The sequence below is a fragment of the Dromaius novaehollandiae genome, chromosome 14 (genome assembly GCF_036370855.1).
Source record: "Dromaius novaehollandiae isolate bDroNov1 chromosome 14, bDroNov1.hap1, whole genome shotgun sequence".
NCBI classification, from domain to species: domain Eukaryota; kingdom Metazoa; phylum Chordata; class Aves; order Casuariiformes; family Dromaiidae; genus Dromaius; species Dromaius novaehollandiae.
The window spans coordinates 12,561,730-12,821,961 of NC_088111.1; the positions used below are offsets into that span (position 1 = coordinate 12,561,730).

At 36.6% G+C, this 260,232-nt stretch overlaps 2 protein-coding genes, 6 long non-coding RNA genes and 1 other non-coding gene across 22 annotated transcripts; 6 read left to right on the plus strand and 3 right to left on the minus strand.

Moving 5' to 3' along the window:
• Window positions 1–2,975: 2,975 nt before the first annotated feature.
• LOC135329949 (uncharacterized) lies at window positions 2,976–24,416 on the minus strand. The gene is made up of 3 exons (XR_010391626.1): window positions 24,236–24,416; window positions 10,591–10,663; window positions 2,976–3,494 (listed from the first exon to the last, which is right to left on the minus strand). It is a non-coding gene; the product is annotated as an uncharacterized LOC135329949 (long non-coding RNA).
• Window positions 23,854–40,304, plus strand: ERCC4 (ERCC excision repair 4, endonuclease catalytic subunit). Its single transcript, XM_064520364.1, has 11 exons — window positions 23,854–24,093; window positions 24,866–25,046; window positions 27,141–27,336; window positions 28,712–28,919; window positions 30,119–30,299; window positions 30,642–30,770; window positions 31,360–31,470; window positions 33,622–34,213; window positions 35,512–35,604; window positions 36,311–36,423; window positions 37,561–40,304. Exons 1-11 carry the CDS (start codon window positions 23,920–23,922, stop codon window positions 38,292–38,294), a joined length of 2,712 nt encoding a protein of 903 aa, XP_064376434.1. The 5' UTR covers window positions 23,854–23,919; the 3' UTR covers window positions 38,295–40,304.
• A 1,423-nt stretch (window positions 40,305–41,727) lies between these two features.
• LOC135329948 (uncharacterized) lies at window positions 41,728–63,445 on the minus strand. Its single transcript, XR_010391625.1, has 3 exons — window positions 63,240–63,445; window positions 53,843–53,970; window positions 41,728–45,003 (listed from the first exon to the last, which is right to left on the minus strand). It is a non-coding gene; the product is annotated as an uncharacterized LOC135329948 (long non-coding RNA).
• LOC112981062 (uncharacterized) lies at window positions 47,015–57,404 on the plus strand. Of its 3 annotated transcripts, XR_010391623.1 has the most exons (6): window positions 47,015–47,455; window positions 47,581–47,628; window positions 47,891–48,068; window positions 51,363–51,439; window positions 54,045–54,238; window positions 57,161–57,404. It is a non-coding gene; the product is annotated as an uncharacterized LOC112981062 (long non-coding RNA). The 3 variants fall into 3 exon arrangements; XR_003258593.2 differs by lacking the exon at window positions 51,363–51,439; XR_010391624.1 differs by lacking the exon at window positions 47,581–47,628.
• MRTFB (myocardin related transcription factor B) lies at window positions 62,355–168,326 on the plus strand. 6 transcript variants are annotated; one of them, XM_064520362.1, is made up of 18 exons: window positions 63,434–63,689; window positions 65,048–65,100; window positions 65,347–65,390; window positions 91,504–91,721; window positions 129,524–129,589; window positions 135,368–135,423; window positions 135,958–136,033; window positions 137,081–137,242; window positions 137,820–138,004; window positions 146,778–146,918; window positions 148,278–148,525; window positions 150,121–150,274; window positions 152,679–153,704; window positions 155,140–155,295; window positions 158,567–158,725; window positions 159,020–159,157; window positions 160,889–160,949; window positions 162,825–168,326. In XM_064520362.1, the coding sequence occupies exons 4-18, from the start codon at window positions 91,568–91,570 to the stop codon at window positions 163,358–163,360; spliced, it is 3,318 nt and encodes a 1,105-aa protein (XP_064376432.1). In that variant the 5' UTR covers window positions 63,434–63,689; window positions 65,048–65,100; window positions 65,347–65,390; window positions 91,504–91,567; the 3' UTR covers window positions 163,361–168,326. The 6 variants fall into 6 exon arrangements, with proteins under 6 accessions (XP_064376433.1, XP_064376431.1, XP_025952165.2 ...); XM_064520361.1 differs by lacking the exons at window positions 63,434–63,689; window positions 65,048–65,100 and adding an exon at window positions 62,356–62,507; XM_026096380.2 differs by lacking the exons at window positions 63,434–63,689; window positions 65,048–65,100 and adding an exon at window positions 62,958–63,126.
• An 11,148-nt stretch (window positions 168,327–179,474) lies between these two features.
• On the plus strand, window positions 179,475–179,546 carry TRNAT-CGU (transfer RNA threonine (anticodon CGU)). Its single transcript has one exon. It is a non-coding gene; the product is annotated as a tRNA-Thr (tRNA).
• Window positions 179,547–184,280: 4,734 nt separating this feature from the next.
• Window positions 184,281–200,770, minus strand: LOC112981063 (uncharacterized). Of its 2 annotated transcripts, XR_010391622.1 has the most exons (8): window positions 200,664–200,770; window positions 200,414–200,574; window positions 197,712–197,759; window positions 193,747–193,804; window positions 191,163–191,308; window positions 188,899–189,048; window positions 186,164–186,273; window positions 184,281–184,412 (listed from the first exon to the last, which is right to left on the minus strand). It is a non-coding gene; the product is annotated as an uncharacterized LOC112981063 (long non-coding RNA). The 2 variants fall into 2 exon arrangements; XR_003258594.2 differs by lacking the exon at window positions 184,281–184,412 and having other exon boundaries at window positions 185,572–186,273.
• On the plus strand, window positions 184,408–243,566 carry LOC112981090 (uncharacterized). Of its 6 annotated transcripts, XR_010391618.1 has the most exons (7): window positions 184,408–184,699; window positions 223,410–223,513; window positions 229,376–229,478; window positions 231,316–231,510; window positions 234,391–234,514; window positions 234,659–242,264; window positions 242,422–243,566. It is a non-coding gene; the product is annotated as an uncharacterized LOC112981090 (long non-coding RNA). The 6 variants fall into 6 exon arrangements; XR_010391616.1 differs by lacking the exon at window positions 223,410–223,513 and adding an exon at window positions 220,412–220,504 and having other exon boundaries at window positions 234,659–243,566; XR_010391615.1 differs by having other exon boundaries at window positions 234,659–243,566.
• LOC135329946 (uncharacterized) lies at window positions 200,741–207,114 on the plus strand. Its single transcript, XR_010391621.1, has 2 exons — window positions 200,741–200,882; window positions 203,407–207,114. It is a non-coding gene; the product is annotated as an uncharacterized LOC135329946 (long non-coding RNA).
• Window positions 243,567–260,232: the final 16,666 nt, after the last annotated feature.

The window sequence follows — 260,232 nt, forward strand, 5'->3', positions numbered from 1 at the left end:
AATTCAACCTATTGAACGAGAGAAAACTCAAGGGCTGTAGCTTACATGTAACAAATTATGTTGTTTTATTCTTTCTCTATTCTTTCCTCTCTCTTTCTCTAGTATTCAATGCAATACAGAAATTCTCTTTGCAATGAGCTTTAAAAATAGTTATCAGGCCTCAATGCTCACTGGGCAGGATGCCCAGGTATATTGCTTCTCCAAGTAAAAAATATTGAATAAAATAATTGGATACATACTTCATGCAAAAGCTCCCTGGAAGTTCTGGAAGAAATGCTTTACAAAATCACTAGGTCTCCTTGTGTCACAGGATTTATTCTAAACTAATGCTACTTGTGGAGTAAAAGTATTTGGGCCTTCTCTTTCTTCTTACAAAGACTTACAAGCATCCATGGGCAGCCTACAAAGAGCTCAGTAGGCATTACTCAACTACCTTCTTATTGCAAGCAGGGCCTGTTTGTACAAAAACAGTTGCTCCACAACTTGATTAGGTTTGTCTTATATTGATTATGACTACATTTCATCTTGGCTTGTCTTTACACAGAGTTACTACAGATTAAGCACATTCCAAAATAAGAGTTCTTTGGCCCTGTTCATTTCTGCAGTTATTCAGAAACAAGCGATATGTGAAGAAGCTGACATAGGCCAGGGAAACTGAAGTATATGCCCACATAAGCACATATAGTCAGCTTACTGATTAGTCAGCTACTAAGAGTAGATTGAAGTTTGGTTGTTGCTGAAACAAGTGGAGGAGAAAAGCTGCTTTTTTTAAAATTATGCAATTTATCAACTATAAAATCCTTTGTTTTATGTACTTAAAAGTACTCCATTTTCCAGATAATAAACCCCCAAAGTATGGAAATTCTACATTCGAGTCCCCACATAAAATGGACTGGATATTTTATTTATAAGTGAATAGGATACCTACTTCATTCTCGTTAAACAAACCGTTATGTTCCCATACACTGTTTTCAACCACCTTATCTTCCCTCAATTCTACAGCCTGATAACTGCCAGAAAACAGGCAAAGCAGTTGCGTGTATATTTTTCTTTGCCAGATTGTAATACTGGACATTTCCTGCCCCAGGAACTTTGAGCTCACTGTATCAAAGATGCAAGTACAGCTTCAGTTAAGCCCATGGATACTAATGTGTTTGGGTGCCATAATACAAGGCAACATAGTGTGTCTATTTTGGTGTCTGTTTACTGGATACATAATTACAAGCAATATGTACATGCATCTTTCCATCCTTCTCAGAAAGCCACCTTTCACACTTTATTATCACTTATCAAAGCTTACTGCTGGCTTGATTGAAGTGTGTAGGCTGCACTATACTTACCTGCAAATAAAGCACCTTCATTTAGTTCTTAAGTTACTTTAGAAGCTTCCCCTATTATTATATGCCTTCTTTTCATATTATGAATTTCACACTTTTAACTGCTTTTGTGTTTCACTTAAAATCTTGTTTATTGGTGGCACAAAATAAAGCTTGACTAGTAATGCCTGCCTTTTGCTTTTTATGCTTTCCTTCATGGGGTGCAATTCAACTCACATTATTGATGTGAATTATTCATTTCTGAAAATCTTTCAAGTATGTCTCAACCAGCAGGTTCTTTCATTTTCTATCCTTGGAAGGGGGGGGAAGAGTCATATTCTAGAATTTCCATCCTTTGATATATATGGTACACGTACATATAATGACAGAATATACATAATCAAATATTTACTGCCAGATACTGTGAAGTTAAAATTTGTATCTAGATGGAGTATTGTATCTAGAATGGAGCAAAATCTGTTTCTCACCACAGCATCATTTCCTAAGACTTCAAAGATTGTTCTTATAGAACAAAAACTCTTACAGCTCAAAGGCCTTATGAGAAACACATAAAAAAGTTAAGCAGGGAAAGCAAAATATCTAAGTGCTTAAGTTTTAGTTAATATAAATAAAAAATGCATGGATTTTTGGATATACCGTTTTATTATTACTTACATATTGCCTGCATTATTTTAATTTCTTTGAAAAGTGTCACTTTCAAATAAGTCTACTTTCACTGCTTTCAGAAATGTATAATCAAAGAAGAGACAACTCTAGTAAGTCATGATATCTAACTCTGTAAAAGTTCCATAGACTGCAAAGCTCAGTAACTATATGAACTCCTTTGTCCACCTAGTGTTCATAAAAACAGTATTTTTCTTTAGTTATATTTTAAAAACATGAGAGACCAGTTCACTATAACAAAAAGCATTTTAAAGCTTCAGATTTGGGGAAAACATAGTTGTCATCTGTTATCAGCTATTTCCTTCAGAAGGTGAAGGTTAACTCCCAAACTGCAAACTACTCTTTTCCTGAAACGTTTGCTACTGGAAAAAAAGTTGGTGGACTATCAACACTCCACTGTTGCCATTGCTGGAATTAGCTTTTTCCAGATTTGGATTGTGCTAGTAAACAATCTGAAAGAAAGACTGCTAGACAATCTAGTTTTTATCCTCAGGGAGGTCCGCCAGTAGTGAATGTGATTTATATATCAGATTATATATATCCATAAACTTGCATATACACAGAAACCCACAATGAGGAGGATTTTCAACATTGTGACTTTATTCCTTGTATAACTTTCTTTAAGCTTCTGTAAGTTTCAATTAAATGCAGGTTGCCATTGCTTATTCCTGCAAGGTTCTGATTGCTTATTTTGAAAGTTGGAAAACTTTGCTTTTCAGTCTAGTTTTGTAAGGAAATAAATTACACAAATGTACTGCCAGTCTGTCACTTCTCATCCCCTCCCTGACAACTTTTGAATGAATTGGCTAATTTCAATCAAATTTGACAAGAGGACACGGTCTCAAAAATATTAAGTTCCAACAAGTTTCCATGAGAACTGACAGTTGAGTAGGAGATAAAGACTGACATTAGTCTTCCCAGTGAGGAAAATATTGCAGTGTAAGCTCAACAATTATCTATTATGCTTAACATACCAGCAAGTCAATCATTATGTATGTATCAGCCACACAATCCACTGGCAGGTAATTCAGAACGAATCACAGGTCTTCTGCTTCTTGCTCAGCCACCAGTACCAGCTGGTGAATATAGGAGTAGATTGGAGGTATATTGTGGAATCAGTGGAGGAGCTAGGTCATAGCAAAGGAAAGCAAATGAAGAAGCGAACTGCAGCATGATAGGACATAAACTAATTGGAAACCAGGCTTCAGTGTATCAACTGCATTCAGAGCAATCTGTTTAAAGTTTGCAAAATGTCTGTAATGATTAACCCACTATAATCCAAAACAATAAAAAACAAGAAAAGATCAGAAAACGTCAGTCATATTTACTGGGATTTAACTATGTTGCAATCCAAGTTACTATTTATCTTCTCCAGTGCTCCTTGAAGTAGATCTTCATCCCAGAGTGCTCTTGAATCTTGCCTCACAATTTCCACTTGATCTGGGAGGCCACATGTAATCATTCCCTTTTTAGCTGGGTCCACACTAGCTCTGTCTGCAATTACACAGTTAGTGCTCAGGTTGTTAAGGACATATCCCAGGTCATTAACATCTCACTAACAATCCTTTTAAGAAGAGATTCTTGGTAAGTTGTGGAAGAACTCTCTTATTTTTCCCCAGGCCTCTGCCCACCCATCCATTTAACTGAGAGACTCCCAATGCTGCCTACTCTTTGCTTTGCTTTAGTTCAGCTGATGCCAGCCTCTGGCTCTGAAAGTTTTGAATACACTGTGTTTCTTTCTAGTATCCTCAGACAGTCTCACCAATGCCAGATAAGGAGGAAAAACAAAATCAAAACTAAAAAAAAAACCCTCCTTACTCTGTTCACTTTCCCTGCTTATTCAGGAAAAGTATTATGTTGACTTTCTATGCAAAGGCATCACACCAGGACATCATGTTCTGTAGTTTTAGTACTATGACTTCTTGATCTTTTCCAGCGTTACAGCTTTTAAAGATAGTCTTCCATTCAGTTGATGAAGTGCTATACTTTGATCTGCTTATACCCAATAAACACTCCAGAACTGGCAGTCCATCAATGTTACTGAAAATATTGGTTTGAACTATCATTTAAGCAATCATATCCTTCCCTCATCCAGATGTTACAGAGCATAAAGGATAAGAAATCATTTCAAAGAAATCTGCATTGCAGTCATCATCGAAGTATATAAAAAAAGGATAGCTGATAGAACACCACACACTAGACAAATCACTGTGGTTTTCATACAGAAAGGTAATGGATTTCTTTTTCTTCCTTCTTTTAAATATAGTTTGTCTTCTAGATTCAGAGGCCTTCATGTTAAATTCAGTATTTTTAGCTCCCACATGACCATCTAGAATTAAACAGAAGCAGTATCTTAGGATCAGAATAAAAGAGCAATGATAGATCACTGTGATTCCTCTGTCCTTGTACAGTAAGCAAAGGATCGTTTACCGATAGACTGAACTGCTTGCAAAAGCAGAAATCACACAGCTCCATCTTGTGGAAGGTAAGACTCCTTGTGCAATTTTATATATCTCAGTTCAGGTCCTATACTTGACTTTTGCCTTGGTTACCGATTTACTTTTAGATGTTTTTACCCACAAGGTTTTTCCCTAATGCAGGTATTTTTCTTTAGTATGTAGGTTATACAGCTTCAGAAAGAGCAGAAACTATCTGCCTCGTGTTTTTATTTATATTGCTCCTTTTAACAAGATTCTCCCAAACATGTTCATACTAACAGTTCATATTTGTACCCAGTGATGCAGGGTCAGCTCCTCAATTTTCTTTGCTGTCCCTCTTTGTCCTGTAAAAGGTTGAACTCCTCACAGATGTGGCCTCCATGAACATGCCATAGATTAGCATTAAAAATACTTGATCTTTAGCCTGGTTGTACTTCTCAGCAGGAAGCATCCGCAATCCATTTTAGGTGGCACACAAATGCAGGCAGCAGTTTGTCTCATTCTATGTAAATCAACACAGGACTTCCATCTGTAATGTTTGCATAATCTATTGCCACTAAAGTGAGCAAGTCAGAACAACTTTTACCTCATATGAACTACGTAAATTTTCACAAGATCACAAAATATATCATCCTGGACACGATTACAGATTTTGGAGACAACCGTGGCATTAAACCCCTTTCCTTTGTTGCAGTGTCGTCCCAGCAAGAGCTTTGGAAGGTACATGAGAAGTAAACACTGCTGCCATACGCACTCCACAGATGCTGATGCTATTACTGTTGTGTTCCTAAGTGTTCCTACTTCCTCCACCCTTCTGTGATGAGATTAATGTTGCAGGGAGAGAGAGCTTTAAAGTCTTCAGCAGACACACATTTATAATTATTCTTTGTGCTTCTCTCCAGCATTTTTTTTAAATAATTACGGCACCATTAACAATAAAAGGTAGATTCCTGATTTAAGATGATGTCAGGAATGCAAATTAAGATTTTGAGTGGCATAAGAAAATACGTATTTGTAATTTTCAAGTATTAAATATTAAAATGTTAAGAACTTGAAAGTGTCTGAACAATAACTGCATCTCCTTGCAATGATAATTATTCATCCTCATCTGTTATACTATTTATCAATCTAGTCTTTGGTCATTGAGGGTGTATTTTGAGAAAACTAACAATAAAGAAAGCTTCAAATTAAAAATCTTATGCTCAAATATTTATTCTGTCCTCATATATTCATTATTTCCTCCATAAACTACATTAGGATCATTATTCACCAGGTTTTGCTTTTTTCTTCTTTTTCGTTAACTGTTCAATGTGTACAAAAGCCAGGTCACCACCACCACTTTCTCAAGGAATGCCCAAAAAGGAGTATTACCAAAAGACATAATCCAAACCTTGTGAAATGCTGTACTTAGTATTAACAGGTCTGAAAGATCAGACTCAAAGATGGACCAAAAATTTATTATTAAGAAAAATTACTAAATTACTAAAGATATAATATAATCAAAATCAATCAAAATTGGAATCAAATCAAAACGTAAATGAAAAATCATGAATAATTCTACTATATAGTATTTATACATAAACTTCTGTTATTCATTGCCATGTTATCAAAAAATTTTGATTTTTATATTCTTAACTGTATAGTTTACTTAGGGAAAGTATGTTAAAAGGTATTTATCTATAGAGGTCTACAAACTGAGACCCATTGAGAAAAAAGTTCACTGGTTTTTCATATGTAACTCACTGTAAAGCCTTCACAATATATTTTGATGCCTGGAACAATACTTTGTACTTGGGGAAGAACGTATTTTTCCTAAGTTGCAGTCTAATGTAATACTGCCATATCAGATTATCCCAACCCACTTTCACTGAAGTTTTCTGAAAAAGCAGTGAGTAATATGACTCATGGGACTATTGGCAGGTTACTGTGTGAGCATATTTCCCATTAATTTACAATTGAAATGCATGAGTGGTCACAAATGACCACAAATATTCCCTCAAGTCTTCTAATTTAATTAAAAGGAGAGAGGATCACAAGTATTTTCATCTTTTTTAATTAGTTTTAAATTAATTTTCAGTGTGAGAGACAGAAGTCCTATGAGAAAAAGTAAGGAAGTATGCACAGGAGCTTCTGCTGATGTTCAGATACACCAGATCTGCATGATGAATGTCAATGATCAGATTCAGAAGGGTCTAACATACCCCATTTCATTTGAACAAAATTGATTATATTTTTTATTCACATTCTCTATGTTTATCCTCAAAACAAAGCAAATAATGCATCACACTTAAACAAAACAACAACACAACTTTTTAATACAAAACCAGTTGCTTATTAAAATACTGCTTTGAACTCACAGCAGTCAGAACAATCTGAACTTAAACAGAGGAAGAAACACAGTAGATAAAAATTTCCTAAAAAACATCAAAAAATCTGTATTTTTAGTTAATATGACAAGACTTACTGGTTTAAAAAAAAAAAGAAAGAAAGAAAGAAAACAGAACAGCATCTTGATTCTTTCCCTTCAAAGAATGTTCCACATCCTTATCGAGACATTTCATCAACATTTCACTCCATTGAATTCACCTTCCACACTGAGAGACATTTTGGCAGTCCTCTCTTCTGGTAGAAGTCAAAATAGTAACTTTCTGGCTATGACCGACAAGAAAAAAACCTCATCTCCTCCACTAACACTTTTTATTGCATGAAATGTGAGGAACACCATCAACTTGATTTTCCTTTTATTAAATCTTGAAGATGTTTTTGTTTCTCTGAAAAGTACTAATCTGTAAATATGAGAACCAAAACCTACAGAAAAGGTGGGGAAAAAAGAACTGAAGAAAAAGATTCTCCAAGGTTCTTCTCACCACCTCGCCACACCACTAGCTGTCAAACCTGAAAAGAAAGAGTTACCTCTGAAAGTATAGGGATGCAAGAGTTCAACCTCTTTATCCAAATAGTGCTTGGACCATATTCCAGAATCTGCCAAAAAGGGTGGCAATTAGTGGCAATCATGACAGGCTTTTCTGTGATGTGGACACCACTTCAGGAGAAATTGGACTGATACTATCAATTTATTTTGCATCTGTCTCTAAAGAGCCTTTGTATAACTTTGTAACCTTTAGTGACTACCAGCACCCACCAGGTTGAAACATTAACCTATAAATATAGAAAATACATGACTCCATCAAAAAACAATACATACGGTGCAATTTATAGCTGGAAACACTGTTATGATTTCTAAGAAAGCGCCAAGAAGCTACTGATAGGAAAATAATTTGTTCCATAGGGCTACAATTATTACACTTGTCAATGGCAGGGGATTAAAACTATGTTAATTAGGATAAATATTAAGAAAGTATTAAAGCATTATTACCAGACAAACCAAACAGCAAAAGAGTTGCTAAATATTAGAACTGCTACAACTAATACTTTACAGTGATACTCTGTACGCTGTTTAGTAGGTACTTAATTATGCACTGGCTGCCAGTAGTAGTCTCATACATATAATCATCCTTAACCTCTGTGTTTTCATTACTTCAGTGTGTACCATTAAAATTCAAATGATATCAAAACATGGCCTCAGAAATAATTTAGTATTTCATATTTTACATTTAGAAAAAAATATGACTAAATGTTAATTATGAGGCAGGTCAACCTGGTTAAAAAACAGGACAAAGTACAGTACAAATATACCATACCTGAATCTGCTGTGTTTCCCAGACACCTCCTTTTCCAATACATGTGTATTTTGAATAAGGTATTGAAAGAGTAAACCTGAATTCCCTGTTAATCTACATGGGAGATTTTGTTGCCAGAGGAATCAAACATCAGACTTAAGACAGAGAGAATTAAAAAGGAAAATGCTCAGAAGACTTTGCAGGTAACTAGTTTTAATACAAAGGCTCTTGTTTTATTATGCATGAATATGAGTATGATTCTTTGGATTCTGAAGTACTTTAATCAATGTTGAAGGGTTTTTAAGAACTTCATTATATATCTCTTTTATAGGATTATGAACATTTGCAAATGGGGTCATGAAGTAATGCCTCAAAGGCTAAAAATTTAGATCAAGACATATTTTCCAAATGTCTTTCAAAACATTTACAGATCAGAAGTCCTGCCCAATGTACATCATCACATTCTAAGTGAATTTTAGCCATACTTTTTCCTTGTTACATGTTACTGTTCTCCCTCCCCCACTGTTTTCCCACTGTTTTGTGAGGATGATGACTACATCTGCACAACTTTACCCCAAAACAAGTAATAAAACTTTCACTTAAAAACATTAAAATAAAGCTACATAAACATTAAAGACTGAATTGGTTAATTTAATTTAATTTACTAAGCCACAGTGGCACAAGGGTGAACAAACTTAAGACTGTGGTTGAGGCTGTCTACGGCAGTCTTGTAACCGCCCCTTCTGAGATTTCCTTTCATTAGAGGAAGAAAAGAAAATCAAAGCTGAATCAACAGGGATTTTGTAGATTTGAAAAAGTATCTTGCAGTTATAACTTCAGTCCTTAAATGTTGTGAGTGTGTATACTAAGGTACTCATTTTATTAATCAGGTAAGTTTATTTACTGTTGCAGTATATATACTTCAAATCTAAATGACAATCTGAGCTCTCAAATGAAGAAGCAGGCTAGTATTGTGGAGTTTAATGAAGACAGTGCTAGTGATACTGAGTTTTATATAAGATAAATAATAAAACCAGAAACTCATAATACATGAACGAAACTCAAAAGTCTAAGAAATACATGTTTAGTGTGCTTGGTTTAAACTGAAAGCTTGATGTTGAACTTAGAAAATTTGTCCACCCTATTAAATACTGAAAAAACAAAAGTTAAAAAAAAAATCAGAATTGATTATCAAGACTGGACTGTCACTCCTACATTCTAGGACTCATTATCTGTGGGAAAGCAAAGCAAAGACTGAAGACAGTTTGGTGTTTTTAGCGTAAGTCCAGATCTTCTACAAAATAATCTTTATTTCAGACAGCTTGTGATTGTTCAGCAAACATTAGAAATGATTAAAAAATAAAGATTTAAAGGTTAACAAATGGGACTGAGGCTAATATATTACCCTGTAATGTGCTTTGTTTGAAGGTGACCAGGTTGAGCTGTAAGTCAAACAAAAGTTTTCTTGAAAGAATGTTTATCATTAATGTGGAAAGTAATTAAAATTGAGCATTAATTCAAGTATCTTATAAAATATATATACTTAAGAAGAGAATGAACTTGTGTAATGTGTTTTAGTATCATAAATTACTTTGATCTTATGATTCTCTAAAAAGATGATAGTAAAGAATTAGCACTTCAAGATACTATGGAAGATGAAAAAATTATATGTGAAGGTTTTTTTACTGTAAACTGTGCTTTGAAAGTATTTATACATGTTCTTAGCTTCATATATCCCCAGGTGACTATTAAAGCTGTAGTAATCCACATTTTCTTGTATTATGTATTGCAAAAAAAAACCCTCTATGATACAATACATAGTACATGTTTTCATAGAATATTTTTATTTATATCAAGTAAATCCTGGTCACCTAATAAAAAAAAAAAAGGAAAAGGAAAACCACTAAACCTATAAAATAATCAGTTGAAACAATGTAAAGCAATTGCAATAATTTTAAAAATATATAATATGGTTTTCAGTATTCTGTAACAGAAGGGCTAAGAGTAGCAGTTAATACAAAATCCCAAGAATGATCCAGATCTGATTCTCTAGATATGGATATGAATATCTTATTAAGAGAGTCCCATATGAGGAAAACAGTTTCCAGTTTTAATTTGTTCACTTCTTTAACTGCACCCATTATGATCAAAAACCCCTCTCAATAATGTTCATCACTTTGCAGCAAGAAAATACACAAAAATTTAGGTACAACTGGGGAGTTATATCTTCTTTAAGTTCTGTGACTTGACCTGCAGCCCTGTAAAGGACAAACTGCTCATTGTTGATGGGAGAAAATGATGCTCCAGAGCTGCATGGTGATAGTAACCTATCACAGCCTGAGAAAGCATTCAGGAAGTGATACAATGACATCCAGAAAGAAATTAAGTTCAAACTTCACTAGACATATTTTCTAACTGTATGCATCTGTATGGGATGTCAAACCACCCACAAGTGAATGTATCACTTCTTACCTCTCTGAGCCATGTAGCTCTGCATATGTACTGTCCTCTGCCTCTGTTTTTCCATAAAGCCTCTTTTTCAGACCTGGGGAGTTGGATAAAACAAAACAGCTACTGATGATTAATTTCATACAATATTACTACAGAGCATCAGTTCTGTTACAGTTGAGTTTAACAAGCCCTTTCATTTTAAAGGTTGACTATTTCAAGTGTTCAAAATCCGCATGCTCATTCAGATTACATTACAATTTGCTCTCCTAATTGGATTGTGGAATATGACTCATAAACAAAATTGATGTCATTTCAGAAAGGGGTTGATAAACTAGTCCTATCAAAAAAAAGTATTTCATCAAGTACAGTGTTTTTAACATCTTTCTGCATATATCTGAGGCTCAAACTAGAGTTTTATAGTGCCCCCAACAACTGATTTCAATCCCATAGCATTTATTTCAGATACCAAGTAGCACCCATTTTCATTTGGGCAAACAATGAAAAATATGATTACAAAAAGCTAGCCTGTATGAATTGAGGTATACAGAAAAATTGTATACATAAATTTTCAGCCAAAAGCAAATACATTACTTAATTGGAACAGGGACATTCCTCCACCCAAGAAGTATACATCTGAAAATTACCTTTGAGAATAACTATCACCATATTGATGTTTATAAGGAACGAGGAGAAATTCAGAATTCAGGAGAAAACTGACCTGAACATGGAATGCAATGAAAAAGCTTTCAAAATTTTTTCAGAGGAAAAAATAAATGTGCATAAATGTTTGATAAATTAAATTAAAAAATTAAGAGAGAGTAGATACAGGGAAAGAAATGTTTGGAACTGTAGCAATAGACTTAGAGGGTGGGGGTTCAATGGAATTTATAGAGCCAGGTAAAGAAAGAGAGTTAGAAGAATGCTGGGGCAAAAAGAGGGGTATTAATTTAAGCCCCAAATTCCCTCACCTGATATGCATCACATTCTGAGAGGGGCCCCTTCCTTCCTTCTCTAATCCTGCTTTTCAGAAGTAAAATGGGCTTTTGTAGGATAGAGGGGATTGAGGAGAAGTTCTGTTAAAACCCAGACTCTAGAGGGGAGGCAGTGATTGATAATGGCATAGAGAAAGAGAGGAGGGCAGATGTGTATCAAAGAAGGCATAGCAGAAGAAATAAGACCTACCCATAAGTATGGCTTAAGTTCATTTTTAATAAACACCCTACTCACTCAGTCACCATTTTTGTATGAGATCAGCATAAATTCAATACAAACTATAAACATTTCAATGAGAATCTTTGCTAACAGATAAAATTTTTTTTATGCTGTTCTTTTTTAGTTTTAGCGGCACATCCACTGTACACATCCACTGTGAGACTGGCACTGTTCCCCCTGTGAAACTACAGAGTCAGACATTTTGCCTCATAACAAATTTGCCTAGCTAACAACTTCCTGGCTATATGAGTACAAAAGAACTACACACAAAACAAACTGCAAATAATCAAATATAAGCAATAATACTCTCTAGAGGAAAGCTACACACCTACTTGTTAGGATTAGCTACAAATCAAGTATCAGTGGAGGCTTGGCAAGGGAAGAGAGGACAAAATCTAAGAACAAGTGGAACTGAGAGAGATTCCACAGTAGAAGATGTGCCAAAAGAAAGCAAGAAATAATGCACTGATTTAAACTTAACAAAGTGTGAGAAAGTAAGAGTTAAGATAGACATTTATCTGATAAAGAATACAGCAAAAGTTGACATGTAGGATACATGCTCTTTGTCCTTATTTTCATAGCTTCCCAAAGAATTACAGTGTTGAATTAATTTAACTGACAAATTAAATGTGTTCTTCTTTCTAAAACGTACTGTGCAGAACAATTCATTTTTACTATATTACTACAGTATCATTTAGAAAATGGTCCATATGTAGCAGACATAATGGAGATTTTTTGTCATATCTCGGAAATCCTGTCAATAAAGCATTTGAGCACAAAAGGCAGCACACAATTGGACTAAATCTACTTATCAACATTCTCTTTTTATATCGCAGTAAAGACTGAAGAACCCAAACAGCATTTCATCCTTGTATGTTAGTCAGTACACACAATTAAAAAAAAAAAAAGGATTTCACAGATGTCACCTGACTGGTTAAGACATTACTCACTCCGTTTAACTCCACTCTGAAGAACAGCCAGCAAAATGAAACATGTCCACACATCTCAACCACTCTCAGTTTAAACTGTGACAGATTTGTACTGAGACAATGGCTTGTGAACTGAAATGGCTGTGACAGACAGGAGAGGAAGGAAGGGAGATAAGGGTATGGAAACAAAATGCCAAATTATACCCTATGATTCTGGCAAACAGCAAAATCATGATTAAAACAGCCATTCCCTTTCCAAAAAAACCAAAGAACTCCCTCTTCAATCTCCTTAATAAAGTTAGAACTTGTACCATCCAGCTGGTAAACAAGAAAATCTCTTGAAAAATGGAAAGGATGAGAAGGGAGTTGCATGAATATTCAAATAGTTGTAATTGCTATGGAAACCACCTCTAGCAATTCAGTCTTTGTCTTAAAGTATCAGAAGCAAATCATGATATGATGACAGAAAAAAAAAAGTAATACTGCTTAAGACTTCAAAGTTCAAAAACCATGAGAAAATTAAAAGAAGATGTAGGAAAAGTCTTCTTTCTCTCCCATCTACCAGATTCTTTTTGGAGCATATTTATCTGGATGAACTCTTAGGTATCATTTTCTGCCTGGGCTTCCCAAACAGCTGCTTAAGTAGCACGGAGGGCAGATGGATCTCTATCATTATTACAAAAAAGGACAGCTTCCTCGTTTTCAAGTAATCATAATCTTAAACCTCCTTTACTGCTGGAAATTTCAGAAAACCTGAAAACCTGTAACTGTATTCAAGCAGTGACATTATTTTCAGGCTCCAAGCAGACTGATAATCAGGTCAAAGCCATTAGCAGGTCAAGGATTCAGAGATTATCAGTGATGGCAATTAGCTTTAATGTTGCAAGGTGGGAAAAATAATAGCATACTATTGTAGACTGAAAAAAGATTATTATTTAAGAGTATTATATGCCTTGCTTTAGTTTCTTTTATATGAAATATTTTCAAAGTATTTTACTGTATTTGAACTACATGAATGTATTAATGAGTAGTTAAGAGTATTTGTAAAATTTCATCTCATTTCCTTGCAGTAGTCTGCCTGCTGACAAACCAGAGATGATCTCACAATTTCTCCCAACTAACCTCAACAACTATTTCAAAGTTTCAGTCTAACTCGTTTAAAATTCATAAGATATATCTTTGCTGAATAAAATTAGCAAACACAATATGTGCACACATACTACTATGAACGACGTCAAAGAAATATTACTTTTAATAAACTAGCAAGTATTCTTCTTCAGTAACACTCTTCAAATACACTAAAGGTATGCAATTTTCAGAAAGAATATAAACTCAAATATTATTTCAGAAGTACACTGCGTTTCAAATACTACCTACCCACCTTTCTTTAGGTACATGCTTACTTATACTCCCAGAAAGCAAAAGTCCACAAACACTTTGATTTATAAAAGGTTCACATTGAGTAAGTTGTTAAAGTTGTTGTTTATAAGCACCTGAGTTGTGAACCGACATTTACATAATTAGAATTTTTTTAATCATCATGTGAACCATACTGTATATCCTAATTTATTGTCATTTCATAGCTTTCTTTTAGACCCAAGGCAGTACAGATTAAATTGCTTGCTAAATGTTCTACTTTGGGAAATAAGATCCTCTTAAAACAGCAAAGCTACATCTTAGGTTAGCTTGTATCTGATGCTGCAGAACATTTACTTTTTCAGCAAATTATTTAGTATTCCTTTTTCTACATTTTTTCTACATTTCCAGTCTTCTAAGCCATAGAAACCAACACTTTCCACAGTGAACCTTAGGAAACACCTGTTTTCCATTTTTACAGTCCACCAGAAGTCCAGTCAGATGTGAGCAGATAGCCAACTTCTGTCAAGCAAAGTGCATGATGCAAATTTTATGCCAGCATTATTTCGATCATCAGAAGACAAAAAATAACTATTCTCACATAATGTTAGCAGGTTTAATATTAATCCACCAACACTTTTTTCCTAAATTTGAACTGGCAGAATGACCTTACAGATAATTGTGTTGTCACATGATCATGACATTTTGATAGGTATCAAACCTAAAGCTAGATTTATCATACTATCAAACCACATCCTGGGTTTTCAGAATAGGAAATGACAAAATATAATGAAAGTTACAATTAAAACAGTTGTGTACAAACCAAAATAATGTTTCATTCTTAAAATTATTTTGGAAAAAAAAATGTTTGCCTATAAAACAAAAACTCTAACAGCAATATAGCATGGCTGTTGATTTTTCTTCTCTTAACAAATTAAATCCTTCACTGGGACAACATCAACAAATTTTGACAATTAGTATATAAAGAAATGAGTATCGGTCAAAATGTCTAAAAGAAAAGAAATGTAGTGTTTATTTACTGTTTGACTAATAAAATAAAAAGAAAAATAAACTTTTAGCTCTGGCACGGACTGATTACTGGCATTAATGAAAAAAAGATTTTTTTGTCCAAACAAATTCATAAATTCAAGGAAAGACTCCCACATAAGAAGGAAAAAGAATCAGGCAAGAACAGGCTAGTACAATCATTGAAAATGTAGAGGAAAAACATACTGGGATTACAATATGAAGCTGCGGGATGCCAGAGGGTAATATCGAAGAACCTGTGAGTTGAAGGGGGAAAGGCAGCAATGGAGAATCTGAAAGAAGGAACATCATGAGATGTCTAGAAGCACATATCTTTTTGCACAGAAAATATTTTTTCTCAAATCAAGAACACAAGAAATCACCACTAGGGCTTTCTGAAATGCAGGAAAAAAAAGAAAAAAAATTAAATGAAAAAATTACAAGTAAGAAATGGGTACTTTCATCAAAGAAAAAAAATGCAGTTCTTAACCTGATCTTACACCAGCATTATGGCTAGTTTTCTACTCTTTCTGATATTTTGTCCCTCTATGGTGGATCTGAATATTTTAAATTCTTTTCTTCAGAGGCCTTTCCCAGCTCTCCACAGCCTGCTTTAATTAAACCGTCCATAGCTCTAGTTCTCTCTTACATTATGTGCTGTAGGCTTAAACTACATTTTTATATAGAATCCTCTATTCTATACCTCTTTAATATCTATATTATCTTTACTTACATGAACTTAAATGTCTGGAACTATGTTCGCTTTGCTGGCTGGAGTATAGCTTAAGTCCTTTGTTAAACTTTTGCATAAAAGTATCATGAGGCTTTTTATTTGCGTAATTCCTCACTAACATACAAAGATTGTATCTCTTGTTTTCTTAGCAAGAAAAGAATTAAATGATTGGGGCATGAAACATGTTCAAAAGTCAAATGAGATTCCTTTTATCTGGGAATGTATACTTTCCAGTTGAGTGTTTCTGACTAGCCTACGAACTCCATGGAAAGTATACATTCCCAGATAAAAGGCAGCATGTGAAATTTCAGAATGATTCACAGAACTCTTCTGGAGCTCAGGAAAGACAATTTACTATTCAGGTCTAAAATAAGAAGCCAGCTTCGGTCTTAACTATGAAATGATTACTGCTGCTTCATAATTAGAGGTTTCCTACAGGCTCCGAAGAACGCAAGCCAACAGTTTCCTCTCTACTTTAAATTAAATTTAAAACATCATTAAAAATAGAACAGATCATACATCTATAATACTGTCTTCCTAAGACAGAAAACTGAGAGGTGTGATAATTTGGTACATATCGCACTTTTCAGAGAGAGGTACTGAAATGAAGAGTGGGAAAGACCTATTAACTTGAAAGGCAAAGAAAAATGTAGATTTCAAGTCTGACTTTTGTATTGCATGATGAATCCCAGGAAATTCATTCAAGCCTACAAATGCTCTAGATATGTTCCGGATACTGTTTACTGAAGAGCTTAATTTTCCTGAAGTGTTTCTGGAAAGTCTGGTTTATTCAAACTAGGGTGTAATTGACAACAATTACTGTGATAAATTATTAGAACCCCGGAACCATTTCCTTTGAAATATAACATCGACAGAAGGTAGCATTATTTCTCACTTCATACTGCCCCAAATCAAAACATTCTAATAAAATACTGACATTGTACTGTAGAGCACTATACCTCATACTTTCAGTTGGACAGTTAGTTTTGCTTTCTTAGAAGCAGTTAACCATCCTCTTCACCTCACTGGAAAAGGTCAGATAGGCAGACGACCATTTAATTTATTCACAAGTCCTGTTCTACCTGGCATAGCAGAAACAAGGATGAGCCTTTTTCTTTGGCAGAAAACTAAATCTCTCATCCTAGAAAACAGTTATCTAAAGTAAGCTGTCATTCTCCTGGCTTCCTTGCATGGTCGCACTTATACAGAGCATTATAGGAGAGTTAATACCACTTCACAAGGCATGAATTGATGATGCAGCTCTCAGAAAAGCTCACAGAATAGATTTTCCTTAGATGTGAAAACTGAGATAGAAAATACCTATAACTGGAATAAAGGAAAAGAACCTGGACACTTAAAGTATAACTTAAACAAAGTTTAAATTCTCAAGCCTAAAATTTGAATCCTGGTTTCTTCTGCTTGGTTGCGGCCCACTTCTGGAGAGCACTAAATGCCAGGAATTGTAGATTTAGTTAACTCAGTTTCTAACCCTCAAATTCGTCAGAATACATCTAGTAATTCAGTAAGTACATAAACAGAATCAGCATGGGAGAACCACTATCCCTCAAAAGCACCGACCATTCTATTATCAACTGGTTCTGCAGAACTGCTGTTTGTGAGGAAAGCATCCTAGTAGAAAAGGAGACTGGGAAAGGTCTGTTATCTGCCCTCTCCAAATATTGAAGAATTTCCACTTTAATGTGCTTAGGTAGACAAGCCTTTATTTATAGTAAACAAACATCCTGGACCTTTTGAGGGAATGTAGTAGCACAGGTACTTCCGCTGTACTGAAGAACTCTGGAAGAAGGTATGTTCTCTTGGGTACTAAATTCAGTTTCTCTACTGTTGATACCAACAGAACAGCGACAGCTACTAGATTTCATTTGCATTTTAAAATGGAAGATCTTTTATTTTTTTAACCTCTATGGCAACATGCTAGAAACTCCTAATTTCTCATCTTAACACCAATATTTCTTTCATCTTTGGAAAGATCCATAAAAGAACTGACAGCTTCATAGTGTGAGTTCTAAACAAACAAAAACATTTTGAATATGAACTGCTCCACAATACAACCATCACCGCCTCTTTAAAATACATTTCTCACATTAGATTCTGATACAGTTAAAGAACCCACTTCAGATAGAAAGGCTTGCAAAAAGTTTCCACACGAAACAGCTCAGTGGCAAAGTAATAAGAAGACTTCCTTGAAATGGTAAAATTTAATATCTTTGATTTTATGAGACATCGAAAAAGGCTTTTGTTACTTCTAATCTCTCATTTTGTTTAGTGCTTGATACAGCTCTTAAAAAAGGAGGAGAAAAAAAAGTCCTCCTCTACCTGCTTAGACGAGTCTGTAATTTAAGAAGGCTTAATACAATTAATAAATATTTTAGTTCCTAATTTCACATAGAAAAATAAAAGCTACCATCACACTGTCCCATCTTCCTAGAATAACCCCAGCAATACCCCCACAAAAGAATTCATATTGGGACATTTACTAGGCTACGTATATTTGTACAACAATGTAAAAGAGCTGATTGCTGTCTTCACTGTATGTATTTTATATGCTTAGAAGAATCAAAAATTACGTTTTTTATGCAAATTTGCTTAATGTTATCTTTAGTTTTTCTTTAAAAGACAAGGAGAAATTGTGGAGGTATGAATCCTCCTAGTACAGAAAATCAGAAAGTTCCTTCAATTAAGAAACTGCAATTGCCTTCAGCTATTAAAGTGTTAAGTAACTTGTTACAAATACAATCCTACATTAGCAGCAATATTCCATTTCAATAATAGGATGCAACAAGCATGCTAATTAGAAAAGTCTATCATGTAAAACAACATTAATTCCACATTTACAACTTTCAAATTAATATGAAAGGTTTTTAATTGTCACATTAGCATATTTCTTCACTAAACTACTTTTGTATTGGAGAAACAATAAATCTGATAATACGCCACAGGAAAAATGCCTGTAGCAAACTGGGACTTCATACCAACTAGTAAGATAACAATATTTTTAAGGATGAAGTTTAGGTATAGTTACAATTTTGTTCCTTCTTGGTTGTTTTACCCAGAAGACACTACTACTGCCACTACAATGCTGTTAGCCCATACTTTATATAAAGTTATCTCGTTCACTCACAGAGCAAACATTTAGTCTTTGGAATACAGCTTTAAAAACAGTAAGTCGTCAGGTTTACCACACAAGCAAATACGCTTTGGAAAGAAAAGTACATCAATTCTTTCTCAACATGGACTGTTGATAAAAACAGGCTGAGGTACAAATTAGCTCCTTACCATCTATTTAGTTTCCTCCTGCCTAAAAAGCATGCCCTTAAGAATTCTGCATCAGTTTTATCTCACCCATTTTTCCTCTGTGAGATGTTTTGAAAGCTCTTTAGCAAAGTAACGATAGAACATTTGGTTTGTGAGTGAGAGTATTTGTATGTTCACAAAGCTCCAATTCTAATCCCTAAATTTTATAACTATCCTGTTGCTCAGGAAAATACAGAAGCATAAACAAATACTCATTTAACTACGTGTTCCAACAACTTGACCTGCATATCTGCAATTCAGATGAAATTTTTTAAAGTAATAACATTGCAAGAAGATTTGCATTTCCGATACTATGCAACAAACCTAGGTTCGTCATCACAACCGTACACTTGCGCATCTATTATACTGTCTACATGCATCCACACTGAAATGTTCCCTATTGCAACTGTCTTTTGTTAATGTTGTTAATTTGCAAAAGTACTTCTATTAAATGAACAGCTAAACAGTTCTGAGCGAATATAGTCATGTCTCTTACAAACATATGATAGATGTGACCGTAACATAATATAATTAACAGATTAAAACATTTGATCTGTCATTGTTATATATTGCTGCAATAAAGAAACATTGTATTTCATGAGACTTTTACATCTAGAATCTAACTATTAAAATGGAATATTCTACATGGTCACCAAATGCGGTATGTATCTAAGATGCACAAGCGAAGAAGAAAATCAAAATTAAGGTTGTTCAGGGTATGGAACTATGAACTGTCTGTATTTTTAAAAGGCAGCTTTTAATCTAGCTTTGTAATTGTGGAGAAAAATATGATAGAAATCATTAACAACTGCTTAAGTTTAATTCTGAGTTTACTTTGTCTTAAGTAAATCAAACACAGTTGCTGTTATTTGTATGGCAATTATACCTAAGGGGGAAATTGAGGTAAAGGAGTTAGTAAATCCAGGATCTCATGATCTGTGTATAGCCAATACAGGAGGAGAACTTAACTCTCCCTTAGTAATGCTCCCTACCAATCAGACCATAGCCCAAATCAATTCTTTACTTGCAGTTCATTTTTTAACCCAGCAAAAGCATGCCATGTTTCATTTTTGCAGCAGATTCTTCTAAAAAGAATATCTAGATTTTCCTTTATGGGATAAGTATTTTTTAACCTGTAAAGAATGTTCTTTACATAGACTGCCAGAGAAAAATACATTTCAGCCAACTACAAATTACAGAAAGTGCCCACCTCAAAATTAAATGTTAGCAGAACATGAAAGGAGGTGGCTATGAGAAATCTCCAAAATATGGAACATATTTTTATTTCCAGCATCTTCTTAAACCTACAGATAAAGATCACTACCTCTATTTTTGTTGTTTTTCTTAAAAAGTAAATTTGCTCTTATTTAATAAAATGAAAAACATTTCCTGAGGAAACTGGATAACAAAACCACGTATTAAATTAGACAAATTTGCTTCAGTCTTCTTATCTTTTAATTATCAGTGATTTTTAGTCTTTTTTATATCCACCTACCACTTAGATAACTTAATGATTCCATAAGCTCCAATAGGTCATTGTTTTTACATTGTTTTTACTACTGTATGAAAAACAGTGAAGATTTAGTTTACGATAAAACGATGCAAGGAGGACCATAGATATTAATTTCGTACAATTCTACAGATAATGAGTATGGGGATTCGTATGTTGACACATCTACTCAGAGATAATCCATCAAAATGCATATAGGATTTCAGGTAAATGAATGCAGTAATTTTTTTTTTATTATAAAAATGACTCTGAGAAATTGTAAAAAGTGAGAAATTTTAGCCCATTTCAGAGAAGCTGGCCCTAACCTTCTTAGTTGGCTAACACAACTGCAGCCTAAAACAGCCTCTAGACCTGTTAGAGATTTTTGTTTATAGAGAATGGGAATAATGAAGCTAAAGCCCAAACAACAAACCTGGTCAAGCATTCTCTGAAAACTCCACAGACTAGAAGATCTCACCACTTTTTCATAGGTAAAAATATTGAGCTTTTAAGTACAAAGACAGAATGGAAAACAAAAGAAAATGTTGATGATGCTTTCAAAAAAAAAGTAAAATAAATTTTACAGAGCTTATCTAAATATTGGTTTTCTTTGGCTGTTTACATTATCAGTAACAAAAGGTTAATAATATAATGCACAAGAACTGTTGCCAGTTTTCAGAAAAGACTGTTGTCATTATGCGGATGAGTAGATAAATGACTTAGTCACAGCTTCTTGCATCTTTCTCTTCTCTCATAATGATTAATAACGTGTCAAAATTTTTAAAACAATTAGTTTTCAGAGACATATCTTCAAGAGACTATTCATATTAATAATGTTGATTCCATTAATAACTAGCAATCCAAATAATAAGTCTAAGTCCAACGATTCGTTCTATCTCACTAGTATACAACTAACGTTCCTTTCACATAGCTGTGAAGCAAATAGGTCTATTAATGCATTTTTAAAACATGCAAGTAAATATCTTTCTTGGAAGGTTCATAACAGACTGTCCTGACCATCTCACACAATTTATCAGCTTGAAACTAGCCTATAATTAGTGTTTACTTATAATTTTATATGGAACGAACATCCTAAAGTTATTCAAAATGTTTACTACATATATAGAAAAAACAGCTTTAGTTCATAAGCTAATTAGCCTTCATTGCTGAATACGGATGTATATCAGCATGTATACCCCATCATTCTGCTAGCCTATTATTCCCAACTTATATTTTACACATCACATCTAATTCTTACCATGTTATTTATCCTGTTCCTACACACCTTCCCTCTTGTGTGTTTATGAATACTTTTTAAATATTAATCTAATGTTTTACCAAGAAAAAATATACATAAATTAAGTGTGAGAATTTAGGCCTAAGTTCTGCTCCCCTAGGATAACTCTGACAAATGACAGCCCTCTACTGGTTAATAAGTGTATGAGCACAAGAAGTACAACTCACAACTATTTTATATCAATACTACATTTAGCCAGAGTTAAAAAAATACACAAACATACGTATTGTACAAAAAAAAACCAGATTACAGAAATGCCTTAATTATTCTACTTTATTTGTACCACTTAGAAAATGTATTATTTCTAATTCAGGTGGCAAATAGCTAGCTCAGGAAATGGCTAAAGACAAGCCTTTCCTAAATCAGATGGACATCTCTACAGAATATTGCAGTTCTTGAAAGAAGGAGCCTTAGTGGACTACAGGTTTTCATACAGTATTCAAAAAACAGCAACAAAAGTTAATGGTAATCATCACGTTATTGAGTAAGACTTTGTTTCAGCCAGCAAAATGACCTGCAGGCTACAAAAATGAAAGGTTGTGCAGGTAAAAATACTGCTTTTCTGACATTTTTTTCTGTCTAAAATGAGTTTTCAATGCGAACATCAAAGAGCTTAGTAACAGCCAGCTAAAAATGAGGAGGGCATGGTATCTGGTACCAAGTACTTGGTACAACAGTTGGTAATGTGATCCAAAAAAACGAATTGTTCAGGTATCAGCAGAAAATTTCAGAAATAACATAATTATATGAGGAAGTCAAGAACAGTCCCTATATTTTATTAATTTTTGCCATTTTTAAAGATTCTTTTTGTACTGCACTTTAAAATGCATGTGTGATTTTATAAAATAACTTGAAAACCCCCTAAATTAAATTAAAACTTCCAGCAACATAACCCTAACAATGTGGTAAATTATACAAATAATATATAATAAAGCGCATCCTTATGAACAGCATCAACTTGAATAGGCACGGAGGAAAAGAACATGTTAGCAGCTGTACACTTTATTTTCCCTTTTTTAACATTAAAAAAATCCACCAATACTGCAACTGTCGATGTAAAACAGCGCAAAACAAAGAACAGAGGGAATTTATCTGAACGTATCAGATGGCCGACTCAACAAACCCGATGAACACGCTCTCCCAAAAGAAGAAAGTATTGGGGAAAACGATGGGAATTAATGCCCAGGGCAAAGAAGGGAGATTTGGAAGATCTTCCAGGCGTTTATGTAGCCGAAGGAGCCGGCTACGCGCTGCCCCTCTGCCCAGCGACCCGCAGGACGGCCATCGGCCCCCTCGCCTTCCTCGAGGCGGTTTCGGCGCGGCTGGGGGGGCCGCCAGCTCGTCTGGGGCAGGCCCAGAAAAGCCACTTACTTTAAGAAGGGCTGGGGACGAGCCGGCAGCGTTTGCCAGCCCCTCACCACGTCGGGTTCGGGGGCAGCTCTGAGGAGCTTCCAGCTCCTTCCGCAAGCCGCTCTGAGGAGTCTGGCGGGGCAGAGACTGAGGCAGAGACACTAAAAACTGAGGTGCCGGGAAAAATCTGAGGAAAAACGATGCCTGATGCTTGGAACGCAGGCAGAAGTTCAGTCAGTTCGCTTTGATTTTTTAAGAAATACAGACAACTTGAGATAAAAAAATAATACGTGCCCTGCTGCCTATCTGCAGCCAGCCTGCACCCGGGGGGAGGGCAGGAGGGGTCTCGGCTGCCCCGGGGAGGCTGCGGGGAGCTCGGCGGGCGGCCCCTTCCCACCTCTTTCCGCGCCGACGGTCCGCAGCGCATCCGCACAGAAGAGCCGCCGCCCGCGGCGCCCGCGCTCTGGGCGGGAAAACAGCGCCGCCCTCGACGCTGCCGCGCGGGGCCGCCCGGGCGCGGCAGGGGGCGCTGCCTCGCCTTCGCCTTCGCCTTCGCCTCGCCGCGGCGGCGGCTCGCGCGCATGCGCCCCTCCGGCGGCCCGTGGCGGGGCGGGGCCGTGGGCGGGCGGCGGAGCCGGCGGCTATGGCGGTGCTGCTGGAGCACGAGCGCCAGATCTTCCTGGACCTCTTCCACTGCGACGGGCTGGTGGTGTGCGCCCGCGGGCTGGGCATCGACCGCCTGCTGCTGCGCTTCCTGCGCCTCTACAGCGAGCCCGCCAGCCTGGTGCTGGTGCTCAACACGAGCCCCGCCGAGGAGGTGAGCGGAGCCGCGGGCGCCGGGCCGGGCTGGGCTTGGCGGCGGCGCCCTGGTAGCGCCCGCGCGGGCGGCGCCTCCCGCGTCGGCGCCTCCGCGTCGTCGCCTCCCTCGTCCCTGTCCCCCCCCCCCGCCGTCCCCTCACCGTTGTCGCCTCCCGCGCCGTCCCCTCGCGCCGCCGCCATCTCGGGCGGGCTCCCCCGGCCGGCTGCCGGGCCGCGCTGCGGGCCCGCGGCCACTTTCGGCCTCCGCGCTGGCACTCGGGCTGGAAACAGGAGGTTTCCCACCACCAGGGAGGCGATAAGCTGGAGGCAGCTCCCGTGGTGACCGTGGGTGGGTAGCTGCCCTAACTGCCGTTTTTAAGGTGAAGCTTGGCGTACGCAACCTACCTGATGCGGTTGTCTCTGCCAGCAGGTGGCTGGATCTAAAGAGGGTCCCCTCCAACTCGCTGTTCCTAAGTTAGCGTTAAAATTCCCTGTTCTCTGAGCAGAGTCTGTTAAAGTGTAATAGAAAAATGTAAGATAAAGTTTCCAGAGTACCGAAGTTACTTTGAGTATCAGTGGCTCGTATTTTCTTAACTATTCCCTCACTAATACTGAAAATATATCAGTTTTTAAATCACCTAAATAACTTTGAAACTTAGCGAAGAATACTAAATAAGAAAAAAAATGATAATTCTGACTTGCCTAGGTAATGATGATACTGTTTCTCATAGTATAATGTTTTTAATTTGTTACCCCAATGAAGTCTTGTGTTTTTACTATGTTTGGTTTAGGAATTTTTTATTGATCAGCTGAGGTCAGATGGAGTTGTTCATCTTCCTCGACGTGTTACCAATGAAATTACAAATAATATTCGATATGAATTTTACACACAAGGAGGTATCCTCTTTGCAACAAGTCGAATCCTTGTGGTCGATTTCCTCACTGACAGAATTCCTGCAGACCTCATTACTGGTAAGAGTTTAACAACATATGGGCTGGACAGATAGTAAAATTTAAGAGGCAGGAATATAAGAATTTTTGACTGTTATCTAGATGTTAACATCTTGTTAATGCCTAAATATAACTGAATATTGAATACATGTAAGAAAGTAAGTTTTTGCTTCAAAAGGTCTATCCCCTTCCTTTTAGTCAACATATGAGAAGTCCTAATCTGTAAAACATTTTGAAAAGTTTTATGTTAGAACCATAGGACACAGGATTTAATAATCCTAGTATTTCTAGGTTAAAAAAGCAAGCAAATACTTGAGCATCTTGCTTCTCTTCTTCCCTTCAGCTCCTTTCCCCTCCACCTCTAAAACAAACAAAACAGAAGAAAACACACCTTTGTGTGTATGGAAAGAAGGAATACACTGAAGGTTTAAAAAAATACATCTGTCCCAAAATGACGCAATGGTTTTACACTTTTCATATTGCCACTAGAGGTCAGTGTGCCACTAGAGGTCTGTGATAGAAAGCTCTGCTTCTTCGTTTAAAGCTATGGTAATACCGTGTTCTGTAGGAGACCTATGTATTGCTAGTGTGTTACTATATGGAAGAAAAAACAACAATAAAAACTTGTAATAGTGTTTCTTGAAGAGTTAGCACAGTAAAAAAACGTGATTTTATGTATTAGAAATGTTAGGTTTTTAATCACTGTAGAATCACACATGAATTAACAGTTGAGCTCATAAATTGAGCTAACTAAATAATAAAAAAAATGATCGTCACTGTAATACAGAAGAATCATTCCTGGTAGTTTTGGCCAAATACAAATGATGGAGTAAATACATATACCATAGTAAAACTGAGGTGGTGTAGTAGACAATGGCAAGTTGTTTCTACCAAGGTTTGCATGGTCATATGAGCTCAGTTAACAAGCAGAGAAATATTGACTAAAAGTAGGAAGGTATTGTGAACAGTCTCACTGGTGTGTTCAGCATTTCTGTGTCTGCTCTAATGTCTATACTCGGAGTCAAATCTTGACAAACTGGAAAGTACTCAGAAATTAGTACAGTCATTATTATGTACTGAAAAATGTGTTTCATAGAAAGATGTAACAATATCTAGTTCATCCTGTAGTAGATTATTCCATGACCTGATCATGAATGACTAGCAGTTACATGGAAATCAATTTCTTACAGATGCTTTTTAATATATAAAGCAAAGGCATATTAAGATCAATGGTTGGGTGTTGAATTGAAAAAAATTGTGATAGAGGTGCGCTTTTTAACTGAGTTGACTTATCTAGGTATGTGATGAAACCTTTGACATTGCTTCCCTTTTAGGAAGGTATTTATCATTCCACTGCAAGTTGTGGACAGACAGAAGTATCACACAGGCCTCATCTTCACTAGGGAGAGTGAAAAAATGTAATGTGTTATTTAACACAATTAAGTGTGAGGGGAAAAATAAACCTTAACACATCTTGGCTGAGTGAAGTGTAAACCCTGAAGACGTTTACCTCCAACACTTAATGTAGTTAGACTGTTGTTTCACTTGTGTGTGCTAAAATTTGCACACTTCACCTTTTTTCCGAGTATGCACGTAGCTGTGAAGAAAATTGGTGGTGTACCCATACAGTTGAAGGTCTCTTCTGTCCTAAAGTGTGCATATGAATATTGGGGGGGGGAAGCAAAAAAAATGTTTTCAGAAGTTCATTCATTGTAAAAAAAACTTCGAGTGCTACCAAAGTAACAAACTTGATGAATGTGTAATTCCAGATCTTCTGTAGATAAAACATTTCAAATATCATGGTCTTGAACATATCAGACATGTTTTGTGGTAATGCTGTGTTGCATCTTGTATTCGATTTTACTTCTAGATGCACAATTTCAAGTTTTGAATTTTGACTTAAGAGTAAAGAATAAGAGTAAAGAATTTTCTAATGTAACATTGTGAATCAAAGTCTGTTTTCATTTCCACTTGAGTACAAGTATTTCTGCTAAAGGTATATCATTAACACAGTTGTGTTATTTGGGGATTCCATGGTCCTGAAACTGAGGAACTACTTGGCTTGAACCCTTAAGAGTTAATATTTTATAACTTGAAAACCTCTTATTTTGCCAGGCATTTTGGTATACAAAGCACACAGAATCATTGAGTCCTGTCAGGAAGCATTTATCTTGCGACTTTATCGCCAGAAGAACAAGCAAGGCTTCATTAAAGCTTTTACAGATAATGCAGTTGCGTTTAACACTGGTTTTTGCCATGTGGAAAGAGTGATGAGAAATCTTTTTGTCAGGAAACTCTATCTGTGGCCAAGGTAAGGCACCGTTTTACTTCACAAAATAGTTAAACCTAGCAAAATTCATTAAGATTATTACCATGGCTTCCTAATAAAATGAGGTTTATGCAGTCACACTGCTAATTTGTGTCCCCCTCCTTCGTATTCCCAAACAAATTTCATTAAACAAATTTTTAACAGAAGAAGTGGTCTCAAAGATACTGGATTTCTGTAAATATCTTTGAAAATAGCCCCCAAATTAAATCTCTAAGAGGCTGCACCTATAGTATACCTGTCCTATTAGCCAATGGAAATCACACAGAAAGTGATGTTCTTAATATCTTAAGGAAAGCACCGCTTATTGAACAGATAATTTAAGTCATGAAGTAACAAGAATACAGACTGAAGTCCACCATTCATGGAAATATTTTTTTCCAGCTGTGGTGAAATTCTGTGGATATCTCTTTCTACATGGAAGATAAATTTTTTAAGTCTTTCTTTAATTTTATGTTGTGTAGGAAGAAAACTTGATAACTGATGAAAACCAATTTGCCAAGTTTGTGACGTGGATTAAGGCTTTCAGGGGTAGAGCCACAAATGGAACTGGGCACTTTAACTTATTACTCCTTCAATGCTCCTGCACTGGGCAGGTGGTCTGCCTGGTTTTTCCTTTAGTCCAGTCTAGAATGTGTTTTACTCCATTTTATGTACTGTTGTACTGCACTGTCAAAAGTTTAACAAGTTTCCTTTCAGCGTTACGAAGAAGCAGAAACAGATATAACTAGAGTAAGGAAGGATGAAAAGAAGTTCCGTAAAGTTTCCTCCTTGGCTTCTGAGCCATAAAAAGACCTGGGAGTGTAGCGTAGAGCGAGGTAACTGCCCATTGAGTTTCAGAGGTCAATCTCTTCTCAGTGCCTTGCTCAGTAACATCAGCTAACATCCACATACTTGTATAGACAAATTGGCTGTAGGGGCTATGTTGTAACAAGGACCTGCTAATAATAATCAGAAGCTGGGGACGCCACAGGATCTGCTAGTGGATCCATGGGATTCTAAAGGATTTATAAACCCATTACAGTTGTCTCCCATAGGAGATATTTTTGTTTTTATGTTGAGATTTGTTATCTCTAATTACGGTGTAGAATCCAGTGCAGTAGTTCTCCATGGATCATTTACCAGCACTGTAGGCTTGCATGACTAGAATAAGTACAATCATGATCTCAGAATAGATGTTTTCTCAGGTGCTTCATAAGCACTGTTGCAATCTTTGCATCTGTAGAAGTGGATTGACTTTGCATTTAGCTTACTTGTTTACATCTAAAACAATTGTAATTTTATTTTATATGAACTTTTGAATAATTATGTCATCAAGCAAACCATTCAGGTAAAACTTAATAAGCTGTTTTCCTCTTAGATTTCATATAGCTGTGAACTCATTTTTAGAGAAGCATAAACCTGAAGTGGTAGAAATACATGTGTCGATGACTCCTGGTATGCTTGCTATCCAGACTTCAATACTGGATATTTTGAATGCATGTTTGAGAGAACTCAAACGTTATAATCCAGCTCTTGAAGTAGAAGATCTATCTTTAGAAAATGCTATTGGTAAACCTTTTGACAAGGTAACTGTTTTGTTTATTTTGCTGTGTCTAATTGTAAATGTAAATTGTCTAATTAATTTGTAAAATGAATAAATAACCAGAAGCAACCGAATGTTCTCTGGTGACATGTATTACTGATACAAGGACAGAAACTATGTTAATCTGTAATGGTGATGTTATAGCTGCCAGTAGGATTTTTGGCTCATTAATGCTTTTCCTTCGTTTGCAAAATCGCTGCAGTTAGGATATCTGATTTGTGGTTGGTGCTTCTCAGTGCTATGATAATACAAATAATTATTGATGCTGGTGTAATTTTAAAAACTTTAACAATAGCCCAGCTACACAGTGTATTGTATTTAATTTCTAATTACAAACCACAAATTAAAGTTTGTGGTCACCATGCTTTACTTTGTTGTATTATTATTTTAATGATAAAGATGGCTGTGATTTCAGCTCAGAATACTTTTAGAGATAGGTGTACAGTGTTTTTCCTTTTTTCCTCTTAATTTTTCTACTTGTATCTTTATTAGGAGAAGAACTGCATATAATCTGTAATATACACTTGCATGCTATAGCCTTGTAACCGTTACGCATGTCATTAATTGTGTGCATGTTATTGGCAGGTCTGCAACATTTTGCATACATGTACTTTTTGTAGGGTAAAATCATAAACATCAACCATCATTGTGAAACACAATTACTTTTTACCTCTGATTTAATCTTCATGTGAGGAATTCTATACTTCACATGTTTGCAGGGTTTTTTTCCAGGCTCTGTAGGTTGCATGTCTGCAGGGTAGTCATCATATTTTGAGAATGAGGTGACATTATAATGTTTTCTTTCTTCCATAAATAAAGGATACTAAATACTAAAGGTGCAGACCAGTATCAGTAAAATAAGATTTTGTACTTTACTGATATTTATTTTACCAGTATTTTATTATTAAAGAGAAAGGAAAATATGTAGTGAAACCATAAAAGATGCAGATATCTGCTAACTGTTGAGTTGTTTTACACAAAAGCATCTATGTTATATTAACTTTGCAAAAATTGATTACTTATCAAAATAAGTATCTCACCATCACATCTTTACTTAGGTATTTTTGATACTGGTTGGGAAACCAGTGTGGTATCTCCTGTAAAGAAAAAAAAAAATGCATTCCTTTCTTGATTACTGTAGTACGTATTTGTCATCCTGAACTTTACAACTTATATTTCTAGACAATACGTCACTATTTAGATCCTCTTTGGCATCAGCTTGGAGCTAAGACCAAATCTTTAGTCCAGGATTTGAAGGTACTACGTACTTTGCTGCAATATCTAACTCAGTATGATTGTGTCACCTTCCTTAATCTTTTGGAGTCACTGAAAGCAAGCGAAAAAGCCTTTGGTGAGAATTCAGGTAAACATTGAATAACTGTACCAGTTAGTGCATGAAAAAGTGAAATGTTGATATTTTTAATTAACACTCCCAAGCATATGAAGGTATCTAATTAGGTTTTATATAACCAGCCATAAGGACGTGGGTTTTTATTGACAGATAATGCTCTCATCTTCCCACTTAACTGCTGTTACTTAACAGTGTGAGATTCGCATCACATTTCTGTCTTTTATTAAACTAGTAATTACATAGCAAGCAGGTAGCACAGATATTTCAAATGAGAGATTTGGGGCTTTTATTGGAAGGGGTTGAAACATGTATATTGCAAATGTCAAACTACTAATATTTTCTTTGCCTCTTTAGGTTGGCTGTTTCTTGATTCTAGTACTTCAATGTTTGTAAATGCTCGAGCCAGAGTTTATCGCATTGCAGATGACAGACTGAATAAAAAAAGCAAAGTTTCTGAAAACAATGATGTAAAGAAGGAAAATGGTACTGATCATTCCTAATTTTAAGTTTGAAAGAGTCGCATGATTTTGAATACTCTGCGTATGATTACCTGTGTCGTGGTTCCCTACACGATCTCATACAGATCAAGACCCCAGTCTGCTAGCTGGGATATTTTGAGACGTAATCTTAGTTCAAAAGCCTATAATAAAAAAGTTAAGATAGTCACAAAGTAGTTAAAGGTTTTTGTCAGCTTGCACAGTGGATCTTTGGGAGAGCTTTTTTGGGGTTGTTCTTGAATTACATAGATGTTTAGTTTGATCTTTTTCGTTTCTTGTGAAAACGAAGGAGACTGTCACTTTTATAAACAAAATATTTTATTTAAGAGTTTCAGAATTGAAGAATGAGAATGAGTAACTATTTTAACTTTTTGCTTCACTAAAGCGTTCATCCCCCTTTATAAGTATTTCTAAAAAAGGGTTCTCCCACTCCATCAGCACAAGTTGCAAATGTAGGCTCTTGAGCATCGTATTTGCCAACAATCATGATGTTATTAACATCTAACCACTGATTTAAAGTTATGAAGAGTGTTTTGGCTATAAATGCTGCTATATTCAATCTTGCTTTATTTCAGAACTGAAAAGGGAATTGGTTCTAGAAAGTAACCCAAAATGGGAAGCTTTACGGGAAGTATTGAAAGAAATTGAAAATGCGAATAAGAACAGTGAAGATCTTGGTGGTCCAGGTGAGAGAATACCAAATGATGCAAGTTTTCACAGTATAGCTAGTTTCATACCTGACTTTTGAGAAAAGGAGCCTCTTTACTACAGTCGTATTAAAGAGCTAGTTTTAAATATAGTAATTGGTGGATTTAAGACAAGAACTTTATGCAAAATTAACTGCTTTTAAAACCATAACAAATTTTTACACTTTAAAATGTAGCTTTCCTTAAAAGAATACTGCAATTCAGAACTGAAGATTGTCACCAATGGTTTGTGCTAGTGTGTCCATTTGATGGAACCTGGTTGATTTCTTCTCTGCCACCCTGTTCCACGTTGCTTTGGCCTTGCAGTCTTGTCTCCATTTTCTCCTTTTATTTCTCCCAACCGAATAGTCTGATAACTGCCTCTTCTGCTAAAGTGCTTATGTGAATATCTCTAAACAGTGTCATGGATGGGACAGAGAGAGAAATGTACTGTAAGTTGGGTATATAGTTACTATCTCTGAGTGACTTAATTGTATGAGACTCAAGAACAAAAGTTCCAGTACCAAGCTCATCTATAGACTTTTTAAGTTAAGATGTACATTTCATATGATTCCCAAAATTTATTGAAATCTCTTGAGTACAGGTGTACCTACACAATTTTTTTTATACCTATAGCCAAGAAAGTTTCCCCCAGGCAGGCTAATGAGGTGAGAATGTTTCCCCCCCTTCTCATTCTGAAAGAGAAATGTTGAAAGTTATTATGTATTACTGTGTTTAGGAATGAGCCTGTATTATTATAGAAAATTATTTTAACTTACAATTCAATATTGTACTGATGCTGCAGTCCCCAAAGCGATGAAACTAACATGAAAATTTAGTTGATGTTCTACAAAAACAGAAAAATCCAAACCCCAAACAATCTACACCTTCACAGAACATTAGTCAGTCTTCTTCTTTTATCCATTATGCAAGATGATTTTATTAGGTATCATAATTTACTTTTTAAGAATTTGACACATGGGCTCTGTTGGATTTAGTAGTAGCTGTTTCTGTTCAAGTTACTATGCGAAACTGTGAACTGCACCCACTTCCAGGTTGATACATTTACTTCTGCCATTCCCCTGATAGATGAAGCAGGATAGACGGAGACAATTATCTGTTCAGTTTATCCCAGTAGGAATCAAGAGATCTCTTCTGCTGTGGTCTTTGTTCTAACAGTGTAGCAATTTGTACACCTTCCAGCCTTCTAGAGCAAGTGATGTAGAAATAGAAGTGCTTCATGGCTTTAGGAGCTGTTTAGCTCTGTAAGTCACTCAGTCATTCCTCAACTGTTCAGGCAAGCATTGCTGCTTTCCATTGACTAGGGAAGATTGCCGGGGGCCAAAACAACAGTAATCATTCACTTACTTCTCAAAGTCAGGATGTTAAAAAGTGGATGTTCTATCTTATACCCCTTCCGTTTCATACATTGCTCACATACACCTGAAAAATTGCACTACTTCTTCAGGAAGTGCAGTTTCTTGGATACAGAGTAAAAGGCAAGTGCGTTTCTAAGTGCTCCGCTACCTTTCTTATTTTAGGACTTTTCATCCGCTTACATTTCACCAATTTTTATTTTGGGAAATAGTAAGGGTAAAAAAGTGTTCTTTTCTCCCACCCACAGTGTTCTGACTGTGGATAAGAACTGGCTCTCTCACCTAGTGTTGTAGGAGTTTATCTGAGTCAGCTTGTGGAGAATTGTTATTCAAGGCCCACAAATGTCAATAATGTTGTGAAACACACATTCTCTTGAAGTACTTTTAGACTCCTTAACGCAGCTGACAGGCTGAAAATTAGAACAGGCTCTAACTTTTGTCTTATTCCATGATTTAAAAAAACATCCAAATGTTTGTTTCAATACATGCTATGTCTGCCTTGTTTCAAATGGTCAAAAAGAAAACATTATTGATTTAGATGGTGTAAAGTTAAGGAATGAAGAACTTGCATCAACCTTCTCTAAACTTGTGTGGTACAAAACATCATACAATTTGACTGTCCCCAAAAGTCCAGAGCAACTGCAACTACCAAGCGTAAAGGCATTTGGTCAGCACACTTCTAGGATCGAATTTGTTCAAGAGACTTCTTGTATCTGGATAAGAAAGAAAGTACACTGTAACAGATTATAAACATAATATTGTTTCTTGACTGCAGGACAAGTACTTATTTGTGCCAGTGATGACCGAGCTTGCGCGCAACTCAAGGAATATATTACTGTTGGAGCAGAAGCTTTTTTAATGAGACTGTATAACAAAACCTTTGGAAAGGACGAGAAGGCCGGAGAAGTGTGGATTAAGGATAGAAAAGATGTCAAGTCCAAAGAAAGTGCCAGACCAGACACAGGAACTCAAGCCAAAAAAGCCAAGCTCAAGGCTTCTTCAAAAGAAAATAAACACAAGAATCAGCAAGACCGGACTTTAACCCAAATGATAGGGAAAACTGAGGGGGAAAACAGAAAGGAGTTGAAGGTGGAAGAGTGCAAAGAATTAAGCAGTAGCCAAGAAAACAGTATTGAAGAGACCATTTCTGAAGATTTCCATATTAACTTACCCTCAGATTCTTACTATGGTATCTTCAAAACACCTCTCACGATTATTCATCCCTTACAGGGTTGCAGTGATCCCTATGCACTCACTCGGGTATTGCATGAAGTAGAACCGAGATATGTTGTATTATATGATGCAGAACTAACTTTTGTTCGGCAGCTGGAAATCTACAAGGCAAGCAGGCCTGGAAAGCCTTTGAGGCAAGTTGAGTTGGTGATAATTGAGAATGTCGTTGGTCTAATTTTAGTCTTAAAAGCAAAAAAAAATCTTGTGCACTTTTGGTAATTGACCTAGAACATGAATCTAATGATTTTCTTTAGATGCTTTTTAATTCCTGTTTAGTCCTCTTCTTAATTTTGAACAAAAGCATATTGCATAATTTATACTAAAAGATAATTTTTATTTTCTAGCAGGTATTTAGTCCCTTAATAATAGAAACATACCAGCACTGACGTGTTTGTTCCATCTTCTACGAGACCTCTATTTAGATAATTTTAGTGGCAATCCATTTTTGAGGTTGTTATACTCTCATTTGAAACAGTATCTGCAGGTATGAATTTTACACAGTAAGACTAGCGCAAACATGGCAGACCTCACAAAGTATATTGTAGAAGGATAATTACTGTGCTATTTGTACAGTTTACTTTTAATTAGCTAATCAGCATGTATTGTAACTATCTCCAGCATCACATTCAGTTAAACAATATGGCAACTCCCCACTTCAGAACAGGAAAGTCAGATAGGGGCTAGGAGATTTTCATGTTCCCCAAGAAAAAAGTAATTGGAGTAAAATCCTATCAGTAAGTCAAAATATAGCTCGGTTAAAACAAAAAAGAAGTGTCTTTGCTTAAAAGCTGTAGGCAATTAATACTTGAAGGTAATTATTAATTCTCATATGTTCCATATGAGTCCATATTTGTGGCATAAAACTTAATTCATCTATGTGTGTACATCTGTGCATCAGATGACAGCTTGTTCTGTGTAGGACCTAAGATTCCTTTGTGTAAATAAATTGTTCTAAATCTCAGGTGATGTTTTTTCCTAACCCAGGATGATTAGAGATTTTAGTTTGTTATGTATCATAGATACATTCTACTGGAAGATTTTAATGATAATAAGAAAGCAGTCTTTCTCCATGATGCTTACTTCTTGTTTTTTCTGAATGGACTGACTTAAACCTGAGTAAAAGAATGTGTCTTCCACTCTGGTAGAATCCCGGAATTTCAGAAAGCATATCTGCTTTTGAGAAAAATCCCGGAATTTCAGAAAGCATATCTGCTTTTGAGAAAGAGAGGGAACTGGATAGAAGAATATGAGTTGCTGAATTTGAAATAGCTTTAGAGAAAAAGATACAGTGAAATGCCTGGTTTTTGCTCTCCTTTTTGACTTTGTGGACACTTACTGCTACTACTCTTAAATACTGATTTTTTATTTATTTATTTTTTTTTGAAATAAATGTTAAGTTTTGCGGGGGTTTTTTCTTCCTCCCAACTTACAGGGTTTATTTCCTCATATATGGGGGCTCAACAGAAGAACAGCGCTATCTTACAGCTCTGAGAAAGGAAAAGGAGGCCTTTGAGAAACTCATTCGGTAAACAAAAAATGTTTACTATCTTTACTACTCATCTGTTTCATCTATGTCCTGCATGCTTGCATTTTAAACAGTGAAGTTCTTAATGTGTGAAAAGTTCATATAAACTTCCAATTCAATTGCTTTTCAGATGTTAAGAGTTGTCCAATCAAGAATCAATAAGAAATCAAAACCATACATTTCAAAGCACCTGTTGGTTGTTTGTTTGTTTGTTTGTTTGTTTGTTTTTACTGAAATTTCAACGGCTACCGAGCACCACTGGTATTTTTTCTAACTGTCTACCAATTTCATATGAGAAACTTTACTAAAAGATATTTTTGTTTGCAGATAGCATTGCTCGTAAGCTATTTATAAGACTTTCATGATTTAATTACTTTTAGGGGACAAAACAATGAATTTTAATGTCTCTTTTCTTGGACTGCCTCAGTCAGTATTTTTGTTGACCATGTCTTCTCACCAAATTATGCTTCTATTACTAGTCATTAGTTCCTTAGTTTCATAGGTCCTGAGAAGGTCTTAAAAAGTATGAAAAATAGAAAATAAGAATATAGAATCTAGCCCTAACAACCTGAAAAATCTAGTAAATTGCATTTCTTATCAGGTTTGCAATCAGTATTAAACTGTGTAATTTTACATATGACTGAATGGTTTTAAAGTATTTGTCAGAATTCCTGTTGTTAGTGTTTCTTTGTTTGTTGTTCCTTAGAGAGAAGGCCAGCATGGTGATTCCTGAAGAGAGAGAAGGAAGAGATGAAACGAACTTGGACCTAGTACGAGATGCTACACCTGCATCTGTTTCTGTTGACACACGCAAAGCAGGTGAGCAGTTCCTGAAGTTAGGGCTGCAGCTCTGAGCTGTGAAAAAGGCCTATAGCCTTTTATGTTTAAATACTATCCAAAGTGTCTGGGAGATAAAGGCATATCAATTCTGCAGTCCTAATGGAAAGAAACACAATGTCCCTTAGTCCATCTCTGTTGTCTCTCTGTGCAATAACAATGAACTATGACTTTCTTTGAAAAGAAAGTATAGGTTAATGAGGTATTTTACCATTAAGACACGTACCACTTGAATTGTTTCTAGGCAGCCAACTGGCAATGAGACTGTCTAGTATGGCTTGCAGTGAGGTGGGGAGAACGTAAAATGTTAAAACTTAGGTCTCCAGATAGAGTCAAATGCAGTGTTGTCCTCAAGCCAGTAGATGTTGCAGACTTTTGATTTTTGCGACATAGACTGTTTGGATAAACAACTATGGATTGTGGTTTTTGTCTACTTTCTTTGCAATAAACATCATTTTTCTTTTGCTACAATTCCAACCTTTTTTTTTTTTTTTTTTTTTTAATTCCTTTCCTCTGACAAGTATACTCTGTCTTCATCTTTACAGCTCTGCCCCTGTTTTTCTTGGCTGGCATTTCTGTCATCTTGCTCTCCTTCACCATGTACTTGCTAATGTTTGCTATTATGTCTTTTGTCACTTCCATGCTGCAGGCTCTTCCTATGTCCTTTCACAGATCTATAGAGGCTAAAATACATCTCCTACAATAAAAAGCCATATTGCTGTGGGAAACAGCTGAAAGTTACAAGGAACAGTTTCATTATCTTGTTTTGTAAAGGAAAACCTTTGAACACATTTTCTTGATGCTTTTAAATACTTTTCAATTACAGTTTGATGGTGTCAGCTCATTGTCAGCCATGCAAGGCTGATAGTGGGTATATGTGATAGTTCTGTTAAACTGCAGAGTGTACTCCATGAACTATGATGTGTATTTTGACAACTGACTTTATTTAGTTTCTTACTGTTCTAGACAAAGTCTGGGTTTATGGTACTGCTGAATTTGAGGTATAATTTGAGATATGAAATCTGCCCATTATGGAAGCATTGGCAGCACAGAAGAAAATTATATGACCAGAGTCAGAGGTCGTAAGTATTAGGTTGACCGTGTTTATTTTGCATTTAGGTGGACAAGAACAGAAGAGTACTCAGCAAACTGTAATAGTGGACATGCGGGAATTTCGTAGTGAGCTTCCATCACTTATTCATCGTCGTGGCATTGACATTGAGCCTGTTACTTTGGAAGTTGGAGATTACATTTTAACTCCCGATATCTGTGTAGAGCGGAAAAGTATCAGCGATCTTATTGGTTCGCTAAATAATGGAAGACTGTACACACAGTGCATTTCTATGTCCCGTTACTATAAGCGACCAATTCTCCTGATTGAATTTGATCCTAACAAATCTTTCTCCTTGATTCCACGAGGCTCTCTACATCAAGAGATTTCCAGTAATGATGTTACTTCTAAACTAACCCTTCTTACGCTCCATTTCCCTAAGTTACGTATCCTGTGGTGTCCCTCTCCTCATGCTACCGCTGAACTGTTTGAAGAATTGAAACAAAACCATCCACAACCTGATGCAGAAACAGCAATGGCTGTCACAGCAGATTCTGAAGTTCTTCCTGAGTCAGACAAGTATAACCCTGGTCCTCAGGACTTTCTATTAAAAATGCCGGGTGTTAACACAAAAAACTGCCATGTCTTAATGAACCATGTTAAAAGCATTGCAGAGCTAGTAACGCTGTCAAAGGACAAACTTTCCCAAATTTTGGGTAATGCCATCAATGGCACGCAACTCTTTGACTTTATTCACCTGACCTACAGCGAGGCAATATCTCAAGGGAAAAACAAAAGATGACTAATGGGATTGTCCAGCATAAGCCATAGTAAAGCATTTTTTCACAATACTTTGGCAGAGTACATAGAATATTTTAATAAATGCCTTCTGAGGTAACCAGCTATTTCTTACTACAATGCTGTTCCATCAGTTTTAACATTTGAGTTAACAGTTACTGAAGGCAAGTTTCATGGGGAAAAGTTAAATTGCTTTTAATGGAGAAATGCATATGATTTTTATTCTTTCTACAGCACTTTAACCAATTCTATAGTAACACTGAATAAACTAAATGAAGTTCATCATCAAGCCCATTAGGATTAAGTGCTAAGACTAATTGATTGAAGTGTTTTCTTTAGAGACATATGATGTCTTGTTAAAGCTAAAAATGTTCAACATTTGATTAATGCGTGACCTTCTGCGTGATACATCACTCTGCTTTTGCCATATTTTACTTGTTTTTATTAACATGTTATTTTCTGGAAACTGCCAATTTTCCATTGACAGTGATGGATCTGTTTGAAATGCATGTTTACTTTACTCGCAGAAGTTGTTGGGTTTTTTTGTTTTTTTTGTTTTTTTTTTTTTTTTTTTTTTTTGATGCTCCAGAGTCAGTACATCTCTGTCTTGGTAGATTTTGCAAAGTGCATTCCTTTGGTCTAAACTAGATAGAGAATCTGCATTAGCGCAATACATCTTAATCTCACAGTGCCTTATTTATATTTCTAAGATATTTTCATACCGGTTTTGATACCTCTTTCACTGCACTTACTTGAAAGTCAAAATCTAGATATACCATTGGGACTATTCTTTTTATATCAGAGCATATTTTCTCTCATATAAGACAGTTGTTTTCTATAAAGTAAGGTTTTTCCAAAAGTATGAAAAGTTCTTACAATCTTGCCGCCTTTCTGTGTCCTATTGCACTTGCATTTTACTATCTTTATAGATAGACCATCTGTCAATGAATTCAGTAAAACTGTTGTCACCTAGAAGATAACTTCTGGCATTCTATTGGTCATAGAACGAGAAAAAAGAATCTTTCTTTGATAGTTTGTGAATGTGTGTGTTGTTAAAAATGTTTGTATTCTACACTGAACTTTGATATGACAACTACATAACAAGCTGCCTTTGCCAAAAGGATTGATCCTGTCTCTAGTCATTATATGCTAATGTATTTATGTTATATATTTACAAAATCTTTATTATAAGTGTGTGTGTATAAATATATATATGTGCAAGTGAATGCAGGTAAGATTCTAATGCTAACAACAGATCTTTGTGTACACCATTACAGAAGAAAGTATTTATTTTCTGCACTTGAGTTCAGGAAAACTACTGTGCACTCAGGTTTAATGTTTTCTGCACATTTTAAGTGTGAATAAATGGATTACAAATTTGTTAATTTAGAGTCTAAGACTCTGCTATGACAGACTTCCAAAATGAACATTCTTCTGCAGATATCAGCATTAAATACATCTATAACAAAATCTTTAACATTATTGTCATTAGGCATATATCTTGTTCCTCATTTGCCTGTATTGATATCAGAACATTTTTATGTCTAGTGTGTGATTTATAATCCAGAGCTTAGGGTTTTTGTTGCTTTATATTACAATTTATTTCCTTCAACATAAGAGGAAGTCTTTCCCTGAGGCTTTCACTTACGTAAAGCAGTAAGGTCAGAAATGCTTTGTGTCGATAATGCCTGTAAAGTGGTGAGAGAGTGAAGAATCGTATGTTTTTCTTTAGGCAAAGAACATAGCTGTCCTGAATGAATGTTCCATAGAGTGTTTCAGAAAAGGAGAGCTGAACAGCCTTCCAAAACATGTGGTGTTCATGTATTTGCATCATTAAAATGTTACGTGAACTGTTTCTCAGGTGTGCTGCATGTCAGTTATGTCAGTTTGTTTTTGTCTTAAATTTGTGTAAGGTGAAAATGAAAGGTATATAAAGAAATTATAAGGTTGTAGCTTCATGTTGTATACTAGATAAAAGTCATACAATGCAATTAAATAAGTAATATGTGCTAAATATTTGGACTAAGTTGCTTTTTGTTTATATATGTGGAATTTTATAAGGGTAATTTTCATGCAGAATTTGTGTATTTTAAGGGAAAAGAACAGCTGTTAACATTGTATGACATTATGCTTATTTGTAATTTGGCATCTTACTGTATTAGGTAAAGTTTCAGTGACCTATGAGAGCAAGCGGCAGTGTGTCCTGAGGCAGTAGGTGCAAAGTCTGAAACACTGGGAGATGTCTTATATTCTGGAACCGCTCAAGGCTGAAATGACCAAGCCAATGAGCCAGACTTTAACCTGTATGCAGACACAACAAAATATTTTGGTAAATGCTGATGACACTTAGGTCACATTCCCTGGCCTTATGGCATTCTTTAGCTTGCTTTCCTCAAAAGTAATGAGATTTTGCATATATTCTTGTCGTTGTTACATTCTTGTCATTGTCACAGTGTCTTGTCACTCTTAAGGTCCTGCTTTAAAAAAAAGGAGGGGGAGGTGGCACTGCCTTCAGTTTGGGTATCTGTCAGATACCTCTTACATCCAAACTGAGACTACACTTTTCAAGCTCTCTGAATTCGTGAAACCGATGGGTTTTATACACTATTTGAAAATAAGCTAGTTAAGTTGCTCTTTCCTAGTTGGTCCAAGGCTTTGCCTGCACTGAGTTTCTTCCAGAATAACAGTAAAAACAAAATATTTTAGGTACCAATGCAGCTTATATTAGCAAACATACTTTGCATTGGATAGATTATGTTGCAGTTCCTATGCTTAAGCTTTCTGTATACTATTCCCAGTAGTGGTGACGTGTGCAGTGTCTAGCTGTACAAGTGCCCAGGAGACATTTTGCTTGTTGTACCGTCTATGAACAGTTCCCTAACCCAAAGAAACTTTAACTTCGAAGTTACTTTTTTCTGCATGAACATATATAGTAGGGCTTTTCTAGTACAATTGTAGTAATCACCCATGAGACATTCAGATTTATGCCTGCCAAGCTTAAATGCAAACCAGCTGAGAAATCCACATGGCTTATAAAATATGCAGCCACACTCTAAAAGGACAGTGACTTTTTTGATACAGTACAAAAGTCTGAAAGTGAGGATTTTTGACTGTGCGGCTTTCTCCTTTGCAGAGTAATAGTACAAACCCAGATAACTTGAATTTCAAAAATATTTGTCTCTAGATCTTTCCTTAGTCATCCAGAATTTCAGTTCTATGACTAGAATAGAATCAAAAAGCAAATATCTGCCAGAGAATAGTTATTAAACTAATACATTATTTATGTGCCAAACAACATACAGAAATGTAACTGAGAATTGTTAAAGACACTTGTTATGTGTTGGCTTGCAAATTAACAATTTTTATTTCCAGCTCCATAAGCTGGATGTTAGCAATGTTGCCACCCTTTTATAAGTTGCATTAAGTGCTATTTTAGGAAGAAGTTCTCCTTAGGTCTTACTCAGAGATGGTCTAAATTAAAGTAATATTCCGTTGATCTCTTTTCTATAATATACAATTATAAGAAATACAAGTAGGGTCATAAACAGAAGTTCAGGAATTATTGCTCCAAGATTTTGTAATACTTTGTAATTATAACTTATTTTACCTGTTCAATCTTTCTGGATATAATAGCACATATTTTTGATATTTGCAAAATCAAATTAAACTAGGCAAATTCTTTTTCTGTTTTTTCAGATGAAGTCCCTAATGTCTATTTAACTGTGATCTTACATTGAAAATGTAATTATTGGCAATATACCCACTAGTTTTCCATAATCTGCAATTTTCTCCTAGTTTTCAATTTTTTTCCATAGTCAGTCTTTCCAAAATTTCCAGTTTCTTCTAATTTCAGCTTCGAACCATGAGAAATATTATTTGTCATCTTCAAGATGAGGAGGAAGACAAACCTTTTTGCAGTTTATCAGTTAAAAATGGTGCTAACAGTAAGTTTTGTAAGGCTATTAATGTGTAGTTGTTAGATATACCTTTTGTAACCTGTAGTTTTGTCTTTGTTTTTAAACCAAGATTCAAGTTATAAAATGCATAAAGTTGAAAGGTTGTATGATCCAGATAATACAAAATAATGGCAAAAACTCTAAATATTTGGCAATGGAAAGAGTACCTTTAAACATTTTTCTTTTCTTTTTTTTTTTTTTTTTTTTTTTTTTTTTTTTTCTGGCCACTAAAAATGGGATGAGACAGAGTCTTGGTGAAATTTGAGCTAGAATCTAGTTGAGTGATAATTCAGACCTAATGTCCTCTCTTTGGCTTCAACTGATGAAACATTGACATTTGAATTTTTCATTTCTTAGCTTTAGCTTCTGTTAAGACCCTAACAAAGGAAACAGGTATTTTAATGACTGAATAAAAACTTACTTTTTCCTTTCTCACATTAAGTTAATGCAACCAATTTTATGTGTACACAGGAAAGCTCAGAAAACCTAATACTAAATAAAAAGGGACTAAGAGGGATTTTCTAGAAAATACACTCTTTAGCACTATTACCTTCCCTTCTATTTTATTTGCTTTCTTGGAATCAGCTAGTAGAGTCTGCAAAAAAAAATTATTCCGTGTTAAAAGAAAAGGGGGGAGAGAGAGACTGTACACATGACTAAATTTTTCGATAAGGTACAAGGAAGTATGCAAGTGTGTTTTAAAGCTCCAGTGCCATTTTTTTATTTTGAATATAAAAGTTAAAGTTCATCTCCTAGATGTTTCAACATAAGCAGAATAGCTGTTTTGACTCCAGTTTTGATCTGTATTTTACAAGCTTCTCTGCAATAAATTTAAAAGGTAAAAATGTTCTCAGCAAGACAGACTTGAAAACATGGAAGAAATGTTCAATAGCTTGGCTAGCTGATACTTAGCTAAGAGAGGAGTCCTTCAGTTTTACTGGACTTAGTAAGGGTAACCAGGGCTACTGCACTGCTGTGGTGACTTCTTGTTGTCTAAACAGAAAATGTTGCTGCAATATATCAAAATGAACTTGCATATGTACTAATTTTAGTGTGATTTTAGGGCACAACAAAATTATCTTAATTCACTAGTGCCATAAAGCAGTATTTCTAGGAATCTAATTGTGGTTAAATGGATATTGGTCTTTTAGCTTGCATTTGACCACAGTTCTGTTTTTAAGAACTTCCATCCATAAATAAAAGATTAGATTTGTTTTCTAGGATCTGCTGCCACTCAATGTTACTTCTTTTTTTTTCTTCAACTTTATCATCTACTATCAAGGAAAAATAGACAGTGGTAACTAAACAACCAATATTGTTTCTTTCTTTGCAAACTAGGATTATAATTCATCTATGTAACCACCTTTCTCAACTCCCAACTTCTGGAATTACGCTTCTAGCATTCTCATTTTTATTCTTTGCTTTTGTGAATGTAGACATATTAGCCAGGTGGCAAAAGAGATTTGCAGCTTTTTTAATGGATTCCTTTCTCAACTGCATTTGTTCAGCAGGTCACAATAAAGGATGCATTTCCTCTTATGGAGATTCAAAGCAAAATCATGTATAAGCTTCTTTCTGCTTATCAAATGGTAAGATTTACCAGGAATTAGGCCCAAAGAAAACTAAACAAAAATTTTGGAAACTGCTAAGTTAGTAGTTAATGGGAATACTAATAAAAGGATTTTATACAGAGGTCTTCATAGGAAGACTTTAAAGGATGACAGCAAGGAAAAATGGTTTTTGAGGGTAGAATTTCAAAACCAGTAGTAAGTCTTTTACAAATATATTACAAGAGAATTTTACTTTTAAATCATCATTCCCAACTGCTCCAGCTTCCTTTTGATAGCAAAAAGTTCAACTGAATTCTAATTCTATAAACTTAAAAAGCATGCAAGTACATGTGGAATCTTACAGAATTTGATCAGTAATAACAGAAATAAATTTCTGACTGTACATTCAGTGAAATTGTTCTGGCTAGTCTCTTAAGTGACAGAAACAGTGAGTTAAAATTTCAGTTACATACAAAAAGATCTCCAAATTGATTTAAAGCCCCAGAGTTTGCTCAGAGAAATTGGCACATCATAACTAAACTTGGTGCATTGGTGCATTTCTGCCCCACTAAAAAAGGCAACGTAGTTCTAATTTGAATTACTTGCTTACAGTAACTTGCTCACTCCTCAGTAGCATCTGTGTTTTTCCCCAGTGGGACATGCATGTTCTATCAGCTATCTTCCCCCAAGTCCTCTCTGGGATGAACGAAATGTTACAAGGCTGTGCATTATCAGGAATGTGCATCTGCACTAGAGGTCCATGTGTCACATACCCAGGGCATCACTTGACACTGAATTAAGTAAAATTTTACCGCTTCTTTGACACTTTTTTTCCTCATGACTCTTCTTTGCGTTATTCTCCAATTCTCCATTCAGCTTTCATCTTTCTTTTTATTTTTCTTCTGGCATTGTCCAGTTCTTTTTGTTGACTCATCCTAGCCTGATGTCTGTATTCTTGTTCATTTGTTTGCCTTCAGGAATGCTGCTGCAATACTGGTATAATTAATAAGTCTCTATTGAGCTCAACACTGAGTTCTTTGCAAGACTAGCTCCACTGGAGCTTTGTCCAGTACTTAATATCCAGGTGCTTGTATCAAAAATGTACTGCATTTTCATTTTGGTCTTAGACCCGAGGTGTTATCACACTAGATGTGGAGAGAAAAAACAGAGCAGCAGCTGGCTGGCAGTTCTTGCAAGTTGTAATTGTCTTTTGTTTTGTGTATGTATATATATAGAGAGAGAGAAGAGAGAAACAGATTAAAATGAGATTAAATTTAGGTACAATAAAATTATAATCAGTAGTTTGTATATAATATTAGCCCTGGAAATAAGGGAGTTTTCAAAGCATTTCGTACATATAACAATTCTTGGAATCTTAAGCACAGGAACAGACATTGCAAGAAAACTTTCTCGTGGAATTTATATGTCATGGCTTTTATTTTACATTTAATGCATTGGAGTAATACATTTGTACGAAACAAGTTTTCAGAGACTAGAGGAATTGTTATTCCATACATAATCATTTATATCAAGATTCTGTAACAGTTGCAGCAGTATAGAATAGTAACAGTGATTACTTGTGTCTCCTACTTTCCCCTAAATTTCCTTGAACAACCAAAGCCTGCTACCTAGCTCTTCTATTTGCCAAGATGCACTTTGTTCCTGCTTCATGCCTTCTTATTTAGATGATATGGTAAGATCTGGCAGTCTTGTCATAGTGAATCTAGGTTGAGTGATTTAAATTACTGTCTTCTCTAGCTCTCCATGAGCTGTGAGTGGGGTTGGTGATTGCAGTTCTTATCAATGATTTGGGCTTACTAGGAACATTTTTGACTTAAGTGAATAGTGAGAACACTTAGTTTAAACCACGAATGAAGATGTGCTTAAATGAACTTGGATAGGAGCACTTGGACAATCTATTACAGCCCAAGCAGTACATATTTTTTCAATTTGACTGTTTATTTCTCAAGTCTTATTGTAGGGCATTTGTTTGCTTACTCAGGAATGAAGTCAGATGCTTAAATAAGAGAGTCTTTATAGAGCAGAATACAAAATGGAGACATAATCAGTTATTTTGAAAAAATACAATTTTTAAAAATCTGTGAATATTAAGAGTTGGAAAAAGCTATGACCTTTAAAAATAAATGTTTATTTATGTCAAGCTATTATCCAATTCTAACTCTTAAAGTGTATGCAATCCATTTGTTTCATTTATCACAGATGTGTTCCATACATTCTGAAGTGTATCAGTCCACCTTTCTTGTAACTTAAAGAATATCATACTGTATTTATAATGCTTGCAGTCTAAAAGTGCATTCCGGGATTCCAGTGTCCAAATTATGTTTAACTGACTCTTCTAAACTTTCATTATGACCATTACTTGGAGATGAAACACTCCTAACATAGAGATGGCAGGTATGGAAATGTTCAGATCACCTTCAGCTCTACTACAATAGCAAAAATCTAGAAACCCTTCAAGAAAAGTGTCCTGCCCATGCCAAAAATGAAAAAAACAGCAATTTTGAGGCATGTTTCATTGCAAATCTTGGTGCACGAGGCACTGTCTGTAAAAGTAGTCTTCAGGATAGTGGAGATGTTGCAAACCATGCCCTGAATTGTAGCAATAAATTTGCTATATTTTACCTCATATAACTACTACAGTAAAGTATTTATTTTTTAATACTGGAAAATGTATTATATTGCACATTACTGGCTGACAGAATTCATAATCAAGATTTTCATATTCTCTGTAATATTTGCCTGACAGGAAGGTTTGAATGACCTAATACTAAGTGCTTTCAAATTTTTCCACAAAATGTTACTGATATTAAAATGTTAGTGATTTTTTTTTTTATTTCAGCCCCCTCACTTTCCTGTGGATCCCTGCCATATTTCAAGTAGCTTGAAATCACATGCATTGTTACTCCAAACAGAGAAATTTCGGCTCCTGTGCAACAGGAATCTCTGACTTCCCTCATTATCAGCTTCGCTGATAACTTATAACACATATGCATTTGCACATGCATACACACACGCATGTGCACACGCGTACAGAGCATCTGCTGTGCTGCGTAATATGAGCCTGCACATTTTCAGTGTCTGTCTCTATGAAAACGACCCTGCAAAAGTAAGCTAAGCCCATCCCTATTTCTATATATAAAACTGTTTGTTTAATTGGTGGACTGCACCAAGAATAAATAATGAGGTAATTCTGAAGATCATCCCAGAACAGTCAGCTAGGATTGTTTCTGCAAGTCAGAGGCATCTCCTCTCCTTTGTTTTTAGAAATGGTTTCATTGCCTGAAGGTGAACAGCCTTTTGTCTAAATGCAATTTTAGCAACAGTACAGTGTTTCAAGAGTGAAACATTCTGCACGTAAATGGGTTTTTTGAGTGTTTGTTTACTGAGTTAACATTCTTAAAAGCTTAAATCCTAAACCTGGATTAAGGATTCTAACCAGATTGGAGATGAAGTTTCTTCCATGCAGAAAAGAAAAGAAAAAAAAAATCTTTCAGGTATTCTCAGGGAAGACTACCATCAGATTTTTCCCAAGGTATTGTACAGATCTTGTTTACCTTGAGTAATGACAGTTTAAATTAGGAACTTAACTAGAAATCTTATCTCGGAATTATTTAAGACAAAGAAAAAGATTTATGCAGGTACAGTAACTCCTTTTCAACATTCTTTTATTTCTTTATTCTTTGGCTGTAATAGATTTTTAAAGGCTTGATAAAATGTCTTTCCTTTCTGTTTTTGCTCCTATTATATTTTGTTACTATATCAGAAGTATACCTGACTCTTCTATGTCTTGGCCTGTGCACTAACAAAACAGGTGAGGTTAAGATTTGTTATTTGTTATATGAATACTAATTCTCTAATATACTGATACCTTTAAGAGGCAAATAATTTTTTTTTTTTAAATGACTATGGACATAAGTGGAACTCATGTAACTTGACCCATCTGTGGCTGAAAGAATTCAACTTCTAGTCAAATACCAAAAAAAAACTCTGAAGAGAGTGCCCGTTTGATAGATGATAAAATTAGGATCTTAATTCTGTCATGCACTTGGTGATGTATTCATTCTATCTCACAGATGGGGAACCAGAAGAACTAAAGGCAAAGGCATATGTCCAAGTTGACAAAGCAAGTCTGTGATGAAGCCTGGAGCTGAAACTAGACACTGACTCGTATGCTGGCTTATACCTTAGAAGTCTATCTTTTGTATCCATCCATATGCTTCTGAGATGCTGGTTTTTTACTCCTAATGTAAGGTAGATGTCTTAATTTTGTTAAGTGTCCAGTGATACTTTTTGGACCAGTGTACGCTGAAGAGTTTCACTTGATTGCTGGGGCTGACGTGTCCGTTCACCCAGCCTTAGCCACATGGAGAAGCATCCTGCCACCTCCAGTGTAGCTTTGGGAGCCAGTGTGATACCTGTCCTATTGGACTGCTAATCCACTGATTAAAAACTTTCTAGAAGTTAATCTCATTTTTCCTTCTGGGTAAAAGAGAGGAAAGAAAGATGGGGGTTAAGTGGTGGAACGGAGTCAAGAACCAGGAAGTTACAATTTTGCTGCTAGACTTCCTCAGTTGAAGTCCTAGTTCAAAAAGTGAGTTTCGAACACTACAGAGAAATTCAAACTGGCAGGCAGCATCCAGCTCAGACCTAGAAAATCTGGATTTCTGAGCAATCATAGTTAGCTTGACCCTAACCATAAGCATACAGACAGCTTAAACTGGCAGATTCCAAAAGTATCAGGACCAAATTTTTCAGTTGTGACCTGTTTTTATTCATCTAAAATACTGATGTGAACTTCATTTGCTATTGTGTGTTAAGAGATAGTGAGTAAATAGAAAGGAGTATGAGCATGTACGTTTGGCCTAGGGAGGAAGTGAGAATGCAGCCATTGCTTCGATTTTGAAATACCCTCTTCCATGACAGGCTAAACTTTCAGTGCTGACACAGGGATTTTGGTACATAATACCTAATGTCCCTCATGCCTCAGTCTCCCATGATTGCTCACCTCTCTTCTGTTCTTACTTTAACACTTTGTTTTAGCTCTTTGTATTTGAGAATACACAAAACTGATGCTTTCTGCACTAGTTATCTGTGCGGGTGTCTCATTTCATCTCACAAACTAGGATGTTTACTGGCAGCCACTCCAGAGGTCAATATCATTCCAGTTGTTCCCACTCTGGAGGATCAATGGCTGTGTGTTTTCAGTGGGCCATATTCGATAGCAAGTCCGCTTTTGTTGGAACATGACCCGTGTTTACCAGTGTCCAGGTCACGTTCAAGAGCCATATTTTCTTCAGGGATTGATATTTTATATGAGTGACTGTCAAATGATCATTCAGGAAGGTCGTCTAAGGCTGGCTGGGCATGCTGGAACTATAAACTGAGGCTGTTGTGTTGAAGTAGCCAGGTATAATCAGTATATTTATTTTTAAGAAAATGTTGAGAAACCAACATGTAGATGCATAAACAAATTCATTAAAAAAACTAACAAAATCTTAGTGGAAGGAAATAAATAATATTTCAAAGGAGGACAGGAGAAAATTGCAGAAGAGAGGAAAATTCACCACCATTATGTGCTAGTATTCTGAAACTCTGTATGGGAGTGAAACAGTGCAGCTGACATCACATTTTAAATATTCAGATGTTAACTGAGAAAAGACTGATAATACATACACATAAACCAAAACCTGACATCCTCACAAATTGTATTTTTCATTTAAGCACGCATGCACGTACACACACACACACACACACACACACACACACACACACACACACACACACACACACCCCCTGCTGAGGCAATTGCTCATTTTGAATTGAGCACACTTGTGAAAAATGCACAGCCATGAGGAAAAACTATACAGCAAAGCATTTGAGATGTTTTTACACACAGAACATTTTATTTTTGTATTTTTAGAAAATCTCCTCATCCACCTAGATTAACAATTTCTGGTAACAATGAAAACCTGATTTTTGCAAAGCATAAATAGTAACTTCAGGTGTAGTCAACCTTTACTTTTAATAACTAACTAGGACATGGGAGAATTAATATATAAGCAATCACAAAGATTTCATTATTTAGCAGTCATTATAATGTGCCTTTTAAGAGTCAGAAATGTTCCTCCAAATTCAGGTAAGCAATCTGTAAATGAGACTAGTTTATTCTAACTGTACCAAAAAAAAAAAAAAATGCCAATAAGCAAGATTATTAGCAAATTAAATAAACACAAAATTAGATATTCAAGTATTTATAAATTGGATCAGCTTAGACTGTGGTTCTATTTCATTTTATGAGAGTGTAATCCACCTAAGAATGGGTATCCCTTAGCATGCCTTTTGCATAGCTTGTAAAGGTTTAAAATTACTTCTGTAAGTGTGCTTATTAACATCCACTCTGCCTTTCAAAATACCTGTTAACATGAGGAGAGCACAAAGATTGTTACTAACACTGAAGAATTTCCCACAGATAATAAAGTTAGTTTTATATAAAAGTTGCATTCAAATATTTAAGAATTTTTTTCTGAACACATCATAGTATACATAGTATACTCACTGTACTCGCTGTGTTTAATATCACTCTGCATTATACTCATATATCAGATTACTTGCCTGTCAAGACTACCTCAAATTTTATCATTACAGATGCAGGTTAGTTCCCAATAAGTACTATGCCGGAGATGTCTAGAATTCTTAATAAAGGCCTGATATTCATGAGAAGAACATGGGTTTCTTTTCCTCACTGAAAGCAGTACTTGATCATCAATAGCCAACTGGATTATATACTACCTCTCCATGTCTCCACACTACTTTAAGGCTCAGAAAGTCTGTAAAGTTCAAATTAATAGAGCCTGCGAATATATCATCTAGTCTTCCCTAGGCATCGACTTTTTTAGCCACTGTCAGGGCAACAGTATCAGGCAAGTCAGATCTCTTGACCCTGTGCAGCATAGCTGTTCATATGCACACTGATTTTAATAGTCATAATCAGTATTTTCATAACCTCACTTTCATGCTCAATCTAACAAAAAAAAAGCAAAATACCTGTGCAGATTGAGCTTCTTTGTAACTGCACTTCTTTGTAACTGATTCTCTGTAAAGCATACAAATGCTCCTGATTTTCTGCCTCTGTAACATGATTATTATGCTAGCTAGCAAAAAATATGAAAAATTGAGGACACTTGTAGTATTTGAAATAATTATGGATGGGCATTGGCACACACTGAGGGAGGTAATAACTTGTAGGGTTTGAAAAATGAAGCCTTTAAAAATTTTTTTTATTAAGTCATAAGAATAACCAATGTATGACAACAGTCTTTTTAAATCTTTAAAAAAAATTTTTAGGATATGTTGTCTTAGCCCTAATTAAATTCTTGAATAATTCATCCCAAAGTTTCCCCAGCTCTATATGTGAAGAAAAACAGTATCCTTACGTTAGGGTGCCTAGCTTTAGATCTAAATAGGAACTAAGAAACATGTAACTTTTCTAATAACTCCCACACTACTTTGTGTCAAAACTACACTCTTCAATGTGGTGAATTTCAGGTTCAGAGTGGAAACATCCCATCAAAGAGTTCTTGCAATCTGTCTGACAGGATTTCATCTGTGGTGGCACATACCGGGTAAATATGAATGCAAATCACATCTTTCTTAACTATTTATACAAATGGATTTTCCAGTTGGCTAAGAGGTGCTTATATTGTAAGCCTGGCAAATTGATTAATGATGCAGTTGACATGAGTCTTGGTTCACACAGAAAGCATCTACGGATAAATAAATCAAACACCGCTTGCCAACTTAAAATAATGTATTTATGCCTTCCATCCTGTGCATGCTGAATGATGCCAGTAGCAGTGAATCAACTGGGAACTCTATAGCTTCCCAAGTGCCATGTTCTGAGAACAATTTGTTAGCAATATTTCTAAAAGAAGTTTTTCAACCTAGGATCCTAATAATTTCCTAGGAAAGATCAATTTTAGAAACAAAAGTAACTTTGTGCTTTTTGAAGACATGAAAAAAAGGCATATGGAAACAAACAGTTTGTTGGTGAACTAAATGTGGGAAGAAGTTATGTAGGAGGAGTTAGGGCAAGAGTTGGTGAATGGTGCTGGCTGGGACAGAAGTATGCGCTTAAAGAAACATCCCTCTATAAGAACAGCATAGGTTTGTGGTCTCCTTTCTTCCTAGAATTCATACGTGTCTTGGTCCATAAGAGTGAGTATGCATTATGTACAGCATGATGAACAGAGAACTGAAGAAGCCTTAGCTAGAGCTTTCCAGCTGCATCAACAGTACTGGTGATAGTAAGGCTTAAGTAGTGGTAGATAGGAGATAGTAAGTGGGTTATAGGACTGAACGAGTTGCATAGTTTTAATCCCAAGGAACAAGCAGAACAGGTGCATGAAAAGGACTATGCTTAAAAGGTAGGATGAATATGAATAATTAATTTTCAGGGAATGCAAAATGATGTGATCATCTTCAGATTTTCCCCATTTGTTGCTAAGCAGCATTCCTTAGTCACAAGTTTTGACTTCTAAAATGAACAGCAGCCTCCGCACATTTTGCTATTTTTACATTTTAAACCGTTCTTTTGCCAAGCTTTCATTATAACTATATTTCAAAATGCTCTATGACAAAGTTAGATGAGCACCAAGATATTTGCATCCCCTGGGAAAAGGTCTCAGTTATCACCTGGTAGAAGCAGACCATGGACTGAAGATAATAAATTAGAAGAGCCTTCATCTCCTATGTACCCAAGTAAGCGATTTCTGCCTCGCGGGCCTGAGCTTTACATGAGCAATTGAAGTTGCATCATGGAAAAGGCAAGAATAGCATAAATTTGGCTTTGTGTATTGATCATCAGTTTGAATTTACATAAACAAAATCTCAGAATTTTTCGCATGGTAGTGGTGAATTAGTTGTATTAATTCTTCTGATTTGTATTAAGGATGTTGTTCTAATGACCAGACACCCATCTCTGGGCATACTGACAAAAATTAAAATTAACCAACTACCTCTCTCTGTGACAAATTATTCATTAGAAGTAAAGGGCTGGCTGCCAATGCTCAAAAACTAAATACCAGATATCCCCACTGAAAATAAAATGCTTTGAGGCATGACCAGAAATTTCACAAATCTTGGTTCTTATAAGAACAAGAGACACAACCAACAGTTCAGAATAGTTGCCTGCTAGTAACCCATGCTTAGCTCTCGAGTTTCTGCAGTGTAAACACGCTACACTGGTAACTCGGTTAAATAAAATAAGTAATCATTTTAAAGCAAGAGTTAATCACCAGTTCCAGATCTTTGATATTCACAAAATGAACCAATTGTGAAGTAGACTAACACTGATAACCCTGTGGAGTATGTGGTCTAAAGCAAAAGATACCTTCCAAGTCAGAAGACGTGACTTGGAAAGACAGACACAGTCGCAGAGGATCTGTTGCTCCATTTCTACATTTGCATGGTAAAAAGGCAGAAGGCTTTTGCAAGGTCTGCTGAACAGACACCAAGGTGGTAAGTGATACTTCTTGCTAGTGCCTCTACTGGATGCCAATAAATAAGAGTATCGTAGGTGTTACCACAAGGGCTTTTTATTTATCACTAGTGAGAAGACAGATTCTGTGGTTTGGCAGAGGACTCCAGCATTCAATCTTCTGCTCTCTGCAAAAACATATTCCAAAGAGATATACAGAAAGCTTCCCGAGTTGCGTCTGCTAACTGCAGCAGCCTTTCCAGCCACACAGCGAACATCTACTTACTTCTCAAACAATTTGATCCAGTGGCCCAAATCCACACGTTAGTCTGTATCTTTTCACGTCCTTTCAGATGCACCAGTAATCGCGGAAGCAGCAGTTCTATCTAAAACAATTTAGCTACAGTTCCTAAATTTTGAGCAAGTGCGTTGTTCCACCACTGTTAAGGGCACTGCTGTTTAGGGCAAAGAGTATTGCTTGTTAAGTAAGATTTTCACTTCATAGAAATTAACATCGTGTGTAAAACCTCACAGAAAGAGCTTTACCAACCTGGGCATTTATATTTGCCTACTTCCTGGGAATGGGTGTGGAGAGCTATGCAGGGAGGTTGTGTTGCAAGCCAATTTTTTTGCTGCAGGGAGAGCCAATAGTGCCTTTCTCCCTCTCTCTTGGTATACCTGGAGGAAAGAGAAACAGAGGAGAGAGTATGAGACTGTTCTGTTTACCTTTGTTCATCTCTCTTTCCCTCCAGCTGCTAAGTAAAAGGACAGGAAGCAGGCAACCAAAACTGCAGCCTGTGGGTAGGCAGATGCCGTTGCCAGTTCGATCTCATCCCTGCAAGCCTCAAATTTCTGCAAAACTGCAGGACTGTTGCTGAGACGTGAAAGAACAGCAGTTTCTGGCATGTTTCCTATTGCTGAAAGGAAGAAGCAAACAAGAACAGAGGTATGAGGCAGCAGGTATGGGATACAGGCACGTTCAGGGGTGGGACTGCATCTGTGTAAGAGGGAAAACAGGCAGAAAGGCCTAATGTAGGCAAAAGCGGACTGATAGTGGGGATACTGGTACCCATAGGAAGAAATAACCAAAAAAGGGAAGCTATGAATAGGATTTAAGGAACGAAAAAAAATGGAAAGATTTGGATAAACTGTATGTTCAGACTATAAGTACAGCTGGCAGATTGTAGCTAATCATTTTTGTTGAGCTGTACTTGACTCCTGGTTTATTTCACTGCTTTTTAGGAGATAACATGGAACACCTCATTTACACTATAAATCAAAAAGTCAGTTTAAAAAAATAGAAGAAATAATTGTGTGGGGGAATACTTCACAGAATATGTGTACACCTTCCACTTCCATACTACTAAAAAGCTAGCTGCAGAAAAGAGTTACAAGGCAACTTAGTTATAATTGATGGCAATGACTGCTTTTTATTTAAAACATTATTATAATGACATGTGGGTCACTATCACTATTGAAGACGTATCAAGTGCAGACCTCAGCAATTTTTTTAGGATAAGAAAATGCTTAAGAACAGTGTTCTAGTTGTATTTATTTCTACTCTTAACGTTGAATTTCAAAAGTTCGTGAATACTTTTAGTTTTTCAGAAACAAAAATATTTAATGAAGTTTCTTCTTTACATTCGTTGGTTGGTTTGTCTTCTCTTTACTCTGGGAAAAGTAAAAACAACTAGAAAGTTCTGAAGCTTTTAACGTTTAATATCATTAACATTCAACCATCAAACACAAATGAAAATATAAGATTTAAATTTCATTAACAAAGTATCTATTTCTTATGACAGACTAGGCAAACTTCAGTGCAAGACCTTCTATTTAGAAGTAATATAAATAACTTTGCTTTGTTAGTGCTACCACCTAACGTAGTAATAGCCAATGTTTCATTATGAGTCATAATTTTTGTCTCAAATGTAACCATGTGTAACATTGTCTTCTTCTATGAAAACCCATATAAGAAATCATTATGAGAATAATTGGCTTTTATTTTTTAATTGAACCTGGGGCACAGCATAAGTCACAGGTTCCTCTCACTAACAAGTCACTGTTGAACGGTTCTTACGCATCTGTTGGCCGTTTCTATTTTCTTCCCTCAGCAAACAGCACTTAAGATCATTCACAAAGTCATTGATGACACCCAGCATGCGACATTCAATAAGGTCAGCATGACTGAACTTGGCAATGGAGACTAAAACTGCACCATCACTGCTTCCGCACATCAAGACCCCTTTGTATAATCACTGGGCTAAAATCACTGTCAGTTTCTCTAGAGAATACAGTAAAACTATAGCAGAGATAAGATCAGCCTACTGCTTCTATAGCACGGCTGTTTTAAATTAAAAAACTGTTTGCCAAAATGGTTTATCTAGTTTATCTTCTATTTTAACCAGTTATCTGGTGGAAGATTTTTGGTTTTGTTCTTAACTATTATGCTTTGATCTAAAGCTAAATTTCTCTTTCAGCTTCCTTAGCATACAAAGATAAGAATGGCTACTGTGGTTTCAACTAGAAGTCCATCTAGACCAGCGTCCTGCCCCCCAAAGTAGCCAAAATGGGAAATCTTATAATATACATATTAAAATGTTACTATCCTTTGTTTCCCTATTCAGTTTTACCAGTTGTTCATCTGTGAGACAACCATCCCTTTTTAACTATGCTTTTATTGTATAAGAGCCTTTATCACAAGACTTTGTTAAAAGTTTTCTCAAATCCAAATACACTGTATCAACAAGTCACCTTATCCACTAATTGTTCGAAATAACTAAAAAAGACTTGTGAGGCATGACTTCTCTTTATGAAAGCTCGGCTGATTCTTCTAAACTATATTATGTATATTTATTATATTTCTATCTTCTTCCTGGGACAGTAGTCACTGTTACTGGTTTGTTTTCTCTGGATTTCGCTTGCTACATACATCAACTTTATGCCTCAGGCCTGATTTAACTGACTCCAAGGCCAATTTAAGCAACAGTTCACACACCACAGTTAATGATTTGGCAATGTCGTATTTGACTTCCTTTTGCCATTTTATTCTCTAGTCTTGCTCATTTTACCAATTTGTTCTAAAATCTTTTCTACTGATGATTCAAATTGAGACAGTGCTTTAAGTTCATTTTCCATAAAGGAAAGTTCTAGGACTTCTTTCAGTTCCTCTGTAATGAACGGAAATCTTAAGTGGACTTTTTTTTTTCCTATGGCCTTATTTTCCTTAAGCTCTTTTTGTCCACCTTGATCATCAATCAGCTCTTCAAATTCTATAGCAAATTTCATGCTTTTTACATTTGTACTAATTTTTATGCCTTTAGCCTTTGCTCATGTACCTAGTGATTATTCATCTCTGAACCCATTTCCCTGGAATTCAAATATTACCAGTTATGTGGCATAAAGAATTTTCATTATGCACATAGTTAGACATCTTTCCAAGAAACATGCTTTAGTATTCATTGATTAGAGGTTACCGATGTGAAAATGTAAATTTCTTTGAAATTTTCTTTGTAATCTTTGCAGAAAGAACTCTATCTCCCTGTTTTTACAGAGCATAGCATGTTTTGTTATTCTTACCTTGATCTAAGGTAAAGACCTTAGTAAAGTAAAAGTACTACTGGACTACAATGATTACCATTTATATATACTAACAGTAGCTAAAGTAAACCAATTCTCACTATATTTTTGAAATAACTTGCTCAGTTGTAAGCCAACTGCACTACCATTCTGTATCCCCAAAAGTTACAGGGCAAAACTTGGTATTTATTCAATAAATTCTGCCAAGAAATGAAATATCCCACATAAAGTCTGTAGTTGACATGATTTGATTTGGAAGCCAAGGCTAATGACTGCATTTATTTTTCTGCAGGTAGTGCAAATCATGGAGGACATAACCTGCCTAGAGTGATGAAAGAGTACAGATGATATATATTTTCAAAAGCTAAGATAATTCTGCTTGAAAACCTACCCAAAGAAATGGGCACTTACCTCTTTGGAAAGCAAAAATAAGGTAACCATGTCGGCAATTTTACTAGAGAGTTTTCGCTGTATCTTCTTTTTCTCTACGTCGGACATGAGCAAAATTTGCTAAAAATAAACAATGTCTGCAATCATTGCCTGTATTTGAATTTCTCTTAGGCTTTAATGTTAATTGTTCTTTTGTGGACTGTGGATTCTCCATGGATATATTCGAAAAACTTTGACAAAAGTATGTTGAACAGCGGAGAAGTATTACTACATGCTTTTCTGATTTGATGAATTTTAATAATGTTTAATGAAACCCCTTAATAGGGTTAATCATTCAATAAACAAACGCTCATGTTCAGCCAAAATCCCAAACCCTATGTACTAACTGGAACCTGAACAGAGAAGAAACAAAGCAAATGACTCACTGGTATTCTTGGATAATGGCAGATTTACAGAAATGCTCTGAAATGCTTTATTTCTGCAGGAATTGATTTGATGGATATGAATATATGATTTTCAGTGCTTCAATTAAGGTATGTTTTCCAAATGTTCTAGAGAAGTATTTAGAGAATCCTTAAAAGCTTCTTTAAGATATTCTTTATATCTTTAAATACAAACAGTAAGAAAATTGTATCTTTATGTTAATGATACAACATTTCTGTTTGTACAGAGGAGTAACTATGATACAGTTCATCTGAGTAAGCGCTAATTGTGGTTGGCAAGGTAACCCACGAATAAAAGCTCGTCTCTGAAGCTGCACAAATTGGGCTGTTTTAAACAAAGTACTTCAGTTATTTGTGTTAGAACATACAGACTTCAAGTGCTTTCTTGAGAAGGATATTACAAATTAACCTCACAATGCCTGAAGATTAGGATAATAAAAAAACCTTACTTGAATATGTACACTTTTTAAAAATTCTTTGTTAGAGTTTACATGGAATGTGGCACTATTAAGTGTTGTACATGAATCTCCTCCCCAGAAATGCCAGAGTAGTTCTTCTGTGTAGTTACCAAATATTTATATATCCATAGCAGGAAAACAGATAGGAACAGCTGCAGAACACAGGAACTGTAAGACACTGCCTTTTTACAAGCAACAGAAGCAAGTTATTATTGATAACTTGTCAGTCTCTTACACTGGTCATTACATTAACAGCAGTGAAACTCTGTGCTCATATGCAGCTATATATATGGGCAGGAGTAACAGCAAGACATTCTTAATTAATATTTCTTAACAATCGAAAATGAATCTTCTCTTGATCAACCCATGTACGGACATGTTGGTCTAGCAGACCTGTTGTAAAACCTCTCTTTTCTGTTATGCTTGGGGGAAGAACTGTTTGAAAGCTTTTGGAAAAAATTCAAATGACTGAGGTGTCAGATGATATGTAAGATTTTTACAGATATTACATCTCAGACAAGTATGCTGTTCATTTTACTATACTCTGAAATGTGTAAAGATACCCAAAACTATATGGGTAATTTGATAATTTTTGTGCCAATTTAAAATTATTTACCGAATATTTTTAATGTATGCTTAAAGTAATGAATTGTGTCTTTAATGCATAATAAATCTGAACACTGTGTTAAATTTCTAGAATAAATTCTTTATATAATGCTAGTACTAGACCTGAAGAGCATCTATAGTATCTGAATACTTTCAAAATAATTTTTTGTACTTTTCATTAAATAATCAATCCTCTCCTAACATATAGAGCTTACAACTGCATGACAAAATACTTGTTATAAATCACAACAAATATTTAGATGTGTACATTAACATGGATTTTAAAATACTTATACTGTACCACTGGTGGTCTTTTCACTTTTAGCAGTTTATAACAATGGGAGATTAGTTTGGAAGCAGCAGAGGGACAGCTAGGTCCATATTTTCAGGCAACAGCATTACTCTATCAGTTAAAATCATTTTACCTGCTTGGTATACTTACTTCTATTGTAAGTAATGGAATATAAAGTTTATTGTTATTCTTGGAGGCAAGTAGTGAGTTCTGAGGCTGAACTTCTCTGTAACGAGAAGGAAGTGTTGTATATGTTCACGCCCAAGACAGGAAAGGTGGTGCTCAAAAGACAAGACCTATTGTGTTGAGTTGGACAACTTCCATATAGTGAATTTATTGGAGAAATTGTTTCAAAGTAGTTATTTGCTTCTTTAAATGCATCTTCCTTTTCATGCACTGGCTAGTATCACTGTGTTTTGTTTAAAAAAGCTCAAATACCTTCAGAAGATGAATATTAACTGTGTTTAATGCCAACCTTTAAACTCATCTTTTTCTCTGAAACTTTCTTTTTCAGGCTGTTAGTATTCAGATGTTCCATAATATGAACCATGTCCATATCATTCTGATCAATTAATTGACGATGCTTTAGTACATGTGGCAGTTGAATTAATTTCAGTCTTTTAGAATAATCTACAATGCGTTGTGACATTAAAAAGATTTCACAGCTCATGCGTAAGTACAACACATCTGTTGTAGGCTACTGAGGCTAACCTATAACATTCACTTTTACGTAATGCTTTCCTAACGCTTGTTTCCTCGTATTCTGTAAAACACTTAGGAAAGATGTAATCTGCATTTCTGCAATAATTATGTAGACATTTGTATTTTCCTTCATATTTACAAGGTAGAATTCTGAACAAAATGTTACTGGCTATGTGGGATCATAGCTAATCCTTTTTTTTCCTCAGTTTGAAATGTATTGAGTCATTTGGCTAACTCAAAGGAAAAGAAGGTGAAGAGGCAGTCTGAACTTTGTGTAACCTCTCCCTAGCAAAGGGATTTCTTGTGTTTTCAGGAAAACAGAAAATAAAGCATTCTTCATAGTGGAAGCCATTCCAGTAAGACTAATAAAGCAAATACTCCTGCCATTCAGTGTACTTGAAGAAGACAAAAGTCCTAACCTAATTTCTTTGGCTAATTAACTCTCTCCTCATCTTCATTGCCTTACATACCCCAAATTCTTAGGACCAGAATTTAAATTATAGATCTTTTTTTGTTTTGCCCTGTTCCTTTAGGGTTTGTGCACACTGTTGAACTTGTAGATGGGGATTTTTTGTTTAGTTATTAGTTTTCTTGGAATTCCCAAGACCAAGTTTTTACTCAAAAAATATTAAAAATTAAGATTCTATACAGGAGGGCAGCACCAAAGATTCAGTAATTTTGAAGGGCAATATACAGACAAAGGATACAAATCTTAAAGTCCAAATACCATTACTTATTAGAACGGTGAATTAGAAAGGAAGGGATGAAACAAGAACAATCATATTTTCAAGCAGGAGCCAAACAGAGTGTAGCTCTCAGTAATGCCAAGTTCTAAGTGTGGTCATCTGGATGATTTGATGAATCCTCCTTGATTTGTCCTCAGAAACTGAATGTAAAAACAGAGGTGTTGAATCCCTGGTTTATGTTAAAACACAGAGAACTAACTGATATTGCTGAATAAGGATCAGTTCATTAAGGACATTAACAAATCCTAACAAATTTCTGACTATGGTAAAGGCATTTTTCAATGGAAAAAGGCCTTGAACTAAAGATATTCCAATAGCTGTCTACTGCAAAGGGTTTTTTTAATTGCATCAGTCTTACCTACTTCCCTGGTATGGATATCTCTGCTGCTTTTGTCAATAGCAATAGCTTTTCTGTCTTATGTAATAATTTGTCCTGAATGTGGTGTATCGTTTATACCATTTTTCTCAGTTTGAGTACATAATATTTGGACATCTATTGAATTAATACGTTTATCATTTTTCCTGCGCTTCAAAAGCTTTAAGACCTTCTTCAAATAATGCAAAACACCAACTGATTTAAACTGGTGCAGAATTAAGATCTTAATCTCTGCACCATTATACAGCTTTGTTGCATTTTCTTAGAAATCTGAAATTTCAGATATAAAATCATTTTATTCAATTTCACCTTAACTGTTTTGTAATTCTAATTTAATTTATTGAATGCTACACACTAAACTGAGTACTTATTCGTAGCTGTTTGCATCACTGGTTTTAACAGCAGGCTCACAGCTGAGCTATTTTATTCAACGGGTGACAGAAGTAAATCACAGGTTTTAATGAGATCTTTACACAGTTCATTGCTAAGTTTCCAGGTCATTGCTATTTCTAGCTTGTTTCTGAAATTGGATAAAATCCACTTAGCTATTTGTAATTTAGAGGAATGTGAAAAATATGCAGCCTCTTTGAAGAGCCAAACCAAATAATAGTCCCTTTCAACGCTCCAAAACAATTCCAGCGCGTAGTTCTTTAAACGACAGAGCATTAGTCCACAATGAAGTACATCCCCGTGTTGCTTAACATTTTAGAGTTATAAGAAATTAAAGACTGGCTTTTTTTTATTCACGTGCATGTTCTCGTCGCCTGTGGCATCGCTGCTGAGTGGATGCAGCGCGAGGCGCTCCGCAGGACAGGAGCTATCTTCTGTTTTGTTGCCAAGCGGCACAAGCAGGCTGCGGTCTCCTAGCAAGCTCCCTGATAACCAGCACGTTGCAAGCAACAAACAAAGCTGTATCGGTGCGTCCCGCCCAGCGGCAGCTCGGTTCCTAAACTGTGCATCAAAAAAAACCCCACACGGAGCAAGAACAACGTTGCACAACGCGGGGCCTGAGCAGGCTGCTGATGGAAGGGGACCAGCTCGGCACGGCACAGCTCCGCTCGCCGCCGCGGGCGCGTTGCACAACCCGCGGCCCCGCCAACGCCGCTCCGTGCACGTCCGCAGCGGCAGCGTGCCGGTGCTCCCCCGCGCAGCGCCAGGTGTGCGCACCAGCCCCCCGACACCTCAGCCCTCCTCGGGGTCTGACCTGCCACCCAGCCCAGCCGCCTCGCACGGCCCGGCCCGAGGGGCGGCACGCGCGCGCCCAGGCACGCTCCGCTCCGGCCGCGCAGCCTTCCCGGCCGCCACACCGCAGCGCCCGCCCCGACCCGGCCCGGCCCGGCCCGGCCCAGCCCACCCCGGCCCAGCCCGCGGCGCTGCGGGGCGCCCTGAGGCGGGACGGGGCGAGCTGCCCGCGCGGGGGGGAGGGGGCGAGTGCCCGGATGCAGGAGCCCCGCCCCCGCCCCTCGCCGCCCCCTCGCCGCCCGCCTCCCACATGTGCGGCCGCCGCGCGCGCTCGCCGCCTCCCCGCCCCCGCCCGCGGGCCAACCGCCGGGGCGCGCGCCCGAGGGCGGGCCCGGCCGCAGAGCTCGCGAGAGGACATGTCCGCGGCGGCGGCGGCGGGCGAGGGTGAGTGAGGCAGCGAGGGGCGGACGGTGCGGCCGCTCGGCCGCCGCGCGGGGTCCGCGGCGGAGCGCGCGTCACGTGACCGGCGCGGCGGCGGGACGGCGGCGGGGCCGCGCCCGCGGGGCCGGCGGGCAGCGAGCGGCCGCGGGGCGCCGGCTGCTGCCGCCCGACCCCTGGGCAGGCTGCGGCACGGCCTCGCCCGCGCGCGAGGCGGCGCCGCCACAGCCATCTTAGAGCAGCCGCGCGCCAGCGGTGGGGCCGTGCCCGGCTGCGGCTCCGGCCGCCTCCCGGGCGAGGCCGCGGGGCTCCCGCCCGCCAGGCCTGGCCGCGGCGCCGCCCCGGCTGCGCGGGTGCTTCCGCGCCGCGGCGGGGCCTCCCCGGCAGAGCGGGCGCGCGTGGGGGCGCCGGGCGCGGGGCTGGCCCCGGACACGCGCGGCGGGCAGCGCCGGGGCCGCGGTGCCGTGCGCGCTCGCGTCCCTGCCCGCGGCGGTGCCGCAGGGTCCGGCCGTTCGGGCAGCGCGTGCGCTCTGAGGTAGTTGGCACTTGGTTGAAACAGCATAAAACACGCAGTGTGTCCCCAAACCTGGGAGCGCAGAGGGGCGTCTTACCGCGCAGAAATCAGGTAACCCGTGTGCAGGAGGGACGCTCTCCGCAGCGGGAGGAGCAGCGTGAAGCGCTGCGCTGCCGTGTGCTTCCTGCGTGCCAGTAAACTACCTTAGCTGTTGTGCGGCTTACCTGCTTTTTGTGCCGGCGTCTGTGGGTCCCCGGAGTGCCTGCACGGGCGGGGGCGGTGCCGGTGCCGGCGCGACTGCCTGCCGCTGTGCCTCCAGCGACCAGCGCGGCGGGGGACACCGCTGGCGCAGAACAAGGCAGCTCAAAATCAGTAACTTCTTCAATGAAGTAAAATCAAATTAATCTTTTCATTTATATTCTACAGGCGGTACACTGGAATCTCATAACTTTACTGTCAATATGTGTAAGAGATTTAAGTATGTCTGAAAGACTTAGGCTAACACCAGTCATCCTTTAAAAAAAATAATTAAACGCTACTGCGAGTACAGAGTGTTCTTAAGTCCATGTTTACGTGAAGGTGATTACGGTTCTTCCTGACGCTGCATCTTTGCCTTTACGATGGAAAAATGCCCAGGTTTTGAATTAATTGGTGTTTGAGAGATCTCAACCAAGGTACAGCTGGCATTTCATGGAGTTACTTCTATGATGTTTGACATTTAATCCGGCTCCTTTCTGAAGTTTTCTCCCCTATGTGATTAGTTAGGGCTGACTGTGTTGTGGTATGACTTGGGTTTAAAATTTGACCCTGGCAGTGCTAATGACAGTAGTTATTAATGAAATAAAAACATACGGAAGTTGAAAATCCTTAATATCTTATTGGAAGTGTACAACACCTTTCTACAATTGAGCCATATTTGGAGAAGTGTAGGAAGTTAGTCTTGATACATGTGAACTTTTAGGAGCAGTCATACAGTAATAAGAAAATCCCATTAATATTTAACAATTTTAATTTGTGGGATTCTGTTGAATGAGTTAATTGAAAAACCTTTAGAATTCTATTGAATGAGTTAATAAAAAGAGTATTCAGCCAAATTCAGTGTTGCTGTGCTGAAAATAGTTGATAAATTAGAGCCCTTGCTTGTCAGCCTGGAAATCAACATAGATAATTGATGAAATTATTATGGATTAATATGATGTTGGATAGGGACTATACTTTGTGTTTTTTAAGCCAGTAATTAGATTACTGAATAAATAATTAGTGGGAGGTAGAGAGGAAATGACTTTATTGTACACCATTTCTTTCTGTAGTTCTTTTTGGTGTTTCCCTCTTGTAGCATCTTTCTTTTGTATGTATTTTTTCTTGAATATTCTAACTTTTAGCCTCTTTCATTGATACATATAGAACCCATAGCATCCATTTCAGTCTTTGGGCTTGCAAACATTTAAAAGAAGAACAACCCTAGCTATTAAGACTTTTCCTCAGAACAAGAATACCTTTGTGTCCTTGGCTTGTATCTTGGACCTTTTAGACAGATGCTTATGGGATTAAAGCCAAAACTAGATAGCCTTAATAATATTGTATGAAATGCTATTTATTAAATGTTAACTTTAAAGATTTTAAATTTTTTCTAAATTTAATACACAGTATGTTTCCAGTGACGTAATTGTATGTGTGTACACGCACACGCGCACACACACACACACACACACACACACACACACACACACACACAGGCATGCAGTCTTTGCAATATACTTACAGATGAAATATTGATGATTGAACAATACATTTGAATTGTTGTCATAACAGAAAGCCAAAATGCGTTCATGAACAGTCTCTTTTTTTAATTTGTAAAGGTTCCTTCATATTAAAATCTGTTGATACCTAAAATATATTTTTGATACTAAATGAAGTGATAGTCAGTAGACATAATTAGCACTTACACTTCGAGCTGTGAAGACATTCCAGCTCTAAGGGATTATGCATCTTTGATTTGAAGGAGCTCTAACTCAAGTGTTTTGTATTGTAGTTGAGTTAAAAGGAGTGGGAGATGCACCACCAGCACTATTATCCTTCCCAGAGGTAACTGGAAAGACCTAACATGAAAAGTGCTAATAAATTGGATTGACGTGTATTGAAATTAGTTTACCTTAGGAATTTTTAATTCAGTAAGCTACTTTGACATCACAAAACTTTAGAAGTTGAGAAAGAGCAACTCATATGGTTGAGATTGTAGTTTATTAGGTGTACTAGACTATGCAACTCTATCATAAGTAATTTTTGTGACATTTCTTTTGATTTTGTTTTTTCTGTCTTTACTTTCACCAGAAATGTGCTGAAACAGACACTGTCAAAGGAGGATAAAATATAAGGTAAGTGCTGTATCTTTAAAACTATCAAAACTTTTTAATATAGTCTTTTAATGAATAAAATTCTACTGTGAAGCCTCTGTTTTTTTAATAAGCAGTGCTGGTTTTATGAAGTTGTTAAAATGGAAGGTTTTCCAAAAGATGCGTTCTAATGCAGGCAGGAATGTGGGGATATGTATTGCCCATGTTATATAAGCTAAGAGCAGGTTACTGTGCTGTTTCTGCTTGTTATTTGATACGAATCTTTTTTTGATCATCTTTCAGAATTTTGACACAAATGTTCTTATGTTGATTAAATCTTACTTTCTGTTTTTTAAAGGAGTGTCGTACTTGCTAGCCTTCACAGATTTTGCTAGACTTTTAAAAAATCTTAATAGTTTTGATAGCAGTAGGTAAAACTTTGGCCTGTATAGCTTTTATTATTATTATTAGCAGTTATTTTGCAATGAGTCAGGCTAGTACCAGCGTAGCCCCAGAGCACTTTACAGCATACTGATGAATTTTGATTAAATAAATCCAGTTATATGTGAGGAGAGGTAACTTCTTTCTCAAAGGGATTGACTAAGAATGGGTAATGGCTGTTCACTGATGGAATTTAATTCAACAAATCTTAGGAAGACTAGATACTTGAGTAGCTTAGTAAAATAAGGAACTGGGCTTATGTCGGCTAAAATGTTCTCAGCTTTAGAACTGCGCGACTCTGATGTTGAACTGGTACCGAAATGGTGAAAATTCTGAATACTCTTCCTTCCCCCCTCCCCTCCTAGTCTTGGGGTGTAAAGGGGGTTGTTGACAGTGTCGTTTTTTTGTTTTGCTTTTGGAATAACCAAAAGAGAGCAGTGAATTCAAAGCCTGATTATTTCTACTGAGACCCCTGTAGCATGAAAGAGAGCACAGGTTCCACCTCTGCTGGTAAAAGCCAGATACAACTTATGTGGCTAAAAGCTGCTCAAGAAAGTGGAAGAACAGCAAGAAGTACAAAACCTTCTGGATGCACATAGAAGGTGCTATTAATCTGAAATGTTGGTGTGTTCCAGTAAATCTACTTAAAGCCTAAACCAGACCAGAATCTACCACTAGAATAGCCCAAGTCCTAGAGGTGAGGTACAGTGAAGAGAAACATAAGGACAGGAAAAACTTGGGAAGCAAAGACAATTTCAATTTTTTATGAAGATTTTTTAAGCATGGCTCTTGGAGTGTGGTGTTCAGCCTTCATACAAACTTACTCCTCCTATGTATGACCAAGTATGATATTCACTGATTGCTAACTTTGACTTTTCTGACTTCTGTTATCAAAGCCTTCATAGACTCAGATTTCTTCTGCTGTCATAAAATGCAGTGAATGCTCCCAGTAATCCTGAACTTAGAGATGTTCATCATATCATTTCTTTATGCTACGTTTAATCACTTGTGAAAGTCTATTGAAAGCCTGTTCCTTTGATTGAAGAACATGTAAGATGTGACTTGGTTAGCTTCTAGCTGGTTTTCTAAAGAATTGGATTGCCCTGTCTATCTGCCTTCTTGTCTGTAAGTTCCCTTCTCTAGTAATTTTTAAGCTATTTGACTAGCTTCAGTCAAATTTCGGAGAGAAGTATCTCAAACATAATTAACTTCCTAACAGTTTTCGCAGGGTTGAAGTTTAGTAGAGAAAATTCCTATCAAGGTCTTGTCAGGGAAAGGCAGACAGAAGTCAGCTGTCCTTGCTCTGTTTACCGGCAGCTGGCTGGCTGGCCAAAATGTATTTCCTCTGGACTAGCCATAGCACATGTTTTTTCTTGTGTGATGAAGATGGCAAGTGAGACATAGCTGAGAAACTGAAGTTACAGTGGGAACGGATAAACATTTAGAGGACAAAGAACGTGAACTTATAGGAAGCCAAGCTTTATTATTTCCACTGTCCTTGGAACAAATTTGTCAGTGTTCAGCTTTGCAAACCTGTAAATCATCCATCTTAGAGTTCAAAAAAAGCCCCGACAAAATTATTTATTACTTTTCAAACAGTAATAAGATTTTGCCAGTAAGACTTCTGTGTCCTGGGTAGGTAAATGTCAGTGAAAAGAGAATCTATTAAATAGTTACCAGAGATGGATGAGATTAGAATCCGCATAAACTGGAGGAGGAAACAGGAGATGAAATCATCCAACTGTATGTACGTGGAAGAAAAAAAAATGTGGAAGATTGAACTGTTATCATATCATTAATTCTCAGAGAAAGAGCAATCCTATTTGATGCTAAGGACTTATCTTTGACTAAAATCATTAGGAAATGAGGAAGCAGCAACCAATAAAATTTTATTGCAAATAGTATTTCAGTTGCTATCATATCAGTATTCCAAAACACTTTAAAACACTTAAATTTAAGAGTGTATTATAAAAGGCAAATGTAGCATTAAAATGAATAAATGATATTCTTAAGAAACAGGAAGGTACCAAAATGAAAATGTAATCATACTTCTAGAATATTTAGGTAGAATACACTGGCTAAATTGGTAACTTACTATCTCTTTGTATTCACAATATAGTAATTTGCTTGCTGTAGATAAGTATGAAAAATCTACCCAGTTCTGTACTCATGCCAATTCTTGTTCTGTGTTCGTTAATAGTAATACATAACTCTCATGTGATGACCAAAGCATGGTTTTAGGTGATACGTAGGCACAGTCTGTTCCACCATTCTTCTGAAAGAAACGGGAATTGTGCTGATGTATAATTGAACTGTTGTCTACAACCGTAGTCTTTTGGACTCTTCTCCATGCAGTGAGACCAGCGTAATGGTTAAGGGAGCTGATCTGGCAGAAAATTAAACCCTGTTTCTAAAAAATTAAACGGTTTTTGCAAGTCTAGATGTCTGAACTGGTTGTGCGATATGAGTGCCAGTGCCATCCGTAAAGGGCAGAGGCAGAATGGTAGCTTAGGAGTATTAAGGAAGGTGAGAAAGTAGCAGCTTCAGTTGCATTCAGTTCAGATTGTTGTAAAACAGCCCCCTGAACTGTAGTGTTAGGCAAAAAATTAGTAACTGCAAACACTTAAAGATGGGGGGGGCGGAGGGGGGGCTTGTTTTAACCTGAAGATAAGGTGTGGTTTTGGGTTGCTTTCAGGCTACTTGGCAAATAGCAGGTTTGATTAGATTTGGCAAAGCTGGTTCTGTTCCTATCTTGGTTTAATAAATCTGCAGCCTTTGTTTCTTGCTGTGAATATATCTGCTGCTGCTTTAGCAGCACATCTAAAAAACAGATCAACAACTGAAATTAAGCCTGTTTGCACTTGGCAACTATGAACATTTCATGTTTGCATCTTTAAATGAAACTATTCCATGCTCTATTGAGCACAGTGAACTAGTCTTCCTGGCATTGTTTCTTAAGCTTTTTTCATCATCTGAAGTCCAAGAGCCTAAAGAAAAACAGAAAATTATTTCATTTTCATTATGGAATAAAACTTCTAAAAACATTTTTTCTGTGGTAAAGATTGACAGCTGCTGTAAAACTACTCTTCAGTGCTGCTGAGGTTCCGTCTAAACCACCACCACAAAAATCTTCCATATCCTGAATCTCCAAAGCAAATGCACATTACAGAATTTATTAAATAGTGTTCAGATTACTCTTATTAAAGCCAGATGTTAATGTAACAGTTATGCACTTGTGCAATAAACCGAATCTCTGTGATCGTTGACTCACTAGACAGCATTTTAAGATTTCACATTTGGGTACTTGGCTAAAGCCATTAATTAAATGTTTGGAAATTGGCTTAAAACTGCGTGTGATGCCAAAAGCAACAAAGTGAGAGAAAAGTCATAGTTAAGTTCCTTTTTGATCTTCACACCGAATTGTGAAAAACAAATGAACCAAACATTTTTTAAAAATGACAAAAACTATTTTTTTACCCCGTCAGACTGTGAATTTACAAGATAATTAGCCCTCATTAATATTCCTGAAAAGGTGGGATTTTTATTTCTAGATTTTGTTTCCAGTGTTAGAAGCCTGCTGGAAGGCCAGGAAACAGATGCTGAAGAATTGGTCAAAAATTATACTGACATTAAAATTAGGTTGCCAGGCATTCTTTAGTATAAATGTAGCTCATAAAAATTCAGAAATAGAAAAATTTGTTGAAACAGAGTTCAAGTTGCTAGTGTATTCCAGTGAAGTCTAGTTAATAGCTATAAATGGTTGTAATAGGTTATGAAGTGGCAAGTTTCTCAATATTTTCAATGCATAAAAAATTATAGAGACATAGAAACCTAGCTACTTAGATTCCATCTAATTATATTGCCAGCACAATCCTTAATTTTGTTTCTTTTTTTAAAAATCAAAATGTATTGTTTGTTAAAGTCACAGGTCAGCAAAGCTTTAAATGTGTGCTTATGACACTAAATTCGTTATGCAAAGTTGAATGCATGCTTAAAGCTTTTCAGGATTTAGGAGCAAATGTTAGTAAAGCTTTAGGAAACACAAGCAAAGAAATTTAGGTATAAAAGTCATTGTGGTGGTTGTTTTCCTTCTTGCATCACAGTATCACACATGCAGTCAATTTTATGTATAGATACTCTTTATGTTAGATTTGGTATTTGGTGTTACTTGTCTACTTTCTCGTGTTCAGATATCTTTAGAATGTAAATAGTGAATTAAGATTTTAGGAAATGTTTATATGTAAATGTTATCTACAAAAATATGTGATGTCACTGTTAAACATGTTTTCCTTTTAGAACATCTGTGTGAGTTGTATGCATTATCAGTATTTTTGTATGTTGTTAGTTAGCCATCTTTCTCAGCAGATTTGATTTTGGATCATTAGGTGTGAAAACAAAGTAGTCTGCGCTTTGGTGGTGATGAAGTGGAAGAGGGATTCAGAGTGTGTACATTTTGAAGATGGAGTTTGCTAAATATGCTAAGATTACCATACAGAAAGAGATGCAATCTTTATGTTCATTACGGTTGTCTTGAATTGTACCATTTGCATATTATTTTAGAAGATTTTTGAATGGACTAATAAATCTCTTTTTAACTTTTTGCAGCATTTGGTTATTCATTATGATATCATGATACTTGGTGAGAGATACTTTCAATGGTAATTTTTTAGAGTTTCTTCTTTGATACCTTTTTAGATAACCAAAAGAAATGCACTGATGTTTTACTACTACTTTTTAATGTGTAAGCTGTACTTGTTGATAGATACAGGATTTTGTTAAAGATTTGTGTGCTGTGTGAATTATGAAGCAATTTTTAAAATCTTTTTGATAGCTCTTGACTCTAGTAGTGCAGCGTCAGTTTTTCTATTAATTCAAAGCAGTAAAATAATCTTTTTGGAGAGGAATATGCTCGTTCACACGCTCTCTCTCTCTCTTTCTCTCTGAGGTTATATTTGTGCTATGTTTCATAGCTTCCAATCTAACTACAGAAGGAAATATATTTATGTACTTTAACTGCTAATAAGACAATTCTGAAAACAATTAGCTCGGGCTTTCATTGGCTTGATATCACAGTGCAGCAGCATGATCATGAAAACTAATGCAAAATTTACACTAAAGCACTGTCTTTGAAGTTTATCTTCACTATTACAATTTTTTTTTAGTAAAATTGCATAATTTAACGCTTGCACTCTACTTTTAGGGCATAGGCGAACTCATACTCATGAATGTATTGTTGAGAACCCTGAAGTAAGTGAGCATACAGCCTACCTCATCAATTAAGAATTCCAAAACTTAAAGAACTATTTGCAAGTAGTTGAAGTGCTAATAATACTTGCTATCACTGAATACTAAGGAATTGCTCCAAAAGCAAAGTTGATCAGGTAACAGGTAATTTATTTGGAGCTGCTGTTATTCCTTTAAAAGTTCCAGCTTTTCTATAGTTTAGCTTATATAGTTTAAGTAAATATTGAACAGGATCATGGCAGACCTATCACACAACCACGTGAAGCTACAGGAATGATTGAAAACCTCACCATTTTCTGATTAATATGCTATACACTGTAATTTCATCTGGTGTTTCTGTACGGAAGGGTTTCAATATCCTGTTTATGGGGGTGTTCTCACTTTTTTATTTCTAGTAAATAATTAATACAAGAGAATTTACCACTCTTTATGCAGTCTTTGTTATTTCTGAATTTGTATGGGTTATTTACATTAATGTTTCTTTACATTTATGTCGAATAATTTAGCAGCACAAATTCTTTCTCTTCATGTAAGCTAGAAGCATTCTTGAGCAAATGCTATCCATTTCTGAAAAATGTAAACCATCTTTATGGCCATAAGAAATATAAATCTTCCAATGTAAATCAAGCTTTAAATAATTCACTCTAAATCTGTAGACCATTTCAACCAGCTTTCTCTGCTTCTATGAATAACATCAGCGTAATTGGTGATTTCTCCTGGAATCAGATCAGCATGGTCAGGCAAACTATTCTGGCTGCTGTAGATCCAGATTGAGTTAATAACTCCCTACTTCCTCTGCCAGAAGTTCGGCCCTTCCCCTGTTCTGCCAGCTTAACCATTTGACTGCTCTCTTAACAAATTCTGTAAATAAGCCTAGTTTTAAAAATTCATTGCACAGAACTGGAAAAAACAAAAGGTGGAATCTCTGGGAAAGGGAGAAATGCAGACAATAAACTACTTCAGCCAGTAGTTCACCTTTCTCTGTCCTGAGAAGGTTTTGAGTGGGAGTGAAGGTGGGCAATGAGCAGAGAAATTAAAAAGCTGAGACAGAGGGTAGATAAAGCACTAGAAAATGCTCAAGTGCCATTCCCTTTCTGCAGACTAGAACAGATTGATCAGTTGTCAGGAGGCTCTTGAACTTAGATGTAGTTCTAAAATAACCATCTCTGGGGCAGTATTGGGGCCGGAAGGTAGTCTGAACAACGGAATTCCATAGCAGTGAATAGTAGTACGTAGAAGCAGTCAGGAGACTCATCCAGCTTCCTCATGAGAGAGCATCCATCTTCCTCAACATCCAGATGATGTCCCAGAACATTAGGAACATCTCTTTGATCTCTCTGTGGGTATTTAGCATCTGGTAGACTTTGAAAAGCTTAAGCCCAACCTTATGCTGGGTGGCTCTGAAACACGGTCAAGAGAAGAGCAAGTATACTGAGAAAGGATGGTATACACAATGCTTTGGAAGGGTAAAGTGGAAGCTGAGATGGCTATGATACGAGAAATGGTTTGGTTATATATGGAAGATAGGAAAATAGAGGATGCAGGTAGAGGAATTAAGAAAGAAGACAGTGTACAGAAATGTTGTGGGGTAGTGATGAGCTATGATCGGTTGTAGGAAGGGAAATAATGAAGTAGAGCCAAGAGAAAGAGAAACCTGGACTATAGTACTTACATCTGGTCAGATAATAATTAATGAATATCTTGTTTTGATTACATTACCAGTAATTTTCCAACAGTCTCTAACAAAACTTTGTAGTATGTTTTTTTGTAAAATTTTTTTAATGTAGTTCAAAAAATATGGCTTTGAGGAAAGAGTGGCATTACAGATTTTTTTTCAGGCTTTTTTGACTGATTTATTCCTTATCTAATGCCATGTGTTTCAACATTAGTAAATGGACTTATCCAAAGTATTTTGAAACACTTAAGCTGATAAATTGCATTTGATGACTGTAAAATGATGGAAATGTCTTATGTATCACAGGGAATACTAAACCAAGTATGTTTTAATGTTATGCTGTTGAACACTAGAACTATCTAGTATACAAATAAAATTAAAATTACCATGTAGCAGAGACGTTATAGCTTAGAATTTTTTCAGGCTCATGAGTTTGTAAATTGACTATTACTCTAGTTTTGATGTGCTTGTGAAAAGAAATGTGCAGTAAGAGCTTTTACATTAGCATTATGCAGGAGGATATTGGGGTAATATATTAACTTATTTCAGTGCATGTTTTAAGGTTTTTTGACTTACTGATGATCATAGAGTTTGCTTCAAGTTCAAAGTAATTTTGGAGAGAGAGAATTATTCAGCCACAAAGCTTTCTCCAAGGTGATGAAAAAATGTTGTGATACACGTTCTGTTCTGCTGCAGCTTCTCAGTTCTCCCAGTCAGACTTTTCTGCCTCCTTAGATTTGTTCTCCTAAACGATTTCAGTTCCGGTCAGCCAAGTTAGCAAGGATACTCTGAGCTGATTTAGCTCTCCATGGTTTAGGAGCACTCATACAAACAGCTGAGCCAGCAGGTTGGACAGGGTCGTAATAACCAGAAATTGGATGGTGAAAATCATCTGAGAGACTGGTAATTTTGTCAGCCAGCACATTTTGCAGATGGACATGGTGGTTCTAACAAATGTTCTATGTTCACTCACTGTCATCAGACTGTTGGTCAATAATTATAGTTTAAATTTTTTAAGCATTTGAAGTGGATAGTTTAGCGGTAGCAGGTGTTTCGTGGTTGAATTAGGAAGTAACTTTTAGTATTAGCTGTATGAGGTTTGTAATAGTAAGGCAGTGTTGTACAGAAGATTTCTGTATTAGTCTGACTTCTCTAATGGTGTCTCTTCCTTTTTAATTCAGAAATATCCTGTTCTTTAAATTTGAGGGGGTTTTTATAGGCAGTCTGGTTTTGCACTCATTATATCAGTGCTAAACTGATTACTTGTGTTATTACTTTCATTGTATATTTCTAAGTAATGTTTTTCCTTAAAGAAGGTCTTATAATTGAGTGAAGGAAATAATTTGTAATCAGGTTTTCTTAGTCTACACATGTGAAGTAAGTATCTTTAAACACAAATGGCATTTTTCTGTGTTTATTAACTTTCTGTTGAGTGGTTCAGAGATTTTAAAATATTTTTAAAAGCCGTTATGTTCCTTTCAGTATCAGCTTGTTCTTGGATACTGCCATTTCTGAACAAATGGAGGAGAGTTTTTTGATTTTTAAAATGGAGGGAGATGAGAATGATTGTTTTACAAGGAGTTTTATTTTTAATTTGAAGTTGGGTTTTCTTAAGAAAAAAATCCAAAGAAATACAGAATATGGATGTGCTAAAGCTGTTAAGTGTAGCAGTTTGTGCAAAGATCTACCCCAAAACTGTTTATAGCTTTATGGTTACCACCTCTACTCTCTTTTTTTGTTTTCTTTCTCCAGACAGCAGCTTTGTAGAGAATGAAATCTTGGAACAAACAATAGTTTAATAGATAAGACTTCTTTGGAAATGATCTTAGACAACATAAACTCTCCTGACCCAGAGTTTCTGCCCTATTAGTCTTTAGCTGATTTCAGTATGGAAAATGGGATTCCAGTTCATTTTAGCCTTGGAGATCGTGAGAAGTTGGTTCTTAAAGCAGCAAGGGCATGGACAGTGGATTATGGAATTAAATTGTTTAGAACATCAGAGTTTTCAGGCACCATACTAACAACATACTTTTTCTGGTTATTTTAGAATATGGGTGTTGATCTGGGGATTCAGCTTGATCCGCTTCTAGTCTTTGTTCTGTACTCATAAAGAAAGAATGAGTGATAGTCCTTCCTGTAGTCTTTTAGCAGGCAGTATTGTTAGACATGTTCTTGATTTGCAAAGTGAAATGGTTAGCTTTTATTTAGTGAAGGGTATTATTTTATCTTTAACAGAAAAAGGAACAACCTTTGCAGAAGTCGAAATATTCTCATAGTGATGTATCTTCATGCTGAAGTTTCAGTGTTTAGGAAGCTGTGGTTTGCTTTTTGGGTTTTTTTGTTTTGTCTTGTTTTTCTGATTTTACCTGAATGTCTGTGCTTAAATGCACAGATTTAAGCATTCTGTTAGGATCCATCACGATTGGATGCGCTTTGGTTCTTGGGAAGATACTGTGAGGTGTAAATCTATTACAACTAATGTAACTGCATTCTCACTCTGACTTTTTGTCACTGTTGTATTAAAAGTTAGGTCACAATCCTATGTAGGATATGTGCAGTTGAACAGTGGTTCACTGTCATCAAACATAATATGATACCTGGTTTTGTTTGCTTCTAGGTAAGGTGCAGTACTTTCTCTTAAACTGTTGTACATCAGTAGATACAACTTGGAGAAAATACGAGTTGAAGACTGAAGAGGGAAGGGGTTGTGCTCTTCAAAGCCATGAATCTAACTGATAGATGGTATATAAGGGAAGAAGCCACTGTGTTCTTTCCCCGCTAAGTGTTTTTTAAAGCTTGTGATAGAATTGGTAAGCCTGAAATAAAACTTTAAGCCAAGCATACTTTTATTTGTTCAGCTCCATTACTAGTTTTGGCTAACTGGAACAGGAAACACAAAAATTGTATCTAGCTCTGTACCTCATCCTGACTTGAGGTTAATGACAGGTGTGATGGAAGAAATGCAGGTGTATTTGTAGAAGAGTTTGCAATAGCATGAAGTGAGATTGATTATAGGAATGTCCACATTTTGCGTCACTGCCTGTGTTTAGCTGAGAAAGGTGGGCATTCATGCCCACACTGCATGCATTGATGAGCGTATGTGTATAGTGTGTGCAGTTGACTGTTATCTTTGGGTAACAAACCCTTTGGTAGTAGTAGGGGAGTCCTTAAAATCTTCCGGTTGTAGCTCATCAAATGATTTGCTCTCAGCAGGGTAGTAGCATTGTAAGAAGTCGTCTTAAAACTTCCACCTTCTGTAATTAGTCTGAAATTGTATTTTTGTTACTATTCAAAATGGGTCACATCATCCAATATAAACTAAATTGCTGAAAGGAAGATAGGGTCCCTTGAACTTCTAAATCAGGCAGGATCGTATTACTGTTTTGGTAGTAGGCCTCTGTTTTCTTTCCAGATAAAAGAAACAGGATAGAGGAGAAGGTTAAATACTTCTAATAGTTTGAGAAGTAAAACCACTCTTTTGAGACAATTACATACACATTCCAATGCTCTACCATGTTTTTTACATATGATCCTAAGTAAGAGAACAGAGAAGAGAAGCTTTGTTTTAGATGAACCCCATAGTTAACTCAGAGTAAATCAAATAAAACATGGTAGATAGTTGCTGCTTTAAATTGAATTAAATATTAGTCTGTCACCTTCTGTTTTTTTTTCCTTTGGTCCCTCAGTGGGTTAAATTTTAAAAGTTTTAGTTTCCAAAATGATGAGCAAGTTGACTGGTTTCCATGGGAGCTAATTCAAGTTGTTGTTTGCATTGTTAATATCTGAAAGTAGCTGTGTTGGTACAAGTCAATATGCAGCAAAATGTTGATAAAAGAGAGATTTGCTAAGTTGTTCTAAGGTTATAAATAAGTAACTGAGTTTCATCTATTTTCGTTCTGCCTATGTACATTCATTGAGTTGTAGTTCAGCCATACTCATTTTGATATTAGCAAGATCGTTTCAATTGAAGTTGCTCATCAGCCCTAATTGTGCCATGTTACTTTGAATTAATTGTACTACTCAATTTATTACTGAACATGAATAACAACTGAAATTCTGTCCTATAGAAGTTGATTACTTTTTTAAGCTTAGATATCAGTCTTTGGTACTCCAAATAAAATAATTAATATGTATATAAAAAAATAGCTTGCTAGTCTTTGTAACAATATACAGAAATAAAATAATTCTAAAAGAAGCAAAGCATCTTTTTCAAGAAATTTCATTTTATAGAAATTCTTGTGTAATGTTTGGTCACACTCATGAAGGAAGGTAGAAAGTAGTATGTTCAACAGGAAACAGTCCTGCAGTTCCTTCCTCTTTAGCTTCAATCCTAATGCTTTCCTTCCTTTGTTCAATTCAAGGGCTTAGTTTACAGGCGCTAAAATAAACAGAATAGCACCTGCAGCTTAGTCATAAATGGGAACATCTTGAAGTAGCTAAGCAAACAAATGAAATCATGGAGTAATTTAACCTTTTCTGAAATGCCTTAGACATTTTACCGACATTCATTTTGAAAACAGAACAGCTTTTTGGCTAGCAAAGGGCTATGAACATGTTTGCAAAGGCATTGCTAAAGATTACAATCCGATCTTTCAATAAAAAGTTGCTGATTGATTATTTTCTAAACTTCCAGAACTCCTCTTTTAAAAAACTATAAATGTTTAGTATTCCTCCCTCCCCCCTTTTTTAAATAAATACTCACTTTTAGGACATGAGACTAATATGTTTAGCAATCATATGATATGTTCGTTTAAATATTTGACCCATGCTCAGGACTTCAGCTATTAAGTGTATTTTTGCAATATCAAAATCAAGATTTGTGTTTTGATTTGTACATGCCGTCAACTTTAATTACATAAAAAGATTCTGCTTTCTACAACAGTTAGGTCTGCTGGCCATAGAAAATGATAGGGCACCTGTTATCTTATTAATTCCTTCCACAAACTTATGTCATAGTCCAGAAGAGTTGAACTTGCTTGTGGATCAATGTGAGTTGATCTTATAATTATTCAAATGCTATTGCTAAGCACCTCATGTGAAAACTGATTTTAAGAACTCTTGATGTTTTATTTGTGTTGGAATTGAAATAAATTGATTCTGAAATGTGACCAGTCAGTTATGTTTTACAGGGAAAAAAAAAATCTCTCTCTGATTTAAATGTGTAAAGATCCATGGGAATGTGGGGAAAAAAGCATAATTTGTTTGTGTATCAATAATGCACATGGTGTAATTTTTTTGTTAGTTTGTCTTGCTATATTTACATGGTATAAATATTGGGTTTGTCTTGTTTTCTAATCTGAGTCTGAATTTGTTTGCTACCAACATTAATACAGGCATTTTAAATTTTAATAGAGTATTAAAATAAATGTGAATAACTAATTAACATCTTCACAGTTTGACAAATAGGAGTGGTGCATTTATATTTCTGTGAGCATTTGCAAATGACACTTTTTCACACGCACGGTATATATATGTTACATCTAAGCAAGATATTATTTCATGTTTTATCTTTCTTGTTCGAACTATTTTTATGAGGATTGTTACTGAGGATATGTGCTTGCAACTTCATGCTCATTTAATTAAGTTGATTCAGCTAAGTGACTTTGTATTGCCTCAATATGAGCATTGCTGGCTAAGATCCGCAAATACGGTAAGATGGAAGGATATCTGTCCATAGGGTGATTAAAAGTTGCTGACAACTCTGTCTGGATGCCCCTCACTTGCAACAAGTCTTAGGGCAATGTTTATCTATTGTACTTTCAAGTGTTATTTCTATCTTTCTTGTTGCTACGAAGTGCTCAGGTAGCAGCTGTTGTGAAGGATGGATGTATTATAGGTGTAATTACATGTCTTCATCTCCTGACAGGGAATGTTCAGCATGAGTTGAGTCTCCAGGAACTTACTGGATTTCTGCTGTAACTAATACTGTATTAAAAGTTAGGCATAGCGTAGCTTCTACTTACGAAGCATTGTGTCAGTAGAAAGTATATTAAAAGGTGTTCTAGATTACCTGGATAGATTAATAGATGTTAGCTTAGATCCTGAAAGTTTTACATAGCTTGCAAAGCTACTTATATGAAAATTTCTCCCTTTCACATGATAAAGTAGCAATGCAGTTAATACTCTTCTTTAAAGAAAAATGTTGACAATGTATCCTCTCTAAGAGGCAGCTCATCCTAGACTGTACTTTTTTGTTTGGTGTCTCAGGCCATTTATTCATTGATTTCAGTGGATGCTCCAAAGTTATTTTCATAAGCTTTTCTTAAGAAAGATGGTAGATTTGAAGAGTTTTATGATTTAAACATTACTTCTATCTTGAGGGATTGGTTTGGTTTTAGGGACTTGAATATTATGCATATTGAGCCTTGGCTTGTTTCCCTTTACCTAAAATATTTGTAAGAAGTTCAGTATTTTGGATCAATTATAGTATTAGTTACCATTAAGTAAGTGTGTAAGCCCACTAAGTGTGAACATAAAAGATAATTGTAATGCATCTAATTACTGAAGAAAAGGTTTTCCTAAGAGGTCTTAAAGTATGTAAACATTGTTTCACAACATTCCTGTAAGTTGTATCTTTTTCACTGAAGGATTAGGGGAGGCCCAGAAGATTTTGCCAAATATTATTCCAATAGTTTAGTTTTGAGAAGGCAAGAATGTGAAAAAGGAATAAGTAAATCATCTCTAGCAAACTTTCTACCAATTGTATGTGTATACTAGCTCTGTTCTTTTAAAAGAAAAATATCTGGTTAACCATATCTTCACTGTTTTTTTGAGGGGGGAAGAAAGCCAACAATCATGCAAGATTTTTTGGTATATGTATTATTTAGCTATATGTATTTCTGTATTTATTTTACTTGTCTTTAAAATCAATTTTTTAAAAAAAAAAAAAAAAAAAAAGGTGAAAGTTTAGACGAGCCTTGCTGTCTGATGTTAAATTACTTGAACTGAATGCAGGCCTTCATGTGGGTGAACGTGGATGTGGGTACAGCAGCAGAGCAAGAGACCGTCTTTGGGCTTTAGAGGGGCTGTGGGAGGCTGCCTTTGTTCAGCACAACCTCGCCCTCTCTGCCTGATAATTAATTTGCACTTAGCAGTCGACACTGCCTGTTATGTATGAGGTGCCTCTTTTTTTTCTGTAGATGCGGTGGTGAAGAATGTATATCTAGTACTCTGTTAACTCATTCCCTGCCTCTCTCTAGCTATAAGTAATTTTATATACTTTGCATATTTGCTGGTGTGCAAATGGTTATGCTGTTTTTTCTCCCAGACTTTTATCATTCGTAACACTTAATGACCTCCTTCCAAGGATTAGTAAACAGAATCTCGATGCAGCATTATCACTGAAATATAGAGAAGTGGTAAACATGTTTCTGGAGGTCTTTCAAGTCTCTGCTCAGCTGTATTAATTTAGCTAGAGTAGACAGTTACAACAATTAAGTCTCAATGATTTATTTCTTTAAAAAAAAAAGTGGAAAATTTTCTGAAAAATTTATCAGTGTAGTCTTGACTCCATGTTCCTTTAAGAAGCATGTTATTCCTTATATTGGTACGGTGAGAAGCATGACAGGATCCCAGTTCTGCCTTATACCTCTGCATGTTGGTTTTAAAGGAAATAATAATAATGAGTGATAGTGCATAATATGCAATGATTACTCATAGTTAGTCAGCCATTGACACTCCTCATCATCTTCTGTTTTTGTCTAGTTACCTTTGTGAAAATAGATTTAAGCTGGTGTAGCTGTGTGTTTTAGCACAAACTTTTATCTTCATTAATTAATTTATCAACACTATTTTTTTTTAACTGGAGGGTTGCTATTTCTCTACCTCTATCATAATTTTAGTGTCGGTTTTAATTTCAGAGGTCACATGCTGTATCCAAAATACTTTCAGTGAGAGAGAGTGTGTGAGAAAGTAACTGGTGAAGTTGCAAGCAACACTGAGGTGGCAGTGATTCTCTTCGGAGAAAGGACGTTTGACAGCATCCTACTGTGTGAAGTAGACTAGTAAAGCGGTTGGGTATTTTCAAAATCTTTTTCATGAAGAGTATCTTTTAGTCTTTCCAATCTACTATGGAATACATGAAATGAAATAAAGGGCCTAAATCTTAACAAAATCAGCATTGTTTTTGCAACACAGGCAAATTTAATTTGAGACGTTTTCTTCATTCAGGAAGAAAGAAAAAATTAATTAGGCAAACTTGCATTGACTTACTAATAATCTGATTTTTTATTAATAGCAAGTACTTTATATGTTTATGTTCATGTTGTACTCAGTCATGTATATTTATCTTTACTGTTTTCAAATGCTATTTCAATAAGTGGATTTGAAACATATTGGGAAAACTTAGTTTATTTTTCTGTAACAGTTTATTGCAAAAATTCCAGTGGTAAATGAAAAAGCTTATTTTGTTGTTTTCCACATATCTTTACTATTTTAAAAACAGCCATGTATGAGAATTTTTGTGAGACACAGATCAGTGATTTGGGGGAGTTGCTTCAAGTCGCTTTTAGATACAAGTATTTGCAAATCTTTTTTATATTTATTTCTCAGTTTTGTAATGAAGTATCTGTAGGCTTTAGAATTTGGGGGAAAAATTGTATAGAAACATGCAGTAAAAGGTATTCAGAACACTTATAAAAGTAACCCCAGTAGCTTTTCATGTAGGAATTTAATAGGATCTCAGAAGTATAACAGGATGTAAGCATGGTTGAAATAAAATTGTGTGTGTGTAATATGTGCTAACGTCCACCAAATAGACTACACGCTACATTTTAGTGGTCACAGTGAAATCATTGTACGCTAGACTCAAGAGCAGCACTGTGTAAATGCGGTGTTGTCTTTGGTATTGCTCCAGGAAGTGACTTGCGATGGATTTCATGCAGCCTAACTGTGCTGCTTGTTTCTTAACTTTCTTTTCACTCCTTGCTGATAGGCAGTGTGCCAAGAGGAGCTGCCCTTTGTAAACTTTGCATCTTCCCCTCTGCTTTAAGGAAGCTGTTCATTCCCAGTTCTCTTATCTCTGGGAACTGACTCTTTTAGCTTGTATCTGCCGTAGTCTGTAAGGAGTTAAGTATACTGTGTATTTTCAATATTTAATGTCCAAGTCCTACTCATATTGATTTTGTGGGAGGAAAAAAGGTGATAATGAGGATTCAAAAAATCCGACTACTAGAACTCAGTTAACTCAGGAAGTTTGTTGTAGGCATATCTATGTGCTCGATAGGGTCAGCTACATTCAGGAAGCATGATTTTTGCTCTTTGTTTATGAGAATGGAAAGAGGAATTACTATCATATTGTGACTTAGCCCATAACCTCAGATACAAATCACTGATCTTCACTGCTCAAATTGAAGTGATATTTGAAACTGTAACTTGTCTCCTGAATGTTTATTACCGCTCTACTGTTAGATGTCACCGTCCCCTCTGTGTAGATTTTGGAGCCTTCCTGGGCATTGGCAAGAAATTCCAAGAGCTGCATGCGAATGCCCTTCATCAGCACTTGTCACACTGCAGTGTGTGTGCTGCTTGAGCATATGTAGAGTGTCTCTTTTAGTGTTTCCTGATGCACTGCAAAAAAAAAAAAACAACCCTTTTTGCAGTTTAGTATTCTTCCCATTAAAGGTCTTCGGTGTGTTGAATGATATAGCTGGCAGTTTCTGAAATGTTACTGAGTTTTGTAAATGGTGAAACTGAAACCTAGGTGACATGGCTGCTGGTGATCACACCATGATTCCATAGTAAATTCTGTACTGGGGCCTCCAAGTCTTAACAGCTAATCTAGTACTGCTATTAATAATTTTATACTGCACTGTGTATAGTGACCTAGGTTTCTGGCAGTTGTGAACAAGTGAAATTATGTTAAATAAGCCATTTGAATTGGCCAAAGTTTGAATGCATTGTGATTTTTCTTGAAATGGCTTTTTCAGCAGATTTTCTAAAATAAAAGCTGTGTTATTACCTAAGCATCATTCAGATTTCACAGTCTGTGCCGAAAAAAAATTCAATTCTAGTGTCTAAAATGGCAGGGAAGTATATATTTTTCACCCTTCTGCGGTGTTTCTAAGCAAAAATACTTTTGAAGATAAAATCTTTAAAAATAAAAGAAGCGTTTGTCTTCAGCAGTTAAGAAAGATAGCAACCACCTACAATCTGTGAGAACACTTACATAAGGCTGATACACTGTACAGCAGGTCTCCTTTGCCAATACTAGAACTCAATTTCTGCGTAGTTGTTAGATAAATTTGCACTGAAACCTTGCTTGTGGTATTGGTGTATATTCTATTTGGATAATCTATTCTGAACATTAGCTAGGGAAACAATTTCATTCTTACAGTTTTCACTGTACTACTCTTGTCTATTTTGCTTCTTTCTGTGTCAAAATCTCCAAACGTGAAATCCTTACAACACAATTGGAAAAGCTGACTAGTTTATTATTGTAGTTGCTACAAATATGATGGTTTTATATTTTTTCAAAAATTTATAAACAGAAATGTTTTTCATATCAAGTACAGTGATGTTTCATACAACGTATTAAATTTTCAGATGTCCTAATTTGAAGGAAGGGGGAGGAAAGATGACATAATTGACTACTGTCTGTCAGATTAACTTTGTATGAACCCATGCCTTGTTTGGGTTATGCAGAAAAGAATATTGAGACTTTCATTTAATAGTATAGAGATTTTTTTTTCTCGTACATATATATATATTTACTATTAAGCATGAGAGAGTTATTAATATACTTTTGTGTCTAAGTGCTTAAGGTCAGCGGTTACATAGATAATGGTTACCATCTGTAAATGCAGATGGCAAAAGTCAAATAACTCTTCAAGATTGAGGAGGCTTCAAGTAAAGGAAAAAGGGGAGGCAAATGTGCTATCCTTAATATAAAATATAGTACCATGGTACATTCAGTTCTAAACTGGGTCAGAATTTCTGACTTTTGCATGTGCTGATTGGATAACATGTTCATTGTGCAGGGATTGATTTTCATCATGGTAAACTAACATTTTCTCCTGCTTTTTTTTTTTTTTTTTTTTTTTTTTGTGGTTGAATTGATCATGTCCAAACAGTCAGCTATACCAGCAGTATCAGAATAAAATATAGCTTAAGAAAGCTGAAGATAGATGGAAGATGTCCTGCATATCTTAAGTCTGGTCTCATAGTGAAATAACTGCTTCTGGTTGTAACCTTTAACTGATGATAAAACAATTGTATACATCTTCTCTGGCAGTTAAAATGAGTATGCCGAAAAATGGTAGTTTATCATCTTATACATACAACAATGTACATAAGAAGTTGGTTACAATAGAGATATCTTTCTATTTATTTTTTTCTTTTGGAAAGCTGCATGTCAAAAGTTTTATTTAACTTTTGGGTTTACTTTGCCAATCAATATGGAAAACCTTATGCTTAAGAAAAACTAATAATTTCATGTATGCTAAGTTTAGAAGTTGGTCTTTTTAGAAAGTTGAACAGCTGCGTTCTGTAGATTGTAATAGACAAGAACAAATAGTCAAATGAATTGCTTATTACTGCAATCTTCAATCGTCTTTATGCTATAGACTGGATGTTCTGTTCATTGACTCAGTAACGAGCAGGCATTAATTGGTGTATCTGAGCCAAGTCTTGATCAAGTGGGTCACAGACTTTTTTCTCTTATTCCTTTGTGTAAAATAGAGTCAGTAACCCATGTTTTACAAAGAATCAAAAGGTAGGTTAGACTTGTAAGATGATTGTGCAATGGAAGATCGTATGTAAAGCTGCTTTGGTGAATGTACAAATGTCTTTCAGCTGACATCTAGCAGAATTCTCACACTAGTAAGAGGGCAGAAATGCAGAAAAGCTACAGAGATTCTTTTGCTGCCTAAGAAAGGGGATGAGGAATAGACAAGCGCTCTTCAGTGTTGCCTCTTTCTTGTGGTTTGTTTTGTGTGTGGCTTTTTTAAGCATCCACCCCATCCTTTTACATCATTCTAGAATGGCTAAAATTCTCACCTTCTCAATTAAATATGAGACTAGAGACCAGCCTCTGCCAACTGCTGAGGATAAGATATAAAGAGAGGTAAATGTTTGATTTTAAGACTTTCCCTTCTTTCAGGAACATTGTTATATATGTAAGCATATCCATCAGAAGGTACAGCAGTGTTAAAAAAAACCCTATTCTGTAGTGAGAATTTGCAGTTGCTTTTTCTATAGATGCATCAAAACTACTTTTAAGCTAGAAAGCTCTAGTACTGATAGCAGTGTGATGATAGTATTGAAGTTTTTAGCATAGACTGAAAAACTCACACATGGCTTTAATAAAGCAAGTGTGGCTAGTCCACACAGAGTGCTGTATTGCTATACCTACAGTGGTATCAGGACTTCAAGTATTCAGTTAATTACACTTGACTTCTTCTGACTGCAGTATGGACGCTTTGAGAATGATCATCTACGCACGTCCCGCCTGTGATGTGCGCTATCTGTTAGGGCCAGCTCTTAGACATTCCCCTGCTCTCTCCATTCCGAGGAGTCCGTGAGTTATTTACCAGCTGCGGCAGCAGGATGAAATGCTTATGTTATGTCTGTTAGTTTCACTGCAACTGATTCAACGAGTTACTGCAATTTCTGTGACTGCTCCCTGAAGCTTTTACCAACTAGCTTTATGCCCAGTTTGTAGTAGAGGGAGGTAGGTTCTGAACTTCGATACGCTGAACTGTCCTCTAGAGGAACCACGCGCTCTCTTCTGATGAAACAGCTCTAGACTCTTAAGTTAGACGTGTACGTTCAGTGTCTACTGCATAACTCTGTATAGTATTTTGCTTAGTAGCTAAAAAACCCCAGCCCCCTCAGAAACTTCTGCTAGTTTGTGTTGACGTGTACCTGATAGTAGTTTTGGAGATTTTAATCTTTTATTCCATGTACAAATTAAAATGGTGGTCTTTCTAGCCATTATATAAGCTGGAAAGGTAAAGGAGACTTCAGTCCCAACAGTAGACTATTCCAGTGCAAGAGGTTAAAGTTCTTGCTAGTAATAGGGTCAACTCTTGGGCACCAACCAAAACTCTTAGCCGGAGTTATTTTCTTGAGTTCCATATTGACGTTTTCATCCTTTCTTTCCCAGGCTTCTATGAATTCTGAAGAAAGCCTGAAATCACAAAACAAAAACTTAGTTTCTCAAGTCCCTAATTTTGGTACTAAATCTGTCATAAGTTTATAGTTACTCTTTCCAACTTCATACTGCAGATCTTCAGCTCTTTCTCAGGTAGACTGTTATACCTATTTTGGGGCCCATTTGTCACTGAATTACTCAAATGATTTGAATCAAAAAAACCTCCTTTAAGAAATGTTGGGTGGAGGTGTTTGTCATCTTTGAGGGGGCGCCTGAATACTTGCAGTTATAAAGATAATTGTTTTCTAGTCACGAGACTGGAATTAGTATAGACAACTTGAGGAATAACTTCCTGGCATCAGCTGTGGTATTTCAATATGTTTATCATTGAATAGTACAACTTGTTCTTATTTCTTGCTCTGTAGAGTCCTATTCCTGTGAAATTCTGTAATGGATGGTAAAGGATAGTAAACTGTGGCCTCTTTTTTTGATGGGCATTTTTATTTTCAGTCGTTAAAATGATGTACAATTTTTACAAAGGTTTATCCAAAATTTTTAAGAGAAGGAATTTGCAATTTATGACACTTCAATATGAACTGGGAACTTTCAAGTTAGAGTTAGAGCTCTGCATGGGAGAATGTGGCCTTTTTGAAGTTTTCTTAGTAACCAGGTTTGCATTTTGTATGAAATCATAGTAATTACTGGGATTTGAGATTTGCAGTCAGCGATATCTTGTGTTACAGCAAAACAAAGAGGCAGTAGCTGCAGGTTGCAGTGAGAGAAGTTCTGTTTAAAGAGAAGGGATTCCCGAGGGGGCTGCGCGGAGGCGGTGGCATCTCCACCTCGGGAGGTTTTCAGAACTCGGCAAGACAAGGTCCTGAGCAGCCAGCAGCCCGCCTCTGAGTTGGGCATTGGGCTAGACGACCTCCAAAAGTCCCTTCTAACCTGAATTATTCTATGATAATCAGATTGAAGCAACAGATCAAGCTGCTTTTTGGGTGAAAAGTCTTGCAAAGTTAAACAAGACTTGTTTTAAGTTGCATTGCAGTGCTACATCCGTATCATTTAATATATTGTATGTAATTTTTGCTTGCATTGTTCTCAGTTGAATCTAGATACTTAAGCCACGTTTACTCACGCTCCCGAAACTACAGTTAGCAAACAGACAAGCAGACTGATTTATTGGAGTGTTTTAGAAGTGATAAGAAGAATTAAATAGGCTTAATTAAAGATACTCTCTTTAGTTATCCATTATGAGGAAAAGAGTTAGTCAAAAGCTAACATGCAGCGTAATAGATGTTAAACCTGTCATACAAGAAGGTGTTCCTATTAATCTCTTATGGATTTAATTGCATGAATACAGATAATGTGGTTTAATTTATTTGAAAAGTGACTTCAAGGCATAACTCGTAGCCAGTAAATTGTGGATAAAATGCTGTGAAAGTGAGCACATAAGCAGCAAAATTTTCACTTGAATTCTGCTCTGGAGAGACTTGCTTGGTTAATAATGTACTTAATTTGTATGCGTGTGTGGGAGTTTGAGGAGAGTGTAATGTCAGGAAATCGTATGAGAGCTGAGTAAATTATGCTTCTAAAAGCTAAGAACAAAGAAGAAAAATCTTGCATAACATGAAGTTAATGTTTCTTCATTTAATGTGAAAGTACCAGTTGGTAACTACGGAAAATAATGAAAAGTGTGCCCCTTCCCATCATAACTGTTCTACTGAAGTTATTACTTAACAGGCATTACTTTGGCTTAAATGTTATAGTTGTTCACAATGCATTTGTTACATTAACAAATATTTGCAGTTACAAGGCTAAAGAGTATTAAAAAAAAAAACCCAAAATGGTGAAAATAGATATAATACTCTTCTCTAATAGCAATCTTACTAATACAGCCTGGAAGGACTGATAGAATAGGCAGTTGTTTAAAAAAGATTAAAGCAGTGTTTTGGTGGTGGTTGTTGTTTTTGTTTTTTGTAATCTTTCATTTTCTGTAGTAGGGCAGGATTCTGAATAGTCAGTAATACCCTTAGATTTCAGTTGAAAAATAGTTACTTTTACCGGTAGAGAGTAAGTTATTTCACAAATCAGTATGTCTTGAGTTTTCTTGTTATAGCCAAAATGTCTAATTATAACCATTTTAATTTGTTGCCAGTGATACCTCTATGAAGAGTATTTGAACATAAATTATAAGAAATGTGTGCCAGCATCAGAGTACTGATATCAAGTATTGATCCACATATTATCTTGGAAGATTTTAAGTATGTGCATTCAGTGTTTCAGTAGTGCCTGTTTTTTCACTCGAAGCACTACATTTTTTCAGGAAAAAAAGTAAACTTTTCAATGTGTTAACTTACAATGCCAAAAATAGGCAAGAGAATTCTTGTTTTTGAGAATGTTTGACGTGTATAAAATTGATATTCTAAAATGACATCTGTTGGCGTTTTTTTGGGGGGGGGAGTTAAGTGTTTACATATGCTGTTGTACTCTTGGTTTTTTTAACCTTATTAAATATGTCACTTAGGGTTTTGGAAGAAGGATTAAAAATGTTAAAAATATTTAAAAATATTAGCTGTATTCCAGAGTTTTAAAAATTAGCATTGTTTTGATTGGGACTCCAGGCTTATATCACGTAATGTAAAAAAAGAAAAAAAAAAACCCTTTAAATATTTTAAAGGTGAAATTAGAATTTTGGTGTGTGTTTGACAAGGTTTTCATTGTACTATTCATTCCAGGCACGTTTTCTTATGAAGCATAGTTTTTGTCACCTATTTCTGGTGTGGTAAGCTGGAATGATCCATTGGAAAACCTATTCTATTCAACCCGCTATTTATTTCTCTTTGAAAAGAGATACTTTTTTGCCTCCGCTCTGGGAGGGAGAATTTTTTGATGTTGCAAGATGAATCGTGGTAGTCACGGGTGAATTTAGCCAGGGTTGCACGTACATGCACAGAGCAGGTGAGTAACAGATTCAGCTTCAGAGATGCTGGTAGTAGAAAGTTTTGCAAATGATATATTGACAGAATTTAATAATTGCTTTGTTGTTGCCCTCCTCCAGATACTGATTCAGTTATTTAGCAAGTGTGAAACCTTTTAATTTATTCAGGAAATATGCTGCTAATTTGATGAGAAAAGATGAAGTTATTTGAAAAGGAATTGCTAAATAGTTCTAGTGGACATGTTTCGCTCTAGTCATGACTGCATTTTTCCTGCTGAACACTGTGCTAGAAGACTGATCATGATTTTAAGCAGTAGTGTATAAGTGTTTCTCTTAAGGCCTGCCTTTGTTAATTGATAAGGGATTTGAAGTAACTAAGAGCAGTCTATAGAGGTACCTTTCAATAATAGGAATTTTTTAATGCTTTCAGAAACTGGAAAGAGTTGTAGATTTTCTACAACTTCATGATCACCTTGCATCTTGTGTTAAGATACGTTTGAAAATTGTTAATCTTTCTTGTTTCACTTCATCTGTGAACTTTGTTTTCTCTCGCAAGCCTATGCTTGCATTGGTATATTGGTTCTTACTTTCTATCCATATCTTGTCTTGACATTTTTCATGTTTTACAGTACCATGCTAACTAGTACTTCCGAGGGCATGTTCAGTTAGGTGAGAGGGGAGAGAAAGATTGTTTTTGTTGGTCTAATTATGTAAAGTCTGTATCATTTTTAAACCATTGTTGCGGACCTAACACCATGAAGTTTTGAGTGGAGTACAACCTTGGGACCTCACTGAGTCATTAATTCAATGAAGTTGGTCAGAATCTTTAATAGCATGCCTTTTTTTTGTTGCTTTTTTGCTACTTTAAGATCCCAAAGGAATTGCATTTCCAAAAACTGAAGACTTCCAATAGTGTTGAAGATGAGTAGTTGCATTCCTGCTAGTTCCTGCTAGAACTGTAAAGCTGTTAAAATCACTGTTTTGTAGTACTACAAGAAACTGTTTTGGACCTGATACGTGGAAAGGGGGGGGGAAGTAAAACACCCCGTACTTCCCGTTGGCTGACGACAGGAGGCTATGAAGATACCATAGTAACGGAAAGCCAACAGGACAGAAGAAAAGCTGAAAGGGGCAAGTAGGGAACTGAGGCTCTAGGTCTACAGCCACTTCAAGCAAGTGTTGCTGTTAAAAGCAGCAGTTGTGACTATCCTGCCCTATCCTTTGTACCATCCTCTCCCTCATGTCTACAAAAGTGCTTGTGAGGCCTCATGCTGAATCAGATTAGGGGGCTGCACTGGGTTAAGAGCAATTTGGCAAAAGGCAAGGATAGTTTTAGTCCAGATCAGGCCTCTGATTGTGTTTAACATGGCCATAGAAAGTCATGCTGGTGTGAGAGGCACTCCAGTGAGAAGAACAAGTGGTTGGAGAGGTGGTCTTCCTCAGGTGGCACGATCATTTTGTGTGTAGTGGTAGTGAAATTGCGGTGGGAGGGTCTAACAGCATATCCAGGAGTTTTACGGATAGCAAAGCTTAATAGAGGTGACAGACTGAGGACGGGAACAGGGTTTGCCTGCTGGAAAGCAGATTGCTTAGTCGGAGCAGAGTCATGACAGTCTCTCGCCAGGCCTGTATTTTGCCATAGGGAGCTTGTAGGTTCAGCACGAGTCCTCGTTCTCGTCCGTTCACTGCCACAATTGAAGACCAAACAGAGAGGTCAGGAATTGTATGGGGCATGGTCAATAGGTTGCTCTATAAGGAAAACATACGCTCCTTGATGCCCTCTCTCCTTTCAAATGGTAGATTTATAAAAAGTGAGCGTGAGAGTTTGTTCTGTGCTAAGTGGGATTTATTCACTAAGGCTACATATTAAGATATTAGTTTACTGGCTTATTTTTCAAAGCTTCATGTTATGATGAAATGCAAATATATTTCAAATAATGGGAATTATTGTATTGGGTAGCTGTATAAAATACACATCCTTGTGACAGTGGGCAAAGTATTTCCAAGAGTCTAGGGATGGACCATTAAACTTTATTGAAATTTCAGTAACGTGATGGAGTTCTGTGTAGCTATAAAAAGCCTGACCCACTAACTCATACTTCTCTCTCTCCCCGCTGGAAATTTAGTACCACATTAATGATAGAAAGGAAATTAATAATGAATTAGGACTTTTACACTAATCTATAGAGTATTGTACTATGAGTGGCTAGCATGCAATAAAATGAGTTAGTAAATTTTTATGTTAACAGGCTTTCCTTGTTAGAGAGATTAAAGTTTACCTAATTCTTATATAGTACTTTGCAGGTATGAACTCCTGTATTAATACCAAGCTGATTTTTGATCCTAAGGAAAGTTTTGCAGTGCTTCAAAAAATTAAAAGCAGTCTCTATATTATGGCATATAAGTTAATTATTTCAGTGTTCTCTAACATATGCTACTGAAAAAAGAGAATTAGTTTCACTGATAAACTGTGTACTTGCTAGAAGGTAGGACACAGGAACTTCTGGACATCCATGCTGGCAGTTAATACTGTGTAATTTTTCTGTCAAAACAAGCAGAGAAACAGTTCTGCTTCTCAGAACCAGGTAACCGTTTTGAATGACTTGTGACAACATTGCTTAGCTGTAGTTCTGTAAACCTGTACTATTTGTGGAAAATCAGTAGACAGTGTATATGTCATTTCAAAGTTGAATTTTATGGGCGAGGGAGCTAAACAAAAAAACAGCAGTAATGTGTTTACATGATACTTTTTTTTCTTTATTAGTTTTATCAGCTGCGGTGTGATTAAGAGACGGCTTGCTCTCCCTGTCTCCAGACAACTTAACGCAATGGACCACTTAGGGACAGCAGATGCTGAGGACGATTCTGGATCACTAACACGTCTCGCTCCCAGTCCGCATAGCGAAGCAGTTGCGCATGAGTTTCAGGAGCTCTCGTTGCAGCCCAGTCAGTATTTACCTCCCCTCAATGAACGGAAGAATGGTGAGTGCAAAAGTGATTGTTCTCCTTTTCTCTACATTGCTTAAATGTTTTCCATGGGAATAATGATGATTGTTTGCTTTATTCAAATAACATAACTCACTTTCTTCATTTGTTCTTCCCCCATGTTAATAAAGTAGAGTTAAAGTGCTACCGTGTTAGGAAATCTGTCCTGCTCAGCTTCGCCTTTCGTGGCAGGTTGTAAGCCTGACTTTGAAACCCCAACCGGAACATTTTGTTGAAGCATATAGAATGGAGATATTTATATTTTAAAAGTTTTTAAACTATAGCCAGCGATTAATAGAAGTATTAATCAGATATTTTTGAAAGGAATTACAGTATTGTCAGACTAAAAGGGATAATTATCAAGAACAGGTTTTTTATTTTTGCTTTTTTTGAAAAAATAATACAGAATTGAACTTTCACATTGCATCCTAGATAGTTTATTTCACCACATAGTTTAAGGATGAACAATGAAAGAAAAATGAGATTTACGTTTAGGGAATCTTTCCAGTATCTTTCCTCATTGTTGATGTTGGCGTGGCAACTTAGGAGAAAAGTGTTTCCACTGTTACAGTAAGCATCAGGAAGAATTAGGTCTGAATCTAAATGTAGGCACATTTTTATTGGGAAGAAGTTAGTGATTTAAGCCTTTTTCTTCTTCTTTTTCCCCTTCCTCCCCCTCTTTTTTACATCAGTTTGGCTGCAGTAAGATATTATTGAATTCGCGTGTAATGGTGTAAGCATTATTAAAAAAGACTAAAGTTATCCGAGTATCTGTTATAGAGCAGGACACATTGGGGTGTATAAGTATGCTGTATGTATATAAAACACCTGGAGACAGATCCAAGTTGTGCTATTTCAGAAAGACAAGGAATGTTAATGGTAATTAAAAGGCCCCTGTTTACACAGTGAGGGACTAACTGTATGGTGCTTTGCACGCATGCCTTCAGTGTTATGTAGTTGTTGAAGAAAGATTTGAGAAAAGTGATAAAGGAAAAATAGGATAGCAGAGAGACTTAAGTTTAGCTTATGTAAACCTGAAATGACTACCACTTTGAATATATTAGCTTGTGTTTTACAATTGCTTTCTTATTTTTTCTCCACGTGTGAAGATTTTGAATGCTGTGTTAACTGACATAATTTGTTAAAAGAAAAACAAAATTAAGGGACCTGCATATAATTTCTTAACATTTGGCTCTATATCCTTAAGAGTGATTTTCTGTGAAGCAGAAAAAAATAATCTGTAACTTGGGAGATGTTAGTTTTCTTGGTTGACTCTCTGATGTCAAATTCATAACAGGTACATTTATACCAGAATCTATTTTAAGATTAATTCACAGCCTTTTACCTTTTATCAAGGAAGCAACAGAAATATGTATTTAAAGAAAAGTATTTAAAGCATCTTTTTCTTAGCACTGATTGTCATAAAGAGGCAAAAAATGCCAAGACTTAACCCACAAAGCTCATCAAAAAGAGAATGTGGTGGGCTTTTTGCATCCTGTGTGTAATTGTACCTCTGGAAATTTTTTTTCCCCCATTGCTTGTAAGAACTGAAATGACTGACTCGTGTGTGTGTGTTGCATCTAAGTCAGCCAGGTTTTCATTTCTGAAACTCACTAAATTAAACAGCAAAAATCCCTTCCAGGATTGTACACTTGTAACTTTCTTGCCTGACCAACATTGCTATGACTTCATCACGTATATATTTATCCTGTTCACTTAATTTCATTGTTTTGGTTTTTCTGCTTTTAGTAAGACAGGTAAATTGTCAAACAAGCAGTAAAACTAGGTATGCAGCTCAGATGCCAAACTTCTTGTCCAAGTTTGTTGTTTAGTCTTTCACTTTTAGTTCTTCTGTATCAGGCAGTTTTTCCTCTTCGTGGGCGTTCTTCCCATAACTTGAAAGTACTGTTGTACTTTCATGAATTAGTGAAGTAATTTATAGGCAGGTTTTAAATTGGCTTTAAATATAAACAGTTACTTGTTTATTCCAAAGACATGGCAGCTGCAGAAGACTTTGATGCTTACAGCCTTTGGCTGATTGAAAGAACACAGCAGATTTTTACAAATAAAGGGGAGCGGGGAGGAAGGAAAAATGAGTAAATTGAGACACTGCCTTTCTGTCCTCTGTGCCAGGTGACTTAAGATCTGTTACCCCGTTACTCTTCTCTTCATTATTTATATAATTCCTCCTATGACTTAGGGTCCTCTTGAGCATTTGTCTGGACAAAGGAACAGGCCTTCCACAGAGATTTAAATGCCCTGTCCAAAGAGGTTGAATTGTATGAAGTTCACATGATAGGGCTATGGGCTGCGTTTCGTCTGTGTCTGTCTAAAAGGCTAAGTCATCTGGCTGGGCTTGGCCAAAAGGCTGAGCAATGTTTGGGCATCGTTTTCAAGGCAGTTACTAGTTCAACCCTATTCATATCAGTAGAAAAAGGAAAAGGCTCAAGAGAGAGAACTGTGAAGCAGATTAAGAAATCATATCTTCCTTTTTTTAATGTGGAGAAGTACAGTCTAGACATGCTAAAGAAATTTTTTTCTATTGTATAGATCTTTCTCATGTTGCTTAAGCATCTTGCCACTGAGAGAACGTTAGACTGAACAATTCTAGATTTGTTTTACCCAGCTAGTGGCTTAATTGTTGCAGTTTGCAAGTCTCCTTTTTGTGAGACATCTTGTTCTATAAAACCTGTCCAGCAGTTAACTGGTCTTAGTGTATGTTTTATTTCAAGACAGAAATAGGCAGTTCACTGAGATCCTGCCTGCTTTTTTATTTTAGGCGTTGTTGCAAATGCTATTTTACTAGTATTTAAAATGTGCTCAGGGAAGCAACCTAGTTCTTTTCCTGCCTTTATGTGAAACAGCTGACGATATCTGATGTCATAAACTGACTTTATGCTGACTGTCTGTTTTTGTTTCTTGAAAAAGAATGGACATTTGTGTTCAAATCACTTTCTTAGTACAACAAGAAGAGGTTTGGGCACTGTGATCATCCAGAGCACCCAAACTATATTGCTCACCTGTGTTTCCAGAGTTAGTTATTTTGGGTAATGGGAAAATTCGCGGTAAATTTTTTGGAAATGGTGAGTATCAAAGGAGAAGATTTGTAAAAGTAAAATTTGGATTCGATGTATTTGTATTAAAAATAGTTTAAATACTTAGTCATTATTTTGACTTTTTTGGAAATTGGAGTTCATGAGCAGTATTTTAAAGTGTCAATATTTTATAAAACCTATAAGTATAAGTACTTCAGGACACAAAAATGCAATGGCGTTCAGTACAAAAATTTAGGAAGTGTTTAAGGGTTTTTTTTGTTGAAGCTTTTTATGCAGGAAGCATTATGCTTACTATGAACTTCAACGGTGATCCTTTAAACCTTTTATTTACTTGAATGATCTCTAGTGGCAGTAGTCCAGTAGGTGGCTGAATTATTCGAGCGTTGTTAAGCTGGCTTCTGCGAGTTAGTGTAGAAACTGCTTTTCCTGCTTTTTTTCAATCACACTGAAAGTGTAGGAGGCTTATGGTTTGGTTTGGTTCGACATGGAGGTAACCACAGCAGGGCAATGGAAACATGCAGTGAAATTGCAGGCACGTGCCAGATGAGCCAGCAGTAGTTTGAGATGTTACTACTTCATCCTTTCTTTTGCAGTTTACTTCTCTTCCCCTGTCCAGTCTGTCCCCAGAGATCACAGTCATAGAGCAGAACCAGCAAAACAGTTCACGTGAGCATATCTCGTATCTCTTGGTGCAAAATCTCATGGTTTAGATTAAACTCTGCTGGAACTGCTGTCCCTTGAATGGACAAAGGAACATTTATGTGCTCTGCCAACTCTTCCGAAGGGGTGGTAACTTCCAGTAGGGAATTAACAAACAGTTGGAGGGTAATTGCATCTTAAGCCTCTCCAGCTATTTACTGAATGCAGGTGCCTACTCCCTGAATAAAGACAAAAGGATAATTTCTTTCAGGAGCGGGAGAGAGAAGGGCAGCAAAATATTCCTAACCTCTCAAATGTCATTTTTCAGATGGATGTCTCCCCTCATAACGAGTCTGTGAAATATAAATTTTAACCAGTTCATATTTCATATTTTAATTATGGGCCAAGTAATGGGAATTTTCAAGTTGAATTTTCTAGATGAAGGTTATATCACAGGACTGAAATACTCTAACTAAATCATCTCTAAAGCAAGCAGTCATTTTTAATTATTTGCGATTAAAACAAAAAACTGTTTACAGGAGGTAACCTCAGTGTTGTATTTGTGTGTAATAACAAAGAATCCCGTTTCCGAGGTGGTGTTTGTTGGTCTTCTGGACTGTCAAAATTTTAAGGCTTACTTTTTGTTTTGACCAGCTGTTTTGAAGTTAGCAGCTGTGAGCAATACTTGATTACTAATGAAATTAATTTGAATGTCTCATTAGCCAGCTATCTATTTCTGGGTAATTCGGCAATACATTTGAGACAATTTGTCAACCTGTGCCCAGCTTACCAAAGCATAACATCTTGTGTGTTCTGTGGAGGCCGACTCTTGTCCAGCTTGGCAAAGAGCAGCAAAAGTCGCCTTTTCATGGGTTCAGGGGGAGCTCTAGATACTTCTGTTCTCTGCTCATCACCTGCTAAGGTACTAGAAAGGGGATAATAGCAAAGACAAACCTGTGATTCTGGGCGGTCTTAGGACAACACTAGTACAGTGTATATTCCACGTCTGTCATGCGAGCAGCTGGACTGATCACATAAACGGAGGCGGGGGAATAGGGCCCCGTGGCCTGCGGAGGCTCCTGGTTTGCGTCTCTGCCTGAGGGATGCTTGATTGTGCTCTCTGAATCAGAGCCGCTGCATTTGTGTTTGCTTTCTTAGTTAAACTGCTGTGTCCTTAGGAAGGATGGTGGGCTGGTCTCTGGAGGAGAAAATCGGCACAGTGAGGCTCTTCTTTGGGGGCAGGAGGGAGAAACTGGTGATTAGGTATCGTTTACCTGGACTGCAGTGGAGGAAGAATGACAAAAGTAGCCGGCGGCACGGCGCAGCGGAGGTGCTAGTCGGAACAGCCTGCTACCCACACGCGGTCCCAGCTCCGCGGGCCTCTGACTGAGAGGCAGCAGGGAAGGGAAGGGTGGAGGCTGCCTGGTGCTGACAGCAGGAGGGTGGATGGGAATGATCCTGCTTGCAGCCTTCCAACCTGTTTCAGAGCCAGTGGGTGGAGGGGGATCGCACATGCAGTTGCCATTAAAAAAGGGAGCACTGCATGAGCCAAGCTTGCATACTGGATTAGTGCTTTCCCAGTATTGATGAGCAGGCTGCCTTGGCTGGGAGGGACCGGAGTGAAGGCCTTGCTGTCATGATCAATGTAATCATGGAGGTACTTTTAAAGTGAAAAGGTCTCGCCTTCTAGGTTTTATAGCAACCTCTCTTGGCTTTCCAGTGGCTTCCTTGCCTATCCCAGTGTGCCAGAATCCCTTTCTTGTGGCAGCGGCTATTAGTTTCTGAATAAATAAATGTGCAAGTTCTCCCCAAGTTACTGCTGTGCAGTCGTCTGCAAATGAGAGCTTGGTTTTGTTCTTATAAAATGGGGGCACAATTTGTTGGATCCTGTAGGAGCTATTAACTGTCCTTTACCACTCTGCGGGCCTGCTTCAGCTCTTTGCCTTGGTTGTAAATCTCTTCGGATCCTGAGTGTGTCCATGCTGTATCCTTCGCATTGTATGAAGAAACAGTATTGCTCCATGTGGTAATGAGTGTCCTCTTCTGCATCTCAGCATCTGAGAAGATTCGGGACTGCATCCCTGTTCTGTGCAGGATTTGTTTTGTACCGGAGGAGGGTAGAAGATAGTGGTGTCTGCTAGATCTTGCGCTTTGATGGCTAACAGCTAATATTCAACAACAGAGTTGAGTTAGCTGAGAAAAGAGCTAGGAGTCCTGGATGTTTTGTCAGAAAAAAGCCTCAGGACAGTGAGCATCTTGGAGTAAAAGGCAAGACTGGTAGGATCCCTGTTAGAAGAAGTTTTCCCAGAGATAGTAAGTCTGCAGTCTATTCCAGCAACCCGCTCGAGAGAACAGACTCAGTGTCTTGGGCTGCTTAAGAGCAGTGATATTCAGGAACCAGGACCTTGAGGCATTCAAGGTCAGATGAAGATGACAGATTCCTAGGGGGTCACTGGGGCTTGTGGGGAAACTGAGTGAATTATGATGAAGATAGAAAAAAACTTTTCCAGATTGTCTGTTGAGTTCCTCCAAAGGACCAGTCAAGCCAGCTGCCAGACAGACAGTTCTCAAAATAACTGAATGAAATCTGTTCCACACTTAATCTAATGATAGTACTAAGATAAACTTGATGCACCAGGGGAATTTTTCTGGCATCTGGCAGAGTTGTGGGTATATTAGTTTATCTTTTATCTCTTATGTTCAGCCCCCTTACAGTGTAGCACTGCTAACACATGCATTCTCGGCATAGCTTTATGGCTTCTGAGCAAATTCTCAGTCCCATGTGCAGTTAATAGATTTGAAGCTGCAATTTCGATGCTGGGGCATCAGGTGAAATTTGGTATGGTCTTTGGTGTCCCACAGTTCATTTGTTCATTTTCTCTCTCTCTCTCTCTCTCTCTCTCTCTTTTTTTTCCCCTAAATCTCTGTTTAGGTGTTTTTCCTCTCCTTGTGGAACATATTAGGTTACAGTGCTTAGATGTTATTTTCTTGGGAGAGTTTGGAGAGATAAAATGGAGAGAAGATGCATAGTGGGAAGGCTAGAGAACGAAAAGCTTTATTCTGGTTTCATAGATTGACACAGAAAATAATTGGAAATATCAACTTAAATTAAGCAGTTTCGCAGTCACTAACCTGAAAGCAATGTGATCCAGAAAAGAGCACACAGATGGGCTGAATTCTGATTAATAGCAACAACAAACCCAAACCCTTCTTAGATCTAGAAGTACAATTTATAAATGAGAAATGTTTTTCATCCAAGTGTTATATTTTTAATGGTCCCTGGAACATCCAATACATGTATTCTATTAAATACTCCTTTGTAAAAACATAGAGCATGTTGTAATTAATATACATATTTGTCTCTGTATTTATTTTTGATTTTTTTAAAGAAATGATGTCAGAAAAAAACAGATGTCTTCTAATGCGTGTTTTCTTTCGGCTCCCCTGTAAATATTCGAATGTCGCCTTATCTATTACGAGAGGAGAGAGCAAATTGAGTAGGTACTCGTTTCCCAGTAAGTCTGTCTTTGTCATTGGTACTGCCAGTTCCCACAATCCTAGCATTCCCAGGGCATCAGTCAGTGTCTACAAGGAACAATTTTCAAATATTAAAGCATGTGAAAAGACACACAGGCCAAAACTCAGAGCTCTCTGGGGACTGTGACCTCTTAAATGGAATATATTCTGACATTTTCACAGGCTACATGAAAGAATTCCAGCAGGGTCATTCCATTTGGTAAACTTCTAAACAAACATTCTGTCATTTTAGTTTGATTTATAGATTTTTTTTTTTAATTATCTGCTTATTGTGACGAGATTAAGATGGGAGACATGACCTGTGACTGACTCAATTTAAGGCATCTGGTATATATGAAAAATCCTGTGTTAGAGGATTTGGCGTCTGAGTGATTGCAGAAGATATGGAAAGTATGTTTTCCTTTAAAGAAATCTCTTGATCAAAGTGTCTTATGCTGACTTCTTTTCCTGAAGTTCTTTGTGGACAACTAAATGAAGAGCTGGAAATGAATGTTGAGTTAATTTTTAATTCCACTCAGTTGTATTAATTTTACTTTTGTAATTGTTAGAACTAAATCATAACTGCATATATGCTACCATTGAAATGTTAGCTTGTGATATGGACACTACAATAAGAAGGTAGTGCAGTACAAACAAAACTAGTAATTGATGTGTAATACTTATTATATGAGCCTTTTGGAAACCACAGGTGGCATGGTGGATGACATTTCCTTCAAAAATATGTACAGGTAGATGGGAAAGGGGGAAATGTTAGGGAATCTGTCATTTAAACTGCAAACTGTGTCACTCCCAACATATGTTGTCCCTTTAAAGAAACTTGAATGCATTTTACTGGGAGATATTCACGTGTATGAAGCAAAGAGAATTAGAACATTACAAATACAGAGTTAGTATTACCATAAGTGTGGTGTTTTTTTTTTAAAGGAAGGGCAACTGTATTAGATGGTGACCGTAATTTGAATCATTTGTTTGTTAACTACAGTGATGAAGAATATAGGCTGAAGTCTGCAGCTTTCCTGAAGGAATTCTTTAGTCATAGTTTAGTACACAGTGCTATTTCAAAAATTTCTCTAATTTTTCATTTGACTTACTGGAAAAACAAATAAGAAAAAGTATTTGATTTTGTACAACTGAAAGAATATGAAGATGAGACTCAAATTTTTTTGTTCTGTATTTATTTTAAATACAAGCACAAGATTTTATGGGCTGAGATTTACTCTCAGTTGTTTCACAGATGTCTTACATGTTTGAAGCAAAGAACTTATGTACTGTTATATGTACAACTATGTGCTAAGAAAACGTACATATAGTACAAAAAAGAAGGCAGGGTAAAAATTAATTATATTAAAAAATTAGATAATAACAAATGGGAATTTTGAAAAAAAATCTTTATTAACAGTTTAAGTAATATGCTTACTATTCAGAGAGATAATAGAATAAAATGTAACTGGGATTATTTAGATTAATGCTTTAGTTTGTGTACACAGAGCACTCCTTTCCTATACGTGTGAAGGAGTCATTACTCAGTGATGAAGAACTGGTTTAATGCAACAGTATGAAGGACCAAGGCATTCATCAAGGTGTGGGTAAAGCCAAGATGAAATAAATGTTTGAGTGGTTAAGTTTTCTTTTTACTCCAAATTTGGTGGTAGTGATATAGATTAAATACCTTGGACTGTTCTAATACATATATTTTTTTCTTTAGAGATTAAATTCATCTTCAGGGTTTTTTTAATCTGATTGCAGAGGAATGAGCTCCATATGATATGACGGCTCAGAATATACTGTTAAAGCGATTTTTGTTTAGTTATTTCATGTTTAATGAGATTGTAAAGTTGTTCAGTTGTTAGCTATTTCATTCCCCAGATCACTGATACTTGCAAAGATACGGGTATATTCTGAGTTGCAGACACGAACGCACTGTTGAGAATACAATATTGCTGCATCGTTTCCCGTACATTATGATTCTGGAAAATCTCTGCTGGGCACTTCCCCTTTCTAAGTAATGGTTTTTTTTCTGTAGGCTGAAAGTTGGCAGAACATTGGAAAGCCTGTGTTGCAGGAGTATAAGAAAAAACATTGATTTCCTTAGATTGAAAGCAAACCAGTGTTCATGAAAAACTTCTGCAATATGTTGTTATTAAAAGAGATGTTACTGAATTTTGGTTTATGTAACAGATATGTTCCATTCAGAAACCTTTTTTCTCCATTTCATCCATTTGTATATACAATATAAATAAATGGAAATTAAAATGAGGGGTACTTCTGCCCTCTGAAGATGCGTTCCACAACTGATTTATTTTATAGCAAAACCAAAAGGTTGTCATGTATCTTTTACTTCAATTGGCAATGTTGTTATTAAAAAAACTCTGGTTTTGAAACACTGATGGTATATTTGTACTCTGGTTTAAACCTCTAATTTTTTTAGCTGAAAGAGATGGTTATTTTATGCTGTTGGATAGAAACTGGTGTTTCAGCCACACTTTTGTTTCTAGTTCATTATAGGTTTCTGTGTGATTCTCAGTGTGATCTAGCTATAAAAATAGCTCTTTGGGAACAGGTACATGTTCAATTCAGAGAGTTTATACACCCAATATTTACCCTGGAAATGAGTAGTTCTCTTTCCTTTATTACAAAACGTTCTGTATTTAAAGACATGGTCAGCAGAGGAAAGCCAAGATGAAAATTTAACTACTTGGAAAAAACGTTTTGGCTATTGAAATATCAGCATAGGAGAAAATGTGCGTACTCACTTAGCTTGAAGCTATCTTACAGCTATTTCTGAAATATTGGGGTGTAACTTCAAATTATGGTTTAAGCAGTTGGCAGTTTGCTTTCCCCCAGAAGTGGAGGTCCTCAGTCTTTCCTTCTTTTCCACTCCTTATTCTTTCTGTGCATCTCTTGTATTGGCCTGTGCACATGTCCAATTACACGATTAGCCAGTGCAACTGCTTAATAGCATAAAAATAGCCTGGCAAAAAAATGAATACCTTTTTGGTTTTGTTTTTTGGCAGGCCAGCAATTTGAAATGGGTTACTGTGAGATTAGACCAGAGCCAGGACAGAGGAGGAGGGAGAACTGTGTGGTGTGGGCTGGGGGTAGGAGGAGGGAGGAACATGTGTGGAGAGGAAGGAAAAGGAGCAATGGAGAGAAGTTGAAAATACATACTTTGGCAGTGGCAAAGGTATAAATTTGGCCATAATATGAAACTGTACTTTTACATTATTCTCAAGAGCTGGGTTACTGATTGGGAATACAAGTGCTGCTCTCATAAAGTTTATACTACTGGCACAGGTAGAACACAGTATATATTCCTACTAGTAGTTACTTTAGATGACACTAATGAAGACATGTAAAAATTTCATATAAAACAATAATTGTCCATTTGTCATCATTTAAAAATCGAAAAGGGAAATGAAAGCAATATTATAGAGCACTAGCAGTTTCTGGTACAGCCCTCCTGTAGACGCTTGGTAGGTTGTTGTCGGGACACGAACCACGGATCCTGTATGAGCCTTTAGCTTTTACGTACCCAACAAGTTGGATACTGGCCTAGGTAGTAATAATTCAGGTTGAAAGGGACCTTTGGAAGTCATCTAATCCAACATCCCAACTCTGAGCTGGGCTAGCTTCAAAATTAGTTGAGGTTAGATTGAGCTAGCCTGATCCTTCAGAGAACATCTTGAAAACTGACCTTTGCCTTGAAACCCTTTGTTAGAGCTGGAACCCTGCAGTCTAAATTGAGAGTTTCTGGAATGGATACCTCCAATCTTCGTAGTACTCGGACCATGTGGTTGCTGTCACAGTTTAACTCTGCAGCATTACATTCACATGTACTCTAATGAACGCAAATCAGCTTTACATAAGCTTACAACAAAGTACTCTTTAACTGTACTCAAACCTTAGAGAAAGTAGTAATCTCTCTCAAAGGGAAATTCCCTGAGATATGGAGGTTTCTTTGTCTGCAGATCTTGAAGTATCTACTTACCTTGCTTTCCTTCCAATCATTTTCCCTCCTTCTGTCTTTTCTATTTCTGCTGTTAACAGATTTTCTTTTTCCTGCCACTAAAGCATGCTCCCTCTGTTCTGTTCAGGCTTTCACAGCTTACACAGGACCTGTCTTCGGAGGTAATCTGGTTGTGTCTACAGTGTACTGTACTATGAAGACCTAGCTGTGAATCTTACCTACCCAGATCTTTCTTAGCCTCAAGGTTTCTCTCTCCCTCTACATTCAGGAATTGTCTGCTCCAAACCTTAGCCACTTGCAAACAGATCGGAAAAAAATGGTCTAGCTTTCATGTGGATTGTTACCTTAAGACCCAGCTGTACCAGTGTAAAAATGATTTATGCCTCGTACCTGCTCTGGCATTGTGTTATAGCCATAGGAGTAGATTTTGTTTACTGATAGTCCATGAATCGGTAACCTGCTAACATGCCCTCCAGTATTCTCACAGAGGCTAAATAACCTTCAAGTTATTTATATTTGTTTAAACTCTTTTATATATATATATATGTGTGTGTGTGTGTGTGTGTGTGTATGAAATATGTTTATATCACCTGAAGACCCAGTCCAGTCTTTCTCTGCAGTTGTGCCATTTGAGCCTTTCTGCTAGAATTAATGGGAAATCTGTATAATCTTAATCAGTTTTTTTAAATGTTCTTTGGCATATAATAGAACCACATGACATGGCACTTTTAAACAAAAATGTACCATTTCTTTTGACAGTTATGCTATTCAGCAAGTACCTAACTAAACAATGTAATTATGCCCCTTTTTAAATTTTACTTTGTCATTAAAATAAGGAATCAGAAGCATAACTTACTGGAGAACTTTTTTTTTTTTGATGTGGTATTTGCAGAGTAACATCAAATTATCAAAGCCTGATCATCAGTAAATGGAAGCGCTTATATTACCAATTACATTTTTAATAATGACTTTCAAAGCTTTTGGTGACTGCATTGTGACTTCAGCCTTTTTTAGGATTTACAGTACTCCAAATACTTTCTTAAAATGTCAGTCATTTCAGACCACTAGCGTGAAGCAGTAGAAATCTTTACAGCAAACAAGTTTCTATTGTTTTAGCTTTAACAGAGGTGCTTGAAAAAATTCAAGCTTTCACCATAGTTTTTTGCTGGAGTAAAGCGTTAATTTTGTGACACAGCGTGTGTGCGTTTACCCTTGTCGTAATTTACATCTCTGGTTGTGGCAAACCTAACTACTCAAAATTTATCTGCTGTTTTTAAAGAAACAACAAAAAACCCCCAGCACAACAGTTTTTCAGCAATTGAATCTTCATGTTTGTATTCTACGCTAAAAGTTCTATGAATAATTACTGTATAAAAGCTTTCAAGCAGTACATTGCAGTAACAGTTACACTGCATGCAGAACAAAAGCTCCTGCATGCTAAAATCTACTCTTTGATAGAAACAGGTGGAATTAGAAGACGTACAAGTACATGCGTTACAAAGAGATGGTGGGTGAAATCCTGAATTCAGGAACTCAAGAGTGTTTTGCTAGGATTTCAACAAAGGAGTGTCAGTATTACATTCAGTTACTACAATATGCAGTACTACTACTTTTTTTCCCCCCCTCCCTCTGCTGTTTTAGCATCTTTCCTATAAGAGATGACTGTTCAGAAATGTGACGGTATTGATACCTCTTGTCTGGTACGTTCTACCACTTACTGTGTTGAGGTGAGGAGTACGTACCTCTTAATAACGGCTTTTTGCAATTTTAATTCTGAAGATGCTACTCAACTGCGAAAATTCAGTAAAGAAAATGATGTTATGTTTATTTATGTCTAATTGTATAAATTTGTTTTCAAGAAAGCTCTATGACTCACTCATGTTATGTAGTATTACTGAAAATAACAAAATATACTTGTGCTAAAACAGAGGAGCAGAAAGTCTCCGCTTCTGCTTTTAAGGTCCATGTTTTGTCACTGAGTAGCATTCTTAAATAGATTGCACTGGAGTAAAGCGCAATTCAGTGCGAGTAAAAATGGCAGGAAATGGCTGTGAATGAGGCTGTCTGGGTGTCAGCACAGCTGCTTGCACGTTCGATGCCAGGACTCCACGTCAGGGTTTACTGGCAGTAGGGTCTTTTCTTTATCAACTTAATACCAGAGAGAGATTTTTCAAGTACTGGGCTTGCGTGATAGCACTGTAGAACCCCAAATATCTTCTCTCTAAGAAATTTTTCGATGTTGCATTGAATTAAAATCAACGGTCCCTTAATATATTTTGAAATTCAGTTTGTACTTGTCTGTTACTGAATTATACTAAAAACATGGGTATATTTTTTCAAGGCAAAACTTCAGGTATTTGTTTGCTTTCCAGAAATAAACCTTTAATCAGCTTGACTGGACCCCGTATATTTATAGCTGCAAAATAGCAGCAGTTTTAATCTAAATATTAAAAATTACTTCCGTGTTTATAGAGATTTTAATGAAAGTGCTGTCAACAATCTTAAAAATATATGTAGGAATTTAATTCCTAAAATTAGAATTCAGTGAAAGTTATTGTCTACTTACATTTTTAAAGTTTTACACTTTAAAAAAAATTGACTTTAAGATACTTCCAATTTTTCTCAGTTTGTAACTTAATTATTGGAGCTTTTTGTTAAAACAAGAATAGGAAGTGAAGCTGACTGCCAGTCTAGTTTAGTAGTATATAGTGTATGAAATGTGGAAAAAAAAGTAATTAAAAGAAATTGCAATACTTCTGTTACTGTTGAGAGAAAGGAAAAATATAAATAAGGCTGTTAGAGCACTTTTCCTCAGAATCTGTGTTATCTGTGTCTTATTTGCTTTTGCCTCATAATCATTGTACTTCCCATGCCTGTACCAGCCATTTATCTGCTTTTTGCATGAAATGTTTCATATGGAGAATACACACTAAGGATATAAAAAGAAAAAAGTGGACAAAATCTGAACCATGTTTTCTTACAAGATTAATATATTTATAGGCCTGTCCAGTTACAGGGAGATCGTATATTTTATCTCTTTCTCTTCTGTTGCTATCCAGGTTTATAGTTTGAGTTCCATAGCTGGAGCACTGTCCATTTTCCCTGTTTTTAATTCTTTCTTTTGATTCCTTTTGATAGCATTATCAAAATACGTTTAGCTGAGGACTAGAATTTTTGAAAGAACATTTTTTCTTATTTTGGGCACCCAGTAAACAGCTACATTCAGAGGAGCCAAGCACATTAGGTGCTGAGCTCTGTGGAAGGTCGGGCCTGAAGGAGCACTGGGAGAGCAGTTGGTTTATTGAGCTTTTAGGAAAACATGGCTTTTATTTTTGTTCCGAGGTGAAAGTTGGTTTCTTCACTTCTGTTTATGGAAACTCTGGCCTGAATTGCAGGTGTTATATACTTAAGAAGAACTGCCCTCCACACTCAGAATTCTTTAATTCTAATAAACTGCAGGTTTGCTTTAGAGATCAAGGTGAAAAAACCTGAAATCCTTAACGTGGTTTGTCGGCCATTCCAGGACTCCCATTGCCTTCTGAGATGGTGCTTTCCTGGTGCTCCTGTGCTTCGGTGCGTATTTTCTTCACAGGAATGGCCGTGTTCACTTCGGTGAGTGAAGAAGCCGAAGTGCTGTTTGTTTGTGTAGTTTGAAATTCTAGAAACGCACACTTGCTTGCAAGCCTTTTGCTTAAATCCTTTCACCTTCCTAGGTTCTGTCAGACGCCTCCACAGAATAGTGATAAAGCTGCTTCCATCAGAGCCTGAGCAAACGAGGTGCTCTGGCCTGACGTCCAAGTCCTCCCTTGCAGACCCTGCTGTACGTGTAGGTCGGCGGTGAGGACCCCGACCTGAGGAGGTGCCCAGCGTCTCGGCAGCCTTCCACACCGGGGTTGTTTGAGTTTTACATGAGGTGTGCATTAAAGTTAGATCTGATGTTAGTGAAAGAGTTTTTAAAAGGATAACTTGGCTCATACACAAACAGGATACACTTTTTCTCCCTTTTTAAGTAAGTTTACAATGTTCTTTTTATTTAGCCAGCACTTATAGTCACTTCAAGGTATCTGTCACTTGTGCAGGTAGATGAGAAACACAACTTCAGTTTTCCATGTATTGTACTGTTGACATTAATATTAAACATTTTTATTTAAAACACTAGTAAGCTTTTTAAATGAAGAAAGTAAAAGGAGACAGAATAGTTTTCCTTTTTTTTTTTTTTTTTTTTTTTTTTTTTTTTTTTTTTTTACATTTGGTAACATTGGGTGTTACATTTTATAGATTTGTAGTAGGCTGGAAGAAGACTATTTTGAAAACATTTTTGGAAGAAGGATGAGATCTTTGCTTAAAGGGATGTGTGTGAAATGGATGAAATAGTTTATGAAGGTAACGCTGTCTGGTATAGCTTCAGTTAAAGTTAAAAATCTAGTGCTTCATAAAGATGCAGTCTCTCTCTCGCTTGCTCTTTCTTTCGTGGATGAGTGAGTTTATAGGATTTGTGCAACTCTGCTGTCCTTTACAGTCCACTTCTCCCAGCTTTCTTGCACTTTCTTGCACAGCCCAGCTAAAGTCATTAGACCCACATCATGACGTTTATTCAAGGTTTAGGGCTGCTCACTTGTAGCCAGTCATTTATTTGTCGAAATTAATTGACAAATTCAGTATTAAAATTACATAGCCGAAGAAGAAAGGGGTTCTTTTGCTAGGGTTCATAGAGACTGAGAAGGAAGAATGTTTTATTTTTGATTATGAGTTCTTAAATTCCGAAAGAAAATAAGCAATCTTTATTTCTCATTTGATACGCGACAGGAAAAACAATTGCTGCAGAGAAAATAGCATATGTGAATGTGTTAGAGGTAATACAGGGTATTTAATTCATAAATGTGCTGCTTTTCCCACATTTCATTACAAAAGTGAGTCTTCCGTGACAAGACAATTAAGTCTTACACAGGACAATTAATTTCTGATTTTTGAAACTTTATATAGTAGGTATTACAAAATTAAACTTGTTAATTTATTAAAAAGTAACACTGGCACTCCCAAACTCTGAGTGGTTCTGTGAAAGTTTAAATTAATCTGCGTCAGAGTTGCTGTGCTCCTGCTCTCCGCCGGCTCCCACCTTTTTGCTGATACTTACTCGATCCCACCACGGATCAGCTCAGAGAGCTCAGCCAGCAGGGAGCTGGTGACCAGAGATCAGCGCTGGCTGTTGCTGTGGCTGGAGCACAGAGCTGGCACGGAGGAGGGAGCTGAAAGACCCGTTTGGAGAATCTGCGATTGGTGCAGTCCAGAGCTGGAGGAAACTGTTGTGGAGCTACACCTTAAAAAACCCTAACGTTTCTTTTTGATAATGTCATCATAATTCAAATGAATGTCCAAATTCCAGATGCCTTTTAGAAACTGAAAACGAAGGATTTCAGGCTCTGAGTGGGAGCTGAAAGGCCACAGGCTTTTTTTTGTATGCATTTTACTTCATGGATTGTGTTTTATTATATAATAAACTGCTAAAATAAAGAAAGGGCTTTAAAAAGTAGTCCAAGAACAAACAAGTTGATAGTGTTTCACTAATACTTATTCTGAAATATTTTTCTGTCTTATAGGACAAAACGGGTAATTTTAGCGGGACAGTATTACTTAGTCCCTGATGTTGAAATCTTACACCAGTTTTTTCAAGGTAAATGTGGAATTAGCATCCTTTACGGAACAGCTAAAAACAACAAGAAAAATAACTGTTGTATACGACAGTGTTTAATCTATCAATGCTATGACCTTCAAGACAGGTACTGTTCGAAATGGGAGGTATTTTTGAGGTATCAGCATGGCGTTTGTGCCTGATGACAAGCATTCTGCTATTTTGCAAGAGGTTAAAAAAATTCCTATGAGATTTGAAAGCACATAAGCAAATCTGAAAAGCAGGTCTGCTGCGTTAGCAGTCAAAGGTAGGAAAATACCTAGAATGGTGGACCATTCTAGGGGAGTTCCTAATTTCCTTTACTTCTCTAGGCAGGAAAAAAAGGAGCTGTCAGATGGCAGGTGGATTGGCTCTCTGGGGATCTCAGGGAGACACTTTGCGTTGATTCACCTGAGACTTGCTCCCTCATGATTGGAAAACATCTTTCCAGCAACTGAGTGTTGTTGAGTTAGCAGAAGAATTCAGTTCCTGAATATACTAGATAGCTAAAAATGTTTCTGGCCCTTTTAGTGCACTTTTATGAATGCATACAAGTAACTCATAAAAACGTGCTCTTTTCTTGTGTTACAGTGCTGCAACTACAGTTCACTGAACTGGTAGTTATGAGATGTTCCCAGGTGCCTGTGAAACTGCCTCAGTATTTTAGACTTTTCTACTAGACATGGCAAGACAAATATTTTGGTGATTTTTTTTTTTTTTTGAGGTCTTCTCTCTAAAACAGAATGGTATTGTTGATTATTCCAGTAACGAATATATCCAGATTATCAGTTGGGCTTGGATTTGTGCATGTTGAAGACTTCTGAGTAAACAAGATGATACTTCGGGATCTAGGAATGAGTCGTCTTCGTGACGTGGGGCATAAGCGTCATTCTTGGTGTAGGAATTTAAGAGAAACTGTTCCTGGGCGGAATGCCCAGGCTTTCTCGCTGTTCATGCTATAACTGAATCTGAAAAAACTATTTCCTTCTTCAAAGGTATCTTTTCTTCCTCTTCACGTGTTAAGCTCTCTATCTTCTCCCTCCCTCCCCTGCTGACTCCCCTGCCAGCTATGTGATACTGTATAACACTTACCTGGCAGTTACAGCATTCGGTTACATGGAGAACACCACAGCATCATCTTGAGCATGCATCTCTCCCAGTCTGCAGAAGAATTTTGTCAAGCGTGTTTTCAGTTCTGTGAATGTTGCCTTTTTCATATAGTTGTTGTTTAACGTTACTGTTAGAGTTTGATCAGACTGCTTTAACAGTGTTTTAAAATATTAATCTGTATGCTAGCTTATATTGCAACGGGAGGCGAGTCCGAACTACAGTGATAGGCTTGACTCTAAGTAGCTGAAGCATACGCATGTTCTCTTTTCTGTAATTCTGCTGCACAGTGGGCAGCCAGGTCTTCATGCTGCTGAAGCTCATCTTTCTCAACAGATGAGCAACGTGTATGAAAGGCTGAACTGCTGTGACCTGATTTGTGCTGTGATTTGGCATTCACTTAAGCACTGGGCACTCTCACTAAATAGGTGAGAGACTTCCTTACTAATATGTTGATTTTTTTTTTTTTAATTTCAAGTATTCTGCATTCTGAATCATTTTGAAATTACTTCAGACCAAAGTTACAGTTTTCAGAAGACGGCTCCAGCACAGTACTCTTCCCATAAAACTATTTCTGTTTTTACCTACTGTTACCCTCTTAGACTATTATTAACTGATTCAAACTGTTAGCTTCTCTGCTGGAACAAGAAAAATGTAGAGTAATGATCTGGTATATCCACAACTGTGTAAGAATATATTTACCACCTGTGTCAAATTTTCATACAGGTTTCTTAAACAGCGTGTGCTTGAATTCTGTCTGTCTGGCAGTTCATTTCTGGATGCGCACTGTTTCTCACCCGCAGTTGTGTTTCTTGTGCTCGATGTTTAGACTGGAGGCCGCGAGGAGGTTCATTTGACTTATGAAGGAGTTCTTCCACCGTATTTTTTTGTGTGTGTCCAATGAAAATGACTGCAAAAGTAGAAGTATTGGGACATAAATTATGTGATATTCTATAATTTGTATATAAGCTGATAATTTTTGTAGAAGTGATGTGCAAAAACCAAATATTTAGAGAGCTGCTTTGAATCATTTATGCTGTAAGAGTTTTATTTTGCCTTATTTTCAGTTGCATAAATGTCCAGGTGCCCATATGGCCCAGTAAGCTCACGTCTCCTCTGTAGCTGCGGTTTTGACTAGAACTAGGTTTGCCTCCTGCGAGTCGTCTCAGGAAGACGGTGGAACAGGACCTGTCAAGTGAGGCTGGCTTTGGGGTGCCGCCCTGCCGCCAGGCGCCCTGGGCAGCGTCCCGGGAGCGCGCCTTGGAGGGGACGAGGCATAGCCCCCCGCTGCAGCCAGGGACTGTCTTGCAGAGAGACTGGGAGAGGCGAGGTGACTTTCCTCTGGTTTCTGCTTTGAAGATTCTGCACCAGGGGTTCGTTGATTGCATATAGATCTTCTCAGATATGATCCCATAAAGGAAAAGTGAACCAGTTTTTCTGCATGTAGACAGATATCCTTTATAATTTCAGGCTGAAGGAATTTAAATAAAAAGTAGGAGTGTGGAAGCTATGTACAATGATAGTATTTTCAGGCCAATAAGTAGTCTTAAAAATCATATCTCCTTTGCAACATTGGGTATAAAACTATTTCTGAATGTAATGATTTGATCCTTAAATTATTTGGGCATAGTGCCTTCTTACAGAAGATGGCTGTTTAATCATCTGGTAGCATGGGGTATATTACTGCATGGAGCTTAACTTTACTTCCACATTAAATAGTAATTAAAATGTCTTTTTCACCTTAGGTATAAAATCTTACTCTTACATCTGGCAGTTAGAAAGTAAAACATGAAAGGCTTCACCTATTAGCATTAGTAAGAAATGGCATATTTTTTTTCTAAAACACATTTTCCTCTGACAGTTGAAGTAAATTTCAAAACTTAAGGTTTGTTTTGGTCTTGGTCTTGAAATATTCACTTGCATAATGGTACAGTCAATAGGACTTTTTCTGTGAGAAAGAATTGTGGGATTAAATTCTAAAAGAATTAGGGTGAGAAACTGCAATGCCTTGCCTTCCATGTCGTTTTTATTCTTTCTAGAATAAAACATTTAAAAGCCTCTTGAATATTTTTAAACCTTTTGTAAGGTTTTGTTTATTTTTTAAAAAATTAAATATGATAAACTGTTACCTTTTTAAATTGAAATAGGCCAGTTAGCTCTTGTGGAGTACATGGAGTCATTTCTTTGTGATATTTGCTATTTGTGTTGTGTGGCTCACAAGCTGTTCAAATGTGATTTCTTACCAGCAGCCTGGATTATTTGCAGATCGGATGGATTTGGTATGGTTGTCCACCACGTACAGAATGCCTTCTTTCACTTCGCCTCCGTATGTTAGCTGCCTCAATAGACATCTATTACAAGAGGATGAGGAGGGTAGGAGCCATAGGAATATGCAGACAAAAACAAGTTAAGGGATTGAAGTTCTGGCTGGGAGAGATGTAGGTAGACTGTAGGATCCAAGAAGAGTGAGGCTTTTAGATACACAAAGATTTTTTAGATGTGCAGCATCTAGAAGTCTAGCACTGGTATAAAGACAGAAGAAAATAAATGAAAATATTAAGGCATAAAAAACCTCAGAGGGTGTTATTTTGCAAAACAATGATTCTGAGTTTCCTTTTCTGATGAAGGCAGGTGAACCTGTTTTGTATAGGTGGTGGGGGGAGGGAAAACGTACTTGCTGGAATTGTTAATGTGTAAGTTACTTAAAATGAGGTGCGGTTTGTTTCATCTAATAGATGAAATACAAACAAGTCTGCTGTTACCACATGGCTAATGCCAGAGAATTTGAAGGGACCCCTTTCCCCAAAACCTTGGTGGGTGACAGTGAAGCGGTGACTCATGCAAGGTAGAGGGAACATACTGGAGAGGACAGAAGATCAGGAGCTGTAGGAGGAAGTAATCCTAAAACTTCAGCAATATTGAGAAGTGTTACTGCCTGATAACTATAATGCAAAAAGGAAAGCAATAAAATTCTTCATTTTAGAAATGTACACGAATGAGCAGACTCTCTCATATACTTGCAAGGAGAGACATGGGAATCATCAGTGGCTTCCCCAGCGTCCTTTCTTTGGCTTGAAGCTCTGCTAGATAGAACAGGGGCTGGGGATAGGGGTGGGAAGGTTTCTCAACATAATTTGTTTCAAATGCCAATAGAGAGTTTTCTTTACTGATGAAACTTAATGAGTAATGCATGTGCCTGTCGGGCTGGGAATAAGTATTTCTACTGCCTGCAGCAGGGTTTAGAGTAGTGGGGGAAGGGAGAAAGAAGGGAAAAGAGGGGGAGAGAGTTCTCAGCAGTAATTTATCTTAGGTATCAGCAAATGCTGCTCCTTCAGCAACTGCTGGATTTATTTTTAACTGCTTGACTCATTCTTTGTCAGATGATTGACCATCAAGCTGCATATTGAAACACGAATGTACAGAGGAAGCAAGCATAACTAAAGGAAAAGGGGGAGTGGTTGTCTGGAAAAGAGGTGGGATGTGGGATTTCTGCTTCACATGCTCCCTGTCTGTTGTCTGAGCGAGTCACTGGCTCAAAGCAGACAGTGTGTATTGCAGGTCGACGTAGAAAGTAAAGGATGGTGGCTGCATTCGGCTGCATAAAGACGCAGCTGCTCATTTATTAGGAGAAGGAAACTGGAATTGGCGTTTGGGACAGCAGTATACTGCTTGGTGACAAATTGGTATTTTTTTTTCCTGTGCTGGATGTTGCCTTTCTAAAGGATTCTCACCATGATTGATAGCTCCAAGAAGCAGCAACAGGGCTTTTCAGAGATTTTACCTGCAGATGTTAAGCTGCTGAAAGAAAAGGAATGCCTCGATGTGAACAGCCAGAAAAGTCTCAAGGAAGGTCAGTGATTTGCTAGTTGGGGGGACAGAAAATGCAGAAGTACTGTATATATTCAGTTCGCAAACATTTGCTGTATGATGCTGTATATCAAGAAGTATTTTGTACATCAAATAAGTGTTGATTTCAGTCTTTAAAACTTATTAAAAGCTAAACTTAGAATTAATCTGTGACTATTAAAATAAGAATAGCTTGACTGAAATTGCAGTACGAAAGAACATGAGTGATTAAGTACTCATTTTAGTGCTCAGTCCATGAAGTACTCTGAAATTGTCCTGTAAATAATGCGCAAAATGCTTCAAAATGACAGTGTTAAACACCCACAGACCTGTAGTTTTAGACATGGACTGCTACCTCATTTGCAACACTGCTGTTCTCTTCTTAGCTACGGTCTTTTTCCAGAATTCCCTTCTCCCTCCCTACTTAAATTTAGGTTTGATTCTGCTTTCTAGGTATATGCATTTCAAATTACATTATGTCTCCTTAAATGATTATTCATATAAATAGTATTCCAAGGCTTTTTGGAACATTAGTTAAAGCTGACAAATGGTGCTGGCTGATGCTAACGATACCAGCTTCATTTAAGGTAGTGTTTATTAGGCTGTGGCAGTAATACTGCTGAGACGTGGAAGTTGTCTTGTTCCTTCTCCTAGCTGGGGATAACTGGACTGTATTAAGGAGGGGCAAGAAGAGACCTCTTGAGGTCAGCTGCCCGCCCTGCAGACAGCACTGTTCATGTTAACAGCATGCTGTTTGCAGTTCAGGATTCAAACTCTTACTTTTTAAGCAGTCGAAAACAAACTGTATTTTGTAGTAGACAATTCCTTCTCTCCATATACAGCTCTCTGCCTTGGCTTGTACTCCAGATATCTCTGGATTATCTGGTGATCCAAAGATCTCCTCCTGGTTTTTGTGACAAGACTGCTGATTTTTCCCTCTCTTCATGAGATCATGCCTTTCTCAGAATCGAAATGGTGGTTTTTTTAAAAAAAGAAAAAGTGTATTAATAACATTTAAAATGCAAAAAAGATACCCCATATTAATTATTTAATTCAGTACTGACAGTTTAGTTAATAAAAAGCTTTAAGTTAGAGAAAAAAAATCATTTTTATGTAACGTATTGATAGCAAAGGATTTTAATGTCTGGGCAGATGGGCAGTGATGTGTTCAGTGCTAATGTGCATACCAGTCGGTGGCTGGCAGCACAACAGGCCTGCCTCCTGCACCACAGGAAGGTGCTGGTTGAAAGACATGCTGATTTAGAGAAAGGGCTGATGGTGGCTCCTTTCTCGTGGCGTATGGCTCGCAGCCCCCGACAGCTCCACCTAACCTGCTGCTGCTGCCTCTGAGGCAGCAGGAACAAGGAGAGGCGGCGAGAAGTTTGGAGAGGGCCAGAGGAATAAGCATCGTCATGGAAAAATTGTGGGAAAAAGAGAGCTAAACTACCAAGAAATAAAGGGGAGAAAGACATGAAAAAATGAACAAGTTGGATAGTGTAGGTGGGCTAATAAGCAACCACGGAAATCATGATCCTTGGTCTTTTTTGAATATGTCAGTTATGTAGAAAGTGGATTAAAGAACGTGCATTACAATAATGGTGGTCTGTCAGAGCAGTGGAAAACCTGCAATTATGGGACACTCTTAGAGTCTAAATTCATGGATATTTTAGAGTTTAAGTTATTCAGTGCATGAAAGAAGATAATTGTTTTCCCCAATCCTTATCTTTCCTTCATTTTTTTCTGTTTTAGTACCTTTTCTTGATTTTTCACTTTTTCCCAGTGAATATTGCTTATCCTTTCATCTTTCCTAAGTTTGGCAGCTTAATAATTACAATTAAAATAATGAACCTCTTTGAAAGTATAAATTGACTGCATTAGCTTCTTTTCTAGCCTTTCCTCTTTCTAAAGCTGAAAAAAAGCCAAGCATTTTCATTCTTATTGTATGTAGAATAAATTGTTGAGAACATTGCAAATCTGCTTGATTTTAATGTAGAGACACTAAAACAGAGCTTCAGCTTTTCAGTATATAATGTTACAAAATATGCAATTCAGGTATTTGTGGATTTTTTAATTTGTTTTTAACTGTTAATTTCATTCTATCTAAACAAGCCTCAAAATCATTTTAAAACACTTCTCATTTAACAGAGCAATATATTCTAAAATTAACTTGTTGGATAACATGCCATTTTTCTTTTAAGCAAATGATGATGTGATGGTTTTCACCACCTGAATCATCGATCCTTTTTTGTTAGGACATAAAAATATGTATGAATACCATCAGTTAATGGTTAAAATTGCAAAAGTTAAAAATGGAGTTCTGTTGGCAGTCCCAGATTAAGTTCATAGTGGTTTATATAACTCAGAACATGATACAGCCTTTGCTTCCTGATCTGTTTTGCAGTTTTGATAAATGTAAAAATCTGGAGATAGTGAGGGTTTGCTTATTTGAGCAATGACTACCTTATGAAAATTGTAAATGCATTCCTTTTCTACTTAGTACTTCTTTGTAAGTGAAAAGATGTTTGATGGAAACAGAAATCCTAACGCTGACTTCAGCAAATTAATAGTAGGTGCATTGGAGGGTTAGATTAGAAGGATGACATTTTTTCTTTGCTTAGGGTAATGACTATGAAGGATACACGTGACAGCATCCTGTTGAAAATGTGGAGCCGGAAATCCTCCTAATTAACGCCACTTCTTTGTAAACAGCCCATATGTTACTACTTTGTCTTCTGTCCATTCTGTGAACACAGTTCTTAATTTTATCCTTAGGTTTTATTCAAATTTTCCTTTTGTATCAGCAAGGAACAAAAATACTTTTTGGCTCTGAGGATAACTATACACTGATATCTAAACAGATCCAGCAGAAATTTCCCAAGCATTGACTGTTAATGTCGTGTAAGTGGTCAAACCATTCAGAAAATGCAAGTGAAAAGCCTCCGATGAAATCAGGACATCATCGTGTATACAGTTAGTAAGAAAGAGAGTTAATATAAGATCAAAAATGCGTATGTTAGGAATAAATATAGGCTTCAGATCAGAAGAAGGTTTCTAACTGAGGTGAGCAGTGAAATTTAGGAAGTCTTGCCTCGTACCCAAAATGGTTTAAATATAAAGATCGCTAAGCTCATGCAAGAGCGTATGACGATGAAGGAAAATTCTTGAAGGTACCTGGTGAAACAAATCGGCGTGTTGTTATCTCGCGTGGGATTTAGAAGGGGATTTTGCACCATTTGCAAAATACAGTTTGTTTGCGACGTATTTTTAATGTGTTAATCCAAGCCGCAGTTGCCCACAAGTTATTGGTAGGAAGGAAAACTAACCAGGAAGAAAATTATGTTTTCACCTTGAAGCATGAATTCCTTCCTGGATTTGTATTGCTTTTTTAATTTTACTGTACTGTGAGGAGCTGAAGACTGGCACGTGCTAGAAACAGGATAGAGGGTAGAATAAACTGGAGCTTCTGAGGGACTTCTCAGGTGCTTGCTGGAAACTGTCTTCATGCTGTCTGCTAGCAGATTACCAGATTCAGTCAGGAGTGGCTTCTTCCCTTCCTCCCCTACGATCAAATCAATACTGTATAAGAACTGTTTATTTAACAGAATCCCTGCTATTGCTGGCATGTTAAGTATTGGTAATACTCTTAACTTCCACTGCTCTCCTGCGGTGGCATCTTATACTTACAGATTCTGCTGGTGTATTAAAAAAGTAGTCTTAAATTTTGTTATATGGTGTTTAGAAGTATTTTTGTGACCCCTCATCCATGGTGGTCTGTCGGGTATCTTTTTCTAAGACACAAATAATGGAGAAAACTATTGGGGGGAAAAAAAAGTTATTATTCATGTTTTTTTCAGTTAGTAAAGAAAGCACTGTAAATTCAGTGGGCTGATCCGATGAGGCTGTGTTAAAATTCTTAGCTTATATATGAACCTTATCTCTTTAATGACATTGGGATTAGTGTATGTTTTACAAGTAAATCAGTACTTACTCAGTAAAATTTTCTTGTTCAGTGTAGCACTTACAAAGATAATAAGATGTATATTGTAATCCCATTATTTTAAAGATAAACAAGTGCTTAGATACTTTGATCCAAGGCTACAAAGTATTAATTTGAGTTTGCACATAATTGTGTAGAATTAGAGGATAAGGAGGCTAACTCTTGAGTTCTAAGGAAACTTGCTATGGCTACGACAAGATTTCTTAAAGTTTTCACAAATAGTTAGGTCCGTCCAAGACAGCTGCTGCCAAAAGTAGGTGTAGTCTCGTCCAGCCCTTCACTGTGTCCTGCCAGCCTCTTTCCTGTGTTGGCATTAGTAGTTATGCAACCCTGAAGTGAGCTGGATCGGTAAACTGGTCCTGCTGAGAACAATTTGTTTTTGATTGTGTTAGTTTTTGGCAAGATCAGAGCACCGACCTGACAGGCAGCATCTCTGCTAGCACCGGCGCAACAGGGCAGTTGAGGCTGGGGGCAGGAAGAGCCCGTTGCCCTGTCATCAGTAATGCAGCCTTAGATGGGGTGAAGGTGCGGAACCGCGGTCTGCTTTGTTCCGGTGCTGGAGGTTGTTTCTTTCCTTCCACAAAACATCCAGAAAAACATGTCTGCACTTCAGCCTTTTTAGTGCAAAGTCCAGCATCTTGGCCTAGCTGAAACCTGCCTGCGTTGTCACTGTGAGCAATCGGAGTCGTTCACTGAACAAGCAGCCGCAGAAATTTGATGATGTTGTCTACGTAGCATAGCTGACAAAACGCCGCTGCTCACAGCCCAGTTTGCAGTCTTAGTGTAAATCCACCTTCCTCGGTGTTTTAAATCAATGTGTAATCTAGTGAGCTGGAGGACCTGCTTGGGTGTGCGTTCTGGTCTGCTGGCTCTGTTGCGCCTCGGAAAAGTGTGGAATTGGGGATGGTACCTTCTCCGAGGACTTGACCGGAAAGCGTCCGTCATCATTCAATGAAACACGCTCCAAATGATCATAAAGCAAGTCTGGCGTAGATGTAGAATTTGAACCCAAGTTTTATGAGTCCCTTGACAGTAAGATTTCTCTGGCTGATAGCAGTAGCTGAGGAAATGCGAATTAGTTTTTTAAAAATCAATGTACATGTACTTATTCATCCTAACAGACATTTGGGTGGGTAATTTGTTTGGAGGTTGATGTATGTTCTGACTTGTTTCTAAGCAACTTGTTCTGCAGCAATGGGATATGATACAGATTGTCCTATTTCCAAGTCATTTAAACTCCTCAACTGGTGATGAATAACATGATAGAAGTTCTTTCTTTTATATTTTTGTTTTAAATGTTAAACTTACATTTAGCTGTTTTTCCCATCTAGCTTTACATTTTCTGCCTGCAGTACCATCATGTTACTTCTGGAACCAGTTATGTGTACGTTACTAGCTTAGAGACAAAAGCCTTGCAGCGGTAAAAGACAAAAGCTTTCACAGCGATACGCATTAAAAGAAGTGGAGGTCCTGCAGGATTTCCCTCCAGAATGCTGAAGAGATTCCCTAAAGTGACTGTGTTACCTATAGACACCTTGTTAGTTCTGCAGGGCCCTCAGTACTCTATATTCCTGTGCTTTGCCCTTATGCAGAACATTTTTAAGCTGATAAAACGGTATAATGTTCAGGTATGACTGAATAATTACCTAAAATGAGAATGAATGAGACTGTTTTACGTTTCTTAGATTATTTTTGCTATGTTCTTAGAGGAAAAACTGCATATAAAATAAATGGAAGAAGTATATAAAAATAAGTAATTTTTTATAAAAACTAGTGGAAGATATATTCACTTTTTTTTTAATGAGGCTTTGACAAAAAAGTTTTGAAGTCAGAACCCAGTGTAATGTGTTCATTCAAATTTACTTGGTGTTAGATTTCTTTAATGATAAATTATGTTTTTAAGTGAGATTATTTAAAATTATTACTTATAAAAATAAAATATATTAATTATTATAAACATTGTGTCATCATTTCCAGGCTGGTGAGTGAGTACAAAAATTCATTTTGTCTTTAAAATGCTGTACAACTTAGTCAGAGTCACTTCCAACAAACTACAGGGAGCTCAGTATTTTCATGGCGTTTCCCTCGCCTGCCTTCCTCCTTTGAAATGCCATATACATGAGAAGAACAGCAAGTTACCTAATCTGTGACTTCGGACACGCGGAACGAGTAACGCGGGCTGCAGTCTAGCTAGCCTGTTCCACAGCCGTCCTGCAGCGCGTACGCTGCGTGTTACCTGCGCCTTCTGGTACTTGCTAGACAAAAAGCTGGGTTTTGAATTCTCAGTTTTATTCCCGTAACAAGCATCAGTTGAAAAATTTAACCATTTATGTCTCTATAGAGCAGTTAGTGAACTACAGATACGGTACAACACGGTGGAATGTATATACTTCAGGGAGAACAAATCATAGCTCAGGAGAACACACAACTTTTGTCTCTGGAAGGTTAAATTAGTGTAAATTATGTTCTGTTTAGAAAAGCCTGAGCAGGCTGTGTCGGTTGCAAGGGTAGTGACACAATTAAGTAACTGACATTCAAGGTCTGTAATTCTGTCATTGTCACGCTGTGGTACAAGGTTGGTCCCGCATTCGGCTACCAATTTTATGCTAAGATCGCTTGTGTATTCCACCTGCTATCTGGTAAAATATTCTCTTCTGCTTTACTGCAACCCTGTTGTTCGTATATTTGTATTAATGTTATACAGTCACGGTGCCAAGAAACTAGTTATAAATTACTTCAGATTGAGGATTATACTTCACAATTTAGGTGACAGACAAGTTCATTTTCTGTAGCAGTGCTTCGCTGCAGCTAGTGCCGCTATTGTTAACTGTTGTTCTGTGCTTCAACTCAACACATTGGAGACTTTGGATGAATAAAAGCTGTTTTAAGCTGGCAAAAAGAAAATGAGGCTTTTTGTGTCACAGCTTTTAATGTAAAGGCAAGGAGGGTGTTTTCGGCACTGTCTGTTTCCATGGCAGCCAGCCTTGCGCCAGCAGCCAGCCTGCTGCTCCTGTACATTTCCAAGGGAGTATGCAGGAATGTTGGACATGGCACTTTCCCGTATTACTTGCATTTTTAAGGACTTAAGCAGCTAATAGCCACTGAATTTTAACTTCGGAAGAAATGATGAGATGATTACATACAGAACACAAAAAATGTTTTTGATATATTATCAAAATAATCTTGCTGTTGTCTGAAAGATTTGTATGGTACCAATGAACCCCTTCTCAATGATTTATAGTGTCTGTAGCCACTGCATAATTTTAAATGTCAACAACTGTTTGAATGCCACATTTCATAGCCAAAAATGAAATTTAATTGAAATTAATGGGATATATAATTAATTGCCTAAGATTTGGAATTATTAGTGTTAGAGCTTCTGTGCACAGTACGAGTTCTGGTTTTGATCAAGACAAGAAGCAGCGCTGAGAGCTTGTCAGTCAGTAGATAACGTTGTTCCTGTGGGACAGCTGTCAATTTATTTTTGGCCTCTACATTCCAGTGCTTGTGATTATATAGTCCTGCTTTGACGCACCTTTTCCTTAGGATACAAATTACAGATTTGTAACAGAGTGAAGGCTGAAAACCACTTGCTTGACTTCGATAATTGCTGTTTGCTCTAAGTGATTTAGTAATACATTTTATTTTCTCTTACTGTACCGTTCACACCAAGTAAAACCTAACTGGATTGCCTTAAGTTTCTTACCCCTTCAGCGGATCTTGTGTAAAATGTGATGTGTACGTGATTAAGTGCCTGTTTGTTTATGCTTGCTTGCTTTCATTCAGACCAGCCTAGTGCTTCGGCAAGGTGTTGAGGATCTGCTTGTTTTGTTTGTTCTTAACCTTTGTGCCCATTCAGGCTCTTCTCATGTACGTGAACTTGAACGGTACTCACTGTGTGAAAGCAGGCGCCCATTAATTTTATGTGACTTTTACTACTATATCAAAATACGTTTCAAAATAATCAGGTGATTATGTGCATTGGTTAACAGATAATCTCCCCTTTTCATACCATCTTCTTCATTCCTTTGTCTGTATAAGTGGTAACTGCTTGGTATGCTAAAAGTAAAAGAAACTGTAAGAGTGGGAGCACCAGCTTCTGGCCACGATTTTTAGGTGGTGAAAACCTGTATTGCTCTTGTGAAGTCAGCAGGCTTGTTCTGAGAGAAAGATGAAAAGAACTGACGTTTTAAATTTTTTTAACTGATAATTTTATTGACTGAAGAAAATATATATGGAAATATTAGAAACTCTTGGCCTGATGTTAAAGTGTTAATCCTAAATTCATACATTGATTTGAAAATAAAAACGAATACTGTCCCTGCCCCTCTCCCCCAGCAATCAAAACAAGAACTCGCCTGACCTCCGTGTGCATGGCTTCTGTTCCGCAGCAGTTCTGGGACTGTTTCTTGGAGTGGCGGTGGAGTAAAGGAGATTCCTGCCAGATCATGTAAAATGCAAAGTATTTGTGTCGTCTTTTAGCAGCTAAATTTGCTGAGTTAGTAGTATATTAACATTTGTTTGTCAGTTCTGGGCCTTTAGTCTGGAGATCATCTTCTATGATTTTAAATGTTATCCTTCATTCCGAAAGTGCAAAACTGAGAGGTCAACTGTCAGGCAACAAGCTGAATGGATTAACCCAGATAAAAACGCTCTGTTTGGGTCAGTAAGTACCTCATGGGGATCTGTTTTGTAGTACCTTACGGCTTCTGAATTCTCCCTTTTCAGATTCTACACTCTTTTGTCTTTAAATTAGGAAAGAAAAGAAGGAAAATAGCCAGTAGTACAGTAAAATAAATTTGCCTTATGCCTCAGTGGTTTTATGGATTATTTGGAAGCTGTGCCCTCCCATCTCATACATCCTTACAGAAAGTACAAAGATTTACTTCTTTGTATGTTATTGACTGTTCAAGAAATCTCTCTGTATATAGATTTCTGTATCTATATCTAACAAAGTAGCTCTGTATATTATATTTAAACCAACCTGCATTCTGCTCTACGGGGAGTTTCCCACTCAATTGAGTCAGCTATTTGCCAAAATTGCAAAGCTGCACTCCGTTCTCACATCTCTCATTCTTGTCTTTGAAGACAATTTCATCACATTTTCCTTATTGGAAACTTGTGATTTAGTTTCCATGACTCCCACTTTGTGTATCTTTCTGGTTGTTGTTCTTTCCGCTGCTTTTTGTGGGTCCATTTTCTTTTTTTGCTTTTCACAGACCTCATCCCTAGTTCCCTCCCTTTATTACCCCCCCCCTTTTTTTTTTAGGTCTTTTTTAGACTTTTTTAGGTTCATCTCCAGCATTAAGGATAGAAGTGTCTCTCCAATCTTAGTTCTAGGGCTCAGACTCTCTGGCAACTCATAATGCCTTTTCTAAGATTACTACAATGAAAATATAAAGCTCATCACTGTCTACACCATGACCATGTAGTCTGACACTCAGACCTGTAAGCTGAATACCCTCTTTGACTAGACTTTTGCCTAGATCTAGCTACCCAATTCATGTCCAAATACTACATTTCTTCCTTAGAAACATCTCTGCTTTTTACTTTTTGTCTGTGTAAGGCTTAAAAGTATTTTAGGTCCTTATGTTCTTTATTGAGGTGTAAATTTTAGCTTTTTTTCTGGCTTCTTTGCTCTGGAATGGCAGAGGTGTTTCTTTTTCTCAGCCTTTCAACCTTTTAAAATAATATATTGCTTTTTTTATTCACAATGAGTTTCCATTTAGAATTTATTTTCTTTAGTCACATTTCTAATTGTTCAACATTTGAACAAAAGAATCTGACCCTAAACTTTTTTTTCTTCACCTTCTTAATTTTGTAACTGATAATAAAAACATCTGGTTTTCATCCAGCTTTGCTTCTCTTTAATCTCCTTGCTCTGGTCTATGAGTCATCTTCTCTTCTGTATCCCCTCTTCAGTGCTTCCCTATTAGTCATGCTACTGGCCGTCCTTTCTTTACTATGTTATATATAAGGTCCTGATCTTTATCTAATAAGTGAGTAACTGGATATTCTGTGTTGTTTAAAAAAATCAATTGCGCTCTCTCATCTGCACAGTCTTCCCACAGGTTTTATTGCTGGTGCTGAAATAAATGGGACTTAAATCCTCCTCCCTTATTTGCTTTCTGATGCCTGGTGTTGATTAACAGATGATGATAGGTAGGCAAGTAGTGTGATGAGAGACAGTAAATATGTATGTTGTATACATATTTGCTTAAAAAAAACCTAATGCTTCACACCTGTGTGCATATGGTTTATGTGCATGTACTTTCTTGGTGCTTTTCCCATCCTTCTGCCATGTGTTGCCGTGTAAGACTCTGCATTGTTTAGGGTATCGATGAGTTTTTACTCTTTCTGCAAAACTTAAGCCAAATATCTGATCATAATTGAGGCCATTAATAATGGATTTAATATATTCATAAACTGTGTATCAGGGCTTCCCATCCTCTCCACTGGGAATTAGGTTCATTAAAGGATTAGTTGAACCCAGTTGAAAAAATAAGAGAAAAGTTACCCACATTCTTATCACTTACAAGTGAAATCATTTTTTGCTGAACAGATTTATTTTCTTGGTCTCCTGCCCCCATTCCCCCGGCAGAACCCATAATGCCCACCAGTCATGGCAGTGGCCACCCAGCATTCATTTCAGGAATTAGTAGGAATTACCTTAGCCACATGCATAAGCAGGACTAATGTTAGCGTTTGTTTTTACAGTGGAAGTGTTTGCGTTGCCCAGGCCGCATGCGATTGCGTCGCTGTTGGGGGAGAGGTGCGCGACCCCGGGTTAGTCAGTCCCGGCGTTCAGCGTGGCTGCTGCCGCCTTCGCCGCCGGTAGCGGCACGGACGGCGCGTGCCTGCCCGCCGCGCTGTTAGTGCTGGAGGAAGCAGCACCTTCGCACGGACACTTTGGTACACTGGTATTTTTCAGAGAAATTTCTCCAGCTAGATCTACATCAGGAAAGCGTTTTTCAAAAGTGTGTTTCAGGGGAATACTGGAGAATACATATTAGAAGTGTTAAAGTTGTTATTTAGTTTACCCAGATTAGCAAACAGCAGTTTGAGGTCTTTTTTATTCCTCCCACAAACTTGCCAGTGAAAAATTAAAATGCAGTAATTACTTAGAATGCTGAAATGGTGGGATGTGCAACAAAAATGCAGAAACATGAACTGCTCTTACATGTATTTTGTGATTACTAACATGGATGCTGAAAGGAAGTTGTTAGAAATTTGTACGTTAAAATAAAGCATCTTTGTGTGTTTAATGCGAAGTACAACGGATTTGTTAAGGCTGTGACTGATAGAGCTATTCACTGCAAATAACATCCCCCAAATTGTTACAAAGTTGCTAAGATTGTGGCTTAAGATGCCACCTCTTTCCATAAGCTAGAGATCAACTGTCTCTTGTTGCTTTTCTACAAATTCGGACTAATTTTAGCATCCTCCTCATTTCGTGTGTTCTTTTTTTTCTGTAGATGCTTACTTCCACAGTGTGGTGCTTACCAGAGTCTGAAAGGTTTCCTTGATATAAAGGATTCTTAGTGAAGACTTGCTATTATAAGTACCATACTGTTAAACATGTACTTGGGTTTGGACAGTAGTTCCTCCTTGCACTGGGATTTAAGATGGATGATTTTATGTTTCACCTTTCCTGATGAGGTGCAGTCTTTCAAGAAATTTTAATGCCCTCACTTCTTTAAGATAGTAACTCAAAGTTAAAATACCAAACTGTAGTTGAAATGCTCCTTCCTTAACAGACTATAATTGTATGTTTAAAAATGGGGGGGTGGGATGGAGGAGCAGACACACCAAACCTTTCCTAGGATCTCTTTGCCTAATTTTTCCTGCATTGACCCTGCAGGAGCAGGAGTCTTTGTCTTCTCTCCACAATGGAAGTTCCCACCTGAACGGTCCCTGGTCCCCCAGGAGGGGGGTGTCGTTCATACAGAAACTCTGCTCAGCTCTCAAAGGCTCCCGTGCTAGCAGGGACTCCGGTCTGCCATACATTCTGTCCCCCACGCACTCTTGCTCTAGCAGTTAAAGGTACCATCAGAAGTAGTTAATAAAATCCAACAAAGCTGCTTAAAATTCAGACTGTCTGATCTTGCTTCCTTATCCAACTGCATGACCAAATATTGCACGTTGTCTGTGTCGCTGTAGTGGAAGGCCAAGGGCAAGTCTGATCCTTTTCTTCCGTAAGATGGAAAGTGTAGTCTGAGAATCATGTTAATACTGGGTCTGGGAGAGAGAGACTTATAATAGTTAATGAATAATTTTGTTTTCTTAGAGTTAAGATATACAAGGTAAAAAACAGTCATCTCCTACGGATAAACCTCTGCCACTTTATATGTAGTTTAACATTTAAACTAATTTCTTAAAAATACTGTAAAATTATTTTTCCTGTGCTGAGATTTTGCACATCAAATTTGAGTTTGCCATGACATTCCTTCCAAATTTTTAAATAAATAATGTCTGATTAAATTAAAGAACAAGTAGCTATTGTTTGTAATAGATTTCAAAGAATAGATAATGTATGTACTTCCCACATGATAATTTTCCAGTTTAGACAGCTGTCCAAATTTGTGCAGGAGTGAAGGCTTTCAGACTGATATTAGCAGCCCTGCAAAATAGTGTGGTGATTCGGTAGTGTGGAGGCCAATTTGAAAGTTGTGTTTAATTTTCCTACTTTTGTTTACTAATACTTGAAAGCACTACACCAGCAATGTTTAGGTAGCCGTGGCTGAACCAGCTACAGCTACAAAAACAGGGTTTGTGATAAAGCTTAGTAAATAGAAACTCCTGCTAAAAAGCATATTAGAAATTTTAAATACCACATACCACCACATGTCTTTTTTCTTAATAGATGGCTTGCCCATTATATGTTGGGGGATGGCTCACGTCCGTGAGAGCATTTCTGTATCTGTTGTCATATCACCGGTGTTCACTTACTGACCCACTGCACTGCCGGTGGGGCGTCCTTCACAAGCCCTGATCCCGACTGCCGTGCTTGCCCGATGAGGTATGGCAGCTCTTTCCTCGACAGCCCCGAGCGGATCCCTCACCGCTGGGTGCTAACGCAGCAGGAGATTCTTACAGCCCCGGGGATACAGCCCTCACGTCGTGACCTCGCAGTGTACGCTTAGCGTGCGCCTCAGTCGGAAGGTGCATTTCTTGTCGTTTTCTGTAGGAATGAGCGTTAAATCCTGACCTGATTTATTATTTTTCTTAATTCACAGTTACTTGTATAAACTTTGTGGAATTTTAAGTTGGATGTACAGTTTGCACACTGGAAATGTATGTTTGCACACACTTAATCCCAGATTTTCAGACAGATTAGACCAATTGGACTTTTAAAGCCTTGTGGTTTTCTGCAGAAAGATGTGATATCATGCTCTGAACTTACTGGGAGCAAGCAGCTATCTGTAATACACAGCCAGACCTAACCTCAGAAGTAATGTATGTACTTCCCACATAATAATTTTCCAGTTCAGGGTGTCACGGTACCGCCAGAGGGGGTTCACAGTGCAGCACAAGTTTGCATCCATTCATAAAAGACCTCATGTGAAGAGGTCCCAACTTGATTGGAGCAACATGAAATTGACAGCAAAACTAAATCATCCAGATCTTCAGACTTCTATAAAATATTTCTGCAGTTACATTTAAGTTCTTTTAGAGTCATTTAAAACTTATTATTACTCAAAAAAAAAATTCACTACTTCAAGTATTTTTAAGCTTCCACGGGAACTCAAGAAATTTTGAATAACTTTGCATCACTTTACATTTTACTGGGTTAACTTTTACCTTCTCTCATCTCTCCTTTGTAGTTCTCGTGTTGTAAACCAAAAACTGAACTACTGTGGAACATCTCTTAGATGTTTGTACTTAAATTCTGAGAGCTTGTATGACATAAGAGAATAACATCGTCATTTTTGAGATTTGCCTCGCTATTCCCAGTCTTGATGCTTTAGCCAGAGGAGTATCCTTCCTGTGCTGAGGAACAGGAAACAAGCCGATTCCTTTTAAAATGTGAAAACAATGAACTTTGTGCTTAGCCTAATTTTTTAGAAATTACATTCATTTGGATGTTCTGGACAATGCATTAGTTTGTTTTGCTTCCTTGTGAAGTACAATAGGAACAGCATATCATAATCATGCATCCATAAACTATCAAGGGGGAATTTGAGAATGCATATATTACATATGTTTAATACTCTTTTCTTGACCAAGCTGTGCTTCAGAACAAGAGGCGAAATTTCACATTAGGATAACAGCTTTATAATGTGGCTAAGAAATAGTGAAATATGATGAAAAATTGATGTAGAAACAAGGAGAAGGAAGTAACAATGAAGAAAGTGAGAGCTGTTTCTTTGGAGGGGTGTTGTTTGTGGGGTGGGTTTGTTTGTTTTAACGGGGAAGATTTACAACAAAAAGCCCAAATCTTTGAAACTGTGAGGACTTTGTGTCTAAGTAACATTGGAGACGTTGAAGAATTTTTTTTTATCACTTACAATAGCAATAGCTTGGTTAACGACAGTGGTGTCGTAAGCCATCGCTCATGAACATAGCCCTGCAGAACGAGTGGTCTAAAGTCAGGCCACGTATTGAGTCATCTTTTTTAGCAGATGGATAGAACTGGCTATTGTTTCAGTTACATTTTGGTATCATGCCAGATTCAAGTATATAGCAAAGAAATAAAACATTTTAAACTTTTTACTGTTCAGAGTCACAGAAATCCAGAATCGTTTGGCTGTCCCCAATGAGACCCCTGTTAATCTCGAACTTGCGTATGCCTCTCTGAGGCAGGGGTAATTAGAGGCAGAATAAACAGTCCTGTAGCTTAATGACATCCTGGAAATGGCTGCTAAAGTAAAATAGCTGGAAGCGCTTAGTTTGCACTGCCCTTTCTCTGTGTTACTTAAGAGTAGCTCTTCCTTTTTATATAGTTAAAAACAGTTATTGCCAGACTCAAATTTCACTGCATGTTACTACCTTTTAATAACTTTTATATATACATATTTTCATGTATATATATATATATATATATATAAAAACCTAGATATATTACCTTTTAAAACATGAATTTTTTCACATGAAATAGGTGGCTTTCAGGACTGAACCTTAGTATTTTACATCTTAAAATTTATGTTATCTACTAAATTAAAATTCTGGATCAATTTAGATGGTCTTATTAAAAAAATTCAAACTTTTTTTAATTATTTCAATTGGTCAAACTAAATTTTGGGCCATTCCTTTTTTTTTCTTCTCTCTTTTTCCGATTTTTGTAGAGTTCCTGGTATAGCATTTAATATGTGTTATAGTAGTTATACTTACAGTAATAATAATGATGATAACCTTTGTACATTTTATGAAATTTAATGAAACATAAAAAGTTACCTCTGAAAGTTTAAACAAGATCCTTTCCAAATTTGACAATATTGGATTTATTTGGTCCTTAAATTAAAAGAAAAGTGTCTCTGCATTAGTCAGGAAAACAGCATTTTCTTTTGTTTGGAGAATCATTACGTGTTGCAACTTATGTTACAAACTCTTTAAAACAAATCAAACCTATAAGCTCACTATATGTTTTCTTGACTCTATTCTCTAATAGTAGTGCTGTAGCAAAAAAAAAAATTAAATTTAGAATTTTAAAATCTAAACTTTTAATTTTACTAAATATCTCTTATGAGGCCTAGCTGGTAAGTTAGGAAAAGTGCATGAATATGTGAAATACAGTCTCTTTATCAGATGTGACAAAAAAGCAGCAAAGTACAACATAAATAGGGATTGGAAGCAATTGCTCTTAACTACATTATTAGCATTTGATCCTTAATGATAGGTGTATTGGAGTTTACTGTCAGGTCTGAATGCATATAGCAAAAATATTTCTAAAGATATTTAGTAGCTTTTTGAATGCTTCTCTTTTTGCAATTCAATAGGGATAGTATGCTTACATGCAAATGAAAGTTTGTTTTCTTTTATCAGTACTTCAGCTAAGGCTACAGCAAAGGCGGACACGAGAACAGCTGGTGGACCAGGGCATCATGCCACGTAAGATTTACTTTATTTCTAGTAATTTGTATTACTCTACCGTGTGAATTATATATTGAATATGTAAAATAATGAAGATGAACATTTCTGTAAAAATTCTTTAAAATAACGATAATTTGAGAAAACCCATGGGATCCTTTTGGTAATATAAATGAGCATAAAGTTAATTTGTCACACTTAACCAGTGTTTCAGTTCAAGTAGCTTTATGGTGAAAACACAAGGATTTGCAGACATAATATAGTCTGATCTCACTGAAATAAGCCGAATCATATCTTGTAAATGAATGGACATTAATAACAAAGCCAGCAGTCTTTTAAGGGTAGGATGGCAAGGGTTACCAAGCCAAAGTAGAACACACGAAAGTACGCATACAAATCATGACTCCTGCGCCAACACTCCTGTGTCAGGGCTTGAGCAATGCACCTGCGATGCTATGGCACGTGAGCCTATGGCTTAGATTGTGAGCAGACTTTGGATCGTGTGACCTGATGCAGAAGGTTTTGTGCCCAGGCCTTTCTTGCCATCACTGAGTATGAATAAATTTTCAGGGATATGATTTTGTTTGTTTGCTTTTAGAAGATAATGTTTTTTCCAGATTCCAAAAGCATCTGTCCAATTGGCCACATCTGGCAGATCCAACTGGTCTAAGAGTTTTGTATTCTTCTCTTCCTCAGTAGAGGTAACATACTGCTAGAAATTCAATGAATGCCATTAGATGCTATCTTTGGAAGAGTTGAGATGCTGCTGATCACCTTAGTGTGAAGTGTCTTGTTAAAGCAGCAGCTTCACCAAATTCATAAATAGAGTCAAAGATGTGCTTATGTTTTCAAGATTCTGTAATGCTCAACTCCTGACTCTTTGGCCTGACTACCTGCCATCCTTGACATCTATGCTACAAGCTACCAGTTCTTCAGTAAACCATTTTTATCTCTAACTCTGTTCTACCATTTGAATTTAATTACGGTTTATCTTTGGGGATAAATAATGGGCAAACAGTGTTTGAAAATGTGGATAGTTTTCTGTTTGTATGTCTGAACTTACAGCACTGTATTTTGAAAGTAAATAATTGGCATGCTTTATGCAATTGCAGGGTCCATTTTCCCCTTTATTGTTCTCAGTCTTCTAGTTAGTGGTTGTTTCAGCAGCACAAAGATACCTAAAATCAATTTGAACATCACAGGAGGGAAATTTAGTGGCCTAGAATTCAACCACAGTTAACTCTTTCCTTAGGTACGTTTTAGTGTTCCTGTGCTTGGGCTTCCAATGACTATACTAATTGTTTAGTGTAACATCTTCTAACTTGTTTGGAGATCATCCTTCAGAATGAGGGATGCCCAGAAAATATCGAGAAACCATCTTTGGTATTAGCTTGAACGTTTCTACCACCACCTTGCCTTTTTTCTGAAACTTTGACCTTTGGTCTCTGTCTGAACTTTAAGTTGACAGTGTGGGATGAGATTCAACTCCAGATAATAGGTCCAAGTCATAGCAAGATTTAACTGTGAAAATTGATCCTTGTAAACAACTAGAGCCATTGAAAGTGTATCAAAACTATATCAAGTTATCACAAATAGATAGCCCACTAAGCACTGGCAAATTCTAGCTTGAAGGCACAGTGTCTTAAAATTAATCTCTTAAAGGTTTCTGAGTACTCAGCAGACTTCAGATTGCTTTGCTACATCACCTTAACCTTCTCAGGTCTGTAGTGTTGATAATCTTCAGGAACGGAATGATCTGTTGAGTGAAAACTCGGAAAGAACTTCTAAACTGTCATGAAGCGTTGAAGACTGTTTTGCCTTATCTTACCTCTGCCAGGTGTATGGCAAGCGAGATGGATCATGCACGCTGCCATTTCACTTTATTTCAACTACCCGGTTGAGATGAAGCGCTCTACAGTTCATATTATTTCTAGCTGAGTACTATTGTTTGCTTTTTTTCTCTTATGTAGTGGCTAGCCATGAGACTTGTGTATCCTCCAACAAGGATCGTATCCCATCATCATCAGATCCATTTTACAAGTGCCTGTACTGCCTCAGTGACAGCCATGCTTCCAAGTGCCATATTTACAAGTTTTTAAGCCTTGAGTGGGATGTGAGCAGGAGCTCAATTTCCAGAATCGCCTGCTTAATTTCACAATGAAAGCTTTGTCTAATCCTTTGTTGGTAGTCTCCTAGACAGAACAACATCTGGTCTGGCAGTTCCAGCCTGAAGACTCCTCATGCAGTCTGTCCAAGGATAAATTGCTGGAATAGTCTCATGTGAAAAGACTTCCCTTCCTCTAGCTGTCCCACAAAGTGTAAGAACTGCCAGCTCCACTGAACTGCTACAGAGGCTTGTCATATAGGTCATGCATATTCCTCAGCACCAGGAAAGTTATCTCCAGCTAAAAGACATGTAAAGGGCCGTAAGTCCACTGCCACTTGTCTGCTTTACCACCAGTTGATAGTGGGACTCAGTTGCATTGGCTGAACGCTGCAGAATGCAAACACATTGACTCGACACTGGCTGGCTGAAGCTGAGAGAAAACCTTCCCTTCTCCTGACGCTGCTGGTGTGTCTGCATCAGGTGACTGCAGGTGACTCTTAGGTGACTGCACCAGTAGTGACTGTGATTACTTGAATATTCATGCTGGAATAAAACTCTGTCACTATGGTTTTGCTGATGTATTTCTCTGGCGCTCTACCTTCAAAGTTAGGGGCCTTACTTTCCTTCTGTGGTGTATGTTAGGGCAAAACAGAGTGATGCATCTTCTCTTGTGACTGTCATCAGCAGTAGTACTATCGTCTTTTACTGAGATAACAAAAAAAAAAATCTAGTTCTAGAGCCAAGATGTATGTGGTTCATCATAAGGAGCATTGGGTTCCAGAGACATTACAGTTGTATTGACCTCTTCCCTCCACTTTTCCTTCTGGTAGCAAATACCTTTAAACTCAGGCAGCTGGGAAACTGTTCACCACCATACGCAAAGGACAGTTAATGCACCTCTTGAGCTCAAAAATACCTCATTCTGGAGCTCATTAAGGGAGTGGTGATTCTTGGAAAATTCTTCCTCTTTCTAGAGGAAGAAATACAGGGGCCAACATACCTGGACAACCAAGGGATACTAAGGATTTCTTGTAATGTGTGACAGGATCCCTGCTTTATTCAGTCCAGAGAACTGATCTGTTTTTCTACCCATCCAGTTCCTCCTACTGTCATCATGACATCAGAGAAATCTACAATTGCTTTCCCCTGGAATAAGGATCAGAGGATTGACAGCCTCTGGAAAAAAGTGAGGACAAGTGACCTTACTATTTGGCCTTGCTTCAGTTTCACCTTGAGAATTAACAGGCTTTGTCCTCCAGTTAAAAGTTCAAGTTACAAATCTTTTTTTTCAGACCTTTTCCCAGATAACAGCAAGAGAGACCTGACAGTCATCTCTGACAGAATAGCTGTATATGGCCTCCTGCAAATTCCTGCACTGTTTTCTTGATACATCAAACAGTCCCTTGCTTCAGCTACCTACCTGCACCAGCCTTCTGAGAGAAATACAGTATTCTACTGCGTATCTTTCTTTGAGGGGTTTCCTCCTTTCCAGTTCAAAGTCTAATGAGCTCCTCCTCTTTTTTTTTTTTTTTTTTTTTTTTTAAGGAATTTAGCTAACAACAGGAAGGAATCCACTAGGCTTATATATTCTGTTATGTGAGTGGGGGTTTCTATGCAGTGCTCTTCTTATTTCAGCTCCTCCTTCATTGTTTAATCCTGATTATGTAGGAAGAAGTCAGTGATTTTCCTTAATTTGGTCAAAGTTCCCCTTGATGTTATTTCTGTCTGTCACTGTTTAATCAGTCAAGCTTCTGTATATTTTTACCCTATGGTTAATAAAGTCCCGGAGACCTCATCAGAGTATATGCCTGTGTTTGGGATACAGATTCCTGGTGGGATTTTAACCCCATGATATGGATTCTAATGGGTTTTGCTCACTTTTGTCCTTGATGGTGGCTTTTCTGGTTGCTGTGAATTCTACTTCAAGAGACAGAGAAAATTGCAAATTTATGACTCATCCCACTTTACATCCTCCAGACTCTGTCCTAAGATAATGTCGATGTTACGCTGTAACCAGGCAATAAGCTTGCAAGCATTCATCTGTAAGATTCATGTTTTTAGGGCTGAATACACATTTCACACTTGCAGCGTCAGGAGAGCTTTCTGAATCTTCCACAGGCCCAGATTCTTTCTGAGCTGTTTGTATCCACCACCGAGAAATCCAGAATTTGGGCTTTTTCTCTGCAGCAAGAATTATTTATATATTAAAGCCTGCTGTTGCAGGCTGCATCCAGACCATGCTTGTAGAGTTCAGCCAGAGCTCAGGGGACTTCTGTTATCACAGGAGGACTTTTCTCTTTGTGGCTCCTGCAGGTGCAGCCATCCTAACGCAGAACACCCAGAACGTGTTGAGGATTGGTGCAGTGTCTTTTGCCCAGCGCCAGGCACTGTTTTTGTAAAGGACACTGGGATCCTCCACCTAGGTGGAGAAGCTTAATGCTTAGGATTCCCCACTATTAAAACATACGCAGACTCACTTGGAGAAAGAGTATTTATGGTAACCGATATTCTTTGAGAATTCAGTTCACATTCCCTCAGAGTTATTTCAGATACAGCCCTATGGCTGAGAGCAATTAAATAGCCGGATGTTTACTCCAACTTTCTTGCTAAGCAGCAAGAGATGTGAGACTTTGCCCTGTGTGAATAATGTTCTAGTCTTATGTAATAAAGCACAAATATACTTACTGTTAGAATGCACATATGACAAAAACCCATATCACAAAATAAAAAATCACAAGTTACTAAGTAAGCTTTCTTTGTGGTAAACAGAAGAGAAATTGCGGATTTAAATCACAGCAAGGGAGAGTCAGGCTTGTATACTGGCATATCTTGCCTGGAAATGTCTATCTCTGAGAGTTTTGAAAGACAGTACAGATTTCTGTCAGCAATGTCTGCCCCAGCTTATTGTGTGTTTGGGACAGGGAAGAGCTAGGTGATTCCTCATCGAGAGCCAGATAGGTCCTTTGTAGTTCTCTGATTCCGTAATTTACCTGTTTGTTTTTCAGAAGCACAGAGGGGCTTTCTGCTGCTGTTGCATGATTTTTTCACTAGACAGTAGGCTCTCAGAATACCTCCTTTCTGCTTGGATACCAATAGACCTCACTAATAGGGAAGAGAAAACAGTTTATCAAATATGTTGCTCTGGATGTTTTTTATTTAATCTTGTATTTAGTTGAAAATTGCTTTGAATTGAGACATACTGTGCAATCATTCTGTTTTCTAACACATTTCTAATCTGAACACTTTGGGTTTCCTACAATATTAAAAAAAACCAGCATGAACAGTTTTTAGGGGACAATTCAGCTGTCTGTAATAACAGCAAGATGAAGTATAGATGGATGGTAACGCAGTGGAATAAATGAGACAGTATTTTGGCCTTCTGAACACTACCTTATAAAATTTCTGCTGTGGAACAGTTTTGGTAAATAGACACCAGTGTACCTTATGTTAACATGGTTAACTGTTACACAGTAGCATTTACTAAAATCAGATATTCCACATACTCTGCATAGGAGTGATAATCATCCCTGTTGAATATAAGGGAGTAAAACTGGCATGAATCAAATGTGTAAGCCTGGTTAGATGCAAACACAGCTTTGAGATGGTATTGAATGTGCATAGGAGTTTAAAGATTATGGATATTTCTTTGGAAATCATGTCCTGTCAATTTAACTTTTTCTTTCCCTTGACAGCTCTGAAAAGTCCAGCTGCATTCCACGAGCAGATAAAGAGCCTGGAACGAGCCAGGGTAAACACTTTGCATTAACTTGCTGTTAACATGTGAAAATGCCAGTTGTATGTGGTACAAAGTTCTTTGATTACATGAAAAAGTTATTAACACTATGCTTGCATATATGCTTCTATCTGGGAAGAATCTGTTATAATAAAACAAAATACTGGTATCAAATCTAAGAGGAAGTTTCTTAATTGTTCATAGATCAAGCAGATGGGGGGATAAAATATGGTCATATTCTAATCTATATCTACCTACAGTCCAAGGACAGAATGCTTGGGTTGAAATGACATTTGTACTGTATTTCTGTAGCAAACTTCTAATCTGTGCTATTGTGATCTAGTGTGTTATTATGGGATATTATTGGGAAGACTGTAATTCAAAAAAAGTAAATCTCTAGTACCACTGTTCAAACAGTGAAGTCCATCTAACTGAAGGCAACATAAACTACAAATATTCATTTATTGCACATCAGTGCTTTATCAGTGTACCAACTACTTTATGCTTTTTCTAGTAAATGCTAATGTAATGTTATTTATTTCTTCAAAGACTGAAAATTTTTTGAAGCACAAGATTCGCAGCAGACCGGATCGGTCTGAGCTGGTCAGAATGCACATCCTTGAAGGTAGGCACCCAGATAGCTTCTTTTTCAGACTGTAACTGTGGGCCCTAATGGAATCAGGCTTTGTTGAGAATCATGTATAAAGGTTCAAATACTGTGTTTCTCCACTTTTACAGTGTATCTGTTGTAATCTGTATCCATTTGATAGTAGACACATCTATGGTAGTGAAAGTATTCTCAACTAGGTATTCGTTTGCAAGTGTATGTCGCTTTTATTCTGTAATGGTAATTACACCATGAAGTATGGACATACAATGTACATTGCTTCAACTTCTACTGCTTACCCTAAAATAACCTTACAGCTTTATACAACTTTTTTTTTTTCAAAACATAATAACCCTTAGTAAACTTGACTTTTTGCTGTGCTTGGCTATTTTCCTGTTGTTCAGGTAATTTGAAACAATAGCCTTTTTTATGAATAGGGCTGTATTGCTGTTTTCACCATAATCTTGCCAAATATGGAAATTACCAAATAACCATAATCCAAGTCAGTCTAATATCTGTTAATTTTCAAAACATGCATTTGGATACTGAACTCCATACTGATGGTCCATCTGCATACTGCCACTGAAATACAGTTTTGAAGACTCACAAATTTGTACTAGAAGCTATTTGCAAAGGTAAACTTTTTAAGATTAGTTTGGCAAGAGAGAATCCAAAAGTGAAGTATCAGTTAAACCTTTACCATTTGTTGCTATAAAGGTTTACCAGTATGAGCTATCTTCATATTTCTAACTAGCATTGTCTATTTTGTATTTCCTGCTTTATGGTTGGACATTAAACAGATATTTACCAACAGTATTACTGCTATTAAAAAGAGGATGTATTTATAAAAAAGCACGGTCATGGGAATGAAAAACATGTACTCAAAAAATCTTATTTTGCTTGTTAATTTGAGAATGTTTGGAGATAGGGATTTTTAATTTCAAAATAATACTTGCCTGATTTTGATACAAGTAGAATGGTTTTTGCAAAGATGAAACAATTCACTAGTTTTCTTGAAATTGGAAAAAAGATGAAGCAGAATACTTAAATCAACATATCTTTTAGAGACATTTGCAGAGCCTTCACTACAAGCCACTCAGATGAAACTGAAGAGAGCTCGGTTGGCAGATGATTTGAATGAGAAGATTGCTCAGAGGCCTGGCCCTATGGAACTGGTAGAAAAAAATATTCTTCCTGTAGACTCCAGTGTTAAAGAAGCAATTATAGGCAAGTAGGACAGCCACAGCTTGTATCTGTTATCATTATAGTATTATGGAAAATAATAATTTAACTCTTAAGAGTAACATTCACCACAGGAAAACATACTTGAAGCTTATTAGCTCTTACTCTTTCAGCTTCTGAGTCCTTAACTCTATCATCCTTTAATTGAAGATAGTTGTGCTGTTTTTTTTCTTCAAAACTGTTAGAGTTGCACAGTTGAAGTACAGTATTCCTCTTGAAAATACTTGTTTCTTAATAAAAATTCTTAAAAATTAATCATAGACACTTATGATAGATTAATTAAAGGTCACATATGCTCATGTACACTGCAAATGTGTTGAACATGCCTTTTCATCTCTTGTTAGGAGGAACTTCTGTTATGCATGTGGTTATATCAGTCCCTTGAATACGATCTAATATGGCTTTCATTATATTAAAAACGCAATAAGTACTTGTGTACTATATAGTTAGATTGTCCTGAAATCTAATCAGTTTCCAGCAATTAGCTAATTCTGCCACCAAAGTCTTGATTTAATTTAACTAAAAAAGGTATTTTTTGCTTGTTTCTTTGTAAACATTTTAGCAGTTGGACAAGAGAATTATCCTCAAGCTTTGGATGACTATTCGTTTGATGAAGATAGCAGCGATGCTTTATCACCAGATCAGCCAGCTAGCCAAGAATCCCAGGGTTCCACAGCTTCCCCTGGTGAGCCAAAAGCAAGTGACTCACCATCACCAGTAACACCAAATGCTGCTACTTCAACACAGGTACAGTTTGTAAATGTTCAAACAAAATCACCACAGTACATTTTTTGTTTTGGTACTATATAAACGGAGCATAGTTTCATGTGAAATGAATACATCTGTTGTTGCAAAGGAGTGTCTGGAACTCCATTTTCTGTTGAGGAGTTTACAGACTAGAATCCTGGCTTGGTTGCTGGCAGTGATGAAATTCCCATAGGCTGTAGTGGAGCGGTATATTCACTGAAATTCTTTATTTGTGTAGAACATCTACAGCTTTCTCAGAAGTTGTTTAAAATGACATATCCATGGTTTATTCCAGCTGCTATTGATTACTTAATGTCTGTCTTCATTTTGGGCCAGGGCTTGAACTTGTGTTTTAGAATTAAACTTAGTTAAAACAACAACTGACATCAGCTCTGTTATCTCTAGAAAATATCATAAAGTTTTCCCACATAATTTAAATTTCTTTCATATAGTTTTAAAATTTTGCCTACAGAATTTACTATTTAAGAAATGAAAGTAATCTTTATGTTTTTTCTGTGAAGCTTTTGGTGTTTTCTTGAATTATTTACAAACAGTGGAAAATTATTAAGTCTGCGATAGTAGATGAAAGAGTCAAATGTGTGAGGTTTTTGAAAACAGTTTCTCCACAAAAGTGTAATTTTGACTGAGTGGTTTAAAGTTAAACTTACTGTCTACTGCTGAGAGAAAATTGGATTTGAAAGAAACACTCGTGTGTATTTAACAAGATTTGCAAAAATGAGTTTTGAAAGAGAACGCTTTTAAAACAATTTAATTTGTGGTCTGAAATGGACATTGCCAAACTTTGGATATTTCTCTATCCGTAAGCACCTTATAAAAGTGCAGCTGTAAAAGAATTTGCCAAAACAGTAATGAAGCATCATCTGTTACAAATGAATTTATGTCCTATCACCTTCTCAAAACACAAGGGTATGTGCATAATCACACAGTGTCATGAATATCTCTAATGGCACTTGTCTCACAGGTCTTTATCTTCACCTTTGAGTTAATCACTAAATTTATTAACGAATGAGAAGATCAGTTTATTTATTTACAGGATACTATGTTTAGCTTACAGAGATGAAGTGTGTGATCTTTTATGTCATACCTCACCTAATAATTTTAAACTCATTGACTAATTTAAGCCTAATTTGAATGAGGAGAAGCCATCTTCATTTTTAACTAGATTTCTGCAACCTTTATACAACTTTTTGTCTGGATAGACAAAGAGCCCCAAATTAAGGCTTCCGGGCGGGGAAGACATGCAGAGCTGTTATATGTCCTCTGACATCAATTAGTTGAACAATCAGCGAACACCAGACTAGCCACACTCATGATGCTGTCTGCCTTTTGTGGATGTCATGAGGCAATTAAATACAACAAAATTTCCAGTTGACTTGTGTGAATGAATCTGATTGTTTTCAAATGAATCCATTTGTTTTCACCAAAATTGGTTAGTAGTTGTTATCAGTCTGTCATTTACTACTTAATGCCCTTTTCAAACTGCCACTTCCCTCCCCCTCCCCATTTTACTTGAATTTTTTTGGACTTTTTAGCAAGAGCTTTCTTTTGTTGCACAGTGCATATAACATGCACTCTACAACAACATTTATTTCAATATCTTGCTATTTGCGTATGTTCTACTTTTACAGTAACTATTGTGCATAATAAATATATGTTATGTAATAATGCACTGACATCAATAGGATCTGTGGATGTGTATATTTATACTTTTCTTTTTGAGTAAGTATTTGAAAATATTTTTAGTATTCCGATTTTGTATTACCAGTTTTATTTTTCTTAGGATTGTTAGATTAGGTCTCATTAGAGATTCCGGAAAAAGTGTGGATTCGCTAGGTTGAGTAACTGTGGTCTTCTGCATGGAACTCTATAAAGATTTCTCTGAGCTAATGTCATACGGGAGGATTTAGCACTGGTCTCCGCTCATGAACTGCTTGTTAGTAGAAGCTGACAGAGCTAAGTTCCAAATTGTGCTTATATTCTAAGTCTTACTTGCCTAGAAGAATGATTGGTTTGTTTACGTATTGAAATTAAAAATAAAAAATTTGCCTTAGATCAATGCTGAATCAGTGGCTGAATCAATTTTTTTCTTGTTTGTTGATGAGCAGTCATATATCCTAGAAAAAAAGTTGTTTATACTGAATTACTGTTGCTCCCAATAAACCCATTTTCCTGTTGTACCTAAATGAAGGCAGCTGTAATATTACAGAAAAATTGTTTTTGTCTCAGATGGTGTGTTTTACCAGACTATCCATGCTTATGTTTCAATAATTTCTTTAGTGGAAAGATTTTGGTTTTCATCACAGTGTTATATATGCAATGATGTCTAAATGACTGCAGTTTACTAATACTGCAGTTTAGTAATACTGCTTTCAGCTTCATGTAGTTGGTATCAATATACCAAAGAGTGTATAAACGGACACAGAAATTCCAAGAATTTTGTAATTTTTGTTTAATCAGCTAAAATGTTTTACATTTATTTGAGAAGTATTTCTTAAAGTGGAAACTATGATGGAAATTCAGAAACTTTTGAATTTAAACTTATTTCATTTTATGCAGGTCTGTACCTGGTAAAATAAGTTGTTTAGCTTTGTATCATAAATAATAAAATAGCTTATTCTCAAAGAATTTAACAGGGTAGCAAAATTTGACCAATATGTGAATGGTACTGCTATAAATCTGTAATCTTCCTCAAGTTGACCTTGATCAACTATCATCTATATTGCATTTTTTCCAAGGGGCTTCGTAAGAGAATTTCTTAATCTCTTCTTAACTTTACAAAGGAGAGAAGATGCATAATTCTGCACTGTGGATTATTTTCATACTTGTCCTTTTATTTGGGGAAATGCATTTATTTGTGTATTTAAGCTGCCAACAGATTCTTAACAAAGCCAGGGCTCTGCATCGGGAACTGTGCTGCAATTTGAGTAAGAGCTTTATATTACTTTAGTGACATAACTGAGTTTCATGTTCTTACTGTATAAAGTAATGTAAAATTAGTTATGTATGAGAGATTGTCTGTGTACCAAGGATGTTATTGTCTAATTATTTTAATGATCAGGGATCCTTTACAATTCTGTATTTCAGGATCTGGAATTACTCTCATTGATTTTCTTATTGCTACAGTAAGATACAAAAAGCATTGCAAAGTTCATTCTCAAAAACAATACCAGACAAATACTAGTGTACATCTGTTTTATTTCATTGTTCACTGATGTGCAAATTAAGACATGAATTAGGTTTCATGTCGAGAAAATACGGTTTGTGTTGAATGAACTGAAAACAAACCACATGCAATTAGATCCCCAAGTAAAGAGTTAGCTTTCTAATGGAAAGTTAAATAAAGATACTCAAAGCAATGCTGCATGCCAAAAGCTATTGAAGTAGGAAGCATGAGACAGATATATGATTGTAGCAACAAAATAATAGAGCACTTGAGGCTGATCTGAAAAGCACTTCAAATGGAACTTTCAATCTTCTGCTTACGAATTTCCTAATGTATTACAGCCACTTCTGTGTACATATATACAATGCAAAGCTGCTCCTCTGCAGAATAAACAGATGCTTACCTTGTTGTTTCTTTTGAAATAAAGAATAAGAGCACAGTGCGTCTCTACAGGAGATGTGTCTGGGAAATTGCTCTTTCATTCTCTTAATTTCCTCTGACAAACTTTACATTTTATTACAACAGAAAATACAAAGAATGGTTTGAAAACAGTGGAGTGCAGCCAGGGCTCTTTTCAAGGCTTCCTCCTCCACACCTTTCCAGGCCTCAGAGAATGTAGCATAACTTTGAGAACCTTCAGCTCACATTGACTGATGACCTGAAACTTGCTTTCCACCTGATGTGTTTGCATCTGGTAAGGATTAGGTGTTTAACCACACTACTCTAAACATATCAGATTCTAGTGTTCATAATTCTGAAGACATTAAACAGTTATCTCTAAACACAGCTAAAGAATTCTGCTTATTTAGAAAGAATATAATGATTGTTTTCTTACTATATTCACCATAGCTTGTTGACCTGCTATATGCTTGTGTGCAGTTAAAAGAAGAGGTCCAAACATAGTAATATCTGTAACTCAAAATACAGGGTCTGTTCATATGAAGTAATCTTTGCATTACTTTATAAAGTAATCAAATTAAGAAGTTGAGACCTTATAATTTAGGGTTTTTTAAATTAAAATTTAAAAACGTAACAAGTAAATGATATGCATGGCATCTAAACTGACGCTTGAAGTAAAATTGGGAAGTTGTTTTTCATGTAGCCAATCATCCTTTGTATTTTAACATCACCTTTTAAGATCACTTGCATCATTTTAAGATGTAAGGAAAAAGTAGTTTATGGCAGGGAGACTAATACTATGAAGTTCTATCAATATGAATTTAAGAGATTATTTTTAGAAAGATACTAGCTTTTCTATTTTAAAGGGTCATGTTGTGTTGTTTTCATAGCCTATAAATGGTGACTAAATAGTATGTTTGAAGTTCTGTTACTTGTATAGGTGCAAGAAGCATCAGAATGATGAAAGGCAAAAGATTTTGTAATGAGTAAGCTAAAGTAGCAAGCCTTTAAAATGATTTTTGGAGGGAACTTCATGAAAATAAAATTTAAGAACTAGTGAGATTTATGAGATCATTAGAATTCTCCTGTGCTTTACGGTAATACAATAAATGACATTTTGATTCAAAGAACAACTAATTAATTTTTAAATCTGTTACTGCTATAACTGGAATAAGCCTTTGTAACTTGATACCAACAAGAATGGAATATGTTGGAATACAGGATGCAGCGCTCTTTTTAAAAGGGTAAGTCCCTCTAAAGTGCCCTGCCAGTTATTATGCAAGTCCAGCAAGTAACAGTTATATGTAGATATCAGATGCTTTCCAGAGCAAACACTTTGAAAGGTGGTGTAAAAATAGAGGCATTTTTACCTTTAACCTGCCACCAAAAACTGGCACAATATTAGGGACAGGCATGTGTGCAACATTTCAGTGACTAGGCACGGCACACTAAATCTTGCGATTTAGTAATGCAGTACTGGTAGCTTTTTCTCTGGATAGCTGAGCTACATACTCCTTTTTTCCACACAATACTTGAGAGACAGAGATGATTACTTGCTAATATAGAAATTATTTTTACTGTATATGCAACTGGCTGTTTCAGTAACATAATTTTAAAAATAATTTAAAATCGCAGACATCCTGCAGACCTGCATTTAAGAAAGGAGAAAAAAGTCTGATCAAGAAAGCAAGCTGTGTCTTAGGGATAAAGTGAAAATTGCCAGAGCTGGACTTACGTAGATCTCAGAAAAGATTCTTCATGTAAAAAACTCTAAAGGAAAAGAAGCAACAAAGCCCCTATACAGTTCAGATCAGGCTGAGACAAGCTAGGTACAGCTCCCTTTTGGCCGCTGGCTACTGGAGAAGCAGCAAAATGGGTAGTAGAAACACAGACAGAAGTGGAAATTATCATAATTGAAATGTAAGCAATAGTCAGGAGCTTAGTGCATGCAGATTGGCAACTTGATATTTGCCATCCCAGAAATACGAAAGAACCAATACATGAAATTGCAGAATGCATACAAAGTGTTTTAAGTAAACTGGTTTAAATCCTGTCTGGTACCATCCGATGGAAGAATAGTGGAGCACATAATACTAATATTTAAAAACAGGAAAAAATGAATTAGGCACAAGTAAATGTCTGTCCTGATTACAATGCAAGGTTTTAGAACGTATTCTGAAGAAAAACGATATTTAATGATAAGAAGGTAAGGCAAACCTGGAGAAGATGGAGATTAGCAGAGACAGGAGAAAGTACTGACTTGAAAGAAGATTAGTAGTGCTTCACAAGAATTGATTTTGAAACAGTCTTGTTCAATATTACCATTAACAACCTTGACATTACTGTTAGGAATGGGCCAACTAACAAAAGTTGAAAGGCATAGTCAGCACAGAGTTTGGCTTTTAGCGGTTATAGAAATGGAGTGAAATTCAGTAATTTTAAAAAAGAAAAATACACAATACCTCTCCTTTCCATGGGAAAAAAATGTGGAAAGCTGGGAACTTCAATTTAGAGAAAACTGAGGAGGAAGACAGGTTGCAGTAGTCAGTAGTGGAGTGACTGTGAGCTGCTGTGTCCTTCCTTTGCAAAAATACAGTAAATGAAGAAATACAAGTGTATCAGAAAAGGTAATTCCAGTAGAAGGAAGGAAGTGTTAATGCCACTGTACAAGCATTAAGTGAGGCCTCATAAGGACTATTCTATAGGTTTCCAGTTACTCATGTCCAAGAAAGATTAATGAAACTGTAACACGAACAGAAAAAGATCAGAGAATGGAAAATCTCTTTTAGGGGACTGCCTTGCTCTTAAAATGATATCCCTCTCCAGGATGAGAAGCAATGGGCACAAACTGAAACACAGGAAATTCCACTTGAATGCAAGAAAACACTTCTTTATTGTAGGGCAGCTGAACACTGGAACATGTTGCCCAGAGAGTTTGTGGCACCTCTCTCCTTGGAGATAATTCAAACGTGGTCCTGGGCAACCTGCTCTAGGTGACCGTGCTTGAGCAGGGAGCTGGACGAGATGATCCCCAGAGGTCCTTCAAACCTCAAGTATTCTTTGATTCTGCAATGAGAAAATAAAAATTTGTTAGCTAGAGAAACAAGGGCTGAGATGAGATACAGACTCTGTCTATAAACAGATTGGAGGATATTTGCGTACAGGGGGAGAGAGGTTTTAAACTAGAGAACAATTTCAGCACAAAAAATGGCTACAGACAAAGCTGAAAGAAGTTTCCTTATTATGTAGGAAATCTGTGGAGAATTTTTTAGTAGGAGTAGTGCTGCCAGGAAAATAATATTAAAAAAAATCCTAAGCTTATATGGAATTTAGTAAGTATACAGAAGAAATCATACACATGATGTTTGTAACAGCAAGGCAACAAACTCAGTAAAGTCACAGGTCACTGGATTGTACTGACACAGCAACATAATTGTGCTGGAAGTCGGATACAGAAGAAATGCCCCTTCTGGCACGCTCAGAGCTGCAGTTGCCGTAAGAATGCTATAGGAAGCTGTCTCTTCAAAATACGTCTGCTGTGCCGCTGCATGATTGTTCCGAAACAAGTTTATCTTCCACATTTATGTTTGACATTCACGAAAGAGAGACTTTTCTGAGAGTTTTCGTTTGGGTAGTAATACTCTTTGCATGCACAAGATTCTGACTTCACAGACGGAAAAGTGAAGGCCTCCTAGCGCTATAAATAATAAAGCAAATGCCTCTACAGTGTTTTTCTGTAACTTCAGTAGGCTGCATCAGTATACCTATAGCATATTTGGGGTTAAAATTTAAATGCTACATTGTACATTTTGCTTCAAGAAGAATAAGAGCTAATGGTAATAGCCCTGCTAACAGTTGGTAACATGCATTCCATTCTTCCTTTAATTATCTTCTGTCTTTCCTTTCATTTCTAATTATTAAAAATTCTGTTTGAACTGTTTTTCTCTACTTAGTAGCCTATAGAAGTATAGAGATTTGTTCCACTTTAAAGTTCTGTAATTCAATGGTAGTAGAACCCTTAAAGTATGAACGCTAGGTACCACTACTGAGAGAAGAAACTAACTTCGGCATAACCTATTCCTGTAATTCTGACTGGCTAGCTTGAAGAGAAGGTAATTGCTTATTCCTTATGCCGGGGCAAAGGTACTTTGACAGCTGTCAGTTCTAGAAGAATTTTACAATTATAAAGGAAGTTAAGAACTGGAATCAATTAGCTAATCTGATTCTGGACTACCCACCAAAGACAAATGTATGTTAGGAGCAGTTTAGGTAAAACATTCCTGCCTTGAATGGATGAAGTTATTTCTGAAGCTCTTTTTTATGATTTTGTAAGGAAAACAACATAGAAATATTTACCAGAAGAAGATGTCCTCATGATATTTCTCTCTCTCTATTTTTAATGTATGTTAAAAGGACAGAAGACAAATATTTCTGCAATTTAAAATAGAGAGTAAAGATTATGAAAACAAAGCCCTTCCTGAGAGCTTTTTTTTTTGCATGTTGTTATACATCCTTTTTGGTTAGTATTCTTTTTCCCTGCAAAAAATAACAACAATAATAATTAAGAAAAATCTTAATGTTGGAAAAGATATTTATTATGATATACTACAAAAATTAATGAAAACAGTGTACTTTTAATAGTCCGAAGAAAAAATAACTGAATTTTACAAAATTTTTGAATGCTAACTTATAGAGGACATTTTTGAAGGCTAATTTATACTGAGTGACACATATTTATAAAAGGCAGGAATATAATGGAAAGAACAAGAGGAAAAGTAAAGAATAAAAATACAGGCTTTATATAGGAAAAATATCTAACATAGCTGCCTGAGGACCTGATTTAGATTAAAATCAGTTAGTTTTGCTTCGGTGAGATTAGAAGTAAAAACAGATTTTGGATACACTCCATGCAGCAATTAAATGGAAATTTAGAAATAAAGGTATGAAACAAGTATATCTTATTTGGTATATCTGAAGTGTGCCAGCATGTGCATTTGTAGCATACTTTTTTACACATACATGAAAGCCCTATTTTGGCCCTTCGTTCTAAAATGTGTGTGTGTGTGTATTTTTTTTGTGAATGTGAAATGACTGTAGGTTGTTTTATTTTTTTCACATGTTTTTGTGAACACTCAGATGCTGGATGTTCTTAATATTTCTCTTTTTTCCTTATATTTTTTTTAATACTAGTATCCACCTTTAACTTCTCCAGTTCCTGAATTCCTTAAAACTCCCCCTACAATCGAGCAGCACGTCACACGTTCTACTACTGGAACCACCCTAACCACAAATACTGTATCTGCAGCAAAGCCTGGGCCAACATTAGTAAAGGTAGGCTGTAATAATGGCATCTCAAGACCGTGTTCTGAGTCTGTTTTCTTCAGTGCTTTATTTAATGAAAAGACTCATGAACAGCATTACAGTGTTTATAACCAAGTAACTACTTTTATAGCGTTCATATGAACATACTGGGTCGGTGACTGAAAGCTCCAGCATGCTCTCTAAGATCAGCATTAATATTTTATAAGAACCAACTCATTATTTCAGGAGCTCCATATAGTATATTTGACATCTTTTCAAAGTGAATTATGCATTACATTACTATTGAAGTTTTTTAAAAATGCACAGAGGAATAAGGACTGCACATATTTGTAGTACTGAGTTTGTATTTTCTATTGATGAAACTCAGCTTTTCTAATCTATTTCTGTATAGGGAATAATTTAATAGGAGCAGAGGTAATTGTATTCATAATCCACCTATAACCAGGCTGTTAAACAGTACTGCTTCTCTTTCACAGCTGTTTTCCTAGCTCATTTATTGCATAAGCAGAAAACATGCATCTCTTCTACTTTGTGTGAGAGAAGTTAAGATACTGGCTCCTTGTATTTGAAGATCAAAAAAGCCTACTCATAGTTCTCTCTTCTGTACTGACCTAGTCAGCACAGATGACCTGTAATAATAGTCTGTTTCTGATACAGATTTGTCTATACCCACTGAAATCCATGGAATTGTACCAGCTGACTTGAAATGCAGGACCTTAACAGCAAATTCAGATATCCCCCAAAACAGGCTGTGTAATAAATGCATGTGTATCAACACACGATTGATACCTTTGATACCTTCTATGTGACTACACAACTGCCTTCGACTTTTCACTCAAAATAACTTCAAAGAAGAGAATTTGATCGTATGTATTGATAAAGATGGTGCTGAGAGTTTGATAAGAGTACTTCTGTAATTTACAGGACTAGACATGATCATCAAGTACCTCTGGCCAGCAAATGTTTACAGACAGAGTTTAAAGTGTTAGCTTTTACTTGTACAAAGTGCTAAATGGCTTTGAACTTGCTTGTTAAGGAAGAATGTCTCTTTGCAGTGACAGGTGGTGACCTGCAGAATCCCTTCGCTTCATCTTTGCCATCTATTAACAAAATATTCACAACTGTGATTTCTGATTACCCTTTCTTGTGCAGTCTAAAATAGCTGGGGTATGTTAACTTTCCAAGGATTTTGCAGGCCATTTTTTTGAGCAGTGTTGCAGGGACAGTTATATTCAGCAACATTATATTTTGCCATCTTCTCTTCACAATAAATGTGTTCCTGTACATTTCGTCTTTGTATCCTGTATAACTGCATGTAAATGAGATGTCTGTTACAGTTTTTTTTCAATCTTTTCCATCCATAAATAGCAAAGCCACCCAAAGAATCCAAATGATAAACATCGGAGCAAGAAATGCAAAGAACCTAAGCCAAGGGTGAAAAAATTGAAGTATCATCAATATATTCCACCTGATCAGAAAGGTGAGAAGAATGAACCGCAGATGGACTCCAACTATGCTCGTTTGCTACAGCAACAGCAACTGTTTTTGCAGCTGCAGATCCTGAGCCAACAGCAACAACACTACAACTACCAGACAATTCTACCTGCACCGCTGAAGTATGTAAGGCTTTGTTAGTGTTTTCTTGGAAAGTGTCCTTTAAAGAAAAACATACATTAGTTATAGGCTTTGTGTTTTAGAAATACATGTTTTTCACATGTTATGAGAGAGAGAATCCATGCACATTTAAATGGCAATGTGCATCACTGTGGTATTATTTACATCATTTAACAACAGAAGCAATGAGGTTCTGCTCTTGTTAAAAGACTCCTAAAACCTGATAAGCCTGTAACTGGACCTAGTTATTTTTAGTTTGACGTGGCAGTGGAACCTCCTACCTGCCAGATGCATTTTTTCCAACTAGAAGCTTATTTGAAACAAGGATTCACGCAAGAGCAATAAAGTTTTGACACTTTTTTCACATAAATATGATATAGCTAGGCAGGGAAGAGGAGGAACATAAAGACGCTCACTTTTACAAAAAGACATAGTGTTTTGGTGTTTTCATTTTCTTTTTATATTAGTTCCACAGACTGTATTTTTGCGGTTTCCAAATGAGAAGAAACAGTCATTTTAAATTAGGTAAAATTTGTATATTGTTTATACTCTCTTATCTCTCTAACATAGGAGCACCTTATCAGTATTGATCTTTTGTGCTTTTAAGTGAGAAGTGTACTTTCTGATTTATAAATAGAAGCAGTCAGAGAAGTAAATCTTTCAAGAGCTACCAGCAACCTATAGCAGAATGAGAAGCTGACACTGTCTCCAGAGTTTCATTCTCACCATCTAAAACCATTCTTTTTTTCCTAGAAGTACTCAGTATAGCATGCTATAGTCACACAATCCTAAATTCAACTGGTTTTTAACTGGATTTTTAAAATGAGCTTTCTAAACTGAGTTATTTATCCTCAGCAAGTGATTCTGGAAAAGTATAAGATACCATCTGTGGTTATATTTATAATTACCATGTATCCTAACATTTGGACTGGAGATGCTTCTGCCTGCTTACCCACGCTTCTTATGTTCCATTTACTGACATTTCAGAAATGTTTCTGCCTAAATCAAGCGAACAAAGAAGAAAGCTGGTTTACAGTAGCTAGTGTATATGGTGGCTTTTTTTTTTTTAATCTTTGTGATTATTTTGAGATCCTTACATGAGATTCTTATTATAAGAATACAAATCATTTTAAAAATGTCATGTTCAGAGTAAACTGTCTTCAGATTGGTCCTTATTCTATATTAAGTAAATTGACTAGCACATTGGACATATATCTAGGGTGGATGCACAGAGCTCAATGTTGTTTTTTTTTTAACTGAAGGGAAACAAAAAGGTAACTAGCAGCTCTAGTTGATGAATTTGTATAAACTGATCCCACTGTCCTCTCTTGAAGGATACCATGACAATAGTAAAGGTATGAAGCATAAATTTGTACTTAAGAGTAAATAAAATATCAACATAGCATTCTGCATATATTTTCTTCTCTATCCTCTTATACTGAAAATATTTAATGCTACTGTTTTATGTTAAATATGTATTTGCAAAAAAAAAGGTCATTAATTTGTGATAGACACTAGATTCAGAATCACAGCTACTTGAATGAAAACATAATATATTTAGCACAGACATTTTTATCTTTTTTTTAATCACTCAAAGGCCACTGAATGACAAACAGAGTAACAATGGGAATACGCCACTGAATACTTTGAACAACAGTACACCAACATCAGTTGCCAGCTCACCAAGACAGAACAGTAATACTCCTAGCAGGAAACCGGGACCACTACCTTCGAGCTTGGATGACTTGAAGGTAAAAATCAGAAGGATTTGCCCATTCCTAAACATCAGTTAAGATCTTAACTTCCAAACTGTTACTGTCAAGAGTAAGCCTGGATGTTATTTTTCAGTGAAAAGTGTACTTTTAGCTATTTAGAATAAGGTTAAATTTTTATACACAACTCCTCTGGACTTACGTATTTGTTTTGATTTAGCCTCCTTACATATACATGTTCTAACAATCACTTTTCTTTCCCAGAGAATTAGAAGAGGAAGAATAATTTTGAGTACATTGTACAAGTAAACAGTTTGACACCTTCGGTACACTGTTAGCTGAAATATTTGTATATTCATTTTATTAATTACTTATGATCCATTTATGGTGTCTGTTAGTGGTGGGGGGTTTTTTGTTGTTTTGTTATTGTTATTGTTTTTAAGATGTATAACCAATAAGTAAGTTGCATGGTATTATTTTATTTAAGGATGACAGGATTAAGCACGTGAATAGAAAACAGAGATCAAATAGAGATCTTCATATTTATCAGAGTTCAACACATTATTTGAAAATCAACACTGAATTTTATAAAAGTTTCTTAAAGTATCAATAACTGTGTAAACTCTGTTTAAGCTTTAATATGAAAGTATTACATATGATCCTTTCTTCCTTCGGAAAAAAATTATAAGGCACTAGTACTGTCAGAGGCCTACTGAAAATGAACCTGAAGCAGCTTATGGGGTTTAGATTCAGATATTTTCTACAGCAACTACAGACATGTGCTAAACTTGAATGGAGGAGTAGAGACATCTAGTGGACAGTTTATTCATTTCTCCCTTCCTTTATCAAGGGTGGTTGGGTTTGGGGATTTTGGTTAGTTGGCTGGTTGGTTTTTTGTTTTTTTAATATAAACGTGGAAGGAATAAAAGAAGAGTTTTCTGAAGATCAGATTCTAAAGACAGTAATGTGCTGTAGTCAGTTAAAGCTGATTTTTTCATATGGAACAAGTATGTAAGATGCAATTTAACTTCAGTGTTTGAAAAACTTAAATATCTGAATTTGTGATTTACAGCGGTGAAGGAGGTTTGCTTATCCATTTCTGCATAATTTACTAGTATTCTTGCTAATGTGGTAACAGTAACATAAGCAATACTTGGAGACCAGTTGGTGGTGTTTTTAACACCAACTCATCTAAATCAGTTCCAATAAGAATTCATAAATTGATTGTTGAAAAATGGAAAAGTTGAGAGTTGCACGCTTGTGCAGTTCTTTTGAGGACCCCACGCTGGGAGAGAGCAGTCAACATGCTGGACGGCAGGGTTGCTAATCAGAGGGACCTCAGCAGAATGAGAAAAAATGGACCAGCAGGAACCTAAAGAGGAATATGGGAATTTGTTCCAAATTAGATGCATATTCTGGTTAAACTATAGGACTCAAATTACCAGCATCCCCAGCAAACAGGAAGCTAATTACTTGGAAGTTATGGTTGGTAGAATCTATAGATAATCACTGAAAGGTGGATAACTATTTAACGTGAAATTGCTAGGGGTCTTCGAGATGTGTTAACCACATGGATTTCCATGGCTTTTCCTCATTTCCTAATCAGGAAGGTCTATACTTCAGAATTCTAGATTGGCAAAGGTACTGAGGTCGCTCTATTTTTTATTCTTTTAGACAAAGAGGTGGTTCTGCCATAAATGTGGTTTCAACACCCTCCAGTTAGAGAGGGTGTATCATACCATAGGTGGAAGCTGTTCATTGTGACTGTTCTTTTTTTAATTGATATTTTGAAGCATAGAATTAATTTACACTCAGCACACTTTCACTTTGTCTGTAAGATCATTGGAAAATCAAGAAAGTGTTTCTTTCAGAAATTAGACTAATTTTGACTACTTATGCTTTCGACGTTTGTGAAAGTAACCCAGATGACACACAGCTTTCACTACTGAATCCCTAATTAGAGTCACGGCATTTTATATTTGACAGGTCTATTGAATCATTCAACTGACCTGATAAATTTCTGGTAAAACAGATCTATGCATCTTGGTAGCAAAACAAGATGGTTCAGCGTGCTAAATTGCATGTATTTGGTGCTTTTATCTCACTGCTGCTATCTTCTACAGGGTTGTTTCAGAAGTTTTCAGTCCAGAATTGGAGAAATACTTTCATTTTGCCTTTTTGAATATTTATGAGTATTCAGCATAAAACCACTACTGTTATTGTGCAACCACTGACCAGTGCTAAGTTTTTAGCTATTCACCCAGTGAAAGTAAGCAGCGGGTCATGGAAATGTGCTCACAGATCTTGCTTGTACTCAGAACCCAGAGGTGTAATGTCTGTGAATATGATGAAAAATAATCTTTCTTACTAAAATGTCATGAAGTAGTATGTGTTAAAATAAGTTTTAATTTTCTGTTTACTATCATGCTTTATTTTATCTCAGGTAGCGGAGCTTAAAATGGAGTTGAAATTAAGGGGATTACCAGTGTCTGGAACAAAAACCGATCTTATTGAGCGTCTGAAACCCTATCAAGATCTTAATAACAATGGGGTCACTACTAGTAGCTCTGTTACAGTGACCACTTCTGCTGGGGCCACATGTAACACTGGGGAAGTGACTGTGGCTTTTCCTGTTACAACACTAAATAAAACAGTGGTTAATACTATGTCCAGCCTTCCTCCAGAAAAAACATCCACTGGACCTGGCAGCAAAGCAGTAAATGCTGAAAACGTTAGCTCCCCTTTGCCTATATCGCCTGCTCCTTCAGAACAATCTAGTCTAAGCACAGATGACACTAGCATGGCAGACACTTTCACAGAAATGATGACCATGATGTCACCATCCCAGTTCTTAAGTACTTCACCACTAAGAGTGAATATGAGTGATGATAACCAGAATCGTAGCAGTGGAAGCATCTCAAGCATGGAGTTTGATGTAGCAGAAAAGGACCGCAAGCTTCAAGAAAAAGAAAAGCAGATTGAAGAGCTCAAAAGAAAACTGGAACAAGAGCAAAAACTTGTGGAAGTATTGAAAATGCAACTTGAGGTTGAAAAACGGGGACAACAGCAACTGTCTCAAACTTCTAGTAACTCAGCTGCTTTGGATCAGAAGCAATTCAGTGCTGCTATCAAAGATGAGAAAGCTCTTACTGACTGCTCTAGTACAAGTCAATCTGTATCCGTAGCTAGTCATTCTTTAGGACAATCAATATATACTAGTGGCCAGAATCCAGTTGCCAAAAAGGCAGTTATTATCAAGCAGGAGATACCTGTGGCCAAAGCTGAAACTCAGAATGCCATTTCTCAATTTTATGTTAATCCACAGAGGCAGCCACAAACTGCCATTGTTGCCCAGCCTCAAGCTTTACTAACAACCCAGGGAGCAGCACAGCTGCTCCTTCCACTATCTATCCAGGGACCGAATTCTACCACTTCAGTGCAGCTACCAGTTGGAAATATAAAGTTGCAGGTACGGGCTTTTTTATTTTCATCATGTAACAATATGGCAATATTTGTTTAATTGAATATAGAGAGAAATGTGCTGCTTAAAAAATTAACTGTTAAAAATCATCCTTGCTTCTGCTTTAGGCAAAAGAATTGAAATTCTTAAAGGCCAGCTGCTTTACTATCTCTTCTGGTATTTGCTTTCTTTGCAGTCTTGCAAAGACTTATGACCTCACAAATACTCTTTGCTGAAAAATAGTCATCTTACCATGTACTGCCTCTATACACAATTGGTTTTGATTCATTCCACCATTCTCTTAACTCCAAATCGTAATGCAGCTACAAACACTGTACTTTATTTTGAAGTACATACTTTTCAAAGTGTGTGTTGGAACCTCCTTGTGTGGTGATGGCTCACTGCATTCAAAAATGTGAAGTCTAGGTTGTAGAACTCCAGTGGAGTTATAAAAAGAAACTATGGTTAAATAAATATTATTTCTAGGCTGATTATTAGGTAGTATCACTGTGAATAAACATAGTATAACCCAGGACAGAATACAAATGTAAAGCTGTAAAAGGAATTTTGCGGAGCTGAAACAGTCTAACCCCTTGCTAGGGGTAATTCCCTAAAGTAGGATTTATACTACCCAGTGGCAGTGCTGTTGCCTAGCTGGTTGAAATCCCCCTGCCACTCTCAGGGCTACTGTGCTAGCAAAGCATGCTTTCAGCTTTAATGGGTACTTGCTGTTGTGGCACATTGTGGGTACGGGTTTGGAGCTAGTGTGTGCACTGTCACAGTTAGCTTGGGTGGTTTATGAGGGCTGTAAAGTTCTAGTGGGGGTGGGCCCATGGTCCCCAGTATGGGAGCCGCCCTGATAACTACCCATCCAAACAGGTGCTTGTCTAACTTGTTCTAAAATCTTGCTAGAATTCTGTAACAACCATAAACATCTTACTCTGGTATTTCACTTTGCTGATACTGCAGAAAGTTTGTCTAACTTCCAACCCAAACCATCTTTCCTGAGGTTAGATAGACTTCTTTCCTTCCAGCAGCCATTAAAAACTACAGACTATTATCATCCTAAAACATCATTTTTTACATGCCAGAAAGCATACCGTATTGCATCATACATTTTCTCTTTTAGGTTAATCAAACCCAGTTCTTTCAGTCCTTTCTTACTGATTATGCTCTATCTCTTTTCACTGTTCTCGACTGGACTCTCTCTAGTTTGTCTTCATCTTTCTTAAGCTCTGCTGCCAGTATAAACACCACCTTTCAGCTGGGAATTCTCCAGTACCAAGTGGAGTTAAAAATATTCTCGTTTCCTGTACACAGTTCATCCTAATACCTCCCAGAATATATGCTATTGCTATTCTGCATAATCTATACAGTAGATTTTTATACTATTTAATTTACTGTGAGATACAAATAACGCAAGTATTTTATCTTCATCCTTTAGGCTCAATCACAAGCTGGAATACAGACCCCATCACAAATACCTGCTCCTATTCCCTCTTCTGGCCTGGTCCAGACAGCACCTCAGATGCATACTCCGCAGTCAAAACAAAATACCATCACGCAGCATGCACTTGGTCAGGCTCAACAAATCAGAAAGGTTTGTGAATAGCAGTAAGATTAATACTGCTTTATAGTCTAATTCTAGGAAGTGCTTTTAGAATCTTTTCTGTGTCATGTCATATACAAATGATCAAGTCACTTAGCATCTCTGTACCACGTTTTTCTGTGTGATAAAATGGACTGGTAACACCTTCTCTTTGCAGAACTGTAGTCCGAGTTTCTTTCAGTTTTCCTACTTTCCCTGTTGATCTGATCCTTGCTTATGAAGAAAGCTGTGCATTCAATCTGGGACTCAGATACTGAGGACAGCAGTTTCAGTGAGTCAAAATCCTGTCATACCTAGGATGCCTGTCTTCCTGAGGAGTGCAGGGAATGATTCAGAGATAAATCTTCCTCTTCCTTTCTACCATAAATGATCAGCTCTGAAATTTCCTAGCCCAAAACAGATATTCATCAGCACTGGATGTGCATCTGGGAGTGCTGACCCAGTCATGTTCATATGATGACTGATATCAACACATCAGCACCAGTCATCATAGAGAAAAGGGCTTTCTCCTTCCTTCAGCCTCATCTAGGCTGACCGCTATTATTAGGAACTTGGAGATCATCTTACGACCTTTATTGCTTCCTTATGAGTGCTAATGGACTCCTATCACTTAGGAGAGCAAGGTTTTTCAGCCTCGAGGAAGGGGTAATTCAGGAACTGAAATCTCAAGATGAAGAGGGTAATTCTGACAGCATGTTATGTTACTGCTACAAAATACCTTAACCTTCAGTTTCAGTTACAGTTTACAAAATTGCACCATCAAGCCCATGTTTTGATATGAATTGGGGCTTCTACCCCATACCCTGTCTTCTGTTCTGTTTCTGCCAAGGCTCTTGTTCCAGGTAATCATATTTCCTCTAGGATAAATTTGTATGCCCCACCATTCTTTAGACAGCTGCTAATAAAGGGGAACAAAATTAAATAAGCATCCTCACTCTGTTTAATTTCTTGGGCATTTAGGTCATCCTACAAAAATCTAACTGGCATATATCCAAAAGCAGAGTTCACTCAGGCTGTCTTGGACTTGATGAGGGGCTAATCTTACCTTGTTAACTTGAAAAGTCCCATTTAGAAATTGTCCAGTCATCCTGAGTATATACTCCTAACAGAGACTTACAGTTTGCTTCCTTTGCTGTCGAGAACTTCTTTGAAATGACTGCCGAAGTTAACCAAGGACTGTAATCTCTAGTCTTCCTCCTTATTCAGATCAGTTGTCATGGAGACCATGTGTAGTTCCTGCAGACTTCGGTCTGCATCTGGCTCTCCTGGAACTTGGAGATGAGTAGCCTGCCTTTCCTGGCTGTTCTTCTCACACATACAGTGCCATCTTTTACATATGAAACCAGACAGTGTGCCTGCATAACTTTTACATTAGAATGTAAAATCCTGATGTAATACAGTAGATCAGTAAAGTCATAATGCATTCAACATTAGATCTGCCTGCCTGCTCTTTGTTTTCATGAGTCGTGGATAGTTCAAGAGGTAGGCAGAGCTGTGAGTGAATGAGTCTTGCCCTTTCCTAACATACTCCTCACCCTTGTCAGGGAAAATGCTGTCTTCTTTCCATGATTCCACTCCACTCAACAAGACTAGAAGATACAGCTGTATCTGTCTGGACTTGCCAGGCCAAGGCAGTCCTAGTACTGGGACTTGTTTGTCAGTGAGGAGGCCAAAGCCCTGCCCCACAAGAGAGCCAGGATACTGAAACCTGTTCAATGGCAGTGAGAAATGTCCTCATTAATAGCAAGGAGTTAAGTAGATTGACCTGTTTATTTAGTGAATCGTTTTTGTCTGGGCTTGTCTCAGGCTCATTGTTTCCATCCTAGAGAACCTGTTACTTCTCCTTTAAGGAGACGACATTGTTAGTGGCTCAGTAAAGATGCACTTAAAGGTATCAGTGTCCATGACCCTCTAGATTAGGATTTCCACAGCGTTACCAACAGTGCTGAAATCTACTAATGTCTTAACTAAGGTCTTTCTCTTGTTTAAGGACCCTAACCACCAGTAAGCCAAGAATGTAGTCTTCACAGGAGTCAGTCATTTGAACCCATTCCTACTTGTTAATTTAACACCTTTTAGTGGTCTGCCTTTGTGATTGTGATGACTTCCACAAGTAGTGGTCTTTTCCAGGACAAGTTTCACTTGAACCAGTCTGGACTTTCTTCCTCAGGTGGCTCAGATTTTTATGCAAACTAGATGGTGATTCTGTTTTGTTTTCCCCTACACGCTTCAGAGAACTTTTCTCCTACATGGTTTCTTCACAGCCCAACTACCAAGTGGGCCTTGTTCTTATTCATTCCGTAACAGTAAGACATCTCCACAGCCATTCAGCTCAGCAGTTGAGAGCTACAAAGTACAACAGTTTTCACACAGGTGATCCAAGTGGCTAACAAACTGTATTAAGCCCTCTCACAGTAGACTTAATATTGTAGTCAGACTGAACTCCACAAAGCTTATCCTAGCTTTATCTCCATCCTTGCTCTAGCACTTGTCACATCTTTGTCAGAAACTGTGCAATCATAAAGGTATTTGGGAGTGATGTAACTGAATTACAAAGAGCAGTCTTAGGCTCTCTGATTGCCTCTTACATTCTTCCTCTCCCTTTAACTTAAAAATATGAAAAGTAGGATACTGCTTGGAATCACAGGTAATGTGCATGTGGACTGTCACTTGAAGAAATAAAAAGCTTATATACCACTAATCAAACTGTACGGTAGATAAATAAGTTCATCTGTTGTATTTTCTTTGACTCTCCCTCAGTACTTGTGGCTCTCCAGAGTTGAAAGAAATTAGGATTAGATAACATAGGACAAGTATGAATGTATGTGCAGTCTGCCACAGTCTCTAGTTTGTATCAGGCCAGAAATCAGTCCATTTCATTCATTATCCACTAGGTGGGGAAATTATGCATATAGTATTAGTGTTATGTACTCTTCTGAATGTATTTCAGAAAAATTGTATTACATTCTCTCATGATTCCTGGAAAATTGCAGGAAAATATTTTAACTTATCACTGATGAGTGAAAGCATGTCACAGCACAGAGCTCCTTTCAAACAGTGGTAGTTCTAGAATTCAAATTAATCCACTGGTGGGAAAAAATAGGACACTATTTCTTTAAAGGTATTTAAGCAAACAGGTGTGGTTTGTTTTGTTTTTTAGCAGAATTAGTCTTAAACTTCATTAATGTAATTTACCCATTTATTAAAAATATTAAGACTAGATAAAAATGTAAAGACTAATATTAATATTAATCTTTTACAGGTTTTTCCACCTACGACATCAAATACAGTATTTCCCTATCAGACTCCACCAGTTACAACACCTTCACAATCTTTTATTAATAAAACATCAAGCTCTAACATTCACACTGGTAGTAACCAGGCTCCATCTGTGCAGAATGGACCTGCTACTCCTAGTAAGGTAGGATTAGCCCAACAGTGTTCCATAAAGTTCAGTTTTTGTATTATTCTTCTTAAATAGTGTTACTACACGCATACTGCAGTTCACTCAAGGGGGAAGAATGTTTTGTAGATTTTAATAATGCATGTATGTATGCATGTGTGAGAAAGGGAAGAAACTATTATTTTATCCCTCTGATTATTTATACTGTTGTTATTTGTAAATAGGCAGATTGGTATGACAAAGCAGGACAACCTGTAGAACTCAATAGATCTGAATTTCACTATTTGGTTGTTATTTTGTTATTTAACACAGCCTGGCTCTCCATCTCAAGCCCAGCCTTATATTGTTCAACAGTCCCTCTTCAACAACGCATCTTCCAAGACAAAAGATCCCCCCCGTTATGAAGAGGCCATAAAACAGACCCGCAATATTCAAACATCTCACCGTGAGGTAGTTACTTTCTCTTGTTCAGCCTATTAAGAACAATTTTATTTTTCTTTAGAATTACCAAAGTTATTGTTTAATGTAGTTTCTTGTTTGGTGTCAAGGTTTTCTTACTTGTTCTGTTAATGTTTTCATAACTGCATTTAACTACAAGACTCCTATTTCATGATTCTGTTGATTTAAAATATACTGAAATACATGGAAATATATCTTACATTATCCAGTTGGTGGTATATAATATTGAGATAATCATGATATTGCTACTTAACAATAACTGTCTTTCAACTGACTTATCTTTAAGGCTGTATGATACTTAAATTTCAGAGCTGCAGAGAGAAATATGTTGAAGTTGTTCAGGTTTTATGTATCATTGCACAAGGCTACATACTGAAATTTGAGGAAAATATTTTTGTGTGTTTATACACGCTTCTACAAATGCGTATATTTGTGCACACACACACTCTTCAAAAAAGTCTGTATTTACTGGCTTTGATGAATAATACCAGGGACTGCTTTGTCAGTTCGCCATGACATCATTCATGCTTGGAGAGAGAAGAAAGTTGCAAAGCTAATGAGTATTCCTCGCATCATGCATTTCAGACCTATCTCAAAAAAAAAAAAAAAAAGTCTTGGATTGATTTAGTATTGGGTGCTCTGTTTATGGTGGCAGACACTCGGGCAGAGTCAGTGGTATCTAATGCCATTTCAGATATCTTGGCATGTGAGACATCCTTACAGTTGAAGCACATAAAGCACAAGACACACAGAAAACCCATGCCTTTTGGAGTAGCAGGTGTGGTAGTCTTAAGTGCTTGTGTTCAGGCAGCTGAGTCCCAGCCTCACCATTCAAAAAAACTTTTAAGTATAGATAGTATAAATACAGAAACACAATTTTAAAATAATTCGGCCTTGTCTTCCTCTGTCTTCTCAGCATTTTTGACTTTTGCGTCTCATCTCAATAGTTGAGATATATCAAATAGATGTACAACTAATTATTAAAGAAAAATGAAATGCTACTAAGCATATCAGGCCAGAGTCACTAGGTTGTGATTTTGTTTTTCTTTCTGTGGTCCTTAAAGCCAGACCTCAGACAAGTTTCGGTCTACTCAAGGTCCATAAAGTCAATGTAATAATTGAAAAAGGGCTGAACAGGACTTCTCAACTGAATCTGTCACTACCAGCCAGCAGAGCGTCTCCTCAGTGGCCTCTTTATAGGAACCTGATCTCCTGATGACAAATCGCTTTCAACCTCTAGAGTCTAATCAATGTTTTAAAACAGTTTTAATCTTGAGACCATCAAAAAGGTCTGTATAACTTTCCTAGATTTTTTTTGAAAGAATGGGTTTATAAGGTTTTTTTTTTATCTTTTGCTTAAGGCTCAAGTACTCAGGCAATGGATGTCTAAAACATACAGATAAACAAAGAGATAACGAACACTATTTTTCCCCCTCCCCCTTAAAGAAGAAAAGAACATGAATCTACAAATTGTAAAAAAAACAACTTGCAAAATGCATCTTACATGCTTGCAGGATGTCTCTGAGAGAAAGCAGTTCAGGGTTAACCTCTCCAGACTCTTCTCTATTTTCTAGATTGACAACTTCATATGAAAAAAACTTTAGTTTTGGTTTTAAGTTAGTATTTATGTACTATTGCAAGAAGTTAGGATTAATAAGCTTAGAAAAAATATTACATGAAAAAGAATAACCAGCTCTCCCCCACTTTTCTCATATGCTACAGATTTCTAGTGCGCACAGTCAGCAAATGGATGACCTTTTTGATATTCTCATCAAGAGTGGAGGTAAGCCAGTTGAAGTCCATGTGATGTAGAGATCTAAAACTTGATAATAAGAACTTCGTACAGTAATCAAAAGAATGAAGGGAAAGAATTCTTCCAGGGAGAGAATGTAGCAGGTATCCAGTTTGGACGACAGTAGTATTTCTGAAAGTTTGTTAATTAGGTACTGAAAAAAACATATGCCAACACATATACCAAAAGAAATACAATCACCCTGCTTTGGAACTCCTGTGCTTGTAACCTAGCCTGGGCAGACTTTTGCAGTAATTCACACAGCATATTATTAAAATAGCACTTCAGTTTAGCACAGGCCTATTTGTTCAACATATAAATATAACTATGTATTATCAGCTGTAAATATCAATTACTGGAAAAAGTTTGTATGAACTAATGAAATACAAATTTCTATGTCAGGTAAAATAAGGGAGCTATGAGAAAGGAACATAACTAAGTACATAAAGCAATTGAAAAAGTAGCTTTCCAATACAAGTAGGAGGCTTTCAGGCATAATGAAAAGTTTTGTAGAAGCCATTACAACATTCGGAAAAGTTATAATGCCAAGCAATACAATTAACAAAATGTTTGGTACTGCTGTCATATGAAGACCTTGACAGCAACGAATGCCAAGTTATAAGTGACTGACTGTAGGCTATTAGAAGATTTCAGCCATATCCTAAATATCAGAGTATCTTCTCCTTTTTAACGCAAATTGCCAAGTTAACTGAAGAAAATGGCATACACAGTTACAGACTGACCAAGATAAGTGACAGGTGCAGTGAACAACTCATACTAAATTCACAAATGTTTTTAGTTGGTCACTACTGAGACACTGCATAGATAAGTTGAAGTACTACCTGTGAAACAGGATGTACAAAACATTAGTGTGCTTATTTAAAAAATCTGCTTCAAATGTTACATTATTAAACTTATTTGATCTTAAAGGTAACAGCTGTTCCATATTTGCCAAGTTGCCACAAAATGCAAAAACTTTTTTTCCATCATCTTTATTAAAAAGGAAATAAAATATTCAGAGCTCTTGCACTTACCTAAGCAAGTTCTACACTAAAAAAATTTTAGGTTATTAATGTACATTAGGAAAAGTGAGTCATTTCTTGTTCTAATGCTTTGTTTTTATTAGGCAACAATTTTAATAGATGCTGTTACAGAAAATTTTAAAATGTATTATTTTGCTTGAAAAACTGCTGTAGAAGTATATTTCTGCCAGCAGAAACGTCATCTGTGCTGGCAGATTTATTCGCATCTTCTTGTCTGTCTGTCAGAATGTTCTAGACCTCATCAAACTTTTGGACTTTATTTACATATAAGAATTAACTGGATCTTACCTTGCTTTATTTATATTTTTTTTTTTCTGTTACTACCATTAGCTTACATGGAACTTCTTGACTTAAAGAGTAGTTTTAGACTCTAGAATCAGTAATAAAAGCATACTAATTACATTAATTACCTCTTAGACTTTAATTTATGAAGTTGGACACAGTACTAAACAGGCAGTGGAACTGAAAATTGGTTCAGGTACTCTTTCCTGAAATGGGTAAGTGTGTTGGTTCAGAAATTCAGAAACTATAACATAAAGGAGGTAGGGTTAACATCTAGAAAAAGGTTCCTTTTTCATTGATACAAATACTCCAATTGGCTAGAGTATTACTAAAAACAGAACTGTGGAACTTAGAAGACAGCGTCGCTGATGACATACTTAGTCTGACGTATGTACTGTTTGCACTATCAGATCAGCAAAACGATCCTTCCTCCATTGAGTTTACTGTGGATGCATCTTACAGCACATGGGAGAGGGTTGGGGTCTTACGCCTGAAGGTATATGTTGTATCTTTTATTAATTCAATCTTTTTTTTTATGCAGAGATTTCCCTTCCAATAAAGGAGGAACCATCTCCCATTGCTAAAATGAGACCAGTTACAGCCAACATCACTACAATGCCAGTGAATACGGTGATATCCCGCCCACCACCACAAATCCAAATGGCACCTCCTGTGTCCTTAGAACCAACAACCAGCTTGTTAATAAGTTTGGAAAACCAACTTGAAGCTCTCTTGGATGGAACTTTACCTTCAGGTAATGAAATCCCTCAACTGACAAGCAGTAATGAGGACAGAGAGTCATTTTCTTTAATTGAGGACCTTCAGAATGATCTGCTTAATCACTCCAGCATTTTAGATCACTCTCATTCACCCATGGAAACCTCTGACCCACAGTTTACCACTAATAATTCTTGTCTATCTCTTGATCTTCCTGACACAAATTTAGACAATATGGAATGGTTAGACATTACAATGCCCAGCTCCTCATCTGGACTCACTCCTCTCAGTTCTACTGCCCCCAGTGTGTTTTCCACTGACTTTCTAGATCCACAAGACCTGCAATTGCACTGGGATTAAGCTATAGCCAATGAGAACACAACCTGCAAATCTGTTTACAGCATAGGTCCATTCTTAAATGATTCTGGTTGCAGTTGAGAAAAATTAACAGAAATGTTTGGAAGAACAAATGCTTGAAGCTAATTCCTTATTGATATTCAAGTTTACAACAATGAATTACTTTATGCTCTTCATGCTCCTATCATTAATGCAGATCAGGGCCCTCTGAAAGCTGTATTTCACAAGTCAAAAGATGATTGTACTTACTGATTAAAAGTACCCCAAGGAAAATGCATCGTGGATGTATAAGAAAGAAATAGTATTACTGACTTTGTAATGCTTAAACAAATGACACAACATGGCTAATCTTAGATAAGAAAAGTAAGTGAGACTTCAACTCTCTGTATTGACCCAGTGAGCAGCTGTTATTTGGGGGAAGGTGAGATATCACTGCACTTCATTGTTCCTGTGGATAGCCTGAGCCAGGTTCAAAATAAATTGTGAGGGCAAAGGCAAGTAGAAGCACTGGCTGGTTCAGTGAAATTTCGTGTATCTAGTCTCTTAATTTGTTCAAGTTGTTTTTATATTTTGGTTTTGTGGTTTTTTAAAACTCTTCTCCCATTCTTTAATTCTGAGGGAAGAATTTAACTGCATCCGAAGGGATATCAAGTGTAACTGCAAGAAATCCACTGTAGCTCGGCCAGGTAATAATGAGAACACTGAATTTTCTATAGCAATGCTCTGGATTTAATAGCTAGGTTTTAATGTGTATATCAGACAGTTATTTGTATACTCTTTCAACTTTGTATAGCTTATTTTTGTGAACAGAGGGGAACAGTGGTCTTCAAAAAAAAAATCAAGAGATTACAATATTGGAAATAATAAATATCCTATTTTAATTTGTGCTTGAAGATATTGTTAATTATTGAATCCAGTATCTCATCATATTAAAACATTCTGAGGAAGCAGAAAAATGTAATTAATCCTGTTGCACATTCTGATCTTGCAGACATCTATGCAAGAATAGTCCCAAAGACCTCAATAAAAGATCTGTGTAGGATCAAGCCCAGAGTTGCAGGGGACAGTACCGACAGAACAACCGTAACTTCTTACCGAATACTGTATCTATTGAACAGATTTGTCTATTGCTACTTAACACAAGGGAAGCTAAACAGAAGTTGCTCAGTAAGAACCCTAAATAGCCCTTACTGAAAACAATAAAAGGTAAATAAGCAGTATCAGCATATACTGTTCAGTGATAAGAAGGCCTATTTCACATCTGAAACAGATGATAGCAAAAATTAAATTCTTACCTCACAACACAGCATGTGAAAATAATATTTAATATTCTTTTTAGTGGCTATTACGATAGTAGTCAGAAAAATGAACAAAAAATTCAAACAAGAGTAACATATGTTGAAATTCTATAGTTGTCTCCCAGATGATAGCAGTTAGATATTACCATAGATAATGTATGCTGATAATCAGACATAAAATAGGAATTACTTCCCATTAGGGAATTTCTAAATTAAGCTAAAAGGAAATAGTTTCCTATTTCCTTCACAATAGAAATGTGTTATGTTTTCTAGTCTGAAAATTGATCTCATTTCAGAACTCTTTCCCTACCACCAGCCTTCAAGAATAGTGTTGTAGGAACTAATGAAAAGGTATGAAGCTTTTGCCTATTTCTTGGATTAACGATCTGCATCAAAGATATAATGAAAACAAAAAGTACCTGTTAGCAACCAGTGTCACATTTAAAAAAATGTTAATACCAAGCTATATTTTACATACTTTTGCCAGAAAAAGTGGAATTATCTGCAAGTTTAGTGTCTCCAGATCTCCAGTGCAGTCTGTTCTAGTAATATTACAGAATTCCATTGACTTCAGATAAAATAATGTGTTATACCATTGATTCAAGGCTTAAACTGGTATTATATGTTTGCATCATACCAGTTATCAATATTCTAAATCATTATATACCTTCAATAGATTGATAGGCCAGGATTTACTTTAATCTAAAAGTAGACACAAGAAACCATCTATCAGGGTTGTCACAACAACAGATGAAGCTGAAAGACATCCTTCCTAATCCCTTCTTGCTGTGCCTGCAGTACTTGAGTACGATATAATATATGGACTGCCTGCCTTTAATTATGATGGTATAGGATTGTTCAACAATACTGAACAAATACATTCAACGTAGCATTCCTCTTGAACGTATTTTCTTGGGCACTAGTACTCTGAGATACTAAGTGCCCTCAGGTGTTATTAGAATTTGTCTTTCCAAGACAAATTTCTTGCTTTGATAGGAAGAACTCTGGATGAAATTTATAGTATTCTACAGTACTGTCAACTTATTGCATGCGATAACCAGACATATCTGGGTGTGATGTGTGGCATACAATGTGATAGCAGACTGAAGAAAATAATAACAAGATCACCCCTTTTTGACCCTGTCTTCTGATTTAAAAAGAGGCAAATAAATTAATTGTTTGAGGACAAATTAACTTAGAGCAACTGTACTGTCATATTTGATGTGCATGTAAATATAGCTTAAAACCGGCAAAGTCATCTTGCTACAAAACTATCCTCATTGGCAGTGTAGAATGTTAATTAATCCATAGGAATCTATGTGCAGAAATAAATCCAAACAGTTGAGATGTGTTGTTACCAGTTCAGTATAGCTTTCTACCCTAAAAGTCTATTTGCAAAAAAAATTTAAATAAATAAAAAAGGGATCATTTTAGTTTTTAAAGTACAACTATTCTAGTGTAGGAGATGTGTGATTATTTTTTGTACATTTCAGAATTATGTGTATTAAAACCTTATATATAATGGTTTGCTTTAGACTCTGTTCTGAAATGTGATATATTTGCCATAGTTATATATGCCTGTTATGGCAGAAATAGATTTTGCTTTTGTGTGTGCATGTTTTACAGGATAATTTTTGTAACACAAATACAACACATCTTTGAAATTTAGCAATGACTGTACAGTTTGACTGTACAGAATTGAATATTTCTCATTATGAGAACAGTTGCAAAGGAATGCACTGGCACAAGATTTTCCATATAATGGCTGCAGTATGCTAACAGAACACATATCATAAATGTGCTGTTAGTAGATGCTTATAAAGTAATTAAAAATATCATTTTTATCAGAACAAGATTCAAAAGTTGGTGTTTACACCTCAACACAAGCAGAAAGCTCAGACATGTACATTTTACAGGGCTAATGTTAATGAAGAAGAGTTGCACCCTGCATTTAATACAGAAACGGTATTTGTTATGCACTTTTAGTGCCATTCAGCATTAGTTAAGGCAAGTAAGTTTACAGGCAGAATTTTTATTTAACATTATAAATAGTTAATAAATCACTGTCATAAACTTAGTGGTTTTCTCTGAGAATAAAATTAATTTATGGCAGTTGTTCTCTACACAAATTTAAGGTCTAATCCAACCATGAGGGCTTGCAGAATTAGGCCTTTAAAAAGCTGAGGCCACAGCTTTTAGAAATAATCACTACTAAATACTGAAAATTTTTTTCAAGTTATTTCTAAATTCACCAGCAGGAGTCATCCTCAAGGAAACAGGTTATCAAAATAGAAGTTTTGATATTAAACTTCCTTACATAATCTCAAACATTCAGATGCCTGGAAAGTGTAGGCACCACAGTTGAAAACCAAGCACAAGCTGTTGAACTGCTTTCAAGGCAGAGAAAATGCAATCACAAAATATGTTTAACTGGAAGGGCATTATGTAATCAAAACACAGTAAAGCTTATTGCTGTATACAATTATTATTAGAATGGCATCTTCAGTGTATTTTAAATTTAAGCAAATTCTATTAAAACTGGAAAAAAAATCTTCCGCTTATCTCTAATAAACCTTGTATTGAAACATTTTACATTATGGTCTATTAAATTGCCTTTAGATGATTTTTAGACCATACTACAGATTTTTTTAACATTAGATATGTGGAATAGAGTTGCGTATAATATAAACACGGCCAATAAAGAGCATCCATTAAAACCTGAACCTGAAGTAATCTCAAATATTCTTTTTATACCAGTTTGCTAGGAATAAAGTGCAAAAAAGAGACACCTACATCCTTCTGTAGTGTCTGATAGTGAACGTAAACACTTTTTTTAAAAGCACATAAATGCATTTGTAGAAATCTAGCCAAAAAAAGTCATTATAGCTATGAGAGCAAAACTTCACTAAAAAGCAGGGAATAGTTACCTACTATATCATTACACTATTTTTATAAAGAGTACAGCTCCTATATTCAAAAAGACAGACTAAAATATAGTAATACAAAAATTTTAATAGGAACCAAAGCATTGCCATTTATATTGCCAAAGGAGGCACTTTGTATTTTGAAGCATAGGAAAGTGAATCCCCCAAAATATTATCCATAATTTTTTAAAATTTAAAGGATGTAGATATTTTCAAAGCTGTTTTTGATGTTTAACAGTACAGGTTTGTTTTTGTTGTTTGAGAAATTTGTATTAAGTAATAGCACAGGCTTTATTCCAGATCAGACTTTTCTTCACTGTACTGCTTGCAGTAGAAATAACGCTAACCCTAGTAGGTGTTTCTCTTCTTATTTTCATAGTCATAATTATGTCTTAGCATCTCATTTTGTGAAAAGAAGAAGATAGATACCTCTCTCTAGGGCCCTCTTCATTTAAGCACTACTTTACTAAATACAAATTATGGCAATCAGGGCGTTATGTATTGCCTTTCTATAAGAAACCATGATGCCTTTGTATTTGCTGTTTGCACCCCTAAAATCAATTCCATATGTTTGAATGCCATATGTTTTGCACATTGTACTGTATATATGTAATGCATACTGTATTTTTATATGTGTAGTACATTTATCAAATATTTTGTACATAGTGGCAATATTGTAGCTACTGAGGAAATGTTTGATATTTCAGCATTTTTGCTAAGTGTCTCAATAAAAAAAGGAAAACTGTGCTCCATGTGTCCATGCTTACTAATTAAAAAGGGAAATACCATTATTAATAATCAACAAAAATTCTGACTATGGACTATGTTTCTGATTATCTTCCTCACAAAAAGGAGTAACAATGAAATCTGAACTTAGACTAACTCCAAAAGAGTGATGGTTTGTCCTAGGAATCATAGCCAAAATAATAATAAAGAATATTCTTTAAAAACACTTTATCAAAGTGTAAGTAGCTCAAGGCTGTAATTTTCTGTTTAAGTATGCTTTCATTTTTTACAGAAGAAAATCCTTTAAGTTTCTGTTGGTTTTAGTTGAGTTTTGGAATGTAAATTACAAAAAAAATTTTTTTAAGCAATACTAGTATTGCGAGCCAATATTCCTGCTCATGGATGAAAAAATATTAATTCCTCTTCTGTTTTGTGCTTATTCTCAACAAAATGTAGGGTAAGAACCATCACACAGATATCCTGATTTGTAGAAACATTAGTAACCACCTTAAAATAGATTAGAACAAAAGTAATGAGACATGAAGCTTCCTTTCACCTTCAAGAAGTCTTTTACTCAGTAGTTTTTAATCATAAAAAAAATAAAATCCAAAGTTACCTATACTGACATAGTACTTCCTTAGAAGGTAAGTATAGTTTGGAAAGAATCACTTTTCCTTTGCTACCCAGAGAGTAACCACTTGCTATTGCACAACCCTAAGAAGCTCCATCATTGTACTAACTGCAGAGTATTATGATTTTTGGGCATAGAGATATTCACTGTTCTTTTGAACAAGCAAAAAAAACACCTTTTGATATGAGTCATCTAAAGTTTGTCACAGAACAAGAGTTTTAAAGTTGTATAATACATGCATTAAATGTTTACGACTACATAGGATTACTTAAGAGATCACTGAACAGGCACTAGTTTATACCCATCCCCATCAAAAAGAAAAAGCCATCAAAACTTGATGCTGTGCTAAGAAAAATACAGTATGATTATAGTACGTTTTTTGTCAACCAGAGATAGTCCAGTCTAATAAAAGTCTCTGAGGATACTGTTTTGGATTAGTCAACACTTTTCTTTTTTTTTTTTCTTTTCTTTTTTTTTTTTTGGTGGCATGGGAAACAAACTGCCACACTGAAGTCAGTTTTAAAAGCAACAGCAAGAGTGATAAGGAGTTCTACTACTGCTCTGGCTCACAGGGCTGGGCAAAAAGGAGAAGACAAAAACCACCAGTTTCTTTTTAACGACAAGTGAAGTTTTTGTTTTTATGAAAAAAAATCCAAAATAAGTTAAGCGTTCCAGGGAACGAGATGCAGGTTCCTATTGTGAACGATTACTACCTCAAACACATCATTGCCTTGGAGCAGACTGACAGAATGGTTCTACTGACTTGTTCAAATCAGGCCAGGTAGATGACATCTCTTACAGACTGTCAGTGAAGCCAGATGAGCTTGTGAGTGTTCCTCAGATAGTCTGCTGCATGTGTTTCACTGTTACTCTGACCTCATTTGTGAGTCAGAGGCAATGTTTTGTTCACTTACATAAATGATTCTTTAAGCCCCTCAGAGTAAAGTCAGAAAGCAATTAAAATACCATCTGCAGCTTATTGGATTGTATTTCACCTTGCAACACAGACTTCTGCTCCTAACTGAGTTACATTGTCACAGATACAGAAATAATGCCAAAGTTTATTCTGTCATTATTGTTGTCTATAAAGTACTGGGCTTCTTTATTATACTTCATTGTACTAGCCTTCAATTCAAGAAGAAACATACTAGTTTGTACCACATTTTTTCTGAACAGCAGCGATCTGTAATTCTCTAACAATAAAAATTTTTTAAAATAAACAACAACCAAGAACAATGCAAAGAACAAGGCTGTTTTGTGAGAAAATAAGATGTATTTCACACACACAGTCACAGAAAGGAGTAGATTTGTGATTTAGATAGGATTACACCCACTTTCATTCATGACGTTCCTAAAACCTTCCAAGATAAGGCTTTCACGATGTGCTGGACTGTGGGATTTTTGTATTTGCATTTTCTGCTCAGCTTGCATTTTTAGAACAAATAGATAAGAGGACTTTGAGTGAACACTAAGTTGTAAATTTCCCTTTAGGAAAAAAAACTAGATGCAGCTCATCAGGAAAAAAAAAAAGTTATGAGCTGCTTAATATGCACAAGCTTCTTTTCATGTCATCATGAACCTGCTGCATTTGAATATTTACTATTATGCTTCCTACTGTGGTGGGCGATCCCCACACTAGATCACCCATCCTTTCCTTCCTAAACTCTCTTTTACTGTGATGATAGCAGAATCTGGCTATTACAAAATCAAATCTATCAATCTAGAAGTGCCCATAACACTGAATTAAAACTTACTAAGATGCCCTGTAAATTTCTTAATATATCTTTTCTTTATGAGCTTTTACTATTCTGAAAGTTAGTAGGCTATATATGCCACACACTTACTTTCAGATATTACGATCCAAATATTGTAAAAGGAATACAGCACTTCTTGACAATGTGTTTTTCTATTACAGAATCTAGAGTTAGAATATATTAGTGACAAATCATTTGTTTGGACTCAACTAGCAATTTTTATTTTTGATTCTTTTAGAAAGACCTGTAAACATAAATACATCACCCCCACAACCTGATATATTAATATTACTATTATGGTGTAAACATCAAGACAGTGATGCCTGATAAAGCTCGAGTTATGCTGAGTGAACTTCTTCCACAAGCTAAAACTTAGTTTTCAATAAAAACTGAATATATTAAACCATTTTCTACAAATGGTCATCACTGCATTTGTCTTTACTCTGGATATACTGTATGCTCCTGCCTGTTAGCTTGTTCTGTTTTATTGGAATGTTGCTAAAAGAGTAACAGATTTCTTAGAACATTTGTACTATCTCAAGTCAGTGACTTTTTTTTCCTAGAAAGCAAAGAAGTCGCACACACTTCCTCATGCCCTGTAATCTACTCTACATCCCAACTGAGAACTTCCTAAAAGAGAATAAAAGTAACAAATCAGACTATCATCTGAGATGTAATATCTTAATTCTAGCATTTTTTCCCCTTTAAGTGTTTATCCATAAATTTATAGTGCAACTGAAAATAGTGTTTCCCTTCACATAAAATATTACCTGAAGATGAGTCTCCAGTCGTCTTTGCAGAACAAGGACTGCAGGATCACTCAGCCACTGTACTGCATCATTCTTGACTCCCCCTAAGACAACTGCTGTCGATAAAAGCAAAAACAGAGTGAATAGAAACATTCTTTTGCAAAGCTACAGACAAAGTCTAAGCTCTGGTAATGGCTAACTGGGGAGCCTGCCAGCAATCTCATAGGAATATTTTATAAACCCAGTTATACAGTTGGATAAATTCTGTGTAAATATGACTGTTCCCCTGGATCTCCTAGAAAGTCAGGGAGATTTGCAGAAAGACCTAGTCTTGTAAATTAAAAAAGGACATCAACGCCCTCTCCTAAAGCAACACCTCAGTCTCAGAAGAATGAAACTTAGGTGGGGAAAGAAAAAAGAAAACAAAACCAAAAAAAGGTATTTATTTTCTCCTTTCTGCAAAATCTCTAGCACTAGCTTTTTGTTACCAGAGTCATCTGAGGGCTTTCCTTTAGGAAATCCTGGTTGTGTTTTAAAGCAGGTTTTTTCGGAAGGATTCAGCATAGAGACAAAGGACTCGTGCTTAGCTCAAATAAGGGTAATGACCAGCATAAATGACACTTTCAAAGAAAAGTATAATGGGACTCAGGCTTTTAAGTATTTTATCAAGGTAGCTAGAATTAAGCTTGAATTATATTACTGGATAAGATCAATCCCTGAAGAGATACCAAAATCTTGAGACATGCTACAACAGTGTGTTGAGCAAAATCCCCCCCAAAAGTATATGTGTGAGACAGAAGCAGAAACCATTTCTAGGAGAAACTGTTCAAAATTAATTGAATGTTCTCTATCCTAAAAATAAATGGCCTAAGATAACAGAAAACAAAGACAAGTAGAGTAACTACCCAAGAATCTATCTGGTCCTTTGCCAACTAAGTTCATCTGGTTAAGTCCTTTTAGCTATAAACTGAGAAATCAAAAACTAACAAAAAAAGAGGAAGAGCCAGAAAGAAGCTGCATATACAGCTGTCTGACCAAGAGATCGGACATCGCTTATCTGATAGATCCTAAGCACACACGAGCCCTGAAATATAATGTCTTAAACATCCCATTAATCTCTGAGGTGAGCAGGTTAACCCTAGCAAACCCCCTGTCCTTGAAGGTAATTCTGAGGACACTGTTCTAGATTTCCCACTCACAATCCCCTCACAATGGATAAAGTCCTTAAGCCCAGGGAACCTAGAAGGTACATCACTGACTATGTCAGGGTATATTGTGTAAAATGCTCTGGTCTCAAAGACTAATTAGATTCCTAAACAGAGGAATTAATCTTCACTATCTTGCATACAGACATGCTTGTTCTGGTCATGGTATCACCAGCCATGGGTGAGAAATGTGTGGCATGAATGCTGTGCAAGTCTGGCACTAACTCTCTGCCAAATTGCTAGGGTGAACTCCCAATATTATCATTCCAGAGTAAGACAAGAGACATAAACAACATCCTTCTGTAGGTACTACCACCACTAGAAGGCTACCAACAAAAAGAGAAAGAATCAGAAAGATGCTAGAAAGACAGAGTCTTAAAAAGTGAACTGTCCTATCAAAGCTTGCCAAAGATGCCTACACAGACTAGCATGAGGGGGAGTCCTAAGTCTCACACAGCACAACTGCTAGCTACATTCACACATGATTGAGGGACTGAAAAAAAATTATTAGTTGCCAGGCCAACTCCAACCACAACAGAAAAAAAAAAATCTATAGAAGTCTTCGCAATTCTCGAGGCCAGACAAGCTCCAATAAATGCTATAACCAGTGTCAGGGCAAGAAAAGACACGAGACAATGCAATGAGAACAGGGAACTGGAGAACTGGCATCTAGATGCTCAAAGGAATGAGATGACAGCCAACTGCAGAGGAAAAATTCTGAGATGACACCAAATCTTGTTAAACATTCCTGAGCAAGTAAAACTTCTGGAGATACATCTCCAGCTCCTTGTGACCAAAAATTTTAGGAGTTGGACATTCATTAGTTATACAATCATTAAACAGTGCAGGCATCTTTATGAGAACCTCTGGCACAAAAATTATCATAGAATATATGCGTCCTAAGACTAACCTTTGAAAAAAGACGTGATCGCATAAAACAGTGTGAAAGGTAAGAAAATGAGATGACACAAAAAAGGTAAAAGAACAAAGAAAAGGCTCAGAGAACAAAAAAAAGGATGACAAAAAGCCAGTAGTAGAAGAGGCAGTGCCACTCAAAACCAGACAACTGAGGACTGTGGTGCAATCTGCCTTTCCATGGTTGCCCAAGAAAGCATCAGTGCAGTCTGAAAATACTGGGGAAAAATGTCACCAGCTTAAGATCCTGCAATATCAACACTCAAGAAGTTTACCATTTAAAACAATAAAAATAGTCTCACTTCCCCCATGTCCTCAGACCCTTCATCATGTACATTTTCTCCATTTCTCTAGTCTAAAATACAACAAGTTATTTTGTATTATAACTAACTTTCTTATTACACAGTACTTTTTACTAGGGAGGAAGCACTAACCTTTACTTCTTAGAAAGACTGTTAAATTCTTAAAAATCACTCTATAAACATTAAATTCAGCCTTATGATATTACATAAGAGCAATATACATGCCACAGAGGGACTAATGGATCAGGAAGACAAAGCTAGTGACAAAACTAGAACAGGAGTTGAATCTGTGCCTTTGTTATCTAATCACAGAATAAGATAACGAGCAACCACACACATGCTAGACAATGGAGCATTTACACTTTTCAGAGAGATTAGTGAACAGAAAGGAAGCTGCTACTATATAAGAACTCTTCTCAACAACAGTCCCATTATCACTGAGACCACAATGAAGGAAGGAAGGACAGAAGGAAGAATGGAAGGATGGAATACAGACTATGCTAAGTTATCGGAAATTGTCAGTGATCCCATGTGTTCAACTTAAGAGCCGTTGAAAGACTCTGATTATCAAAGTATTGCACAGCCACACCCTGGAAAAAAAAAGGTGTGTGTGGGGGGGTCTGTTGATATGTCTTCACTTGAGCATACCACATTGGTAACCTGACCATACTTTTGATTTACAAATGTATAACATAAAGAGAATAGTGCAACTACTTCTGCACTTCTCAGACAGAAACCTCACTGAAATGCCTCTCTTAGGTTTCTAGCTAAATGGTGAGAGTCCCCCAGGAATGAGAATAAGGGTTTGAGTAAAACAATCAGACAGATGATTGCTGCAAATGCTTCCTGAAGTTAAAATGAAAAAAAAAACCCCAAAGAATTACATTAATATAGGCATCATTTTCTTAATATTTAACTAGACAAACATTGCTTGTGTTCACAGCATTTTCAAAGTGGAATAAAAGATGTCGAGTCAAAGCTCACTTCAGAAGGTTTGATACTTTGATAGTCAACGTGACTCAAATTCACTAATTTATGACTGGTATTTTCCCTGATAAACGTTTTTTTATAACAGCCTTTCAATCCTGTCTATGAATGGTTAGTCATTTACCTTTAGTTGAAAATTACTCTTGGTGCTACAATTACAGAAACAGAAGACAAATTAATATTGCATCATCATCATTAAAAACATCACCAGGATGTTACCAATGCATGCATGTACTCAAGACTTGTACACACTTGGATACATCTCCATGTTTTCACCATCATTTTAAAAACACAGAGCAGACACCAATTTATCAGCAAGTAATCTCCTTTCCTCACTGCTTTGACACACAGGACATAAGAGGACTATCCCAGTAAAATATTTGTTCTTTTTGTCAAAATATTGTAACAGCATCTCACACTCGGTCAACTTACAAAGTTTCCATTGTCACACCTTCCCAGAAAAATCATCCTCAATTCTACAGTCTGTGTTCTTAGATGCAATACCTTGCTAGCAGCAATGTACCCAGCTTCAGACTATCAAAATTTCCATGCTTGATCAACAACAATATATGTCAACATAATGCTTTCATCTCATCTAAAAATATTCCTCGCTATGCTACTGACTTTCAGCTGACAATGAAATCTTAATGTATATGTAGTATAAAATGAGATTTCTCCAGAAAGATTTCTCTCATTATTCAAACACACTCAAGAAAAGAAACCATGGATGACAGCGAGTGGTACCTGTACTAAACAATTTTGAGTTATGTTATCATTTCTGACACTTTAAATACTGCTTGCACAGGCTTTCACATTTGGACTCTCTATACAGTTTTCTGTAATTATTTAGGACAATTCTTGATAAAAAAGATGTCTGTTAAATACAGAGTTTGATCAGTATGCAAAGAATAGGTTCAAGCATATATAATCACTCCAAGAGCAGTACAATACAATATGTCAGCCTGAGAAAGGGTGGAGAGTACTTCATACTAACCACCAGCACAGGAAGGATGCTGAACTAGCTGAATCACTACTTTGACTCATTATATATTATATTATATATTATATTGTAATCATCTAGATTAACCATATGACATGTGCCATGCAGCATCCCAGTTTCTAGTCCTTCTGTTTCACCTCCATTCACCTAAAGGGAGCCTGACCAGATTTCTGACCAGCTCATCCACCTTTTCTGGCTACAAAAGCAAAGCAAATTCATATTGACTTAATATTTCTACCAAATAAAACTGCCAAAAAACTTTTATGAGCACACAGATCACTTTTCCTCCCAAATAAAATACTGTAACAATAAACATTGCTATAGCTTTTGCTAAGATTAACACTTCAAAGCAACAAGAGCTCTCTAACAACGGGAAGCTTGTTGTTACATTAGGGGCAACAACATGCAATATTAATCTGTAACTCAGAAAACCTGAAGAATCTACTCTGATCCTTCCTGAACTTTTGAAAGAGCTTTTTTATTCATCCCAAATAAAAAAAAAATCAGGAGTTTAAAACTCTGTAATTTACTTAACTAATACACTACTTTATAAATTATACTTTATAAATTAATATTTGCCCTGATACAACATCTTTGTATCATGCTTACAACCCCACTGTTTCAAGAATTGTATGAATACGTAATAGGAAGGCACTCCCCACTCCAAAAGCTTCACATTCTTCTAAGTTTCAGAAGACAAACTACAAGAATATTAAATAAATAATCAGTGGTAGAAGATGAGAAAAGTTGAACAAGCATGTTTTACATAACAGACATCAGTTTCACATTGTCGTATTCCTACAACTAGTTAACTGATGTGGGTTTTGTAAGCATCAGAACTACAGAGATGTTTGGCTTTTGGTTTCATTTATTTATTTATTTATTTATTAAGAATGTCTTCCTCCCAAGGGAGACGAGGGACAGCATAAAAGTTTTTAAAACACTGTTGCAGAAGAAATTAGCTGAATTTTCTTCTGTTTCAATCTAGAATAACTCCGAAATTTTATTATTAGCTATAAACATCTTTTCTTCCCCTTACTCACTATGAAAATTATTTCACAGTATATTAGACTTGTTCTATGATGAACTCAAAAGAGAGTGTTTTTTCTTTATTGTTGCTGTTTTGTTGATTGAGACCTAGGAGCTACCCAGACTTCAAAATAAACCACAGACAGTTACACAGCATAAAATCCAATTTAAAATGGCAAGTATTAGTATATTGGTTTTTTTTAAAGCAGCACAAAAACACTTCATCATTAAACAGCTCTTTGTTTAGATAGCTAGCAATATCAGTATTTTCTAAAAGCATTAATGAAGTTAGGCTGCTAAAGAGAGCAGACAACTTCCTTCAAATCAAAACAAGTATTTCTTCTTAATCTTCTCACAAGATCTTTGTGATTTCATCTTGAATGTTCTACCTCCCCAGTAAGGAATAACTTCAGTGCTAGAAGTTGCTTTACTGCTAAATACCTTTCCCAATGCAGACTGAATACATTTATCTAAAATTTGGTGTATTTGAAAAGGTACAACTCATAATATATGAATTCCACATATAATTGAAATATTCTTCTTGACTTCCTCCCATCACACATCTCCCCTCAAGCCCCAAAAAACATTACTTCTCAGCTCACAAAGATGACATAAAAACAGCAATAAATAAAACACAGAAGGGAACTGCACAAGAACTGTGATGACAAGTTCCAACTGGCAAGTATGGCACATAAAAGAGCATGTTTTCTAACAAGCAAGGTTAGAAAAGTCAAAGACATCAGTCGAACATGATTTAGTAATGTCTAACTCCTTCCTGCTGTGAGCTGGTTACACAACGGGTAACTTCAGTCAGCTAAAATCACTGGCCCTAGGAGGTCACTCTTAATCATAAAAGCAGCATATGTGAGAGCAGGGTGAAGAAGCCACCACTTCCACTCCTATGCATCATCACACTATAAAGTGCTACAGCAATCAGAACGATCAGGACAAAAGAATACAAATGTACTTTTCTTCTGGCTTCCTGAGTGCCTCCTGGCTTTCCATAGACCAGATCAGGGTATGTAATTTGAGGCTAGCAATGAGCAAGACTCGAACATAAACTCCAAGAGGCGTTCAGGCTGGCCATGCCGTCAGTAACGCCCGTAAGGACTAGAAAACCAAAGCAAAGCAAAACACGTGTCACAGCTGACCCACAGTGGTAGCACACACATTTATGGTGGGCCTACTGTCCGGTAAGACCATTTAAATTAGTTTAGACATCTTTCTTTGCAGATGAAGCTGATTCAAATTACTTTGTGTTTGCTAAAACATAGGTGTTTATCACAGAGTTATCAAGGAGAAGATGACACATGGTAATTTTTAAATAAACTGACATTTGCTCATACATTTAAGCCTTTAAACTATAGTCATCAGGGAAACCTATGCCTAAAGAACATCGTCAAAGCATAAAGATATAATTCATCTTCTAACACGTCTGCATTTGGGCACCACCAAATTACTCACTTTGATCTCAACCCTTATGAAGGTACTTTTGTCAACCTCTTCACAAGCTTCTTTCATCAAGAAAAATAACTGTTCATAGCTGATATTGGTTCTCCCTGCCACAGGTCAATAAATAAAAGTGTTTTCATCCCGGAAGATGGAACATAGCCTAAGTTTTATTGGTGATTTAAAGGGATCTCTATAAGAAAGAGCAAAATAAAACTGAGGGCTGTGCTTTCAGATAACACTTGTAAATATCTACGAGACCAAATCTGGGAGTTAAAGAATATACAACTTTTAATATCTTTTCAGCATTTCACAACACGAGCTTTTTATATGGAACAAGTGCCATGCACTTAATTTGTATTTTTATGAAGTGAGTTTTACTTGGTATTTATTATGTAGTTATCTCAACGACGTCTGCATTTCTGCTTGTCTTCGGGGAGAAGGAAAGAAAGCTTTATTCCTGCTTTTTCTTTCCCCTCTCTAAGCTGCTCCCTCAAGACACACAACGGCTACGTTACCCCCAACCAGCTGCCAGCACGGTACGCTGACGCTAACGTGAGAGTGCCATCTCCCGGTAAAGAAACGCAGGCTGCAGCACAGCTGTGCGCCCGCTCACAAGCCTGCCTCTCCCCAGGGGGCACCCACCCGCCGCCGCAGCCCCCGCCCGGCCGCCTCCCTCAGGGGCCCGGCGCCCCCGAGCCCCGGCGCCTCGCTGGGGCCGGCGCGGGGAGAGGACACCGCCGCCGCCGCCCGCTCCCCATGCGGGCCGCCAACGAGGGACAGGACGGAACGGAACGGGGCAGCACCTCGCTGCTCCCCACACCCACCCGGAGAGGGACTTTCCTCGGCGCCCTCCCCCAGGCGCCGCACCGCCGCCTCCCACAGTTACAGGCACCTACCGAGGAGACCCCACTCCCGCTCCCTCAGCGCCCCGCCGACTAGCGGCCGCCCAGCGCCCGCGAGCGCGCCCAACGGCCGCCACGTGTGGTGGCGCATGCGCACGCGGGGGCGCCGGGGGGGGGGCGCCGGGGGGGCGGGGCGGGACCCGCCGCCAGCTGCCGCCGCGCGGTTGGCGAAACCACTGGGTCGCGCCGCCGCGCGGGAGTGGCGCCAGCCATAGAAGGGCGTCGGGCGGACCTTATAACGCAGGCGCGGTGGCCAAGTGGTAAGGCGTCGGTCTCGTAAACCGAAGATCACGGGTTCGAACCCCGTCCGTGCCTTGTCAGTTCCCCGGCAGCGGGAGCCGCCCTCGATCATTTTTAAGGGGAGCGCGGCGGCGGGGACGGGCGGGCAGCCCCCCGGGAGCAACGGCCGCGCCGCGGCGAAACAAGATGGCGGCCCCGCCCTCGCCGCTCACACCTCGCGGCGCACGTGCTGATTCGGGAAAGCGGCAGCGTTTTGTTTAACGGCGGCGCCGCGGGCGCCAGCGGCCCCGTGCTGCCTGAGGTAACGGCCGCGCTGCTGCCCTGGGCTCTGTGCTGGGGGTGTCACTGCGGGCACAGCCGTGCCTGAGCTGCCGCCAGGATCCCCTCCTTTACAGAAGAAGGGTGTCTGCAGCAACGGACGCTGTTTTTTGTCAGACCGCCTTCCCCAGGGCCTAATCCCGCGTTGGGAGGCCCTTACACTCGCGCTGTGTAACACATTTCAAGTATGTAAGGAAGGGAAAAAATGGCCTGCCAAAATCAAGTAAAACCTGTGTCGCACACGGGTTTCCGTCAGTTCCTGAAAAGCACGCGCGTGCGCTGGGCACGGCGCGGGTTCGGCGGGCGGCCGCGAGCCAGCCCGCGAGGAAGGGCGGCACTGGGCGCCTTTGGCTTACAGCGCCGAGCGCGACAGGGTGAAGCTGCAAAAACGATCCTGTAATTCCTCATTCCTCCCACTCCCTAGCTATTTCTTTTTAATCCTGTAATTAATTTAATTATTTTCTAACTTAATTCTCTCCCCTGGCTAGAAAAAAGAGATTTATTCATCTGTATAGCTACTGAAAGGGACTGTTCGGCTAGTGTTTACATCTTCTATTTCTGATGCTGGTGAGCTGAATTTACCGCCGTGTTGAAAACAGGTAACTGAAGATAGGGCAGATGATAGCCGAAGAGGTGTGCTGTCCGCCCGTCCCAAGGGACACGAGGATGGCAAGTATTCGAAATGCAAGAGAGCTAACCATTTATTCTGTATTAAGCTTTTCTGTGCATATTTGCTGTTATGAAGATTACCATATTATATTAATTACATGCAATTAAAATACATGGTGGCCAAAGTGTGTGTTTTGCACTTATGCTGGTTTACTGTCAGTACTCACAAGTCTGCAGAATTCCTGTTTAGCCAATTGGGTGGTTTGGAGCAAACATCAGCACAGAGGGAAGCAAAGCACTTGCCTTCCACTTCCTTTTTGTACTTCTAGTAGGACATCTAATGACAACACTACCCCAGTCTCCCTAGATGGAAGAGAGATGGAAAATTTTAAATTATTAATGTTTTAGCAGTTACAGTTTCAGTACAAAGGATATGCAAATTTAAACCCCCAAATGTTCTAAATTGGTTTCTGTTTTTTCAGATATTTTTACTCAGAGATAGTACAGACATTGAAGAATAGCAGTGTCCCTGAAGTTGTTTTCATAACAGTGTTTTCAAAACTAAACCTATAAATCAATCCCAAGGACAAAACATGTCTCTGATAAATATTGCTTTCGATTACTACAGCCTCAGGGATAAACCTAGAGAGGAATCACCTCACGTGTGATGACTAACGCTTACATAAATTGTTGTTCATTTGCTTTTTAGAAATATGTTTATAAAAGTAAGCGAAGTATACCTGAGATCTACAGCTTCATGTATAAACCACATAAAAATGGATTGAGGCCTATGATTTTGTATTACAGGATATACATAGAAATAAGAAAATACAGAGCCAGTTTTTACAAAGTTTGCAGACAAAAATTCCATTGCGGTTAATAATAATTCTACTAAATAATCTTTTAAAGACATGTCCTATGGTTATTTACTTGAAATTATACATTGCTTTTGTAATTAGAAAAATATCTATGAAATCACAGCAAAAGTGAAGCTATTGCTGAATAAAAATTGATAACCTCAGTAGTCGTTAAGACATGTAGATATAAATAAAACACCATACACGTTTACTGCAACGACATATATTCATTTACATCACGTCAAATTGCATTTTCCTCCAAATTTATTACTTTTTCTTTGCATCCTATCTAATGGAAGTTAATTGATGACATTGTCTCTGTTTCTAGATTGATTTGCACAGTATTTTCTAGTCTAATCAAAATTTTTTAAAAAATCCCCAAAAAAGTGCTTAGAGTTATTGCCACTGAAGTTTCTCAGAAATTTTGTCCTTAACGTCACTGGAAGGATCATAATGTATAGTAACAAAAAGAATTTAACCATACTAACACCACCATCATACTGAAGTAATGTCTTCCTTCATAAATGGTACGTGGCAGCGTGTGAGCAAGGGGAGCGCGGGCGAGCCCAGGAGCCGCTGCGGCAGGGCACGCTGCCGGTAACGCTGCTGCGGACAGAGTGCCGTCGGTGAGGCGTGCTGACGGCTTGGCATTTTTCTGGCTACACCTCCTAGCTATCCTTCCTCGACTTTTTTAAATTAATCATGAACTCCTAGGCTGCATACAGTAATATTCTGCTAGTATTTTATTATTTTATACTTTTGAACATTAGATGAGAAGTTTTGTTGCCAAGTATCAAGCTTTCTATCGTAATTTTCAAGTATTAATAAACTGTGACTACTTTTTACATAATTTGCCTTATTTATCTGATACCCACCATGGGCACAAATGACAGCGTGCTTCTTTCTCTTTTGCAGAAAGATTAAACTTTTTTGATACTCTTACCCCAACATATAAAAATCTTTCCTTTGCGGTCATGTTTTCCATAGCTCGGATCATCCTTGCTACTATTCCCTGTTTTTCCTCTGTGTGTACCTCCGGGCAAAGTTTGGTACATGGAGTCATGGGAAAGCAGAGCCCTCTCTTTAACTTAGCCTCCAGCACCCATCGTTGCATCATTTTTTGTAACTGAGGCTGTTTACATATCCCTCACGCTATTCAGTCACATTGGTGAGAGTGGAAGGTAAAGCAGATTTAATTTAGTTTCAACATTTTTGTCATTTTAACAGTGTCTCTTGCTGCCTCTCTATTTAATTGAGTGTTACATGTGACAACCAGTGTGACCAACAGAGGACAGCACATCCATTTTTTTTAATGATCAGAAGATCCTCAACTTCAAGCTGTCATTCACTTCTCACTCAGGAAATTAGAATGACTGGTGTAGTAAAGCGGTGTGCCATACATAAGACAGTCAGCTGAAAAGGGCCTTTTTTGCAAGTCACTAGAGCTGGTTTGAATTCCAAGAGATTACTTAAAATAAATCTACTTCTAAATAGGCATTATTACTAATGAAACACTGTAGGTGAAGCTATTTGGAAGTTGTTTCTGTATTTTTAAGCAATTGTATATTCTGCAGGAGGCTAACAGTTAAAACATACTTAACAGTCAAAGCATACTTAAGAAAGATTGTCAGGTAAACGCTGCTAATTCTCCTTCAGAGCGGCAGACAGAGAAGGTATCTATAACTAGATTTTGACTAAATGTGTTTATAAAATATTGAAGTGAAGCCAGACTCCAGTGTTTTTATTGCATTTGATTTTGGGAGAGTGAAGACTCTGCAAGTCATAATGAAATTCAAAGAACAAAAACAAGAATTTCATAGGGCCAACGGGAATTCAATTATGAAAATTCAATTCACCCCAAGAGTTACACACATTGAAATCTATTATTATCTTTCCCCAAAAGCGGGCTATTGTGTTCTTTAAAGCAACCTCTACTATTCCTGGAAAAATAATGTTTTATTACAAACACATTGATGTCTTTATGTCATTATTAGCACATAATAATGCTTTCATCTGTTAGTGTCATCTGAAAGCCTTGCAAACATTAATTACACTTCTACCTCCTATGAAATGTATGAAGCAGTTTTTCACTGGGAAGACTGACATGAGTAAAGAAAGGATTGTGTTAGACACATGCACAAAACAAATACACAGATTTAGGAGATACATGAGTAATAATAATGAGTAATAGTGCCTGGCTGACAGTGTGCAGGTCTGTTGCAAATAGAGATTTTCATTTGTCACTCAGGGCCTGATCCTGGGAGCCGCTGAGCAGAATTACTCAGCAAACTGAAATTCCCTTAGGTCGACAGGGGCTGACAGTGCTCCGCACTTCACGTATTGGGGCCCTTAAATAAAAACCACCCCTACAAATCCCTGTTCATGTGAGCAATGATACTGCACGTATTTATAGTAATAACATGAATTATTCGCAATCAGCAAAGCTTGAAAGGTGTAACCCACAAAGCCTATTTAAAATAACACTTGAACATTAATAAGCGTTTCTGTGCTATAGGAAAGTGTTATTATCATTTGGCCCATTTTTCACTAGTCTGTGTGAAATTCCTTTTATTTGCTTTGTGCGTAGGTCTGATACGAGGACATGGGGGAAAGTAAATACAGGAGATAGACATCTATAAACATTAGTAGAAGATGAGGAAAGGGGGTTACTGATTAGCTTTTTTCCCCATATAAAACTCCTAGATGTTATCGGTGAAATGTGAGTTAAGTGTTTTACCATTCCTCTTTTTTTAACCATTATCTGATCAGAGAAGCATGAAAAGCACTTTATTGCTCACTTGATTTTTTTTTCCTGTGCTAGGAGCCCTCTGCAGGAAGTGGAGCTGAATTTCACAGATCTTCCCTTTCTGACGTCTCCCGAATTTCTAGGAATGCCCCTTCCCCGTTACTATATTTGGAGGTAGTTTCTAGGAAAAAACCCGATTTTCGGCCGGTGCGGGACTCCGCGCACCCCGCGGCGCTCCGGCGCGGCGGCCCGCGGAGCCGAGCGCGGCGCCGCTGTGCAGCGCTGCCGCAGGAGCGAGCATGGAGAGGGAGTGGGAAGGCGAGAGGTGTCTTTGTGGCAGCGCCGAGTGGATCTTCGCTAGTTATTTCCTGCTTGCTCTTCTTTTTTTCCCCTTGCACTTTTCTTCTCTTTCTAAAGGAAGAGGAGCTTTTCTTCAGAGAGAGAACCCCCCCTCCTGGATTTCCCCCGCTGCTCTCCCCCCTCTGCCCCCTCCCCTCGATGTGGCCTCTTGTTCGGCTTGTGGCGTGACCGTGATGAAGAAACGTTCCCGGGAGCCTGGCAGGGCGATCTTTTTATGTAATGAGTCAGGGCTTTGCCGACGGAAGGAGCCGGCTCGGGCGGCGGAGGGCTGCGCCTCCCCAGCCCCGACAACGTGACGGGCGAGCGGCGCCGCTCCCCGCGCCGGGCACCGCCGAGCGGTAAGTTGCGTTGCCGTGCCGCCGCCGCCGCCCCCCGCCGCGGCAGCATCCCGCGCCCCCGGCCCCGCCGCCGTCCCGCCGGGACGCGTGGCCCCGCGCACGTCCCCGCCGCCGGGCGGCCGCAGGTGGGGCCGCGGGGCGCCGCGCCCTGCCGGGGGGGGGGGGGGCGGCGGCGGCTCCGCGCCCGCGGAGGGCCCCGCCGCCGAGCCGGGGCGGTGGCGCGGAGCCGCCCGCCGCGGCCCTGCGCGCCCCCCCTCCCGCGCCACCTGCCGCAGGCCGCGCAGGGGCGCCCGCCGGCGCCGAGGGCCGGGGCCGCCCCCGCGCAGCGCCCGCGGCACCCACAGGTGGCCGCGCCGCGGAGCCCCCGCCCGGCCCGGCCCGGCCCCGCGCGGCGCGGCGCGGCGCGGTGCGGTGCGGTGCGGTGCGGCCCCACCTGCGGCCCCGCAGCCAGCGCGACCCCGCGCCAGCCGCCGCCGCAGCTCCGGGTCGCTCGGTACGATCGTGTGAGACACAAATACCTTTTCTTTTTCTTTTGCAATTACCGCAGCCAGAAGTAAGACAGTTAATGCCGCTTTCTGCAGGCCAGGCATTGTATTTTAACGTTTGTGCTTAGCCAGAATTTCCGTCAACTTTTATGCGTTTTTTTCCAAGGTGCATTTGCTGACTGTAATGCGGTTATCTAGGACGGCAGCCTTTGTCTCTGTGTTATGATTATTAATAGCTGAATAAATGTAACAGCAGCTTTTCAAGCACAGTAATAAATTTCTTTTGAAGTAACTGACAGCAGTTACCTACTTCAGTCATCTAAGTGTAAACTGTAATGCTTTTAAACTTAGATTTTTATTTAGAAGTTCTGTAGGAATTATAAACAGGATTTAGAAAATATGCTCCTTTTATCTAGAGAGCTTTATTTTTCTCTCATCTTTACAAGAAGTTCTTAAGAAGCATAATGCCGAGGCTAGCGAGCTTCCAGACATACTGCCGAACGCTTGAAAGTACCATTGCTGATGGGAAAAGTCCCAACTGCTTCAAGTAAACTGAAAATATTTTCCGGCACATTATTAAAGGAGTAACAAATTTAGAATAATGACAGGCATCTCTATACTGTTTCAACTTGAGTTTGCAATACAGTGGAACAGATAAGCACAAGTAGGTGTTACTTTGAGACGAAGTCTCAGATGCTTTGGGTGCTGGATCTAATAAATCACTTTGTTATTCCGGGTGAATTCTGCGTCATTTTATAGACACTTGTAGAAGGTGCTCCTTATCTACTTAGCAAATAATTCATAAAACATGAGTAAAAGCAAGTAATATCTATTAGCAATTCCCGCTCTCCAGAAAGTGAAGGAGTGTGAACTGTGACTTGGCTACAATATTCTCTTTTTTTAGTCAGAAAACTAGCCATTTTATAAGCAATGATTCTTTCAGCTGATTGGGCATACTTTGCAAAGATACTTTACTTACAAATTGAATCTCGGAAGGTTGTGGTTCCAGAGTCGGGGTTTTGGGGGCGAGATGAGCTTATGTTTTATCCAACTGGCCCACAAAGTCCCGCTTTTGGTGGTCACTTTGTTCTGCAAAAGAAACCAGTACGTTATGGCTTTTACAGGGGACAGTAAACTTAGTGCACTAAACTGCTGCTGTGCTCAGGAAAAGACTACTACGCACTTCAAGTGAATAAGAATATTCTAACTTTAATGTTGTCTTCAGCAATAATAAGTGAATAGAAAATACTACCATTCTTGAAAGTTAAACATAAAAAAAGTTTTGTAACAGCTGGTGTAGTTTGTAAAAGCTTTTTTTTTCCTTTAAAAACAGTAAAAGCTGAGGAAGAAGTTCAATTTCAAAGAGTTGTTATTCAATATAAGTGAATTTGGGAGACAAACAAAGAAGTCTGTAGAAAAGAGAGGCAGATTAAAACTTGTAAACTTCCTATAAACCCCCCTAACATTTGTATTGTGGACCCCCCTCCTCAGCTATTTTGGCTCACAGTGTTTCACTTTTAACAGGTCTCTTCGGCTAGCTTGTTTTTTACGGGTGTGTGTCTATGTGTGTGCGGTCTATATCTATAAAACGATTTAAGGGTTACTAATTTTTGTATTGATATGAGTTGTAAAATATATTTTCATGCGTAAGGCGCTGTAAACCTGAGCTTGGTAAAGCTGTTCAAGTCCGTATCACTAATTACAATTTGATATCAATATCCTAAGGAGTCTAAGCATAATTTTAACTTAAAAATTATCTAGTTGTACTTGCCTAATGGGATTCTAATAAATGTTTAAAAATTATTAGTAGATGAGCTGTGGCACTGAATGTAAAGTACATATATTTAAGAAACAATGAAACACATTATAAATGATACAGTGTGAGAGTGAATAATGGCCATACATATACAGCATACACACAACAAATACACACAGGAGCATCCCTGCAGTTGGTGTGAGTGTGTCTGTCATAGTTTTGACACTTTATGCCAGCTAATCATCTGCTTAAGTTACACATACATATCTAGACATTAACATTGTAGTCGCGTTATCATTGCAGTCAGAGTTCATTTTAAGTGCTGAGCTACACAAATTGAATCTATTTGAATACTTGGCCTGAAAATTCAGCTGAAGTCACACAGTGATACATGGTTAAAACAAAGTTGTTGTTTTGTAAAACATCACATGAATACATACAGGAGCTGTATATTCAGGCAAATGGATGTCTGGCTAAGCTATCAATATTTTTCTATAGAATTCTGATATTTTACATTCTATAGCTATATAATTTCTACACATGTGAGACAGGAAACCAAACCTCAGTGCAAAGTCCATTTATTGACCTTTTTAAGATTGAAATCTGATTTGAAAGCGCTTAGGTCAGGATTGTACTGCTCATATGCCTTTTAGCTGCTATTTAGCATGAAGTAATGCCGTTCAGATGAAGCATTTATGAGAAGGTTGAAACAATTGAGCTACACATTTAACTTTTTATTTTATTTATTTATTTATTTATTTTTTTTTGAATTACAGTACTTAGTTTGTGACTACATTATAGATGCATCCAATAGTAGGAGTTCTCAATTTTGGCTTGGTTTAACTCCTATGGTTTCTTGGCCAGTATTTTGAGAACAAAAGAGCAGAGAATCATAGATTTGGAACTTGATAAATTAAAGGATCTAGCTCTAAGGGAAAAGAGAATCAAACTAGCATATCCAAAGAGCACCAAAGATCAACTCTGTTCTGCTGAAATTACACGGTTCTCACCAGAAAGTGATATCCAAACTTTACTTTAAAGCTCTTAAATTAAAACATGTAATTTTATACAGCTACTTTCAGTAAAATGTGCTAATCTTTACATATCACACTTTGTTAATCAGATATTTTCAATATTCTTTCAGATAAGTTCTATTTAATTCTTTCCAGAGGATACATAAAATTCACATGTATTCCTTCCAGCACCAGCTGCCTAACTATAGAATTAGCAAATTATTTTAATGAATATTGAGTGATCTTAAAGACCACAGTTACAGTTCTGCAGGCCTTCTTCATACAAAATTTCTGTTCACTTTTTTTGCCTTTAGTAAGCCTGCAGAAAGAGTTTCTGTTTGTCTCTAGTGCACAATAAAATAGAATTTCTATTATTATGAATATATATTCATTTCATATGCATTATGCAAATTAATGAAGATTAGACAAAATAGTTATACATTCTCTAAGCATTTATGTTATAAAACTTGATTTCTTTCCTTCACACCATTTTTCCCATAAGGCTTGACTGTGGGTGGGATGGTGGCCTTAATGTTGAAACTCCTGAATTGTGTTGCATATCCAGAGCATTAATAATTAAATAGCTGGGGTCAGTTTATCTTGCTTTTTGAAATGAAAAAAACTATATATATAGAAGATAAAAAGTAGATACTATGTTTGGAATTAAAATTCATTTTCCTTGAGATAAAAGCTGTATTATGAACATCAATATCAATGTGTATCAATGAATTACTGAAAAAGTATTATTTAGAAAGATCGACTTCAATTATTTATTACATTTATAATTTATAACATTGAAAACCTTATTAGCTATGTTTTTGTTTAAAATATATTTAAAACAATATGATTTTTACAACTACTATTCAGCATTTTTAGGCAAACTTTTAAAAAATATAGACATACTATGAAACTGCACAGGATAAACAAACGGCCTAGTCTATTTACCTTTGAAATTGGTGGATTCACTTTATTAAAAGAAGCGAAAAGATATGAAGGCCAGGCTCTCCAGCAGTGTCCAGTGGCATGGTTTGGGGACGGGTCTGCAGCCTGAGTTGTCTAAAGCGGCGGCCTCCACCTTTGACATTCCCTGACCTCCTGTTACAACAGAAAAGTTTAGTGACTCCCCCCTGATGTAGCCATAGAAAAAGGAGAGGGATGTAGTGACCCTGAGTTTGGAAGCTCATGACCTGGAACAACTAGAAGTCTTGCCTTAGTAAACACTACAGGATCTCTCATCTCTTCCTATGAAGCTATCCAGAGTTTTTCCAGGGCAAGAACACAGACATTCAAGGTACGATCTTTAAATCGTCTCTTTTCATCATTCTCAGTTAGGATGTTACCCATCAGCACTGCTCTCCTGCAGAGAACCTGGACCTCACACCACAAAGCAAATCTATGTGAATATGTTCAGGAGGTATTTTTCAAAGATATCATTCAAAAATCTTTTATTTGTCTTAAAAAGCACATTTAACAGGTTACGAAGACAACATTTTATTTTCATAAAGTTTTCTGATGGCTTTAAAATATCAGGAGAAAAAAAGCTGCTGTGACCTGGAAGCTGCACCTATAGTACAAAAAGTGGTAGAAAAGTAGCTATATTGCATGAACTGCCAAAGTCATTTAGGACCATGCAGCTTGAAAATACAAAGTTCCCAGTGAATTTAGTGAATTTAAGTAAATTTAAGGCATCATTTGCCCTTTCCACAGTGCAAATGAGTTAGTAATTACGCAGATCTCTTGTTGCGATGTCATATGCTTTCCACAGTCAAACAATGCAGATATTTAGGGAATTTGGTAAAGGCACTCACATGGGAAAAAGAGACAAAGAATCAGTTTTTTTGCCTGTGGCCAAAATGCCCCCAAAATTTCTGCTTACTAAGGTTTCAGAGCAAGGGCAGCGTTCCTGTAGGTGAGCTGTGGGAGAGCATAGGAGATAATCGGCTTGTGGATTTTTTTTTTTAGGACATTTCTACAGCATGTAGAGACTACATGTTAGGGATTGGTTTAAGCAGGTTACCCAAGATTTCTCAGTCCCTGATAGATAACTAATAAAAATGCTAAGGCTCTTTAATTATCACCATTTTATTTTTCACTCCAGAGTAAAAAAGAGTGGAACTGTAATTCTCTACAGACAGGCCCAGATTTTATAGAGATTCTTTTTCCTTCTTTTTTCCTGTTTGGAATGTATCTATATATCTATTCCTTGCTGAGTTGAAAGAAGTCTTAAAAATGTCATATCAGTCCTATGTAATTTCCTAATATATTGAATGCTTACATCATAGATACATGTTAATAATTTTAAACAAAGCTATTTCCATCTTTAATGCCACTGTAATATTTTAATTTAGCTGTTAATGGAGGAGGGGAGAGGCTGCTATTGATGCATTTTTGCTATTTTCAGTCATCTCTGAGCTTCAGTCTTTTGGGGGTCAGCCTGCCCCAATCATTTGACTGAATTCATGGCCTGTTTAAATGAACCGATATAAAATAGCAGCTAGACATTAACTTTTGAAAGTAATAGTTCTTCTTTTGTTTTGTTGGTCAAGAGAATAATTTTTAAAAAATAAAGACAACATATAAATGGTTTTAGAACAGGGTGAGAAAAGTCCTTTCAGGATGTTTCAGGATTGGCCTATAAGGGTCAGTAATAATAACTTAGTCTAGTAATATTACCAAAGGGGAGACATATAACATTTGTGTTTGCTATATGTTGCTATTTTTAAAACATCTGAATGCATCATTTGTAAATTCAGCATAATATCCTAGAGTTTTGAGGTTGATGCTGCTGCTTTTTGTATGAAAGCTTTCTTTTATAATAAAAGATCTATTTCAAATTATGTGAACTGCACTGCACACATTAGATGCATGGATGCTAGTGTAGATCAGCAATATCTCCACTGAAATGACTGGAGCTACACAACAAAAAACAAGTAAGATCACAGTAAAATTTCTGGAATTTGAGGGAAGAACTGGGTTCATTCTCTATATTAAAACAAGAACAAACAAGAGCAAATGTATTAAATTAAACACAATTTTAAATAATAAATGAGGAATTGATCATTGCTGTTTTCAACAATGTTGCTGTATTTTACCTTACTCTACAGGAATGCATTGGAGAAGATGCCTTTTAGGTAATAGTTACTGTGGATTATTTTAAAATATTAGGCATGTCATTTGATTAGGCATAACCAAAAGTGCAAAACTGGTACCTGCTTTTCTAAGAAGATTTATAAATGTGGGGCATTCAGATCTTCACTAAACTGGAAGTCCTCTTTGCATTTGTACTCCGGTATAGTGGTCTTCCTCTGTGTACGGAAACCTGCCCACGTGGTTGGCTGTAGAATGTTTCAAAATCCTTTAAAATGAAAGATGTTACATGGTTTTATTATGTATTATTTCTCCTACAAACTTAAGTTGGTTCTGTCACTGAAGTAAACCCTTACAAACTGGAGCTGCAGATCAACTGTTAATGAGGATTTTTCTGCTTTACTTTGTACTTTTTGGTAGCTGAGAGAAAATTGTCCTGGATTTTCTATGCTTTCCACATAACTTTTTTAGCTTTCCAATACTAATACCAATTCTCAGATAGCTGCTTTTGAATTCACTTCTGTGAGGAGACAGAGCCATTTAATACATCCAAAGTATGTGAGTTAGGGGCTGTTTGGAAAACTATAGTTTTCCTGGGGAGTGGAGTAACAGGAAATTATGAAATCCTGAAGTATTGTTGGAAAATTGTTCTAACTTAAAGAAATTTTCTTTATAGTTTCATTCTTGATGTTCCACAGCATTCACCACTTCCTGCACGGCCCTTTACCGCAGGGAAAATGAGGGACTTTTGGGGGCAGATGTGTTTCCATTACACTATCATAATGCCCCTAAAAATCCTTATTGCTCTTGCAGTATTCTTCTGTGTTGCTGGGCCTGGTGTGAACTACGTGAAGACCTAGCTTATAAGTACAGCTTTTTTCTAAAATCACTTAAAAAAACCCATGGAGTTTATTTTGTTTATCTTCTCTTATTTTTAGTTGTGTTTACTGTTGCTTAAAATATAAATGGCAAGATATGCAACCACCTGTTGATAAACAAATGTCATAAGTCATAAATCCAAGGGACATGCTGATAACTGCATGGTACTTAGGAGAAAGAATATATTTTGGCATAAGAGTGAGAGCTTCACTCTTCTGGTATGATTAATTTAACTTGTTTTTAACATAATTCAGTGCATATGTCTCTGAAAACATGACACAGATTTTGCACACTAATTTAGTACATCTATTTTGAATGACTTTACTATAGTGGACCTCATTTAGAAAATTAATTGCTTTAAAGAGCAGAAACCAGGCTATTTATCCAATAAATAGATTTGTCCAATACTTTTCTTTAAATTAAATACAGAAAAATCTATTTCCAGAGCAAAGCTTCATACAATCCCCAAATAAACAAAGCAATTTAAGATGAAACCTAGGGAAGACGTTCGGGGTTCTCAGCTACTCTGTGCTCATTCAGACCGAAGAGCCCTTGTGCAGGCACGGCTCCTGCGGGGCTTTGGCGGGAGGAGGTATGGCACAGTCCCTGGGAGCAGGGGGCTGCTCTGCACCAGCCCTGCGGACGGGACACATCGCCCAGACGGCAGTGCCCACACTCAGCCTTGCAGCCACCTTTCTTCCCACTAGCTGGCAGATGCCCTCTAAGTCTGCACTTTTCCGCAATTCTTGAAGGAAAAGACAAACCACATACGGGTAAACATTGTTCATTTGCATCTGGGCATTGCAGTACAATGTATCATCAGTTCGACCTGTGCAATTCTAGTAACATCGAGTTTCAGTAGCTTTGTGTCGGATGGGACTGTAACGGGTTTGTGTAAAATGTGCTCTTGACTTTGGTCACTAGCTTAAAAGAAATAATAAACACAGCGCATCACATCTTCCCTCTGGCGGTGTCAAAGATCTTGAAATAGCCTTCAAAATAGCCAGTGATAAAGGGAAGAAGCAAGCTAGTAGATTTTTTTCTGTCCTGTTTTGTACTAAAATTTAATCTCCAAGGAAATTTTCTCATTCATTCTGCTAAAGGAGTGTTTCACATTTTGCAGACAGAAAAACCTTACAGGTCAAGTCATGTCCTGTAGGTCGCAAAGAAAGCTTGCTGTGATGCTTGGAAATGCAGAACTTCTGGGGCACCAATAACTATCACAGTAAGGGGAAAATCGTTTTCCAGAAGGACAGAATGAGCAGTGTTGCACGCTATTATATTCACAGGTCGAAACACGCTGGCGTATGCATTTCAATATACAACATTTCAACAGGCAAGAGCATTTCAAATTTGTGTGCAGACAGAAAGCAGTAGAAATACTAGCCATTACTATTAATTCTAAATGTTCATATCCTAGTTAAAGACTCTGCATCTAATTGAAAATGTGTTAAAAATGTGTCAGACCACACAGATTTTATAGAGTTGTATAATATTAAAGATCAGTGAAGGGAGTGCTCCCAGAGGTATACAATTGTATCACCGTGATATAGAAGACAATGTTAATGTGAACAGAATGGAATTTTAGTTAGTTTTAAAATGTTTTATTGGGCTATGTTAGTCACAATACTGCATAAAGAATATTGTGATAGTTTTGAGCATTAACACAGATCTGATTTGATATTTGTCCTACATTACATTCTTATTTTACATGTGATTTACAAGGATATCAGAAAGTCTTTTAATTTTTTTAAAGTCAGCAATCTTTCATAAAATTGCATGCAGATATAACCTGTAGATCTCAATACCCGACTCTTACATACATACCTACTTAAGCAAACATTTTAGGCTGTAGCAATGGTCAGATTCCCTCTGAATATGTGTTCTGAAAACATGTAAAAAGGTATTTATCATATGACACTGCTAACAAGAAAAAATAGTTTAGACCTAGCAGTCTTGAGAATAAATTAAAAGAAAACTGTCAAAGTCAGTGGTACTATATTCCAGACCTTTTTATGTCTAATAGGAATTGCTTGACATACAAGTGTGCATTTCTTTAACATGTTTTTTATCATTAGAAAATAAGAGTCAAACACATGGGTTTGAGATGTGTACTTAAAACTTCTAATTCAAATATATGGTTCTAGTTGTTTATATTAAGTATTTAAATTATTGTGGTTTGAAATAGTATGTTATAAAAATCTCTGGGTTTGATTCAGCCCTAGCACAAGGACTGCAAAACTCATCTGCAAAACTGTCCGCTGAAGCTAACAGCATTTTGTCTGTGAGTAGGCTGTAGGCTGTAACTAGGTTTCAGTATGAAATATTTTGTAAAAGATAATTTTCCCATTCGGTTATTTTTTAAACACGAGCAAAACGAACATTTCCATTAGACTCTCTTTAGGGATTTTGACTTCTTTTAATTATAGGATCAGGAGTCATTAACAGGAACCAGGAGATACATTGTCTTGTTCTAAAAGTTAGAACAGTAGCAACTAGGTAGCATTTCTTAAATAGAATTTCCACAGTGGAAAAGATATTAAATGTTGGTTATGTGCCAAGAAATGAGTAACACAGGAATACTTTCACTCTTTTACAGAATGGAAGAGCATTACCAATAGTCTATTTTTTTATTATATATAAAGGTGTGATTACCAAAAGCTTCATAAAAGATAAACAAAAATATCAGAAAAGACACACAAAGTTATTAATAGGTAGCCTAAATAAAACATTAATCTCATTCTTGCATTGAATCAGCCCATTACTATTATTTTGAACATTACGCTATGTTGTATATATTGATAATTTAAAACCTTATTCTGAATACAGAACTTGGTTAATTCATTTTAATAATATGTATATTTATTTATTTGCTATGTTATTGGATTTTTGATATGCTAGATCCAGTTTCTTACTGAATTAATACAGTATCATTCTGCCTCAGTCAGTACTGACGGGATACCTGTGTAGCACCCCCTGCCTTTACGTGAAGGGCACATGGCTTCCTAGACAGTGGAACCTGAGTTTGACTGTAGGAAGCAGTACTGTACCCGTGTCGCAAAGAAGCTGTTCAGAAAAGCTCAAATGTGCCATGTTGTTTCACACTGCGTTAGAGAAGGATGTGGGAAAGTGAGGGCTGTAGGAGACAGAGCAGCAAGTTCAATTGCAAGAGGCGAATCACTGCCCGGATGCTGTAGATAAATCTATAGAAAGACTTCACTAGTTTTCTGAAGAGGGGACCAGAATACAGCCAAAAGTAAGGGTAAAGGAAGCAGACTAGTATTCATGCTGAGTCTACAATTTATCTTTTCCTTAACTTAAACGGTTAGTTATGGGAGCAGAAATGCATATAAAAATAAACAAACTTTCATTAAAAAATGGTCACTCCCATATTTCACAATCATATGGAACTGTTTCTGACTTTCTACATGATTTTTTTTTTCCAACTGATGACTGATTATGAGCAGGAGGTGATGTGTAAATAGGTTTGCTTTCATTTTGCTTAAATTTTAAATGTGTATAAACATTTTTATTCCCAGATTTAAACCATCAGTGCCAAGATTCTGACTAAAGTGGATTTTTATAGTTGTGTTATAAACAACTGCAAATGTAAGTTATGAAGTACTGTGCTGACATAATCTTAATTATAGCTGGAAGAAGCTTTGCCAGTGTGTATACAGCTTAGAAATACATGGAATCTTTGTAAGTTAATAAAGATCATTAAAAGAAATTACACATTTCATAATCGTGCTTTCATCAAGATAGTATGACCTATATAAGACTTAAACAATTAAAATAGAAACTGACATGCTTGGAAATTATTAATTTATCCAATAGTTAGACTTGAGAGGAGATGTTACTTGACATATAATCTACTGAGCTATTAGAATTCTTACCCCGAATTATTTATTATTGATGTCTTCTTTTTTTTTTTTTTTTAGCCACTTAGAAATTTTCTTTACCTTTCCAATGGCAAATTATATTATACATATTCTTTTGAAACAGAAGTCTGCAGCCTTGCTCTGACTGTTGTCTGAGGTGTTCAGATACCTCAATGGTGAAAACAACATAAATATCTAAATAGATTGCAGCAGGTTAATTTGGTATGAGGGAAAGCACTAGGCTATTCAAACACAAGGTCAGGGAATCTTTGCTAGTCATTTTTACAGTTCTGAACTAAGCCATCACAGATTTATCCTGATTGGAGTCGGCAGCATAGGGAACTGTGTGTGTGCAAAACATCTTCAGATTATAGTTTATATCAAAGGTAAACTCTATGATATAATCTGGATGCATATTCAAATAGTCCAGATTAGATATCTTGACAATTCTTATAAAATCACCTTAGCTTAGGAAATGCATTCTAATTTGTACCAGAATTTCACAGTAATATTATTCTTGTAAAATGTTGGGTATATCTAAATCAAAAAAAGGAAAATAAACCTCCCCTTAGAACATATCTGAAATCAAAATCACAGAGTTTTGGTTCAGATCTGAGCTTTAGGAGGTGAATGCTGGCAGTTCCAGAAGGTCTGGATTCAAAGCATGGGCCCTGGTTTGCCCTCTAGCCAGTCTCAGCAAAGTGCAAAATGCCTTCATTAGCACCGAAGCAAGGTAAGCTGCTGGAGGCACTGCACCTATCCGATGGAGCAGTTACATCCACAAGCTAATTTTGGAATGCTTTTTATCTGGTATAGTTAGCCAGGGCAAGTCAGGTCTGGCCTTAAACATGGTATCTTTCTGCACCAGCTCTGTGCAGATCTCCTGCTTTGCAGATTGTCCCATTAATAAACAGAAAGTTCCAAGAAGTCAGAAAAAAAGGGGGGGGAGGTAACTCCTTGTCGAGGCACTACTGCCAGAAATTAAAGACTGAGTCTCTGCTGCAATGTCCTGATAACACACCTCCTGCTAACATCGCAGTATGATGCGGTCAAGTGGAAAAACTACACCAGCTACTCAGTTGAGGCCTCTTGATCCCCTCGGAGCAGGACACTCGGTGTGCCGTGTCCTGCAGCGGGGGCACAGAAGCACGCCTTCGGCGGGGCGTGCGACCCGCGGTGCCAGGCTGCAGCCAGGGCAGCGGCTTGGAGCAGGCGCCTGCGAGGCGGTGGGGCTGGAAGCCCCCAGGCCTCCGGCAGGACAGTGCCACGGCGCCGGCCCGCGCGCTGCAGGCACGAGCCATGCCCGTGCTGCTGGCAGCGGGCAGCTCACACTTCACCTTTAGTGTTGCTATACGTGGGTCTGGTTTTGATGGCTTTTCTTCAGATGTCACCCGCAAGGTAGCAAGAAATGGTGATCTGCTGTATTACAAGTTTCATCTCACTTAACTCTAAGAAAAATTCCCTTTATCAATGTTAATAACTGGATCTAAAAGCACCCTATGACCCTGACCCTGATTCTGCATAACAGGCAGACTTTTTAGCTACCCAGATTTAACTGATTTCTTTCGTGTTCAATAGGAACAGGACAGTATACTTGAACAACCTACTCTGCAGAGTATATGACTACATCTGTAATAGCAAGTTTATCTTATTAAAAGAAAACTCTGGTGCAGTGTAATATTGGATAGAGTTAACATTTAAATATGACAGATCCTTGTCCCAAGGACCACAACTGCAGGTCAATTTTTTTTATCAGTTGAAATTAGACTTGAGTTTTGACATTACAGAGAGAATGATGACACTAAATATGACAGCAATTGGCTGCTATTAGAATATAATGTGCATTTAGCCAGGTATGTTAGTTTCTGTTTGCATTTAACACATTGTACAGTGGGCAGATCTGATTCTTACCTTTTATCCATATGACAGAGAACAGGAAAATATGCTTTCCCATGCTACCTACAACAGAATTAAGAACACTTCAGTATTTTACTTTAACACAATAGAATACAGCAATGTTACAGTAGTAACATACAGCATTTTAAACATATTTTGGGGGTAGCAACTTTGTTTCTGTTGTGTGATTCTACATCTCCCAGGTCTGATCCATGTGTTTGACAGGTATTACAAAGACTGAAAAGAACAAATAGTAATTCTAATTCTAATCTACTAATCTACTTTGTTTTGGAACATATTTTTGTACTCCAAGCTGTAGCTATTCATTACCAATCTTTAGCATTAGCAGTATAAAAAAAATTTATGCTGTCTGACTCCTGAAGAAAAAGGCATGGGAATGAAAAATAAAACAGAGCAAACCAAAGTCCCTTTAGACTTGCAGGCCATTTGCCAGCTTCTTCTCACAGGAACTTTCAGTTCTGCTGCTTGCTTTGAGTGTAGCAAAAAGATAAACATTTTCGTGTTGCAAGTTAACAAACACTGCCATGCGTGACAAGTTGATAAGCACTATCAAGAGCTGTATCAGGAGTTTATTAGTTCATTTGAACAAGATGGAAGTGTGCTGGAAAGTTTTGATGTGCAGCTGAAAAATGAAAAATAATTGCTGAATGCCCAAAACGTCCTGCTGAAAATATGTTTTCTGCTCTCAGTAACTAGAGCTTTCACTGCTGTAGACAACTTCTCCTTCTGTTTGGGGTAAACTCCTCTACCTGTCTGCCTCCTAGGGACACCATTACATTGTGGTGATACATGTTTTCAAGTGGTATAAATGTAGGAGTCTAAATTCTACACTTATATACAGAAGCAACTATGCTAAACTCATGGCTCACCAGGAAGAATTTGGCTTAGTGACTTCATTAGCTTAAAAATAGGTATTTTCTGCTCTGTATCTGTTCACTTTAACTGCGGGTGTTGGGGTCTTGTTTTCATGTTTTTGCCTTTTGGAATTATTGAAAATTAAATACTGTGAGTTCAGATATAGTACAAAATAGGTGCTATAAAGGGTTCTCCTGTACTCTCTTATTTAGTGCTCCTTAAACGCTTGCCTGATTATTTTTGAGAGGTAGGCATATATGCATTAAAACAAATTGATAGTGTTTGACTTCTGATATTGTCACTGAATCTCTAGTTGAACTAAGATTTGCTGAAGTCAGCATTATTATAAATTGTGCCGTATATATTCCAAATGTCACTTACAGTTACCTTTCCTTAATGGTATAAAGAGTGATGTAAACAAGGGGAAGCAAAGAGATAATGCACAGCGGTATCAGGACACGTATCAGGGCTTACTGGCAAAAATATGAGGTATATTAATTATATTAATCATAAATCCTAAAAAAGTAAGGAAAAAGGGCTTCTGCCTACATTGCAGGAGAGACTTATCCTACACCCTAATGTAATTTTTGTGTCATTTATTTTACAGATGAGCTATTTTAGAAGAGTTTTAATTTTTCTTTTACAGAAGTATCCATAATATTTTTATAGTCCCTTTCCCTACTAAGACAGGCTCTCTAAGCACCATTGACATTTGTGGAATGCCAACTTTTATGGCTCTAGAGAAATAACAATAATACAGTGTGGACAAAATTGTGACACATTTTGTCTGGAAAATGTTGTTACACTCTGTCAAAGAAATATGAAGAACTTATTTTAATATCCTGTCTCACAATATGGGGTAAAAGGGAAAAGAAAATCAGGACGGGTAGAGTGAAATATATACTTTAGCAAGATGTGATCAGTAACCAGAGGGCTAATATTCTAAATTATTTGCAAGACTTCAATGATTCCCAGATGCCTGAAGTAGGGCAAGGATGAAGGGTAGGAATTTTCCCTGGATTTGATGGTTGCTTGGCACTGTGGAATGTAGATACCTTTGCCCATCTGTATGAGAATTGTGTCCTTTGCCTTGGTTTCCCCCGGGAGTTCACAAGTGAATACATAGAAAGCCTTGCAGGACTTTCTCTTCTATTCAGTGCACACACAGGAGATGCATGTGCGGGATGTTTCTTGTGCAAGTGTTACTCTTCCAGCAACTGAATGCTCGTGAGAGACTGTGTCATGCGCATGCGGAGATTCGGTGAAAGTAAACATACTCCTATCTGTCTTGAAGGAAAAACAGCAAAGGCTTTCTTTCCAGTGTATTCTCAGACACTGAATAACATTCTTCTGTAAGATAGAAATTGTTTGTGTGCAGCTGCTTGGCTTACTTGAACACGTAAATAGTTTTCTTGGTAGCATATTTATTCATCATATTAATATTAGTCAAATAGGGGTTATTATTTTTAAATTTGAATTACTCTCAGGCTGACAGCAGAGAAGTATTTCTATTCATATGCTAGGTATTTTCAATTAAGTAAATTATTAAGTCCAATAAATTAATAGATTTAAATTAGATAAATTACTTATTAAGTTCATTTATTTAATTACTTATCTTCGTTTCTTCTGATTCTCAAATCTAGAATATTAAAATTTAAGCAACAGACCAGACACTGGCTTTTTACAGCAATTTATATGCCATCTCTATAGGATACCCCACCAAAGTCAGGATTTTCTTCTGGTACAGAGATCCATATATGTAAATTCAGGTAAAAATTCAAAAAATGCACACTGAAATTAGATGTCTTAGTGTGATACAGGAGATAGCCCCAACTACTTACCAGTGCATCTAAAAGTAGCTCTGAAAGATTCAGAACGTGTGTGATCTAGCAAGCGAGCCTATGAGGTGTGAAATTCAAGTTGGGTTTTCCGTGAAGTCAGTAGCTTCTTACAGTGCGATGAGATTCCTCCCAAGTGTCTATCATTTCACAGCAGCAGTCCTCTACAGTGTGATAATCAGCAAATAATCTATGTTGTGACCATCTACATTGTGATAATCAGCAGATAGCCTACGTTATGTAATTACCGTACCTAGACTGTGGCGTGAAGGAAGGAAGATGCCGGTGGATTCCTCAGGCGTTTTAGCCCTGGCTCAGCTGGGCTCACGTAGGCCTGTAGCACGAAGAAGAACCTGTCAGCCTGCAGGAGCAAACAAGAAATGTGCCAGTTTAGCTGACCTGGTGCCTACAGAAGCAACGCACTTTCAAGAATAAATGGTCTTTCAGCTTATCGCCAGCAACTTTGCTGAAGGTATTTCACAAGATAAATCTATTGCACGTGGCAAGTACAGACCCAGCAGTAAAAAGATGTTTTTTCTCTTCTGAGGTCTACGAATATTTCCCCTTAGTTTGTGCAAAAACCCAAATGACTGTGGGGAGCTAATAAATCATCTATTCTAAGTTAACGTTTCCTCTTTTAAATGGCACAGAATATTGTTTAATAGCGTTTGTCTTATATTGGGTCTGATGGGTTTAATATTTAGGGTAGAGTAAAGTTCATATATCAGAAAAGACAACTGGTAGAGCGCTTTAGACTCATCATCCTGCCTAAAGGAAACTTCAATTTTTTCTTTTTCTTTTTGTCATCAGGTTAAATTAGATTAGGTTAAGATCTCCCAAAATAAGTATCATCTTTCAAGAAGGAAGACTGATTTAGACACAAAATTTGACCTGAATGATCTTAAATGTCTTGTTCAATTTTAGAGTAATGAAAAGAGACTTTAATGGGGAACTTGTTACTTGGTCTGTAACACTGATTTATTAAGTTTAAAGAAAAAACAAGAATCAGATAGTAGCTGGTATAAATCACTATTGAGTCAAGTGTTGTTATGCCAGTTTATATCCACTGAAGTTTTGGCTCAGATTCTCTTAAGCCCTAGAAAATACCTTAGCAGAATTTAGAGACAAATACCTCTTCTGGCATAAATGCATGAACAAGCCAGTTCTGGAATATCTGACAACCGCTGAAGAAAAATCTAGATTTGTTAGGACTTTTTCAAGAAATAGTCTTAGGAAAAGGGAATGGACATACATTATATCTGAACATTAGCTTTACAGTGAAATATAAGGCACGAGGAAGGTAGCTATAAAATATTTTAAAGTTTTTTAAGTAAGAGATATTTGGATTTAGCCAAATACATAATGCTTGAATGCAGTACTTATTTAAAACTAAGCTGACTTTCTACAAAAATAATACAGTTAGTGAAAGTTTGGTAAAATCTTTTCCTTACCTAAGAATTTATACACTCAATTCCCAAGGCAGATATGGCTTATGGTATTATCATTTATTTTAAAATAAAGTTCAGTCTTTAAAGATATTTGAGGCATATTAAAGGCAGGTTCCTTATTCTCATTAAAGCTAAACAGTACAGTTAGATCCAAGTCTTTTTACACAGGAATGTGTAAATTCACTCTGTAATTCATTACTATTATGGAATACATAGTAAAATGTTCAGAAATAGGATTTTTTTTTAAGAACAGTTAAAGCAGTCTTGTATTTACCTCACTTCAGTATTTCATAAAATTTTTCAAGGCTATAAAGAATGATTTTAATACATTCAAGAGAACATGCTGTTTTCTCTTTTTCATTTCATCAGCTGATCTGGTATTTTTATAATAGCCACCAATTCAAGTAATAATAACGAGTTTTTAATTTGCATTGATATAAGTGACCACAGAAACTTGGGGGCACAGGGGGAGGACAATGAATAATTGGCTGCAATGACCCTAAGTTTTTCAGGATACCATTCTTTCATAAGGAACCGGTTAGCAAAATGGAAATTATGTAATTGTTCCTAATGCATCTACATCTTTTTTAATTATGAAGTATATGAATGAAAAAAGAGAACTATTTTATCTGTATATAAATTTGTATATCCATATTAAAATGTATAAGTACATGTAAAACTTTGCTTTCGTAATTTATTTTATTTCTAAATGCAGTCAAATGCATAATTCTTCCTCTACAGTCAGCTCTCCCTTTTGTTTGGTGGATTCTTTCACATCAACAGAGGAGAAAAGACATTTAACAATAACAAAATACCAGTAGGGATTTGCATATTCTTTTGTTGAGATACACCAAGTTATATAGCATTGCAATGTACAATAGGATTTATATAATTTCATAGTACAAGGCATTGTATTGAATGTTGCAAGATATCCTTAGTGTCCAAAAGATTACTGATTACCCATATATGTACACACGCAAATTATTTCACACACTGTATAAAATATTGCCTCTACAATGCAGGAATGTTTCGAATTCTGATTTCAAATTCTTGCTACTTTCCACACACCTGCCCTCCCAATACTTTACAAAACATTTCAAAAACTCCTCCTTAAATTTTGAGAAATAAAGCTCTGGCAATTTGCCTGGGAAGAGGGAGAAAGAAAGCAAATGTGTAGAGAAGCAAACAATGCTGTATGTTCATAAATCATGATGAATTCATGGCGAATTAAAGTGCTTGGAGAATAACAACAATTAAGAACTGCATTTCTTCATTTCTAAGTCCTCTGAGAATATCCAGTGTTCTTCAGGCATGAAAAATATTCATGTCGTTTACTTCTAGGAGGTCATTTCTTTTGCAATGTGTGTGTTTATATCTCCCTAAGTAATCAGCCATATTTGTATTTTGTCAGGACAATGATAACTTGAAATACGTTAGAAACTGAAACAGCGTAGCTCTGACTGCACAGCCGAAGTTAATAAGCGCTTTGCTTCTGAACTGAGAGTAGCTCAAAATTAAGATCTGAATGTGTGTTTTCTATCACTGTAGATATCATCCTTGAGAAACCACGTCTCTCTTCTTCCACTCCCAGATTACTGCAGAAGTGATCTACAAAGGCACTTCATGGACCCCTTCATTTAAAACAGAGGGCCAGTGGTATTTCTCCGGAGGACCCAGCTTTGGGACACACCCTGATTCTGAAACAGCTGGTTTCAGAGTGTTTTATAGGGAATACTATTTATGGGGGTTTCTGCTGGCAAGTGCTGGAGGTGGAGAAACTGTTCTGAAATGATGCCTTAGAGGTAGTGCAGCAGCAGTACTGCACCAGCAGCTCCTCCCCATGAGCTCGGCTGCTCATCCCTGCCCAAACAAATCACGCGCTTCATCTGCTCTTTATATATTCTGCTACTGATAATAACTACGTAGCTAGAGTTCTCTTCTGAAATTTTGAAAAAAATATGGTATGAATTAAGAATCCTCCCTAATTTTCATGAAAATAAGGAGAGAGACATAAATCTCACATGATAATAAAGCTTTGTTAGAAAGGTATTATTTAGCTCTGCTTGTAGCTTTATTCAATCTGGACAAACCCAAATATAATTTGATCATTTTTGATTTAAAACACAGTTTTTCCATATTGGCATTGTTTTAATCCTAAAAGAGATCTGTGTAAGTAAGCTGGGCTGTGACAGCCATGTATTAAATCCTGGAATTAGAATTCAGGATTTATTGTTGTAGTAACGAAGCTCCAAGACACAAGCATCTGGTAGCATAGAGGTATCTTCCCAAGTTAATGCAACAAAACTAAAACCGGAATAATTCTCTAACAAAAGTATGTACTGCTTCAGTATGTAGTTTTTATCATTGAAAAGTGCAGTCTTTTGTAACTTGAAGATAAAGATTTTAATGAGAATTTTTGTGAACATATTACTTTCCTGTTAAAATACTTGAAATGCTTTGTTAATCCTAGTAAAGCAGAAAATGGAATGTAAAGATGAATGGAATTGAAATAATACTGTCCTCCTCTATGGAAAAATTACCGTAGAACTGAATAAGAATGATGTGTTCTCTGCAGAAACTGTAAACACTAAGTAGAGTATTACCAAGAATTTCTACAAGGCATGACTAATTTAATCCCTGTTAAAGTAAATGGGTACTTTTCATAATTTTTGAAAATATGGGAGTACCTAATCTGTATTGCCATAGCCAAGATACCCACTTCTACTTCACTTTCAGATTTGCAACCATATTGATTGTTTTTAGCCAAGGACTAAATGAAAAGGTGATTAAAATAATGAACAAACATTTCAAAATACAGCTAATGTATTGGACCTGATTCTTCCTCACTGCCATAAATGATACCTTATGGAGCAAGACCTACTTATATTTATATCTCTGGTTTGCTTTAGTGGTTGCAAAGGAAATACTCCTACCTATAAAATCCAGCTTTTCGTGGCTATCATGTGACTTAAAGGCATAACCTCCTAAAGATGGCAGTCTGGTTTTGTAGAATAAATCCAGATTCAGGGTAAGCTCTTTCAAAATTCAGCAGATTTTTGGTTGGAGTCCCACCTATCTTAAATGCTTATCTTATGAGAGGATGAATAACTCTTTGGCAGTGGCTATTTCTCTCCCCGATAAGAGGGTATGCCTGAATGTTCTTGTCTATCATTGTACCTAAGTTTTAGAGGCCTGAAGTAAGGAGAGATTAGTTCTCCTTAAAGTGGCTATGTTTTTTAGAGGATAAAGAAATGAAAAGTCAGTACATTATTTTTCTTACTTAAATACCAGAAGAAATAATGAAAAAAGACTATTTTAATATTGTCTCACTGTAGCTGCCTATTGTATTAATACCACCACTTCATAAAGAGCCCAAATGTATTTATGTAACCTACAGATATTCTGAATGACAATCTAAAATTAAACATGAATATAGAAAAAAATATTGGATGTATAATCATTTCAGTATATAAGCGCATTCTAAATCGTACTAGACAATAATCTAGTATCATATGAGAAAAACCAAAGCAACTAGACTTTTGATTCACAAAAAACTAACACAGTCAAAAATAAAGTCCCAAATGACAAAACACAATTTTACATAGTAATTTTCTACTTAAAGAAAACTTAAAAAAAAATACTTAAAGGAGTATTATCTTCTACTTAAAAAAAAACTTACTGGCAATAATTTATGCCAGTATGTTTATATCGCTATGGTCATATTGATAAAAGTTTCTAGAGAAAAGAGTACACAGGAATAATTATGTTATAAAAGTCTTACAGTATAAATACCAGGTTATAATCAAACTATTATATTTCCTTCTGCAGAGAAGCCCTACTGAAAATGAAAGAATGCCTGCATCATTTGCCACCTGCATGAGGGATAGCTCCTTCTGAAACCACAAACTGATCTCAACAACCTGAAGCTTAGCCTGGCTTCAGATAGCTGCATTTGTAGGAGATGATTTTCTTTATAATGGAACATACCAAAGTGCTGGATCTGAATATTACTGAAGCATGTGTTCTACCAGTATGAACCATTCTTCTAATTCCTTATTTCTGTATTTTACCCTGAAATCACTCATGTGAATAATGATTGCCACATAGAACTGTGTGAAATGCTCAAAAAGAAGTCTCATTCCATGGAAAAAACATTTTGCTTTCAATTGGTTTTGTTTTTAAATCAACTGGAAGCCCAAACCAAATTCCTTTTAACACTTTTAGAATGCCTGAGCTGATTTATGGTTTCATTTCAACACAATGAAAAGAGTACTAATGACAGGAAATAAGGTAAAACTTGAGAGATTTTGGCCAGTATTCATGTGGAGTTTGGAGCGTTACTAACTCTGAAGTGTGTAAAACTAGTCCAGGAAGGAAGGAAATATCCATGCTAGCCTTTCTGAGGCAAAATTATTTCACAAAACTTAAAGTTTTTGCTATATTGATAAAACAAAAATGCTAGGGTCATACCACCCTGCTGACCATACAAGGCTCCCTCTTGAATTAAATGCTCAGCAATTAAACATTGGAGACTCTGTAAATACTGTTTGATAAAAATGGCTGGTGCCTGTCCCAGATAAGGTCCTCTCTGAAACATAGTTAGACTTTGATAGCTGGATTAACACACACTTTGAGTAAACAGTGATGATGACCTTCTAGATATTACTACTGGCAATTTCTTTGTGCTCACGCTTCTGGAACTCTTCTGTTGTGTTAGGAAGAGAGAGCAGGACAAATTATCCACAAGCTCTATGTTTAATTCATCATCTTAAATAGGTTCCTTTGCTGCATCAGGAGCTGCCTTTCTAACAGAATGCATTCTGCATCGGGATAAACTGTATATCCGCTTAGACTGAACATTGTCTGGGCTTTTTTTCTGAGCATATTACGCAAAAATGGAAGTGTTCATGCACTGTTAGGAACCTTCCTCATAAAATACAACATTTCCTGATAATTAAAAAATTATTTTGTATTACTCCATTCTTATATCTGGGCTGAATACCTGCTATCCAGGAAACATATTTCAGGTACTTGATTTGAGTTGTGGCACATTATGAAATGGCTAATATAATCAACAAATCACGCAGGACAATATAATTTCTCATTAAAATTTACATTCAGGTGTAAGGTTTGCAGGCGTTATTTCACACTGTGCACAACAAAATACTCCATTTAACGATCCAGTTATACAAATACTTATTTTCGGGAAGTATTTTACGCTCTTCATACACGTCCATTAAAAGTATAACTCTTGCACTCAGTCCTCAGCATGTATGTTTCTCTGGAGCATGAGGTTTATCTTTAAGAGAGTGGCTGCTTGACTTTAGAGAATAATGAAAAAAAGCACATTTTCAGTCCAGCCACTTTAAACACTAACCTGAATGAATCAGTAATGGCTAGTGACAGAAAAAAAATACTTAGTTACAGTTTGCTACTGTTTGGCATTAAAAAAGGTCTTTTCTTACTTGGATTGAAGTATTGAAGTTATCTGGCAAAACCTTCGCCAGCTTGATTCAAACACGATAAACATTTATTCATAAAACTAAATACTTACACGTGCACAATGCTATTGGGATTCTCCAAGTCTTTTACCAGCATGGACAAACCACAGTATGAAATCTTTGAAGGAATTGCTGGAGAAGCCTTTCTCTTGTTGTGGCAAAGGGCTAAGTGGAATTCAGACTGCGTACTGCTGGGGCAGCGTCTTTCCCATCAACACCGTCAACTGCAACACACAAAATATGGTCAAGTAGTTAACACCTAGATTTACAAAGCTCTTTGCCTGATGAAGATGCAGATGAGTGCCAAATGAGATTTATACTCCATTTGGAGTAGACTTCTTACCTGGTTAGCCACTTTTTATGTGCAAAGTCTGTGGTAGGCTAGCAGAATCTGTCCAAAAGTGCTGGGGTATGGTTAAAATACGTAGAAGATGGCACAGCTTCTCCCTACGCTAGATTTGACTGCAGCCCATACCATTAATCTCCCACTGTTATAAACACCCTAGAAAAGAAATACTAATAAAAAAGGCAGCAATGACACCATCAATCACATATGGGAGTATATAAATATTGGAGAAATACCTCCCACTTTTTAAAGAAAATCAACAGAACAATTCTCTGGAGAAGCTATTTGCATTTATTTCACTGTCAAAAATATTTATACTCTGAAAATGATACTGTTTTTTAAATAACCATCTGATTTTAAGTGTCATTGTTATATCTTTGTCAGCTCTTAGTGGCGTAATTCTGGATGTGTTATTAGTGTTTCTGCTATCAGTTCTGGTTGCAGGAAGGTTTGATTTAGTTAGCAATGAAGTTTGCTTCGGGCTGAAAAATGGCTTATAAAAAATCATTTCAGCTTTACGTCAGAGCTATGTAAACCTGGATTAGATCAATGTCTAAAAATGACTTATAGTTGGAAGAAAAAAGATATCTCCTAATTAAGGCACATTACAATGAGATTTTCAAATAAACTACTATTGTGCTGACAAAATTACAGAAGTAACTTACATTTAGAAAGAGATTTAGCAAATTATTATTCTCTGATACAAGCTAGTTTTATTATCCTAAAACTGTGCTAGATATCTGCAGAGAACTCTGGAACCCCACTGTTTTTGTGGAATTTAAGGGCACTGGTGAAATTTATGGAGCTGCACATTCCTAAAATGTCCATAAAGACTGAGTTTCAGTTACTTACATGAAATTTTTAAAATGTTGCCAAAATAAACACTACCAGTTAAAAACTCAGCAAAATCCAACAGTGTTTTTAAAATAATCTATATATTCTATATGTTTATGAAACTGATTTGTCCAGCCCATACTGTATTATGAAAAAGTCCTTTATCACTCTGAGTTTGAGATAGTGGCATTACTCATAAAAGGGGAAGGGTACCAATTGACTTAAGGTAACTCTTTCTGTTATATAACTTTTATTGGTTTATACCAATAGATCTCATACATTCTACTTCAAAACTGGGGCATGCAAAATCAGAAGTCAAAAATTATTATTTGAAAATATGGTTTGTGCTGACAGTATGTAGATAATTGGAAACATACAGGAGTATATTACAATAATGCATTTTGAATCTCACATGTTCAGATATTAAATCTTGATACTGAACCTGAATGTTAATAAAATGAGGGAGACATACATTGCATTCACTTATTTGTAGCTGTTTAAATATTCTTAAATATTAAGTTATGCCTTCATTTGACATTCTTTTTGGAAAGAAAACTGATTTTCCTGAGTGAGATTAATCCATTAAATCAATGCCAAAGTTAATTTCTCTTTAAAGTTATATGAAAAAGTTGCAAACTTGGCTCTTATTACAGTTTTATAAAGGAGAGTTCTTTCCTGTCAATCTTCCGCAGTTTGTCTTTCAATCAGTCTTTTACTGTATCAGATTTTTGCATGCAAGACCATCCACATCACACCCAAAATTTAAATTATACTTAATTTAAACAAAGCCAAGTAAACCACTTTACTGTTTCCTTTGATAGAATTTTGTGGCTGATTTTATGACTTTATTCTTTACATCTAATATTTCAAATAGTTTAATCTCATCTGGCACTCTTCTTCATTTGTAAGCTTATGTTCCCTGATTTCTGTATATAGGGGTAGTACTTCACTACACACAGTCAAAATCTTGCTGTAAATATAAGGATGGTTTTAGATTGCTCTCCAGAATCTAATTCCTAGATTTGCATAACAGTGTAGAAATAGCTTTCATTTATAGCATATAAATATATTATTTTTTCCTGAGCAAACTATGTCTCTGATCCTGTGAGTAGACTTGTAATCTGCAGCAAACATAATGAAATTGATGGGACTCCATACAGGAAGAGGACTCTGCTTGGATACAACATCTTGTAGGACTGAGGATTCATATGTTTTTTTCTTTTTCCTTATCACAAAATAAATACAAACATATTTTGCTAATGTTTCACAGTATTTATGGGAATGAAAAGATGTAAATTTTGTCCTATTCCTTGCTTCATTTACTGCTTTTTAATGGATAGAATATTCCAGGATCAGCATGTTATTTGAAGCTATGTTGAGGACTGAGATAATTTATGTCCATACAAATATCAAGATTATGTGTATGTTTTAGATATTCTCATTGGATATAACTATGATAAGAGAAAGAAATTTGTATCAAATATTTTGTATAGATAAATCCTGTGTAGATTTTTCGAAAGGTTATTTAATCCTCACAAATATTATAGGGCCCACCTTTCTCTGGGTCAGATCATTTATATTGATTATTGGAATTGAAGCACTTAGCTAATAAATGAGGCTTCTTTAGCTAACAATAGCAAAGAAATAATTTATAGTTCTAAGATTGCTTTTTGCTAAAAAACGCTATCTACTTTGCTCACACTATGTGCTGTGGTATTATTTCCAGCATGAAGAAATCCGAGATGGACCAAAATATACAGAGAGGCTACAAATACAAAAATATTTGCATCAGTTATACATATAAAATTGACGCTGAAAACGCATTTTATTTGCTTATAAGCTGAGTTCTTACAATATATTACATTTATACATTCCTCTTGTACAGCCAGAGAAATTTCCTTGCTGCTTTTTGCTTCAGTTGATATTTCTTCGCATTTCATAGCACAGGTAGCTAAAATACCCATTTCCTCCAGAAAACAGTAAGTTTGAGAGAATTAAGGATAGGCAGAGATGCAGTTTCTTTATGTTTCCCTCACCACAATTTAACTGTTCTAATATATGTCATAGGCTTTTCTGGAGAAAATAGAAAGAATAGTCTCTCCCAAAGGGTAGGAGACTGGATAGATGCTGGTTTATAGAGTCAGCCTTTGACCATATATAGCTTGAAGAAAAACAAAGGTTAGTAATCAGAATATGCAATTATATCTGCAAACATTGTATGGTCTGCATGATTTCAGCAAAATTTTTCTTCCTGTCTAAATGAGTCCCATGACTAGTTCTGCAAGTCAGAACCACCAAACCCTGCTAAGGTTGGGCAAGGGAGTTATCCAGTGCCTGCTTGCACTCAATTAAGCTCTTCACCCACTCAAACACTTGTTTGAATATCGGCTTTGATTTAAAAATAAAAATAGTGGCTATGCAATTACACATTTATATAGCACTCTCCACTGTTACCTGTGAGCAAGACCCTTTAAAGAAACAGAGAAAATCTGTCTTCCATACATGTTCAGTCATTAGTATCCCTGCTGAGACCTCAACATAAAACACCAGCAGAGCTGAAGGGGATATCCACCCTATGGAATGGACTGGGACAAAAACTACTTTTACAAATGGTGTCAAGTGCTCCTTAGACAAAAATAATTTACTAGGTTTATGAGAAGCAACAGCCTAGATATTGAAGGCTGCACAGATCTGATACAAAGGTTACTGAAACAATGGGAGGCTGACTGCAATGAGAAATCAAGGAAGCCAAGTATCCTCTTCCACATGTATTTTCTTTACTTTTTTCTGTCCAAGCCTGTATTATTGCAGTAAGTATTTGTAGTTTAAGAATGAATATAAATGGATTATATAATTTTTAATTCTGTCACTGATTATGTACTTTTGCTATCCATTAAACCAAAGGCATAATAAATTATTTAATTATCATGAAAAGTATTCAAGCTTTCCCACTGAGGGCTACTAACACTTCAAATTCAAAAAATTTAGGAGTACCTGAGAAAACTAGATCTATGCTACACTTATCTGTAAGTAATGGAAGTTATCTGCAAGAATGAAGTAAATGTAATTAGAAGAGATATTTCAAATAAAGGAATCTTGGTAATATAACATATAAAATGCCTTTTCCTATGTAAAATCACAATAGAAAATAGCAAAATATGGACCAAAAGCTAATGAGAATAAGAACAGTTACAGATTAGAAGCTGTATATGTTAAATGTTAATTCAGAATGAGAATCAGTATAGTCATAATTAGAAGTTCAGCTAGAGAATACTTTTAAAACATGTACATTACAAAACAAGACCGACCAAGTTTCAATTTATACAAGAAATAATCACTGCACAGAAACTAGATGATGTTTAACAACAGGAACTTTCACTTCAAAGTTATGATTTAAATTGCTGATGGTTGCCTAGTAGCTTTTTCCTAAAAACATAGTATGGCTTTGGGTCCTCATTTTTTGCCACAATATACCCCAGTAAGATATAGAAAACTGTCTTGCCCTGGCAAGAGGAAGAGGCTCTAGAATAATAGGTCTTTTTTGTTCACAATATAAAATATTTTCTTTCTCTTTGACAGATGTAATAAGTAATGTTTAGCAAACCTGTTAACAAAACTTTGGATATGTTCAAGATGCAAATGGGATCTAGGCAGTTTAATCATTCTGACTTCCAACAGTAGTTTGGGATTTAGTTTTCCTTTTTGCTTTTAAAAGTCTTCCTTTGAAAACAAAATAATAACACAGTATATGTGAAAGTGTTAATTACAAACATGAAAGAACAAGGAATCTATCCTGTACAGCTCTATCTCACTTTTCAGTTTTTATGGTTTATAATTAGAAGAAATGTAAATTCCTAACTGCTTGTAAAGGTGGCAATATTTGTAAATATAACTAAAGAACAACACTGCTGAGCAAGGACAGCCATACGCTCTGTTTCTATTTGCAACATCCACCCTATACCTTCAGATTTTGCATTAAGAGAAACTCCTGCTGTCTTGAGAGGCCATCTTTCCATGATTTCGATGTTAAGGGGGACAAAAGAATATGTCTCCAAAGGTCTGCTTCCACTTCTTGCCAGGGTTTGGTGAAAGGTTGGCTTACTGAAACATAGGAAAAAACTTAGAAGATTTAGACTGCAATTTCTGAAACTTTTTAAGGAATTATCGTATATTGTCTATTATTTGCCTGTTTTTCTCCAAACTTCATAAAAGTGAATTAAAACCTAAATGCACCAAAATGTTTCACAAAAGATTTAAATTACTCTTTTATTTGGACAAAGATTCTGGTAGCAGTGATGGAATTCACTTTATATAATACTGCTACAGTTTTTACTTTTTCATTGTATAATTTGTTTTATTCCCATTGGAACTCAACAGGATTGCAAAAGAGGATACGAATAAACGTGAAAGTGAATTTGAGATGATGTAACCAAGCACAGGAGGGCAATGATGGTAAATGTTTCCCTATAGATAGCTCCTTTCAAGAAGCTTTAAATGTATAATTTCCTCAACAGAACTCTAATCAGATGATTTTAAAAGGGGATAGCACATCATTAGAATGACTAGTGTGCCTGCATGTCACTTACAGCATCATCCCTTTATAATCGATTTGTATGACACAAAAGCTTATTAGATTGCACAGATTACTTACCTATATAGTTCCCATGATAGACACCACTGCAATTTTTCTCAATGCATGTCACGTATTTTTACATTGTGAGTTCTAGGGAATTTGACAGCATGTTTTTTAAACAAATCAACATGCTCATCAGATTTATACGCTGATTGCATTTTTGTCAGCTGATATTGATCCATTCTTCAAAGGAAATGAAAGCAATATAAGAAGACTAGAGTTACACCAAACTATTCATGTTTTACTTTTCCCATGCTTGGGAAAGCAGATTCCAATTAAAAAACAGATGATGGAAAACATGCAGAACAAATGGTATTTTAAAAGGTATAGTCTATTTTAGCATTCCCTGGTTAGAGTTCATTTTCTTTACCAATTTGTGAAATATAAAAAGATAAAACACTAATGTAAGGAGAAAGAGAAAAGGATAGAGGTGGAAAGGCATCTAAACATATCTCTAAATATAACCAAGATTGTTTATGTCAATGAGTGCTGCATAGGGATAAGCATGCCTTATGCGACTTTCTCAGTCGCACAGTTAGCTAGCAATGCTCCTCACACATTGTATCCTTTATTGTTCATATTTCATGGCTTTTTTTGCAAGACTCTAAAAAAATAAATCAAATTAAATTATTATTACAGTTGTAGAAATGGAGAAACTGAGGTACTGAAGCTGAGTGACCTTGTCAAGTCAACATTTACTATCAGAAATAGGACTAGATTTCATGTCACCACTCCAAATCTTGTAGCCAGTCCTCTGGCACTGACTACCTAGCATGATGTGATACATGTTCATGTGTTCATTTTTAAGTGATTAATACCCAGGGAAGAGCGATTTCCAGACTATCAGCAGAATGACTAAAAATTCCTAAGGATAACTCAGATGCTGAAGATAAGAGACCTAACATTTCATGTTACAGTTCTCATCCTCACTGTTTTCCAGGCATGCTCTGATTCATCTCTGTGGCATACTTCATATACTGTAGTGTAGTTTACATTTCCATCATGACACTTACAATTTGCCAAAACAGCAATTCCCCTAAACACTGTCTCAGTTTTGCTAGCTCTTAAATCAAATGTATACTGTCTGCTTCCATCCCTGCTCCATGTCTCAATTATTATTTTTGTGAAGATAAGAAAATCCCATTTTTACCACTGGAGAGCCAGGCGGCTTAGGTCACAAGATTCTCTTGGCTTAATCCTTGAGTATGAATCATGAACTTTCCCTAATAAGTACTGGCATTCTTCAGATGATCAAGCTAGCTTACTAAGGCTTCCAGAGCTTTCCACATTAATTATCACCATGTTTAAAAAGTATCAAAAGTAGTAGTTGATTAGAATTAGGAAGAATATATATTGTTCATTCTTACTTTTCCCTTCTGTCCTTTATTTCTCACTGTTACATGGGTTGATACTGTAAATAGCAAAAATACAAATCAGTTAAAAAAAAACAAAGCATGAAAAAGATGATAAAAAAATAAATCAGACTGAAAAATATCCATGTGAAATACTGGAAACAAAATCCATTGCTTTCTACACTACATGGCCCAAAAGTAAGCTGTAAACACCCACATGACTCCAGTTAAGAAAAAAGCTTTTTTCTCACATTTAATGTCACAAAATGGTGAGATGATCAGACTGAGTAGTGCAGCTTAACTCTGTTCTGCAAATGATTAATAACCCCTGCAGGAAAAGAATCATACACTCTATTGAATAGCCATAGTAAATGTCGTGTGATTAAATAAATGTACTGTTAAGAAATAAATAAAATGAAGACCCTAAAAAGAAAAAGTAACTGTTAACACTTGAAGGTGGAAACAAACAGAATATTTACTCTAGATTCAGAGTACAGAAAATCACTGAGATGAGACTGGACTCTAGTAGGCACTTAAATCTGGAAACACGAGGACCCTGAGCACTTCAGAAAAGGTTCTACATTAATGTACCAAGTTTGATACTAAATCTAGTTAAGGCAGAACAAATAATAACCCATTCAGTTTAGCTACCAATGAGATTTCTGTATTTTTTATCAGGATTGACACAGCTAAATAAAGGCAGAGTAAATTCCTCAAACAGTATTTTAAGTGTGGCAGAGTATGACAGGGTGAGATTATATTTGGTAATAGAAAAAAGGGGCTTTATACTTACTGTTATTTAAACCATTTTTATATATGGATCCATTATATATATATATATATATATATATATATATATATATATATATATGAATAATAGCATACACACAAGCTAAATTCAAAATCACTTAGAAAATTTTCTGAAGACAACAAATATTTTTAAAATGCCAGTGATGAAGACTGGAAAAAGAAGTAAAATCTCTGAAAGGAAATCAGAAGTGGGCCAAAATCACTAGTGGTTACTGTCATCTTTATCATTCAATAAACCATAGTATAAGAATTCAATCAAGGACTAGAGGAAACAAAATGAAAAGAGAAAATCCAAGAGACGTTCTTAATATTATTTCCAAAGTTGACCAATTCATTTGAGAAGAATGCTATTAAAAGTGATCAGATTAAATACAAACTGCTTATTCAAGGGCTCAAAAAAATGAGTTCTCAACAAAGAATTAAAAACAATGCAGTAATGTTACAGTTTAATGTTTCTCAGAAATACCAAAAAAAAAACCTTGAAGCAGAAGTTAGATATGGTATTTCAGTGTTTACAAGTTTAAAAATACAAATAAATTATCTTGGAGAATATGTACAGCCCTTTTCTGAGGCATGATTTAGCAACATACTTGAGTAAGTGACTAGCTGAACCTGAGCCTTGCTTCCAGCGACTTCACCTAGTAATCTCTGTCCCAAATGCACCATTAGCACCCAATTTCAGGAAATCATTTAAATGGTTTCCTTAATTTTAAATTAAGTAATCTCAACACGATTTAGTAAATCATTTGATGACGCATAGTACTAAGCACTGAATTTAATAATATTTAGACATATACTTTAATGCTATCAGATTAATAGAATCTTTCTCCAGAATGAAGGTGGCTCTGCAGAAAGATTAACATATTCTCCAGTGCTATTCTTTCTCACTGAGTACAGAGCATAATAATAGCTTCCAGCTTTACTCACCCACACTCCACGTACACCTAACGTTCTCCCGTTTGATATTGTCTACTTCTTGTCAGAGCTCTCACACCCAGCAATTGTTTAAACCCATACCGCTTCTCCTAACTGATATGGTGTGTAAGATATTAGCCTAAAATACAGTGAATCTTTCATGACCTCAGTCGATATTGTTGATTCATATCCATATTCTCCAGGTAGAGTTTGCAATGTTTCTAGTTATGTTTTCTTATGATCTGGTAGCTTATTAATGCTTTTGCACAATACATAGGATTTTACAAAATATCTCTGTGATTTATATTTTAAGTCACTTGAATTTCAGGGTGTTTACCTATGAGATGGCAGTTTTGAACTCTCAAGATTTTTGGACTATGACTTCATCTCTGTGATTAATTTTCTACAGAACACTTGAGGCCATGACATAAAAACAAATAATGTGAGTATGTTACAGTAATTGAATACGTCAATAGGATCAATAGTTAGTAAATGTAACATTTTCTAGGCTGTCAAGTGTTCATTCTAAAGAAAGCTGCACCTAGCATGCCCCATGCCCACTGTCAGTTACTCATGGCTCAGAAGTTTGAGTATGAATTATGTGCAAGAAAAGTGTGTGTAAGAAATTGTAGTATTAAAGAGAAATTTGGAAATAAGAAATTTAAGGTTATAAATAGGAAGGTGATTCAAGATTACAAAGCATGTCTAGGAAAAACCTGATGTGAATCACCATCTTAAGAGGTTGGTCAGAGAATGTGTTGGTGAAAGGGAAATAATAAACCTCACAACTCTGAGCTGTATTTGCTTACCTGTTGGAGAACTGGAGGACCTGAGGATTCATGCAGCTGCTGGTCTCTTGGCTTAGCCCTCCACTACCCTTTAAAACCAATATGAAGCGGAAGACTAGCAGTTATAACAAAAACCTCCTGCAAGTGCCCTACCAACTTATTTAACATAACCACACTATAAGGGTATTTCCTCAGCTATGGAAAGATGGACAAGATTTACTTCATTGTATGGACATAGAATTTTTTTTATGTATGTTATTTTCTGTAAGTGTAATTTGATATTTTCCTCATAGGACATTGAAAATATTTTTCAACTTTTTGTTTGCCAGATTTAATAACAGCTCTGTTCTCAGTGAGTAAAAACCACTGTATTCTGCATTTATGCTACTGTACACAACAACCAGTTTCAAATATTTCTATCAATAACGAACTCCTGAAAACACTTGCGTTCCAAGCATTCAAGAGTGTTTAAAGAAAGCCAGAAAGCAATTTCATATTTGTCTTTAAAATCAATACTAGAATAATTTCCTGGTGTTTTTTTGCAGTTTTAAAAAGATATAAGGGATTGTGGCAGCTCTTTTCTCAAAAAAACCCCAGTTTCTTTGCAGCAGTAAAATATCCTGCAGAAGGGCTATTCACTTAAGCTTGTGGGAGATAGTGTCATTTGATACAAGTATTGAACATGTGTGTGGGAGGAGAAAGAAATTCAAAATGTGAAATGAAATATTTTCAGATGGAAACCCTATCAACTTTCAGAAGTTGTACAGAAGATCTGGCATGGATGGGAGGAGATCTATGTCATCCACTACTTTCTATATATATAGAAAGAGCTTTCACACAAGAGTAGGCTGTACTGAAACACCATTTCATTTATCTGAGAAAAGTTCAAGGCACTGAAATTAGAGCTAGACACAGATAAGCAACACTTCTGGGAAAAAAAAAACTTGCTTGAATTATTTCCAGATTTGGTGGAAAACGTTATAAAGTCATATAAACATGTTATAACATCGTGCAAAATATAAACTAAAATTTTCGGCTACTGCTGTGATGAATACTTAGAGAAGTTTAAAGGTTTCCAGAAGCTGTAGTATCTGATTGCTAATTCTTTTGCCCTGTTACTTATTAACTCTGAATATATTTTAATTTATTTGCTTTGTTTTTAATGAAGTGTACAGATGTGCAGAAAGCTTGGTTAGCCTGCTTAACAATTTATGGAAAAAAAAAAAAACCCTCTAAATCTTGGCATTCATGAAACACAGCATAACATCTTAATCCAGTGAAGTGCTGCCCTACTTTCTGATTTGCAGACCTAGAAATAGGAATTTAAATATTTTACTTCAGCACTGGGGCAAAATTACATTCTGAAGGTAAAAGACTTAGAAAAAGTTATCTCATCTGGGTACTCCTTCCCATCCTGCACTAGAAACTGTAGAGTGAGAACTGTTACCGGACATGATAACGTACCTGATATGAATTATTAATGGGAGCCATATTCAGTTACTGTTGTATGAGGGCATAAGCAAATAGAAACGAAGACAGAAAAGAGACTATTTCCAAAGTTTTTTCTTTTTGGATGACACAAGGTTTCATAAAACAGAGTTACAAAGCTGAACTAAGGCTATTAGGCCAGAGTGCTGGCATGGCATGCTCTTAAAAACTGTCTGTCTGTGTATAGCTTCCACATGTTCTAAGAACATTAAAATAACAAAATATTTGACTAATTTAGCTACTATTTTTTATTTATCAGAAACATGTTATTGATAGAACCATTTTCAGATAGTATTAGAAGGAAAGATGATAAAAACAAAGATAAGATTATAGCAGAAGTAAGACAACACAGTTTGATTGGTAGACAGCTATACAAATTATTTTCATAAAAGTTTTATCAATTACTATAATTATTATGCATTTCATTTTTTATGACTCATCTTTGGTCAGATAGCTCCATTGTCAATCCAAAGCAGATCATCAGTTAATTTTTCTCTATATTACTGTAATATTAAGTTATTTAAAAAAAACCTGAGCAATCTGAATTGTAAAATTTGGAAAATCATACTCTTGTGTTATGTGTAGATACACTCCTACAGCTTAGATCTTTTCTTAATCAGTCAGCAGTTACTTCTGTTGTTAAATTTTGTTTTGTTTAGTCTGTTAGAGGGACAAAGGAACCAGAACAATATATTTTCTCTGAAAAATACTGCTTTTAATATACCGTACCTATTTGCCAATATTAAATTCTGTTTAGCATATGCAGTGACCAACAGAAATGAAATTTATGGGGCAGGTCCTGTCCCCAGTAAGGCAACAGCAATTAAACACTAATATCAGTCACTTATACTGTTGGTTAATATTCTCTGTCTTTCTAGCCTTAGTGTTTTCTCTTGCCTATTGTACTAGTAGTTTTACACTGTATATCTGATTGACTTTTTTTACACATATAATATATTTTAAGATATAAGTTCAGCGATGGCAATTGCATAAGTTTAACTTTTAATGTTTATCCCTTTTAATTATTTCCTCTCCTTCCAATCTCTTCATGATTATCATTTAGCTACCTGATTTTTTATCAGATAATGCGTATCCAGAATTCTTACCATATCTACCACCATGTACAAATTTAAAAAGCAACAGGGTTAATTCTTTCTTCGTAACAAAGAATGCAGCATGTTATTTTTATGTACCATTAGGAAAAAAGCTGATAGAGGAAATAAACCAGGGGAACAGAAAAACAAAACAAGCAGTGCAATCCAAGTTCCTAATGCAGAGATGTAATGCCAAGAAACTGCTCCAGAGAAACTGATTAACTGCCAGCTTTTCTACCTGTTGCCAAGAAAACATTGCTATGTTCACTGATCCTGTAATTAAACCGAATATGTTCTGAAACAACTTTTTCTGCGTTGTGCCACCTTCTGTCTGTCAAGGGGGAGGGAGCTTCATTGCTATAATACACCAATAGGAAGATGGTTCGGCTGAAAAAAGTAGGTAGAAGGGCAAGCTTCGTTTAATCATGTACACACACTCTTTAAAGAAAAAAATTAACATTTGGAAAGAGAAATCTTGTTGCCCACAGGGATTTGGTGGGAAGCACAGAACTATAATTTGTGTCTTTGAAAATATTAATGTGCAGGGTAAAAAGTCCTAAATTGTTATTTTCTAATGCCCTATGCTATAACGTCAGGCTGCATTCTTGCTTATTTCTTTGTTTTATATCAAAATTTAAAAACTGGCTCCTTAATGTTTTGCAGTATTCTCTTGCTTGGACTTCTGATATTTAAGTCATTATAATTACCCATGTTAGTCAATATATTCATAAACATATATGTGAATATAACATCAGACCACACAAGTATATCTGTCCCCCCACATTTTTTCAGACGTGTCTGAATGTGAAGCACTGAGCCATGCCTGGGACAGGACAGTGAATGGGCAAAGAGGGCTACCAGTGAAAACCAGTAAGCTTTATTTAGGTAATATTATCAGGCATCTTGTTTTGTTCGATACAGTTTATAATCAAATCCAAAAATGTCTTAGTGAAGACAATATACACAATGCTGTTTTTATGGTATAATTATATATTTTTTATAGTATAATTATATATTGAGCTTAAAACATGTGTAATGTTCTGTGCAAATATAAAGTGTCTCAATTAGAGAATGTGAAAGTAGTGGCACAAAATTAAACTCGAAACTTCTACTGTAGCAATTTTATCTAGGTCAACCATCAACAACAAAGATTTATTACAGGCTCACTCTGTTCTGTTCACCTCCACAACAGCCCGCTGGAATCTTCTTGTAAAGCTTTATTTCACTTCAGACTTCTTTTCTCCGTTCCCCACGCTTTTACATCAGATGGGTTAATGAAATGTTGGCTTTACTTTTCCACATCACACTATTTCAGTTAAGTCATTCTTTGCAGACCAACTGCCCAAGAATCCCTTCACTTTTTTGTGCCAGCCTCTCTATTACTGCAGCATCACTAACAGGGGAATGCCAGCGAGCTAGTTGCCATTACCAACCTAACTGTGGCATAAGCAAATACCCAAAGAATTAAGGAATACAAACTAAAAATTCTCCTTTTCCTTCTTCATTACCATCTCACATAGTATGGATTTTGTAGCATTCTATTAAGCCGAACACAAAGAAACTTCTTCCTTGGCACACATTACTTAGATGCTATTAGCATTCTTGCTTCTTTTGCATTTTGCTTTGCTTTTAACCAAGTGTGAGTACAGAGGAGAAAATATTAGGCACAATCTATTCATCCATATGTGCAAAAGTAACATCAGTGCTCTCTTCACTAATGAACCTAGGCTTCCATCTTTTATCTGCAAATGGGATTTCATCTGCTTATTGTTCGCATGGAAAGTTTTCCAAAATAAACGCACATGACAAAGTGGCTACATACACATCAGTAAGAAAATTCCCCAAAAGTTTCCTAAAAAAGTAAATGGTATATCCAAAAAGTCTGGGTTGCTTCATTTTCTGTTTTAAAAGGTGGTTCCAATCACTGGAGATTTTGCCGTGCTTGACTTCAGCTCTGCTGTTTAAGCCGTCTTGTCATAGCTTCAAGTCACTTTAGTGAACTTTATTTTTAAAGACACAAGGTAGAGTTTTATGAAGGTAAGAGCTACTGTGACTAACAGCATTTTAAATGCAATTCTTGTAATATGAGGAGGGATTTATTTGGTGTATTTCTGTATTTAACTGTTAAAATATGAAACATTTTTTGGTTTAGTCATTAGTTTCTTCAATCTTTACCATTGCGTTACCTATACTTAAAAAGACAAGCATTTTACTCGATATGAAGTCCAGAAAATAGCAGTGAATATGTGTGCTTGCAGACTAAACTCATTCTCTAACTGCTTTGCCTTCATTTTGTAAAATTATCCCTTGCCCACAACCACTTGGACTATTTCTACAAGCAAGTCAAGTAACAAACAAAAACAGATCCCAGTGTAAAATATTAATGACAATGAAGCTCCACTATTTCCAGTTTTACTCCTCAGGAAAATTGAAATTATTTATCTGTTTTAGAAATATTTTTTTTAGTTGTTAGTACAACACAAAACTAGTTTTTATACCTAGATACAAAGTGTGAGACAGAGGGATCTAGAAAATAAACATAGTTTCACAGCCAAAAATAACAGTCATCAATGAGATAGCATCAGATCCAGCCACTGAATGACTCAAGGCCAGAGAGACAGCTGCCTCTGGAGAGCAACGACTGAATTCTGAAAAGTTACTTCCACTAAAAGTTACTTTTCAGTGACGATATGAGACCTTAGGATGACTACGCTCCAAATTAACCTGCCAGTGCCTAAAGTTAGGTGGGATGAGATGTGGTCTCTGAGTCACTAAATTAACCCTGTACGTATTCACAGAGGGGTGAGGAAGTGTTATTCAGCCTTTCGTAAGGATTTTTGTGGTCTTTTCACATAGGAAAAGTGCTCGGAGTTGAAGATTTCAGAAGAAAAAAATTCTTATCGGCATTGTTCTCTACTTTTTCCTCTCTGATCCTCCTTCCCAAGTGTGGCAACAGCAGCTGTCAGAACATGCAGGTTTACAGCTGGCAGGTTTGCTCTGGAGTGAATACCTGAGCATAACTGACACCCACACGCAGCTTGATTTGGTGGAGCTGTTTTGTTTTTCTGCTGTTTCGGCTTGTTTAGTTGACAAGAATCAGATCAGTTATTCACCAGAGAGAAAACTCTGATACTAATCTGCCTCCAGAACAGAATCAGAAGCTGAGCCAGGCCACTCTTACTTTCCTGGCTTGAATTTGTCCTGCTCCCTATCACCGATGAGCCAGTGACGGCTATCGATGGACACGAATATGCCCAGGTGGCGCATTAACAATCATTGCTTCTGTTCCTCACACCAGCTGATTAATTCTTACGCTTCCAAGCCAAGCTTTGATTTTTTGACAGTTTGTTTAGCAGAGAATGAGCAGTTAGCTGTTGGTGCTGATTCATTTTTACTTGATCACCTGTTATTTCTCAAGCTGTCAGCCCTGACTCCAAATGCAATTCTTTAGGTTTCCACTGCTGAGCAGTTCCACTTGCTAGACTAGTAGCAAATAAATTATCCATAATGCTATGTCTCATTACTTAATCAACCAGTCCCCCATTCTGACCTTAGTTAGTATGAAACACTTGGTCTACAACATTAGTGGGAAAATTCCCGGGATGAACGCCACAAAAAATACACTTCCCAAAACTGCACTCTGTGGTCATACAGTTTTATGATTCTATAAATCCCTTCGGTGGTATTCTGCCTTAAATGTTCCCCAAACTCTCCACACAATCTTTCCTGCCTTCTGTTTCCAGGCTTTAATTTTTGGTCAGTTGTGGCTTTTTGCTGTGTTATATTTCAGGTGGATGAGTCCCCTGATTCAGCTCCATACCAGCCCACAGTTACGTCAACACAGCACAGCAAAAGAGGCCGCATAAGAGTGGGGATGAACAGCAGGAGGGGAAGGTAGGGACTCCCTCAGCTTGTTCAGCCAGCACATTGCTGTATATCTTATATTTTTCAGAATGACTTATTGAATTTTTAAAGAATATTCCAAATTCTAATGCTGCCTCTAAATCTTGTCACAGTGCAAATTTAATAATTACCTTCTAACATCCTATTCTAACATTCAGGAAACTAAGGAAAATATGAGCAGCACAAGATTTTAGAGACCTCTGGGAAGCCCCACTCAGTTCTTAGCAATTTTCTGAGTACTTTTCAATGACCACTATATCCATTTTATAATAGAGCAATCTACAGTACAGGTCAAAAATCTATGGCTAGAGTACCATAAAAATCCACGAGTAAATTTTGAATAGCTTAAAGAAAGGCCCAAAGATAGGTGTCACAGCACCTTGAGAGAGGTATCTATGAGAAACAACTATGTTTCACGGAGGCAGCATGTTGCCAATAAGAAGCATCTTTTCTCACTGAGACGTTCTCCCAGCTTGCACTGAATTTCTAGCCCACAGCTTGAAGGTGGAAAATTCAGTCTGGCACATGGCCAACTCTATTCCCCTACCAAGTTTATGACAATGATGTTTGAGATATTTTCAAAAGCCTTATTAAAATATACAACTCCTACTGCATCTCCCTCATTCACAAGAGTTGCTATCCTATCATAGAAGGAAGTTAAGACTTGCTTAACACGGTTTGTTCTTCACAAGTCCATCTGGTTAATCATCTCTGACTTATCTTCTAGATAATTGCAAATAATTTTTCTTAGTTTGTTCTACAATATTTTATACTTTTTCTTCAATTTACTTACACATAGTGTAAAAGAGGTGAGTTGGATTCCTGAGTAAGAGAAATATTTGCAGTTCAGTTACAGGAAAATTCACTCATTCTTTGTGGTTTACAGTGGAAAGAGACATCTAACTCCACCAAGAGCTTTTAAAATGGATTTGTCTCTACTTTTTTCTTCTTGATCTCATTTTAACATGCATGAGTACCTTTCACAGCTCCATCAGATTAATTCCTATAACATCTTTGTGTCCCATTGTCTCCTTTCTCTTTGACCATCACTTATATGACATTCTATTTCTTATTATCCTATTGTTAATAAACATTTTTAAAGTTCCTTTTAAATCAAAAGTATACTATTATTGGCATTAATATTTAAAATTTGCTGTTCATATCAGTAATGTTCAAAATGATCAAGAAAAAAATTAACACAGAAATCTTAAAATACTGTATCAATGCATGTCTAACTTCCTATCTAATAACACTGTACCATGGTTTGTAAAAACTCTTCTATTCCGATGGATAAAAGTTAAGAAATACCTTTACATCTGCACACTGCTTAAAACAAGCCATCTCAAGCATTTGACTTCTAGAATGTATTCTAATAATTCAGAAATATCTGGACTTCAGAAAAGCTTTGCAACAGGTGACATTGTCCTTGAGCCTGAAAGGCCATACCAAGCATTTTTAGAGTGCAAGAGCCATTTTAAATCTTCTGTAAGTCATGTTATGTACTACCCATTGTAGTCTAACTAACATTAGTCTAATGGGTTAAAATTCATTGTTTTTTCCAGAGAGTTTTGCATATGTTTCTAACTTTGATCCATAGGCTATTCAAACTAAAACTGCCTTTCCTTTACTTTTTTTTTTTCCTCTGTATACCACATACACTGTTCGGAATGCAGCAGTCAGAGGTGCTTTTTATATACTCAGCTCAAAAGCATTAGCTTATAAGAAAAGGCATGCTACATGTAGTGTATAGGTTAGTTTAACTGCTTGCTTAACCACATTGATTGTGAAATGCTGAACTCTACCCAGCTCACACATCAGCAGAAGCTTGCGACTTTTAGAGTTTGGTTTAGGATTTGTTTTTATTTGTCTCTGTTGGAAGAAATAAAACATATAACTTGAGCCAAATTCCAGTGCTTTGCTCTAAGTTTTAATAGTGCATGCCATCTAAAATGAACCAAAATGCCAAGCAATAAAACACTGAATATTCCTCAATGCATAATTTTCTTATTTTGGTAATCAGGCTCTAGAGTGATAGTAATTAAAATAATCTAAAACATAAGCTTTTGATAGCTAACCCCTTAGGACAGATCCCTTACCTCTGCATGAAAAAAAATGTCTTGTCATGACTCTTAGCCATTTCTTAAGCCCTACTTACAACTCCATGATTATCACTAAAGATTCAGATTTTAAACTGCATTATTCTCCCTAATCTCCTGTTAAATGTGACAAATGCACTTCATCTATTTATAAAGATGAATATGTATCAAATATGAGCAAGTCGTATTAGGACACAATTTTTTTGGATCTGAATTAGAAGGATTAGCTATTATATTTATAAAGCTTCCTGGACTGTTACAGTAAACACTTCTTTGCTTAACAAATTTAGATGACAATTTTCTAAATAAACCTGCAGGTCATTCAATTGTATTTTTAGAGTGAATTCCAGAAACAAATATAAGGAATTCTTTCTGGCACATGAAATGGTCATCTTTTTTTAGAAAGAACCACATACGCATATTTCACATGGACTCTCCGAAGAGGATTTTGCCTTTGAAAATATTAATTGGAAGATTTTCTCAATGCTTTACATCAGTTTATGCAAATAAGGCAAAAGAAGCAGAACCATTTATACCATGATTCAGGTGAGATTCATTTGCTGTAGTTAGGCAAAAAAAGGTAGATGTCTAAATCTGCAGTAATTTGTGGACTTTCTGTGTAGTCTGTGGAAAGAAATAGGCAGCTTGAGAGATTATGCATCTCGATCCTGCAAGGGCATTTAAGGCAAGTCAGAAAAACTGTCTTCTGGAAGTTCCTATTTCTTCCTATTGACTCTTGAGGGATTCTGGAGTAAGTAACTGAGATTAAGCTGCCAACTTTTGAAAAGGTGAAGTGAGAAAATTTTCACAGAAAAGATTAACACTTCTGCTGAGTGCAGCAAGGATCAGGCTCTCAGCAAAGAAATTTTCGTGGAACTGGTCCATGAGTGTGTCTGAATACACATAGTTCATAGCTCCATAGTTCACACTTCTTTTTAAATGAGCAGTTCCCTAAAGTTGGTCCTGCAGAACGGTGGACAACTGCATACCAAATGTAAGCCAATGGACAGTAGGCCAATTTGTATTCTGCAGTGTATCACGCAATATTGAGGGCTATGATGGCTACAGCACTGTTACGACTACAGAGATTCTACTTTTAAACCTAACTATAGAAAATCAAAAAAATGAACTTAAACTAATGTTTGTTCTTCAAGCTTGCATCTAAATGCACCTTTCACCTGAATATGCATGCGGTAATCTCACTTCACCCTTTCCCAATAATCACATGAAGAATGCATCTTGTCTTATCATAAAATTGCTGAAGAGGTTAGACTCAGGTTATTCACTCACTATTATTAGTTAGAAGTGTTCCTTAACTTCATTAAAAAAGCTTTTTCTTCTAGGAATATACATATGAAGCACCTATGATATATAAATACCACAGCATAGTTGTGATTCTAAATGCACACATGCACATGGATAAACAACTCAAAAATTACTGGCAATGGCAATACGATGTTCTCCACAGCACTAGACTTGTGCATAGAAAATTAGAAATCTCATGTTACCTGTTGTGATAGTATCATGAAATATTCAAATGGCACTGCCCATAACTACAGCCACAGTTTTAGTCTGGCTTTGTCTCATGCTTTAAAATACTGTGTAGTCCTAAAGAATGATTTTCATTGTCTATATGAATTCCTATAAGAATGGTACTTCCTTTCTAGAATCTTAGAGCTTTAGGACTACTGTTGTTTGATTTTAAATCACAAAGCTAAGAGTATCTGACACACTCTAAACCATTTTATAATTAATGAAGGTGATCAAAATCAATATGCCAGAAAGCCAGCAATTCTACTTTTAATTACCAATATGCCTCTGAAGCCCTAGGTGTTATTCTTCAGAATGACATTCCTGTGTGACAATGATGCTATTTTAAGATGCACTACCTTCTGAAGGCAGCCTCAAATTAATTCAACCCAGCAAATATGATTACATATATATGTGCACCAAAAGGTACCCAGCTAGGCCAACTATCCTAATCTTGTAGTACTGCAGTTATTTGAACTAGTTCCTTTTTATTTTCCACATAATAAAGCTATTTCCCTATTGATACTATCTTTCTGCTTCTGTAAACTTATTTTTGACATTAATCTTTCTGCTTTCTTCTCCACAAGAGTAGCTTCCTTTATTCTGTTTGATAAAAGCAGAATGCTATGACTAACAAAGTGGATGAGTTTAATCACATACCCAGAAATAGGCAGTTCCAAGGATTTTATGTTAATTTGATAATATACTTGCTTCTATGCATATTGCATGCATTCAAGGACAAATAAGATTTCTAATAAAGAAAGTGGATTGAACTACATGAAGTGAAAATTGCTACCAGCTGGAGGGAAGGTGCAGTAATGGCAGCTGGCCATAAGACAATGCAGAAACAATGAAGAGGCAGGTAGCAGGTATCTGCCCAGAGTCAGATAGCCTTGAACCACAGAAAGCCACAAAATAGTGATAAAGAGACAGGAAAAGAAAGATAAATGGATTTTATATATATATAAGTTCCAAGCACTACTGTTACAGAATAAGCACAAGGGGGTAAACCGTCAATAATCATCTAGACAAAAGTCTGGTGGAAATATTAATAAAAATACACACTTTTTTAATGACATCTATCTATTCTGGTGGCACTTCATAAATTGGGGAAAACTTCCCATATGTATAAACAAAAATATCAAAAACATCATCCAACAAGTTTTAATATGAAGCTTTTTTTAGCATAATCAAATTTACAGGCTCCATTTCCAGTTCATGGAGCAAACAAGGTGTGGTGTCTGCTGCAGGTTATCATTTCCCTAGCAAAGCCAGCAAAATGGAAAAGCATACCTCTAGTTTGATGAATGCAGTTGTGATAGTGTAATTGGAGGTTACTTAAAGGTAATCAGGACTCTCTGAGGCATATAGTCCACCTTTGGTTTCTTAACCAAAAAGTTTGAGCTCTTGGTTGATGCCCAATTCTGTGCATAGCATAGGACTGTCCCATGAAGACTGGGGCTGAAAAGTGCTTTTTTGAGATCCTGTAGACGCAGCATTGTAGATTTTGTGCAGCAAGCTTACAGTGCAGTTTCTGATGGCTGAGAAAAAAGAAAAACAGAGAGAACTAAACCGCGGCAGGGTCTGCCTTGCCAGACAACTGGAAGAGAGATGGGGACCAGGCACAAGAAATACTAGTTGCCTACATGTGGAACAGGAGGGCAAGACATGAGCATGCCTACTACAGAGGCTGCAATGGTCAATAGCCTGTGCAATATGGCACATGTACCCTCTCGTTACCAATACTTGAAGATAGAAGCCCATTTTATTCATGATTTATGCTACCATGCCAGAGAGTGAACCGAAATGGCCAAGGCAGGTGCCTGTTCCTTTCTGCTGTGTGATAACAGCCTGGGGCAGAAAAGTAGGGGTGGCAATGTTAAACCTCCACAGCAAGATTTACTGCATTGTGTTTAGCACAGCATTTATTTCCAAGTACTCTGGATATGGCAAAGGACATAAAAACTGAGATTATGTAGTACCTTAGTCCTGCAAGTATTCTGAACCCAAATGCTTCATTTCCTCCTAAACTATGTGTGTTAGTTTAGACAACAGAATTATTTGCCTAAGAACAGGATCAGTCTGTGCAGCAGCTCATCTCTCTGAAATTTGCTAATGCCAAATAAGTTCCTTGCTGTATTCACAAAGGTGTAAAACTCTTCTTGCCGCACTGAGGGGTCAAGATAGGGGGGGAAAAAAGTGTCAAAATTTATCTTTTTATATGCAGCCAGTAGTCTGCTGAAAATGTAAGATGACAAGAACATGCAGTGATTCACAGTGGCTCCAGGACTTCCTGGGATTACTGGGAGCTCTGATTTTTTGAGCAGCAGGTCAGTATTTCTAATTAAGCATTCCTTATTAGAAACATGTTTTCCTTTATTTTCTTCTTTAGTTTTTATTTTTTACTTATTTGGCCTTTCCTGTCTGGGACAACATATTTATAATTTGTGATTCCAAAGATGAAGGTTTTATTTCTTTCTCTCTCCCAATTCTTGCGAGAGTGGGAGAAATTCTTTGGGAATGAATAGAAGCTACTTGGCCTATAAAACTTGCCCTTTTTTGGTTCTATCTTTCTCACATGATGTCATGCAGTTATTTTTCTGAATGATTCCAATGTGTTTGCCTCAACAAGTCTGCTATTTGATTATTATTATTATTATTACTATACTTCTCATCTTTTTAAGAGGAAAATTCCACCCTTTCATTTTGAAAAAAAAATTTTTTTTTCCTTTTGATTCTTCATGATATCCGGGAGGCGAATTGCAGTGAATATATAAGGTGATAAGTTTTACATGTGTTCTGTTAAAATCAACTCTGTCTCTCTATTATATTTTCTATGCTCCTGCTACAGTTTCTGTATTCAGCACCTCTGAGATTATATCAAGCTGATAGTGAATAGTTACCAGCCATCTTATACAATTTTAGTCTGAGTTATTCAAGCTGTTGTTACTGTCTCTCTACTCCATTACACTATTTCAATACTATTATGAAAATATGATATTTGATTCAATTATATTAGTAGGAATTAAAGAAAGATTCTCTAAAAGAAAGAAATTAAATTCCCTGAAAGAAAGGAAATTCACAGTCACGACAGACCATTTGCTCTTATCTGGCTTCACAAGCTGAAGGGGACAAATTCCAAATTGCTAAAATAGAATTTAGCAATCTGGAGTTTGGAATAGCAGTTTTGAGCAGCAAATCTGAATTTGATAAGGAGATCATTCATGACACAGATCGCCTTTCCAGCCTAGTTTCTTGGTAAAAACAGTGTGTATAATCTGATTGTTGGCTTTTCAGTGCTGAAATAATGGCAAAGTATTTCCTGTGAAGCCTGAGGAAAGCGCTGTGCTTCTATCATGGCACTTTTTCTGTACTAGTGAGAATTTATAATACTATTTTGTTCCTTGAGAATATATTGAATTAAAAAAACTCCTACATACACTTATGCTTTATGGTGGATACAGTCAGAAAAAAAAAACAGTAAGGTGTCATAGAATCTATGTTAGTGCAGTTATGAACTACTGGAGAGATGTGTCCTTCCTAAAACAAGTGCTCCACTTGTATGGGATGGCTATGATTTTGCAAGACACAATGTGTATGTAGGTGATTACAATGCTGTGAAGAAGAGCTGGATGGATATATCCAAGATGAGTCTAAAACTGTTCCCAATATCTTTCCTTTACCTTTTCCTTTCTCCACTCAGCTGTACAGAGGTTCACTTTTAATTCTGAAATTATTTTCATATTAAAAATGAACATACATGTTCATCCAACTTTTTGATACATTTCTCACTTTCCAAAAACTGTATAACTGAAATAAATCTAGTACAAGTTTTAATCCATTTTAACACAAAAGATATAGGTTCTTTTGTTTGTTTCATTATTGGTGAAATTATCAACTTGTACAAGGTCTCTTAAGTAGCTATTAAACTTAAATAATTTAAAATAAAACATCTGGATTGAAAAAAAATTAAACACTCCAAAAAATCTTGAATAAGGTTAAGAAGTTTTAATCAAGGCTTTTCATTCTTATCTTATATTCCCAAACTATGCACAAGATAATGCCCCCGTAGTGGGACCTCTGCTTTCTAAAACTCTTTGTTTACTTCTATGCTATTTGTTCTTGCTTTATTTATGCTGTCTAATAATGTATGCATTTATAATGCAGTAGGTAAAGGCAATGAAGAGAACTGGTCAGTAAACACAGAAGGAAGATCTTTGCAGTTCTTCAATACCTGTCTAGGAAAAGGCCAGAAGAAATCTATGTTAGAAAGGCCTAGAGGAAAGCTATCACAGATTCTGACTAGGCAATGAAAGGATCCAGAAAACCTACTAGTGCAAATATTTGCACTATGGGAATGTGGTAAGTCATTCAATCTCCCTGGTTATCAAGATAAATTATGTTGTAACTGCGGTTTCTCTTATTCTCTCTGTTCTCAATGAAATTCAGCCAGCAGGTTAAAATCTAACTTTTTTTTGCCAGAGTATCTCAAACCGTGGGCTCCAAAAAATGGAAGGTAGTCTGTTAAATAACTGCAAAAACTTTTCTTTTCTTTCTTTTTTTTTTTTTTTTTTTTTTTTAATTCATACAGTTTCATTCCCATCCATGCAAAAAAGCAAACACATCATCTGCAGGTGAAAATAGAAGTAATGAAATTCAACATATAGTCTATGTTTATTCACTTAAAAGTCATTGATTTATGCCATCAGTGGATGAGATTGTCCACAGATTTCTTTTTCCACTCAGTTGAAAACACTGCTTTACATTTTCTGCATATTTAAAATTCAACTTTTTTCCCAACTACCATAAATTACTATGACTATAAAAAAACTGGTTTAGTTCTATCTGAATATATACCAAGCTGTTTGAATATTTAAGTTTGCAGAGTAGGGGCCTACCCATGGAATAATAATTACTTGCTGAATTGAATGTTATTTTTAAAAAATCAAAAGGGAGCAGAGAAATCCCTTTTCATTTCCTGCTTTTTTTCATTTAGATATTCCTAATATATTGACCATATGAATCAATTGATATAAGAGACAACACATACATTTCTTTTTCAGTAATGTTATGCATTAATATTTTCCATGTTTTTAACTTACAAATTTATCTTGTCATTTTCATGAAAACTATTGTTACTGAAGAGATGTTTTAACCAAAGATTATTGAAGGTAATTAAAAGGAAGAGCAGTAAACTGGAGAAGATGCCTTTCCTTAATCTTCTCTAATTTCCAGAAACATTGACTCTGATGATTATCCGTCCTTTTTAAGTTTAAGACCTTGAAGGTGTTAAACATTCTCAACTGCAATCTTTCATGGGAATTAAAAAAAAAAGTTTTGCACATCTCAAGGGAACAATAGCCATTTTGCAGGCTTTCAGTTTTACATATATGCCAAAATGGATGAAATTTGTGAAACAATAATGAGAATCCTGTCACACACAACTGAAACTCTTGAAACTTCATAAGGAAAATGAAAAGTTGCTATCTTTACCACACTTCATGGTACAGTTGGGACTCAGCAGAATTTGAAGCATTAAAGCTTGTAAATAGTTTTGTGACTTTGAAGAATACTGTGAAGATTATAAAATATAAGACTATTCTTTTAATAGGTGAAAAAAGGAAATTATACAAAGAAAACAACGAATACTTTCCAAAATTAAGTTCTTAGAGTAGTTTTGAGAGAGAGAATATATGGAAGAGAAGATATAACAAGGAGTTAGAGAGTTAAGAATGAAGTAAAATAAATGTAGTGAAATACCAGCTATGTGAGCATCACAGCCTGCAGCAGGGTGACAGAATACAGACCACCTCAATGTCTCCTGGAAGGGCTTCCAGAAGAGCAGGATGTAAGAACTTCAAGAACAAGAATCTAATCAATAGTTCTGTAACATTTTCAATTTTCCCTAATCTAGGAGGAAAAAGAGGAAACAAGGTTGTGTTTCCAAGAGCATTGTATTGCAGTAAATTAATATCTCTACCAGTTTGCATCTGCCTCTTCCTGGGGTTAATGTTTCTTCTGGTATAGTGAGACCTCTTGCTACCCATTATGGATGACGCACCAGCCTGGAGTGAACTTTGCTATAGCATGTTAACTGTAATGCTTATTTGCCACATGTGAGCATAGTTCAGTGATGGAATCACAGTCTTTAGAAAAACCACAAATAAATATTTCAAATAGATGCTACAAATCAGTCTACAGACATTAGCTTCTCTTAACACCTTTACTGCAATACCACTGCCGTAGAACGCAGGTGGTTAACAGTAACGTTTGCCTCAAGTTATTACATATTGCTGTTTGTACATGATAATAGACTCATGGAGGAAAAAAAGAGCATGAACATGCCTACCAGTCTAAAATGGAATGCAAGGCAGGAGGAGGCAGAGAAAGAAATAAAAGACAAAGACTGAATGTTTCACAAATTACGGGAAAAAAATTAAATTGATCCTCAGTCTCTTGAAGAATATTAGACAAAAGACCTGCACAATCCAAACTGCAAAAAGACCCATAAAGTGTCAACAGCTAAACACTACTTAATGTATTCCCAAAAGTGCAAGGATTTGGAAAAAAACAAAGGTATCATCCTGCAGATTGTGGACGAAACTGTTAAAAATGAAAAAAGAATCTACTTACGAATCTGTAAAATGAACATTCAGCTTATTGCACAGCTTACTTGCAGGTACTCTCTTAAAATTAAAGCTCACATTTTAAGACACATATTAGAGACTGAAAACAAATGCAGCAAAGCTCCCAGAGTTCAATGTTTTAAATGAGAAATGTAATGAAATTTGCTTCCCTCACCCTATGGATAGAGAAGTCTGATCTCCAGGTTTCTAAATCATGTGGAATTCATATCAAATGACCAAAACTGGATTCAAGTTAAATCCAACAGAAGCTACGTAGGCTCCTTTTCAATAAATGCATTGTATGAGGAAGGTGAAACAGTTGATAGCGTTCAGGTAGGAAATACACAAAGCTAGACAGGAATTAGTGCATTCCAAGAAACAAACAAGCAAACAAAAAATCAACAGGCTTTGGACAGGCATAATCAACCTACTGTTTTTCAGAAGATGAGCTGGCCTGGAATCTTACTCACTGAAATCAACAGCAAAGTCATAATAACTTTAGTTAGAGCAAAGTATCAAAGCCAGATTATGCTCCAAACTAGAAATGTACCAACTCAAAGTTATATTTTTTACCAAGGTAAACACACAGAACATAATAAAAAAAATTTTTTTTCAGACCCAGGCTTAAGTCCAGGAAAAACTTTAGACCCAGCTTTGGTTGTAGCTAATGCGAGAACTGGAAAGAGCTAAGACCACAGAAATCTTCCAAGAAACAGAGAAAGAAGATGCAAGAAAAAAGCGTAAGTATAATAAAGAATTTCACATACACAACAATTTCAGATTTTGTAGAAACTGACTTTGATTTTCCTAGACGAGTCTATATTGATTAGTTTTTTAAGTAGCAAAGTAAGTTGAAGTAAGTATATTTCTATTCTTTTCTCTAGAGCTACATTTCCTCAAGACTTTCCTCATGACTTCAAGAAATTCAGTGGCTGCTACTATTGCTAGCTGGCTCAATCTTCTCAATTTTGTAATATATCTGCTTCAGTGACAGATGAGGGAGTAGTGCTTTTGCTCTCAAATGTTTCCCTATGACCCTCAGTCTAGGACTCTTTCTAAGACCTGACAGAAAGTTAAATAAAACAATGCACTTATTTGAACAATACACAAATCTATGCAAGTATTGTACATCCAACATTTAAAATGAATGGCTGGAATTTTCTGCTAGAAAAGCAAATCTTAAGCAGAACTTACCCCCTACCCAGACCCACCATCCCATAACTAGCAACACCATCTACTGGGTTTAAAAAAAGGTGGATCCAATAGGCACTGGGAGCTGCAAGATGCAAAGGATGCAGCAAATCTACAAATTATGGCACTGGAACACCTTACCAGTAAGTCAGCTACCCAGAACATTTGGAGTGACTAGAAAATAGTATTTTTCAGAGACTGGTGGAAACAGGAAAGACTTCTTAGCACACAGCAAAATGTTGAGGAGCATGCTAGAATCCCAGACGTTCCTCAGTGAGTTTGCCATAATAATTATCAATCAGCAGTAAGAAAAATAAGTTAGCTTGCAGAAGAGATTTTTCTATGACATAAGCTTTAGAAAGATTCAATACACTCAGGAGATAAATACAATTGATATAAAGTAGCTGTTTAAATGCAGATTATCTAATTTTAAATATTATGTTTATGTCAAAAAAATGAAAGAGTAAAACAAAAGCATTTGGAATTAAAAAGTGGAAATTTTTCTAGGGCCTTATTCTCTCCTTTATGGCATTTTGTGTACTCATTCATTTCTCTGCAAACCAGAAGTAAAACTAAGATTCTCTACTCAGTATTTCGGACAGTCATTTGCACTAGTTTTCTGTTATCTAAAAGACATTAGTGGCATGACAAGGTGAGAGCTGATTTCTATTTGCAAGTTACACATGTAACTTTGTGTGTGCATTTATGTGTGTTTTTGAGACAATCAGAATTTTGCTCAAGATTCAACTGATTGTATATTCTTTTGTCTGAAAGATAAACTCTTTCAGCTCTCAGTTTAAAAAGTAAAAACTAAGACTGCTTAGTTATTTTGCAGTAAGAAACCCAATATTTAAACAGAGTAATCATCAGTAATCATTAGTCACAGAAGATGTTAATTATTAAAGATGATTAGGGCCTGAGGAAGTTCAACATTAAACTGATGTTCACAGTGAATTATTTCTTTTTGCAATAATGTTTTTCAAACATCTGGATTCTTACAGAAATCCTGCAGCACTAAGTATGATAATTTTGTAATAACATACAAGGAGTAGATAGGCACTATAGAGAGTAGAATTAAAGCTAAAGCTTTGAAAATAATTTATTTACACAACTACCTTATTGTTACTCATGTAAGGTGGTTCACAGGTAAAGCTGATACTGTAAAGGAAAATTTGTGATTTATAGATAAAAAGAAAGTTCAGAACTTGTGCAGCTCAGTGGCTCTGAAGGAGCCCATTGACAGATTAAGGTCCTTAAACCATCATAATCAGATACAACTCTCGTGTCTCATAACTCTCTTAACAGCAGGTGGAAAGGCTGCATATCTGCAAATACCTTATAACCATTAACTGCTGGTCAGATTGAATAAGGCCAGCCTTCTACACACTGTACTCTTTTCATACTAGCTCTATTCACAGCTTAGGTCCATAACATTTTATGTTAATTCCTCAGAACAAAAATTGGTGGAAGAAAACTACCATGGTTCCCTGCTAAGCATGTGCAATTAAACTGCCGTCTATTTGTTAAATTTTAACATGCAGAGCTATGCACTGCAACAACTGCAAAGCCAACATTCCTTTGGTTCTGCTGCCTTGTTATGGGACAGGCACTGCCAGCTGAGCAGTAGAGCAGACAGATGCAGTAAACTCTTTCAGTGACTTCTCAGGAAATTCATCTACAAGGTCCCTACAGCCATGGCCAAACACTTCAGAAACAGATGTGATAGTTTTAAGGTGGTTGGTTTTTTGGGGGGTTTTGGGTTTTTTTTTGTTTTGTTTTTGTTTTTTGTTTTTTGTTTTTACCATTGCCAAGTCCCAGCAAGTAAAACAGACTTCTTAAGCCGGCTGGGTTAGGCTGAACCACCTTCGATGACAGTTAAAGATGACTGAATTTGCTACGCCACCAGGTCTGTGTTGGAAGGTACCTGCAGTTTGATCACATTAAGGCCTCTAAGGGGATGGAGCACACCCAACAGCTGCAGAGCTGTTGGCAGAGAGGGGCTATGGAAGAAAGCAGGCAATGGAATTATCAAAGATTTTTCTGCTACAATCTAGCAAGCAGAGATCCTATCAGGAGTTAAATCTGGAAGTGTTAAAACTTGGTTAGATATGTAGATTTTCACACAAATAACAAAAAGCACCTGCTCAACAGGCAGGCCACTTTGCTGCCAACATCAAAATCTCTTCCAAGCCTTTGGGTCATTCCACCATTTCAAAGGAAAATGTTGCCAGACCTTTGTTTTTTAATGTGGACAATATAGCACATTGTCCCCCTGCCTAATTTTTCAAAAACGTTTATCACATTTATACGCTGTAAACACAAAACATTTCTGGTGTAAGTTCTCTTCTTTGTAATAGCTAATGTATTAGTAATGTAAATCATTCTACAAAGAGTGGGTCAAAGTTTGTTTTCCAAGTTTCATGGTTTCTTTTTAAACAAATGTATCTTCAAAACTTAACTAAATGATCCTGCAGAAATGGTAAAGGCATTCATCGCTGCCTGTTATTACTTGATTTTCATGGCATAAATAGCTATTTTTGTAAAGGATTGCTATGGTATTCAGAATTAGTCAAACTAAGTCCCAGACTCTATCGCACCTGGATATTGAGTGAAGCAACATAATTTACAGCAAGCAATACTTATTTACAATATTGAAATGGTGGGACTTTAGAAAGTGCCAACACATTAATCCTGCACAATCTGAGGCTTAAAATTTCTCTTTCCGTTAATTATATTCTTCATATGCAAGAAATATACTTAATGTTATGGGATTACAAGCAGAAATACCACAACACACGCTGGTGTAAAATTAGAACACTTTTAGAATTTCCTCTTAGTAAGTTTTTAAATGCCAGACTATACATCACTTAGCACTCTTCAGTCTTCGAAACCTAGTAAATCATTTGATATCCAAAAAGTTTTTAACTACCTGAGCTTTAACTGATGAGTTCATATGTACACCAGTCAGAGATGCAAGTAAAGAATTTGATTGGAAATTAGCGAGCATGACACTGAAAGTGTGGTTTGTTGTTGGGGCAAAGTCAATACGTTGACTAGCTGCTGTCATAGCAGGTTTCCCTTGCCTCTGGCCACATGTTCTCACCTCCTGCCTTGTGAACCAGCATCAGTGCTTCTCTGATCCTCTGCAGTAAATTCAGGGAGTAAGTTCAGGGAGTGAACCAACCCAGAGATTATCCTTACATAAAAGGGAAATCATCTTCTGTCAGATTAGTTCCCTGAACTATCCCTAGAGAGAGGCAGGAAGCTGAAGATCAAGAGGAGAGTTCTCATCAGGAGTAGCTCTCAGACTGGCTTAGCCAGATAAGCAAACTGCACACTGAGAGTACCACGAAACCAAGTAGAAGTGATGTAGCTTTAATGCTTTTACAAAAAGTTTACTGTATGCATGACAAAAAATATGGATGATGCTATTATTCGCTTTAAACTGTAGCAGAAAAAGAGAGAGAGATTTTGGGTTGAGGGGTGACCAAAGCCAAAACTACGCTTCCAAGCCTTTAGTCTTCTCTGTGGTTGGATTATTAATATATCTATAAAGTATTATCCAATAAGACTCAGTCATTACCATGAGTGATGAAAAGGCAGCAAACACAGCACATAGAAATAAATTATTCTTGATGTATCATGAAATAATTTACAAGGCTTGCTGCAGCTGTGATGTGCTAAATATGATCTTTTTTTTTAACTACCAAAAGAATACTTTAGAATCATAGAATTTAATTTGAAAAGGACCACCACAAGATCCTAATCCAGCCTCCAGCTCAACGTTTGACTAACTTCTAAGTTATAGCAGGTTGCTCTGGGAGCTCTCTGGTAAGATTTAAATTCCACCCACCCCAGCCTTCTCCTCAGGCTGAATCAACCCTGTTCCCCTAGTGTCTCCTTGTACACCTTGTTCCAGCCCCCAAATCACCTTGGTGGTCCTCTGTTGGTCTCTCTCTAGTTTGTTGGTATCTCTAGGGGACCGAAAACTGGACACAGTATTCCAGATGCTGCCTCACAAGTGCTGGTAAGAGGGGAATAATTACTTATCCAGTTGGCAAAACTCTTGCTAATGGAGTCCAGTATGTAGTTAGTGCTCATTGCTGCAAGGGCACAATGCTGACGGTTCAACTTGTTTTCTACTGGGATGCCCAGTCCTTTTCTGCAGAGCTGATGCCTAGCCAGTCAGTCTGACTCTTCCATTGCTTAAGATTATTCCACCTAGGTGGAAGACTGCATTTGTCTTTGTTGGATTTCATTATGTTCCTGTCAGCCCATTCCTTCAGCTTATCAAGGTTCATGTGAATGCCAGGCCTGCCCTTCTATGCATTCACTCCCCCTCATGTTGACCTCATTTGAACTTGATGATGCTTCATTCCACCTCACTGTTCAGATTGCTGCAGAGGTTAAAAAGAAGCAGCCCTTACACTGATCACTGAGAACTGCTACTTAAAACTGGCTGCCAGTTAGATTTTGAAGCATTGACCATTTTCCTTTTGAGCCTGATGGTCTAGCCAGCCTTGTAGCGTACCCATCCAGCCCTTATCTCCCCATTTGGGCTATCAAGATGCTAGGGGAGAAAATGTTGACAGCCTTGCTGAAGAAGGCTCTCTCTTCATTTTGCACTCTCCTCCTCCACAGAACCTGACATATCACCACAGAAGCCAACCAGGTTGCCAGGCACAATTTGCCTGAGCAACTTTGTCTTCCAAGAACCATGTAAAGTCCCTCATAAAACTAAGCTTTGTATTATGCTGATTATTTTAATATCATGCAGTACACTAAATAACATCTAGAAAATGAATGAGACTTACTTACATGTTTGTTAAGGAAAATGTTATGACTATACCTTCACAGCCTTCTTATCAGTTTGTCTTATGATCAATACTGAATTGTTTATAAGAAATAGGGGGAAAAATTACGGAACTGGCTTTTGTTGCATCAGTGTTTCCTTGTTCCTGATTCATATATAGTGCGAGGTTCTGCTCAGAGAAGTACTGACTGCATCTTTTTATTTTTAGATTTGTATAAAGCAGCTGCCTTTGTAACTAACCCCTTCTATACTATGTGGTGTGTCAATTCTCATTTTTCATGTTGTAGTTCACTCTGATACCTGTTTACACACTCCATATATAAGAACCACTCAGGTGAACAGCACCGTGTGAAATGTAGACTGCCACCAGTACAGCTCATAAGAAAAACTGTTAAGAAAATACACTTGAAACTAAGCACATATCACCATGTGGGAGATCTATCTGTGTATAAAATATGAATCCCATTGCGGTTATGAAATTGCTGTATCATTAAATACCTCAGAGGATGTGAAGTCAACCATATGCTGTCAGGGCTGAGTCATGTGTGTCTCAGCCATGGGACTGTGGAAGACATCCCACCCTAGCGGCTCCTACTCAAGAGGGAAAATATTAGGACAAGGGAGTGCCTGAGCCAGACAGCAATCAGTTCATCCAAACTCTTCCAGTAAGACCAGAGTTTGGCGTTGTGGAATTTCCCCAAAAGCTGAAAGGAAGATCACGTGTTATGACCAAACCCCCAAAACTACAGAAACTCACAGCTTTGGGAACTGCAGTGAATCACAGATTGACAGAAAACTTATGCAGGGAAGAGGAACAGAGAGGCATGCTTTCCTTACTGTAGGCCTGCCAAGTGAGAAGGAAATTGGCTTCAGAATACAGAAACAGATATGCATGCAATATAATTTAGAAAAGTTACGTACAGAAATGGATGACACAGAGGGCAAGGACTAAACCCAAAATGATGTTCGAAACTGAGGAAAGGAAGTACACACTGCATGTTTAGTGCTTTCTCATCTGTATGGTATTTTGTGCCAGCTAATGTAAAGAGTCATTGATTTTACGGAATTTTTACCACATCTGCGCTTGTCTGCTTCAGATATCATCTAAGAGGTGAATTGTAAACAATGAGTGAGGAAAACAGGAGCTAAAGAAAAAGACAGGCTTAGTACTTCAGGGAACCTAGGTACACAGTTGTTAGTACTCATCCTGGGGGGGTCTTACGGAAGTAGCCAAAGTCTTGTGTTTGCCAAGGGGTAGAAGTCAAAAAATCCTGGCTAGAAAATAAACCAGAGGCAAATCTTCTGCCTCCAACTTGGACCAAGTAAAGTGTAAAGGTATATGGGCTCAGTGAGATAAAAGTGAAACAAAGCAATCCAGTCGGCTTCCAGCTGATGGAACATTAACAGGCCTGTGACACACCTGTGTTTCTTCTTGGTATCTCAATTTGAAAATCACAGGTCCTTTGTCCAATTTTTACGTTTAATAAAAACCAACCTAGTTTTGGCGATTTTAGCAAAAGCTCTATGCAATTATACTTACAAAATGGCTCCTCATTGCTTTAGTGTATCATTCATTAGTCAAATAAATTTGCCAAAATTTGAGTTATTATTCATGTCTTTATCTGGAAACACCAGAGGGAAATTTCCTGCCTGAGATAGCTGCCCGTTCTTGATGAAAATGCATATTCTTCAGCACATTGTAAAATTACACATTAGCTACTAAACTGCAATTTCAAACAAATTGTAGATATACAGAGAATGAGTCTCCAGAAGATATGGACAGCATTCACACCTGTTTTCCTAACATCATAGGTAACTAATTCTGTCCTTGACTTCCTTACTCATCAGTATTATTTGACTCTTACTTTTCAGAAGAGTCATATGCATTTTTAATATTTTCAGCCCCTCCTCATTATTATGTGTTCTTAAGACAGAAGTATCAGGGTGCATTGTCTTATACTGCCTTCTGATTTTCTGGGCAGAGAATCACAAGCAGAAACTTTGGAAATCACACATTAGCACAATGTTCAAGCTAAACTGTGTCCAAATAGCTTTGACTGCCATGCACTTCAAAGCACTGGCAAGCCATCCTGCAGTATTCTTCCAAGCTTTGATTGATTTCCACTGTGGTGAATCATGACCATAAAAGAAGCTGCATGACTACTTTTTTTTCCCCTCCATGCAGGAAACAATAAAACATTAATAAAAAATAAGGTCAGAAGAGAACTATAGAACTGTTCTTCAGTGAGATCTAAGTGGCCAGTTTTTTCCACCTGGGACATATAGTCAAAACATTTGTTAATACAGAAGCATAATTTGCCCACTGTGACTCACATGCTAAAATTCTAGATACAGATTTAACCCACTCCTAACTCTTTGCCAAATGACTAGGCATGAATCTCTTCAGTTTGGTGCAACTCATTCCAGAGCATTCAATTTTCTCTATGAAATCTACAGTGGACTTATTACTTGGAACAAATTTTAAGGTATGTCAAAATCCTTGTCTCTTACCTCATAGAAAATTCAACATTTTATAAGAATAGACATCAAAGTTAATGAAGGAATTATTAATGTATATAATCAGTTTGCCTCATCACAACTTCTAATACAGAGGTTATGAAATATTTGTCTTTCTTTTAAAAGGTATTTCAAGGACTGTCAGTGGATTCACAGTAAAAGAGAAGATCTGAATGTCCTCAAACAAAATATACATCTTTGGATCCAAATTTTAGAAAACAAACCAGTCTTTAAATTGTATGAAAAAGACACATCTGTTTGCCAAATCTTTGTAAAATATTTTTTCTCTACAAGTATCTCCTTTACAGCATTTTACTTATTTGCTTACAGATTTAAACATGTTTTTGATCCCAACCGTATAAAAAAAAAAAATGTGCTTCTCACAGTGTAAGAGATGCTCTATCAAATCCCAACATCAAGTCTCTTTCTTTCAGGGAAAAAAAGAGTTAAGATATATGTAAACCACATACTCATATAGTTACAGTAAAATAGTCTAGACCCACTTACAGTACTCGGAATAGTACAGGATGCATTTTAAATTTTCTTTTCTTTTCTTTAATAAGATTATTTGAGTATAAATCTGAATCTCAAGAGAAAATAGTACAGGATGCATTTTAATTTTTTTTCTTTTCTTTAATAAGATTATTTGAGTATAAATCTGAATCTCAAGGGAGAAGAAGGAAGAAAAGCAAAGTTGAGTAAAATATGAAGTGCAGATATCCTTTGGAACTGTATGTGTTCATTTAGGAAAAAAAGGGCACCTCAGGATGGCAAACTCAACATCTGAGATGAAAATCTTTCACTGAATTATCATTTTTGTTTACCAAAAGGCTGCAGCAAATACTGTGTACTAGCTTTTAGGAAAAATATGTCTTAAAGATCAGATAGTCAAAGACAGGCATGAAAATATCAGGAAGTTCAAGATTTTGTGAAGCTTTAGATTTCACCTTCTTTGTCCAGTCTATTCCATAAAATTAAAAAAATTGGGATTTTTTGGAAAATGTAATTAGAGATTGTACCACAGTGCACATTCATAGGGCTCCCTCCCTCTTCTTACTTGCTTTAAAAACCCCGAGAAGTCTTGCATTTCAGCTTTAAAACTTACCTAACTGTAGTTTTTTGGGCTAAGTAATCAGCTGATGTTCAGGATTTTCGGCAACTGTTTCTACTGGGGGAATAAGTGATGACAGAAAAAATAAATCCCAGAACTCCTACTTATCTACCATAAATGTACACTAAATAACAGTAATAATAAAACACAATGAAAATGACTATTCATTTTTAAGCCTTGTTTACAGCAACAAAAGGATACTTCATCTCAAGACTAACAGCTGAGGTGAACTGAAGCTTGTAACAAAAATCATATTTTGGAATGTTTCCATCTGTTTCTCAGTATTTTAATTAGTGAGAATTTGTGAAGGACATGAAAGCTTCTCTATTCTCAGCCATGTACCCTATAATGTCAAGTCTTGCAATGCAACAGTAACAACACCACCAACGATTTAATGATATGCATGAAACGTTTGGGTATTTGTGTCAGATAGTGTAACAGAATGTCTGTAACTCCAACTGCGAAATGCCTGGAACTTATCATTTTGCAAAACAGCTACTTTCACTAAATGGTTGTAACACACATACCTTTAAATACAAAAAGCACTCCAGAAGAACTCGCAGATCCTCACAAGCCATTGGAGTTCTCAAAAGCGTAAAGATGATGTTCTTTAGTTCTTTATGCCAGAAAAATCGAGGTAGTATCTCACCTGGTTAAAAAAAGGGGGGAGGGATTATTTCCTCTAGCATGTAGGGTTTTCTATATATTCCTTTTCCTTTATGAAGAGTTTAAAGGTTTTAAGTAAAATATGCAGATGTGAAAGCTTTTCAGAAAGGCCACAAGATTATATTACAAGTGTAACATGCAAGGTCACAAAAGTATCAGGATTGCTGGTTAGCATTTTATTAAGAAACAGAAAGCGTTCTGGAAAATCTAGGGTTCATTTTGGTGCTGGACACGCATACAACATAGAGAAGCATCAGACAAATACACACCATTATATCAGTAGCTGTCAATCTGAGGAGACCAAAAGAAACTTTGATTTTTACATATTCCTTCCCATTTCTCTGCAAAATGTTCAGTCGCCAAATAAGTCACCAAATAGTTAAAGGTCTTGCACAGATTTGGAATAGATGGTATGATTATCCATTTAATTTCTGATAAAAACATCTTCAGAGCCCCTGTTAGGGCAGAAAGATTTAGTCTGCAATAAAGCAACTAAGCCTAATTAAGAGAGAAAGCAGAAAACAGCCCTAGATCAAGATAGCGAAGATACTAAAATGAGCACCAATGAATTTGGATGTCTCCTTTAACTAGGGTACAGTTCTAGGTGTTCCACTGCAAAATATCAATAATAATTGTTGTGCTTAGAGTTAGGTAAGGTGAGAAGCCAATTAACTGTATCTACGTTTTTTTCATTGTATCATGTGCACCTGTCCATGCAAATACACACATTTTCTTCAAACAATTCTCTGGCTGTGAGTTGACTCAACTTAAAAGCACTTAAATAAGCACAGAGATCACAGAGATTTTAGAAAATATTCTAAACCCATAGAGACTATTTCAGCTATTTATGTAATATTGCCATAGTTCTCCCAAGTAAGAAAAAACTGTAAGGTATTTTTTCAATAGCTATGAAAATGAAAGTGAGTCATAACCAACAACTGCAAACAATTATTGTGCAAGATTAAAAAGCAATCAATTGTATAAACTTTCATTTCACAAAGAAACGACATACTGGCTAAAATATTTAGTTAACATGAATCTAAATAGAAATAAACACCGATTTTATTCAACTATCACAGAATTAAATAATGTTAGCATATTGTGCTGATATAAAAAAGTGTAGTTGGCCCAGTAATGACATTTAGAATGTTGTGAAGATCTAATAACAAGTTGTTTACCACAAAAGTTATATTAAAAAACTAAATAATGAAAAACAATGAAATGAAAAATAAGTAGTTTTTACGCCAATTATACTAATGACAAAAATGAATGATGGGAGTGGAGGTACTACAGATGCATCTTCTGCATATTCATGTTAAAACGTTATAACATTAGGATATAATTTGCAGAAGTTCTATCACCTATAATTTTCTTGAGAAAATAACAAACCATATTTGCAATATATGAAAGACCTCCATTTCTTTTTCACTCAGCTAGCTCAAATAACTGCTCTGTTACAGTATAAATCACCATTAATTAAAATAAATTAAATTGATTAGATATAATAGATTCTTTCAAAAATCATATTATATACTGCTGTATGTACTGCATGTCACCTCTTAGCAGTGCGTCCTTACTAAATTTTAAGCAACGCATCACAAAAAGTGGGTAAAATTAAAACATCGATCCTTCTTAGCAGTAGAATCCTATCAAGATATAAATATGTTAAGTAGCCTACTGACTAAACAAATGCTATATAACACCGATCTGTTTTGGGTAAATGCGTCTGTGTCTGAAAAAGAAACAAATTCATCTCTGTTACAAATCGGTTTATATGAATTAGAGCAATAAACAAGTTGGTTTAAGAAGGTTATAGAATCTATTGTTTATCTGTGGGAATTAAGTTTCTTGTATCTTTGCAATCCATTGACATAATTCTGAATTATCACTTACCTAAACTGAATGGCAAGACACAAGAATTATAGTTCTTTCACAACACTTTTTGACTAATTATCAGCAATAAGAAAAAAGGTAGGTAGATGCTACCTCAGCTGGGTTTATATTATTACAGATTTCATATCTGGGGAAATGCCTTTCATAAACTGGCCTGACAAAAATAACCTCCATGGTAGTAATGCAAGCGGCATACATTTAGTTTTTGATGTACCCACACATCAATAATTCCTTCTGACAAACCCAGGGGCTTCCAGGCAGCCAGAGGCTGCAACCTGTAGCTGCAAGCCCATTCCTGGGCAGATCAGCACCTGTCCCAGCACCTCTGCCTGCTGGGCCACGTGCCCCACCGCAGCATGGCTCCAGCAGCTTGCTGGAGCGCTGCGTGCAGGTGTGTGATGCGCAGGACCCACCGCTTCAGAACTTCACACCTATTCCTGAAACAACCGGGCAGGAACCTAGACTTCAATTATTTCTTCCAGCCACTCGTAACCCCTTGCTTTTCCATGCTGATTCAGTAACAAAAAAAGAGATGATGTTGACATATGTCAGATTTGAACAGAACAGAAAAGACTTTTATGGTAGGGTTTGGGGGGTTTGTTTTGTTTTGTTTTGTTTTTAAAGGATCAGTATTATTGCTGTCAAGCTCTGAAATTACGAGTAAAGCTCAGCTAATGGAGGAATAAAAAGAAGACAGCATAAACTGAAAAATACATGAAGGAATAAACAAGAACCTTTTCTATTAGGAAAAAAAAATAAACAAGGAAAGGTTTTAAACAAAGCAAATAAAGTAATGACAAGACGATGCACAGTGAACTGTATTATAAATATGCTAGTCTTACTCTGCTGCACTGCAAATCAAGTGTTGTTGACTCTCACCATCCTTTCAGAGGTTTTTTTCTGTTGTTTTTTTTAAGTGAAGGCAACAGTTATGGAATTGCTTGCATTTCTAAATTGTTTCTGGCTATGCTGCTTTTTGACTGACAGATGTTTTCCCATTCCCAGATGCCCAGAATCAGTTCTTATTTCATTTAAATTAGTCCATCCATCTTTTATGTACTTTCAAACTCAGGCATCCTGTGGATGCTAGATTACTCACCCTCTTTATCTGAATCTGATATTTTGCCCCCCTAGTTACACATTATTTCTTTATAAATGGTTCTGGTTTTTAATATTTGCAAACCATCAGTTATTTATTAAATTTATCCAAAAGATAATAAAGCAGTAATGTGGGGTCACACAAAATTGAAAGGATCATTGTTTTTCTGCTTTTCAATTCTAAAATTATTTTAAAACTGTACAGTACAGGTAGAACAAATACCTGCTTTAAGTGGGCAAAGCTTTATATTAATTTCTCTTCCATGCAAACCCGCTAAGTCCACTATAATTTCTAAGAGAGCATTAAGCAGGCCTTCACTTAGAATGCTTAGTCAACTTTGATAATTGTATATTATGTACAAATAAAGTTATTAATTACTTTGCAGATTCTAGCAGCTTTATTATCTTACTTCTGGTTATTCTTCATAGCTGATAATATCCATAGCATCACTCATTAGTTGGTAAGATGTTTAGACACAGAAAATTATTTAAGTCCAAATATGACCTGAGTTCTAGCAAAGTTCATAAATATTAAAGATACCTTATTATTCCATCTCCTTTCTTGCCAGAAAGGAGTCTGAGGGGGTGACACAGCTCAAGAGATATTGGATTGTCCCAACCATATATCCTTTCTGGAAAGAAAGCTCTTAAAAAGGTGAAAAAATCCATGGTAGTGTCCCAGTTTCTGTTCTACCCAGCCAGTCTATACCACATGTCCTACAGATTCTGCTCTGCACCATCTATCAAGTACAACCCTCATTGCAGATGAATATGCATCTGTTTATCTGGAAGTAATCATTAACTGATGATTTTAAATTATTATTCTTCAAAACACTAGGAAATAGATTTTTGAAATAACAGTTAGAAAAACTACTATAATTTGGGTTTAAGTACAGTCTTATAGCTTGTGCAGAAAATAAGGCAAGGATCCACAAAAAGATTTAGTCTAATTAGATACTGAAATCCAAGACACTGAAAACATTTAATCACCTGACATCTGTAGGAACCTGTATTTATCACCAAGAAAGTCTCATGTGCATCTAAATATTTTCCAGAAGAAATCTAGCTTAACATTTATAGATCAAAATGAAAGGGAAAAGAAATCCTAAGATTTATTAAGCCTACTCTTTCCAAGAGGGACAGAACACTTCCCAAGATGCAAGATCAGCAACGCGGATGCATCTCAGATTGATCTCCTTTCCCTGCTCCTTGCCCACATACCATGTTCAGCAGAGTCATAGAGAGATGAGAACAACAGTTTGACCAGTGTAGGAGGACAGCTGTCAAAGCATCACATTCAGAAAATACTGAGACTTTATTTTGAATTGATGATAGATAATAACAGCTTTCAAGCTAGATTTCATAGTGAATAATGTTAATGGCTATGTTCTCCTTGATCTCTATGGGACCATGAGCGATCACCAATGTAATCTTTATTTCTTTTTGGAAGAAGAGAGAAAATGAGAGGGGGGGAAAAAAAAAACAGAGAAAGAAGTAGACTATATGTATGACTGACCCATTCAACCTGTCAGCCCTACTCAACACCTGTTTTTATCTATTATTTTTCATAGTAAACATTGATTTAATAAAGAGCCTTTTACAGACCAGAGTTTTAGAGCTTCAGCTCCTTTCTAGATTAAGAATACTTAAATTTAAAGACTACAAAAATGTAGAAGTACAGCTTTAACATTTCAAATCAGATATTTCCTGTTTCCAGTGAATGTATCTGTAGGAAGTATGTTTGCATTTGGCAGTAGCTGTTGAGAGCTAAATGGATTCACATTAATTTACAATTGTTTCAAATATGCATAATGCAGAATATTACGCTAAAATCAGACGAGAAGAGAAAAGATCCTTAGAAAATAAAGCTATGCTCAATAATTTCCATTAAGTTGGGTTTTTGGCACCAGAAAAATTCCTATGACCCAATTTCCACCTGCTTGCTGGCTTTATATACCATCCAAAGTAAAGTACTGAAAGTGAAATTGCTGAAAGAAAGGTAGTAAAACATAAGATTTGTAAGTTTGCCTTGTGTAGCACATTATTTCCTTATTTAACTTACTAAGAAAATAATTAAGGAGGGTTAGGAACATGCTGGAGACTGCCTACATAACAGTTCTTTTGGGAATAGCAAGCTGGAAGACAATCTGATATTTGCTTTGACAATTTATAGCAGCAAATAAATAATCACAAAAGATTATTGTAATTACTATATAAGTCCCAAGATTTATACATCTCTGCTGGCAGATTTCCCCTAATTAGGAGTTAAAGTATGAACAACTCAAGAACAGGTATGCAGACAAAAATTATTATCCTCAAAGTTCTAGATAATTTTCAAACAGATGGTTTTCAAACCTCTATAATGGTTGGTTTCTTGAAACCAAATTTTGCTTAAGCTTGTCAGGAGAAGGTGGTTTAACTGAAGTCCTATTTAATCATTTCTAATTGTATATATGCAAAATAATTCAAGTTAATGCACGATGACTATTAGTAAAATTTCATCCTCCAAGTGTGACACAATATTGGCAAGCTTAGCAATTGCCAAGTTATAATGTTTCAAAAAGAGAATTTGCCCAGGAGGTAAAACTTACATCTGTTAAAATTACGGGGAGAAATACACCCGTGACACACTCTCGCATACAGCCTTTCAAAACACTTTATCTCAGTCTCTTTCAGCCTCCTAAGAAATGTCAATAATCAAATCCATTCAAGTCACTTCAATTGCACTTGTTCACACAAGACTTGAATTCTATTTTTTGTCAAAGTTGATTTTCATTTCCAAATATCTCATTAAATACTGTTATTTATTAATACAGTCATGTAGAATTAGGAAGATCTATTGATTTACATAGCCATCTGCAAAAGTAATATTAAGCTCAACCCTGAATACATTTGGTTCAGGTGTCTTGTCTATTTTGTTAATTTTGTATTTTTATTAAAATGGAAATTTGTAATAAAAATCATTAATTTACTTATTTAGTATATACAAAGCCCAGAGAGATGCACTTTAGCATTTTTAATTGGAAATTTGAGAAATTAAAATATCATTTTTGGAAATAAATATTAGAAATAGTTAATAGTAAAAATTTTCTGAAAGGTCAAACCAATGAATGTTTGTAAATATCAGACCTAATGTCCTAGGTAGGTCATTTTGAAATGTTTAAAGTTTAAAATAGGTGGTTTAAATAAATATTTCCTGTCTGCTGACTTGAATCAAAATAAAACTTGCCATTTAAATCTCCTAGTTGTTTCAATGGAACTCAGATTTTGAGGTATACCTTTGTGGGGGATTTAATGCATATCATTTTCAATTAACAGCAGTGAATTATCAATCACAAGGCTCATTTTGTTGCATACGTCCATCTATAAGGTCAAAACAATTTAGTGGTTGCATGGTTCAGAGGTTACTCTGCCAGTTTTTATTGTAATGGGAATAGTCCACCTCAGATGTAAATCTTACATCACGGAAGACATATGATACCTACAATGCAGTTTGCAGCATCTTCTTTCCCTCATTTTGGAACAAGTCTTGTTCACATTTATTACATGTCTATTTAAGGACACTGACCAGAGACTACTTTTAAAAAAGTGTTTTTCTCCAAAAGTGTTTTTACCTTATATTAACTGATCTCCTCCTTTTATAATATTCAAGGCTAAATAGCCCTAAGCAAGCATGTCAGGTGGTGGTGTGAAAGTGTAGTTCTGTTAGTCTTGCTCAGTCACACCTGTCTTTTCCATCCCCTCTTCCTTTACCTCCGAGGTTTCACAAGGTGGTCAAGTTGCTTTCCATCTGCTTGAAGAGAGAGAGGAAAAAAAAAGGCCTGCAGTGATTAACCATCACTTTGCTTCACACGCCATTCCCAGCAATGACTTTCATCCCGTTGGCAGTTTGAGTTTGGACACAAGGGCCCTACAGCGTGTTGCTAGGACAAGAAATGTTTCTTTAAAAGTTCCTGCAATAGTAAAGCCAGCTGTGATTATCACATGTCCACATATTACTACTTCTCTCTCAGGTTTCAATGAGTATGAAGACTGAAACCTGAAACTTGACATAACTGCGTCTCTCTGTGACAGACAAAATTACAAATCATATTCCCAGACATCCAAGAGCAATCCATGTCAATTCACAGCCTTCTTATGTGAATGTTTTAATGATAAGCTCTTCTTCCTCTTTCTAATATTTAGTATTTTAAGATTTTATATTAAAATATTTAATATTTAATATTCTTTTAATATTAAATATTTTAATATTCTTTAGAATCAAAAAATAAGGTTTAGAGAAGGCAAAGACATTCCTTGAAGAATGTAATATTGACATTACATGCAAAAAACAATGCCTCCTTTGACTATCTTGTTTTTCTACCTTGTTTTTCTGTAGTTTCATTTGTCTGTGACATTCCTGACTTTCCAGAAGTCTTTGCTTGGTAGACACAAGATTAACCTGCTTCTCAGCTTTCATACTGTGTTACAAATTTACTTTCTGTCCGTAGTGATATACACCTCTCCCCCGTCTATTCAACTCAGCTTTGATTGCAAAATACGAAGGAGAAAGAAGTATTTGTTTCCTCATGTTATTTTCTTCACCTGCTACTAACGGAAAAGAGAACATACCATCTGGCTAGTCCCATGCTGTACCAGAATCAGTCATACTTCAGGTTTTTCACAGTATCTCAGAAGGTACCCAAATTTTCTCAGCCAGCCAGTTTTTGATCTATTGTAGATACAGAAGCACTACTTCTAAGTCACACACAGAGTTAAAATCCTTGATTATGAGACTTAAGCTTTTTAACACAGCTACTCAGAAATAACTATTTCAGATTAATTCCATATTTGGACACTGGGTAAGATTCATCCCACCTAAATTTAGTCATTTAAAGGAGAGATCAATCTGCTCTGACCGCTGCTTTCCCCTCTGCAGCTGATGGGCAAAGAGATATTCATTCTTATCCAGCAATACTTCTGTTCAGGTGGGATCAACTACCTTCCAAAGGGGTTTGTTCCCATTGCAACCGGTACGTAGCTTCAACTAGGCCAAAGTTCGCTTAGATATTTCGGTGAAATTAATCCTTCTCTTATATTTGGAATATGAGTACTTCATTCAGAGTTACCTTAACTTGCCCTTTAGCTACTTCTTTTTATTTAGGAGTAGATGATGTTTAAATGTTTCTTATTCTTGGAAACAGTAGACTTAAACTGATGCAGAAAGAAAATGTTTGGCAACTCATTTTGCTAACTTAAAATTTTGAGTGAAATGTGAGCTTCACCCATCACAAAGCTTACCTATCCCTAACAGCTATTACAATAGTTCATAGGGAGCTGAGGGAAGGATAGTACATTTTGCCGCCTGTCTCATTGACATAGTAATAGATATTATTTCTGCCTCCAGGACAGGGGAAATAATGGGACAACTCACAATTGTTCCCCTTTTAAAGGGAAATCACAGTATACACATAGATTATTAAAGCTTCCAAATAGAAGGTTTTTATTACTTTATTTTTGTTTATAAAGGTGATTTTCTGTTGCAGCAATCTAAGACTGCAATTGAAAAAAAAACCCGTCAGCTGAAAGTCAGGAAGCTTTAAATACTAAAGTTACTCTGCACAAAAATCTTGTTCCTACTATATACATTCAACATTTAAAACTGTATTTTACTGTGACATAAAGTTTACATTCTAAAACAATAAATTGAAATGACTTATGTATATTCAATTTGGCTAAAATAATTATTTTGGAACAAATTAAGTGCCAGTAATTACTTGTTTGGGGTGCTTTTATTATGGAGTGCAATACTGAACTTTGCAGACAATGCATATGAAACATTAGAGATGATATTCTGAGAGAATGAAAAATACTTTTGGAATCTGCTACCTTTCTTCTGGGCCCCAGAGACTTTCTCTAGACTCAGAGAACTTAAGCTCTCTATCTTTGTGTAAATTATGAATTTTATGAGTTTCTATACCACATGGTTTTTCTAAAACCCAGACACTTGTAAATCACTTTATAAGCCTTGTCCTGGAGATATCTGGCTCACAAACAGTATTCTGAACTGGCAGAATACATGTGAACTTTTTAACAAATCTTTACTTTTTAATTAGAAGTCCTAATAAGGCCTTCAAAATAAGGCATGTGCAAAGTTTCCAACTCCAGCAACTTCTAATCTCCAAACAAAGCACAAGAGAAAACACTGTATTGGAATAAAATAAAATAAAGTAACTACTGTGTTGCAACTTTAAAATAAATTCATCTTGAAAGTGAAATAGAGCATTGACATTTTCATTCCCAAAATAAAATGGTAAAGATATAAAGAGAGGCTAAATAGAAGCTGAAATTACATACTATTGAAGCACTGCTTCTTCTTTGGTATGCTCTCTGTTCCACGCAAACATACACAGAAGCAACAAAAAGGAGGCCAAATTACATTGCTGCAAGGAGATACTCATACCCAGCTGAGCTCAAGAAAAAAACACCACAGATACAAATTTCCCCATTTTTTTAAAGTAATCAGAACAATCCAAATAAGTGGACTGAACTGTGGTGTATGGATATATCTACTATGGAAGACTAACTGCATTAGCTATGTGTTGAAGGAACCTCAGTACCTCAACAACAGTGATCACGCAAAAGAAGACAAAGCCTTCTCCTTGTGCTTATGTGATGCTTTAAAGCGCATCAGGAAGAGTTTGAAAGAGATGTACTAGATACAAAATTGTCACTGGAAGGTGTTTTTGCATACCTATAAAAATGGGATTTTAAGTATTGCCTTTTCCTACCAACATCAAGTAGGAAAGTGTATGTGATCCCAGAAGTCCTTCTTTCTCACACAAATACACGCTTAAAAGTAACCAAGAAAACCTGGACCATGGTTTCAAAGAATATCTATTCTACTTGTTCCTTCATCTTTACCTCATTTCCCTTGCCTCCTCCCAGCAAGATTTTTCCTACATAGCAATACAAGTTGCATAGAACAACTTCTCTGTGGTACAGCAACAACACAGGTTGCCTTTACAGTGAATATTCACGTGCTTGAGATTAGACATGTCTTGATTGCTTACCACTGTGAAGAGATTTCAAAAAAAGTATGAATTTGCCTTTTTTGCCAACAGGGACTTCTCAGAATGAATGTATGCATCAGACCTCTCACGCAGTAATGAAATTCCACAAGCGTAAGGACTTGGTATACCCTACATTCTCACTGACTGAACCTACATATATACATACAATCCAGAGAGCCTAAATTCAAGCTCTCTTTTGAGATTTTACAGCACCAGGGAGAGATGCATGTTAGGTCTTCTCAGAACAAGAAAAGAGGGAAAAAATGATTTCATAAACTAAGGACCTTTTATAACATAATATTGATCACCTACACATAAAGCACAGAATACATTTTGTTTTATAACATTGGGGAGCGGGAGGGGAAGGAGAGGTCCCAAAAGGTAGAATATGATATTTCATACGTGGAGACAGATCCTAGAATGACTTCAGGAGGATGGATATCGATGACAGAATTTGATCTTTAAGTGTGCATGGTCAAATCTGTCAAATGAAATTGAAGAAAATTCCTGTCATATCTGATTTTGTCAAATACTTATTATTAGATGGGAAAATAGTTAATTCCTATGTATTGCTTTTACGGTTAAAATTCACAACACCTGAGTAAATACTGATTAAATTCACATGAGTAATGATCTTTTCATATGTACCAGCACCTCACATAAAAATACAGTATGCTCTTTGACCTTAACTGAATTCAGCCTAAGAGCACTACAAACATATACACAAATACTACTTCCACATTACACATGGAGAAACTGAGACACAGATGGGTTAAAGTGGGGCCCAATATCACTGGCAACTGATGGTTAAGTTGACAGTGACAAAAATCAGATTACCCAGTGTTGTTTCCTACCGGGAGAAAAAAAAAAAAGAGGAATTATCTGTCTCATAAATAACAGAGCAGCTCAGAAGCGTTTCTCCACTTAGCCAACATTGTGGATAAATGCTGGCAGTGTAAATGTGTGGAATTTGGCCTAGAGCCTCTTTCCCAACAATATGTCATTCATCCTCATTTTTAGCATTTCAGTGGCTGTTCATTTTAGGTGGGTAGTAAAGGGAAGGAAAAAGCATAACAAAAACAATGGAATACACTGATATTACACTACTGAACCATAAAAATCAGCTAGAACATCCTCTTCTGTCTCTGCAGCAGTTAGAAAGTCCAACAATATCAATCAGACTAAGTACTGGAGTTGGTCTACCCGAGGGATCTATCAAAATCTATTTTTCAGTTGTTTTCATTTGTGGGGAAAACGTGTAGCTTTCTTTTCGATATGATATAATAGCAAACTGAAAAAAGTGAAGTGCCAGTGGAACCACCAGTTTTCACAAAGAGCGAGGAGGAGCAGAAAGTACTCGAAGGTTCCTCTCATAACGCCACAAGGCTTTGCACATTTATTAAGAACCGGCCTCAACTAGAGAATCTTTAGCTAAAGATTATATTAAATTGAAGTTTACCAAACACTTTAGACCTACATGGTTTTGAGTGGCTCTTCATCTTTCATTGTGCTTTACCAACTCGAGATATAGCCCAGAAGCTGTATAAAGAGTAAGTTAAAGACAGTACAATTTCACTGGACAAGAAGAAAGTATGTCAGGACTTTGCAATGTCTGAAATTCACAAAAATCAAGCCTAAACTAATGAAAATATTAGCTTCACTTAAAATGAGCTTTGCTGTAGCAACACAAACATAACAATGCAAGCTTTTCAGGAGAGAGTTTGTGTTTATTCAGCTCATAGCTAAGTATAGGTACCCCAGAAAAAAATAATCTTGATTGGCAAAGTTTTTCTGTCTTCTCAGATTGGACTGATCTTTTTTAAAAACAAAGTACATCCCCTCCTTTCATGAACACTAAGGAAAAAAGTTTGTATTTAAAAACACAGTATCTCTCCTGATTACACAATTTAGTTCTTCATAAATGTTACCTACAACCTATATGTATTTTCAGAAGATACTGAAGTTTATCAAAGTCTCCCAGACATGGCTATTTGCATATATTTCCAGCAACCAAAGGAGATTCCTGGCTTCAAGGGTGAGATTGTATTGCAAGAATTTAAAAGGACTGTGTGGGTATTCAAATACTGCAGCCACAGAAGTCACAAGTACCACAGGCAAGCAGAGAATTCCTTAAATTATATCATATTCTACCCTATAAAGTCTGAAAATACATTTGTGAACTGTTCAGGGTAAGTTGCCTGCTGCTATATAATCTTCCTCAGAGCAGCGGAAACATGGCTGGACTACAGGAGAAGAAAAAGCCATTATCTGTTACGGAATACAGTGTGAGGATATATAAAAATCACAGATCCAAATGTTTGCAGATTCACACCAACTACTGTATCATATATTGCAGTATTAAAATTCAGACAAATATCCCAAGGTGGAATACAGACAAATCAATCAGTGGGAAAGAATGGCTATCGTTTCAGACAAATGGTTTCTAACAGCTTTTCACCTTTCCTGAGTTTAGGATTCTGCAGAACATAATATTCTGCAGCATATATCGCATGAGAAACAGGCATTGCACAAGGGAATGTGTGCAGCTGCCTAGGCTCTGAGGTTTGCATTTGTAGCTACCAGTCAGCTCAGTGCTAAAAAAAAAAAAAAAAAAAAAAAAAAAAGTCTTTCAGAGCATGAAAGGTGCGAGACAGTTGCAGACACGTGAGAGCGAGCCGGATCCCAGAGAAGTGCGTGAACTGGCATGACTGAGTATGATTAAGTGCCAAGCAGTTTTACAGTGATTTAGACAGGGCTCAAACTTCAGGAAATGAGGGAGAAGGAGGAGGCTGTGCTTTTGAATTTCTTATAATATTATTTAATCACTAAGCTATTACCTTCTTCTAATGAAATATAAGAAAAGCACTCAAAAATTTCAAATTAACTATGTAAATTCTCCAGTTATTCTTCTGCTTGGATACTTGGAGTTTTATTAGAGTCATTACATTTCTGCCTTAGTTTTATTATTAAGCAGATATTGCATATCTGTGATAATGGATGCTTTAACTTATTTATATTACCCACTTTTTCCATTCTGGGTTCCAGTACTAATTTCAGTTACCTAAAGGCCAGCCAGAGTATGCTAAAATGGATCCACCCACCCAGAGGGATCAGTGGCATAGTTCAGATTTGCTCTCATGATCATTCATTCTGATTCCTATTCTGCAGAAAAAGTCTGGAATATGGCAGCGGCCTGTCAGTTTGTTATCTACAACAATAATTCTGTGTTGCTTGTACTACAAGCTTTGAAAAGTCAGTTTGATATATATATATTTTATTTTAAATGTGGATAGATCTCAGTGAGGCTTTTCTAATCTACAGAGTAAACATCTATGCCTGGTAGGTTCAGAATACACAGAGCAGGAACAGCAATGGAAAAAATGTAAAAGCCGATGAGAGACTGCTAATTTTTCTCATCTAGTAAAAGTCCCTGCATTGTGATCTCACCACGGTAAACACTTTCACTTTTTTGTGTTTCTAGGTTAGACTATACTAAACTCATAGAGCAATCTACTTATCCTTAGACTAAACTTGAAAACTGCCTGTCATGTCGTACACAAATGCAAACTGAGCTGAAATATAAATATACTTTAGCATTAAAAAAAAAGACAAGGTTTCTTAAACATGAGTTAGCTAGCACTTACGTTACTCTGAATACTAGACGAGTGTCACCTTCCTGCTATTTTTGCCAAGAAGTTTCTACAGTTGGACTGCTAGCAAATATAACTTCAGTCAGATTTACAGGCCAAAAAGATTGTTTACTCTGTTCTGCTTCCCACAGTATAGAGATGCCAATATTTGGCTTTATTCTTCCCATTGATATCACAAAAATCACATCCTTTCATATTCATATATGTAAGATAATACCTCCATTTGATGGCACTCATCAAATAATTACCTTTAAAGCTTGGCAGCACACTTCTGCATTTTCTTTTTAGGATAGGTTCTTTGCAATACAGCCAAGCCCAGATTAAAAACAAACAGAACAGAACAGAATAGAAATTTGAGTACTGTTTTAAAAGACAACTGCTACAGTTGTCTTAAACAAGACGTAGATGCGCTGTCATAGTGATGTGATAAGCTCTCAGTCATTATCTTTAAACTGAAAAATTAAGCAGAAAACTAAAGAAACTCTGTATCATCTATAAAACCTTCCAGCTACTATTTCAAAGAAATGTAAGGACAAGTAAACCTGGCAGGAGTGCTTGGTTAAAAATAAATAAATAAATAAAGATTGCCCACTTGCCCATAAATATTGCCAAATTGAAATTAAATGCTTAAGTGAGCTGTCCAAGCTCTTAGAATGTACAGCGGAGAAGGGAAGAGAATTTGCTTCATAAAACCACATATCTGCATCAACATGTAAGCTTTCAGGACTTTTCAATTTCATTTTAAGTCACTGCTGAAAATGTGGACACATTTTCCTGTTTATTGTCATATTCAATAATTACTTTTTATTTAAAAATGTTTCAGCAAACACTTGCCTATTGTGGGACTGCTGTCATACCTGACTTATGATACATGTTTATTTCAAATATGTTATTATTTATGTGGTCCTAATGTTTACCAGGCTCAAGTTATAATATGAACCATGTATTTGGCTCTTCTATCTTCCAGTGTCTTTGACTACATGTTTGCCTATTGTTTGTGCAACATAAAAAATGTAAGTACTCCATAAAGATGTGATATAAATACCACAACAGGGGGATTTAATGGAAGAGCTATGATAAATAAGAAGTAACTGTAGAACTTCTTAGAATTCTATACCTTTTCAAGCAGTTAATGAACATGTGAGTAACCAATACACATAATTATCCCAACAAGGATGATAAGGCACCTAAAGAGCAGGCCTAATTCTGGTCCAGAGTAGGGCATCTCTATCCTACGGCCCAATGATCTGAGTATTCAAAAAATGCAGGCAGTATTAATGGAAAGTTGCATGTTTTGCATCAAAACATGAAAATACTTTCATGGTTTATTTTCTCATTTTTGCATCATTTAATTTTACCTAACTCCAAAGGGACCACTGAATGCTGCCTACATGAGGTCTTATTTGCATGGTGATTTTCATTTTTAATTAAGAAATCTTAAGTGTGTGCAGGTAAGCAAAATTGTAACAAGCAACTTTTCAACTTTACCGATATCCTTATTATAAGGCTGGGTGGGTGTATGCGTGCGCATATATATCTTTAGTTCATTAAAGAAAATTAAAAAAAAAAACATGCAAAATCATGGGAGTATAAGAACTTCTCAAATAAAGGTCACTGTTTTTTGGCTTTTTTTCATTTTGTTTTTTAAGTGGTAAAATATGTAAGACTTGATTCTTGGAACTAATACTTTTGATTAAAATTTTCAACATTATAACAAACAAGTGAGCCTGGTGCAAACAACCACTACAGAAAACTCCAGCCTATAAAGCAGCAATGCTGTCTTGAAAATTTGAAATTCTGGGACACAAAATGGCATTCATTATGAAAATATATGGTCTTATGAAATTGATCCACTGATTTAAAAGTTGACACTGCTGCTACAATCTTTCTTTGTAAAGTTTCTTATAATTCTATAGAGATTAAATATTTACAATGAAGCCTTTCAGTGAGTGGGACATTAAATTAGATCTCCTTTCTTTACCCAAGGACAAAACCTAAAACTTATAGAGAGTAGGGAAATAAAACAGCTTACATAATTTTCATTTTCCTGGGAGGAAAGAGATGACTATTGTTTTGTTTGTTTGTTTATTTTCTTAAGACTACCTCTTTTCCATTTTCCTTTAGTATATTTTAGGACTTTTTTGTTATTCGGTTAGCATATCTGCCTTCAGGGAAAAAGAACACTGTTCTAGTTTTCTTTAGTTTCTGTAATGTTTGAGACTAGATCTTGTCCTTGCAGCTGTTACATAAGCAGTTTGCCAGAGTCTCCAGCCTCGGCTAGCAGGGATTCCTCTGCACTGGTGGTATGTGGCTGTTCAGCCACACACTGGTTCCTTTGCAGTATGTTAAATAGTCACCATGCCAAATTATTAATTTTATGTTCCATTTCATGTAAATATTCTGTATGTGGAAATGGAGTGCTCTGCCCATTAATACACTTACTGAGATTACACAGATTGCCTCAGTC

Bases quoted from the DNA above. Each gene is read 5' to 3' on its own strand.
- ERCC4 (XM_064520364.1), top strand. From the start codon at position 23,920: ATGGCGGTGCTGCTGGAGCACGAGCGCCAGATCTTCCTGGACCTCTTC. The intron at 35,605-36,310 runs GTAAACAAAAAA...GTTGTTCCTTAG, and splicing joins GCCTTTGAGAAACTCATTCG to AGAGAAGGCCAGCATGGTGA. The intron at 36,424-37,560 runs GTGAGCAGTTCC...TTTTGCATTTAG, and splicing joins TGTTGACACACGCAAAGCAG to GTGGACAAGAACAGAAGAGT.
- MRTFB (XM_064520361.1), top strand. From the start codon at position 91,568: ATGGACCACTTAGGGACAGCAGATGCTGAGGACGATTCTGGATCACTA. The intron at 148,526-150,120 runs GTATGTAAGGCT...AATCACTCAAAG, and splicing joins ATTCTACCTGCACCGCTGAA to GCCACTGAATGACAAACAGA. The intron at 160,950-162,824 runs GTAAGCCAGTTG...TTTTTTATGCAG, and splicing joins TATTCTCATCAAGAGTGGAG to AGATTTCCCTTCCAATAAAG.